The sequence below is a fragment of the Girardinichthys multiradiatus genome, chromosome 17 (assembly GCF_021462225.1).
Source record: "Girardinichthys multiradiatus isolate DD_20200921_A chromosome 17, DD_fGirMul_XY1, whole genome shotgun sequence".
Taxonomy (NCBI): Eukaryota; Metazoa; Chordata; class Actinopteri; order Cyprinodontiformes; family Goodeidae; genus Girardinichthys; species Girardinichthys multiradiatus.
The window spans coordinates 1,862,235-2,070,093 of NC_061809.1; the positions used below are offsets into that span (position 1 = coordinate 1,862,235).

Below are 207,859 nucleotides of genomic sequence, written 5' to 3' on the forward strand. Positions count from 1 at the left end.
TCGCATTGAAGCAATAACGTTTTTACATTTTATAGGGTTGTTCATACCATTCACAATAAATGAAACAATCTTAATGCTATTATTTTGATTGATAAGGCCATTGCATGATACAAAACAAAATGCCCCCAAAAAATGACTCAACAAACTGTTAAACTGTTAATGATCACAAAAAACTGAAACAGAATCAGGGATGTACCAAAATATTCCTTAGAGTCCCTGGTATGGGTGTAGGGCGAAATACCCCACTGTGGTGGGGGCCCTCACTAGTGACTAGGCACCTGCACTGTCCACACTGTTGATTCTTTTCCACGGCATCAGTGCTTCCAGTTTCTCCTCAGCTGGTTTCAGTACAGTCATTCCTGTGGTCAGGGCCATGTTGAATCCTTTGTTGATCATGTCCAGCGCTGCTTCGTTTGTGTTCTCATAGATCCGTGATCTAGTGTCCCACAAAATCTTCATTTTGGTGTAAGGCGTTTGAAATCAAACGTCTCTGCTTTAGCGCTGCCTTTATTGGACCATATGCTTTGTGCTTTTCTATAATTTCAGCAATGTAATCATTATTAAAAAAAAAGCCTTCTATCTCAACTTCCTGCTTTAAAGCTTTCATACACAACCAATTTCTTAACAATGAACTGCAAAAGGTAAACAATTATAGGCCACGGGGCTGCATTGGGTAGCAGCTGGGGTGCCAGAGCTCGATGTGCTCAATGGATTTGGAGCTTGGCTCCATTTGGTAGCTTTATGAACGCCTTGAACATGTCAGTGACAAAGTCTGTAACTGACTTACCTTCTTTTCACACCAGGAATCTTATTTAAAGATTATTTTCCAGCTTTTAGGTCTCCTTGTCCACAATTGTATCACTCATAATTTTGTTTCATTTTAGCACTGCAAGCAACATGTCTTTTAATTCCAGGCATACCATCTCGAGGTCCCCGATGAGAGTCTACTTCCCATCGAAGTTAGCCTTCTGATGCTGTAGCTCATGCACCACTTTCTGTTTGAACCTATTTAGATCCTCTTTCATTGTGGCCTTTATGACTTATTTAAGTTTTTCAGAATCATGTCTCATATCTTTTTTAAACTTTTTTAGGTCACTAGAAAGCATCATAATACTCTCCTGCAACGTGTGTGGCTGCATGGCTACATTAGCCTCCCTTGTAGCATTAGCATCGTCCCAACTGCCGTCTCCCGTCTGTTCACTGGTCTCCTGTACTTTGGGCCTTTTTTTGTCTTTTTGACATTTTCCCCTCTTTTTGTGCAATTTCAATCACCAGGGGGTGTTTTTAATTTCTCACTTCTGTTATGATGTAAGATTCATCGTGTGTACTAGAGGAATAGAGAATTTTGTACTGGGCTAAAAACCCAACAGAACAATGACAAATTGCAGAATCATTGGCTTTCCAGACAAACTTCTTAGAAGCCCTGTAAGAAATCGTGTCACTATCTCTGGGCGTGCAATTAAAAAGAAGAGTAATTACATTTTAAGTATGGAATTATACTGCAGGAGACAGTGGTAAAAAACAAAATCCTGCTTCTACCAAACTAGACACCTCCTCAGATCCTCAAACATGAACCACTGGGCCTGCCTTTCGTGCTCCTAAGAGAGAACTTTTGTAGTAATTATTTGTCACGTAAATACAAGCAAATCACTTGTAATGTAGAGCCAATAACCACCTGCAGCCCACAAGATAAGCTGATCAAAAGAGCAACAGTAAACCAAGAACAAGCAGTGGTGGCAAGTGTTCCATTAACATCTGAAGTCAGAACTAGAACTAAGGAATGACAGTTAACCAAACATAACCAGTGAGACTTGTTAATTGACATTCAAATGTGACCAGGCTAACTACTATTAGCAATGCCAGCTAGTAACAATGTAGTTCTCTGCATTTTGCATTTTCAGGTTCAGCAGCAGCATTTTCACTGAAGGAGGATTTTCTGTACAGCTCATGTTAAATACAAAAAAGATTTGCCTTATCGCTAGTGTACATCTTTGTACTGCAGCTTTCAAGTCTCATATGCAAGCCTGCCATATTGTATTGCTGAGGCTTGGACTTCCCACTTGGAATTTGAGCTTTTGGGGAACCTTTTCATGGATTTTTCCTACTATGAACCTGGAAATGTGGACATCAGAATAAAATTGGAATGCGGTTAAATTGGCATCCTTTAAACAATCAAGCAGTGCCCATAGACCAGGTTTATTAAATGTTCTGGGAAAACTTACTGCTGGAGCAGTGTAACAACATTAATAAAAAGAAATACTTCCTGTATGCATTTTTTACCTGCAGAATCAATGCATTCAGTTTATCTGTAAAATAAAATCTTCAGTGTCACTATGCTCCTGTAATTAAATAAGGACTTATTTCAAACTGTTACACATTTTTACCACATTACTTCTAACATGTAACTGGCAAAAACTTGCAGTGTGCAGTCAAAATGGCTGTACACCTCAGAGCCTTGCATCGTCACGTCAGAATGATCTGACTGTCTGGACAGGAGAAAATAGGTATATAATAAATATATACCTATTTTTAAGGTACATAATATGATGATATAGAGAAGGGGAAATTTAAGAAACTTAATGTAATAAGAGATAGGGATAAGAAAGTGCTGAGCATGGTTAGGTTTAGGGGAGAGCCCCCTGCTGGTCAAATTAGCATAATAATTGAACATAAAGCAGTTGTCTTATTTTTCATTTAACATCAAGCGAGGGGTTCTAGTGCTAATTTTCCCCATATCCCATTCGTTCGTCGTGTCGTGCCCATAGACAGCCACGGATCCCGCAGGCAGGCAGGGACCTGCGGCAGATCAGAGATTCCACATTCCGCCTTAAGGAACACAAAAGAATTTACACTGGCAGCAGATTACTATCAGGCTGCCAGGGGTCTGGTATGCAACACGTATTCTGGCTGGGGGAAATAAACATAAGTGGAAGGAGTTTTCTGGACGCAGACTGCTGCTAGGGGCCTCAGAGGTTGACTGATGGAAGCTGAGCTCAGAGGAGGGAAGAGTTCAATGACTTTTTAAGGATCACATAAATCTGCTCTTATGAGGCGAAAACTTGCTGAACATGGCAGCGACCCGGATCAGAGTGACAGGCATTAAAGATAAAAGCAGCTCTAGGAGGAAAAAAATGTTGGACGTGTTATGTAATACTGGATCTTATCTGAATTGCTCTGTAAATCAGCGATTGGGCACTGGGTGGTTTTATCATACAGACCGCAGTGTTTCCAGTCAAACATCACAGAGTTTAATCTTCAGCCTATCATCCCTGTGTTTTCTTATTAAGATTTGTTACAGATTAACAAGTCATGTTATTAGAAAACAGGCAATCTTGAAGAAGCATTCACTGACTTCTTAACATAACATTAGCTAAAATAGATTATCCATGTGAATGTGCTGCAGCAAACTTAAAAATTCCCATTATCCTTCAGTAAAAAATCTAATCCAGTAGAATTTCCATTGTGATGAATGTTCAGATGCTTAGATGTTACCCACAACTGAGGTCTTGTACTTTAACCATATGTTCTTAAAATGCTCCCACACGGCTGGAGTCCATCTGTGCATAACTATGGCATAAACACTGCCACTCAAAAGTTTTCTTACTTCTTTTTTGTGTTGCTTGTCTGCTGTTTATTTTTCTCTTAAAGTTTGATGCCAACATTTATTTCAGATTAGGTGGTGTTTACAGTGCAGTCAAAAAGTATTTGCCTCTTACAGATTTCTTCTGGTTTCCTTTTTCGTCACGCTTAAATGTTTCATATCATCAAGCAAATTTTAATATCAGACAAAGATAACCTAAAGGAAAAACAAAAATCAAGTTCAAAATGAGGATCTGATTTATTTGGGATGAAAAAGCTACCCAAACCCACCAGGCCCTATGCAAAAAAGTAAACACCTCACTTCTTAAATCATGAATAAGCTGTGATTAACCACATTTGTCTTTAGGTTTCACTATCCCCACCCAGGCCTGATTACTGCCAGACCAATTAAATCACCTAACCCCTGTCAGACAAAATGAAGTAGGCTTCACTGGAGCCCTAATATCCTGAGGGAAAATGTCTACCCATCAATTCATGACCTTAAGCTCAAGCGCCCCAGGGTTATACAACAGGTGGATCACCAAATCCAGCTCTGAATAGGTAAAAAATAAATAAATAAAGATTTGGAAGTGGCCTACTTAAAGTCCGGTCTTAAATCTAAATGAAATGTTGTGGCATGACCTCAAATAGATCGATTATGCTTGAAAACTTACCAATATCGCTAAATTAAAACAATTCTGCAAAGAAAAGTGGGCTATAATTCCTCCACATTGATGTCATGACCCATCACCAGTTAGTGCAAGTACTAAAAGCAGTGTTTGTCATCAAGGGAGACACAACCAGTTATTTAGGTTGGAGAGCAATTACTATTTCACATAGATTGGTGTTGTTTTGGTTGGTTTATTTTTCCCTTAATGAATTATTTGAAAACAGTTTTGCTATTTACTCAGGTATTTTTTGTCTGAAAAACAGCAACAATAAATCACTTTTTTTTTTACATCAAATGATATTGTCTCTATAGTTTTCCACTCAGACATGCAATTGTCTCAGAAATATAAGACATCTGATGTTTGAAAGTAATCATGTAACTGAGCATGTGTGTGGATGTATCCATGGGCTAATGCAGTTAATTTCAGAGCATGATGTAAAAAAGGCAGCAGATGAAAGGCAGTGCTGCAGTCTTGCAGGTTCCTCTTTCAGCTGTTTTCTCCCAGACAGCTTTTAACACGCCAAGCTTCATGCCAAAAGGAATAAAACAGGGCACTGATCTAAGATGAAGGGATTTTTAGGATTATAGCTGGATTTTCTGAATGTTGCGTTTTTTTAACCAGGACCTTTTTTTTTTGAAGAGCTAAGGCTTGTCCTACAGTGACCTTAAATGGAGAAAACCCTTTGATTCACCTCAAGTTGAACACCATAAACAAAGAGACTGGAGCACATAAGTGCAGGAATATTAAAAGTCGTTTTGCTTTATTAACAGAAATCTTGTTTTTCAGACCAAAAAATTAATAAAAGTACAGGAATTATGTGAATAACAATAAATTACGGAAACACAAGAGATGCATCACACGTCTCACAAATAAGCAGCCAGACATTAAGATCACATGATCACTAGATTTACACACCTGAGGCACACGAGAAGAGTTGGTTTCCATGCCACATTTACAGCAATATATAGAACGTTAATACACTTAAAGGACCTCACAACACCACCCATCATTCAGCAGGAAGGAAGGAACACGGTCGACCGAATGATCGCCAAAGAAAATCCATGCTGTACAAACATCACATTAAGAGTTGACTTGAGTTTACTTGCAGTATCAAATGGCAAGTCTCTTTGAATGCATATTAGTTCAGCGTTAGGATCGAATGTGACAAAACCATGTTATGATCAACAAAATGTAGCAGTATTGCATTTTCTCCAGATAAGCAAATGAGGACATGATACAGTACAGGTGCACAAACATTTGCACTTAAAAACTTAAAAGCAAACCAGAGCCAGGGCAGTAACAACCTACAAGGCAGCCCTGGGGTGGAAAAAAAAAGCTGGGCCCCCTCAGGGCACCTCCAGAAATTACAGATGTTTTAAACCTAAAGTAAGTAAATCAACAAACTTTTTAAATTTGCTATTGGTAACAAATATTTATATGTTATAGGAAGCCAACTCTTAACTGAAATAGAAAAGATAAAGAACTGACAGAATATTTTGAAAGTGAACCAGATGGGACAAGTATGATTTTCTTTACGTCAGTTTATATTGTGGTCTGGTAAATAAATATACAAATATTTAAAATGCCAGTTAAGTAGTGGTCAGCTGTAAAAAACAAAAAAAACAAAAAACAAAACGTTTAAATTTAGCTAGGGACAGAATTTAGCTAGGAACGAAAACTAATGTCCGGCTGGATATTGGTATGGTTTAATATTAATAAATAAGACTTATTTGTTTTAGTAATTTGATTCAAAAGTGGAAAATAATATTTATTACACAAAACGACCAATTTCCCCCTTTTTTACTGTTTGGATAATTCTGACTTAAAGGTAGTCCTAATCTAAAATTTAGTTAGGATCAAGGGAACATAAGACCAATAAAAAAAAAAGAAATATATATATAAAAACCAAAGGAATCACAAGCTTCTTCTGTGTTTGGTCTTTGTCACACGTTTGTTTCAAATCATTCCATTTTTTTTTTTGTTTCATCCAAAGATAACCTGAGTAAAAACAAAAAGATAATTTAACTGGTAACTGGTCATCAGTCTCATGGCTGTAAAGGATTTGTGGCCCACTCTTCTTTGCAGAATTGTTTTAATTCAGTCACACTGAATAATTGTCAACCATGAATGGCTTCAAAGGTCATGCCATTGAAAACATGTTAAGTTTGGACTTTGACTAGGCCCTTGCAAAAACGTTATTTTGCTGTTTTTGGGCCATTCATTGGTGGACTTGCTGATGTGCTTTGTATCATTGTCTGGCCCTGTAACCCAACCGCTCTTGAGCTTAAGGCCTCAAATCGATTGCCAGACATTTTCTTTTAAGATCTGGTAGAAAGCAGAACTCATTATTCCATTAACTACAGCAAGTCGTCCACAAAGATGACTTCAAAAAAGTGTAATTTGTTCGACAACATTTTTCTTCAAACGTGTTGGGAATCATTAAGACAGTTTTTGGCAAATATAATACTGACCTTTGTGTTTTCTTTGCTCAGAAGGGGTTCTGGCCTTGGAACTCTCCAATGTATGTCCTTTTTGACCAGTGTCTTTCTTATTCTTGAATGACGAACAATAAGAGACATGTAAGGCCTGCAGCATTTAAGTGTTGTACTGGGTTCTTTTTGACTTCCTAAATGAAGGGCTGTCTACTTCTGGTTGTGGATGGTGGAACCACACAAATGGCATGTTTAAACACAGTTAGTTTATGATTTAACAAGGAAATACATTTTATTTTCCCATTGGGCAAAGTTGGTTTAGAAAGCATTTCCCTTTAATAAATAAAATCATCATTTGAAAACTGTTTACTCAGGTTATCTTATAAGGTTTCCATTAGCTGTAAGCCATGATTATGAAAATAAAGACAAATACACACTTGTCATATAATACTGTCTATATAGTAAATCTATATAACATATGAGTTTCACTTCATTTATATTTATTTACTGAAATCTTTCAATTATTTTCAAATTTATTGAGGCACACCTATAAATTACAGCTAGAGAAGGCTGAGACTTCTAGAAGAGTGTTTTAGAAGTGACAGATCAGTTATATTGCACTGTGCTAGTTGTTGCATGCAAGGCACACCAGCTCCATCCTTTTACATTTAAGATTATGCAGGATATGTAGATGGTGATCACCCTCTGGTTGATTTCACACACACTACAACATTGATTTTCCAATGTTTGCATGCCAAACAGGTGAAGGGAGTTTTTTTGTTTGTTTTGCACAGATCAGGAGATTCCTTATATAAAAACTCCAAAAGTACGGCTGTTCTGCCGTCAGTTTATTAAAGTGCTGCTAAGCCTGAGGTAGGTACTACAACATTTTCAAGCTTGGTTGCAATTGACTCAAATATCAAGTGTGTCAAACTAATGAGATTATGTTTCTCAGCTAGAAAACAGTGACCACTAAAATTATATGACAGCAAGTCATTAATGGAAACTAATCTTTAAAGTGAGCACATGAGGTTTTCACACTGAAATTCAAATTTAAAGCAAAAAGAAGAGAACAGTGAAGTCAAAGTTTATCCTTAATTCTGACAGAAGCACAGATCAAATCAACTGAGATACCTTTAACTAAAAGGAGTGTCTGCGAGGCAGGAAAGGCCACGAGCACAGTGATAAAAGTTAACTTGTCACTTGTGATGTCACAGCATTATTGCGTGGCACACAAGGGATAGAAATCCTCATTGCTTAATTATGGCTTTTCACACTGAGGTTGCTTGCTAAATATGAGTAATCTTTACAGTAAAGATAATGCAATGTAATTTGGTCCATCTTGACACAGTGAAAATAGATAAGGAATGATTGCAAAGGTGTTAAATAACAGGGTGCCGCATTTTAAGATCAGCCTCTGTAGCAGAGTTATTGGTAGTTGTATAGTCGTGTTCCCAGTAAACATTTAAATGTGGGCCCCATGTAGGTTTAGCTCAAGCTGGATGGGGACTAAATGGGTCTGGGCTCTTAATGGGCTTTACATATATCCACTTAGACTAACAAAATGCAACTCGTCTAGGCAAACTGGCTGAGAACTATAGCTTTGAGCTGGGTCTGAAATGGGCATTAAGAAAATCTAATTCATTTATACAACCAATATGGTCCCACTGTTTACCCATGGAATTCGTTTTCCTGCATCATATCTACAGGTAATCAACATGGGACCATTATGTAACCCCTGAGAAATCCCATCTGGACCCATTTTGCTGCCCATATGGGCCCCATAGGCAAATGTTGGCAGCCCAGTGGCAAACTGAAAAGATGTTGTAAAAACTTATGGCTTGCCAACACAATCCAGTACAGATTTGTAAACCGGGGAGAATAATAATACAAGAAGTGCAGTAAAAACGATCTCAGCTTAGACTTGGCTCTTATAAAACCACCTAATGTTTCTGGCTGGTGGGTATTATAATAAAAAAGTTAATGCACTGATGGGTTTAATGAATTTTCTGAGTAAAAGCTAACATTAGCATAACCATCAAAATAGCTTCCTAAATAAAAACCAAGCTATATTTGGGACAGAAATACTTTTTACACAATGTTTTTGGGACCTTGGATATTCAAAAAAACAAGCAAAGGACCCCAGCTTTGTGTGTTTCTGTTATTTCCTTGCTTATTTTTGCAAGTCTTAATTAGATTTCTTTGTATCTCTAGTTTTGAAGGTTAGAGACTAAAAAGGGCTTTTTCTCTTATTGGTCAGAGGATGAATAATGACTGCATTTTATATTAGCATTGTTTTTGTCTATTCACTGATAAAAATGTAAAGTGTAAAAAAAATATTATGTGACTGTGTCAATGCTGTTTCAGGACAGCTAGCATTTTTAACAGTTCCTTAGTGCTCTTCACAAGTTTTACCCTTCAAAGTCAAATAGTATCTGCTAAGGTAACGTGATGCTAATTTATAAAGTAGCTACAGCCCTAGTTAGCACTGACTAGCATTTAGACTAAGCTAGATCTAGCTTTAATTGTACAGCATAAATTCTTCCTGGTCATATTCATAGTTAAGACTTCGGCCAAGTCAAATCAAAAGAATATTTTTAGCATAGAAGAACATTTTTGGTAAACTGCTGGTACAACATTTCCAATAAGTTAGCTGTAGATGCGTTACAACAAAAACTCAGCACAAATTTGATGGTAAACTGTAAATGTTCTGTCTTTGCATATGAATACATTTAGGTTAAAACAGATGGTTGGTAAGTAGTGTGTCCGGATTGGTTAGCTCGACAGGCTTAACCAACCACATAAATCACTTCGATTTATCCCTGCTCACAGCTGTGTAAGCAACAGGATCCCATTTCTTCTCTCAATTTAAATTCAGTTTGTTGACAAATGAGTCAAATCCAAGGTTTCACTTGGACATTATTGAAAACATGAAAAGGGTCACTTAAACCATTTTAAAAAGCAAATATATTTTAGCCCAGTAAACCTATAAACATTAAAAATGAAAAAAAAATCTAAATATTGCTAAAACATAAATAAAGCTAAATAAATCATAATCAGCTTTTCAATAGTTTTTCAAAACAAAGTAATTTTAAAATGACTTTTTGACAATATAAATAAAGGCTTTACAACCATACCTCTCTTGCAAACAGGAAATGAATACCTTACAATGATGATGATGTGTTATCTGGATCCCCAGTGTCTGATGAACTATTGTTGTAAGTAATATATGGATTGCTTTCTTGATTAAAAAGATCATTTTGGCTGGAATTTTGTTGAATAGATTTGTGGCTGCTTATTGGCGACACAGTAAAAGAATGAGGCAGATCTTTTGTTATCAGGTGCCTCTACTGTGGAACCAACTCTCAGTTTTAGTCTGTGATGCAGACACCCTGTCTACTTTTAAGACTAGGTTTAAAACTTTCCTTTTTGCTAAAGCTTACAGTCAGAATGGCTTACGTTATCCTGGGCTATCTCTGTAGTCATGCTGCTAAAAGTTAAGGCTGCTGGAAGACATATTAACCACTTTCCCTCACTCTGCTACATTCTTGTACTACTCTCCAATTTTGTGTTATTTGCTGTTGTTTCAATGTTTAATGTTATGTGCTCTTTCAGTTTTTCTCTGCCTAGAAACTAAACCTGACCTGAATCTGTGTTTAGCTGTGCGTTTAGCCCTGTCTTTCACTGTTTAACTCTGTTTCTCCTAGACATCACTACTGCCAGAGCTTTAACTGTGACTAACTGTATGTGCTCTCTGTCATACTCAACACTTGAAAACTGGCTCAGAGCTTATCTGCTTACCTGTGTTTCTCTCCTAGATGAAGCCACTAAAGGAGCCACTACTGTCGGCAGTGTTTAACTTTTCTTTTACATAGAAAGTATTCCTGGATCAGTGCTTCTTTGTTGTGTCTCCGCTCTGTTCTCTCAAACCCCCAGTCGGTCGTGGCAGATGGCCGCACCTACTAATCCTGGTTCTGCTGGAGGTTTCTTCCCTTTAAAAGGGAGTTTTCCTCTCCACTGTCTTTACATGCATGCTCAGTATGAGGGATTGCTGCAAAGTCAACGACACAATACAAGCATCTGTCCACTGTCTCTACATGCTCATCCAGGAGGAGTGAAAGCTGCAAGTCACTGACTGGATGCAATCTGCTGGGTTTCCTTAGATTGAAAACATATTAACAAATTTGAATAATAGACTGAATTTGACTGCATTGTTTGGATCAAATGGAACCTATGTACTTGACTTGGAATCTGTATGATTCAACTGAACTGACTTTTTAAACTGCACTGAGACAACATGTGTTGTGAATTGGCGCTATATAAATAACTAAACTGAATCTGAATTAAATGAATTAGCTTCAGCTGATCAAGTTTGATTGGTGTGTTACAGGATTTCCCTTTGAATACCATTTTGACATCTATGTTAGTGTTATGTAGTTAACCATCATGGGTAAAACACCAAGGGATTATGTGGAAAAAAGTGAAGATCTCATAAGATAAAGCAGGCTATTGTGACACAGTTGTTTAGAGGAAAATGCTGAGGCATGCTTGCACACATCAGAGTAACAATGTTGGTCAGACGTGGAGCAGAGATTACAATATCTATATGAATGCTGCCTGAACTTTAATGTTTCAAATCACAGTTTTTGCCACACTCTTGTCATTCTCTACTGTGAAAAATTGAAGACAGACTGAACCTGACTGAATAAATAACGATAAGAATCCTCACCTCATGAACTAAAATTCAAGCTGAGAACTTTGCTACTGTCACTACTATTGTTCTGGGTGGAAATTGTGTTATCCATTGCCTTGTGAGCCCGGTTCCGGTTGCAGAGACATGACGCTTCGACAACTTTCAGCTGTGTTCTCGACTGCCCAGTGCACGCTGTTTTCTTTCCCACTTTTAAATATTTCTCGATTTTGAATGTAGAAATGAATAAAATCTTACTCTACATGTCTGAAAACAGGTGAGGAGTTGTATAGAATTATATCTGCCCTCTAAGAAAAGTTGCCATTCAATTGTGGGTTCAAATGTGTTTTCAACTTGTTAAATGTCAATGACTGTATTATGTTTAAAAATCTGACCTTTAGAATGGCCCTTTCTTGGAAAACCTGCAGCATGCAGTGAGATAAAAAGACTTTCTCAGTCAATTCACTTTCCAAGAAACATTTTAGGTTATAAATAAATCATACCCCTTTAGAAAGTGTTATGATTGCCTCTGCTTTCCAGTTTGAGTCCATTTATGGCATTGAATTCCAAAACGGGATAAATCTTGGCGGGAGAAACCAAAAAAACAAAAGCACCTGTAAATTCAGCTGACATTTGCTGCAGAGAATAGGGAGAAAAGATGGAACGTTATGGAATACAAGAGAACCTTTTCTGTCTCATTTGAGCCTTATAGGTTCATACCTTCACCGCTCACCAATACCCAGCAGAAACAGCTATGATATAAATCCACCATAAGAAATGCTTAAAGGTGAAACTGACTGAGCTCAGAAAAATAAAGAGCAACTGCAGAAGATTTGAGCTGTGATGGAAGACAACGGCTTTAAGCCAGTACAGCATTTGCAACAGGTAAAAACCCCTAAACTCCATATTTTATTCAACATGTGACTGTCTTCCTGACCCAATGCAGAGGGTTTTGTTTATATCTGCCATTAAAAAAGCACTTTGGTAAAGTTAGGCCAAGGTAGAGGAGTCACAAACCAGTATGTGTCGACAGCACATAGATGTCTGAGAAGGTCTGCAGCTGCTGGCTAAATTGCTTTAGAGCCCGCTGGTGAACTGTGACAGTTTAGTACGTTTAAGTACACCAAAGTGGAACTTCAGTGGCTGAGAATATTGCCATCTGCGAATAATTTGGAAGCTATGTGTCAGTTAAAATGGGTAACGATGTAGAAAGACAAACAGGAATATTGTACCAGTTGCAGAGGAGAATGCAGAGCGATAATTTACCAAGCAGCACAAGCTAGAGTATGAGTATTTTCTGTACTTATCTACCACTAGAAAGGCCAAACATTTGTCAAATGATCTAAATCTAAGGGTACAAACAGGTACAATGACAATTATGGCAAGACCTATGAAACTGTAAATAAACAACGTCTCTCAAAATGTTTAATTTTATTTTCGGTAAAGTTACAACCACAAACTTCAATGTATTTTCTTAGCATTTTATGTGACAGACCAATCTCAGCCTCAGTCTCAACTCTTTCTCAGCTTCAAAAAGCTTTACTTTGAATATTCTCCTTTCTTCATCTCCATCCATCCTTCCATCAACTCTGACCAGCTTTCCTATCCCTGCTGAAGAAATGCATACCCACAGCATGATGCTCCCACCACCATGTTTCACAGTGGATGTAGTTTTTCTCCACTCGAAGTTTTGCATGTGTGCCAGAACCATCTTTACTGAGTATGCTGCGTCTCTTATATGGCTTGTGGCAAACTTTTAACAGCACTTCCACTGGCTTTCTTTCTGCAGTGGTTTTCTTCTTGCCACTTTTTCATAAAGACCATATTTATGGAGTGCTTGACTAATAGTTGTCCTGTTTACAATCTTCTACCTGAGCCATTAAATCTCTGCAGGTCCATCTGAGTTACTATGGAGCTGTTGTTTGATTCTCTAAATATTTTTAGGTGGACGGCCATGTGAGGGTAAGTTTGCTGTTGTGAGATACTCTTTCCAATATTCGGATGAAGTATTGTACCTAACTGCTTAAGACCTCATTTAAGTTACACACTGGTTAACATTATTTACTAATTTGGTAACGTCTGAAGGTAACTGGTCTCAGATCACATTTTTCAAAGTATTTTCCTCCTACTTACAATTATGTGCAACATGTGTTGATTGGTCCCAGAAGATCCAAAGAAAGTACATTGGAAGTTTTTGGTTTTAATGTGAAAACTACTTTTGAAAGGCACTATATCTACCACTATATATACCTTTGAAAATCTGGCTTCTCTTAACTTCATCTAAGATCCTGAGGATCTCTTGGCCCTTCTAGTGATAGTTTTACTGATATTCTGAGAACAACAGGTTGCACCAGATGGACAACTTGATCATTGCAAAGAAGGAACACAAAGCGGAAGTTTGGAAGAAAGAGGAGACTCCTTTACAGATGATGCTTTTTTTTTTTTTTTTTTTTTTAAGTCTTTGACCTGACATCCAACATGAAGCCAGGGGGAGCTGCTGCAGAAGGTTTTAGTCAGAAAAGAGGCTGGCGAAGGACTGGCGGAGGCTGCGGATGGTCTCGGCTTTGGCCTCGTCATCAGTGAGGTTTCCCCGTAATGTCTCTGTGAAGGTGTTGGTCAGTGACTGGGATTTGCTGCACAATATAAAGAACAATATTCATTATGGGCAAAAAGGAAAGGGCAATGGTAAAGTGCACCGAAAATCCTTCGTCTAGCACGTGTTTCTAGAACAGGACCCTGCAAAGAATAGTGAGGGGAGTTGAGAAGGTGACTGGAGTTTACATGCTTTGTTTATTATGTGTTTTTTTTGTGTTTTATCGGTTGAATCCTTTTTACACAACAAAACAAAAGATGCGTTGACATAAAGCAGAAAAAAAGCCAATCTGCAGTTTGGACTTACTTCAAATGAGGGGACTGTTTCTGACCTCCAGGCCCAGAGGAGACAGGGATGGGACCGGGCTGAAAGGCCTGGCTTGGAGAGGTGGTGGCAGAGCGGGCTCTCTGAGGTGACCCCTGAACCGACTGGGATGGAGAGGCTGAAGCAGAGCGGTGTCCGCCTGGAAACACACATGTTGTACTTTTCTTCACTGTGTCAGTAACAGCTCAGTTTTTGCATTGTAGATTAATCTTACCTCGCCTGGGCTGTGTAGTCTGAATTTGGAGGGATACAGAAAGAGAGAATGGTTAATGTTTGAATAGAAGGACAAAGCTGCTTTGAACTACTTTTGCAACAGTTATGCACAAGCCACCAGATGATCAATTAAAGGTCCAGAGAGTGGGATAGAGTGACATCTAGTTTTCCAAATCCCAAACAGCAACAGACTGAGTACCCTGCAAAAACACAGTAGCCTTGAAAATCATAAAGAAATGTATTAAATCGAAGCATGGGCATTATTGTACCATTATCATACTGTGAAAATATTGCTAAACTTCCAAAAACTGATAGCATGGCTGAGATTGTTGTTTTTATTGTTCTAACTGTTTTGGTTTAATGAGATCATCAGTAAATGCTGCACTTATTGTTTAAAGTATGATGAACACAAACACTATGTGCTGCTTAGCCAATCAGCTAACTTTATAACTGGTGTTATATTGTAACATATTAAACAGCTCAAAATATTGGGCTCCAATAGACTTTAAATTATAATGTAAAACTTTCTACAAGACTTAAACCTGAAAAGTCTGATGGGCTTCTTGATTATGTAGAAAACCATTAATACAATTATTGTTGGTCAGTATAATTTGACTTGATTACTCCTTGAGAGTAAGATTTATTATGTATGGTTTATAATAATAATTATGGTTTATATTTAATAATTAACAGAAAGAAAGGCTTCAAACCACCAGTTTGTGTGCAGTCAGTCTATATAATGTGTGTCACTTAATGAGCCAAGATACTGAAATAAATGAACATTTCAACAATATTCAAATTTATTGAATGAGTCTATACGTTTTACTCCATTTATATGTTTTTTGAATCAGATGATTTACATACATCATTTCAACTATTCACTTGGCAAATATCCTATTTTTAATATCAATAAATGTTTTAAAGACACATAATAGTGTCTCGTTATAACAGATTATATAATGTTTTAGGTGGGTCACATTAAACGAAGGGATTCCGATCGTATTGGTCACTGCATCTCTTATGGGTTTCCTCTGTTTTTGCTTTTTTTGTCACGCTTCAATGACTCAGTTCAAAAAAACAAATTTTAGTATCAGACAAAAAATATCTGAGTAAACATAAAAAGCTTTTTTAAATGGTGATTTCAGTTGTTAAGAGAAAAAGCTATCCAAGCCAACTATGAATTAACTGGGACTGACTATGTGTTTAGACAAGTTTCACTAAACACTTCCAGGCCTGATTACTGCCAGACCTGTACTTTTAAAAAGTCACCTATAGAGTACCTGTCTGACAACATGAAGTTGGCTTAACGATCTCACAAAGCAACACTTCATGACTCGTTCTAAAAAATTCAAAAACAAATGAGAAACAAAGTTATTAACAGTCAGTCTTGAAAGGGTTATAAAGCAATCTCTAAGCCTTTTAGAGAGAACATGGAACAGTGGTAAACCTTCCCAAGAGTGGCTGGCCTACCAAAATTACTCCAAGAGTGCATCAATGAGTCATCCAGAAGGTCATGAAAGATCCAACAACAACATCTGAAACACTGCAGCCCTCACATGTGTCAGTTAAGGTCAGCTTTAATGATTCAACAACAAGAAAGAGACCTGGCAAAAATGCCCGTCATGCAAGTGTTAAAAGGCCAAAACTGTTGCTGATCAAAATAACACAAAGGAACATCTCACAGTTGCCAAAAACTTCTTTACAAATCAAGACTTTTGGGAAAATATTCTGTGGACTGATAAGAAGGTCTGCATCCTGTTACATCTGGCGTAAAACAAACACAGGATCTCAGAAAGAGAAAATTGTATGAACAATCAAACAAGGTGGTGGTAGTGTCATCGTCTGGGGCTGATTTCCTGCTTTTAGGACCTGGCTGTAACTGATGGAACCATGTATTCTACTGGTCCAATCATGTAAGGTACACCAGCAGGTCCACCTTTGAATGACTCAAAAAAAAAACTAAATAAAGATTTGGGGTGACCTAGTCAAAGATTAGACCTAAATCCAGAAAAGTTGATGGTAGTTGCTGCTGACAAGGGTGGCACTAAAAGTTATCAGGTTTAAGGAGGGCGGATTACTTTTCCACATAGTATCTGGTTGTTCTTTCCCTTTAGAAACCAAATGGCAAAAAAAAAAAGATTAAAACAATAAGGGGTAAGGGCTTTTTTCACAGCAAATCTGCAAGTATGGAGTTACATTTTGTCTAAATAAGTCACAGTGGTAATAAAATCCCCCTCTGTTATTAGTGATCACTAGAACCATTGTGGACACATTTTGTTTAGCATTTAAAACAACTTTTATTGTAACCAATAATTATATCACCTGCATCAGTTGTAATTTGAGGTAGTTTGTACCTTCACAGCAGAAGTCTGAGGTATGACAACTCCCAGCAGCAATTGGGCCATCTTGTTAATGACCAGTTCTGTAATGAGCTGTTTGTCCTCCTCCACATGCTCACCAATCAGAGGCATGGAGCTGTCCATCACCTGCAGAAACATTATAAAAGCGAAAATTTGAAATGTTAAAAATGCCACCACTAGATGGCGATGTTGTATCGGTTATTTAGATAACAGATTTCAGTGACACTGGATCACTGAATAAAGGCCAAGATGAAGACGAGTCATTTTTTAAAGTCACCTGTAAAACTATGCAGTTGAGATCTAAAATGAGGGGCTTTTTGCTGAGCACTGCAGTGCTCAGCAAAAAGCCCCTCATTTTAGATCTGTCACAATATGTCCTCCAAACTGTGACCACCACTGTAGACTGCTACAGTTTTTATTTGGTAGTTTAGGACATGAACTGGGATTGCCAGCCATAACTTCATGTTCTTTTCAAAGCTTTTGTCTCTCAGGTTGCTCTAATAATGATTTCCATTAATAAAGACCATATTTACAGTATATGCCCCTGTCAGCTAGAAAGCTTAAAGCAGAACATTAGACAAATGCAGGTCAACTCAATCAATGTAATCATTTTTAACTGAGTTCACAAACCAAACCAATTTAGGTACTATAACCTTAAAAGGTAAACATCCAAAACAACAACAACATTTCCCACCCCTCTAGCCTCCGTGTAGCTCATACTGCCAAATCACAGAGCACAAGGCCTGGAGACCTGATGAGTGCCTCCCTACAGACCAAAACAAGCATCAGCAAAGAATAAAGGCTGCTGGTCTTACTGGCACCGGGGATGCAGATTCCCATCGTGGTGGATGAGGCGGTTGCACCACGCCCCGGCCGCAGGCTGTAAACACTGCTCCGGGTATGAATGCATGTGCTGATCCTCTGGCACACAGTGTTTACCAAGCACAGGCCAGTCATGTGTTACAGCCTCACTAGGCAACTTCTTACTGTGGTTTTCATTGCTGCTTTTAAGAAAAATACTTTCTCAGGGGATGTTCTGTTCTGTTCCAAACATCCAGGGGTTTGTTGTTGATTAACGTGATGTTTGGTGACTTTTATTAGCACAAAATAGAACTGATACATACATAACAACTGCAAAATGTTGGATAAACTGTTTCTAGATACAGTAGAGTGCTGTACCTATCTAGCCAGTTTTTATCTGCCCTGACTCAAAACACAAACATTTACACAGAACTTTTAAAAGCCTAAAGTAGCAATGTTTTTCTTTATTAGCCTATTAAGACTAAAAGTCCATATATACGGTCAGACTCAATAAATTAGAATCTGTACCAATGAGGCTTGTTTGTCAGATTTAAAATATTTTAACAACCTTTAAACAGGTATTAAACACTTCTCATTAAGCTCACATTTTTGTATTAAAATGTTTTTTATTGGTTTGATGTAATATTTTAATGTTCTCGTTAGCTATAAGTGGTAAACGCTTGAAAGCATCAGTCTGTGTAATTAATCTTCATAATGTGTTTCACTTAGTGAACTTAGTAACCAAAATAAACTTTTTGATTTTCTATTGTATTGAATATGACTGCACATACAGGGGTTGGACAGTGAAACTGAAACACCTGGTTTTAGACCACAATAATTTATTAGTATGGTGTAGGGCCTCCTTTTGCGGCCAATACAGCATCAATTCATCTTGGGAATGACATATACAAGTCCTGCACAGTGGTCAGAGGGATTTTAAGCCATTCTTCTTGCAGGATAGTGACCAGGTCACTACGTGATACTGGTGGAGGAAAACGTTTCCTGACTCGCTCCTCCAAAACACCCCAAAGTGGCTCAATAATATTTAGATCTGGTGACTGTGCAGGCCATGGGAGATGTTCAACTTCACTTTCATGTTCATCAAACCAATCTTTCACCAGTCTTGCTGTGTGTATTGGTGTATTGTCATCCTGATACACAGCACCACCTTCAGGATACAATGTTTGAACCATTGGATGCACATGGTCATCAAGAATGGTTCGGTAGTCCTTGGCAGTGATGCGCCCATCTAGCACAAGTATTGGGCCAAGGGAATGCCATGATATGGCAGCCCAAACCATCACTGATCCACCCCATGCTTCAAGCTGGGCTTGCAACAGTCTGGGTGGTACTCTTCTTTGGGGCTTCTCCACACCGTAACTCTCCCGGATGTGGGGAAAACAGTAAAGGTGGACTCATCAGACAACAATACATGTTTCACATTGTCCACAGCCCAACATTTGTGCTCCTTGCACCATTGAAACCAACGTTTGGCATTGGCATGAGTGACCAAAGGTTTGGCTATAGCAGCCCGGCCGTGTATATTGACCCTGTGGAGCTCCCGACGGACAGTTCTGGTGGAAACAGGAGAGTTGAGGTGCACATTTAATTCTGCTGTAATTTGGGCAGCCGTGGTTTTATGTTTTTTGGATACAATCCGGGTTAGCACCAGAACATCCCTTTCAGACAGCTTCCTCTTGCGTCCACAGTTAATCCTGTTGGATGTGGTTCGTCCTTCTTGGTGGTATGCTGACATTACCCTGGATACCGTGGCTCTTGATACATCACAAAGACTTGCTGTCTTGGTCACAGATGTGCCAGCAAGACGTGCGCCAACAATTTGTCCTCTTTTGAACTCTGGTATGTCACCCATAATGTTGTGTGTATTTATATATTTTGAGCAAAACTGTGCTCTTACCCTGCTAATTGAACCTTCACACTCTGCTCTTACTGGTGCAATGTGCAATCAATGAAGACTGGCTACCAGGCTGGTCCAATTTAGCCATGAAACCTCCCACACTAAAATGACAGGTGTTACAGTTTCATTGTCCAAAGTTAAAATACCCGTGCAATGTCTCTATGTGGCGCTGTAACCCTTCCATGCACGAACACGAAAAAAAAAAAAAGAAGATGTAGAAGAAGCTTAAAGCTGATTTACTGAAAGTGTTTCGAACTAACTTTATTGGTGTTAACCCTAGTTCACCATCTTCAGAAACCCTCTATGTTATCTTCCTCTTCTGGTAGCCGCATGTTCAACATGTTTGTCCAATATGTCCTCTACCACTTCTCTGCACATATCCTCTCAGGCTTACCCCTTTAACCTTGAATCTAAACCACTCAAAAGTGCCACCAAAGTGCACAGCACCAAGTTTGGGGATGAGCGGAGGGGGTTAAGCGAGGGCATGGTCAGGAGGACGAGGGAAACTGGGAGCTAGCTTAATTTGGTTTATTGAAACATGGAGAGTGAGCAGAGCAAAGCTGGTAGTTTTGCCATGGATTTTTCACCCCCCTTGTCACCGGTGGTTAAGAGAGGCTTTATGGAGCCCAACAGGTCTGAGCTTTATCAGTTCCAGCTGCTGGCACAAGACGCTAACTCGGCGATGCCTGAAACTGGCGCTGCAGAGGCAGTGGAGATCCAATTTCAACTCCTGACTCGCTACAGTGGGGAATGTCTGAATGAGATGGTTTTATACCCGAACACGGGGGCTGTGACGTAGACATGCCAAGCTGTACCGTTTGAACCAATAGAAAAATTCCAGTGCTGTAACCAACCCAAAGAGGGCGACGCTAAGACGGTTTTAGGACAAATAATGCAGAATTAAACATATTTACATGAAATTTTAAAAAATAGCACAGTGACATAAAGATAGCACACTAAACACCCAGTTTATCTAAAAAAAAAGTAGATTTCGGGTTTAGCCCCTTTTGAAATACTTCTTTCAGCTTTGCTGTTTCACTTGTGACCCTCTCATCCATTTACAAATAGTCTGCTTTGCCTTTACTTAATTTCATTCATTTTCTTTCTCTAGAAAATTATTCAGACTAATCTTGGATAAATGTCAACATCTGTTTTTTAAGCTTTCACTTTTGGATGAAATTTATCCCAATTTCAACATGACATTGATGGACATTTTAGCCTGATTAACCTCAGTTTTCTTTTTATTCTTTAAAGAAGGTTCAAATTAGTTTGTAGTAATTCCTCAGGTAGCTGGTGCAGCATCTGAACAATAAAAGACTGATAACATGGGGGTTAAGTATGAAAAAATGTGATGGAAAAAATTCTGAAAAAAGAGTTTTGGATCCAAGGAATACAACCCAAGACTTAAAGAATAGTTAATGCATAATAAGAAAACACATCTGGGCAACTGAAAGCACCATTTAAAGCCATTCCATCTCTGTTTGTGTCCATTTTCTTGGCAAACATGTGGTGGTGAGGAGGGGTGTGGCCCTGTGTTTTGGCCAGTTAAGTCATCACCACACAGGACTGAGCAGAATCCTGGCAAACCATCCCCAGGCCCCACTTCAAACAGTGTGTGGTGGCAAGTGGAGCCGGGATCCACCCTGCTGATTTATTAGGATACAGAGTCATTCAGCAGAAGCCTGGGGCTGTCTCTGGAACACAGAGGTGTTGTTCTGCCCTTTCAAAGCACAGCAAAAAGCATGTCTTTTGGTACAATGCAGCTTGTCCCATGGGAAAGTTCCTGGATGCATTTATTTTAAAACTACATCAACAGCAAGCGTGGTTGATTTGAATTCTATTGTTGTTATAGAAGGATTCTCTTTTGCCACTTTCATCGTCAAGATTTTATTTATTGTCACATACAGTGGAAATAAAAATGTACTCACCACTTTTACAATGAAAGTTTTTATTTAACTTAAAAGAATTAGACCCAGATAAATCCTCATCCACCTTTAATTTGACACATATCTTGTTTTCAATTCAAATTCAAAATTCAATTCAAAAATACTTTATTAATCCCAAAGGGAGATTAAATGTTGTTATATCTCATATTATGAAGGTTTCTTCAAAGAGTCGTTGTAGATGCTGATGGCTGTGGGCAGGAAGGATCTCCTGTAGCGCTCCGTCTTACAGCAGATCTGAAGAAGCCTCTGACTGAAGACACTCTGTTATTGTAGGACAGTCTGATGAAGATGATGCTCAGGGTTCTCCATAATGTTCTTCATTTTATGAAGAATCCTTCTTAGCACAATGATCTCCAGAGGTTCCAGAGGAGTCCCCAGAACAGAGCCAGCCTTCTTTATCAGCTTGTTGAGGTTTTTAAGTCCCTGGCGCAGATGCTGCTTCCCCAGCAGATGATGGCAGAAGAGATCACACTCTCCACAACAGACTTATAGAAGATATGCAGCATCTTTCTGCAAACACCAAAGGTTCTAAGCTTCCACAAGAAGTACAGTCTGCTCTGTCCCTTCTTGTAGATGGCTTCACTGTTGCAAGATGAGATGATTGTTTCTACACCATGCCACAAAGTGGTCCACCAGCTTCCTGTACTCATCTTCTTGTCCATCTCTGATCCACCCCACGACTGCAGAATCATCCGAGTATTTCTGCAGATGACAGGAGACTGTCTTGTACTGGAAGTCTGAGGTGTACAGAGTGAAAAGGAATGGTGAGAGTACCGTCCCCGGTGGTGCTCCTGTGCTGCTGACTACCTGGTTAGACTCACAACCCTTCAGTCTCACAAACTGTGGTCTGTTTGTCAGGTAGTCTTTGATCCAGGAGATTGTTGAGGCCTCCACCTGAGTCTTCTGGAGTTTCTGACAAAGCAAATCAGGTTGGATTGTATTAAATGCACTGGATAAATCAAAGAACATGATCCTCACAGTGCTGCTGGCTTTGTCCAGATGACAGTGGGTTTGTTGAAGCAGGTGTATGATGGCATCTTCAACTCCAACTCCACAACGTTAAGCAAACTGAAGGGGGTCCTGATGGTTTACTGTTTGATTACTCAGGTGGAACAACAGGAGTCTCTCTAGAACCTTCATGATGTGGGATGCCGGGGCAACAGGTCTATAGTCATTGAGAACTGATGGGTGAGTTTCTTTGCATCAAGACAGGAAGTCTTCCATGTAGAACCTTCTTCTGGGCCAGGCTAAGGTTGAAGAGGTGCTGCAGAATCCCACATAGCTGCTCTGCACAGGCGTTCAGGACTCTAGGGCTGACACCATCTGGACCTACAGGCTTTTTCCCGTCCATTCTCTCCAGTTGCATCTTGACCTGACTTCTTGAGACACACAGGTGGAAGGGGAGGCAAAGGGAGCATCAGAATCGTCTGATTTGGTTGAAGGCAAACATGTAGAAGCAGAAGGGTCCATGGCTGAGGTGGAAGCTAAAACATACTGGTCCTTCTCAAAATATTAGCATATTGTGATAAAGTTCATTATTTTCCATAATGTAATGATGAAAATTTAACATTCATATATTTTAGATTCATTGCACACTAACTGAAATATTTCAGGTCTTTTATTGTCTTAATACGGATGATTTTGGCATACAGCTCATGAAAACCCAAAATTCCTATCTCACAAAATTAGCATATCATTAAAAGGGTCTCTAAACGAGCTATGAACCTAATCATCTGAATCAACGAGTTAACTCTAAACACCTGCAAAAGATTCCTGAGGCCTTTAAAACTCCCAGCCTGGTTCATCACTCAAAACCCCAATCATGGGTAAGACTGCCGACCTGACTGCTGTCCAGAAGGCCACTATTGACACCCTCAAGCAAGAGGGTAAGACACAGAAAGACATTTCTGAACGAATAGGCTGTTCCCAGAGTGCTGTATCAAGGCACCTCAGTGGGAAGTCTGTGGGAAGGAAAAAGTGTGACAGAAAACGCTGCACAACGAGAAGAGGTGACCGGACCCTGAGGAAGATTGTGGAGAAGGGCCGATAGATAGATAGTAGAAACATCCAGAGTCACCGTGCACAGGCGTGTGCAGGAAATGGGCTACAGGTGCCGCATTCCCCAGGTCAAGCCACTTTTGAACCAGAAACAGCGGCAGAAGTGCCTGACCTGGGCTACAGAGAAGCAGCACTGGACTGTTGCTCAGTGGTCCAAAGTACTTTTTTCCGATGAAAGCAAATTCTGCATGTCATTCGGAAATCAAGGTGCCAGAGTTTGGAGGAAGACTGGGGAGAAGGAAATGCCAAAATGCCAGAAGTCCAGTGTCAAGTACCCACAGTCAGTGATGGTCTGGGGTGCAGTGTCAGCTGCTGGTGTTGGTCCACTGTGTTTTATCAAGGGCAGGGTCAATGCAGCTAGCTATCAGGAGATTTTGGAGCACTTCATGCTTCCATCTGCTGAAAAGCTTTATGGAGATTTCATTTTTCAGCACGACCTGGCTCACAGTGCCAAAACCACTGGTAAATGGTTTACTGACCATGGTATCACTGTGCTCAATTGGCCTGCCAACTCTCCTGACCTGAACCCCATAGAGAATCTGTGGGATATTGTGAAGAGAACGTTGAGAGACTCAAGACCCAACACTCTGGATGAGCTAAAGGCCGCTATCGAAGCATCCTGGGCCTCCATAAGACCTCAGCAGTGCCACAGGCTGATTGCCTCCATGCCACGCCGCATTGAAGCAGTCATTTCTGCAAAAGGATTCCTGACCACGTATTGAGTGCATAACTGTACATGATTATTTGAAGGTTGACGTTTTTTGTATTAAAAACACTTTTCTTTTATTGGTCGGATGAAATATGCTAATTTTGTGAGATAGGAATTTTGGGTTTTCATGAGCTGTATGCCAAAATCATCCATATTAAGACAATAAAAGACCTGAAATATTTCAGTTAGTGTGCAATGAATCAAAAATATATGAATGTTAAATTTTCATCATTACATTATGGAAAATAATGAACTTTATCACAATATGCTAATATTTTGAGAAGGACCTGTATTAGGTGTGACAGGAAAGCTGTGGGTCAAAGGGTGGGATGTCTTTGAGCAGGAGAGAAGGATGTTGAGCTTGTTTCTGAACTGAATCCGTTGAATAATGTGTTCAGTTCATTGGCTCTGTCCAGACCTCCATCGGTCTGATCATCCTTCTGCTTGAAGCCCATGATCTTCTTCATCCCTGACCACACATCTCTGATATTGTTTTGCTGGAGCTTGCTCTCCAGGTTCTTCTTCAACACCTCCCTGCTGTCTCTTATCTTCCATTCTGTATACTCATCAATAAATCCATGTCTCCCTTTGAAGGCTCTTTGTTTCTTATTAAGCAGGTCCTTCAGGTCACTGGTGATCCAGGGTTTGTTATTGGGGAAGCATCTCACTGTTCTGGTGGGGATGGTGTTATCCACACTGAATTTTATACAGTTGGTTACACACTCAGTCATGGCATTAATGTCCTCTACATGTGGCTAACGCAGTGTGTCCCAGTCTGTAGCCTCAAAGCAACCTCACAGTGCTTCTTTAGCTTCCTGTGACAATCTTCTCAGAGTTCTTTTTGCTACAGGTTGCCTCTGAACAAGAGGCTAATGGTGCATTCGGACCGAATGTGAATGACGCGACAGGAGCGAGTGATTTACATGTTAACCCTATGTAAAGGGGCATTCAGGAGCGAAGCGACACGAAGCACGCAATGAGAATGTCACGATTAGGGCGAATAGAGCGAAAAATGAAAAATCTGAACTTTTATGTCAATTCTCTTCATGTCTAAAGCCCTCTTTTCAGCACAAAAGTTGTCATACAAGTATGAAATTCACAGCAGTTGCTCAGGGTACATCTATATTCAGGTAGGAAATAGGAATTTAATTCATAAGTATTTAATTTTCAGATGGATATGTCAGCAAGCTAGATTTCTGGGTCACCCATCAGCTGTTATTACATAATTATTCAATACTTATGGCTACCATGCTGCAGTCTGTTGTCATATCCGTTCTTGCCTGGTGTATTTTGCCGGTCCTCGTCCATATGTTTAGGCACAAAAATGTTTATTATATTTAGAAGATTTGGACAGAACAATTTGGCTGATTTTCTATTGAGCTGATCTACACTATATTGACAAAAGTGTTTGTTTGTCCATGTCCATGAACTTTAATGACATCCTCTTCTAAATCTATAAGGTCCAATTTGTTTATGGACCGCTATTCCCAGCAATGGCAACTATCACTATTCTGTAAACATCTTCCACAAGGTTAAGAATTTGTTCATACTGCACAGGACTCTGTGCAGGCCAGTCGAGTATCTCTACACCAAACTTTATAAACTTACAGCCATGTAAGTGATTGGAAAACCAGAATTCATGTATCTGGTGTTGTGACCCAGTATTTTTGGCAATTTAGTATATCTCAATGTTAGACATGTGGCACAGAGTAAGAAGGAATTGACCATGACGGAGGGTTTGAATCTGCGTTTTGCTGCATATACTGTACGTTCTGTGAGATGATTAGAGAGTACGTAGGTGTTGTGATTATGAATATGAATATACTATTTAATATTAATACTTAATTATTTTATTGAATAATATTTTGGTCTGTTGAGGGTTGTCCTGTGAATACCAGCCCAATAAGGCGGTGGTATTCGGACAAAATTGAAAGGGATGAGCCAAGCTCTGACATTATTGAACAGCAAAACTCTGTACACACACATAATTAATTCACACAATTTCTTAAAATACAAGAATTTATTAACAAAAATAAGTCAACTCAAAGTCAAACATATTTCAATCAACAAACTCTTTACTTTGCTAAAACAATCCAACTGAACTACCAAGCAGAATTAAAGAATAACGAAGACTAATGGGCTATGTACAATATAAACTAGTTGATTAAAGATGATTGAAAATCTGATGCAACATTACCATGCAATGTTTATGTTTGAGAACCAAGGATTATCTGGAGGAGTTTGGAAATGAAGTAAAGTTAGTCTTGGAACTAACTGAGGTAATAATTAGTATACCTTCAAACAACCATTCACAATGCAAGATCAGACAAAACATTATTTTAATAAAATAACATTTTAAAGAATGATTTGCTGATTAAACCGACCTTCTAATTAAACACCTCTGGTGTTTAATGAGCTGCCTTTATCTATTAAAATAATATTTAAAGAAATATTATTTTGAATAAGAACCAAGCCTTTCTGGATAACTGCGTCTTAATGGTGTTTAATTAGTTATCACGTTCAGTAAAATAGTATTTAAGGAAATATAATTTCCTAGATTGGAAACTAACAACCTTCCTGGATAAATGATCTTCAGCTGACTCAAAAAGTGGGCGAGCACGTGTTCTTAGCCGTTAGCGGTTGGGGCTAACACAAGAAGCTTATAGCTGGTCATCAGAATCAAACGCATACCTTTAAAATACCACTCATAAAAGGGTTGAAATGCATAAGCGTGGACGACACGTTATGGCCGGTCTGTGTTTAAAAACCACCCTTTGAAAAAGGACACAGAACACATCCTTAGCTGAATGCTAGGCTGCTAGCACTTACTGTAGCTGAGTTTCACAACACAAACAAAAACAAACATTAAACAAACATTATTTAGATTATTTACCTCTAAACTAATCTTCTCTGCCAAACACTACCTCTTTGTGAACCATGCTGAGGAGAAGTTCTCTTGGGCGTTGAGGAAAAACATCCACTTGTGGGTAAACATAGGCTTAACTTGCAGCTAACCTCTGTGGCTGTGGGGAAGGGCTTTTAGCTAGCCTGGTCGAACCATACAACAAAGGCACGTTCGGCCTCTTGAGTGGCCGCAATGCTGCGGGATAGCTCTCGCTATGATGCGGTCCCGGCCTTCTTTTCCAGGCCGTGAGGAAATCTGCTTCGATTAGAGCTGTTTCTGGAGGTCTCAGAAGAAAAGCCAAGTCAAGCTTGTTTTATAACATCCTTTATATGAATGCCGGATACTTGAACAGCAAATGATTACTTAACTTTGTTGCATGTGATCGTATGACACTTTTGGATCCAAGTTGAAGAGTTATGTCTGCTTGCCAGCCAGAGACATTAGCATGCTTTCTCTCCTTCCATCTCCGCTGGGGACCTGTGTGGAAGAGGTCTGTATGTTGGAACGCGGGGTTTTATTCAAACAGTGACGTCACGGGAAGTCCGCTGTTACTTCTGTTCTTGTTCCTGGCTGTGCTGGAAGTAGGTTACTGTGATTTATTTTGAAAATTCCAGAAAAGATAAAACCATGGCTGGGGCTCCAACACAGCTGAACAAATTAGCTGCTGCCTACCCTACTTACGGCAGACGATGCCATGCGTTGTATCCCTACCACAGCCTCCGACACACAGCATCAGCTTGTGGAATAAATAAAAAGAATCCCATTTTTCTGTTTACAGCAAGACCAGTCCAGTGATGTCACTAAATTTGTATTGTTGCTGCTTTTTGTTGGCCGTTGCTGGGACCCTAGTTTGTACAAAGTCATGCTGTTTTGTAAGCGAGTTACCAACATGAGCTACTGCATGGATAACTACTTCACTGAGAAAATGTTTGGGTATGAAGTGATGGTGCAACGTCATTCACTGGTGTCACGATGTCATTCAATTCAATTCAGTTTTATTTATATAGCGCCAATTCACAACACATGTTGTCTCAAGGCACTTCACAACAGTCAGGTTCATACATTCCAATTAATCCTGACCATTGAACAGTGCAGTCAGGGTTAGTTATTTATTCAAATTGGATAACAAGTTTTTCTGTTCAGGCAGATAATGAACTAGATAATGCACCAGAGGCTAAATGTACCCAGTGTTTTCTCCACTGTGAGAGACCAGTCACAAAAAAAGATGTCACCACTCAGGTGAGGATCAGTGACTCAATCTCTCAGCACCTCCAACAGTTGGTAGAGAAATTAGATGTATACTTTCCTGAGGAACCCAGAGAATGACAAATATAGAATTTGGACTATTTGCTGTGTATCCTACTGAAAATCGTGTGGCTTTGCCCTCACATCTGCAATCCCAGCTTCTGGAAGTTTCCACTGACGCCACTTTAATGTTGCAGAGGGGAAAACAGGACCTCCTAGGGATTTTGAGCTAAACTTTGAAGTTGGTCATTATGCGCTTGAGGCATGGAGGATTAAAAGTTTTTAAAATTCTGAGATTTTGAGCATGTTTAGGAGGTGTGGTTAGATTTCAAACTTTACCTACTTGCCAAAAAATTCAAACAGCTGCAACTTTCACATAGAAAGGCTGAATCACACCAAACTTGGTATGATTGATTCCATTTGGGTGCCCCACAATCTTATGTGGTCATATGCAGACTTCATCAAAGCCATACCCCCTGAGAACATAAAGTCACTTTTTTAACTTGGAAAGGTCCCTTTCTGATCTTTTTTACCTAATCAACTACAATGTGTGTCTGAAGAAAGATAACAAGTTGGTCTAACATGGTTTGGAACACAGAGACTATGCTCTGGAGGATGTGGCCCTGGCGGCAAGACAAAGTGCAACATCACACCGTGGCCATATGTTGGACCCTAATTTCCACATATATAATTTAATCTGCAGCAAATTCAATATGGTCGATCTTAGTCCGGCCCCTAAAAGAGCCATTTTGGATCAAAGCCACAATTTTCTCTCATTTACACACGTTGTTTCTGACCGAACTCCTACAGCTTTTGACTAACAGACTTTCAATTGACTCAGTATACTCTCAAGGCACTGCGGTGTCGTGTTCCATTTGCATACAGTTGGCTGTAAATGATACATGCATGATGCAATTTGCTCATAACTGGATATAAATGATCTTTGTAAACCTATAAACAGCTAAATCAGATTAGGTGTTTGCTGCATCAAAGCACGTGTGCGTGGCCAAGCCTCAACATCTGGCTACGCGCCATAAAAGATGAATGTGAAACATTTTGGTGGCGTATTTCAATTGAATCAGGCAGGGCTTGCCGGGGGCTTAAAGGCGGTAACTCATCGCCCCTGTGGCAGCAACGCAAACTGGAGCGGCGATGAGCTGCGAGGGCCGCCAACGCTGCTTGCATCTTTCATTTTGAATAGTTTCACTGACAAGTTTCTGCTGTAAGTTACATGGAGTGCTGCTCTGCTTATTGAAACTACTGTTTTATGACCTCTTTAAGATAAACATGATAAACTTATGTTTATGTCAGTTCTGATTTCAGCTCTGATTGAAATACATTTCTTCAAATAAGTAATTCTGCTGGGACAGTAGAGTGCCTTGTGAAAGTACATGACTGTTTCTGTGTATATGGACTGGTGAACTGTTCAGGATCTATGTTAGATTTAGCTTTGGGGGACTGTCACTGATTTGGTTCAATTCAGTTTTATTTATAAAGCGGCAACTCACAACACATGTCGTCTCAAGGCACTTTACAAAGTTAATTCAATCAATTCATACAAATTTCAAGTCAAGTACATACATTCCAATTAATCCTAACTATCAAACAGTGCAGTCAGATTAATTTTATTATGCAAATTGGTTAAAAGGTATTCTATCTAAGGAAACTCAGCAGATTTCATTGAGTCAGTGACTTGCAGCATGATGTAAGGTAATTGTCTAAAAATCTGAGTCTGAATTATAGAGAAGAAACCACATTAAAGGGCTAAAGTAGAATTTAGCTGTAAGTCCGACTAACAGATCAATGTCACTGTTGTTTAGGATTTAATTGTATTACATTATTGTGACAATGCACCACTGTATGGAGCTATAATATCATTTAGAATTACATCATTCTCATATCTGACATTGTGTCATATTAATTCATGTCATATGGCTGAAAAATTAAATAATGTGGATAAACCTATTACGGATTGCATTAAGCAATGGTTGCTCATGTTGAGTGGTGTTTACATGTCAAATTCCGTCACCCCCTTTATAAGGGGCCACAAAGGTGTAGTCTGCAGCAAATTTTATCAGTTTCATGAAGAAATTAATGAGGACTTCTGAGTAGCTTGCTACTTTTTATGAGAGAGAACTGTCATGGCTTTTGTCTTGAAAAAACTGTTGTCTAAAAACAGAATCCCAGGCCGATACACTGACAACTCTTCTGCAGTTTGTTAAACTGCAACAGGGGGCTAGAGGGGTACATCCAGGTGGATCAGACAGGGAGTAGTAAGGGGTTTTCATCGCCGAGCGCTGCTACTTATCTGCGTAACTAGTTTCTCCGTCCAAACTCTTAGATAACACTTCTCCAGGGAGCTGTGAGATATTTGCTGAGATAGTAAGAGGCTTACTTTCTCCAACAGAAGATAGAGAGCAGGGTGATGTCGTGCTTTCTGGCTAAATATGGGCGAGTCAGACTCGAACTTCAAGACACTGCTCTAAAAATAAAACTGATTACACATGACCCAGCTTTTTGTCTCTGAATGATCTCCATATCTGCTGTGACTGGGATTATTTGTTTTTTCTCTTTATTAATTCTTTATTAATAAAACATTCTAACATTTGGTGTATGGGTATGCGTTAACATTTCATGAACACATGAATGTATGTGTGTTTAGCAATGGTGGAAACCTCCAATCAGACAGTGCTACTGGTGTGGTATTCTTGTAGGAGAAACCCCCAAACATCCAACCACATTTGTTGTGTCGGTCTGCTTCTGTGTTGTTCTGTTTCACTACAGACTTCCAGCTCAAGTTAAAAATGAAACCTTACCAAAGTAGTAAGTGAGACAGCCGCTGACTTTTGATGTTTCTTCATTGTATTGACTGTGTTTGGTCTACAGACTAATTATTCTTTCAAGGCTTTCTTGATCATAACCCAAACCCAACTTTGGCTACACCCATGTCTGCTGTTTTAGAACACGTACTTTTCCTTGTTGGTGGTATGGTCAGGAAAGAAGGAAGAAATCGAATGTGATCTTTCCTCCAGACTGATATTGTTTTAGGCAAATTAACCAAACAAATTACAATGAAGCATCAGTGTTGTGAAAAGGTATTTGACCCCTGAACAGATTTCTTTTGTTTCTGTGTTTTGTCACATGTTTCAGATCATCACTAAAATATCAATATCAGACAAAGATAACGTGAGTAAATGCAAAAAACACTTTTAAAATGATGATTTCATTTAATAAGTAAAACAAACTTAACCCTATGTGAAAATACAGGTTCTCCCTTTCTACATCACAAATTAACTGTGATTAACCACTTCTTTTAAACTCAGTTTTACTAGACAGAGACTTGATTATTGCCAGACCCGTACAATCTCACCTCTCTGACAACATGAAGTAGGCTATAAAATCTCAAAAAGCAACACATTATGCCTCGATCTAAAGAAATTCAAGAACAGATATGAACAAAGTAACTGAAAACTATTGGTCTAGAAATGATTACCATAGAAAACTGCTTCTAGGGCTTTGGGACTCCAGAGAACCACAGTGAGAGCGATTATGATCATAAAATCAAAAACATGTTTTTTTCGGGCTGCTTAGTTGATTCAGGACTCGGACAACTTGATCATACAAGATGTTTTATCATGATCCTAAACCCTTAAAGCTCTCCAACATGCCTAAATTAAAACAATTTTGCATCAAAGGGTTGCCCAGTTACTTTTCCACATTTCTCTTAATTAATACAATCCTTATTTGAAAACTCCAGTTTTGATTTACTTAGGTTATATTTGTTTATTTTATTAGTTTAGTTTATTTAGTTTCTTTAAAAAATGATAATACATATTAATGAACATTAGCATGTAAATACATGAGATTAGCCTGACAAATTTCCATCTGTAGTCCCATTGGAAGTTTGGTTTTGAAGACACAAAAAGCAGTAGCAAGAAAAAACAAGCAGATGTAATACTACTTCTAAAATGCAAAGAAGACTAAAAATTCAAACATAAATATTTTAACTCAGCCATGATGAATATCTTGCTTTCCAGTAACCATATTTGAAGATGTTTTATAAAAAAAGTTGAAGAGTGGGAGTTTCCGTATGTTAATCAGAATTGTATTCTAGGTATGAGATGCACGATGAAAAACGTTAGGTATAGACCTTGATGACCTAAAACGTAAGTGTGACAAAAAGCAAAAACAGAAGAAATCTGTAACCGGCCAAATTATTTTTTCACAGCACTATAAGTATAGCTTCTATATAAAAATAACTGTGTAAAATGGCTTCAACTGTTGCATAAGGCAGCAGATTTTAGCCGCATTTTGCTTCAACTCTTTTTTGCTCGTTTTTTTTCGGAAAACACACTGACCTCAATGATGTAGTCATTGCCATCTTTTCCATGGACAGCCTTCACGGCACAGATGTCTAAGCCACCAAACATCTCAGCACAGGAGTCCACCCACATGCGATATCTGGAAGAGTCAAACCAACCAAAATATTCAACAAACAGTAATCACTGGAAAATTTAAAAGTACACCCAGTTATGTAACAGCATGTCCCTAAAAATGCATCAAAATAAAGCTGATTTGTGCTCAGAAACTACGTTAACAGGTGAGACTAAAGGCAGTTATGAAATATTCAAGTACAAATAAATATTTGTGTACAAAGAAGTAGATTTTTGAAGAAAACTCTAGGTCAGCTGACCTGTCCGTCATCGCGATCTGTTCCAACATGGCAGAGCCCGTGTTGGCCTTCCAGTTGCCAGAAATTGATGTTCTCCTGAAAGCCCCCCCACCCCAAAAAAATTAAAAATGAAGATCAGAAAGAAAATAAATAGAGTTGCTGCTACTTAGAAAGCTCCACAACGTCTGTCTGCGTCATTAAACAACTAACCTCGTGAGATAAACTATCACACATTCATCAGTGCCGGTGATTGCTGTACACACCTCAGAGCCAATTAAGGACATGCTTTATTGGTAAGACTGGAGGAAATGGGGGATCAGAAAGTTTTCCTCCATTTGTTTATTGGGCAATTTTTGCGATAGGCTAACTTGACAATTAGAAAGTTGTTAACTTAAGCTTTTTGCTGCTTCACGCTCGGCTAATTATGTTGCTTCTAAATGGGTGTGGGTTAAATATTACTGGAAAATGAAGTTAGCTACTTGTTTGTTCTGACAACAATACCAAGAACACCTGCAAAGTCACAGCCTAAAACTAGATGCTAAATGTTACATTTAAAGACACCTTAAGCAAATTTCAGGGTCTTAGTTGTTGTGTTCATGCTTTTTTCACATTTTACCACAAACTTTAATGCAATGTCCTGGAATTTTTATGTAAAGACTCAACACACAGTAATGCATAATGGAGGAAAACCACTGAAAATTACGGGGTACCTTCTGGGTAATATCCTTACTAGTTTTGCAAACTATTTTGCAATAGTTTTGCAAAATAGTTTGCAAAACTATTGCAAAATCGCACCATTACATGAAGATGCTTTGATCTAAAGATCTTCCTTGTAGCTCTGGCTTAATGTTTAGGGACATTGTCCACAAGAAGGTGAACCTCCACCCAGTCTAATGTTTCTTGTCCCCTTTAAAATGGTTTCTTCCAGGATTGTCCTGTATTTCGCTCCATCATCTAACTTCACATTAACTCTGATTAGCTTCCCTGTTGAAGAAACACACCCCCTCAGGATAATGCTGCCACCACCATGATATGCCATTGGGATGGTGTGTTCAGGGTGATGTACAATGTGAGTTTTTCCCAACACAGAGATTTGCATGTTGAGCAAATGATTAAATGTTGGTCTAACCTGACCAGAGTAAGTTCTTCAATATGTTTGGTGTTACCAGTAATGGCTAACCACAAACAGTCGTTCTTATGGCTTTTTTCTTGCTAGTTATCAGTAAAGGCCAGATTTGTGGAATGCACACCTGAAAGCTGCCTTGTCAATAGATTCTTCCACCTGAGCTAGGGACCTACAGCTCCCCCATAGTTACCATGAGCCTCTATGGTAGGTCTCTGATTAATGCTCTCCCTACCCAGTCTGTCAGTTAAAGCTCTTTATTTCCACATTAAGAATTGGACTTTGTCATGTGAAAAGTTTAGGATACTTTGTTGTAATCTCACTGTTATAAACGTCCTGATCTCTCTGTGGTCTTTGGTCTTCATGACGCTGTTTGTTCACTAATGTTCTCTACCAAAACTCTGAGGCCTTCACAGAACATCCAGATGTTCCCAATTAAATTACGTATAAGTGGACTCTGTTTAGTAATTAGGAGAATTCTGAAGGCAGCTAGTTGAACTGAATTTTATTTAGGAGTATCAGAGGAAAGGGAGAGAAATACAAACGCATGGCAATCCCTTTAAAGCATTTATTATTTTCATTCAACATCACAATTAAGCTTCACTATATGTTGGGCCATAACATAAAGTCATAATGAAACACATTAAAGGTAGTAAGATGAAAACGTGAAAAAGGAGAATTAATATTTTTGAAAGGCACTTTCTGCTACATCTTGCTTTTCGTTCATGTTTTGCTCTTAAAAAACTTGGAAGAAGAGTGTTTGCGGATGAATTGCAAAAAATAGTTTCGTGGGAGGGCCAAGTTACATCACAAACTGTCAGTTTCTTGTAGAGTTGTATTTTTATTGAGGCTTACATGCCTTTGTTGTCTCTAATCTCTATCTGACTTTGAAGCAAACCAAACATATGGTGCCGGTAGTGTGAAAACCTCCTACATGTAAGCCTTGTAGTTGTTGCCAATCTTCTGGATGCGGATGTCATATTTTGACTGGACATAGGGCTCGGTAGTGGCATAGGTTCCAGCCAGGGCCACCACGCTGGTGATGTCCTGGAAGTCCTGTTGGTTTTCCACTTTAATCTGCAGGAGAGACGCCACTTGTTAGTGACTGGCTAATTACAAAGCAAGGCGCTCCTGCCAAAGCTGGTAGTGGCCTCTCCGAATCCCACAGGAATCTCAGACTTGTACACAGACCGGATAATAAAGAGTCCCTGAATGGAAACATGGCCAGGGGCGCCTTTGAACTACGTCACCATCAAGTTATTAGGCTATAGACTGTAAACACAGACTGGAGGGAAATGACGCAGTGGCAGCTAATCCACACAGAACAAGTCTGCAACATAAAATTTATTTTTCACAACATACTGGTAAATGTCCTTTAAACCATTTGTTTTTATCAAATGATGTATTTGAAAATGCCTAATCTCAAGTAAATGGAAACTACATATATACAAAAACATTAAGTGGTCGCATGTAATAATAATTGAGTTTATCATTAAAAAGCAAACATGGCCAAGACTTTGATTTTACATCTTATTTGAGGTTAGTGCCCACTGTGTTCTCTATTTCTTACAGCTACAGGGCCTGAGAATCCAGGTGACAGAAATGTGTCTCTGTCGCTTCTTTTTCTTGAAACAATACATACTAATGTCATGATGGGGTTTTGGGTCGGACCAAAGTGTAGACAAGAGCTTGGGAGGCGCATCTGAATTTATCCTCGTTTATTTAGAGATTGCAAGGTGAGAGCAAAAACGTAGCATGGTTTCCAAGCAAAGCAAAAACAAAGCATAGACATGATAGGGAACAGGGTTGTGATGAACACAAGGAACCAGCAACACATAATGACAAAACCAACTAATATACTGAAGGATAACAAAGGGCAGGTAATCAGTGGAACAGGAAACAGGTGTGACAAGGAGGCAGGGAGGCAGAAGGAACAGGTGAAACAAATTCAAAGACTGAGCATGGGTAAAATGACTAATAAACATTAAACAGAAAACACAGACCGAGCAAAAGTATAAACAAAGACAAATAATCAAATGAAGCATAAGAAAACTAGAATAACCACGCACTAAAATAAACAGAGAAACAAGAGGGAAACATAGGAACACCAACAGCAATCTAAGAACAAACAAAGAGCCCATAAAGAAAACCTGAATACCAAAGTAAACAAACCCAAGCACACACTGACTGAACTGATTGGAAAGGAAACAGAAAATAAACTAGTAAACAAGAAGAGTGCAAAGGAACAAATAATAAAACACAATTAAACACAAAGATACTAAAGAGAAATAAAACTAGAGAATCCAGGGAAGACCAAGAACTATAATAAATACAATAAGAATAATAATAACAATAAACAACTATACAAAGTAATAAGAAAACAACCATAAAGGAACTTAAGAAGGAAAACACTAGGAGGCGGTAGAGGGAGAAAAAGAAAACATGATACAAAAACCAAAATAGAAAACATCTAAGCAACAGGTAAACAAACACAAAGCCACAAACAAAGTCCAAAAATGTCACACCCTGACATAACCCCCCCCTCAAGGTCGGATTCCAGACGACCACAAAAAAAGTTCAAAAATATCACACCCTGACAACTAAAGTATTTATTGAAAACTGTTTTTCAATTGTATAGAGAATGATCATGACAAACAAATATTTGGCGGGCATTGGCCCCATCAAGGTTTCAAGGTATACCTCAGTTTTGAAAAGTCATGGTTTCCAAGAAGGCTATTGATAATTATTTTTGGTAGATACAGTGCTACAAAAAAAAGTGTTTGGCCCCCTACAGATTTTGTCTGTTTTTGCAGACAAAGCAATACTTGAATGTTTTAGATCATCAAACAAATGTTAATATTGGATAACCTGAATAAATACAAAAAGCAACTTTTAAATTATGATTTTAGTAATGAAGAGAAAAAAGCTACCAAAACTAACCTGGCCCTATGTTGAAAAGTAACTGTCCTATAACCCCCTTTGTGAACAAAAAACACCACCAAGTGTGTGAAAGGACTTTGGCCCACTCTTCTTTGCAGAACTGTTTTAGTTAAGCTATATTGGAGCGTTTCAAAGCATTGAGCGACCTGCTTAAATTCATGCCACGTCATACTTGTACTGATGGCCGCATCTTCTCCCTTTCTGGCAGAATACATAGTTCCAACAATTACGGCAAGTCATCCAGGTCTTGAAACAGCAAAGTCACCATCTCATCCATCCCACTACCACCACCAGGTTTGCTTGTGAATATAATGGAGTTTTTTTTTCTGAAATTATTTAACGGGACAAACACCTTCCAAAAAGTTCCACTTTTGTCTATAGTATCATCAAGATATCTTTTTTACAAATGGCCAACAGTGGTCTTGGAACTCTCCTATTGGATGGTGTTTTTGCCCCAGTCCCTTTCTTAGCGTTGAATCAACAACCTTAACTGAGACAGGTGAGGTCTGCACTGCGTCTGATGTTCAGGTTTTTTGTGAGCTCCTGGATGAGTTGTCAATGTAACTGTAGTTTTCTGTAGTCCCAAAGCATTGAGAAGAACTTACATCCTGATCACCACCAGGAGAATGGATCATATCACACACCGGTTCTCCCTCTTAGCATACATTTCTCACAGCTTATTTTTCTCTAAAACACTAAATGGGCTAAATGAGCTAAAATGCATTTCTGAGTTTCTTGTCAAGTATGAACCATGCAGACCCCTCAGGTAACCACAGACCTGCTTACTCAGTGCTCCCAGGACCCGAAATAAACAAGACGAAGCCCCATTTAGTGTATTTGCTCCTCAGCTTTGGAACAATCTCCCTGAAAACCTGAGATGTGAATAAACTGTTGGCTCATTTAAATCAGTACTGGAAACATTTTTTACAGAGTTTTTGTGCCAAAAACCTAACGTATGAACTCTATGCATGAATTTATATAGTAACATGTTTTTTTATGTGTTTACTGAGACTTCTATTGGCCTCTCCTTTTCAGTGTTTTTTCATTTAACGCCTTTGCTTTGATTTCCTATGAAGCACTTTGGATAACCTTCTTGCTCTTGCTTTGTTGTCCTTTTGAGAATAATAGATGTCAGTAGGTTTAATTTCTTTAAACTAGGGCAGAGGTATTTTTCAGACCTTTTAGCCTACTTCATGTTATCAGACCGATTCTATTGGCCAGGCCTTGGTTTGACCAGTGATATTGAACGATGTGGGCATATGTGATGGTGAGAGGGATCATTTATAATTAATCAGCATTTTATGTTATTATACTGTATGTTATTTAAGTTTAGTGATCTGCAACATTTAAGGGTGACAAAAAAGCACAAAAGGCAAAATCTGTAAAGGATTAAATACTTTTCCACAGCATTGCAAGCACTTAAAACAAATGTTGGCATCAGGCTACAACAGCAATCAGCCCGTCTGTAAAATAAACAGCCTACTCAAGCCTAGCTACTGAGGTACATGCTTTGGCTGTCATTCATTACAAAAACATTGTTGGAAAAAAATTATTAGTAATGTGAGGACTCCAAGAACATTTAAACTGCTGAGAGACCAATTTTCTTAACAGAGCAACATGTTTTGGCTAGTGCCCTTCATCGGGGTCATCCGAAGATCACGCGCTAAATGTGTTGGTCTGTTTTTCTAAAATTCCTTGCTTTTTTTCTTCTGTTTCTTATTCATAATACATTTTCTAAAAAGTAGCTACCTTTTGCTTTGATTACTGCTCCGCACACTCTTGGCATTCTGTTGATGAGCTTCAAGAGGTAGTCACCAGAAATGGTTTTCCAACAGTCTTGAAGGAGTTCCCAGAGATGCTTAGCACTTGTTGGCCCTTTTGCCTTCACTCTCCGGTCCAGTTCACCCCAAACCATCTCAATTGGGTTCAAGTCCGGTGACTGTGGAGGCCAGGTCATCTGGCGCAGCACCCCATCACTCTCCTTCTTGGTCAAATAGCCCTTACACAGCCTGGAGGTGTGTTTGGGGTCATTGTCCTGTTGAAAAATAAATGATGGTCCAACTAAATGCAAACCGGATGGAATAGCATGCCTCTGCAAGATGTTGTGGTAGCTATGCTGGTTCAGTATGTCTTCAATTTTGAATAAATCCCCAACAGTGTCACCATCAAAGCACCCCCACAGCATCACGCCTCCTCCTCCATGCTTCACGGTGGGAACCAGGCATGTAGAGTCCATCCGTTCACCTCTTCTGCACCACACAAAGACACGGTGGTTGGAACCAAAGATCTCAAACTTGGACTCATCAGACCAAAGCACAGATTTCCACTGGTCTAATGTCCATTCATTGTGTTCTTTAGCCCAAACAAGTCTCTTCTGCTTGTTGCCTGTCCTCAGCAGTGGTTTCCTAGCAGCTATTTTACCATGAAGGCCTGATTCACACAGTCTCCTCTTAACAGTTGTTCTAGAGATGTGTCTGCTGTTAGAACTCTGTGTGACATTGACCTGTTCTCTAATCTGAGCTGCTGTTAACCTGCGATTTCTGAAGCTGGTGACTCGGATGAACTTATTGTCCGCAGCAGAGGTGACTCTTGGTCTTTCTTTCCTGGGCAGTCCTCATATGAGCCAGTTTCTTTGTAGCGCTTGATGGTTTTTGCGACTGCACTTGGGGACACTTTCAAAGTTTTCCCAATTGTTCGGACTGACTGACCTTCATTTCTTAAAGTAATGATGGCCACTCGTTTTTCTCTACTTAGCTGCTTTTTTCTTGCCATAATACAAATTCTAACAGTCTATTCAGTAGGACTATCAGCTGTGTACTGCATCCACCTCCTGCACAACACAACTGATGGTCCCAACCCCATTTATAAGGCTTGAAATCCCACTTATTAAACCTGACAGGGCACACCTGTGAAGTGAAAACCATTTCAGATGACTACCTCTTGAAGCTCATCAACAGAATGCCAAGAGTGTGAGGAGCAGTAATCAAAGTAAAAGGTGGCTACTTTGAAGAACCTAGAATATAAGACATATTTTCAGTTGTTTCACACTTTTTTGTTCAGTATATAATTCCACATGTGTTAATTCATAGTTTTGATGCCTTCAGTGTGAAGCTACAATATTCATAGACATAAAAAATAAAGAAAACTCTTTGAATGAGAAGGTGTGTCCAAACTTTTGGTGTGTACTGTAGATGATTTTGGAGGTTTTCAGTCGTTCATTGACAAACAAAGCCCAAAAAACACAGATAAAGTCATCCACATTTTCTGGGTGGAACAAAGAAGTCCTGTTCGAGATGATGCTATACAAGCAACACTAGGATAACAAACAGGTGGCGAACTGAGCATGAGTAAGAATGTTCCCAAACTGTAAAAGGTTTCAACAGCAGGGTGGGCAACTTTAAAGTGGTTCTAGTAAACAGTGTCGTCAGTTTGAAGGGTCATAACAGGAATATATTTGGTAAAACCAACAACTGAAGCAGTGAAGAAGCCATTTGGTCTAATTTGAACAGATTAATTTAAGACGCGGAGTAGCAAATTAAATGGCCATACAAACTAATTTATTTGTCATATACGGGGGTTTTTGTGGACCAAAATGCAGAGGCAGGCAAGGAGATGGCATGGCGAGCCGAACGATGATTTATTAAGTAACTACGGTTAAACAGAAGGCAGGCAGGCAGGCAGGGTGTAACAGAAAGATTTACAGGAATCCAGGTCAGACAGAGTACGAGAAACAAATGAAGAAGTTGATGAAACAAACCAGCGGGGAACAAAGAAAACAGATAATATAATACAGACTAATATATAGAGGGAAATGAGTGTGGAACAATAGACAAGTAATCAATGGAACTAGGGACAGGTGTGACATGGCAAGCAGGGAGGATGAAGGACAGGTGAAACTAATGCAAAACTAAATCATGGGAGAAGGAACTGATTAACAAACTCAGAGAAACAGATCTAAGAAAACTATAACAACCTAAGATATAAGAACCTGGCAAATAAGAATGAACAAAAGAAACCATAAAGGAAACCCTAACTAAAAATTAAACAAACCCAAACAAACACTGACTGAAACTAACTGGGAAGGGAGCAGAGAAAAACGGAGACTAGAATAAATGTAAACAATAAGTGGAACAAAGTATAGTGGCAAACAATAACTACAAGCTAACCTATAGAAGGAACTAAAACAATAGAAACCAACACAGGGAACTAAACTAGGGATAAGGCTGAGAAGAACTACAAACATAAAGGGAAAGGAACACTGAGTAAATAATAACTGAAGGGGAATTAATGACAAGAGGAGGAACAGGGAAAAGAAGCTAATAAACTAGAAGAGTGCAGCAAGAACAAATAACCAGCAATAAACAAGCATAGAAACACTAAGCAGGAAACTAAACTAGAAACCCCAAAGAAGAAAAGGGAACTGTAATAATAATTATAATAAGGTGAAAACCATTCTAATAAATGAGAAAGCAACCACCAAAGGAACTATCGGCGAGGGGAGAAAGAACTTACTAAAACTAGAAAGCAGGAGAGAGAACAAAACTATCAGGAAACAGAAAGAAATAAACAAACATGACTACTAAATCCAAAGAACTAGAAACACGTAACTGAAGAGTAAACAAACGCAAAACCACACCAAAGTCCAAAATGGCAGATCCTAACATTATTTCTAGCTCCACTAACAATGAGCTCTTTAGAATCTAATTGATAAAACAAAGTCACGCACAACGATGGCTTTTTAGATGCCCTTCAGCTCTCTGGAATATTCAATTGTATCTAGGTTCTAACCTAGAATGATGAAGGCAAAATAATTAAAAGTTGAATCTCCCTGTTAAAATGAAATAAATAATGAAAAGAGGAGCTTTCTGATAACCTATTTTGTCACAGATATTGCATAACTCCATTACTTTACTTGAATAATTAACAAAGATTAACTCTAAATTCAATGTTGACATGACAGGGATTTTGTCACGGCAGTTATCTTTGAACTTTGTAGTCAGTCAAACTGTGAAAGAGAACAAGTGGTTGTTTAAAGTCCACTGAGAGGCGGAATCGGTCTGTACCATGTACATTTGATTTCTGTTTCAGTTTCCTGTAGGAACCTAAGATTCATCAAAGCTTCTGTAAAACGTATGTTTGATTAATCAAAACAAACCAAATGCACACGTTCTGTAGAAACTCAGCAACAGGTTTTCTGACGTAACTGGTGATAATTGCAAGGGAGAAAGATTCCAAGCATTAAGGTAAACACAACAGCTTCAATATGATGTAATAGTTATCATTAAATACCTAATTACAACAAAGATAAAAGTCCTGCTACAACCCCAGTTCCAGTGAAGCTGGGACGTTGTGTAAAACGTAAGTAAAAGCAAAATTCAGTGATTTGCAAATCTTGTTCAATCTACATGCAATTAAATACACTACAAAGACCAGATATGTAATGTTCAAACTGATAAACTTTATTGTATTTTGCAGATATTTACTCATTTTGAATCTGATGCTTGCAACACGTTTCAGAAAAGTTGGTACAGGGGCATCTTTACCACTGTGTTACATCACTTTTCCTTGTAACAACACTCAGTAAGCATTTGGGAACTGAGGACACTAAGTGTTGGAGCTTTGTAGGTGGAACTCTTTCCCATTTGTTCTTGATGTGCAACTTCAGTTGCTCAACAGTCCAGGTTATTTGGCGTCTTATTTTGTGCTTCATAATGCAACACACATTTTCAATGGGAAACAGGTCTATACTGCAGGCAGGCCAGTCTAGTACCCGCACTCTTACTATGAAGCCACGCTGTTGTAAAACGTGCAAAATGTAGCTTGGCATTGTTTTCGCTAAAATAACCAAGGACGTCCCTGAAAAAGATGTAGGATGGAAGCATATGTTGCTCCAAAACCTGTAAGAACCTTTCAGCATTAATGTTGCCTTCACAGCTGTGCAAGTTACCCGTGCCATGGAACTAAAACGCCCCCACACTTGTACAGATCCTGGCTTTTAAACTTTAAGGTGTTAAAAATCCAGAAAGCCCTTTTCCTCTTTGAGGCGGATTACATGACACCTATGATTTCCAGAAACTATTTGAAATGTGGACTCCGGACCACAGCACACTTTTCCACTTTGCATTTATCCATTTCAGATGAGCTCAGGCCCAGAGAATCTGGCAGTGTCCTTGGGTGTTGTTTGTATATGGCTTTCGCTTCCCATGGTTTAAGTTTAAACTTGCACTTGTAGATGTAGCGATGAACTGTGTTAACTGACACTGGTTTTCTGAAGTGTTCCTGAGTCCATGTGGTCATATCTAGAATGATGTTGGTTTTTAACACAGTGTCTCTTGAGGGATCAAAGGTGACAGGCATTCAATGTTGGTTTTCGGCTTACATGCATAGATTTCTCCAGATTCTATGATATTATGGACTGCAGATGAGAAAATTCCTAAATTCGTTGCAATTGAATGTTGGAAAACATTGTTCCTAAACTGCTGGACTATTTGCTCATGCAGTTGTTCACAAAGTGGTAAACCTCGCCCCATATTTGCTTGTGAACCACTGAGCCTTTCAGGGATGTTCCTTTTATACCCAATCATGACACTCATTTGTTTCAAATTAACATGTTCACCAGTGGAATTTTTCCAACAGGGGTTATTTGAGCATTCCTCAACTTTCTGATCTTTTGTTGCCCCAGTCCCAGCTTTTTTGGAACGTGTTGCAAGCATCAAATTCAAAATGAGTGACTATTTACAAAAAAACAATGATGTTTATCAGTTTGAACATTAAATATCTTCTCTTCGTAGTGTATCCAATTGCATATATGTTGAACAGGATTGTAAATCATTGTATTCTGTTTTATTTATGTTTTACACAACAGGTTGCAAATCCATCCATCAGCGCTTTGAGTGCCTTGTTGCTGAAAAGCGCTATATAAATAAACTTGACTTGACATGTGAATGTTCTTTAATATTTCAAAGAAACTCACCTTTCCCATGCCAGCATGAGCATGTCCCATCTTGACTACCACAGGAAATGAAGGGGTTGTAATCTGGAACAGGAACAGGAACAGGAACATCATGACAAAATTATTAATAAAATTGCAAAAGGTTTTCCTGGGAATATTTTGACACCACTTGTTAATGTACTTAAATTCCACATTTCACATTTGTCCACATGGGGACACTGGAGGCCAGCTGGATGTACAACAGTGACAAATTTAGGCTTATTATTTTGCCTGCTCAGTTAGTGTAAAAAAACAAAACATGTGAAACAAATTCTTTTTTCAGGAACAGGAATGCAACCTTGAGCTACCTTTCCATTATGTTTTTTAGTAATTAGACAAAAAATTATAATTTAATTATCCGGTAATGCTACCAGCTAACTGTGGATATTGCAACAGTGGAGGACTTTTTGACATTATGTTGATATAAAGTGCAAATTTTTAGCATGTAAAAAATAACATAAAACTCATTTTAGCTCATCCTAAAATAATAGCTAATTACTTGAGGTTTTATTGATGTAGCAGCCTATTAGATATATTTTAAAAATATAAATACACTGCCCGACCAAAAAAAAGTCACCACCAAAAAGAAAGGTCACACACTCTAATATTTCGGTGGACCGCCTTTAGCTTTGATCACAGCACGCATTCACTGTGTCAATGTTTTGATAAGCTTCTGCAGTGTCACAAGATTTAGTTCCATCCAGTGTTGATGGAATAACCTGGTCATTCAGTATATTCAGGTAGTCAGCTGACCTCATTCTTCGGGCACATAATTTTGCTGAACCCCAACAAACTGCAGCAACTTCAGATCATGCCACTTCCCTCACAGGCTTGTACAGTAGGCACGAGGCATGATGGGTGCATCACTTCACCTGCCTCTCTTCTTACCTGATGCGCCCATTACTCTGGAACAGGGTAGATCTGGACTCATTAGACCACACGATCCTCTTCCAGTCCTCCAGAGTTCAATCTTTATGTTCCCTAGCAGACTGTAGCCTTTTTTTTCAGTAAGCCTTACTGATCAGTGGTTTTCTTCAGTCCCAATCCATTGAGTTTCATTTGCATTGTGCATATAAATTGTTCAATAAATCAAAAAATTTTTTATGGTTTGATTTGGCCAAACGTTAAAGAGATTGCTGATTATGATCATTCAGGATTTATTTCTAACCGCATTTCTTCCTCGAAGACAATGGTTCTCATCTATCCTTTCGGACTGACATCCGAAAGGATAGATGCCAACACTGTCTACAGTGGGGGTGGACAGCTGCTAACCTCGACGTGGGACATTATCGGGCACTGGGAGAAGTACATCGAGGATCCCCTCAATCCTGCTTTCACGCCTTCCCAAAGCAGAGAATGAGGACTAGGAGTTAGTTTGGTTTCGCTACCCAGGCCGAAGTCACCGAGGTGGTAAAAGCTTAATGGGCGCAAAGTTTCAGGGGTGGAAAAGATCCGCCTTGAGTACCTCAGGTCTCTGGATGTTGTCGGGCTGTTGTGGATGACAGGCCTCTTTAACAGGTGATTGTTGACAGTGGCTCTGGACTGGCAGATCTGGGTGGTGGACCCCCTTACAAGAAGGGGGACCGAAGGTTGTGTTCCAACTACAGGGGCATCACACTCCTCATCCTCCGTGGGAGCACATATACCAAGTTGTTGGAGAGAAGAGTACAGTCAACCGTCAAACTTTGGTTTTAGGAGGAGCAGTGTGGTTTTCATCCCAGTCATGGAACATGTGACCAGCTCTACACCCACTACAGGGTGCTCGAGGGTTTATGGGAGTTTGCCCAACCAGTCCACATTTGCTTTGTGGACCCGGAGAAGGGATTGAACCAAATTCCTCATGGTGCCCTGCGGGGGGCACTCCAGGAGTACGGAGTCAGGGCAGTTCGCAGCCAAGTGTGAAGCGGCGGGAATAAGGATCAGCTACTCCAAATCCAAGGCCCTCTCTGGGTTGGAGAGGAGTTCCTGTATTTTGGGATGTTGTTCATGAGTGAGGGGAGAATAAAGTGGGGGATCGACAGATGGATTGTTGCAGTCATCGCAGTATTGTGGACACTGCGCCCGTCCGTTGTGGCGAAGGGAGAGCTAAGCTGAAAGGTGAAGCTCTCCATTTACCATTCATGACAGAAAGAACGAGATCCCAGATACAACTGGCTGAAATTAGCTTCCTCCGCAAGGTGATCAGGCACTCCGTTAGAGACAGGGTGAGGAGCTCAGCCATCCCTGAAGAGCTCGGAGTAGAGCCGCTGCTCCTTCACATCTCAGCTGAGGTAAGTCGGGTATATGTTCCAGGTGCCCTCTAGAGGTGCCTTGGGACACGTCCCACTGGGAGGAGGCCCAGGGGATTTGCTTTGGGGTAAATTAAGTTACAGGAGCAATAGTGTAAACACTTACTGGAACACTCACTTTACACTGTAGTACATGTCAATATGAACACCTTTCCACACTCACAGTGAGCATAACAGATATTAAACATGTCAATATTGCCCTTAGTACACATATATATCTATGAAATTTACGCCAGATGTAATTACACAAGAAAATCACACACACAAAGGAATCAAACCACATTCCTCGGATATTAAACTAATAAAGTATAATTAAAGATTCTTCCACAGATTTCCGTACCTCATGTATTAAATAAAATGTTTGTAACAATGTGTTCACATAACACTACAAACTAAGCATCATTAGTTGGGATATTGATGATTGATAATCACCAACATCCCTACCAAGCAAAATTTAATTGAAAGGACAGAAAAGATGGAATTGCCTTTTGTCTGGATAATATCTATATGTGGCTGAAAAGTGAAGGGTAAAAAGCCATGTACAAGAATACATTGTGGTACATATGTGGTATAAAAGCAGTTATGGTGGAATTGTGGCCACATCAAACTTGGTAACCAACCCAGACTTTCAACATCTTTGTTCAAGCCACATAATAGTAATTTTCAATGTACATATTTTTTTTCAAATATGGACTATGGCTAACCAACCAAAAACTCATGAAGACATGTCCAATGTACCATCAAAGAAACCAAATAAATTCTGAATGCAAATCCTGGAAAGGGAGGTATCATGTAATAGTTAGTTGTCAGCCAAATAATTTAAGGAGATTTATAACTTAGCTTAAGTTCTTCAAATATCTAGGAAGACAGACATGTGGTAAACACCATTTAAAGACACAATCAAAAGCGGAAACTTAGTTTCCTTGCTTGGAATTTGGATTGTCCAGAAAGGGCTTGGCTTTCTGACCATCCCACTAAACCTAATGCTGACAGGCACTGGGAGGAGTTTGGAGAAAGATGGTTTGTTACACTATAGGGTAAGGTTCTGGGAAGCTGGGTAAAAGACCACATGTCAATGGAAAGGGTTTGGAGAGGCCAGACAGACCACAAACATGCTATTCCTCATAGTTCATACTTAAAGTTGATAAAACATCAACAGATTACTGCACTCCTCCATGTGGTTACACGTTCCATGTTGATCTAATAAAGCTGTAAAATGTCAAATCCTCTAATGGGAAAATTTGTCATTCTTCCCACCCCTGTTTGAAATCAAGTCTTATGCTTCAATACTCAGCTACACCACAGGCTTTTAGGTCAAGTCTACTTGTAAAGATATGCATGTACTTAAACAACTATTGAAATTTGTTTGTTTGTTACTATGGCATTCAGGATGTAAATGTTATACTTTCCTCACTGCTGTCCTGAAGACAATTACAAAGGTTTGCTGTGCTTCTTCTAAACTCTCTAAATTATGCTGTTTTGAAAAACATAATATATTAATCTAAATATGAGAAAATGAAGGATATATCTCGGAGCATCAAGTCAGGTTGCTTTTGATGTGTTCCCGTTCCAAATGGGGAGAATATGTCAGAAATGGGTTTGTCATTTTTGCCACCTTTTTTTGGTTTTCATATTAACTGACCATCTGGGAAATAAAATTTCAATGCCCCTTTTGTGTTGACCATATTTGTGTAAGCTACAGTGTTAAATACTTAGGAAGGCAATGATAGAGTTTTCTATGGCATCAATTCCTCCTACTCCACAAATAATCAGTAATGTGACAGGAGTATAATAAAACTAAGAATAGATCTCCAGAAGATCCCGGCTGAGCAGCAAAACATTCTCAGGCCAATGGTGCCAGGCCAGGCTTAGAGAAGAAATATAAGAACAGACCTTCCGACAAGGAAGGAAGTATGCTATCATTTCATGCACACCCTCCCTATCAGTACACTGGGCCACACATTGTAATGCTGCTGCCAAGTTGTTTAAGGCCTTTAACTGATTGAGGTGCTTGAGGGTGTGAGAGTCAATTATACTGACATGTTGTGACCACACAGGCCTGGATGACAAGCTGTCAACAAATAGTGACTCCAAATTTCTCCATTGTCACTTTTCAAATGCAATAATCCAGAAAGGATTGAAGTCTGCATCAAGAAGTATTCTTCAAATCCTTGAGAATATGCATTCTGGTGAGATGTAATATATGGAAGGAGCTGATCATGTTCATTTAAAGAACAAATTGTTATGCCACTGGACTTTAGAAAGCCAGCAGTGGTGCAACAATATCCACAATGGTTCTCAAAGTAAAGTCTACCTATATGCCTTTAACACGTGACTTTGTATGGTGAAGAAAAGATAATCTGTTATTTTAGGCATCAGATAAAGGTGTGTGCGCTTTGACTTGAGACCCTGTATCTTTGAGTCTCTTATTTTGGAGTAAGATTCTTGAGTAGCCCTGTTGTGTTGATAGAACTAAACAACAAAACTCACAGATGTTGAAGAAGCCTCCTTCACTCAATATTGTGGTGGCATTTTGGCACCCAACAGAAAAAATAAGTTGAATGTGGACAAAATAAGAATGGTCTATAGGCATCGTAACAATACAGCATCTGACTGTTATCCGTTTATGAAGCTAAAGTTGTCAACAGCGTCGTAGCTTCCTAAATTGACAAAAACGTATGGCCTTTTTCTTACTGCTTTTAATAAGCCTGAATTGTATTTTTCCATCCCTGCAAAGAGCATGTGACATGCAGGTCATGAAAAAGCTAGTTGATTGCTACAAAAAGTGTACAGTTGATGTACAACTTGACAAGGGACATTTAAACATTATTATAGGGGTGTTTACTTTATGTATATTTTTGAGCCTGTATGGAAAAATTTTCTCTGTGGTGTGGAAAAAGATACACAATAAATTAAAACTTGGGCTCACAAAAAACAAATATTTCTTATTGTAAATTAATGCAATGCTCAAAAAAACAAAACAAAATGAATGTAATATTTATTCCCTTGATGTCTGCATGTAAACGTCTGACAGAGCTTGCATGATAAAAATATTTGGACCCCCCCACGATTTATTTTGACTAAGTTTCCAACCTTTACAGGAGTAACATGTGTGTCACATAAAGCATGATACCAAGCCTGAGGTTCAACACATATCTGAGAAGAGCTAGCAGAGGGGATCTCTGTCTCATGGTGAGAGTGTTTTGGGTGGACGGGACAGGAGCCGCCCACTCTGTCTGGACACCTTCCTTCCAGTTATTCCCATCAGCATGGCAATGACGGCAGACATATTGAGGTGAGAAAGCCACATCCTCTGTGACTGATGAAACAGAACCATCGGACAGAGACATACCCCATGTTATTGTTTTTACTGACCGCAAAAAGATCAATTTCACTAATAATTCAATACTTGACAGGGTAAAAATGCTTGGAATATTTGCAGGAATTTCAGCATTATGAGTGTTTACCATCATCTGTGGAGTTGCCAGAACATATATCTATATTAAGTCAGACACATTGTTGTGCTTGTCAGTCATATCCCTTCCTTTAACATTCATTTAAATATAGTACTTCCTTTGACAGCTCCTTCCATTTAAGGCTACTTACAGTAAGTCCTTTCTGACCGAAAAGGACCAAGACATGAAGGGGATCCTATTAGAAACACAAGTAGAACTCCACTGAAACAAAAAAAAATATTTTCAATATTGATTAATCTCTATACTAGAACTGGCATTTAAACAGTTTTCCAAGCTTAAGCTTCAAGCCACAAATCAGTGCTGTAAGAAAATATTTTGTGCCTCTGATGTGCATTATAGCTTTATCCTTCCCCTCAGACATGAGGGAGTCGATTTTATGGGAACAGTCTTTATTTCACAGAAATGTATATATTTAACGAGACTGTTCAACAAAACAAGTTTCCGCTATTTCAAGAAACTTGGCGAGCAGAGGCCTCCACAGGCACTCAGATGCGGCTGTTCTGCTTTCATCTGAGCCGCGTGACCACCCCTCAGCCTTTTGTTCTGAGAAGAAAAATCTGTAAAAGGCATCCAATGTGGCAAAGATGTTAAGAAGTCACATGCTGAAAAACCTAATTATACGGAAGGTTATTTTACCAGTCTAGGTTTTCTTTTTTAAACAAATTTCAGTAAATGTGGCTGACGATCATAGAGTGAAGGAGTACTTCGATGGCACGTGGTGGAAAGATGGAAAGAGTACTTCAGGGAAACCTATTCACCAAGGATCCCTCCTTTTGACTGTATTTACATAGTTTGCTGTATGAGTCAAGCAAATACTGACACTCAGGTCAGGGTTGGTGGTGAATCATGATACCGTGTAACATTCTAACCCTGTCAAGCTGTTTTCATTGCAAACATTGCAAAGTCATCTGAACTGAGCCAAAAAAAATTTAAAAACCTTTTAAGCTTAAAACATTTCATGGTCTTTGGGAAAAGGGTGTAAGAAAACATGCAGTTAATCATAAGAGGTATTATATTGACTTAATGAGAAGGAGACGAGTCAATATTTTTGCAATTTTGGGGGGAAAGCAAGTATTATTCAGTCATATTTGATAAATCAGAATATTATTGAAAGGTTCATTTAATTTCATAACTCAGTTCAATAAGTGATACACATTATGTACTGTAAATTAATTACGCATAGACTGATATTGTCAACCCTTTATTTCTGTTATTTATTATGATTTCTGCTTACAGCTAATAAAAAAAAAAAAAACATTTAAGATTAGAATATAACATCAGACCAAGAAAAACATCTTTAATGTAAAAATGTGGGCTTGATAAAAAAATAATTAATGCCTGCTTTAAGATTGCTTTTCAGGGCATGGTGCTGATGGTGTAGGGGTTAAGTGCACGACCATATACAGAGGCTACAGTCCTTGAAGCGGCTGTCCCAGGTTCAAGTCCCAGACCTGGTGACATTTGCCAAATGTCTCCCCCTCTTTTCTCTCTACCCCTCTTTCCTGTCTGCCTACTGTCAAAAAATAAAGGCCACTAGTGCCAAAAAATATCTTTAAAATATTGTTTTTCAAAATTACTTTTAATCTGACAGACAAACCTAATCGGAACATATATTGTAATTTATTGAATATGGATGTATTCCTTTCTTGTTGTTTTGAAGAATCTAATCTTTGTAGACCATAGTCCATATATTTTGGTGTTTAAGCTTGTCTACCTCTAAGGCGGTCTTAATATCAAATCAGCATTGAACTGCTCTTTTTGTGTGTTCTTACAAATTAAATAAGGAATTACACTTTAAATACATTTTAAATTGTAGTTTAAAGAACCATTCTTCAGAGTAAAATTATGCAGTTCAGGGTTGTTTAGTCTAGAGAAAAAAATATTTAAAAGCTATCCAGAGTAGTGTAATGGTGGCCTTAGATTTTGTTTTGACACCATAAAGTGATCATGTGCCAAGTAGGTTTTATGTCTGAATGTACTCTAGACAGTGTTTTTAAACATTTAGTTTTTCATTACCAGAAACAATGTGCACATCTTAATAACAGGTTTAAACATTAAACGCTTATTTAGAAAAAGTTTGTTTTGTGAACAAAATCCATGTTCTTGTTGACTTGGTTTTAACAATAGTTATGCATGCTTAACTTCTTTCATAAAATAAAATATTCATATCAAAGTGCAATATTTTTAATCACAAGCCAAGCTGATTTAAACCAAAACTACATTTTCATTGGTAAACGTATTGACAATGCTTTAGTGCTTTTGTCGCAGACGAACAGGAGTAAAGCCCCTTGGACGACAGAACATGCTGTATGAACCAAAACACATGGTGCATCTATCTTGCCTTTATGATCTTTTAATTTTTACTATGGCCTCTCAAACCTGCCACATCAAGGGGGAGACATGAGGCGTGATGGTTAAGGCAGACGGCGAGAGCAGGGGAACCTCGACCCAGAAGCCATTTCAAGTGTCCGTCGGCAGCGACACCAAAGTCGGCCTTTCCACATCAAACACCAGCTGTGGATTAGGAGGGCTTTAAGAGACAAGTAATGTTTGTTATGAAACTCCTTTTAAAATAACTCAATTTATACACCTGACAGGAGGACTTGTTTCTACAAATTTTGGCTCAGTCATTTTTAAGAAAAATCTTAAAACTATAAACTCAAAAGAAAAAAATTGGAAAGTTTTGCAAATATCAGGCTTCAGTTGATAGTTTTACCTGCTCATAATACAGAAATGGTACATTTCTCAGATAGAAGACTTTTAAAGACAAAGATGACATTTTCTTAAGCGTAAAGGAATTCAGAGTTACAGTAAAACCAATGCTTATGACTCATACGGTAGTTCCTGTTGACACCTCCGTAAAAGACATTTACAAGTTGTCATAGTAACCCACAGGGCTAACATCCACACCAAAACAGCAGCACATGCCATTGGGTTAAAGTGTGTGTGTAGTAAAAGCTACCTAATGTGTCTTGGTAATTAGTGTTGTGGAATTTGAGCTCATATGCCTTCTATTAGAGTCTGTTTCTGTGCATTTCCATGAGGCAGCCAGCTGTCTGGAAAACACAAGTTAGTCTTGCAGGATGGAAGTTTCCAGGGTGGATGCTTTCTGACAAAAACAAGGTGTTAATGGAGAAGCAAAGGAAACAGTCAGGGACATTCCCTGGTGGTCAAGTCATTGCTTTATTATAAAACCTTATTTTATGTTTGGAAGATCAAGAAATAGAAAAAAAATCTATGCTGTTTAGGAGTGTGCTGAAAAAAACACAATTTGGTACGTTTTTGGTTCGTTTCAATAGAGACAAACAAAAAGTGGCCACTAAAGAACTGATTTGAGATGGATGGATTATACAACAATAAAACTTCCTGAAATTGGTCAATGTTGTTGTTTAGGTTTTTTTTTATATAAGACTGAGCAGACATTTGAGAATAGTAAAAGGTTTAAATCCCTTTGGAGCTCTTTTGAAAATTGGGCCCTGTTTACACAGCAATGAACCATTGATCGATCCCGTTTCTGTTAACACATCTACACGATAACGTTTTAACTACAATCTCCATTTATACGGCAAACATGGTGTAATGTCCCCGCCATACCCACCACTAGTTTGCGGTATGTTCTTTGAAACTCAACATGTGCAAACGCTTCCCATTTACGAAACAAAAGAGAAAATGAGCACATTGTTGGAGAACTGTTGTTAGATTCAAGAGCTAGCAGCACAAGTACTCTGAAATCCATCAATCTTGTTGTTAATATCATCTTCTTCTGTTTGCTTTAAACTGGTCGGCAGCTTTGCGCACGTCCATTCATTTCTTCTGATTTCAGTCATACTGCCAATGAGCCAGGGCTTCCCTGTAACAGCCCACTTACACACTATGCGATGTGGATCTAATAAAGTTTGGTACGACGTCAGGCGGAAAGTACCAGTGATGTTTACATGTTTACATTGAACTTAATATTGTTTAAGGTGAGTAATTACAATTGTAATTAGTTAAATTCAGAGCAAGTAACATATGTTATTGCTGTTAAAAGATGCATACGCTGTATAAAGTTTTGGATCAGTCCACGTTTCTTTCTCCACTGTAGCTGCATGAGCAGTGGTGGTCATAGTTCCACTAAGAGCTGAACACATTTTTTCATTTAGCAGATTAGCGTTTTGCTAACTTTGAAAACTATTGGCGGACCATTTAGCTTCCGCTAAATTATGTTTCAACAACTTTGAAACTAGTCTGCTAACAAAATTCGCAAGTTTGTTCCTTTCTCATGTGGGCATGTGTTGAAGGCACGCTATTGGCTTACATCATATACATCTGACAAGACATCATTGTGCAATGCAGCAGCAGCTAACTAAAGGCAAACTATTGGCTTTGTATGTGTGCATGTTACAAGACGTCATTGTGCAACAAAGGATTGTTAGTGAAGCTAATTTTTTAATTAGTGGAATATGGGCTTGCAAGCTAACTTTTTGGTTAGCTGTGCTCATCACTGCGCATGAGAAATCTTAATGTATCCAAATAACCGAGTTTATTGACAGCTGGAAGTCCTTTCTGTTTTGTGTTCGTGTGATTTTTTTAAAGCTGCTCTAGGAATTTGTTGAGTACCTGAGAGCGATTCAGTATTTTGCAAATGTTTGTAGAAGCAGTCTGAATGCTTAGGTGGTGGATTTTATACACCTGTGGCCATGGAAGTGATTGGGATACCTAAATTCAATGAATTTGCATTATTTTGGCAAAATAGCATATGTTCTAATTTCTTTACAAAGCAAAATCCTGAAAGCCACTGTACATGGACAACTAAAAATGTTTTCAAACCCAAATACAGCCTAAGGTTAAGTCATACATTTAATTTGAAAAAAACACAAATATGTTTAAAAGTAAAGATTAAGTACAAGTCCATAGTGGACTTCTTATATCCAGCTTTCCTGTGGTTTTGCTTTAACAGGAATCTGAGCGGACTTATTAGCATTAATCAATTCAACAACATAAAATTCTTCTTCTGAAGAGAAAGAACAGCTGGGCTTCCAACACGGCTCTGGAAGGGCCACATGTGCCACATTCCTCTCAATCAAAGAAGAAATATGAAATGTCTTTCCCATTTTCCAGTCTATATTAGGGCTTGGAAAAAAGCAGATTAGAAATGATTGGTCTGTGCAGTTTAGATTTCCACTCCTGTGATCCATGGAGGGAATGGAATTATTTAGTCAATCTTTTCAACTTAGTAAACCTAAATGGCAAAAACAATCACAGATCCAAGTCTGCACCTGTGATGCTGGTGACAACTATCCAAGCACAGGATGAAAATATTGACCCAAGGTTAAATGGACTTTTTCCATACCTTCCCTGTGTGTTCACATAAACAAAGGTCAGAGGTCACAGTGACCCATTGTTGGCAGTTGTCATCCTTCAGCTGCCACCAACCTTCTCTAATCACATGATTTCCAAGAAAACCTTCAAGCAGCTTTTTTTTCCCTCTTTCCTGCTCATATCCAGCTTCCAGAAAACATATTGAATTGGAAAAAAGTAGCTTTACTGTAACATCCAAGATATAAAACAGACGTAATAGGTCTGGATTGGTTGGACTGGATGGATTGCTGCCTCAACTACATTTCTACGGGGCTTTAACTTATGCGGTCTGCCACAGCTTCGTGCAACACTGTCCGGAAGATCACAGCTCACCAAGGCATAAATCAAAACCTTCCAAGCTGGTAAAGAGCTATTTTCAAATGCAGCAACAGGCAGGTCCAGACGGAAGTAACATGCTGTTTAAAGAGTAAACTCATCCAGCTGACTTCCCTGCAAAACCATCAAATGCCGATCCAGCGGCGGTTAGAATAAACAGTGATCTGCTCTTTACTGTGCACTTTCAATTTGAAGTTTTACTAAATGTTTGTTGCCATTTTACAGGTGTTTACTGTGCCTAGTGTCTCTTGGACTGGAGCCCAAACTCTGGGGGATGAATTTGCAGCAAAAAACCCTGAATTTGTTTGCAGAATTAAAAGATGCAGCAACAAAACTGTGACAGGTGCAAGCACAGAAAGCAGAATCCTGAATAAGCTGAGAACACTCCAGCTAAAATGTTAGTAAATTACATTTCTGCTTCGTATTGCTGATAATGTGCAGGAAAAAAAAAAGAGTTGATGAACGAGGCAAGAGGAGTCAGCAACTTTTTTGACAGCAAAGGAAGGAAGGGCGGGTGGGATTTTTTTCAATTGAGCACATACCAGGGCTCAGTCCAAATGTCAGCACTGCCGCTGCTTTCAATTATTACACAGCCCACAGGGAGGAAAGCAGAAAACATCAAGGAGAAAGAAGTTTGGGAACAGCTGGATGTGGCCAAGCTAGTCTCTATTTATTCCATTCTTGCTGTGCAAGCAGCAACAATGGAGTTTTAAACTCTGTTTGTTCCCTTTCTAGAAGCTACATCTGACCTGGCTCTGTGTTTAGCAGTGGCACCTTCATGGAGGCAGACATCGGCTGAGCTGCTGCTGCCAACAACTTAATGCTCACCTTATACAGACGATCTACTTGGCCCTGTCTTTCAGTGTTTAAACCTGTCTCTACTAAACATAGCTACTGGCTTAATTGGAATGTATGTAGCTGACTTGAAATCTGTATGATTCGATTGAAATGACTTTGTAAAGTGCCTTGAGATGACATGTGTTGTGAATTTTTGTTAAACAAATAAAACTGAATTGAATTGAATTGAAACTCAAGAATTTGGCACTTCAGTTGGAATTTATTTAAGTCAGAGTTATATATTTATCAAAAATATATATGTAGGTGCATGTAGGTCCATTTAAATAAATTAGAATATAATTAAAAAGTTCATTTATTTCAGTTCAGACAGTAAAACCCATATTATCTAGATTAACTTCACACTTCGTGATATGTTTCCTTCATTGTTTTTGTTTATTTTGATGATTTTGGCTTACATCTAAATCAAAATGTAATAATTACAAATTAAAGATGTTATTACAAAAAAGAAAAGTGTGTCTGTGTATTGTAACATCCAAGTATTTTCTTTTTCTCAGCCCAGGTAAGATGCTTGTAGTCAAACCAAGTTGGCCCTATATGAAAATATAATTGCCCCTTTCATAAGTTATGAATTGACTGTGATTACCACATTTTTTGGTTTAGTTTAACTAGCCACACTCGGACCCGGTTAATGTCTGACCTTTAGAATCAAGAAATGGCGCAAACAGAACCTCTCCCACAAAAGACTGAAGGAAAATGTCCAGCCTTAGTTACTTTAAGCTCAAGAACACTTTAGCGGATTATGCAGGTTATGGAGCAGGACAATGATCATTAGCACACCAGCAGGTCCAACTCTAAATTATTGAAGAAAGAAACTACAGGTCTTGGAGTGGCCTAGTCAACATCTAGATTTAAATGTGACAGAGATGTTGTCGTATGACTTAAACAAGCCATTCATGCTGAAAATCCCTCCAATGTGGATGAATAAAAGAATACTCTAGATGGCTGGGCCATAATTCCTCCACATCGATGCAAAAGACTCATGTGAGGTATCGCAAATGCTTGATGGCAGTTTTGTCAACCAAGAGTGGCACAACCAGTCATTACGTTTATGAGGAAATTCCTTTTCAATCATCAAATTAAAACTGCAGTTTGCATTTTCTTGGGTAATCTCTACCTCTAAGGGGGCAAACACTTTTTTCAGTGCACTGTAAGTTTTTGTTGATGAGCCAGAAATCTTAATTGAACCGGTCCTTACTTAAGCCCCAAACCAACTATGGAAAGCAAAGCGAGGCTAACAAAACTGGCCTAAGTTCCCATGAAGTGACCAACTCATGCACAACCAATGAGTATACACACTAGGAGGCTGATTGTGTGTAGCAAAACAGAGATAACAGGTGGAGATACCATGAGACAGTGACAAAGACACTGTTATTAGAAGCTATCTAAACACCATAATGAATCTCGTAACACCTAAAATAATAATTGCACAAGGGGACCCTGTTACCACGCTGTGAATCAATGTTTTCACAGAGTCTCTAGTCAATCTAACGGGGGATTCCAGCAATAAAAATAAATGCTGGTTGAATTACCTCCTGCTGTGGTTTGTACAGCAAAGCCTGGTCAGCAATGGTCATAAGAACCCACACCCTCTGGTCTCACCAGAGGAAGGTTGATCATTACCCACAGAAAGACTGACACATGTAAAAAAGTGGAAAACTCCTAACAACAACTTAGTTCAAAACAAATATTATTGGAAAATGTGGGATTTCTATCAAAAGAGTTTCTTTGATAGTCCCCTCTGTGCATTGTATATATGTTGTTTGGAAAGCAAAATAACACCCTAGTTATGAGAAATAGGCAGTTATTTTCAGGAATGAGAGGGGAACTGGAAAATGGGGTGGTAGGAGGGGGAGGGCAATCTGATCCTCCAGAGAACTACTAGTATTAAGTACTTGCTATGTAAAAGTCAAAAGCAAGATGTCACTGCTTTAACTTCTAGGAGACTTACCAAACTACAACTACTTGCAGCAAATGGTTTAGTGGCTGTTAATTGACAATGTTATAGAGATACAGTGATTACATTCACAATCTGGTGAAGTTTACAGTGTGGGAGTGATATTAAAACACCATCTAGATGCAGTCAACATGTAACTTGTCTAGGGAAGTAATTATTCTGAGCCATGGATACGAAGGTAATGGATTCATTCTCCACATCCTGTATCTATGTTTAAGACTCTGTCATACCCACAGTGGCTGTGTGCAGGTTTTGTGTTTGTACTGTTTTTTCTCTCTCCAGCAGGGTGTGATTGGCAGTTGCAGCTGCACAGGTGTTCTCTATTGAGTCCAATCACCTGGGCTTCTTAAGGAGCTGGAACCTGAAGGGAGGCGTCAGCTCGTTGTCTCTGATAACGTGGTAACCTCACCATGTTCTGCAATTCTCTGCATTTCTCAGAAAAACCACAACAAAAAAAACTTGCTGTAATCGCGTTTCGGTACCAGGCAACAATAACCTCTCTCCTCTCCTCCTCAGTGCCAGTCCAGATGCCGCAGATCCAGTCTGGGCTCAGTCTCATTTTGTTTACATTACAAAAAAACAGTTAAACCCGTTGTTCTGTCTCCGTATTTGTGCCACTTCCAGAGTCAGTTAAACCCACCATTATGACAGACTCAAGATAAGTCTTTAAAAATTAATTTGACTAATGTTCGCACTAAAGAAGCCTAAAAAACGTTTGTATTGTTTTTGTGGCAGCATTTTGTGCACTTGGTTACAAAAAATGGAATTTACTGGGTAACAGACAAGATATAAATTATTTGTATAAACTGAGAATTTCACAACTTGCTGTTCTCCAATAATAAAATAAAATTGGGCATCTGGTTGGACCTGCTGATTCTCATACCTGCCCAGCACCGGTCTCCCTTTCTTCCTTTAAAACACAGCCTCAGGATTTATGAAGTCTTTCAGTTTGTGAAAAAAGGGAGCATTTCAAATGCCTTGTTGGTATGAGGACCAACTTAGAATTAGACAAGCTTAAAAAGTGAGATAATGGATAATCCAATTTGGACTGGAATATTCTAAACTGAATATAGATTTTTTTAAACAAACAAAACAAAAACAAATAAATAACCAAAATGGGGACTCTCTTCTCATTGCTTCATTCTCCTGAACCCAATATCATGTATCATTTCATGAGCTTGGTCTATTGTAAAAGTGATTGCCGTACAAGAGCTTTGTAGTAATGTCTCTTGGAAGTTGTTTTTCTAGTTTCCTGTAGCAGCTAGCTGTGCTGCAGTCAGAATGCTGCTTGTTTGTGAACAACAGCACCACAATTTGGTTTTCACAGTGGAAGGCTTTCCTTGTGTCCTTCTGTAGAAAACAAGTCTGATCATCTCAAACATATTTTTAATATGCTATATTAATCAGTAATAAGAAGATAAAGTTGCAGCCACAGCAACAACCACTTCTCACAATCTCACGTCTGGTTTCAGCCTAGAAGTTAGGCTGTCCAGAGGTCCAGGTTGTCACATAAATGTATTGTCAGAATAAAGATCAATGAATAAATGGTACAAATAAACAAGACACTTTATTAGTAGATAGAGCAATACAGTTTTCTTTTTATTTTGGTCACAAAATGCAGGCCTCCCCACATTTGTTTCCTTTATTTTTCGGTGAAAGCAAACCGGTCATATGTCTAATTCCGCTAATAAACAACAGCAGTAGGATTCATTAGGGATACTTTTGCTTTGCTAACTTGGCGATCCCTAAATCTGATTCCAGTAACAAATCTGTCCTTCAGTTCATCTTTTGTTTTTAACTCATAAGTCTGTGTTGCTGCTGAAACAATGTGACCGATGATGTTTGGTTGGCTCCAAACAGGATTAATCAGAGACAGTAAAAATGGCCCACTCCTTTATACAAGCAGACTTTCTGCTGATAAATTGGATGTAGTAATATGATATACATCTATAGCTTGTGATAAGAGGTTCTTCCATGGAGCCTGAGGATTCATTTGTTTTGATGATAAGAAGTTATTCCAGGAGCATTCTTCACCACCCACAGAGACAATGAATTAATTTTACTTTAAAATAATAGCTTTTCCTAATCCAAAGGGTAAATGAGTCATTTCCTGTTTTAATGCACAGTCTAACTAATGGGTCAAACTGAAACTTAACATACAGTGATGTCATCTCTAAAATTAACCCTCCCTGATTCCCTTCACCCTGTCAGATTGAGGCGTCAGCTTCCTGTGACCCCACCCCCCTCTTGACTTGTTGCCCTCTGTCCTGATGGTGACTCATTTAAGGATCTTTAAATGATCTTTCTCTTCTCCTCTCCCACGCACACCTTCTTGAGGATGCTCAGGTTTCTGGGAAACACTGGTTCTTTACAGTTTACAGAGTGGAAGAAACTTACAGCACCGTCCAGATGGGGTCCAGCTGGGGCAGTTAAGAAGGGCACACTGTGTTACTTGTAGACACTGGTTTACAGAAGAGCAAACACACTTCTCAGCTTGTGTCCCATTTTCAAAATGGGCCCATACGAAAACATCTTGAATAATTAACCATTTTCTGTAACTAATCTGTCAGTTAGTATAACAAATATTACAGTGCCTTGCAAAAGTAATCATGAACCTTGAATTTTTCACATTTTGTTACATTACAACCAAACAATTCAATGTATTTTATGGGGATTTCTGACCAAAACAAAGTAACATGTGTGTGAATTAGCAGACAAGTCAGGGAGAAAATTGTGGAGAAGTTTAAAGCAGGGTTGGGGTTTAAAATAAACTAAGCATTGAATGTCCCATGGAGAACTATTCATTATCTCAAATTAACCTATTTGAATAATAAACTGAATATGACTGCACTGTTTGATAGTTAGGATTAATTAGAATATATCTACCATACTTGAATTCTGTATGATTTGATTCAAATTACTTTGATTAAAAAAACTTTGTAAAGACTTTATATAAAATTTAAAGAATATTTTACAACTCACACCTACCACAACATGATTGTTGCAGAAAACTAACACTGCTCATAACCTGCAACACCCCAACTCAACTGTGAAACATGGTGGTGGAGGTATCAAGCTGTGGGGATGCTTTTATTTCTGTAGGGACAGGGAAGTTGCTTGGAATTTATAGATCTTGAAAGAAAACCTGTTAAGGGCTGTAAAAGACTGGTAACGTAGGTTCACCGTCTATCAGGACATCACCCCTAAATATACAGCCAGAACTACAGTGGAATGAGTTTATCAGCGGTTCTGAACCATTTTTACCTCACAAACTGGCTGGCTGAACAGAAAATACTGATGAACCAGGGGGTGGGGAGGTATCACGTATTCAAAGGCAAAAGTAGCGACCAAAACACTATCCTCTGTGTTGGGCCATGCACTTCTTTCCCTGCTCCATGACAGCTCATACGCTCATTTTTCTGCACCAACAATAACTGGAGAAAACACTCACATGTTTTCGGTTTTAGAAGATTACTCACAGTCTGATCCTAAATAGCATATAAATTGCTAAATATATTTGTTCTTTCTCTGTGGCTGGGTACTAAATGATCCATAGGTCAATACCAGGTGGGGAACTCTGGTTTTAATTAAAGCATTTTTATGAGTTCAATTGGCCCAATGAAAGCCTTGACCCAAAGGCAATACTTGACAAACTGCTGTCAGAGATGCTCTCCATCCAGTTTGACTGAGCTTGAGCTATTCTCCAAAGATAAAGAGGCACAAATTCATTTCCCTAAAAGGTGGTAGAGAGTTTCTCTAAAAGACTTATAGACATAACAGCAACAAGTTCTACAAAGTGTTGAGTCTGGGGGGATTGATCATATGCAATCACAATAAAATACATTCAAGGTTTGTGCTTGTATTGTTAGTTACAAAATCAAACAAAAATCCAAAGGTATAAACATTTTCGGAAGATTAGAAACACAGTAGACACAATGAATGGGGCAGTTGGTTGGCCCAGGTGCAGGTACCCAGTTGGCGAATGTTTATATCATTTTTTTTTTTTTTTGTCTCTCTCTCATGGACAGACTGGGGCTGCTGACATTGACCGGGTGTTTGGGCATTCAATGGATATTGTGTATGGGGTTGGGGGGGGTTGTGTCCTTTTCTTGGATGTGTGGCCACCAACATTTGGATCGGCTAAACAGTGACACTGGAGCTGAACTTCTTGGTGTTACTCCCTGGGCTGTCGTTGCAGTGGCTGTGATGTGGTGTGTTTGTGTGGTTGCGGAGGCATGGTGGGGGGCGTTAGCCCCCGATGTGTGCCGCCGGCCAGGGACTACTTGCCATGTGAGTTTGTCTCGTCTTGGTGTGGGGTCGGAGCTTCGCTGTTCGGTAGTGTCTGCTCTGTTACGCTTGTGGGCGGTGGCTGGGGTGGCGCACTGTGTGGTGGAGGGCATGATGCTGCTGTGGTACTTAAGAGTGGAGTTGTGTGTGGAGCTTGTGCTTTTCTGGGATGGAGCTCATCTGTGGGGGTGTGCCCCTGTGGGGAGGAGATTTATGGCATTTAGGTTCGGGGGCATGTGTTCGATTTCTGTGTACTGATTGGGAGTGACTCTGTGTAGAAATTTATGTTGGGGTTCATGATGGGTGGGGAACTCGGAGGGTTCGTTTAGACCAGGTAGACCCTCTTTTATTTGTGGCCCCCTCTCTGGATGGGGACGGTGGTCGTTGGGGGCTGGTGTTGGAGTGGGGGGGACGGGATTATTCAGGTTCGGGCTTTGCCAGCCCTAGTCTGGGCTGGTGCTGAGGAGGTCTGTCTGTTTCCACCCCGGAATGAAGGGGACCACAAACCTTATATATACAACTGTGCTTTTATTTATACCCACAGGGATTAAGGTGTTAACAGAAACACAGATGTTCTATATTGAGCTGCAGTTATCACTAAATACATCTTGCAATTATTAGTACCATGCACGTTTTGGTAACGTTGTTATATACGTTTCTGCAGGTACAGGAGCAGTCTTCTAGGGTGTACCATATTTTCCGCACTATAAGGCGCACTTAAAAACCATTAATTTTCTCAAAAAATGACAGTGCGCCTTGTAATCCGGAGCGCCTTATATATGGATCAATTGGTTAATTGGTTGTTCCATACTGGTTCTACACGGCGCTCTGTCAAAATGTTTCAGTACGACTGGTAAACTACAAAGCCGCACCACTTGCAGCATTACGGCTACCGTAGTCAGGGGTGTCGCCGAAGTAATAGCGGTAAACACCTGTACTGTGCTTACTCCTAGTCCAACACCACTTGTGTGTGTATAACGTTTGAATGTACTGTTGCAGGAATTGCCTGAACTATATGTGATTAGAAGCTCAGTGTGTGGGGTGTATGTTTCGTGTGTGTGTATGGAAGATGTTGACATTACTCCTCCGGACAGAGGTGGCGCTGTGTGCTGCCGTAGCTGAGAATCAAGAGTGAAGGAGTGACGTCGGTATTATTGTGTGTGTGGGGTTACAGAGACAGCGACCGGAGCAGCGGTGTATGAGTCTGTAAGCCCTGTGTTTTTACGTGCTGCAAAGTCATTAAAAAGAACCCCGAATCTCATCAATAACTCAGTGTTTTGATGCTGTTTCTTCATGCTCAACTCAGCAACGTATGAGTGAGGGAGTTAACCCCGGGGAAACTAGTAACTTCGGCCCTGGAGAAAGCGTCTCCCCTGTGTCATCAGACTACGGTCAGGGGACAGAAACAGGAAAGGTTAACAGTACTAACGTTTGATTTAGTGCATCAAACTGTTTCTTTTACGTGTTTACTGAATCAGGGAAAAGTTCCCTTTCACGTTTTAACTAACGTTTGATTTCAACTTCAACTTCATAGACTCCAATGCATTCCTAACGTGCGGTTGGCTCTATTCAATAGAATTCTATGTAGAGGAGACCTTACCATGAGAGTGAATGGAGTTATCAGAACGCTGGTTTGTAGTGTATTAATAAAGTTTGACTGACTGACTTATCTGACTGTTTTGTTGACATTCTCTTTAGCACAGCTCCATCTAGTGGATGCATAACGCAACCCCAGTCAAACGTTTGACTGCAGTAGCTTCTATTCTATGCGCCTTATAATCTATATATGAAAAAAGTTCTAAAATAGGCCATTCACCGATGGTGCGCCTTATAGTGCGGAAAATACGGTAATCTTGTTTTCAGAGTATTATTGCATTAGCCACAATGCTCCACTTGTAAAAGTAAATCTGTTGGGCTTCTTGTTGGCACTGTGAGTGCTACTCTGCCGGACAGGACACGTAAAAACAAAAACAAAAAAACTGAATGAACAGTCCAGTGACCAGCAGGGGCTGTATACTGTCATTCTACTGCCCTTTTGGGGCTGCATTTAAGAAACAAGTCTGTCACTGCAAGAAGCCAAACTCTGAATCAGACCTACCAGGTATTTTTACACTACATTCAATTTAACTGCTTTTCAGTAATTTTGTCACTGTGGGTTCTGCAATAATTCAAATCATTATCTTATCTGTGGCAGAAAACACTGTATTTAACACACTATCCTTATGTTGAAACATTGTGGTGGCAGCATCCAACAGTGGAGATTTATCCTAATTGAACCTGCTTTAAGATATGATTTTGTTATCAAAGAGGCAATGATTCAAATATGAATTCTAACTACATAAAGGTAAATTCCATCCATCCATTCTTTTTCTCTTGTCCGACATCTGGTGGAGAGAGCAAAAGGTCCAAGAGGGAGCCCTAGACATTCCAGCAACATCCTATAGGTCATTTTTGAGGATCCGAATGCATTTCCAGGCCAGGCCGGCTGTATAGTCCATCCAGTGAGTTCTGGGTCTTCCCTGGGGTCTCCTCCCAGTGGTGAGTACCTGGAAAATCTCCAAATGGAGACTCCCAGGGGGATTCTTGATTAGATATCTAAACCACCTTGACTGACTCCTTTTGATGCAAAGAAGCAGTGGCTCTACTTTGAGGTCCCCCAGACAAAGATAGATTACTTCTTACAAAATAAAACTGGAATCACCACAAAATCACACTATAGGCTATCACATAGTATCTCCTGTTCCATAACTGGTCATAAGTTAGTCAACTACACATTATTATGTCGTAACCTACTTAATTTCACACTTCAAATGCATTAATGTTTTAGATTTTAGTGTATTTGGCATGAAAACAAGTTAGTTCCTAAACGTTGTGGCCAAATGTAGTTTGTGATTTTAAAAGACATCTTGGCCTTTCACCTTGTAGCTAATAAGGAGTTTAATCCGTGTTTCTTTTTAGAAGATAAACTAACTATCAGCTTTTTTTCTGTTTGACTGTGTTCAGCAGTGTACCCAGTCAAGGCATTCCCTCATTCTTAAGGAATTCCGGAAAACTATTTTCATGCTGTCATAAGACCCATGGTTATGGTCAGGCCTGGTGTCTCATTGTCTCATGCTGTAATATAACATAGTCGTTTTGTGAGGTCTCCTGACCGCGCACACACCATATATGGACAGTGGAGTACGGCAGGGGTCCCTGCGTCTGAGCAGCAAATGCCGCGGTTACATTTGGCATGCCTGAGAGGCAAGTTGCTGACCACTCATCATATTTTATTGGAGGGGGAGTGCCATTGTAAGTGGGTTCATGGGCCATGGCCATGTTTGTGTTTTCTCGTCTGATGTCTTAACTTTGAGACAGATTAATGACATATTGGGGTTGGAAACCAGTGAGCATCTACTGGACTGTTCAGTGGAGGACTGCGCTTCGGACAAGTTCTCCAGCAGGCCGTGACATTTTTGTGCTGTTCAGTTAGCAGGGTGTGGATAAGAACAATAATCACTATCAAAGTATGCTGAAAGTTCTCAGATAATGGTTTTAAGATCATTTCCAACAATTCAGGCCACAATCTTTACAACAAAGATAAGAATATTTCAAAGAGTACTCCCCTTTCCTAATGTAATAAGGCCTTTCTTGGACTACTTCACTTTTGTGGATTAAAAGTAATTAAGTGGGTAACTGGCACATCTTTTCCTGTTTGAAACTGCTGATGGCTTCTTCACAGCATTTTACATAAACTGCTGTTGCAGTTTCCTGTCTTGCCATGCATCTTGAGTGTTTAAAAACGTATGCATAGCTGTAAATGTGAGATTTGAAAACACATTTGCTGGATCATCAAGACTTGTCACATCTTTGGAGAATGTTTCTTTTAGTCAGGATGGCTCCCAGTATCGTGTATTGGTTGTGTAACGAGAAGGATGTATATTTCACAAGGATCAATGGGCCATCTGGGGAATGTGAAATGAGTATTAACTGAACTAATCAGAAAATAGGGACAAGGCTGCTCTCCATTCAAAAATTTAGCAAGTGGAGATAAGTGAATCTTTATCAGTGCAGACAAAGCAACTGCATAGCTTAGCATAAGATAAAATTATGCTATTATCACGTAACCTGCAATCGTTGTCACTTTAGCACAATGTCCTCCACTTTTTACTGTACAGAAGTAATTTTATATTTTTTTAATTCTATTATTAATACTTGTTTTTGCACATTTACCTTGTTCTTCTTTTATTGCACATTTGTTCATAACTTTCTGCGCCTGCTTGTGTGTACTAAGAGCTGCTGTAACAAGTAAATTTTTCCATTGTGAGATCAATAAAATCTATTTTATTTTATCTTAATTGCTGAGACATTTAATGAGCATTTTTATTGACTCAGTAGCAGTGGAAAATTTATGTGGTATGTCAAAATACCCAAAAACAATTATGACAGGCAAGTTTAACTTGTGCTAACATTGTTTATGCAATAGTATAAGATGCGGTGTTATTTACTAAAATGGACTGAATCCCCGTTTCTCTAAAATGACACACAAAAATACAAAGGACAAAAAACAAATGTAGAGTTTTCAACAATGTACATCCATCCATCCATCCATCCATCTCTTTTTTTAAAAATCTGAAAGATCTCTGCATTCTTACCTAAACTCAGAGGAACACAGTAGGTTAGTAAAAGCAATAATAACTTGGTGTATATCACTTAAAGATTAAGAAGCTAAGCAACCTCGTACTGGTGCTATAATCTGTATATGCATCCATCTGTTTTCTTTACCTAAATTATTCTTGCAGGGTTGCATTGAGGCTTGTGCCTATCTGCAGCAGTCAAATGGCATAGGCAGGGTACACCGTGGAATACCTAGGAAAAACCCCAGTATGCACAGGAATAACATCGAAATTCCACACAGAAGACCCAGTTGACTGTCGAATCTAGAACCAGCTTACTGCAAGGCAACCGTGCAGGTCTTTAAGAGGTGGGTATAATGGAATTAGTCATATCTAAAGATCATTATGTAAATAAAAAGAATAACTGCCTAGGCACTAGGCCTCAAAGCTGTGGATCTGTCGATCTTTTAGATGCCCTTGGAGCAAAAACACTTAGTACTGTAAAAGTGTATGGCTTTACTAAGTTATATCTGATAGCCTTTTATCTGTGAGTTTCTTCATTCACTCTTGAAGTCAAAGGCAAATTGGGAAAATTATGTAAACTGAAGTATGAAAAACAGCTATCTTTATTCACTAAAACAGTTTTTTAACATTTTGGAGCTAAGCACACATCTCCATTATTAGTTGGTGTGTACCAATACAGATTCAATGGGTCTTTTTCTGTTTTTCCTAAGGGCTATTTTACATACATATGTGCACCTATAAATACCCAGTCACGGTTTGCCCTTGTGGGAGGACTTCTACTGCTGGTCCTCATTGAACTGAGCTGCAAAGCATGGGTCAGCCCGTCTGTCCCAATTATCAGGAAGGACATGTGGGCTGTTTAACAGGAGACGATTTGGGCGGCCCGGATGCCGTCCGACAGTGACTGTTGCTCCCTGTGCTATCTTTTTCAACATTAAATTCTTCCTGTGGCACTTTTCAGTAGAATGAAAGGTATTTCCTCTGAGTCACTGCTCTGTTCTTTTTTAGTCAACCCAGGTCTTAAAGACCTGTGGGACACAATGAAAGCTGGTCCGTCTCAATTCGAGCCTTTTCCTCTCTAAAAATTCAACTTTTTTCTGCATTATGCTTACAGTATGCTGGCCTACTTTGGTGACATAATTTTCACAGGGTCTCTTTTTATTTTTTGTTGCATGTTTCAAGTCGCAGTGACAAGCTGTGAGAGGCACAGATAGCCAGACTCATAACTCGTTTCCAACTGTTGAGTTTAAGTAGAACATGGCACTCTAATAATAATTTTACATGCATTCGGCATCAGCATTCAAATTAACAAGCTTCTGGTATAATTTGGGATGAATATGTGTAAATGCTTTTAGCAGAACTTGTAGATTTTTCTTTTTTTTTTCTTTCACTGCTTTCACACCAGATCTTTGGAACGCTTTGTATCGTACCAGGGTCCAGTTTTTGGAGTGGATCATGCCAGTGTTAACCCATCCCAGACCCTGAAATGGACCAAAGAGCCATATCCTGGTATGGTTACAAATGTCAGTCTCGGCACAATTTATCCTGGCCCTGGGGCGGTTAACCTGCAGTATGGATGCATAACGGGTCATTATACTAAAAGCAGGAAGAGAGGATATAATGTTAGAGCAGTGCATTTGAGTAGAAGAAGAAGTAAAGGAAAAGCAAGGTAGGAGCCCAAATCCGAAGACAAAAGAGTTTGAAAATGTTTTATGGGGCTACATGGAGTAGTGAAGAGGTAGCAACAGAAACCTAATGAGACAGACTTTCTTTTTCATGCTTCTTTTCCTTTCAATCAGCACAATACTGCCCCAATCTGTTGCAACTGCATGACTTTGTTTGGCTAAAAAATCTCTGTGTAAAAGCAAACCAGGTCAACTGAAGGTGTTAACCCCTGGACCAACCCTTGGATCGGAAAAGCAGTGTGAATGCATTTCTGTTGAAATAGAATAAATAGAATAAAATATAATAATACTAATTGTTTCTAACTGCTGTCCAGGGTGTACCCCGCCTCTCGCCCATAGACTGCTGGAGATAGGCACCAGCTTCCCCGCGACCCACTATGGAATAAGCGGTAGAAAATGACTGACTGACTGTTTCTAACTGGCCGTTGATCTAGGTTGAGCATGACTCCCACAATCTATTTATTTATTTACTTTTATGTTTTTGTAGACATTAGCACCTTTTCACCAAAAGCCCCAGGATTTGTTTTACCCAGGTAACAGGAATCCCAGGGAATCTCGTAAGTTTATTTTCCATTGCCATAGACCATTTATTTAAATCAGCCTAATGGCGTATGGGAAAGTTGTGAGGAAAACTCGTTTACTCTGTTTAAAAGTTAGTGAAATAATTTTTTGTGTTAATTGATAGGTGATGAACGACTTTAGAGTTACACAGTTGATTAATTCCTTCGAATATTTCTTAAATTGCACTGGATCCATAAGCAGGATATGTTTAAATCATTATTTTACATTTAAATTTTACCAACCTACATCAGGCCAGCATTGTTGCGTTATGATTCATTTACAATAACTACTGAACACTGATTAACACACTTATTTTTCTTTTATTAACATCAGTTAATCTCATATCAGATAACTACAGAACATGTTCTTAGTAAAAAGTTTTAAAAAAAAGTATTAATTAGAACAAAAAAACCTGATAATCAGTCCAGAATTACAGGGAATTGATACCTTGAATGTCTAACCATGAGCAAATATTTATATAAAGGAGAAGATGCATAGACAGTAGACCAGAGGATGGCAGGATCACTGAGCTTCTACATCCAAACCTGGAACTGTGGTCTCACCTCTGGCAGGGCCGTCTGCATAAAACTATGAAACATTTTAAATACTAAATAGTTCCTACTCCACTAAGTTAGGTTTACATGAAAAGAGTCTTAGGTATATGTGTATTTTTTATGAAATGCTCTCATCATCAGCACTGCATTAAAACATTTGTCTTACAGAAATGTTGCAAAATAATTAGTGAAGCTGTTGATGCCATGCCTCGCTGCACACAGCTCCGTCCCTTTAACAAATCCCAGGGAAAGCTGGAAAGACCTACTCAAGAGTAGGACCATTTACCCATGAAAGTAAAGCCCCAGTAAAGTGAAACTGTATCGATACGAGACCAGTGCTTTACAAAGCCTTGGGCTTTCTAAAAAGCCAATGGAAAAGGGTCAATTCTGTGTTTTACTCTTTTGTATTTAATTGACCATTCTTTAATTGGTCTGTATTTTGTTTATTTCTATATTTATCAGTCATTTTGCAACCCACATACTATCACCACTGTTCTCTTCATAATTACTACTCTATAACTAAATTTGGACATAATCAGTACTTACTTTGCAGCTTTAAATGACACATAATTTCTAATAGTATAACTGCAACATTTAAAGACAGATATGGTGGTCTCAAGCATCTTCCTTCATCTGTCTAAGCTGTCTTGTGAGGTCAGCCAAAGCCAAAACAACACACTTATCCCACACACATGTGCTAAGCAGCCTCCACCATTCAAATGTTCACCCTGAAGATAATTTTTTCTTAATATACCCTTACACCTACTAAATCACTTGCTGCTACTTGCCGCAGTCCAAGAATTTGTTTTTTACGAGGTTTGTCTTTATCCTAGTCATTTTTCCAGCTGTTTGCCCTTCGAAGCTACTAGAGAGCCCTTCCCTTGATTTCTCAGAATTCCCATTGATACAAACCAGACGACAACCTAACTTGTTGTGTTCTGTCCAGATTAGAAGGAACATAAACAGACCAGATAGCAAAAGGAAGGTGGTGCAGGTTCAAGTTCATTTATAGCGCTTTATCAAAAAGAAGCATGCCAGAGACTTTGCAATGAAAAAGTTATTCAGCACATTGCTAAAATATTCACACCCATGAGCTTTTTTTATTACATTTTGTCACACTACAACCACAAACTTCAATGTATTCTATTAGGATTTTATTTGGCAAACTAAAGTAAAGTAGCTCAGAATTGTGAAGGAAATTAATAGAAGTTATTCAAAACCGTTAAGAATTAAAAATCTAAATATGTGGCAAGCATCTGTATTAATCCCTCTTTAGTATGGTGCATCTAAATAACCCATCGTTTAGACCTGGGAACACAGCAGACAGATCAGGGCTAATGCTTTGCAGCAGGGTTAGCTTAATTAATCCAACAGCCCAGCCCTCAGTCTCACAGAGATTGTTTTTAATCTATCATTAGAGGCCCATGGTAACTCTGGAGGAGCTGTAGAGATCCAAAGCCAAATTGGGGGATTCTAACAATGGGACAACTATTAGCTGTGCACTCCACAATTCTGTCCCCAAGAAGAGTGGCAAAAAGAAAGCTATTATTGAAAGAAAGCCATGGCTTTCATTAACATTTCCCACAAGCCATTGTCGGACACAACAAACATTTTGAATAGGTGCTCTTGGAAATTAGACCACATATTATCATTTTTGACCTACACGCAAAACACTATGTAAATCACTGCACATCACGCAAAACATGTTATCCCCACAATTGATGGTGGCAGCATCATTCTGTGCTCATGTGCCCTGTTCAGTCCTGAAAGATTGTCCTGTGATTAGTGGGGTTAAAGTTCAGCTTCCAGCAGAACAACAAACTTAAACATCCAGGGCAGGGCTAAAATAAATAAGTTTAAATTAAAGTATATTTATGTTTAAGAATGGCCCATTTAAAGTCCAGACTGAAATTTTGCAGAGAATCTATTGTAAAACTTAAACTTATGTTTACAGAGCTCTCACTCCAATCCGTCTGAGTTTGAGATTTTTAACTGAGGATAATGGCAAAACGTTTTAGTCTTTTGGTGTGAAAAACTGGTAGAAAAAAACCCAAAAAGCAGAATATGGTATGCACTACTCTGTTGTATAAAATCCAAATAAAATGCATAGAAGTTTGTGGTTATGATAAGATAAAATCCTCAAATCCTTTTGCAGGACATTGTAAAGAAAGGAAAAACAATGAATGAACATTTATGTCCAAAGGACCAGCAGGTATGCTGTAATTGTACTGTTTTTTTGGTGTTGTATTTAAACATGTCTGCCGTTGTCAAGAGAACGAAGCTTGAGTTACTCCAACCAATTACTTTTTAAGCTAAATTCAGTTTGACTTCTTTTTTATGTATTAACTCATTTTGTTTTAGCATTTCAAAGCTACATTTTGAAGTTGCTTGCTTTAAACCTCAACTTGAAACAATTCCATCAGCAAAAGATCAAAAATATGAAACTCATTTCAATTAGTGGTAATAAAAGTTTTTACCTACATTGTTGTTTTTTTTCAAAGAAACTTGCATGTACACTTAATCACAATCTAATCCTTTACAATAAAAATGCTTTTTATAAATGTACTGTAATCTGTTTATGCTTTTTTCCGTTTAGAGCAAAAGGTATATGTGATTCGGGTCCTTAGCTTAAGGATATGTGTAGGAATGCAGTGCTGTTCTACCTCTCCATGCATGACTAACGTTATGGTATGTTAAATGAATCAGTCTATGAACTTCCTGTAAGCATGGGTCTTTTCAGTGACCTCAGTTGGGTGTACAGAATTGAAATCCTGAAGTCACATATTCATAATGTCTAACTTAGGAATGTCTCAGACATTAAGTGAGGTCTCATAGCGAAGGTTGGAGGATGAAAAAAGACGTAATAGAGTTGTATTAATGGTTAACGACAGCTGATGTGTGTCAAAGCGGCTCTGGACCATCCACATGGCTCTGATGATGATGATGTGGAATTTTGACAGATGGTTACAGTCCTCCTTCTTTATCTGCTGGTCCAGATCCCGAATGAAGCATATGTAAAAGATCAAAAGGAAACTATCTTTTTTGAAATATTTAGATATGAGTCAGAGACCAATATATATTTAATTTTACCAATACAAATGTATGAGAGACAAACATTCACCTTTAACAGTTATTTTGGAATCAAGCTCACTATCAAAACAGATAATTGGAGCTAAAGCTTATCTGCACTTTCTTAACTACAAAATGAAGTCTCCATCTGGCCGAGCAGCCTCCCTAAACTCAGATAAATGTTAATGAAAGCACATTAAAGGTCAGAGTTCCCCAACCCGATTATTTCTGGTTGCTTACACAACCGCAAGTAGCTTCAACTTCTGACATAGCTCCCTCTGTTCTGCGTTAAGATAAGCCTCTGCAGCGATAACAGAGCTTCGCTCAGGGCCATGAACATGGAGAGAACAGAGGGAGAGAGGAAAATTTAATTGGCTCATTTGTACCAAGAGGAACATGAATCAAGCCTGATCAGAGTAACAAAAAAGGTTTTAGTCAAAGCAGCCAGGTATATGTTCTCTTTGTTGAAGATACAAAGTTTTTGCATTAAAAATCAAAGCTGATTTGAACTGTGCTCCTAATTATTTATAACTATTTAGGAAGGTTGGGCAGGATACACCTGGCCTAGTCCAAACAACAATGTAATAAGATACATTTTTCTTTCTATTTGTCGCTTTGAAAATGATTCATTTCTAAAAATGTCCTAAAAAATTTCCATTTAAGACAACCCAAAAGTGCATGGAGCATGCCATATAGAGCATGGCCATATAATTTATATGCTGACGCGTACAGGGTCAAGTTAGGTTACTGTTGCCATGTCACTATCTTTATCATCAAAGATTTGTTGTCTGGTTACCCAATGGTAGCATTTCAATTGTTTTTTAAACAATATATTTTGATAACACAATGATGGATTAGGTGTGGACAACTGGTCAAAACAATAATTTATTTATATTACTTCATATCTGTGGTATAAAAGACTCCGGGGGAAGAATCGTGGTGAGGAAGGAGAAAAAAAGCAGGCAATATAGTTCTGTTTTGGTTTCAGTGGTTTTAATCACCTGGTTTGTCAGTGCCTATGGTCCTTCCATGGATCAAAGCCCTGTTCTATGAGGCAGAAAGTATTATTATTATTTTTTTTTTTTTTTTGTTGGTTTAAAATATATTTGTTTCTGCTTTTTTGTCAAACCTAACAATTTCAGATTGTGCAGCTAATTTTAACACCAGACAAAGATTTCCATGACTAAATACAAAATACAGGTGTTAATTTCCTTTTGAGGGGGTTCTCCATCTATTCATAAAAGGTTCTTGTTAAAGCTCAGCTTGCACAACACTAAAGAAAGACATAGACTGTCTGAGGGTTAAGGCTTGACAATGAATAAAAGCCAATGCAAATTCCAAGGCTAACTGCTTGTGAATGTGTTTGTGTGGTCACATCATGTTTTTAGGATTTGTTAAGAAAACTTACAAAGATTTGTGATGTCTCTATATGTGTTATAATGCTCTGAACTGAGAAGCTCCATAGAGACTGATTAGATTAGAGCATCACACCACGAGTGACCTGCAAGCCATAGATCACTTCTGCAGACAGAGCTGTCCAAGGAAGGCACAGAGGATCATCTACCATCTCAGCCACACACAGTGTATACTCCTGCCATCAGGCAATCCAGCAGATTCAAGGACAAATCTATTCATTAGACATAATGAAGAGAAATTGCTGAAAGGCTGTTCATCAGGGAATCTCTAAAGCCGTGTTAAAATGCCAGACTTGGAAAAAATTTGAGAAACCGTTTCCGCCTTGAGTTAACCCCCGTTGTTGAAGGCACTTTAATCGATTTTGATTTCATTCAGTCTTGGTGAGTTAGTTCCATTTAATTTGGTGTGCATTTGCATCGATAACTAAAGCCTAGGTTTGCAGAGAGGAAACAAATGATCAGAATGGTGTTTTGGTGCATCCATCGATCCATTGACATGGGGGGCAACTCCAGAGGTCATTAGGCGAAAGCCGTATACACCCTTGATTGACAGGTCATCAGTCCATCACAGGGCATTCAAGGAGGAAGCTGTATTGACGAAAGACCACAAACCAGGATGCGTACCCAGAGCATCTTGCCATAGAGCAACAATGATACCAACTGCAGAACCACGAAGCACACTACAAGGCTACACTGCTACCAACTGTCTTGTTGTACAACAAAGGTCTTTGTCAGCAAAGGTGTAGAAATTAATTCTATAGCAAGATATACATACACCATAGCAGAGTGAACACGGGCATCAAGAACTAGAGAAAAGACGGGACCATAAATACTAGTAAGTGTTGACCCAAGACTTCCAGGTGTCTGATAGAAAGAAAAGGGATTTTACTTTTTAGCATTACTTTGAGCCAAAAACATTTTCAGAATCAACAAAGGAATAACTGGTAGAATTTTCAAGTTGTCCTGGCCAGAGTTCACAGCAAAATCTAACAGATACTGAATAAAGATGGCAGCAAAACATTAGTTCAAAGATGTACAAACATGTTATACCAGGTCTATAAAGCTTTATAATTTTCTTTGAAATGTTTTCCATATTGGGCTGCAATGTGATGTTGTTAGCACTGTTGCCATGCAGCAAGAAAGCTGTGGGCTCAAATCCTGGCCAATGAGTTTTCATGTTCTCCAAGTGCATGTATGGGTTTTTTCCAGGTATTCCAATTCTTCCTGAATTGCTCCTAAGGAGTGTGTGTGTCCATGGTTGTTTGACCTGTATGTCCAGGATGTACCCTACCTCTGGCCCATTTTTTTTAGATTACATTGTACAGGATACATGTCAGTTTAAAGGTGCAAAAAGTTTGGAAATGATTTGTTGTATAACTTTTCACAACGCAAAAAACAGGTGTTTTAATTGGAGTGTGTAAAGTTTTTAGATTTACTGTACTCATTTTACATTCACTTAAGTGATTATGTGCCATTTAAACAAATTATGTCCCTATGCACTGCAGCCACTTTCGTGTAATATAGGACAAATATGTATATTCTTTTAATTTATTTCAAATAAATAAAATAAACGTTATTAACCCCAAAGGGGAAATAAATTGATGCCTTCAAACAGCAAAACACTGTTTTTGTTTGCTTATATTTTATTGGTTTTATGTAAACTACAAGTCCTCTTGTTTCCATGTCTAGTGAATATGGTTCTTAAGTCATTTCACCTGATACAACTCTGGCAACCTAATGCGGACCTCAATATCAGATTTCTGCCTATTTGTTATTTCAGCACACTCCCTTTTTGGTACTTTTCATATGCGGTAAATAACATTCTAATTGAGTATGTATAGCCAGCGACACTCAGTGGTTTGTAGTGACCTTTTATTTTGGGGGGAAAGTATGAAAGTTTCAGGAGCTACGTCATTTTGATTCCTGAATGGCATCACTCGGATCTGATTGGCCGCTGCGACCGCGAGCTGTTGATCCGGAGAGGGGGGCGTGCCTGAGGCGAGCTCCGCCGCGGGTATATGAGCGGCTGTCCTCCTCTCAGCCGTCAGAAGGAAACGCTCACGTAAAACAGTGCGCAGCAGTTCCCTCCTGGAAGTTACACACCAAAAAAGAGCCGCCTCTGCTTCTTCTGCCGCAGCGGACCCACTCGGACTCCAGCACAGTTTATTTCCAGCAGCACAGAGAGGAGCAGAACTTTAGAGAAATGCAGTCTGTGTACCAGCACCTGATCAGCCTGCTGTTGGTCTTCAGCAGCCTGCAGGTCCCTCAGCTGACCGAGGGCTGCTCTTGTGCTCTCGGGCACCCGCAGGACGCCTTCTGTAACTCCGACATAGGTAAGTCATAAACTGAGTGGGCTGTTATAGCCTTGTTGCTCGTTTTGATTTCATATTATCGCGAGGAAACGATCAGATCAAAGTGACGCACGTCAACAAGGGGCAGACAGGACGCCCGTAAACTGCTCCAGTTTACACTGTAAAAACTTGCAGATCAAGTATCAGAGCTTGTAGCTTATTTTGGTGTATTTATTACTGATCTATATGCCACGGGCAATGTAATCTGCTATTAATGGGAGGTATCTTGTAATGAACGACGCAGATAACTTTAATTAAGTCAGATGTCCCCTCTTTCACCCATACATGTCATGGTCAAAATGCTCTATCTCTGAAGAGGCCTTGGGAACCTTGTCATCACTCTGCCTTAGAATTATAACCTTCTTCCTTTACTCTTTTTTGCTGGATTAATGAGCTGTTTTCATTTTTGACTGAACGGAGGATATTCTGTAAATTCATCCTGTGGATAATTCAGGTGTTATTCACACCGAAGATGTGGAAGTGTCACATCAAGAGATCCTCTTGGTTTCGGTGTTTGAAGTGGGGCTTTTGAAATGATTAATATGGCTCCCTGCCCAGGGCGGCATTAAAGAAAATGTATTTTGTAGTTGTTCCCCAACCGTTTTTTTTTTCAAGGAGGAGTGGGCGCCCCCTGTCTTGTGCAAAAGTATAGCGCTGTGAGATATAGTATGGCCATAGACTGCAGGTATCTAATCACACTTATAAGTTGAAATCCAATTCACAGCTTCTGATTCACGGCTAAATAAAAGGGCTGTTTCACTGATTTTTAAGAGTTTGTGAAGAATACAAATAATATTTTGTTTACTAAAAAAATCTTTACCTATCTATAGGAAATTCTTTTAAGGAAGCACAATATCTAATGTCAAACAGATCCATATTTTTGTAGTAATATCTTTCATTATACATTTCTCTAATAAGATGGTAAAAAAGATGCTGCTTTTATGTTTTTACAAGATTCTTATTTATCTGCACACTGTGGTATTTCTGTGATGGACAGCAAGATATTGCCACACTGTTGTTCAAAAGCGGCAGTAAAATAGGGGTCACACAGCAGGCTTTACTACCTGGATATGCTCACCCTGACAGCCCAGAATAATATGAACTCGGGATCTGGCTTAGCACGATTAGGCAATTGAACCCTGCAGGGAATGAGGCCGTGTTTAGGTAGGTGGGGCGCTGTGTTAGGGAACTGAGGTAATTCAGATAGGATATGCTCACGTTTCACATATAGAAAATTAGGACCTGAAGTTTTATTCTGTATAGGCATGAAACCAGTATGATATTCTGTCACTATGGTAACCTTGAGAACCTTGAGATGATCTATTTGCTTTTATTTAGAACAGAAGAGAAACACTTTATCCAAGTGTTGCTAAAGTAGTGAAGCAAATCGATTGCTACACTATAAATAACACTACCTATAACATATTTCTAAAGGATTTATCCAAAGACCTGATTAGTTGTACTTTTCAACTCCTTCTTCCAGCCAGCAGCAATAGGTTAGGGAGGGGTGTTGAAGATTTTATGCTGCATACAGCTGGAAAATAACTTTGGTCACTCCAGCTTTTTTTTTTTTTGACATAAAAAATCATCACAATATTTTTTTGTCGTTTGGTCAGGGCTGAAATGACCATTATTTCAAAAGATTAGTTATTGAGCATGTAGATATTCATTTATGTAAATATACATTCATAAAAAACAAAATAAGACTTATCTTGCAAAACTGTATTTGGTAAAATACTTTTAATAACATTTAATTCTTTGTCCAAAGCATTGCTTTTGGGATCATGGGATCTGAGCCCAATTTAAAATGCAAATTCTATTTATACCACAGACGAAAGAAATAAAGAAAACAAACCTCTGAAACTGTTTACATTTAATTTTGATTATATATTGTGTGAACAAACAACCCCTGCCCCTCAAAATACCAAATCCGTTGTAATAGACTACAGTATAGATGGCGTCTTTAATTTAGAGGGCCACATTGTTAAGCCCTGACATGGAGGGTACCTGACATTTTAACCGGTCTTCAAAATAGATGTTTAACCAACATGCCGTTTAAGGATTCCTCGTTTAAAAAGAGAAAGTCTTAACGTTAGATACTTCAAATCTCTAGGAGAGTAGGTGCCTATTTAGTCAAGTGACCCAGTTGGACTGAGTCAAATTGCAGCTTCCTCAAATGCTAATCCGCCACCTTTTAGCAATTTGGATGGCTCATGATGTTGTCGCCTGCTGAGACTTGCCTGAGTAGAATCTGGAATTGACTTCAATGGGGATACTCCACAAATCCTATTTCCAAGGTAATGGCTTGGCTTGAGATACTGCAGTCCTTGAAAAGCCCCAAGCATGGTAGCCATTGATGCTGAATAATCCGGGTCAAGTTTGGAGATAAAGAATGCATTAATAAAGTTCTGATGAAATAAAGAATCCAGTTCTTATATCCACAAGTCGTTTTTTTGGATTTTATGGAGGTCTTCTGCATTCAAAGCAGAGAGGCTGGCAACAGAAAGACATAGGGGGTTAAGGTGATGAGAGAGAAACCCTGTAATTGTCTCTGTCAACATCAAAGGCAACAATCCTGGATCTTCCCAGTTTAAGACCTGAAGGGGAGTTCAAAGCATCTTGCTCTTATTTTCTTGGCCGTAACCCATAATCGCCCACAAGCACACCACTGAAAAAACCCCCCAGCTAGGATAAAGCTCTGGAAACTAGGTTATTGAAGCTTGTCCATTTACACTGTGAAATATTTTAACAGAAATATTCAAAAGCAGGATGCTCTTCTAGCAGCAGATGATGTTCTGACTACCACTGAGCTGTAAACAATTGTTCTCACAGAGACGTTGGCCATAACAGCACTGTTCTGACGACGTTTGGCTAATAATGTCAGTTCTTGATGTTATATAACTACACCTTTCAGAGACCTAATTGGCTTTGTTAAAACGGGTCATTAACTTGTTTAAATGCGTAGCAGTAATTCTTTCAAGTCCCTCCCTAAACAAGATCAGAACCAACTGCCAGGTCAGTGCGTCAATTTGTAAAGAAGCTTGTTCCCAGCTGCATGGTTGGCAAGAGAAAGGTGTTACAAGGTTGCACAATTCACTGGTTTAGTTGCAAAGAATTCCTGTGAATTAAAAGGTCAGTTCGCTAAGATGGAATTGGTTAGCAGAGAAAATATCTAGAGCTAAAATGTACTTTGCTTTGTATTTATGAGTTATGTATATTCAGTTAGATTTTTGCTTCTTTTGGCAGTCAGTACTCGCTTCCTTATCTGCTGTGCAACAGGTGATTGCTTGATAAATTGCATTTGATCTAGACTCCTGTGGTGAGGTGCATTATGTAAGAGTGGATGGCTTCCAAAGTTTTCCCAAAAGTCAGTTGAAATACGACGAGATGTCAAAGTTGGGATTCCGGAAAAGCCTGAGATGTTTGTCCCCTAAGCCCGGCGTATCAAATCTCCAGACCACACTCCCTCCCTTCTGCAATGACCACACACTCGTGGAGGCCAGTATGGGGGCTTTAGACAATGGTCCAACATACACCCATCACAACACTAAGACCTAATATGGTACAAAGCAATGATCTCTTCACTTTTAGGTTTAGGAAACTCACAATTTCCTGCTGACCGCATTTAGAAATTCCAATTTAATCCTGAAAAATGAAGTGACTCTTTTATATCAGAGTTGACAGTTAGATCATCCAGGTAACAACAAACAACACATCTAACTAAGCAGTATAAAAGGAAAAGCTGAAAGGTAGTTGGCAAATGACAAGTGAGTGCAAAAGATAAAAATGACATGGCAACTATAGATTAGTCAGGAAGCACCCATCCAGCCATGGCTAGGAAAAGGAAACATGGTGACCAGCAAGTGTAACTGTCAGAAGAAGCAGTAATTATGGTTTCATGAATGCATATAGAACATAAGCGGGAGGAAATGAGGCAATGATGCATAGTTTGAAAGACTTTACATATTTTCAATTATCATGCATAAATGTATTAGTTTCTTTTCTTTCTCTTGTGGTTTCATTCTGACACAGGTTTCTACAGCCAGGACTCAGTGTTTATCTGTAAATGTGCTAAAGTGTGACAAATCCTCCTACGTACCTCCTCATATTCGGACAACTTCCTGCAAACTAAAATCAGTAATTCGTACCCGTGTTCTTTCTTATTCACACAGGCATACACCCAAGTTACACAGTACCTCAACCCTTGTTATGGCTGCAGTTTGTCACACTATGTAGGCTGAAATGAATGTGTAGCATTCACATTCAACCTTTTTTATAATCCCATGCTCTAGGCAATGGATGGTGAGTGAAAAATGGATTCACATTATTTCTGTCACATCCTGGTTACCTCTCTCACTATGAAAAGCCTCCCACTCATGAGAATTTGCACAAAGATTCCTCTGCTGAAGAGGAATCTTTGTGCATTACTGCAATAACCTGGAGTTTCATATGTTACATTACCTTTTTATCTATAAAGGATGTTAAAAAGTTAAGCAGTGCATCATTAGTTTTTGCCAAATGTTATAAGCTAATACTGTATTAGTAAAAAGCCGCAGAATACTTTAACTTTTTGATGCATACTGTCAAATATGTCATGTTCCAGGCTATTTCTCTCGTGATGCTGTTTTCAAACACAACTAAGCACGTGCCAGTATGAGAATTACAGGGTAACTAACAATTATTGTGTTTTCACACATTCATATTGCGATGATGATAAACATTGTGAATTTACCTCAATGAGAGTGGTGAGTTTCCACGTTTCCACATCATGACTGTGTGTTTTTTGCTATCAAAATCATGTATGCTAGGAAACTGGGTAGCACCATAATTTCACCCAGCTGACCAGTAGTGCGCAGCCACATGTGTGGAAAGGGTGACACTGTATAATTCTAATGCTTCATACGGCTAAAAACGAAAATGCTAATCATTCAGTTCAAGTTTTTCAATAACATTTATTGTAGGAACAGTTAAAGCGGAAGTTTTCTTTTACAGCTTTAGTATACCTTGATAGCAGTACCCGGCCCATGCCTAGATAGAACTGCTTTAGTTTGGTATGCAGGCAGATCAGTGATCGAAATGTCAGTGATTTGATTTGCAAGGGGATGGCACATATAAAGCAATCCCCAGAAGTGACGTGTTACAAGCAGCAAACATTTTCCAGGGAATTAGACGCACAAAACAACATAACTAGCAGGGAGCATGAAGGATGTTGCATTGTTCAATTGTACATCATGTAGGGAATACTCTTCACAACACGATGCAAGATGATCCAACATTCTCAGAACCCATTGGTTTAAACATCAGCTCATTATGACATCTGTACCCAACATAACCTGGGTTATTGCAGATTAAAACCATCAAAAATCCTAAAAACAGTCAAGTGCTGTTAGTATTGCTCCTCAAGAACAGCAGGGGCCCTTCACACATTCCCATGGGAGATGACACCATCACTGTTCAGTTGGTGGCTGCCAGTCAATAAGGCGGATCTTGCATGGGAATACACCACCAGTGAAAGCTCAGTCAGTTGAGAAAGTGTGTTCAAACCTTTGACTGGTGGTGTACATTAGTTGATTTAGCTGAGGGTCTTCCAGCAAGAATATTTGGTTTTGAATTCCGCTTTTTGAGGTTAGGGTAGAGAATACATGGTTCTGCAGTGAAACGTAAAATAATGATGGGAGGTGTATTTAACCAAGGGAAAAGTATCCCATAATGTCTGCAAATTCCTTAGTAATTGTTCACAGGTTCTGCTGTAATGGCTGCAGCAGACATCAGTCAAACAGAGTTTAGGTACATTTAGCAGAGGTCAGTTTGTAATGTAGTGCTTTTGGATCAAATTAAAAGAATTGATAGATTAATGCATCAAGGAAAGTTCTAGTGAAAGGTCAGGAAGCATGTGGCGGGTAGGAAGCCGTGCGCTAATCCTCTCATGAACAATGTTTGCCTTAGTTAGGTGTTTTTCTTGTGAAGCAGTGAAATTCAATACGTTTAAATGGAATGCTGACAGGGGAAAGTGGTCATCTGTCAAGAACTTCAAAACCTGTTTTTCAACCTTAGCAGGTTCATTCATGACCAGAAACATTTCAGAAAATAGTATTCCTACCCAGTTTGAAAAATTACAGAACTTAATTTCAGTATTTCCCAAGTTTTAATAAGCCTAGTAAACAAAAATAGACCTATACTGCATAAAGTTACATTCATCCATCCATATATCCATATATAGGAAACCTGAGAAATGCACCAAATTAAGCTCACAACAATGGAGTGAATTCTAGATATTTCTCTTTATTCATTGTAAACCAGTCCATACTGGCTAAAATCAAGTTTAAATAAACTCTCAGTTCAAATTGGGGCCTTCACATCCAGAGCAAATTTGTGGTCACCACGTTTGGGTGGCCATGCTCTAACTACTTCCTGCACAAGCTCGCCATTTCTCAGTGGCCGGCAAGATAAACCGAGAGCAGAAAAGAAGGTGGCAAATGCCTTGTTTGTCTCTCTGCACCCAAGAAGATTGAATTCTGCTTATTTTTCCCCTTTCTGGGGAATGCGAGCCCCCGAAGAATGTGGGAAGGAAATTCCACAGGGAGAAGATAACAAACAAGACCAGTGTTAGTTGTGTCTGCGGCTGCTCTGATTTCGGCAGCAGGTGAACTTCAGAGGGCTAATGGCTTATGCAGGACCCGCATTAGGCCCTATCTAGCAGCTCAAATAAATGCTCATTTCTATACTCCCTGTTCCAGATTCTTCTCAAAAAGATCCATTATGCCAGCATCAGTTACAGCAATCAGGCACTTCCAGTTGATTTCACCTTGCTGATATGTACATGAGGGTCCTTCGGACTAATAGCATGTTCTTTTAGTCAGTGATGCCTATATAGGCAGAATGATCAGATTTTTATGGGGATCATGGCATACTTCTTTAATCAGCAAAAATAAGTTTTAAGTAGTGATCGCTGATTTTATGTGAGATATGTTTCTTTTCTTTTAATTCTCTTCATTAAAAGTGTTGATCCTTCTTTGGAAACAATGCAGCGATGCAGGAAATCGTATGAACAGCTTACCGATGGTGCTAACCTGGTTATGATGCGCTATTTATGAAGAGTTTATAAATGTCTCTCCCCTAAACGGGCTGGCATGTTATTTGATTGGACTGAAAATCATAACTCACATTTGTGTTCTAACAAACGTGTCGGTCTCCGTTACAGTGATCCGAGCTAAAGTGGTCGGCAAGAAGCTCCTGAGAGACGGACCTTTTGGAACAATGCGTTACACCGTCAAGCAAATGAAGGTGAGAGTGTAAGACCCCCATTCGTCTTTATTGTTCAGGTTGGAACATGAAGCAAAACAGAAAAAACATTCATGAAGATTTCAGCCAGAGAAAACTGGCTTAAACTCCGGTGAACCTTGATACCTGTAACCAACCCACACCTACTATAGTGTTGATTAAATATTACCTATAGAATCCCAAAAAATACAACTTTCTATTGATGTATTTCTTACTGATAAAATATAAGCTAAGCTATCTGTTTTGAGCTTAGCATATCTCTGGCGCTAGCTGTATTAATCGAACAGAGTAGAGTTCCTGATCTTTAATGTAACATTGTAGTACAAAGTGGTATGAACTGTTTTATCTAATAATATAATGAGCGTAAAGCTGTCTGACTGACTGGGTGTCAGAGAAATTTGGAATTTCTGGTTTGTGATTGAAAAGTTGATAAAACTTTATGGCTTTATGTAAAGAAAGTTTCTTTATTTGGCGGTCTAGCTATGACACCTGCTAGCACTCATCGAAAGGTTGTTAAATAGACAACCTGCTACAAAATTTGTAAATGGAAGCATCTAAGGCTCACCTGACAAGACATACATCATTTTAGGAATAAATTAACAAAGTAAGAGTTTCTGTAACTTCGGGAGGTTACATTTATTAATTCTATGACCATTAAACTTAAATTCAAGGCCTACCTAAATACATAAAATAATCTAATATAACTTAATTTTTAAATTACTTAATTCAAAATTGACCTGTTTTGGCCCCCTGTTGAGATCTCTGAAATCTCTTTGGGCCTTACAGTTTTATCACAGTGTGATAAAACCCTACGCCCCTAATCAGAGTTCCAAAAGCTGCAGAACAAATTAACACCATTAGCAAATTTCTCAATTTCAAAAAAAGTTGTTAGAAGAAAAGACAGACGTGTAAACTGAAGAGTCATTTAAAAAAATGTTGATTATTAAACTTTTTATGATTTATTGAGACCCAGTTACTTCCTATTAATGCAGTTTGGAATAATGGAATACAACTGCCAATTTTAAATCAATATTGTATTTGTAAAACCAAATAAGCCTTTGATTAACTCCTACAAATCAGATCAAGTCAGACGACTCAGTCAGTTAACAATAAATGCTGCGGAAATATGGAATAATCAACAGAAAAATCACTTTTACACATTTACAAAAAACTTTCCATTCATTTTTTCCAGAAATCGATTAATAAAACCTTCATTTTTGAGATAGCCTCCAAAATACACTCTGATACTACCGGGTGCGTGATTGAAGCAGTGCTAGTTTAAACTAATCATGTTTGACAAATCAACATGACAAATGGTGTCTAAACTGACGACATCACATCAGTTCATCGATTCTGAAGATTTTTCTTCATGTTGAACTCCAGCTCTTTCATGCTGGGCTTTTGTTGGATCAATCTCTGTGTAGAAACCTCTTAAAAACCAAAGGCAGATATAGGTGAAATCATACTATACATATAAGAAACTCTTGACCTGCACCAGTGTCTCTCCACCTTATGAGCTGCTGTGTACAAGCTGAAAAGCAGACTGGAAGACAAGTCCTGAACGCCTATCTGTCCTTTTCTCTGGATCCTTACGTAATGCTCCATATTTTTGACAGATGCTGATATTTGCCCGTTGCTCTGACATGAGCCAGGCCGGAGGATTAGTAAGCTTACAGGCATTACAGCTCAACCAAACTCCTTGCACCAAGAGTAAAGAGTCACGCACCGTATCTGTACAATCCCATATAGTTACAAAAGCATCAAATGGCTAGTTGTTATGTATTGTAATTGTTTCAGCTTATATAAAAAAGAAAAGCGGCCTCCAGATTTCAACAAATCCTATGAGAAGAATCCCTTTGGCTGCACAGTTTCTGGCTGAGGTAATAGTTTGTTCCGTTTTTCTGGGAGCGCCGAGTCTAAACAGGGATTTCCTGTTGTTCTCAGAAAAATACATTATACCCAAAAAAGAAAAGAGGAAACAATCATCTGTAAAACACAGACTTTAGGCAGTGAACCTATCACAAAATTATCAAAGTTGAAGAACATTACACATCAAAACCACATTATTTGGGATTTTGCCAAAAGCCTAAGACTTTTATTCCCTCAAGGCACTCTTTGAAAAATGTCATCTGATAAGGCAGGAGTGTTATTTCCTTTTCTTGTTGTTCATGTGGGGACTTTTGACTATCACTGTGAGAGGCCTAACAATTTATTCCAGTGCGTGGTTCCATCTTTGACTTCTGTTTTTCAGATGTACAAAGGATTCGAAAAAGTTCAGCATGTGCAGCACATTTATACAGATGCCTCCGAGAGTTTGTGTGGTGTCAAGTTTGAGATCAACAAGTACCAGTACCTGATCACAGGTGAGCTGTTTGGCTTTGGGAAAGTCACACTTTGAACCAGTGAATGCTGTATGATGCCAATTATGTCTTTGTACTGTATTTCCCAGATTTCATATAGTGTCTTGCAAAAGTATTTTATATATAACCCTTTCAACAGTTTCTTGGATTTTTTGTTTTCTAGAAAGGAATATATTTTTTAGGGATTTTATGCAAAAAAGCGGAGTGTCTTGCCAAAGATTTTTAATTGGATTAAGGCCTTGTGCAGTGCAATATTACTTTTTTTTACAAGTTTTCCCATGTTTGTTTCTCCATGAAAGCCAGCCAGTTTAGCATGTGGGTGGATGGCCATGTTTTGGTAGCTTCTCATCATAAAACCAAGATGTGTGTCTTGGTCTTTATGATGCCGTTTGTTCACTAATGTTCACTTACAAACCTCTTAGATGGTGACAGAACTGAAGGCTTCATACTGAGACTGAACTGCACACAAGTGGACATTTACAACATTTTTAGCAATTAGTTATACTGGATTTTAGTTAGGGGTATCCTTACACTTTATAATTAGGCACTACTTTGTGTTGCTGTGTCACATATAATTCCAGTAAAATACTTTAAAGGATTTTGTTGTATTCAAAGAAAACATGGCATAGTTTTGCACTGAACTCTATGTGCAGCCAGTAGATAAGATCCATTCAGTCCAATGAGATGTTGAGAACATTCTAGTCAGCTCGGTTTTGGAAGGAAAAGCTTGTTTCCTTCCAAAGTCCAGCTACCGTTATTACAACTGGTTCTGATCCCACACGTCTCCTCCCATGGGACTTCATTCGTCTTCTGACAAAAACTTTCCCTCTGTTATTAGAAGACTCTTTGCTACTATACAGAGAGGCAGAGTGAGGCGCTGTTTAAGACTTCCCCTTGTGTCTCAGCAGTTTTCTCTCCCTCACAGCATGTAATTAACAGCCAGCAGGAAGCGACTGGCATTTTCCAGCACAAGCACTTTATGAGTTGCTATTTCCATCAGGGATGCTGTTTACTTTGGACCCTGCAGCACTCAACTTATATAGGTGTCAGTGAGTCTCCAACCTGTAAATACTGCAACTCCACCGCACGGTGCAAGCCAACGAGCCGCCGTTGCCAGGCAACAACAGCTATGTTTACCCAGTCCGGGCACAAATTACATCAGTCGACGTCTCTCTCTCTGCTCTCAGGACGTCTATAATAAGTTCTGTCTATAACCATGACTGCATTACAAGCAGTCTGAACACAGGGGCCTCCGAGATGAGCTGTTGGAATCTCCTTTGATCAAGCTTAAGGGGGCTCTGGTCCCGATTATTGTTTCGGAAGCGAGCCACACTCTCAACGCCATGGAATCAGGCACTAAGCAACTCCAGTGATCCAGTGCATTGGTTCTGCCTGTGCTGCAGTTTCAGGAGGGCGACTAAAAGCGACATATTTGCGACCTGTTAAATTCCCACTTGATGACAGCACTGTGGAGGAGACAAATGGTGACAAATATTGTTGCTCCTGGGTGCTCACAGACTGTGGTGGTGCTGGAAATGGTCCGCTGCTAAATATAGACATCTGATGACCTTTAGATATTCTGAAATATATGAGGGGTGTTGGTTTAATATAGGCCTAATGTACGGATTGTCTTACTGTAGGTAAACAAGTCAGGCTTCTGGAGAGATAGGTTTGCACAATCCTGAGTTACACGGGGGAGATTAAAAATCAGCTGAACTGTAAAGAAGTCTGTGATGTTCTGGTTCTTTAGATTAGATTGGAAAAAATAGGAAACTCTCTTAAATGTTCAGTTATGTATTAAGAAATTCAAGTCAGTTTTAGACTCGTCGTTCCAAATAACATTATTCCAGGTCTTTGGCAACATTCTCTCTGGCAAACCTCAGTCTAGCCTTCATGTTTTTTTTCCTTGCACACCTCTCATGAAAGTTAAACCTGAGCAGTTTCTGTCTGATTATACAGGCATGTTCTTTAATAACAGCAGTAATAAGAGCCTGCTGTAGGTCTTGCAGTGACATTTTAAGGTTATTTGAGACTTCTTTTAGCATCTTGCAGTTTGCTTTTAGGCTGAACATCCACATCCTAGATTTCCAAAAGTGGGCATGTTAGCAGTTGCTTTGAATGTCTTCCACTTGTAGACTATTTTCCGTACAGTGAAATTACCGATTCCAAATTCCTTTGAGATCTCCTTAAACCCATTAAGAGCCTCATAAGCTGCTCAAATCTTTTCACAATAAAGTCTAAAAGGTGCGGCCTACATGTGTATATAATGCCTTATCTCAGTATAAATACAAGTTTTCTGTAAAAACCTCAGAGGGTTGTTAGGATTAGGTTATGAAACAATATTCCAAGCATTTGAACATCTCACAGAGCTCTGTTCACACCATCCTGGAAAGAGTATTGCACACACAACTATAAACCTACCAAAACAAGGCTGTCCACCTAAACTGACAGGATGGGGAGAGAGAGTATTCATCAAATAAGCACCCAACAAGCCTAATGTAACTCTGGAGTAACTACAGAGTTTGAAAGAACTGTTAGCCCCACACTACACATTTGTGGCCTGTTCGGTAGCAGAAAGCCATAAGAAGTCCAGTTTAGCAGTTTCCACAAGCCATGGTAGGGGACATAGCAAATATGAAGAAAAAGGCTCTCTGGTCAGATGAGATCAAAATGGAACTTTCTAGCCAACATGTAAAACATGACGTGTGGGGTAAAATTATAGTTGCACTTGAAACAGAACACAGCATCTCGACCATGAAACAGGCAGCATCATACTGTTGGGATGCTTCTCTTCAGCAGGGAAAGACTTTACAATTATGCACCCCCTTTTGCTGGTCAATCACACAAATCCCAATAAAAGCTATTGCAGGTTGTAATGTGACAAAATGTGTAAAAGATTAATGGAGTATAAATGCACTGCACAAGGCACTGTAAATATAACTTGCTGTAGTGTAATACTGGATAATCTAGTAACTTTTCCTATTTTAGAAACTTGTCCAATCCATTCAACCCATCGCTCATCTCATTCACTTTTGCTCCCACAGGTCGTGTATACGACGATAAAGTTTACACAGGGCTCTGCAACTTCAATGAGAGGTGGGAACGCCTTTCACTGGCACAGAAGAAGGGCTTCAACCACCGCTACCAGCTGGGCTGCAACTGCAGGGTAAGTGGAAACAAGAAGACGATGCAGGAAACGGATGGAGAGCTTGCTGCTCCTCTGCGTTTTATCAGAAACTATTAAACTCTGTTAATGAGTACTAGAGAGGTAACTTACTATTCGTGGAACCACTTTTACAGTTTCTCTCCATTAGATCTACTGTTTGACTTGTACAAGCCAAGAAATAAAGATGTTTTTATGAACATTTGTACAGCCTAGTTTCTACTTGTAGATCTCATGGATGTTGAATAGTGGCATAAATGCCAAAAAGAATAAGTTTTACTACGATCACTGGGAATTAAGTAACAGCTCTGGAAACAGTCTTCATTCACAGTTTCTTGCGGCTCAAGCATACAGCTTGCTGCTGTGCAGCTGCTGACCCTCTTCGCAAATGTCTTACTGTAGAGCGCTGTCCTGGACATCTGCTAACACACTCAGCCACTATCAGTATAAGTGGATTAGCAGAGACCCATGTGTTCGCTATAAGGGTCATCACTTGTAAACAGTGCTGAGGGCGAACGTGGCCCTATGACCCAGAGGCAAGCAAAGATAGCTATCGTTGACTGAAAAAGATAAAACATCGACGCACGTTAGCTTGAACTCTGATTTGTTGCCTTTGAAAGCAGGAAATGTCTCGTACTGCTTATTTCACACTTCTGAATCATAGAGGGTTGACAGTCCACAAATGAATAAGAAAAACAGCCAAAACGGGAAGTACACTCTCTAAAATGTGCTGATTGAATTTGCCGGTGCATTCACATCCAAGATAAGTGCAGCTCTTTGCAGCCGGTGATTCACTTTTCCTCCCACTAAATCCAGCCTTTTCGTTCATCACCTCTCTGCGCAGTTATGTGAATTTTCCTGTCAGTTGGTGCCATTCATTAATCTGGGAAGCGGCTTTTTTTGTGCGAGCACCTGGCGTAATGACGCACGTTCAATGCAGTGGAGCCTGACTAAATCCTTAAACTACCTAAAAGTTGACTGCATAAGGAAGATGCTTTATTTCACATTCCTCTGCACAAAACATACAAGCATCAGGGTGAACTTGGCACCTTTGCAATGTAAATCATTTCTATTTACTTAGGCACCTGATCTTTGATGCTCCCAGAGCCAAAGCAGGAAAGATGAGATGGAACGTGTTGAAATATTTTACCACACCAAGTTCTTAAGTTGCTTTCTACTCCTTACATGGACTAACATGTACACTGACAGATTAATGTTTCTCCATGCTTTAGTAACTTAAAGCATTTCAACCTGTATATCCTCTGCTGACAATTTTCCATTGATAGTTTTTTTTTTTTTTGATTATTTTGGCTGATTGTCATACTCTATTGATGCATAAAAAATTGTAAAATCATTTTGCATCCATAAGATTTCTGCCTTTTTCTCCTAAATTGCTTAAAAAACTTTACATTTGCTCAAAACAACCAAACACTCAATAATTTGCTGGATTTCAGCCCCTTTAATGCTAGTTTTAGTATTGTTTATTACAAAGAAAAATTGATGGGCAGGGCTTTGGTGGTGATTAGATGAACCTTTTTTCAATTATGAAATGTATTTTAATGAATGCCAGTTTGTTTCAGCCTAATGGTTACATATTTAGTTATGTTTTTCTCTCTGTAGATTAAGCCCTGCCACTACCTGCCCTGCTTTGTGACCTCAAAGAATGAGTGCCTGTGGACAGACATGCTGTCCCACTTTGGCTATCCTGGCTACCAGTCCCGGCACTACGCCTGCATCCAGCAGAAGGAGGGCTATTGCAGCTGGTATCGAGGCATGACCACTCGTGATAAAACTGTCATCAATGCCACTGATCCCTGATTGCAAGGACATCCTACCAGAAACCAACTTTCTCCCACCCCATTTCTGTCCCCAACTCGGATTACTTTTACTGGACTTGTGATGGCCTTCTCTAAAAGGCAGAAAAGAGCAGATAGATTACAGTGCCTGTCTGTAGCACTTCTGATGTTTTTGTAAAGAGGGCCCTTTAACCTTGTAATGTTTTCCCACTCAGTCAACTACCATCGTGTTTGGATCAGTGGTTGTAACAACAGAAATGCATAGAAGTACATAAAAGTTTATCAGACATTTATACGGGAAGACCATTATCAACCTCTGATGGGAGCTTAAAAATTGAAGAAGCGTCACTGACCTTAAACAGCTAATCTACTGATAATTTGATTGAAATGTTGGCAAAATGCAGATCATCTTCTAAAAAAATAACACACACCAAACTAAAGATGTTGTGAAATGATATCTTGTTATTCACAACAGTAGACCTTAGTGATGCAAACCCAATTATCACTCCTGCATGGCACTTGCAAGCAACACTGCCAAAAGACATTTCAATAATGATTTTGTGCCATAATGCGAGGTATGTCAATTGTACTTTTATATTCAAATTCTGAAAACTTGTTGAAAATGTAGTTTCAGATCAGTTATCTTCAGTTGTTACTGTAACATCTGTCTTTAAGATGGTAGTGCCTCTGCTTCTCTAAGCAGTTGCACTGCAGCCCCCAACCACCTCCTCGTTTGTTTTGCATAGATTATATCAGAGAAATTTTAACATTGACACAGTGCCAACGCAGGGAAGAGCTCATTTTTTGAATTGTGATATTTTGTTTAATGCTGTATATACAGATAAGCTAAAGAAATGCAGAAATCTCTATAATGCATTTATTTATGTTTATTGGAAGTGCAAAAACAGAAAGAAAAAAAAAGTACAACGTAGTCTCACATACATTACAACCTGCAGAGCAACACTTGCAATCAGTTAGAGTGAAGGACAAGCATCTATTTTGTATGGTACTTTTTGTGTTCAATCATGGTTCCCTTTGTTGGTACTATTCAACAACCCATCAATAGTACAGTCTAAACTGGTTTCACTGTATGAGTATGAGATATTTTCTAAATGTATATTCAATCTTTTGTATTTAACTATTTTAAATGAACATCATAGATTAATTTTATTGTCACTAAGATCATTCTTATTGACCTGCTCCAATCTGGATTTTTTTTTGTTACTGTTAGCTTCCCTTCAGTCCATTCCATCAGCAGACACAGATTTGCCTCAAATGGATTAGCGACCCATCAGCAAATTTTTGTTTGAAGGCCTACAGGAGACATTTTCAAAAGGTTTTCCATTTCAGAAAAAAATGGGTTTTAAAAATGATCATCACTAAGATCAAGATGGATACGAAGCTAAAGACGGGTGTCGTGTAGATCAGTTTAGATTACGTGGGTTAGATAAGATGCAGAAATGTAAGATACAGGAAACAACTATTTTTTGTTTTCAGCTGTCAGCATCATAAGTTTTCCATAAAAATTAGAAACTTTTTTCCTAAACAATTACATTTCAAATAAAACTTTAGCTTCAGGCTAGAGAATGATACCCACATTTCTAGATGATCTTAAACTAAGCTATCTAACTAACTTGCAGATGCAGTGCTTCACTTAATCTTTTCTTCAAGCAACACAATTTTGGGTTATCACCCAAAATGCTTCTTGAAAAAAATGAGAAAACAGATTTTTTTATTAATGGGCACTATTGCCTTTATATGTTTTCTTGAGGTTCTTCCTCCAGTTGTGGCATTTCTGTGTCATTATTTCTGTGGTTTCTGTTCATGTAAATATATTGTCTGCTTAACACAGAAACAATTGGTCAAGTTCAAACTAAAAAATAGGAAAAACTGAAACCAAGAAAGCTGTGTACAGTCTGTGTGTAAGCACTGATTCCTGAATTGTGTGGGGTGGGTGAGGTGTTACCTTGTAAGGGTAGAGAAATGTTTGACTTAATTTCTGTGTTTTATATTTTTATAATAAAGAGCCAAGGAAAAATGGACCAAACAAGGCTTTTTGTAATCACTTTTATGCATTTCAGATGGTTGTAAGTTTCTTTTTCCTTAGTTTAAATGGGGAAAACCTCCAGAAATTACTCACCATTTGTGTGTGGGTTGGGTAGAAGGTTTGTTCGTTCAGGGGGAATTTCTCCGGACCGAGGGAGTGGTAGAGCTTAATCATTTGAGAAAACTGCAAGGAGAAATACATACGAGGCAACCGTCAATTAATGGAGGACAAAAGGGGTTAGACAGAAGTTACAGCTTTCTGATAGTAATTGCCCCCTTACAAATGTCTTAATTTTTCTTTTATGAAGCATTTAAATATTTTATACCACCAAAAAAATTGTAATATCAGATGAATATAACACAAATTAGTCCAAAGTGCTGTTTCCTCGCAGAAGACCAGCGAACAAGATCGGACGGAGAAAAGAAGCTTAGATGGAAAAGGACCAGAGACAGCCCACCTGATCGACTGCATTAAAAAGAGGATCAACCTGTTTGCCTTAGAAGGACTGCGCTTCAAGATTATGAATCTGATTTAATCTAAAGCCTTTTTATCCAGACAACAGAAGTAAACTTGATCGGTGAACGGCTGATTGCTCTAAGTTTCAGGCTTCTGGAAGTCCTGAGTTAACCTCATTTATGTTTCCGGGTTTCCTTCAACTCTTCAGCCTCTGGAAACTACTGTCTTCGGAGACAAATAACAACAAAGTTTCTGTTTAACCATCAAAGCCTGGAGCATCAGTGCCTGCCACTTAAAGGAAGAAAACTGAAGATTAAGTCGTATTCCCTTCAAGAAACCACTTGCTGTTACCAGAAGAAACATCTCCATCAGGTGCATGGATGAACCTCCGTCTTCAAAGCCTCTCCAAACCCACTAGTTTCAGCATCAGGGAAAGACAGGTTGAGTTCATTGATTTATTTCTATTATTGTAATTATTATGTGTTGCCGAATTGAAGCTGTTACTGACCCCTGCAAAAGCGTTACTAATTAAAGAAAGTATATAAAATTCTAGTTAAATCGTGGACATTCAATTAATTGAGTCACTGTATTTTTGGTTTTTCATTGGTGGTAAAAAGTCTTGTGGCCTGGTTCTAAGAAATTTTAGGAGGTTTTTATCTGTTCCCTTAGCCAAGTTTGTTAAAACAGCCCCCTTGGGGCTCGTGCCGAGCTACTAAAATTAACCTAGCCCATATACCAAGAGCCAGGTGTAAAATTAGGGAACGAGCAGCCGTGAACAAAAGTGACTGTTGAAATGTGAATGACTGCGGTGGGCTACTCAGTCGTCCAGACCTCCAGTTGAAGAAGGGCGAGACTTTTGTATGAAGGCTGTCAGAGGCTAGGCGAGTCATTTCCCGACACCAGCTTAAACAGAACTTTCAGTAAACCTGCTTAGTAAGATCTTTCAGGTTTAGGGAAGTCTGGACCCATTGGATGGAGAGCTGGATTGAGCAATCCCTTTAGACATAGGGAAGTAGGAGGGAAGGGTTAGCTCATCGGACAACGAAAAGTGGCTTTCAGATTATTTCATTAATAAAGTGAAAAAGCTACCCAAACCAATTCTCCTTTATGTAAAAAACGAATTGCCCCTCTTTTTAAATCATAAATTAACTGTAATTAACCATGTTCTTAGGAAGGATTTCAAGTTTACTACTCCATCAAGGCCCGATTAGTCCCAGAACTCTCACTTTAGTAAAACCTGTATGGATCCTGTATAATAACATAAAGTTAAAGTTGGCTAAAAAAATGCACAACAGCCCAATCCCAAACCTAAAGAAATTCTCAAATTGATGAGACACAAAGACCCTCTGAGTGACGGTGGCTCAGGTGGTAAGGGTTCGTCCTGTAGCCGGTGGGTTGCCAGTTTGAACTCCCACTTTGTCCATAACAGTTGTGACCTTGGGCAAGACACTTCACCCGCCTTTCCTGCTGATGCTGGTCAGAGGGCCCGGTGGCAGCCCCACTTCTGCCAGTCTGCCCAAGGCCAGCTGTGTCTACAATGTAGCCTGCAATTGTCAGTATGAATGGGTGGATGACTGATTGTAGTGTAAAGCACTTTGTAGTTCTTGGATGTAATAAAGTGCTAAATGTAAAAAGCGTATTCTACCTTGGGGCTCCAGAAAACCACTATAACAGCCAATATCCACAAAGGAGAAAACATGGAACAGTGTTTAACCTTCCCAGGAGAGACAGGCCTACCAAAAGTACTCCCAATTGTGACTTTTTTTTTTCGGACGGTCACAAAAGAACCTGGAACCACACCTCAAGGAGTGAAGGGGTTCCTTGGCTCAGTTAAGGTAAGTGTTTATTTTTCAGCAATGAGAAAAAGACAGAGCAAACAACCAGAGCCTTGGCATGAGTTCCAAGGCAAAAACCACTACTGACAGAATAAAAAGGCCTATCTTATATTTGTCAAAAAACATCTTTATGTTCCCTAACACTTCAGGGAAAATATTCTGTGGACTGACAGGACAATGCAGCTTTTCAGAAGGTATGCATCCCCATTACATCTGGTGTAAAACTAACAAAACGTTTCATAAAAAGAACATCATAAAGATAGTCAAACATGGTGGTAGTGTGATGATCCAAAGCTGCTTTGCTGCCTCAGGAGTTGGACAACTTCCAGATGGAACCTTAAATTCTGCTCTCCAGCAGAAACAGACCAGTCATACTCAAAATCTCCAAGTTAAACAATTCTGCAAAGAAGATTAGGCCAAGATTCCTTCACAGTGATGTAAAAGACTCATTGTCAGCTATCACACATGCTTAATGGCATATGTGATAGCTGACATATGCCTAAGGTTCTTAGGTTTAGGAGGCAAATTACTTTTCCACATAGGACCAGGTTGTTTTGGATAGCTTTTTCTCCACTAACAATTTAAATCATTTGAACACTGTTTGATAGATCATATTGCAGTCAACACCTGGCACTTGGATAATAAATGCTTTTATTGTTTGGCCATTTCAGAAAATAGGATTGAAACAGTTGGGACCCACCCAGTCAGAGTTGGATCTAACACCCACTGTTCAAACAATGAGCTAAGGCAACCAGGATATTTATAGATCCTTTTTAATTTCATGATTCCTTTAAGGACGAACACCAGAAGGGCCCCAAGCAAGCTTTGGGTTGAGCTTATCCTGACATTGTAATTGCATTGTATGGGGCAGTTCAAGACTCTAGGAATACTAAGCAGTGATTTGACCACTGGGACATATTGCATGCCTCATGAAATACATAACAAGACAATAAAATGGGACACAAAAGTACTTCTACAGACCACATGACAAAGTGTCAGCCCAGGTCAAGCATATTTTAAACTTAAATTGTACCCGGCAAGACTGCATTTATGAAGTCACACAGAGCTAAGCATCTACACGTTTTTCACTGAAGATTTGTGGCTTTTCATTTCTTACAAAGCTACTAATAAGTACAGTGACAAAAACCTCCTGCTCCAGACACAGGTGTTCCAGCTCCGTGTAATGGCCCATATAAATCAGCCTGGAGCAGCTGCTGAGAGAGCAAGTCTGACCATCTTTTGAGGTTAAAGGAGAGTAAAGAGAGCTGTTAAAGGCTGCTTACCACCCAAGGTTTGCTGCAGAAATTGTATATAGAGAAGAGAGAGTTGACGCTCGAGACACCACCAAAGTGCAAGCCGATCACAATGTTCCTGAAGTCCTCGCCGGGAATCATGCTGTAGGCGTGTTGGCGAATCAGGACAAAGTCTGGCTTAAGAGACCTGTAGAAAAACATAAAATGAACCATGAAAGTGTATAGATTGGTCAAATTTGAATGTATTAGCTGAAATGTTTCAGCAATGCTGTGGCAACCTCTGAATATGGGAGCGACTGCTCCAGTAGTCGTCTTGCAATCAGAAGGTTGTGGGTTCAATTCTAGCTTTCTCCTGCCATATGTCAATGTGCCCCTGTGCAAGGCACTTAACCTGAAGTTGCCTACCGATCTGCATATCGGTGTGTTAGTGAGTGCGTTTCAGTTCAGTCCATTTACCTGACCACAGACCTAATCCTTGTTGATGCTGTTATTTTATTGCAATTTTGCAGAATTTTGCACAGTCTGACCCAGGGCTGGATTTGTAGGAACATCCACCTCTGGGATGTTTGGCAAATGTCTTAAATATTGTACAGCCTTCAAATTCTTCGGAAATGACCTTATAACCCTTCCCAGATTGTTGGGCAACAGCAATTGCTTTCTAAGGGGTTTGCTGACATCTTTCCTCATTGGCATTGTGCTGATCATTTTTCTCTAAAATCCTAAGACAGCTCCAAAACTGCACTTAGTTTTCACACTCAGCTGATGTATGTTTTTGTACCCTACAGCTAGGATTCAAACAAATTTAGAACTTGGAACAGACCAGATCATTTATATGTTTAAACCCTAGAGTTGAACATGGGAGTCTTTTGTATATATTGACTGAATTAATGCATCTTAGCATGAAATCATTATCAGAATCACGTGAAACACCTAAGAATTTCATTTTTGTGACCTGACTGCGCTCAGGTCAGAATCTTCCAGCACACTTGCTCTTTTCAAGCTCTGTCAGCTCATTAACACATATGCACTGGGCCGCATGTTATTAGTCATCAGCTATAATAGTTTCTGTCTGTGTCTGGCTGAAGAGGTAAAGAACTTCTCCTCGCGGCACTTAATCTTTTCAGATCATCAATCCTATTAACACAGCCAAATCCTTCCTTTATTGGGAGTAAATCCAAGTAGTCCATCAAGCACCCACAGGCCTCCTTCCAACTGCCTCCCATTTAACAGAACAACATTTGACACAAGTACCTTTTGTATAAACAATTGTTTTCTGCTTTGATGCCATTAAAGAGAAAATTCCTGCCCTACCTTTTTTGATGTACTTTTCTGGCTGAAAAGGTTATGTAATTTCTCGATGGGGATTAGAAGGGATTTTATTGCGGCATCAGATAAATTTACTGGCTGAGCAAAGGTCATGCTGGAGGTCACGTCACTCCCTGTCACTAAACTGAAAGTCCAAGCAAGGACAGCCTTAATCAGAGAAGAACCAGAGAGACACATGATAACTCTGGAGGAGCTGCAGAGATTCTTCAGGTGGAAGAATTTGTTAATAGAATGAGTATGAGTCATACACTCCAAAAATCTAGCTTTTGTGGAAGTATGGCAAAAAGAAAACCACTGTTAAATGAGACCCAGAAGAAGTCATGTTTGCACTGTTCCACAAGGCCTGTAGAGGACACAGCAAGCATGTGGACGAAGGTGCTATGGTCAGATGAGATCAATTTGGCCTTCATCCAAAACACAATGAGTGGCAGAAAAAAACACTGTACATTATCATAATGTTTTATTTACCCTTCTGATTGGCATTGTGATCTGGTCATTTGAACGCATATAATCTGTTGTTCTTAGTTTAAATGTAATTAGGCACACATATTCACACTGAACTGTAATTTCACTACATTCATTTGTTGGTTGTTGGTTTGACTTTTATATGTTTGTTTCCTTTCTTTTGTAGTTTATTAGTTTCCCTTATTTTTTATTTTATTTTTTTACTTACTAGTTTTAGTTGAATGTTACTACCCTATAGAGTTTGTTAATTCAAGTATTTTGCTATTAAATTCTTATTCTTTTGGAGAGAAGTTGTTTGTGTTTAGTCTGTATATGTGTCTGTCCAGGGTGTATCCCGCCTCTCGCCCATAGACTGCTGGAGATAGGCACCAGCTCCCCCGCTACCCACTATGGAATAAGCGGTAGAAAATGACTGACTGTATATGTGTGCAGGGCTTGCTATTTGAGAATGCCAGTGTGTGAATTCACTCCATCTATTGTTCTATAATACCACACCTCACCAGGAGAAATTCATAAAACAGTAACTGACAGAGACTGAGAGCTGTTTAATTCCTGATAATCAGTTGATGCCCTGACTTGGTAAGTTTGATCAAAACTACTTATCTTTGGCACTTCTTAATAGGTATTCATAACCAAACATACCGTTGCACCACAGTATTAAAGATGTTCAAATTAAAGGTATACACTACAACATAAGTGTTTTACTAAGTGCTTTTATTTTGATCTTTTCAGCCTGAAGTGACCTTGTAATGTTGCAGTTAGCTTAGCAATGATAGAATGTTGGAGATAAGTTATGTTTAATTGGTTCCTAAATGATCCAATGTCATTTAATACAGCTTTCATTTTGAGAGACATTCCTGTGGTCATTATTGTGACACTACAGCTAACATAAACAGATGATTATAAGCCATCGACATCCCATCCGTGAATGTCACTGGCAATTAATCAAGCGGATCCTTTCATAGTAAAACATGCCCAGCAGCTCTAGTCTACACTATCCAGTGGTTAAGCAGGCTTGTGTCTTTCTCCTATTGAATATTGTTCTTTTCCTGTGGAACATAACTCAGGACTTGGTGTAGAAGTTCTGTTGTGGTGTTGGGAGGACCAATGATGAAGGACGAGGGTGACAGAGTAATGGTGCTACCAATTGTCAACAATGGGCTGTTACACTGCCTGTGGTATCATTACTTCTTATTATATGGTCTCCAGGTTTGCTGGTTTGTTTTGTTTGATGCCATCTGATGACAATTTGATGCATGATGTTGAATTTAGAGATTGTCTCTCATCCAAACAGGGTCACAATTACACACGCGTATAGACACAACCTACTGACATTTGTTTCAATGTCCCCTAACAACCTGCACCTTGACCACACACTTTTTATAACCATCAATAGGTAATCATCAATAGATTTGTTTTATTAAAATTGGTTGGTTTCCTGACTGGTCCTCATTTTAAACATAACACATACTTTTTAAGTAGTGCTGAGGTTGGGATTTGGGATTGCCATTCAGAAATGTTTATGAAAGCTTTCCAAAACTAACTTTGATGTTTTTAGGGATTGTTGTTCTGTGGAAACCTAAGCTTCTACAATATGACCCAAACTGTCGCCCTCAGATGAAATTGGAAATAATATTCAGCGACAACTCAAAAACAACTAAAGCTGGGGATATACTACACAGCTTTCCCAGTCGTGGCAGATTTTGAAAAGTCTAGGTGTTCAGTCTAACAGGCTTGTTTTTGTGTCCCGACTGAAAAACTGGGGATCACACCCTGCTGGGGGATCACAGACTACAGGATTTTTCAGACCAACTAAAGCCAACTAAGCACATCAAACTCTCATTGAAACTCCCTTGAGGATTTCAAGTAACAAACATATCAGTAGGTGGAGGTAATAGAAGATATTCTCAGATTTCGAACTGTTTATATTTCTGTTCCCCTCCCCCATAAAATGAAAAATATGCAATTTGAAATACTTTGCATTTCACCGACAAGTAAATAGGATTTGGACAGTGTTTATTGTATTTTTTGTTATACTCATGGTGAGAGTTTAGGTTGTTTGGAATGACTTTAAACTTTGTCTGTAATTATCAGTTAAATATTATTTAAGGAAAGTTATCACAAAGCGATTGTAATTAGTTAGATAATAATTTGTTCAGAATTTCTATCTAATTGTTCTGATTGGGTCGGTTCCTCTAACACGCCTGCAGCATCTCGTCTTCACCCCATCTCACACTGACATTTTATTTCTGACTCTCCCTGCCCACTGACTGCAACTACTGCAGACTGATACAGACTTTCCCCACCTGGGAATTTGGGGTTAAATCAGGCAGAAAATCATGTAGTCTGGCCCCAGCTTAAGGGTTAAGCAAAACATAAACTGGAAAATGGTGGAACACCGGCATTACCTGCCACAGTCAGGCCAGTGGACAGATGACCTGTTGACCAAGAATAAGCACAGCTAAAACTTTGACATATTCAAGCATGAACTTGCTGGTGCCCATGTAGATGTCCAGATGCATTCTGGTTAAAAAAAAAAGGTATGCTCACATGAGATCAATATTGAGCTGTTCAGCCACAATGACCAGGAAAATGCTTGGAGGAGTCAAGATGATGCTTTCAAATATAAGAGTGCTGTACCAACTGTCAAGCATGGTGGTGGTACAAATGTAGTGATGGATTGTTTTGCTGCCAGTTGTGCTGGTTCACTGTACAAAGTGAATGACATAATGAAGGCAGATGGTCCCACCAAATTTCCTCAACTTAAAATTTGGTCAACAGCTTGTTTGTTCCAAAAGAACTATGGTGCCAAACATGTGTCACAAATTGCTTTTAGAATGAAAAAACAGGCTAAAATTAAGCTTCTGGATTGGCCCTGACCTCAAGCCTATTTGAAAAATTGAAGTTTATGCTTAACAGCTGGCCCTGTGACTGAAAAACAACCAATTCAAATGGAATATAATATTTCTGATAAGAAGAGTGGTCAAATATCTAGCTAGAGTTATGCCAGGTAAACTTCTGACCAGCTCTATACTGGTACTTGCCTGTACTCACAGCATTGCTAACGGTGCAAGCTAACTAATTAACAAGATATTTTTAAGATACTGACATTGTCAGGATCTGAACTGCTGAACATGCCAGTAACCAGTTTCCTCACTAGGTGTCGCAGGGGTCCTGGAGATCTGGAGGCTGACAGGTGCAGCCTATCTGGTCATCAGCTACGGTGCAATAAAAGGGAGGACTGCCAGCATATCAGCGGCTGACTGTTTTGCCCCAGTGGTATTACAACTGGCTCTCCTCGAATCTTGTACTTCAAGTGTTTTCCATGCCAAGCTCCTTAGTAACATGGTTGCCGGACCATCGTTCCTGTGGTTAAATAAAATAATTAAAACGTTCTTTGTTCCTGAGTGTTCTGTGCATGTGGGTCAAGTCGGCAGTCAAAACAATTATTTTGGTGTTGTTTGGTAATTATGGTTGTTAAATTCATATCTTTACATGCATTAGAAGATGCTAGTAAAGATCATTGTGAAATGTTGCAAAAAATATTTCTATTACCCTCTATGAACTTGAGGTGTAAAGAGGCCACTGTTTGATAAGTACTGTACAACAAACTATTTCTGTTATTTATAAGTTATAATTTTGGTTCTCTTTACTCAAAAAGATTATGAAGAATTGATCCTATGGCCGATGGTTAACCCCAGGACTGACATGTTTATGATTATTAGTGCCAAAGCATGGTTTTGTCAGCATTCCTTTGCCAGGAAGCTTTTTATATTTGGGATAATATGCTGCCTTTTGGTCTCCAGATCCGATTATCATAAAGAATCTCTGACCTTCTAATAAGGTCCAAAGGAATATGTGGGTCAAAGAAAACATTTTTCTTCATAAAGACCCTGTGCTTGTCTCAAAAGCCCATCAGCCTGTCTCACAGTGATAAGACTAATTGTGGTAAAACTCAGCGGGAATGCTACAAATGTCAAACAGTACATACCGAGGATCAGCCCAGGCCTGATACACAATGCTGCATTGTGCTGTACTGGCTCTATCCCGTCATGGCAAAATGCACGTTAGAGAGAAAGATCTGTGCTTTCCTGTTAACAGGGATATGGTAGGCATAACACCAAAATACATGTTAGGTCTCTTTTGAAAGTTCGCGGACTAAATGTTGTAATCTGCCTGTGTTTGGGGTTTTGAGTTTGAGTTCTGTTTACTTCTTCCCTTGCTTTTTTAAGTTCATTCAGATTTGAAGGTTTCTGAAGGTTTTTTAGATTCATTTTGTTGTTTGGGTGTTTGTTACTTCCCTGGATTCCTATGTTAGATGTTTTAGTTTGTATTTTCCTGTAGGTATGTTTCTCCCTGGTTATGTTCTTTGGTAGTCTCATTGTTTAGTTATATCTGTTCACTTAGATGTTTTCTGTTACCTCCCTAGACTCCCTGCTCATCAGTGTGAATTAGCCAACCTCCCTCAGTTGCCTTCACTCTCTCTCTTCCTCCAGCTGTTTCTGATTACCCTCTGATTAGCTCCCTTGGTTCATTGATCCATTCTCCACGCTCCCTCAGTATTTATACTCTCTTGTTGTCATTGTTCTTCACTGGTTCCTCCTGTATACTATCCTGACGACTACCCGCTCCATTTCCGTTACCCAGTCCATGCAAGTTTTTTCCTGTTCATTATTATTAAAAAAGGCTCTCAACTCACCATGGTGCTTCCTGGACCTGCGTTGTTCTGCACATTTGTCTGAGCAGAACACAGCATTATATCAAAATAAAGGGGGAATTCTTAGATGAAAATATTATTACCACTTGCAAATGTTTTATTGTTGCAAAAAAGAGACTTACAAATGTAAGTTTGCTTGTATTTGCTTTAATTTTATTCAGATCTTTTACATTTGGTAAGATGATCTTCCATAACAAGTGAAATAAATGCATTAAAAATGCAATTTTCAAGCATTTTCTTTAACTGGATAAAATAGTTTGGAAAATTGGGGTTAAATGTTGACTATATTGCCATGTATGTTGGGTTATCAAAATAAAAGTTACATATGGGTCTAGATATAAGATAATGAGGCTCGTTTTTTGTGGAACATCTAGTACTGCGTGCCACCTTTGATCCTCGTGTTTTACATAATGTATGTTTATTAAGACAATGGGTGTAGAATTCTAAGTGTTCTACTGCAACAGGGCAGGGTATGTCGGATTTGCTGTGATATCAATATCTTGTTTTTTCTTTTATATTAAATGAATAACTGTTCATCAGGTTCAGTAGTCTATATAGTCCTAAAGGGCTCAAATAGTTGTTATCTAAATTAATCAGAAAAGTAGGTGGGGCTGCCACTCAGTTGAAGCCACTCTAAGCATTCAGCATGGACAGTAGAGTGAATATTCAACAATGCAGACAGAGTGAATGCATAGCGCACCAATAGATTAGATTGGATCAAATGCTTTAACATATAAGTTGCATTGCATAGTTTTCGTACCAGTGACATATTTTTGTGTAGCACAATTGAGGACAAAATTCATACACCACTCCTCATCTTAATTCACCCCACAGATTTTCAGTAGGATTCAAGTCAGAGTTTGTGCAGGACAGTCAGTAATGTTGACATTGGTCTTCCAGAGGTAATCCTTCACCAGCAGTGACGTGTGTTTTGGGTCAAAGTCTTGTTAGAGGACAAAGGGATGACTCAGACCCAGATTTATTTCTAAATGTTTTTTTCATAATTCCTTCAATGTTGACAAGGTTCCTAGTTCCAGATTACCTAAAGCCACTACCATGTTTCACTGTAAAAATTGTATTCTTTAGGTTATAGGCCTTTCCCCTCTTTCTCTACATATATGAGCACTGTCTCTAATGCCAAAGAGCTCAGTTTGCATTATGTCATGTATTAAGGGATTGGGAAGCTGTCCTATTTCACTTATGCCTTCCACTTGTGAACAATTGTCCTCTCTCTGTAGAACAACTTACTTCAAATTGTTTGATAATGTTGAGACCTCAGCCATAGGTTACAACATGGATGAACATGGACTGTACATAATCAAAGGCGAGTATGAAATTTTATGGAACTTTTAAAATTAATGACATTAAGCTGCTTCCAGCTGAGCCCAGGAAGAGGAGGAGTCATAGCTGGACTTTCCATGAAGTCATTCAGTCTGAAACAAAAGCGTTGTGTTCCAACATGACGGCCTTTTCCACGTGGATCGCAGGCAAGAACTGGACAGGAGAGGCATAGCGCTTGTATTTGAATGTCGTCTTGTACCTGAAGGTCTTTATACTCGTGGACAAGTATGAGAATACTATTTTCAAAAATTCTTGGATCCAAAAGTGACTATGATCAGGCGGCCGAGTCCCCGCCGCTCCTGTGCAGTAAAGTTAAATAATGATCTGCTGTTCAAGTGCCCTGCATTCATTCATAAAAGGGTGTAATTAAGACAAGCTTGATTTCTTTTTTTGAGGCCTACAGAAAGACCCTATCCCTAATTGAAGTGGTTCTCCCCACGACCTTGAGGAAAGGTATCATCACCACAGTTCAGCTGGCTGAATACAGCTGCCCCTTCCCCACAGCTGCGGAGAGTAGCTGCAACGCTAGTCCCTTTGTTAATCCCCACACGAGGCCGAGTTAATTGAAGATCGGCCATTACACACCTTCAACGCTTATGCATTTTGATCCTTGTATTAATGGTATTTTAAGGTACATGTTTGACTTTACGGAAGCTATAGGCTTTCCTTTGTTAGCTGAAACCACAAATGGCTAACGTCAGTCAAGTTAGGGGTAACACATGACTCCCCGCCAACTTATGAGTCCGTAGGCTTCCTCGTCACCAGGTGAGGGCAATTAAGAATCATTTAATAAGGAAAGGTTGTTAGCTTTCAGTCTAGGAAATAATATCTCCCTAAATATTATTTAACTAAATGTGATAGCTAATAAAACACCATAAGGAACAATTTATCCAGAAAGGCTGTTGGTTCTTATTCAAAGTAATATTTCCTTAAATAATATTTAATATTTCCCTAATCTTTCAATAAGTATTATTTTACTAAATAAAGGCAGCTAATTAAACACCACTGAGAATTAGTCATCCAGATGTCCATCCTATGAGAGTTCTTGTCTAAAAATAGTCTAAGCGACTTCTCTATAAAACCTGGAACTCAAAAAATCAACTTCCAGGACCTGAGGGGATATAGAACTCCACCAGCAAGCCAAGCACACGTCCTTCCAGGGGATACCCCCTTCATTAAGCCAAATTCTAGGCTTTGCAATGGTTTCAGGGGATGTCCTTTCACAAAGACAACCTAGTGACTCATTTTCTACAGACACTTCGCTGCAAAACTAGTTTTTGTCTCAAGTTCTACTAATATCCTGAAGTTTACAGATGCTCTGTTGAGTTATGTGAGTGTCAAGGGGGAAAGTGACCTGTCTGACTGTTTGGCCAGACATCCAGAACTGTCTCACCAGCTTAAAGGATCTTAAGACTGATCTCATAAACTATCCAGACTTGTTCAACTAGCCTACCTTAGGGTGTATTTACACCAGGAAAATACTTTGGTCCAGACCAAAAGCAGATTTTATTTTTTTTTCCTTTAGTGCGGTTCGCGTTCCCATTGTACTTTTTGCAAGTGAACAGTAACTTCTAAACAATGCCATGCAACTGACAATCATTGCTCCTATGATGGGGTCGGGACAGAGCACAGACCGGGAAAGGGAGGAAAATAACTGTGGTAGTTCTGCAAGCAGAACCCTCTGTTTTGCATATGTGTGCCATTATTACAGCTGCAACATCATTGTGAGGATTAAGAGCAGTCAGTCATTTTTTACCACTTATTCCTTTGAACTGTGGGAGGAAGCTGGAGTACCCAGTGAGAACCCACGCATGCACAGGGAGAACATGCAAACTCCATGCAGAAAAACCCCCAGTTGGGAATTGAACCCAGAACTTTCTTGCTCCAAGGCAACAGTGCTACCAACTGCGCCACCATCCCAGCTAATTTAAACCAGATTTTGTGATGTGCTATCTATAATTTTGAAATCCTGTTGGGGAATGCACGTTGCAAGTTGAAAAGAGACGCTGTGCACTGCACCGAGCTAAAAAAAAACGCAGTCAACAGTGTTGCTTAGCAGGTAAGATTTCAGTATAACTTTCTCTGCTACGGTGGCTTGTTAAGTCCAAATAGATGCAACAGTGTTGGTAGTTGGGTCAGATCGAGGCCAGTTTGTATTCACACCAGAAGCGAACAGCACCAGAGTATGTAAGGAAGGTGACTGAGACCACCTCAAAAGGTAGGTCTATGTCTGGTTGTTTGGGCTGGACCAGGGTTCACTTGAGTGTATTCACACCTGCACAAAAGGTCTGCACCAAGGGAGGGAATGAGCTCTGGTCCATTTAAAATGGACCAAAAGTGGTATCTGTGAATACACCCTTAGTTTTGCCTTAGTCCATGCCACCTCAACCCACCCAGTTTCTTTTTCTTAAGATATTTCAAGGAGCTAGCCTTTGGAAAGGGTTGTGTTATGTTGATTTGAATATTCATATTGATTTTTAACTGTAGGTTACTTTTCTGTTTTCTTCTTATTTTCTCAACCGTTGCCAGGATCGGGGTCCTTTCTGCTCCATTACCGCAATGCACCTTGTATGCGCGAAGCTAATCTTTAAGAGAGAGCTGGTGTCGGCTGGCACGACCGCGTATTTCTGACCGTCGGCTCACTTAACCGCAGTTTTCTTCTGTACAAGCCCTGCAGTTCGAGCGGCCACTTTAGTCAGCGCTAACCAATAGGAAAACGTCTTATATCGTTCATCTTTAGGCCCCACCCAGGATGTTCATGTTTCCAGCACTCAAAATTTGTTGAGTTCAACCAAAAACAGAGAGCGTCAAAACCAAAAGAGCGAGAGTTGTAATCAAAGATTTTTGATATGCGCAAATAAAAGTTTATGTTTTGCGAATAATTGTTTTCTCTTCATGAAAAAATATGAGCCATTTTAATCAAAAACGTTTTTTCAAACAATTTTTTTCTCCCAAAATAAAATATTCCAAAAAAAAAAAAAAAACTCTGAAAGTTTTGATCACAACTTAATATTTTTTGATTGAGATTGTTTTTTTTTTGATTGAAAATTCCAAAAGTTTTGACCACAATTTCTTTTTTTGATTGAGATTAGTTTTTTGTTTGATTGAATAATATTGAGACAAATTTACCTCCATAGCTCTGAGGCTTTTCATAGTTTGGCTGCTGTTATCTGTTGTTCGGCCAGATCAGCAATCCCACTGAGCAGAGAAGCTTGATGGAGCTTTTAGCAGCAAGCGCCACAGAAGCCTAAGGGCTGACTGCAGAATTTCATCTGGGAAAAACTTGCCACAACTACTGTACTTTGTGGCATACTGTTCTGCTGCACTCAACATGCCATGCTGCATGTTAAGTATATTGATATGGCCAGTTTCAGAAACAGGTATTTGGACGTGTCCAGTCATCTTCATATTCCACAGGTAGACCGGGCTATGTTTTAAATGATCCACCAAAGAAACATTATTTTATCGTAAAATGTATGACAATAAAATAAATGAATTAAATTTTAAAACTAATTGTTAAATGCAATCAAAAGCCAGTAGTGGCCACTAGATTGATTACTGCATTGCCTTAAAAAAGCATTAATTCCCTTCAAACCCTTCAGACTCCTGCATAATGGTGAAGTTTGTGTACGACATAAGCATCATCGGGTTGATCAGCGACAGCAACGAGTCAGCACACAGAGCAATGATTCAGAACATGGTTAGCTGGTGCTCTGAGAACAACCTGTCTCTGAATACAAGAAAGTCCAAGAAGCTGGTCAACTACAGGAAGCTCTAGGCTGAAGACGACACTCCGATTTTCATCAATGGAGAAAACGTGTCTGACATCAGGTTCTTAGGAGTACACATGTCCGAGGAGCTCACATGTACCATTAACACCTCTGTCCCAGTGAAGAAGGCGCAGCAACGCTGTTCTTCCTGAGGATGCCGAAAAAGGCTGGACTGCCACAGGAGATGCTGGTAACTCTACTTTTGAGAGCATTTTAACATACTGCATCTCCCCATGGTTCCTCAGCTGTTCTGCAGCTGACAGAAAGGCCCTTCAGCAGGTCATCTCCAGCGCAAAGCTGGTTGGTGAACTGAGCTCCCAACACTAAAGGACATTTATGACACAGACTTCCTGAGGAAAACAACCAACATCTGCATAGACCCCACACATCAACCACCTATTTAAACTGCTGGTGTCCAACAGGAGGTACAGAGCCCTCCACACATGCACAAACAAACTCAAAAACAGATTTTTCCCATAGCTGTGGCTGTTCTGAACAAACACACACATAGATAAACTGCAAGAATCAACTCGCTCCTACTTTGCACATTCTGTCTCCCATTATATTATTATGCTGCATTCTGTTGGCACTGTGTATAAACTGTGAATATAATCACCCTGTTTCGCCTTTTGCTCATTCTTCGACACTAATTCTACACAATCCTGTTCCCCACCCATTCCCATTAGTGCTGTTGAACTGTTGGAACTTTTAGATTTTTATATTGTGTTTTTTCCAATTTTTTACTTGCTTATTACTTCTTCACTCAAGAGTGCTCAATACTTCATAAACTCCTCTTAACCCTTCTATAACTACTGCAACTATAACTACTCTCAACCAAAAATTTCTGCCCATTCTTATTTGCAAAATAACTCAAGCTTAGTCACATTGGAGAGGTTCACAGAAGCGCTGGACTTTGGACTTGAAGAATGGTCCGTTGTTTAGCTCCATGTATCTTCCCATCAACTCTCAGCAGCTTCCCTGTCCCTGCTGATTAAAAGTATCCCCACAGCATGATGTGCCACCATTATGTTTCCCAGTGGGGAAGGTTTTGTATACAGACCATAATGTAAAATTTTGGTTTTATCTAAGCTGAGCCTGTTGCTCCACATCTGCTTTGTTCCAAACATTGCTTATGTCAAACTGTCGATCATTGTCCTGCTGCATAACCCAAATGTGATTGACCTTGAGCTCACAAACAGATGTTCATACATTTTCCCTAAAAATGTTGTGTGAGAGAGCAGAATTTATGGCTACATCAATAACACCAGGTCACCCAGGTCTTGAAGGAGCAAAACAGATCTTGGCCATGACACTACCACCACTATGTTTGACTGTAGGATGTTAATTTCTTTTGTTTTCCCAAAAGTTTCCAAAGGTCTTGGGGTCATCAATATGTTTTTGACAATGACACAGGTCATTGTGTTATTTTTGCTCAGCAGCGGTTTTGGCCTACATGAATTAATTTCATTCAGTCTTTTTTATTGTTAAATGATAAACACTGACCTTAACTTAGGCAAGTGAGGCCTGCAGAGCTTTAGATGTTTTGGGGTTTTTTTTGGACCTCCTGGATGAGTCATTGATGTGCTGTTGGAGTATTCTTAGTAGACTCCTGGGAAGGTTCCCCACCATTCCATGTTTTTTCAGTTTATGGATAGGGGCTCTAAGTGTGCTTCGCTGGAGTCCCAAAGCCTTAGAAATGTCTTTGTAACCCTTTCCAGATCGATAGAAGACACTGACTTTGTTTCTCGTCTGTTCTTACATTTCTTTACACTGGGGTAAAATATGTTGCTTTCTGAGTTCATTAAGCCTAATTAATGTTGCCAGACAGGTTCTGCTTCAGAGATTTTTTTTTTATTCTACTCAGGGTGTAATCTTGCCTGGGTCTCTAGTGACAATGAAACAAAAAAATGTGGTACCTCACAGTTATTTTATGATATGACAAGGGGGAAAATTTTATTATTACTTCAGTCCATGTTAATCTGGATAGCTTTTTCCCCTTAAGATGTCAGCTTGGTCATGTTTATTCCTTCTTTACAGAACAATGAGTGGTTACTTTCCACCCTTGTTACTCCTTAATGTATTATGACAGAGCATTAACATTTTTTACGATGCATAGCACATGGACAAGTGTGAGAGAAATCTAACTGTACAAATCTCAGTGAAACCACAGAACTGTGAGAACATGAGCTGCTTCATGGGGCCAGCACAGGGCAGCCTGTCTGCACTTAGAGGTCAAAGGTCCCACTGGCCAGGAGACATGTGGAAAAGTAGGTGCCTGTTTTAAATAAAAAAGAAACCATGTTTGCGTGTGGGTGTGTGTGCAATCCTAGCATGATCACATGTGCAGAGACTCAACCAAACCTCAATCACATGGCGTGTGCTTAATATGTGCCTTGGAAGCTGGTGTTTATGCATTCCTCTGGTGCAGAATTAAACACACGGCTGTCACAGACATAATTAGTGCATAATCTATGAAATGGGAAGGTTCTAAAAGGTTTGCAGAGTTTTTGCCAGTTCTTGTATCCAAACAATTCCCTTGTGTTCTATTCTGGGAGGAAACACTGTTACTTAACGGAAACAAAGCAACTTCTAGAAGTTGAACTTCTGACTTTATAGCTGTGGGACCACTACTCATTATTAGTCATGACCCACCGGGACCGGTTCCTTGAATTGACCATTATTCTATTTGTAGACAAGTTCAGAGTCCTAACTGGTAATCAAAATACTTTTGGAGTGAATGTCTGTGTTTGTGAACAAGGCAGCAGTCACACCACCTAAATCCAATTTGGCTGTTCTATCGTTCCAGCGACATCACCAAAATTATTCCACACACAATTACATCAGTGTTGGGGCTAAAAACAGGTTGCACATTGTTTTGTCCACTGCTTTAGTACCCCTGGCTGACAATACTTCTCAGGACATGGTCAAGCCTTGTCCTGTAACTGGGTGGTTTCAAGGACGAGATCCAAGGTTTAATAGAATATTTGTCAAGGAGGCTAAAATTATCCCACTGAGGCAATCTCCTATAATGGCAAATGGCAGTTTAGCAGTAGTAAGATTACTTTACCTTCAATATTTTGATTCATTATTCTGGAGATATAATGTGTTGCAAACATATTAAGAACTCTTGAGGTTTATTACTTATCCCTTGCCATCCCTTTGCATCTGTGCGATTTTAGCCAATACTGCTTCATCTCATCTCTTTATGTTTTCCCACCTCACCTACAGGTTGTTGCCAATCAACCTTATGTTCCTCATTTCAGCTGAAATGCCTCTTACTATTATCAGTACCGTGCCAAATCCTTCCATTTGTTCGGCCTGCCAGAACAAATATTTGTGTTCCTGCATCTCTAGTGTTTTTTATAAGTTTAATCTTTATTAAATTAAGCATGTACAATTCTCCATGATTCTGTCACCCTCAATTCCTTGCACGTTAGTTCCCAACCACCACCACTGATCATGTCACTAAACTTTCATGGGCTTAAAATGGCATTTGGTATAACTGTACTTTTGCTTCGGCGCCTCGTTTAGTGGGAGATAAATTAGCAACAATGTATCTGCCTTAGGAGCCCTGGGGTTGAAGTTTATGCATTTGGCCAATGCTAGTTTTAAGGAGCCATGACATATAAACTCAGAAATGCTTTCTCCAGTGAAAACTACAATTGTCTTACCATCTTCTTCTATGTCCATCTTTCTTTGTTCTCACATTGCCACCAATGACTCAAATAGATGGTTCTAAGTCAGATTTATTGCTGCCTTGGGGTGGATGTGCCAGTGGCTCCCTGATTGGGTGCCTACTGGGGTCAGCTAGGGAGCTGGCTCTCTGGGAGAGCAATATTTCCCCCAGTCCTTCATTCCTCATCCCTGCACACCTCCTTCTGCCCGGTCCATTACACCACTTATGTAGGGATTTGGAGTGCGGGTGCGTTATTGGGGTGCAGGGAGGGTGGCCGGGCGGATCTGACTTGGTTGTCCCAAGGCTGGCATTGTGGCAGGGATGCTCGGAGCGGGGGCTGTGTGCAGGGGCTCGCGCTGTGTGGATGTGTCTTCATTGGCTTTTCGGGGCTGGAGCTCCCTTATTGGGGTGTGACCCTGTGGGGAGGTGATATATATATATACAGGGGTTGGACAATGAAACTGAAACACCTGGTTTTAGACCACAATAATTTATTAGTATGGTGTAGGGCCTCCTTTTGCGGCCAATACAGCGTCAATTCGTCTTGGGAATGACATATACAAGTCCTGCACAGTGGTCAGAGGGATTTTAAGCCATTCTTCTTGCAGGATAGAGGCCAGGTCACTACGTGATCCTGGTGGAGGAAAACGTTTCCTGACTCGCTCCTCCAAAACACCCCAAAGTGGCTCAATGATATTTAGATCTAGTGACTGTGCAGGCCATGGGAGATGTTCAACTTCACTTTCATGTTCATCAAACCAATCTTTCACCAGTCTTGCTGTGTGTATTGGTGCGTTGTCATCCTGATACGGCACCGCCTTCAGGATACAATGTTTGAACCATTGGATGCACATGGTCCTCAAGAATGGTTCGGTAGTCCTTGGCAGTGATGCGCCCATCTAGCACAAGTATTGGGACAAGGGAATGCCATGATATGGCAGCCCAAACCATCACTGATCCACCCCCATGCTTCACTCTGGGCATGCGACAGTCTGGGTGGTACGCTTCTTTGGGGCTTCTCCACACCGTAACTCTCCCGAATGTGGGGAAAACAGTAAAGGTGGACTCATCAGAGAACAATACATGTTTCACATTGTCCACAGCCCAATATTTGCGCTCCGTGCACCATTGAAACCGACGTTTGGCATTGGCATGAGTGACCAAAGGTTTGGCTATAGCAGCCCGGCCGTGTATATTGACCCTGTGGAGCTCCTGACGGACAGTTCTGGTGGAAACAGGAGAGTTGAGGTGCACATTTAATTCTGCCATGATTTGGGCAGCTGTGGTTTTATGTTTTTTGGATACAATCCGGGTTAGCACCCGAACATCCCTTTCGGACAGCTTCCTCTTGCGTCCACAGTTAATCCTGTTGGATGTGGTTCATCCTTCTTGGTGGTATGCTGACATTACCCTGGATACCGTGGCTCTTGATACATCACAAAGACCTGCTGTCTTGGTCACAGATGCGCCAGCAAGACGTGCACCAACAATTTGTCCTCTTTTGAACTCTGGTATGTCACCCATAATGTTGTGTGCATTTCAATATTTTGAGCAAAATTGTGCTCTTACCCTGCTAATTGAACCTTCACACTCTGCTCTTACTGGTGCAATGTGCAATCAATGAAGACTGGCTACCAGGCTGGTCCAATTTAGCCATGAAACCTCCCACACTAAAATGACAGGTGTTTCAGTTTCATTGTCCAACCCCTGTATGTCTCAAGTGGAGCATTATAGTGAAAGCTGTAATGCTCCTCTTACAAAAGTAAATGTGTTGGGTTGACTTCTTCTTGGCACTCCGACAACAATGAGTGCTACTCTGCCGGACAGAGTAGTACTGAAATAAATGCAAAGATAATATTTTTTACTAGTTTAAGAAAAGGATGGTTGGCACAGTCTAAATTGCTTTAACAGGGACTATAGAACGAAAACAAGTAGGGACAGTGTCTACTTTGAAATATTTAGGATTTTTTAATAGATAACAGTTTGTGTTTTGAAATGTGCAGTATCAGCAACTTTAATGTTATGATGCATGTTATTTGGTTATGGTTAATGCTAGAAAATCAGGAAAACATGTAATTGCAATATTATTGCTAAATATTGCGATGGCAAGATCAAGTCCAATTTATCTGTTAACTGTTCTTTTTTTTCTCTTTTCACAATGTCCCAACCACTCTTTGCGAGCTTTAGAATCTTGACCACTAAAAATATCCATCAAGCATGAGCATGGAAGGCAGTGAAAATATATCCTAAATTATTATTGGCATGTGTATCCTACAAAACATTGCATCCAAGCAGACCGTTTGCAATTGCAATATTGCAAACACTGATATTGCAGTAAAGACTGCAATTTGAAATACTGTGAAGCATTAGTTTAGATCAAGAAATGCTCAAGTGAAATTCACAATGGCAGGAACATGACGTAATTTTTCCTACCAGCATCAGTGATTTCTTACTTCACTAAAAAAAGCAGTCTCTTTCTATACTCAGCTTCATGTATCCTGCTGCTATTGCTTCCTGGCTACAGGCCATTCCTTGCTGTTTAAGTTGTCATCTAATTACCGAGCTTAAATATTTAGTGCCTTGCCTAAATACAGTAAAGGAAGGAATTGTGTTCTCAGATATTTGACAAATGCATCTGTCAAGTGGGGTTTGTTTTTAATCTAGGCTCTAGTTTTTGTCTGCGCCCAACAGCTGCAGTAAAGGCTTTTATGACCTAAACACAACCATTTGCAAAGTTTAATTAGATTAAATATATCGGCTATATAAGACACAATGAGGTATTGGGTAACAAAGAGGTTGTATTTGGAGCTTTAAAACAGCAAATATAATCAGTGGAATAGGCAATCTGTTTTTTGGCTTTTCCTGACAAAATCGCATCATCTCTTTAATTACCTCAAATAACTCACCTGACAACTTTGGAGCCCCCTTTGTTGACCTGCATGTCCACCATACAGCCTGAGTTGACGTAAGAAGCCAGATTGATCTCTGAGAACTCCGCCTGGGAAACAGAAAAGCAAAACCCCAGTTTAGGTTTTATAGCAACATGCAGCATGAGGTCACATTTAGGTGCCACAGCTGAACTCCTTGACTCAATGTTGCTATTGCTCTTGGCTTGCTGACAGCAATACATTTATATAACATTGAAGTAAATTGCTTTTGTACGTCATTGTGCCTTTTTTAATTTGCAAAGACCAGAGCAGAAGACGAGATTTGGAGAGACAGAGCGAGCTGGTCAGAGAAGGCAAATTGAGTTATCCCCAGTCTCTGGCCTCCAGGACAGTGAGGGCCTTGTGAAAGGCTGTAGCTTGGCTACTTAATGACTCAGTCAAAAGGAGGGGACAACAACTCCACTTCTGGGAAAGGAATCTCAGGATGCGTGGGACCAAAAAGCAAAAAGAAGCATTTCAAAATTCCAAAAAAGATTAAAAAAGCTTGAGACATGTTAAGGTTTTTTGTTTTCAAAAAAGTCTCTCCAAAAATACAAGTTTAACATACATGCAGGAAGCTATGACCAGTAATCTGATGTACCAGCCTAAATTTACAGATATTCTCCAAACATGATCTCAGCAAAAATCTCAAAGTTACAAAAGCTCGATGTGTCTGAAACTTGGCAATTTCCAAAAGTCATGTCATTTGGAACATTCAAGACACATTGGATAAGTCCTGCTATTCAATTAAGTTAAACTATTTTTTTTTTTTTTTTTTACAGAGCGCCAATTCACAACAAATTATTGAACAGCACAGTACACACACAAAATGAGTTCACACAATTTCTTAAAATACAAAAATGTATTAACAAAAATCAACTTAAAGTCCAACATATTTTAATCAACAAACTCTTTACTTTGCTAAAACAACCCAACTAAACTACCAAGCAGAATTAAAGAATAAACACTAATGGCTATGTACAATATAAACAAGTGAATCAATGATGGTTGAAAACCATGACCAAAAGAGTGATGCAACATTAGCATGCAATGTTTATGTTTGAGAACCAAGGATTATCTTGAAGAATCTGGAAATGAAGTTAAGTTAGTCTTGGAACCAACTTGGGCAACAATCAGCAACGTTTAGACAACCATTCACAATGCAAGATCAGATAAAATATAATTTTATTAAAATAAGGTTTTAAAGAATGATCTGCTGAATAAAACCAACCTTCTGGATGACTAATTCTCAACGGTGTTTAATTAGCTGCCTTTATTTATTAAAATAATATTTAAAGAAATTTTATTAAGGAAATATTGAAATAATATTTAAGGAAATATTATTTTCAATAAGAACCAAACCTGTCTGGATAAATGGGGCTTAATGGTGTTTGATTAGCTGCCTTCATCTAGTACAAATATTATTAAGGAAATTTTAAAATGATATTTGAGAAAATATTACTTTGAATGAGGACCAACAACCTTTCAGGGTAAATGATCTGTAGCTGGCTCATGAGGTGGGCAAGCCCGTGCTCTGAGTTGTTAGCGGTTGGAGCTAACAAAAGAAGCTCATAGTTGTTATCAGAATCAAACATGTACCTTTAAAATGACACGGTGTGCTATGGCCGATCTGTGTTTAAAAACTACACTTTAAATAAAGTTTGTCTTAAATTAAAAAAATAAAAAAACACATCATTAGCTGAGTTTCTCAACACAAATAAAACAAATGTCATTAAGTGAACTAAACTTCTCTGCCCAAACACTACCTTTTACGTGAACTGTGGTGAGGAGAAGTTGTCCTGGGTGTTGAGGAAACATCCAAGTTTTGGTAAACCAAAGGTGTTAGCTTGCAGCTAATCTCCGTAACTGTGGGGAATGGCTTTTAGCCGGCCCGGCCAAACTGTACGACAAAGGCTCGTTCGGCCCCTTGGGTGGCTGCGATGCGGCGGGGTAGCTCTCGCTACGTAGACGTGCACACAGGAAGGTGTGTGATGCGTTCCTGGCCTTCTTTTCCAGGCCGTGGAAGGTCTGTTCCTGGCTTTGCTGGAAGTAGGTTACTGTGATTTATTTTGAAAATTCCAGAAAAGACCAAACTGGCCTTTAAATGTTGTTATCAATGGCTGGACCCAACACAAACAAACAAAAAGTGTAAATGCAGAAATACACAGACAATTTAAATCCAACTAAAACGACCCCCGGCGCATGTCAAGGGGCATCAAGTGCATCACAGACTACAACACCAGGGATGCACAATGCCCAAGGGACTCCTCTTTGCCAGAGATGTACTCAACAGGTTCTATGCCCACCTTGAGGGCATTCTTTTCTCTATGTATTCTCTCTGGGCTCCGCTCTGAGCAAACATGGGATATCTTATACTGCTATGCAGATGATAGTCAGTCTTATATCTCTTTAAAGGAATATTGCAGTTAACTCCATCCAAGCACAACTGGAATGCTTTAACAGCATCAGAGCCAAGATGTCAGTGAACCTTATGAGCTTAAATGAAAAGAAAACATAAGTTTTTTCTATTTAACCAAGCAGCATATCTGATGGTTCCACAATTAACCTTCATCCTAACATGCCTTACACAAAAGTCCTGTTACAAAGTTTGTTCGTTCGTCGTCTTCCGCTTATCCAGGACCGGGTCGCGGGGGCAGCAGACTCAGCAGAGACGCCCAGACGTCCCTCTCTCCAGACACCTCCTCCAGTTCCTCCAGGGGGAGCCCAAGGCGTTCCCAGGCCAGCCGAGAGACATAGTCCTTCCAGCGTGTCCTGGGCTGTCCCCTGGGCCTCCTCCCGGTGGGACGTACCTGGAACACCTCCAGAGGAAGGCGTCCAGGAGGCATCCGGTATAGATGCCCGAGCCACCTCAACTGGCTCCTCTCGTTGTGGAGGAGCAGCGGCTCTACTCCGAGCCCCTACCGGATGGCCGAGCTCCTCACCCTATCTCTAAGGGAGTGCCCGGCCACCTTACGGAGGAAGCTCATTTCAGCCGCTTCTATCCGTGATCTCGTTCTTTCGGTCATGACCCAAAGTTCATGGCCATAGGTGAGGATAGGAACGTAGACCGACCAGTAAATTGAGAGCTTTGCTTTTCTGCTCAGCTCTCTCTTCACCAAAATGGACCGGCACAGCGCCCCCATTACTGTGGCAGCCGCACCGATCCGTCTGTCGATCTCCCGCTCCATTCTTCCCTCACTCGTGAACAAGACCCCGAGATACTTAAACTCCTCCACTTGAGGCAGGAACTCCCCTCCAACCTGAAGAGGACAAGCCACCCTTTTCCGGTCGAGTACCATGGCCTCGGACTTGGAGGAGCTGATCCTCATCCCAACCGCTTCACACTCGGCTGCAAACCGCCACAGCGCATGCTGTAGGTTTTGGCTAGAGGGGGCCAGCAGGACCACGTCATCCGCAAAAAGAAGAGACGAAATCCACTGGTCCCCAAACCAGACCCCCTCCAGCCCTTGGCTGCATCTAGAAATCCTGTCCATAAAAGTTATGAACAGGACCGGTGACAAAGGGCAGCCCTGCCGGAGTCCAACATGCACCGGGAACAGGTCCGACTTAGTGCCGGCAATGCGGACCAAACTCCTACTCCGCTCGTACAGGGACCGGAGGGCCCCTAATAAAGGGCCCCCGATTCCATACTCCTGGAGCACCCCCCACAGGGCATCACGAGGGACACAGTCGAATGCCTTCTCCAGGTCCACAAAACACATGTGAACCGGTTGGGCAAACTCCCATGAATCCTCGAGTACCCTATAGAGGGTATAGAGCTGGTCCAGTGTTCCACGGCCGGGACGAAAACCACACTGCTCCTCCTGAAGCCGAGGTTCGAATATCGGTCGGACTCTCCTCTCCAATACCCTGGCGTGGGCCTTACCAGGGAGGCTGAGGAGTGTGATCCCCCTGTAGTTGGAACACACCCTCCGGTCCCCCTTCTTATGAAGGGGGACCACCACCCCAGTCTGCCAGTCCAGAGGCACTGTCCCCGACCGCCACGCAATGTTGAAGAGACGTGTCAACCATGACAGCCCTACAACATCCAGAGACTTGAGGTACTCAGGGCGGATCTCATCCACCCCCGAAGCCTTGCCACCGCAGAGCTTTTTAACCACCTCTGTGACTTCAGCCTGGGTGATGAAAGAGTCCAACCCCGAGTCCCCAGCCTCTGTTTCCACCACGGAATGCGTGATGGCAGGATTGAGGAGATCCTCGAAGTACTCCTTCCACCGCCCGATAATGTCCTCAGTCGAGGTCAGCAGTCTCCTGCCCCCACTATAAACAGTGTTGGCAAAGCACTGCTTCCCCCTCTTGAGGCGCCGGACGGTTTACCATAATCGCTTCGAGGCCAACCGGTAGTCCTTCTCCATGGCCTCACCGAACTCTTCCCAGGCCCGAGTTTTTGCCTCTGCCACAGCCCGGGCCGCAGCACGCTTGGCCTCATGGTACCCGTCAGCCGTCTCAGGAGTCCCACAAGCCAACCACAGCCGATAGGACTCCTTCTTCAGCTTAACAGCATCCCTTACTGCCGGTGTCCACCACCGGGTTCTGGGATTGCCGCCACGACAGGCACCGCAGACCTTACGGCCGCAGCTATGGGCAGCAGCATCGACAATAGATGTGGAGAACATGGTCCACTCAGACTCTATGTGTCCAACATCCCCCGGGATCTGGTCGAAGCTCTCCTGGAGGTGGGAGTTGAATACATCCCTGGCCGAGAGCTCCGCCAGGCGTTCCCAGCAGACCCTCACTATGCGCTTGGGCCTGCCAAGTCTGTCTGGCTTTCTCCTCCTCCAGCGGATCCAACTCACCACCAGGTGATGATCAGTGGACAGCTCAGCCCCTCTCTTCACCCGAGTGTCCAAAACATGCGGCCGAAGGTCTGATGATACGACAACAAAGTCGATCATCGACCTCCTGCCTAGGGTGTCCTGGTGCCAAGTGCACTGATGGACACCCTTATGTTTGAACATGGTGTTCGTTATGGACAATTCGTGACTAGCACAGAAGTCCAATAACAAAACACCACTCGGATTCAGATCGGGGAGGCCATTCCTCCCGATCACGCCTCTCCAGGTGTCACTGTCGTTCCCCACGTGGGCGTTGAAGTCCCCCAGCAGAATAATGGAGTCCCCGGGAGGGGCACTATCCAGCACCCCCGACAGGGACGCCAAGAAGGCCGGGTACTCTGCACTGCCACTCGGCCCGTAGGCTGAAATGATAGTCAGAGACTTCTCCCCAACCCGAAGGCGCAGGGATACGACCCTCTCATCCACTGGGGTAAACCCCAACACAAGACGGCTGAGCTGGGGGACAACAAGCAAACCCACACCAGCCTCTCCCCGTGGGCCACTCCAGAGTAGAAGAGAGTCCAAGGAAATGGGTTCCAGAGCCCACGCTGTGCGTGGAGGCGAGCCCGACTATTTCTAGTCGATATCTCTCGACCTCCCACACAAGCTCAGGCTCCTTCCCCCCCAGCGAGGTGACATTCCACGTCCCTAGAGCCAGCCTAAGCATCCGGGGATCGGGCCGCTGAGGTCTCCACCTTCGTCCGCCACCCAATCCTCTTTGCACCGGTCCCTCACGGTTCCCCCTGCAGGTGGTGGGCCCACTGGGGGATGGCCTCGCATCTCTCGTTCGGGCTTGGCCCGGCCGGGTCCCGCGAGGAGCAACCCGGCCACTAGGCGCTCTCCGACGAGTCCCGACCCCAGGCCTGGCTCCAGGGTGGGACCCCGGCTCCGCCGTACCGGGCGACGTCACGTGCCTCGATATTTTGTTCTTTATGAGGGGTTCATGAACCATTCTTTGTCTGACCCATCACCTAGAGCCTGTTTGCCATGGGAGACCCTACCAGGGACATTTAGGCCCCAGACAACATAGCCTCTAGGATCATTTGAGCACTCAAACCCCTCCACCACGTTAAGGTGACGGTTCAAGGAGGGGCCTGTTACAAAGTGATTGGGAATATTGACTTCACATTTAAGAAGCAACTCAGTGCTGATATCCAGTAAAATTTCTCTCAACTGAGACAGATAGCTAAGCTAATCTCATCTGTACTACAAAAATGCTCTCTACGTTGAGGATAGCAAAGCTTTTTTCTCCTACACATGCAAAATACAGATAAGATGTGCACTTAAAATTATTCATTACCCCCCCCCCCCCAAATTAAATTTACTAGAAAAATGTACAAACTAGCAGCTGTTTGCAACAAACATCTACAACAAAAAAGATTAAAGTAGCTCAACACAATTAACATTACAAATGGTTCTCCAAACACAAAACACAAAACACCACTTTAATGATTTCATCTTCCAATTCAGGGAGGAAACATCTCAATGTTTTCTCCATGAAACATCCCCAGTTGGTCCAGAATGCAGCTATTAGGCTTCTAACTGGAGTTGATAAGGGGGAACACATCATGGTTGGTTAAGGATGAGACTTTTACTTTTTACTTCTGTTTTTATGGTTTTATTGATTTTAGTGTTGTTCATCTTGTTCATTTTCCTTGTTTCATGTTTTAAATGTTCCTTTATTTTAGTTGTGCAGCACTTTGTTGCAGCTGTGGTTGTTTTAAAGTGCTTTATCAATAACGTAGTAGTAGTGATTCAAAATGATTCAACCTCTTCAGGACCAGCATCTTTAGTAATTAGTAGAGCAGAGTTTTGGTGCCATGACCTGCTACAAACGTGATTCCTTCCCAGACACCAGCTGAGGAATTTTAGCCCACTCCTAAATCACAAAAACTAACAGTTCATTAATATTCTTGAGTTGCAATTTTATTTGATTTTAAATAGAGTCTCTCCAGCTATGATGGCCACTCTAGTACGTTTAGGACTTCATCCAGTTGGACTTTGAACCTAGGTGGATTTAAGATCATTTTCCTGTTTGAAGGTCCAATGATGACTCGATGAAGGAAGCTACAGCTTCCCTACAGACAGAAAGACATTTTCTCCCGGAATTTCCTGATGCAAGATCGACTTCATCTTGCCCCTCGCACGCTGCATCTTTCCAGTGCCAGAGGAACAAAAGCAGCCACACAGCATCATTGAGCCACAACCATGCTTCACTGTTTGCAGGGTGTTCTTTTCAGCATATCCTTTATTCTTCCTTCTCCAGACACACTGTGGATCCATAGGTCCAGAAGGTCTTACTTTTGTTTTATTATTCCACAAAGCAGAATCCCAGAACCTCCTTGATCACTCTGCACTGTCCTTCAGATAAAGCTTTGCAATATATACATAAAATATGAGCAATTTGGAACTTACTTTTCTTGTTCTTTTAGGTTAGTAGTAGTCAGCCATAAAACACTTCAGATTTTATTACCTCACTGTGAAAAGGGAAACCTCCGGACCTTTGCTTTTAGCTACAATGAAATGATCTCATCATCAGCCCTGGCATGTAAGGTGCTTAATTTCAAATGTAGTTGATGCAGCTAGCAAAGTGTGGATTGGCTGCATCATGTGTGCTTAAAACCTCACCTGATTGACACATGAGCTCTAATGAATACGTTTTTTTCTGATAAGGCACTGGGCATTAGCTGTCATGGCACCCAAACTGTGGAAGAAGTTGTTATTAGTTATGAGACAGATCACTTTTATGACCATTTTGAAATCACTTTTAAAACTCCCTTTGTTCTGGCTTTTCACACAATGTGAGTTGAACTTTGGTTCAACTCTGCTGTTTTTTGAATGCAGTTGGAAGGCTTTTGTTTTTCAGAGAATAGCTTCAATCTATCTGAATCAGCATGACCATACAGTTGTTATGCTTCCTGACAAAACATAGTCAGGGTCAGGCAGCATTCCTTTAAACATTCCTCTGCACCAGGTATAGAATCTCCTGGAGGTATGCTAAACGGCAGCAGGTTGACCTCGGACAGGAATAGCTGCTGTTTGTTATACTTCACATTCCTTCAAAGCCTGACACATGACACAAAACATGCTGCTTTAAATGGACCCTAAACAAGTAGCCTGCTAACCATGTGTGGAAAAACAAAAATTTAGTTGGACAGGTCATGGTCAACTACCCAACAGAACACCAAAGCGCACAGCTGCATTTAATTTAAAAGTGAGAGCTAGAAGTCTGAGTAAATGTTGGACTGAACTCAGTCACTTACTGCCTATGAATACCACTGTGTGCAATCATAAAATATTACTGAACAGATAAATAATCAAGTGAAATTATTATCCATAAAAATGTCAAAACCAGAGCAAAGAGTTCAGTCAATTTCTCTGCTTTGCTGTTAATGTCATACAACAGTACTTTGCCAGTGAGCATGACATCTGAAATGGCTTCACAAAAAATAAAGAATCCTGTTCCATCCACATATGGTACAGAATGGTGTCTTTTTAGAAGTCATCCACAGATATTAGATAACTTTTTAGAATGTGTCTTTTTCTTTTTTTTTTTAAACCTTTCCCACAGTCACTGGGGGATTCTGAAAAACAGATTTTGCTTTTTTGGAGTGAGCTTCTGCACACATGCACATGCACCGCACATGGCTAACGGTATTTGGCACTCAACTGTTCAAAGAAATAGATTTACAACTGTAGCCTTGATGGATGAAGCCCTGGACTGCCTTGATAAATAAATAGCTAAATGCATGAGGGAGAAACCTTTTGTAGCTGGTTTGTACTGGAAACGTTTGCAAGAAGCATAGGGAAGAACTTTTGAAATTTGTCATTGGGTCAACATAAAATCTGAAAGCTGTTCAAGTCAATTCATGTCAATTGGATATGCAAGCATGTTGACAAAGGTGTGCGTTTTGCCTATGTAACCCTAGAGTTATCCAGGGACTCAGTTTCTCTCATTAATATGTTGCTTAGACCCTGTTCACAAGCTGTCCCAATGGTCCGGACTACATCAGGATGAAGCAACACGCTAGAATATCATGCCAGACCTGTTTGAACTCCCTACCACCCTGTTGGTGCTAAACTGATTCTTTCAGGTGGTTATGATCCCTACAAGAGATTTCTGGGCCACCACTTTCACTGTCAACCTTTCTATGCCAAAAAGGTAATCATGAGTATTTTTAATCAATCCAGTAATCAACAGTATGAGGTGATGGGGGCAAATGAGCTTCCCCACATCCACTTTCTTCCCTTCCTTGTCCAACACATGAGGCCATGACATGAACAAGTGCTACTTGCTTTGCCTTCTAAAGCCTAGTAGCCATGACGCCAACAAGTGCAGCTAAAGTTTGTTTCCAAACGGTGAATAGCCTTGATTTCAACAAGTCACTCTTATTTTGTGTTCCAAAGGCAAATTAAGAATGAGCATGGCACTGTTTTTATTAACAGATGAAAAGTATTACTGGATGGTATAGTAACCTGATTTTAAAATTATTTGTTTTCCAGCACTATTGGCATTTATTTTGTGATTTTTTTTTTCTTCATTTTTTTAGACAGGAAAGTGGGTGAGGGAGGAGAAAGATATGCAGCACAGGTCGTCATTGCCTGGACTCGGACCAGGGTACAGTTGCGTTGAGGGCCGAAGCCTTTATATGACCTTCAACCCTTGAGAGTAGTTGTATGTTGGTGCATGGGTGTGTGTGCGTGTGTGTGTGTGTGTGTGTGTGTGTGTGTGTGTGTGTGTGTGTGTGTGTGTGTGTGTGTGTAGGTGGGTGAGCAAATGTGTAGAAACCAGTGTTTTTGTGTTAAATGGTGTATGTGAGTGCGGGTTTGTCACCTGGAAGTGTACATTTGTAAGAGTGGCGAGAACAAACAGGCAGCAGCAGTCCCAGAAAGACATAAACCATCACCCCAGGGCAGCCATACACCCTGCACAAAGCTAGGTGGCCAGCAAGGCACGGGAGCAGCAGCCCCTATGCCAAAGAGACACAGAGAGGATGCATTGCACCAACGCCAGCCCCAGCTGCACAAACCAAGCCCAGGAACCGGTCCTCCCAGTGGCCCAGGGCCCACACCAACATGCCAGGCAGGCACCAGCTCACTACAGCAGAAACCAGAGGGACCAAGGAGACCATTGTATTTTACCCAAGGGGGACAGTCATTGAGAGGCATAGAAGGAAGGATGCCCACCAGAGCCCAATGCACCCCCACCCCCCCAACCAGCCCAACACACCTTACGGGGCACCACTCCAGGAGGTGGCCCAAGGACCCACACAGATAACAACCTACAAAAGCGGGCAGCCCCCTGCTGGGCCCCCTTATGGCACCGTTAGAGACCCCCAGGCCATCCCCACACCCCCACTCCTTGCTGAACCAGCATAGGCTCTGCAGTGGGATCCAGGGGACTACGTCATGCTCTCCAAGCACAGCTCCCCCCTCCATGGCTTTGTGTCTTTGGTAATGTGAAGTGTTGTGATGAATGCAGATGAGAATGTCTAAAATGCATTAAAATTGGAGTTGTGGCTGTTGTGCAAAAGACCCCACTGGTAGACTGGAAAATCTCCCCCAACCCAACCCCAATGTCCCAGAGTGTCTGTAGTGCATTAAAACATAGGTGCCAGACAGGGCCAAAAACAGCAGAGAGGGGGCCACTGCATGGTGCTTCTGAACATAACATAAATGAAGATGGAATCAAATCTTTAAACTGATCTTTCACTTAACTTAGTTCCTTTTGACTCCTGACAGCAAGTCTAATCTGTTCCATTCTACACATCTCTATATTTTAATTGGTATTTGATATATTAAGACAGCGTTGTTCCACCTGTGTCAGTCTTTATTCCATATAAAAAGTGTTATTGCCATGATTCTTTTCCCCCCTATTACGCTACACAAGCATCCTGTGCAGTTGCCCATTTAAACACTAGTGGGGAAAAAAATTAGCAAATGTAAATATTTTTTTCCACAGAAAAAAATTATTTACAGATAAATTCCTACTTCTTTTATTCATTTTTGCAGAGGGACCACATGGGGATAAGGAAATACCATAATAGTATTCAACAAGGATAACAATGCAACTCAGATTCAGTGTCACACACTGGCATCCAAACTCCTACTCTTCGCTGAGAGAAACATTTCTGTGCTCAGCTGTTCATGGTTTGCCAAGAAGAAGACTATGTAGTGTCTGAATATATACAGACACTCCCAAGAAAATTTGCACATCCAAGTAAATTCTTCCTTCTTAACAAATCCCATCCAAAACATGGAGAACAACGCTGACTTTGGCTGCAACAAAATAAAAGAAGAGAGTGGGCAACTTTATGGCTTCTCTGATTGGCTGATTAAGGATGAGAAGAGTGTTAACAACTATTGTCATTGGGCAGTAATAGATGAAGTGGTTGGTGCCCAGAAGGCCCAGAAGCCAGGACAAGAGGTTTTTCTCAGCACCATGGATACCATCAAGTTACTCATTCAGACACTTGTCTTGGAGAAGCTCTTGCCCTGGGAAAGAAAAACAGGAAGTTATACATCGAAGAGATGCTTTCAGACCTGATTCTTCTCATGTGCTGAGCTCCATCCACAGTGAATTTAGAACGACTTCTGGATCAACTGCTAATAAGAATTGAGTTTTGACTTTGGGGTTATGAGCATGTAGCATTTATTTAATTCCGGGATAAAGGTTTGTACTTCTTATTTAAGTAATTCTGGTAGGCAGTCACAGATGAGAACCCAGACAGCAATACCTAAATGTTTTACCATTCTCTAAGAAGCGCATTTGTGAGGCCAGACACTGCTGTTTTTACAAGGCCTGGTTTGAAGTTTTCATTTTAATTCACACCAAATTTGTTCTGCCAAAGATCTCTGCAGACCGATCAAGTTATTCCACACCGAACAGACATCTACAGTACAGACCAAAGGTTTGGACACACCTTCTCATTCAAAGAGTTTTCTTTATTTTCATGACTATGAATATTATAGCTTCACACTGAAGGCATCAAAACTATGAATTAACACATGTGGAATTATATACCGAACAAAAAAGTGTGAAACAACTGAAAATATGTCTCATATTCTAGATTCTTCAAAGTAGCCACCTTTTACTTTGATTACTGCTCCACACACTCTTGGCATTCTGTTGATGAGCTTCAAGAGGTAGTCACCTGAAATGGTTTTCACTTCACAGGTGTGCCCTGTCGGGCTTAAGTGGGATTTCAAGCCGTATAAATGGGGCTGGGACCATCAGTTGTCTTGTGCAGGAGGTGGATACAGTACACAGCTGATAGTCCTACTGAATAGACTGTTAGAATTTGTATTATGGCAAGAAAAAAGCAGCTAAGTAAAGAAAAACGAGTGGCCATCATTACTTTAAGAAATGAAGGTCAGTCAATCCGAACAATTGGGAAAACTTTGAAAGTGTCCCCAAGTGCAGTCGCAAAAACCATCAAGCGCTACAAAGAAACTGGCTCACATGAGGACCGCCCCAAGAAAGAAAGACCAAGAGTCACCTCTGCTGCGGACGATAAGTTCATCCGAGTCACCAGCCTCAGAAATCGCAGGTTAACAGCAGCTCAGATTAGAGAACAGGTCAATGCCACACAGAGTTCTAGCAGCAGACACATCTCTAGAACAACTGTTAAGAGGAGACTGTGTGAATCAGGCCTTCATGGTAAAATAGCTGCTAGGAAACCACTGCTGAGGACAGGCAACAAGCAGAAGAGACTTGTTTGGGCTAAAGAACACAAGGAATGGACATTAGACCAGTGGAAATCTGTGCTTTGGTCTGATGAGTCCAAGTTTGAGATCTTTGGTTCCAACCACCGTGTCTTTGTGCGGCGCAGAAGAGGTGAACGGATGGACTCTACATGCCTGGTTCCCACCGTGAAGCATGGAGGAGGAGGCGTGATGCTGTGGGGGTGCTTTGCTGGTGACACTGTTGGGGATTTATTCAAAATTGAAGGCATACTGAACCAGCATGGCTACCACAGCATCTTGCAGCGGCATGCTATTCCATCCGGTTTGCGTTTAGTTGGACCATCATTTATTTTTCAACAGGACAATGACCCCAAACACACCTCCAGGCTGTGTAAGGGCTATTTGACCAAGAAGGAGAGTGATGGGGTGCTGCGCCAGATGACCTAGCCTCCGCAGTCACCGGACCTGAACCCAATCAAGATGGTTTGGGGTGAGCTGGACCGCACAGTGAAGGCAAAAGGGCCAACAAGTGCTAAGCATCTCTGGGAACTCCTTCAAGACTGTTGGAAAACCATTTCAGGTGACTACCTCTTGAAGCTCATCAACAGAATGCCAAGAGTGTGCGGAGCAGTAATCAAAGCAAAAGGTGGCTACTTTGAAGAACCTAGAATATAAGACATATTTTCAGTTGTTTCACACTTTTTTGTTCAGTATATAGTTCCACATGTGTTAATTCATAGTTTTGATGCCTTCAGTGTGAAGCTACAATATTCATAGTCATGAAAATAAAGAAAACTCTTTGAATGAGAAGGTGTGTCCAAACTTTTGGTCTGTACTGTATATCTTTATAGACCTTGCTTTGTTAACTGGTGGACAGTCAGGGTGGAACAGGAAGGGGCTTTCCCCAAACTGCTTCTAGAAAGGTGGGGGCATGAAATTGTCTGAAATGTCATGGTATGCTGAAGTATTAGGAGGTAATTTCTCTATAACTTAAGGATTGCGCCCAACCCCTGAAAAAGAGCCTCATACTAAAATCCCCTCTGCACTGAACTTGGCACAGTGCAGACAGGGAAGTGTTCTCCTGGCAAATGCCAAACTTATAGTCGTCCAACAGATTGCTAGAATGAGAGGGATTATTTGTCTAATGCTGGACAAAAAACAACAACAATTTCAATAGTTTTGTCAGAGATCTGCCCCATGTTCTGTATTGTTGTTTTTTTTTTATGTTCTTCTGAAGCTGCAGGTTTCGCGAGGGTGGGGTTGAGCCATCTATGCAGCGCAGCTGCATCTCATTAGACTTCATCAGCAGGAGCTTAGGAGGAGCTGGTTGCTGATCAGCCAACCATGTCTTCCTTCGTGGTACCTCTAGCCTCCATGACTGAACATTTGCTCTTGCTGTTTTGCTCCCAGCAAACTCCTTGTTGCATTTTCTCCTCCCAAAGGTTACCTCCCACCTCAGCCTAACCGGCCTTCCTGAACAGCAATCGGATTGTCGGATTCCTTCTAAGCTGGTCGGAACAAACCAAATGGTTTCATCGGCTCCTCTGTTACAAGCCCTGTCCGCCCTCTGATGCAAAGTTACCTGAAAGCTAGCAGTACCTTGGTAATCTCTCAAAACCCTCTCCTAAAGCAGAGTCCCTGCACCTGCACAAGTAAGCCTCTTATTTACCTTCACTATTTTCTTCCTGGACCAGAATATTGCTGTTGGAAACCTGAAGTCTACCTGGGCCAGAATATTTCAATAAACCCTTTAAAACTGTTTCGAGTCTCCTGTTGATTTCCTGCATGGGGCGTTAGAAGTTTACCTAAAACTATGACAAGTTAATCGAGAAACAAGAAATAACAATGATAAAGGGAGGCTTTTAAATTCTATAGTGATCGAATGTAGTCTAGGCTCATTAAAGAACTATGAAATAACACTTTAATTTAGCACCGATGTAGAAGTATGAAGCAAATGTTAACTTTAGCATTGTTAGCTGCTAAACTACTTTTTTTTTGTACAGTTTGTACATTGGCTGTCACTCTGTCACTGTATTTTGCAATAACACCAGAAGATATATAGTTTCTTAGAAACTAGGCTTGCTGGGCATGGAGGTGACGCAGAGGTGAAGCGTGCGACCTAGGTACAGAGGCTACAGTTCATCGCAGCTGTCACTTGATTGACTCCCAGCCCTTTGACCCCTGCTGCATGTCTTCCCCTCTCTCTCCACCCCATTTTCTGTTGGTCAACTTACAAAATAAAGGCCACTAGTGCCACAAAATAAAACAAAAAAGGAAACTAGGCTTGTGACAATTATCAAAACCGTTTAGTACAGAAATATATATTGTGATATTTCTTTTGTCCATATCGCCCAGCTTTAGATTTGTCACTTCATAGAGCAAGTCTCCACTGCTCTAGAGTCCAGTGGGGGTGTGGTTTACACCATTTCATCCAGTCCACTGAATTGTACTTGCTAATGTAAGGCTTGGACGTAGCTCATCAGCCCTTGAAAACCCATGCCATGAAGTTTTCTTCACACTATCTGAAGGCTCCTTGAAATCTGGAGGTCCTTAGCTACTGACTTTGCAGAAAGTCATTGACCTCCGAGTAATATTTGCCCTTGGCATATGCAAACCCTGCTTTGTGATTTTACATAGCCTACTACACAGAGATTTGGCACCATATACATCAGCAATTGACACCGCTTTCCAGAGCATCGCTGGCTATTAAATTTGTAGGTAAAAACAGATATATAAAACTGCTGAAGACCCCGTCCGCAGTAAGACGGATATTTTTGCAAAACCTATTTTTCACTTCCCACCTATAAACTGACTTTTTGGTGACAAATTTTTAAAAACAATGACCAAAATGGAGATTTTTAACCTCCTGTAGACTATTGTCACAAATTGGCCTCAAACTGCTTCCACCCTTAATGCAGCCAATGTGCCTGTTGACTCATTTTCCACTCATACCAAGAATATTACAGAAAAAAAAAAAGTTTTAGTGGTCAGACTATGAACTATCTGGCAAATTGATAGCATTTAAATATTTTGATGGTGGAACAGCAATGACTGTACAGAAATACATGTAATATGATTTCAAAGCCCTGTCTTAACAACAGGAGCATTGATAATTTAGTTACTATTAAGGTCAAATAGGCCTTACATCAGTGTTAGTGCTAAATAAAAATGCATGACACACTTTTCAGATTGTAAAACAAAAAATCATGATAACATGATGATGATGAAAATTAACAATGAAGTCCAGATATTTTTTGTATCTCCGAATAAGCAACAGAAGAAAATTGGACAAAATAAAAGGAGTTTTCTGTATGGAATACATTAGAATGATTTAACAAATGGGTAGCACACAGTTGCAGCTTGGCAGACTATATATTTTACTAGATCTGCAATTTCTGTAATTTCTAAATAAACTGGGCTAAATTGCACACTAATGCAACTACAGAGTTAGAACTACAGTAACCTACTCACATCGACCTTATTTGTATTGCTTAATCTTTGCCAAGTACTGTGAATATTCAATTTTCTAACTTATATAATTTAACATAATTGCCAAGTCCAACAGAACAAGGCCATGACGGCAAGTGAATAAATCAAATATCTGCAACTAGTAACAATCTAAATAATCTGTTATGTGCTCACTTTGCACAGATGCCTTATGTCAGAGGTGAACACTAGCCAAAAAAAAAGGGCTACTGATAACATCCAGCCCACTGCCTGGGAGCTGGCATGGCTGCAACCAAAACAAGCGTCGATAATACTGAAGTCACACAGCTGCTGAGCAGATGTTGCCCAACAAGAGCCTAAACAACAGAGGTGCCCCTTGTTCCAGCTGGGTTTGGGGCTCAAAATACAAACAGAAAATGTTAGAGATCAAGAAGGATTGCTAAAAGTGTAAGTAACAATGATGAAAAATATAGTTATGTATATAAGAAAAACTAAGAAAGATGACTAGCTTACGAGATGAAACAATGTTCAACATTTGGTTCACAACAATGAGACAAGACAAGATTTTTGCAATGTTTTTTGTTTCTACGAATACAATAAAGGTTTCATAAATCCCAAACAGTAATTGAATCTGTATCTGTGTTGAAATATTTCACTTCAGGTTTGACCAGTCCATATGTTGAGGTTTTTATGCTTGCTTCTACCAAAGGCGGTCCCTAATGCCAGAAAAAGCATTGAAATTATCCTGTTTTTGGTTTCAGAGATTTCATAAATTTCAAACTGAACAACTGTGACATTTTTGTGATTTTTGTGACATTACAAAAATCAGACAGTTCTAAAAAACTGATGAAAAGACAAGATGTAATCCTGTCAAGGAGGCACTAATTTCTGTCAAGCACCTGTTGTGTTCTCCATTTGTGTAGGCTAAGAAGGAAGGGTGTAAGGCAGAAGCCATTTACTTCAAATAAAACAGAATGTGTTATGGTTGGATATAGCCAAGCTGAAACATAGGCACAATTTCAAAAGATGTGTTTACAAAAAAAAAACAACATAGCACATCTTTGAAAAAACACCATACAGACAGTGAAACATGGTGATGGCAGCATCATGATCTGAGGTTACTTTTCTTCAAGATGGAACTGGATTTTTTTTTAGGGTAAACCAAAAATGGACCGTTCCAAACAACATTCAATTATAGACCCAAAGGCTAGAGAGCAGAAAATAAACTGAGATTTTGTTTTCAGCATCACAGTCCAAGCATACATCCAAATCACAAAAAATAATGATTTCCTGAGGGTAAAATTAATGTTTTTGCAGAAAATCTGTTGAATCTGTTGAAGGGAACTGTGAATAAGAGATGTCTTCACAATCTGATAGAAATGGAAAACTTTTGGACAACTTTTTATCTGAGTAACTACTTAAAAAAGCCATTGCCTGTGCTGCAAAAACCAGCTGTTTATTGGTCAAAAAGAGATTCCATTTATATTTCAGTTCAATTCAAATTCAAAAATACTTTATTAATCCCAAAGGGAAATTAAATGTTGTTGTAGCTCATATTATGCAGGTTTCTTCAAAGAGTCGTTGTAGATGCTGATGGCTGTGGGCAGGAAGGATCTCCTGTAGCGCTCCGTCTTACAGCAGATCTGAAGAAGCCTCTGACTGAAGACACTCTGTTGTTGTAGGACAGTCTCATGAAGAGGATGCTCAGAGTTCTCCATAATGTTCTTCATTTTATGAAGAATCCGTCTTTCCACAATGATCTCCAGAGGTTCCAGAGGAGTCCCCAGAACAGAGCCAGCCTTCTTTATCAGCTTGTTGAGCTTTTTTAAGTCCCTGGTTCTGATGCTGCTTCCCCAGCAGATGATGGCAGAAGAGATCACACTTTCCACAACAGACTTATAGAAGATCTGCAGCATCTTGCTGCAAACACCAAAGGACCTAAGCTTCCTCAAGAAGTACAGTCTGCTCTGTCCCTTCTTGTAGATGGCTTCACAGTTGCATCTCCACTCTAGTCTGTTGTCCAGGTGAACACCGAGGTATTTATACTCCTCCACCACCTCCACTTCTTCTCCCGTGATAGAAATAGTGTTTGACTTATTCCTGTTTCTCTTAAAATCTACAATCATCTCCTTTGTTTTAGTCACGTTCAACATAAGATGATTGTTTCCACACCATGCCACAAAGCGGTCCACCACCATCCTGTACTCAGCTTCTTGTCCATCTCTGATCCACCCCACGACTGCAGAATCATCCGAGTATTTCTGCAGATGACAGGAGTCTGTCTTGTACTGGAAGTCTGAGGTGTACAGAGTGAAAAGGAATGGTGAGAGTACCGTCCCCTGTGGTGCTCCTGTGCTGCTGACTACCTGGTTAGACTCACAACCCTTCAGTCTCACAAACTGTGGTCTGTTTGTCAGGTAGTCTTTATATATAAATATATTTATATTTATTTATAACTGGGACTTCAAAGTAGGTTGTGCAAAAAGGGAAACGGTCAGGTATGGTGACAAAATCAAGATTATCTTTTTTATTTCTTTATAAAATAGGTTTGCATTACACCTACAGGGGTTGGACAAGGAAACTGAAACAGCTGTCATTTTAGTGTGGGAGGTTTCATGGCTAAATTGGACCAGCCTGGTAGCCAGTCTTCATTGATTGCACATTGCACCAGTAAGAGCAGAGTGTGAAGGTTCAATTAGCAGGGTAAGAGCACAGTTTTGCTCAAAATATTGAAATGCACACAACATTATGGTTGACATACCAGAGTTCAAAAGAGGACAAATTGTTGGTGCACGTCTTGCTGGCGCATCTGTGACCAAGACAGCAAGTCTTTGTGATGTATCAAGAGCCACGGTATCCAGGGTAATGTCAGCATACCACCAAGAAGGACGAACCACATCCAACAGGATTAACTGTGGACGCAAGAGGAAGCTGTCTGAAAGGGATGTTCGGGTGCTAACCTGGATTGTATCCAAAAAACATAAAACCACGGCTGCCCAAATCACGGCAGAATTAAATGTGCACCTCAACTCTCCTGTTTCCACCAGAACTGTCTGTCGGGAGCTCCACAGGGTCAATATACACGGCCGGGCTGCTATAGCCAAACCTTTGGTCACTCATGCCAATGCCAAACGTCGGTTTCAATGGTGCAAGGAGCGCAAATCTTGGGGTGTGGAGATTGTGAAACATGTATTGTTCTCTGATGAGTCCACCTTTACTGTTTTCCCCACATCCGGGAGAGTTACGGTGTGGAGAAGCCCCAAAGAAGCGTACCACCCAGACTGTTGCATGCCCAGAGTGAAGCATGGGGGTGGATCAGTGATGGTTTGGGCTGCCATATCATGGCATTCCCTTGGCCCAATACTTGTACTAGATGGGCCAAGGACTACCGAACCATTCTTGAGGACCATGTGCATCCAATGGTTCAAACATTGTATCCTGAAGGCGGTGCCGTATCAGGATGACAATGCACCAATACACACAGCAAGACTGGTGAAAGATTGGTTTGATGAACGTGAAAGTGAAGTTTGAAGTTGAACATCTCCCATGGCCTGCACAGTCACCAGATCTAAATATTATTGAGCCACTTTGGGGTGTTTTGGAGGAGCGAGTCAGGAAACGTTTTCCTCCACCAGTATCACGTAGTGACCTGGTCACTATCCTGCAAGAAGAATGGCTTAAAATCCCTCTGACCACTGTGCAGGACTTGTATATGTCATTCCCAAGACGAATTGATGCTGTATTGGCCACAAAAGGAGGCCCTACACCATACTAATAAATTATTGTGGTCTAAAACCAGGTGTTTCAGTTTCATTGTCCAACCCCTGTATCTGCAGCCTAACATGCTGTGTGTGTAAGTCTGTGCTTTGGCATGGAGACCATTCCTTAAAAGACAGCAAGCAAACTAGAAAAGTCTGATAACGATGTGGGGCTGCTTCGGGGAGCTTACCACACATTATTAACACGACAGATGGTAGAGCATATGATTTCTGAATCAAATGTCAATCTGTGCAAGAAATATATGGGATAATAACAAGGTGTAAAGACATGAGAAGATGAGAAAAAACAGCTTTGTGGGGTGGCTTAAACAGCTTTGAGCTGCAGTTTGGCTCTGTATGGGTGCTGACCATGGTAAAAAGAGACCAGCTGGAGATAGAGTGGAATTTAAGAGAGGAGAGAGTGCAAAAGCTTTGGTTGTCATGTTGCATGTCACTTGATTTCACACAGACTTCCTAAAGCTCAGCGAAAGCCACAGTCAATGAAATTTCTGACTGCTGATGGCAATTAGCAAATTGACCTTTTATTCACAATGCAGAGAGCTTTAGGGAAAGTGCATTGGGTCCAACAGGATCTAAGTAGGTCAGTGTCTGCTGGGTACTGGAGCACTTGTTTGGTCCCCAAACTATCAACTTTACTTACCTGAATAAATCTGTTAAATTTTCACTGACTTTATTATCCATGGCTCTATGGATATTCAAAGAAAGACGAGTCACATTTCACAAAGAAGTCTCTCAAACCATCCCAGGCAAAAAGATGTGACCACAACAGTGGAGAGCTGAGCATACAGTCTATTAAAAAGAACACCGGTCCAGCTTTGTGTGGTTCCTTTTTTTTCCCCCATAAACACCCACCAGTGCATTTCAAAGACAGCTTCAGTCTCAACAGTGGTTTACACATGGGTAACCTAAAGGTTTTCTGGGGTAAATCTAATGCTGTTGACACCGTCAATGCTGCAAGTCTAGACATATAAATATGTTTCTGTGGATTCAGTTTGAAATACTTTTTCTTCAGATGGATTTTTAACAGCATGTTCTTTAGAGAACTAGGTCAATATCTGAGCAAGGATCACTTTGACTCTGACTGTCTTAAAAAAGTAGGATATTCCAGGGCACTAATAAATACTTTGCAGCAACAGTTCTTCATAAGGACCAGAAGCCCTTAGAAACTAGCAGAAATGAAATATATAAATAACCATATTCGCAATTAAAAGTATAATATAAAGTTGATTTAGGTGGAGTACTTATCAGTAGCTGCAGAAGACAACAGTCGAGGTGATCTCAAGTTTGAGAATCAGGGAGACATTCTCATTTGGGAGTCAATCTAGCAGGTACTTTAAAAGGCTTATAAAATCAAATACAGCAAAAAGCAAAAGTATTCATACATATTAAACATTTTTGTCAAAATATAACAAAAAGGGGAATTAATCAAATAAGCAAACAAGATGCCCTTGGTAACTCTGGAGAAGCTGCTGAGATCGAAAATAGGTGGAAGAATCTGTCAACAGGACCACTATTAGTTGTGAACTTTAGAAATCTGACCATTATGGAAGAATGGCACAAAAAAAAAAGACATACAACATTTTGTTTACAGAAAAGAACACAGCAAACATGTGGAAGTAGGTGCTCTGGTCAGATGAGACCATAACTGAACCTTTTGACCTAAACGCAAACACCATGTAGGAACACTTCAAGAGTAGCAATAATCTTGCTGTCAAATACCTGGGAAGAACGTCTTTTTTTTTTTTTTTTTTTACAAATTATTGTTTCCATAATAATAAATCATTTGATGAAAATACTTCAAATGGATGAACACGAAATGACTACTGAATATGCACAGAACATATTGCCACTGTTCTCAACATTCTGGTCAAATGCTAATAAAGATCAATGAAACAGTATAAATGAAATATACTGTACCTGCTCAACTCGGATCTCATATTCTCCGTTCAGCTTCTTCCCCCGAAAATATTTGGCCCTGCATGGAAGGATAACAGAAAAGGGATTGACTAAAACATTGAAGACTAGGACATGAAGCATGTTATTTACACTGTGCTTTAAAATGTACAGTTGAAAATTTTAACAACCATTGTATTAAAAAAATCTGTTTTTTCTCTCTTTTTGAGAATTTTTTAAACTTAAATTCCAGACGTTTATATGCATTTCATTAGTATCTGGTTGAAATGCCTTTTAAAGTGTAACTTGGAGACCTTCCAGATTTCCTTCCACAAGCTTCTCACAGTTTCCTAAAATTGTGTCCCATTCCTCCATACAGAACATCTGTAACTGAGTCAGGTTTGAAGCCCCCTTTGCTCACACACACCTTTTCAGTTCTCCCCACAAGATCAGAGCTCCTTGACTCTGCTGTCCTTAAGCCACTTTGCATCTAAACTGTTGGTATGCTGTGACTCATTGTCCATTTGGAAGACCCATTTGTGCCTAAACTTAAACTTCCTGCTAGATGTGTTGAGATTTTGCTTCAATATTCCCACACAATGTTCTTCTCTCATGATGCCATCTATTTTTTAGAAGTGCACCAGCCCCTGCAGCAAAACACCCTCACATCATGCTGTCCCTCCTGTACTTGACAGTTGCAATGGTGTTCTTAGGATCACAAGCTTCTCCCTAAATGTAACAGCTGTCATTATGTTCAAACACATCAAAATACGTTTCACCCGACCAAGGATATGTCTGCAAAAATGAAGATCTTTGTTTTTTTATGTTGGTTTTAGAGTTATGGCCTCTTCCTCCCTGAGTGGCCTTTCAGACCACATGTCTTGTTTTACTGTAGAAGACCACCCAGCTTCAACCAGTATTTGCAAAGGTAGTTTACATTTGTTCGAGCGATTATCTGCACATTGCTCACCACACTTTAATCTCTGGGACAAAGTCTTTTCCCTGAATGTTATCATAACTAGACATTCCCATCTGACAATTATACCCAATAATTAATGAAACTCCTGATATCTAGGTAATGTGTCTCCTTATATAGTGTATGTAGATATTTGTTAAAGGTTTTAATTGTAGATTCCCCTCCTGCACTACATAGTACAGGTTGCACAAAAAACATTTTATGGTTAAAACAACCTTGTCGTGAAGCAACATTTTGGAAAAGACAAGACCACAACAATCGTTTATTTAGTTTGAGGTTTTGGTAGTCATGTTTATTTCCTTTTGCTCCCTGTTAGTTTTGTTCATTCTTAAGTTTTCCTTATGGTTACTTTCTTATTACTTTGTATTATTATTATATTTGTTGTTATTCTAGTTCCCTTGTCTTCCTTGTAGTTTCTAGTTTAGTTTCCCATTTAGTATATCTGTGTTTATTCATGTTTTGAGATTCGTTCACTTGCGCTTTTGTTTACTAATTTATTTTCTATGTTCCGTCTCGTCCTGGTTCCGTTTCTGTGGTTTAGGTTTTGTTTTTTTATGGTCAGGGTTTCTTTATGGGATCTTTGTTAATTATTAGGTTTTGGTGTTTCTTCTATTCCCTCTAGTTTCTGAGTTTACTTTAGTTAATGATTATTTTAGGTTCTTATGTTTCTTTTGGTTTATTATCTTCTATGTTCTTGCTACGTTTTTTGGAAAACCTTTTGAACTTATCTAGAATAAAGAAAGACAACTCCTTTAACATGCTGCTGCCTAGCTCTTGTCTGCACGTTGGTCACTCTAAACCACAGAACGCAACAAACCTTAAAATATCCTTGTTTATTTTGTTGAAGTCCAGCTCAACTTTCACTAGACCATCCAAAATGCCTTGCAAGCAGGCAAATAAATGATTCACTTTTTCCATGATTTTAGAATCCAACCTTTGGAGGATTTCATATAGTTGGTGAGATTATGTTCCCTTTTGATAAATTCTGGTATCCATATACAGGTTGCTTTCACTGGTCTGGAACATAGAATCAAAGACAGAAAAAATATACAGAAATCATCTGGCTGTGAAATGTGAAGAATCAGCGCATGTGATGCAGCACAGCCAAATTAGACTCTTTTATGTTCAGATCTGGCTGTGATGGCCCTATTTGCTTGAAGGCTGTTCCAGTTACAGAGTTATCTTTCTTACCATCAGACATGGAGCATTTAGCTTGAGCAAAAAGCATTTGAGGATTCTTTGTGCTATTTTGAAAGAAAATAGTGGAAATTGACCATACTAAGATTTTTCTATATGGTTAATTCATGTGAACACTACTCCATTTGGTCTGTTTACAGCTAGTCTAGTCTGGCTAACATGCCAACACCAGGGCTTTGTCAATAGCCTCCATTATGGGTGCCTTCTTTTTGCTTCCACTTCCTGATTTAAACATAATAAATCAAAATAGAGACATCAGTGCTAAGACAGGAACAATTTTTAAAATGTCTTGAGTATTTATTTTGAAACATTTACTTCAAAACATGTGTGGTTAGCACTGAAGTTATAGCTAAGGATTATGAGAACAACATTTGTTTTGGTTATTTCTCAAAAATAATATTTACAGTACAGACCAAAGGTTTGGACACACTTTCTCATTCAAAGAGTTTTCTTTATTTTCATGACTATGAATATTGTAGCTTCACACTGAAGGCATCAAAACTATGAATTAACACATGTGGAATTATATACTGAACAAAAAAGTGTGAAACAACTGAAAATATGTCTTATATTCTAGGTTCTTCAAAGTAGCCGCCTTTTGCTTTGATTACTGCTCCACACACTCTTGGCATTCTGTTGATGAGCTTCAAGAGGTCGTCACCAGAAATGGTTTTCCAACAGTCTTGAAGGAGTTCCCAGAGATGCTTAGCACTTGTTGGCCCTTTTGCCTTCACTCTGCGGTCCAGCTCACCCCAAACCATCTCGATTGGGTTCAGGTCCGGTGACTGTGGAGGCCAGATCATCTGGTGCAGCACCCCATCACTCTCCTTCTTGGTCAAATAGCCCTTACACAGCCTGGAGGTGTGTTTGGGGTCATTGTCCTGTTGAAAAATAAATGATGGTCCAACTAAACGTAAACCGGATGGAATAGCATGCCGCTGCAAGATGCTGTGGTAGCCATGCTTGTCGGGGGAGGACTGAGGGTCGGACCAAAGCGCAGACAAGAGCTCGGTAGCCGCATCTTAGTACTTCCTTGTTTATTCAAAAAATATCCAAAACATAACAAAAACACTGCAGGGATGAATCATAAGTACAGTCCAAAACTTACATGAACTCTGCAGGTCACTTAAGGCAAAAACGTAGCAAAAACGTAGCATAGTCTCCAAACGAAGCATAGGCAAAGCATAGACATGGTAGGGAACAGGGTAGTAACAGAACGAACCAGCGAGGAACTAAGCAAACAGAACTACTAATATACACAGAGCACAAAGAGGGGAACAAAAGGCAGGTAATCAAAGAAACAGGGAACAGGTGTGACATGGATGCAGGGAGACAGAGGGAGCAGGTGAACTTAATAAGACTAAGACATCAGGAAAGGGACTGATTAACAAAACAGTGAAACAGACCTAAACGAAAACTACAGACCAAGATAAAACAGAATCAAGAATAAACACGAACTAAAGGAAACTGAGAACTGGAGGTAGCACAACAACCTAAGATCTAAGGACTAGCAAAAGAAACCATAAAGTCCAAAAATGTCACTCCATGACAATGCTGGTTCAGTATGTCTTCAATTTTTAATAAATCCCCAACAGTGTCACCAGCAAAGCACCCCCACAGCATCACACCTCCTCCTCCATGCTTCACGGTGGGAACCAAGGATTATATTCTAGGTTCTTCAAAGTAGCCACCTTTTGCTTTGATTACTGCTCCACACACTCTTGGCATTCTGTTGATGAGCTTCAAGAGGTAGTCACCTGAAATGGTTTTCCAACAGTCTTGAAGGAGTTCCCAGAGATGCTTAGCACTTGTTGGCCCTTTTGCCTTCACTCTGCGGTCCAGCTCACCCCAAACCATCTTGATTGGGTTCAGGTCCGGTGACTGGAGGCCAGGTCATCTGGCGCAGCACCCCACCACTCTCCTTCTTGGTCAAATAGCCCTTACACAGCCTGGAGGTGTGTTTGGGATCATTGTCCTGTTGAAAAATAAATGATGGTCCAACTAAACGCAAACCGGATGGAATAGCATGCCGCTGCAAGATGCTGTGGTAGCCATGCTGGTTCAGTATGTCTTCAATTTTGAATAAATCCCCAACAGTGTCACCATCAAAGCACCCCCACAGCATCACGCCTCCTCCTCCATGCTTCACGGTGGGAACCAGGCATGTAGAGTCCATCCATTCACCTCTTCTGCGCCGCACAAAGACACGGTGGTTGGAACCAAAGATCTCAAACTTGGTTTCATCAGACCAAAGCACAGATTTCCACTGGTCTAATGTCCATTCATTGTGTTCTTTAGCCCAAACAAGTCTCTTCTGCATGTTGCCTGTCCTCAGCAGTGGTTTCCTAGCAGCTATTTTACCATGAAGGCCTGATTCACACAGTCTCCTCTTAACAGTTGTTCTAGAGATGTGTCTGCTGCTAGAACTCTGTGTGGCATTGACCTGTTTTCTAATCTGAGCTGCTGTTAACCTGCGATTTCTGAGGCTGAACTTATCATCCGCAGCAGAGGTGACTCTTCCTTTCCTGTGGCGGTCCTCGTGTGAGCCAGTTTCTTTGTAGCGCTTGATGGTTTTTGCGACTGCACTTGGAGACACTTTCAAAGTTTTCCCAATTATTCGGACTGACTGACCTTCATTTCTTAAAGTAATGATGGCCACTCATTTGTCTTTACTTAGCTGCTTTTTTCTTGCCATAATACAAATTCTAACAGTCTATTCAGTAGAACTATCAGCTGTGTTCTGTATCCACCTCCTGCACAACACAACTGATGGTCCCAACCCCATTTATAAGGCTTGAAATCCCACTTATTAAACCTGACAGGGCACACCTGTGAAGTGAAAACCATTTCAGATGACTACCTCTTGAAGCTCATCAACAGAATGCCAAGAGTGTGCGGAGCAGTAATCAAAGCAAAAGGTGGCTACTTTGAAGAACCTAGAATATAAGACATATTTTCAGTTGTTTCACACTTTTTTGTTCAGTATATTATTCCACATGTGTTAATTCATAGTTTTGATGCCTTCAGTGTGAAGCTACAATATTCATAGTCATGAAAATAAAGACAACTCTTTGAATGAGAAGGTGTGTCCAAACGTTTGGTCTGTACTGTATGTACATCACTAAAAAAGTTAAATAACCAAATTGGGAACCAATTACTCAGCCAGAACTGACACATACCACCAATATAGGAAGCTTGAAAATGGGCCCAGATATGATTGTCCACAGACTAGAAATTGGTCCCTCATTATTTACCTATATGGGTTTTATGGATGACAAAATTGAGTAAAACGTAGACCCATAATATTCTAAAATTGATATTCCTAATACCAATATAAGACCTTCAGAGGGTCTCCAAATGATTTTGATGATATGGGTGCTATTTGTCAAACCAAGTGGGTTTCTTAACAGATGTCCTGTTTGGTACGCCTTTGGTCGCACATTATCTGGAAGTCAAAATATTACCACGATATGTTTCTGAATGTCAAAAATGCTACCCTGTGGTATCAATAAAGGACACAAGTCAGGGGTCCACTGAGAAAGAAGAGATCAATGAGATGTTTACGATGTTAGTGGAACAAACCTGGTTAAATGAAGGAAATGAAAAAATTGATGAGCTCTGTCCTCATGAAACAAATATTACAGTTAATCATTTTTTGCTGCAATGCGTTATTCTAGGACTAAGTGATGGCTCAAGGAGAAAAGTTCTCCCCACACTATTATGTCTATCATTTCACACAAGCATGGTTTACTTGTCCTGAAGTGTTTTTTTCACTATGCTTCCAGGTAAATAGTAGTACAAGCACTAGGGCATTTCCAGCACATTCATCTATTAAAAAAATATATACAGCCTTATTTGCATACCTGGTAGATATTTATGAAAAGCTCTACATTAATTTAGTGTTTTGTTGTTTTAACAGTATTTCACACAGAAATATTTGGAAATATCTAGCCTTTGAGTATGTTTATTCAGTTGAGAAAAAAATGTAAATTTGTAACATTTCCCTGTTGAAAGACCCAATGACAAAACAGTTTTCAGTTTTCTAGAAGAGTCCACAAGAGTTTTATTCAAAGTCCTCACACATTTGAGGAGGTCATAATGACATTCTAAGGTTACCAGGGCCTTCGGATGAGAAACAGGCCCACAGCATCACAGGTCCTTCACTAATGCCTAACCGTGGAAATGGGGTGCTTTTCCACAGATTTGTCCTTGGTTTCACATTAAACCCACTTAGTGAGTGCTTGCTGCCAAAAAACCCAATTTCTCTCTCATCTGACCAAAGCACAAGGTACCAGTTAAAGTCCCATTAGCAACTCTACATGTTTATATTTGTGATGATATGACAAAAAGAAGGTTCCTGGCACACCGACTAAACAACCAGTTCACATGTAGATAGTGTCTAATAGCCGTTATGGAGACTTGATGGTCCTATGATCTCACCTTTTACTGCCAGTTGTCTGAAAGTAAGCTTTGGAGATTTTGTACCTTTCTTACCTAACAGGTGCAAAATTAAGGTTACCTGGCTTCAACGTTACATTACATTAGGTAAGGTAAGGTAAGGTAAGTTTATTTATATAGCGCTTTTCAGTAATGAGACACTCAAAGCGCTGTACATACAATTACAATACAAACACAAAGAACACAGAAAAACAAATCAAATGCTAAGAAATCTAAAAATCTATGAATCCTTCTGAGAAATCTAAAAATCTCTGATCAATATTACAATGATACAGATAACATTAATAATCCTTTGGGTTTTACTGGTAAGAGCTGGTTCTAAACCAATCTTTCTAAAGATCTAAGGTCTATTACCTCTTTAGAAAGACTCTATTCTTAGCAGAATAGAGTCTGAAACAGTACAAAAAAAGTAAAAGTAAGAAGCAAGGGTACGGTGGAATCTTGAGGGTGTGAAAATATATAAGTCTGAGTGTGTTTGCAAGAATTAGATTCTCAACACTGATAGAAGCACCATTGTCCTTGAGAAGAGAGGTGGAAGTTTTATCAATCGGCTGCATAGTCCTATCAGCACACAGCTGGTAGGGAAGTGCTGGGGAAGAGCGTCGTGTTTATATAACATCCATGAGATATTTTGTCGTTAGCCAGTTAGCAGAAGTTGCCAAGGCCACATTGGGGCGCCAGATTTAGAAAAACAATAAATGTTGTGGTTCAGACAGTTGTGAATTTCCAACCACCTTAGAGTTTTACTGGTATGTCTCAATTGTGAATCCAAATAGCCTAATTTCTGGTACTTTCCGCAGATCTGGAGCATACAACTTCTCCAAGATTATATCCTTTAACCTCTGAGTCCAACCGCTGCCAGGCTGCGATTCTGTTCAAGAATCGTGTCCAGCTTGCGATTCTTCTCTCTTAACATTTCACTCTGAGTGTTGATCGCTCTACAGACTCCATCTAACGTCGCAGGCAGCTTTTGAATGCTTTGAACAGCCGCCCACATTTTGCGAATCACACGATAAGCCAGGTAACCACCAACTCCAAAAAGCAGAAATCCTGTTATCAAAGTCCAAATATGTACACATCTTCTATGTCCTCGACCGACATCGTAGTCAGGCACATAATCTTCCACTGCTGCCAAAAATCCATTGAGTATCCAGAGAAGAACATCCCGCCTGGACAAGAGGGTCTCCTTTACCCTGTCTTCTCGTAGAAAAAAAAACATTTGACCAATTACGTTGAGAGTCCAGCTGACCAAATCCATAATTTACAAGTTTGGAGGATATGCAAAGCGAGGCTCTAAGAAACATACAGACAAAAGCAGAAGCAGGGATCAGCAGGGAGGGAGGGAGAGAAAATGTGTGTGTCTTCCACCGAGAGCAAGAGAAAAAGAAGACCACATTATTAGCATTTGGACAATACTGGTGTCTACCGATCTATTTGTGTGAACCATGACACACTTCTTGTATTATGAAAAGTGCTGGTGTTACCTTTGTGGCATTTGCACCGTTGTTTTATCGAGTTAAATTTATCGAGTTGATTCTAGATAAAGCATCATCACTGTCAATGGAAAATTGCTTATGTCCTTATGTTCCTCAGGAAAAGCAAAGTATTTAAAGGGTAAAATTGTTCCTTTTGCTTCATTTGTAAAACAAATTAGTTCGCAGGATCAGCTCGATTTTTTTCTAGCTACTGATTCACATCTTTGCACATTTTATTGCCTCACTTGTTTTAGGTCCAACTTTTCCATGTGGCCAAGATGTGAACTCTCACCTTTGACATGCACAGGGCAGTTGACAATCTGTCAAGGCCTTCAGGCTGACGTGTTGAGTAGCTGGTTATCTAGGTTGCATGCTAGAGGCCTTTGGGTACTGTGACAGGCTGTTTGGCCAGTTTTATCTTTTGAATCTTTTGACTTTGCAGCATATTTCCATTTTACAACATTTTCCCCAGAGCCGCAACATGAAAACATTTTTTTCTGCCCGTTCTCTTGATGTCCGACTTTGTAATCCACCTTCATACATCTCTCTTTTTGCACTCTTCTTTAATGTTCAACGCATGCAATAAAGAGCTTCTTGAACCTAAAACCTCCCAGCTGTTACACTTGAAGTTACTTGAAGTGCATAATTTTCCACAATTTAGGAACCCATGAATCTTCAGTGGTCAATGCCTCTTGCCAACGAGGACTACTTTTGTTGTCGCAAAGTGTAAGCCAAGACCATATAGCTCAATCACGAGAAATGGCTGGTATGCAGTTCCAGGTATTGCATGACATGTTGTCACTCTAAGTGATCAATGGAGAAAACGTTCACGTGTTCCAATCTACACATGTAGCCTCTCTCCCAAGCTCTATCAGGCACACACCCTCAATATAAACACTATGTGGTTAAATTCCTTCTGCTTGTAACATGACCATTGGCTCTTTTTAATAAGAAGCGCATTATTCATACTTTTGGATAAAGCCAGCTTCCATTTAGGGTTTTCTTTTTCTAATCATGACACATTCCTTTTGTGTCCAACAAATTATCTCTAAGTGCTTCAGAGTTTGGAAAAACACCTTTTTTTTTTTTTTAGATTACTACAGTTTTTGGTCATCATGTGAACACAGCCACAGTTTGCTAAAAACACCAAAACAGCCTTTTAGTTAGAGGCATGTTTTGTTCACCTTCTGAATGCACATTCAAACTTCATCTAGTGAACATGAGTTAAGTTCAGATGAGGTCAAAAAAAAAAGCTGCTACACTTCTTAACTGACAGTAGCAAGCCCAGTTGGCTTGGGCATAAAATCACGATTTCCCTGGTCGCTTCCTCTTTGGGTTTTTCAGGTCACTGGGCAGAACCGGAACACAGATACAGAGCTTGATGAACAGGTAATATATTCCTTTTGGCCAGGAATCCTCCTGATCCTCAGGAAGGAGCAGGTGGCCTCCCTTCTCTAGACTTATTGTACCACTGGCCCAATTTTGGATAAGTGTATGACAACATTTGTATCTGATCTAGCAACCAACTCTATCTGCTGCTCCACAACTGGCATGTATTCGTTGGCCTCGGGTATGTTGGTGGGACATCCCCACCATTGCCTCTATTCACCCGAATAGCATGAGTGCAATGCTGAATATGACAGGCAGCACAACCAAAGACATGCAGAAGAAAGGAGCTCTAGAGAGACTTACGAAGTCCAGGTGCTAAAATTGGAAGAAACACCAATCCGAGATGAATTATCCTTCTATGAGTCAAAAATAGAATAATAGAACAGTTTACATTGACAGAGTTGAGTATGCGCCAAGAAAAACAACAAGCTCAAAAAGCCCCAAAAAAAATGCCTATAGATATTTTTAAATCTGCAGAATACAGGAGAGCATAATTTATTTCCACAACATACTTGCTGCAACTGATAAAGTGACCAGTCAGTGAGTATAGGAAAACCATTGCCCTGTGCCGGGATCCTTCATGGAGTTTCAGAAAACAGATTAAGGATCAAACATTTGCAGGAGTTAAGTAAGAAGTTATAGTAGAGTTTTAGTGATGCACTGAGGTGGCTATTTGGCTAAGGAAGAAAACGTGGTTCTTAACATTTGTTTTTATAAAGAACCAGTAAATACCCAGCTCTTGCACCAGTTTTGGACAAGCACTGAAGCTGCTTTAAGGGATAAAGCAGCTACAGAAGCCAAAACACAAGCAACTTCATGCTTGCCTAATGTGTTGGAACTGTAATTAGTGAATTTGTAATCTTTTTTGTCTTTTCAAATCAAACTTTGACAAGATATTTTCAGAAATATTTTTATTTATTGACTTCTGGGTGCCAAAATTGTGCCAATAAATAAAGCAGAAAGAAACTGGATTTAAGGTTTCCCTCACTTTCCTCAAAACCTACCTTACCTTTCAGGCACTTCTCAGAGTAGATCTACTGGGAGCTGTTGGGCCGCTAATGCTGCTGCTGCAGATCATGAACTTTTGCCCTCTTCTTGAGGCTCAGCACAAATTAACAAATCCCCTGAGAGAATTTCCAGCTTCCTCTTGCCAGTGTGTGGGCTCGCTGCTTCTTCTGTAGATATAAAGTTAACTTAAATCTCCTCTTCATATGGCTCAAGGTAAGCAGAGGTTCTCATAGCGTTCTGCTGTATACAAAGAAGAAGTAAACACTTTGCCAGAGCAAGACTGAATTAAGCAATCAGGTGCTCATATAATTCTGAACACAATGCAAACAGACTGACAGATACTTGGCCAATTGGCCTGCGTGCCGGCCTTAAAGAGAAGGAGAGAGGGAGACATGGAGAGAGCAAAGGAGGAAATGTTGGTGGTTGTGGTGATGCTCTAAGTGCTCTGTATTGCTATTGTGCATCAGTCACTGCTGGAAGCCAAGACTGTCAGGACAGAGCAGTGTTTCCCCAGAGACCCCAGACTCTCTGCTGGAATGACCAGGAGGAAATTCAGCCTCAGGGAGTAAAGGACAGATGGACAAATGCCTGCATAGTCAAGACTTTTCATAGAACATGGAAAAACTGATGAGTAACCTTTACGATTGTATCACAGCAAAGGACTGTGGCATGAAAATCTGACTTGGCTTTGGGGGTATACAAAGTTAATATAAGCTAATATACATCTGAATTAAAAACGAAATTCTAACCCACAAGGCATGAGTTACCAGTATCATGGTACACAAAGATTTTAAAGATTATGGAGTCAAAAATGCTAAAATTTCTCATTATACTACACCTGTGATTTAAAGTCTTTTTAATGACATTCCTTTGAAGATTTAAGACTCTTGGACTAGTTTTCTCTATCTGTATGGACCATAGAATGATGCAGTGTTCCCCCAGCTGTTCTTATGCACTGTCAGCTGGCTGAAAACAGTCTCTTGGTCTTCACAAGGGCTTTGTCGGTCACAGAAAAGACTGGTTCAGTGAAAGACAAGGACAGACAAACTGAAATAATTACTTTCCATTGGTCGTAATAAGCCAATGCTGTTTTAAAACTAAAATATGAAAGTAATGAGCAGGAAATTGCTTAACCAGGTTTTGCGTTTTGTTTTGAAGTGATGCCTGGAGTACATATAGGATGTTTCAGACAGGTCACAAGAGGTCTCTCCTAAACTGTTTGATACACCTTTAATGAGTGGTTGTTTTTATTTTATTTTGTTTTTATGAACATCAAAGCAGAACACCAAATATTCAAAACAAGTCACACAGGGCTCAACGACATGTTTTGGGGGGCAAAATGGACATCCATTTTAGGACATCCTCAGGTTTCAAAATAGTCATCAAAAACAAGGTCTCAGAAAAATCTAATCATCAGATAAAAAGGTCTCAGACAAAAAGCATCAGGAAAAAAGAAATCAGAAAAAGGGTATCAGACTAAAAAGTCTCAGACATTTGTGCCTCACAAAGGAAATCCTGCTGCAGGTGATGCAAATAGATAATAATGCAACAGTGTGTTTTTCCTCCGAGGGACAAGTGTCTGAGACTTTTAAGTCTAATATCATTTTTCTAAAGCCTATTTGTTTGATGACTTTTTAGTCTGATGCCTTTTTTTTTAAAAGATTCAACTCAAAACTAGAAGCATGAAAAAAATAAGCAGACAAGATAAAGATTATTTTTTATTCTTAAAAAATAACCAAAGTTTTTAAAAGTTACAAACTGCTGCAATTTACTATTGCAGGTCAGCTGGCTGAAAGAAGTTTACCTCTGTGGAACTATCTATCCAGGAACTGCCCCAGTAATACATTCATACATTCATTCATTTTCTACCGCTTATTCTATAGTGGGTCACGGGGAAGCTGGTGCCTATCTCCAGCAGTCTACGGGTGAGAAGCAGGGTACACCCTGGACAGACCCCTGTAATATATGGACATTGCTAATAAGTGAACATCTGCTCCTGTGACTGATGTAGTTTCAATGAAGAAAAAAAGCTAAATGTGTTCAGAAAGCTACATTTGTAGGTAGAAACTTTTGAAAGGACCAAAAAGTTACAGAAACATTTTAGCAGGCTTTCCCATTTATCAGCAGCTCAACTATTAGATGTATTTAAGATTAACGTTTGCCGCCATCTGCTGGTTGAAGCTCTCCGCTCAGAGGGTTTCTCTGTAAGCCTTTAATTGAACTGCACTGCCACCATGTGGCTAGAAATGGAACAATTAAAACATAAAGTCAAATGTTCTTTCATACTTGGAATAATGTCACAGGCATGTTCATTGGAATATACGCATCACTTTACGCAGCCTCTTGAAACACAGAAGAAACTATACAAACTAAACAAAAGCATATACACTTTAAGAATGATGTCATAAATTAGGTATTTATACTTCAAGAAAGAATATTTTAAAGTTTTTATTTCTTTTGGATGCAATGATGTTCTATAATATAAGTTTTGTTCTCTCCTTTAGATTACGATTTTAAAAAAAGGTAATAAAATTGCTTTACACTTTACAAGAATCTGATACCTGTCCTTGTTATTAAAACCACTTTGAGAAAAACAAAACAACCAAGATAATTATGCAGATTAACTGCGCCATGATTGTGATGTTTGGACTGGAGCAGGAATGAAATGGCCCAAAGGTAAACAAAGTCATTTGCACAGGTTCTTGTTCACCATTTTAAGTTGTTAGATTTTCAAGCTGCTTTTATTTCTAAACATTTGAGTTTAAGAAAGGCACCTATAGTTTGCCATTATTGCCTGCGTACAACAATTCATAAAACAACACTGAAGCATGCTTCTGAACAGTCAAAGGCAATTTTAGTCTTTCTTGGCAAGATGCGAATGAGTAAAGATGAAGAAAGCCCTAGTAGAACAACTAAAATGTATTTCAGGTTCATCAGATTCATTATACCTGATGGCAGACTGAATGATAAAACTAATAGAATCAAAACTTTTGTATGAGTTATTTATGCCACCAGGTTATTGCAGGTTTTAATTTTTTATTTTCCCTCAAACAGGACATATTTCACATTAACAATTAAAAAGTTTTGAAATGATTCATCTTGGTTTCTTTTGTTACATCACAAAAACCTTTAATTTTAAATGTATGTTGGTGGGATGTTTTTGTTTAAATGATTCTGATCCAGATCTAGTGATGTCATTCCTCCCAAAGATTACTTCCCAGATAAAACCAGTTACCCCAGGTTGCCTAATCAACCTAAAGGTGAGCCAGTCTTGTAAACAGGTCTTCGGAAGGAATGAATCCACAAAATCTGGCTCGCTTAAAAAAGCCTTAAATACCACCTCTATACTAACAATAGCTCAATTTGAGCCTTCCACCAGTAACATCTTCTACAATGAGGATGGTTGTTGTTAACGTAGCCTGACAAAGTTTAGCTGTGGTGGATTCATTCATCATTAAAAAGACAGAATTTTTGACTTTCAGGATAAGGTGGAAATCCACCAATTCTAGTCACCAGTCAATTTTTAGGGGCATCTTTAAAAATAGTAAATTTAAACAAGCACCAAATAACAACACTAAAACAAGACAGGGTGCAACTGTTCCTTTAAGGAGTGCTCAGAGAGGTTGAACTAGCCTGGAAGCCTCAGGGGGAGGATGATCCCCTAATGGCTCATTTCAGAAACATCAGGGAATAAAGAGGGATTGGCTCCTTCAGGGATTTCAGCCTGCTAACTTACAGAAAAGAAGCTACCCAACGCCTTAAAAGATCCAAGGCAAAACAGAACGTTTTGATACATCTGTCAGCGGGAGACTTTCATTTGGATATCAATTTGTGACCCTGACCTGATCTCGCCACAGAGGGCACTTCTAGACACAATGATACCTGTTGGCGCTGGGAATAAATTCAAAGGGAGGGGATTGGCTCATAACAAGCTTGCTGAAGCCAATCTCCCAGAAAACATCAGACAACACAATAACAATCCATGAAACGCGTGAAAAGTTCATTGATTTAGTTGGACACGCAAGTTAAACTCGCAGCTGAACACCTTGACCTGAGCTCTGGAAATCAATCACTACCTCGTGTGGTGGAAAACAGCTAACAGCGTCTTACAGACATGTGGTTTCAGAGAAGGATGAACCAGTTCTTTCTTATTTAACCTCATGGATTTCTCTGTCACCTAAACAGCTAAACTTCCTCTCGTTACAATGGCAATTTTCATTTTGGCACAGAGAGCTTTGGCATGCCTGCTAAGAAGGACATGCAAGCCCATCCAAACAAATATGATGTTCTGCTCCATTCAAACAGAACTAAAGAGGCAGCAGAGTTGAATTAGTGGGTTTTGCAGCCATATAGAAGTTGCCCATGCTAAACACGTTTTGCTGGTGGTAGTGTTATGGAGTGGGGTGGCATCTCTTTACTGGAGAATCGAGGCTTGTCATCATTGGAGGCAATCTCAGAGCTGATGGCTCTTGAAATGAGATTCTACAACCAGTGGTGATTCTCAACCCAGGCAGATACTTTACTCTGCTGCAGAATTTGAATCACCAAGATAGCATAATGTAGAAGAAAATAAAGAGGCTTTCCAATAGTATAAGACTTTTGTTAAAAAGCATGATTATAACAAAGCAATAATCAAACACATTTTCTTTTTGTGCCGATTTTGCATGGTTAAAAACATTCAGATTTTATTTATTTAGTAACAATTTCACAGCTAATATTACTTTTATTTTGCTGAGTTGCATGTACTTTATTTATTTATGTAATTTATAAAAGTTTGTTATAATTTTGGTATTAAAAAGACATGCCAAAGTGGGATGGAAATCTCACGTAGACCAGGCTTTATGTGTATTACAATTTTTTTTATTATTTTTTTTCCTTTCTTATTTCTTTGTTTTATCTTTTGTTTCCTATAGTGATGCATTTAAAAGACAAAGTCATTGCTCGGCCAACTATAGGAGAGATGGGATATTAGCAAACATTAGCTATACGTCTAGTATATGACCTGGTTTGAATGAACACCTTCAGAAGTCAGTCATATATGAAAAACAATACAAACAATAAACAAAGCTGAATAAATAAAACCATAAAACTTAAAATTACTTACAGAATAAAAGTATGTCATAAACTAAAAGCTTGTTTGGTTAAAAAAGTCTTCAGTTGCCTTTAAAAGGAATCCATATTGTCAACACAATGAGAAGATGGTCTTTTTTTGTTAAGACAGGTAAAAAGTCTATTTTAATAAACTAAAGGAGAAGGAAAAACATACATGGATGATCATCTCTAATTGATATTTTCACACCAGCCTTCTTTTGTTACTCTCTCTGACACCAGCTTTCTTAATGTGGAAATATCTTTAAATTAAAGGAACAATTTCATACCAGTTTTGTGAGATTCCTTAAGCAATCATTACATGGAGCCAACTGTATCTGCACAGACAAGCTTGACCATCAAAGATTAAACCAACCGAAGCCAGAGGAGCCGTTTCAGGCTTTTTAATACTTGTGATAATGCAGCATCAGAGGTAAAAAGACAAATCACATGTCCAGCCAGTACCTTCATGATGGCCCTTCTGGTTGTTCTCCACTGAGGATCTAAGCCCCTGTAAACGTAGTTTTCTAACTCCTGTTTGCACTTGCACTCAGCTCACCATAGAGGAGGCCCGCTTCTGTTGTTGCTGTTGTTTTTGGATTGTCGGCGCATGCGTATTGAGGGAGAGGGGAAGGAAGCTCGCCAATTTGTGGCCGGCTAAACGATTAGTGCTGTCCACACTGACCCATCAAGGGCGGTGGATTCAAACTTTCCCACTCTGAGAGCAGGTTTCAAATGTTGTCAGTTTCACGGCCGTTTCGTATGGACAGAACCCCCTATCCAACCAAGCAATTTTGCGGATACTCTCAAACCTGGCTTCGTGTGGACGGGGGTTTAAAGACGTGGTCTGATCAAACAAAACAGCTCAGTTTCTTAGACTAGACAGCTGGATCTAACAGGCCAATTTGTTGTCTTATTTGAGAAGTGATGCTACAACGAGCAAAAATCTGGGATTTTATAGAACATGTCCTGATCAACAGTGAGACTAACGTATGTAAACTGCTGCAGGCTTAATTAGTGCCATCCAGAGTAAATGAATGGCTTAGCAGTTTGTCTTTCAAATTTTATTTACATTCAGGTTTTAGGTACGTTTATGTTATTTTTTTTAATTCATTATTTCACTTGTTCTTTCTTTCATTTATCTTTTTCTATTTCCTAACCCTTATGAATTATTTAGGTGCACAAATTTGATCTTTATAGTAAGTAAATAAGCAGACATCAGACTTGTTACATTGTATAGTACACACTTGAAAAATTAGAATAGTTAATATTTGTATGTTTATACCATAAAACTGTACATTTCTTTCTGCTAGCAGGTTCATTAGCATTTCTCACAATAACATGGCTAATAAAATGCTCACCCATGCAAAAAACCTGAAAGTAAACCTAAAAGCAGACCTTCTAAACTCACCAGTCAGTGTGCTGATCATCAATCACCAGCAGGATCTTGGGCTTGCGTATCACAGGCTTGGCAGGCTGACTGCCTCCTGCAGGGGCACCTTCAGTGGCTGTAGCTGCAGCCGATTTAGCGTGTGCAGCAGCTGCGACATTCTGGGCCATCTGTGCACTCTTCACCACACTGGAGAAGGAGCTGAGAAAGCTCCCTGAGCCCACTGCTGAGGCCGAGGCCGAGGCTGGGCCTGAACCTGTACCTGAACTTGGGGTCAGGCTCTGGAGGCTTGGGGGCTGACGCCTCTCTGTGGCTGGGGAGGCAGGGGACGAAGTAGATGATCCTGGTGGGGTTGGCCTCTGCAGATCCACCATGTAGCCATTGGGCAGGTTGGCCACAAAGCTGCTGTCTGACAGGCGCCGGCGAAGGTAGTTCATGATGATGGGCTGGTGGGTCCGTCAAGTAAGATGAGGTCAGAGAAGAAACAACAAGTCCTACAAAAAGGGATAAACACAGTGGCTCTGTTTATATCCAACTTTAATGAACACCAACTTCTGTTTTACTAAAAATACTAAGGTAAAAATAGAATTGAGGTAAGTCCGAACTGGCAAAGACGTTTTTTAAAAACCAATCAAATTTTTATATCTAAAAACAAAAAGTGAATGCCAAAGTACTGTACATATAAATAAAAGACCATGTATGAAACGGGGAACAATAAAACAATAAAAACCGAATGGCACAACGATTAATTAAGACACAAAGGTCACTACTCAGTCTGGTTTAAATGCCAAAGAATAAAAACAAGTTTTTAAATGTAATTTAAAAATGTCAAGTGATGGAAAGGCCCTGATGTGAAGGATCAGGCTGTTCCAGAGTTAAGGTGTAGTTGTGGCTAAATACTCTATTTAATCTGCTCCTCAGTGCATCCAACAGAACAGCATCTGCTTGCCCGACATTAGTGATCTCATAGGAGTGTACACTGAAAGAAGCCCTGAATGGCAAGGAGGTGCCAGCCCATCTAATGCCTAAAAACAAGTAATCAGATCTTGAAATTCATTTAAAATGTACAGGAATCTAATGTAAGGAAGCTAAAACAGGTGTGATATGTTCATAGTAACATTTGTCTGTCAGAAGTTGTGTAGCAACATTTTGAACCAGTTGTGAGAGGGAACAATGACTAACTGATACCAAATACAGACTGGAGTCTTAATAAGTTAAAGGCATGAATCACTCTCACTAAGAGGGGGAATGAGATAAAGACTTGATCTTGGGAAGGGCCCTCAACTGGAAAGATCTTGGTGGGAAGATGTTGTTTATTTTTCAGAAGAAAATTTATGGCCAAAAGATTCCACCAATGTTTTTTTACAAAGGGTTTTTGAAGGCGTTTAAAAACCGTCAAGATGTCAAGATCAGAACTGGAAGAAGAGTGACGATTAGGTCCAAAAATTATTATATCAGTTTTTTGTTTATATAGGTTTAGGGTTTAAGTGCCATCCATGATTTTGTCACACAGAAATTGCAGCAGGTCAGTAAAGCTGCGTTTTTGCAAAAATGCATTTTTTACATATTTGTCAAAACTGTCACTATGTCCTGCCAGTAGAATATGGGACAGATTAATTGTGAAAAAAATAAAGATTATCTGGCTCCTCCCAGTGGTCCTACTGCCATTCACAGAAATACACCACTCCAGGTCAGAAACAATCAATCGGTCAGGAGAAATTTCTTAGCAGTGTCAATCACGCCAATGTATGCGCTGCTCACACCCATCCCCTGCACAGCGCGTACCATTGCTCAAGCTCAAGATTTGGCAGTGTGCTGCAGTGGTGATAATGGTGGACAAACAATCTAACGTTACAGGAAAGCCAATTTCTCGAGTGGCACCTATTCAAAAAACTGATGATGAAAGCAAGTTGTGCATTTATGGCAGCTTCCACTGTGGGGGAGGAGCTCTGAAGGGAGGGGTGTAGCACAGCAGAGACCAAGGGGAAGGGACCTGTAAGGTGTGCTTGTTCAAATGTTCATGCTAAGTCTACTGCAGCTTTACATGGCACTGTATTCTTCCTCTTGAGGAGCTGACAGATTTATGAATTATCAGCACGAACTGAACCAGAGCATTTTAAAGGAAACCAAAAGTGGATCAAGAATGGACCTCTGTAGGATCCCACAAATGAGGATAAAAACAAATGATTTTGACAGTGCAGCACGGTCTTCTAGGTATAATTCAAGCCACTGCCTGTGTAGAATGTTGCAATAAGATCTAAAAGAACAAAAATGGCAGAATTCACTGAGTCTGTTATCAATAAAGGCGTGTCAAAACTTTTTTTTAAATGCTAATTCAGTACCACTGAGCTTTAAAACAAAACAACAAAAAAAATAATTCACTTGTACCATTTGTGGACCATAATCTGTGGGAAAAGGCATACGTTATGCCATGCCATGGAAACACTTTTTTTTTTTTTGTTGCTTATTATTACAGACCTTTTCAGCCTTCTTAACAAGTTAATGTTTATTTTCCTTTGAGCATTGCCCAAGATACTGGCATGGACTGGGAAATCAGAAAGACTTGAATGTTTTACACAGTGCAAAGCACGGGATTTTAACCAGCTTAGTAAAAAAGTAAAAGCATTTTTCTTGATGACCAAATGAAGTGCTTTTAACAAGCAGGAACATCTTTATGCTTGCTCTCTGTGCTGTTTGAGAATCGGCTGCACCTAATAATCAGATCAAGTGTATTGCTTTGGTCAGTTAGGAAAGAGAACAGCTGGTTGTGCCTCAGCACACTGCTCACTAATACCGGGCCCTTTTCTATATTAAGTTGCCCAACATACTTAATCTAACCCCAAGATTAAAATCAGATCTAAACATAAACCTTCTATAGGAGCACTAAACAACTGGAGATTGTCCTGCATTTTTGAGGTGATACAAAGCTTGAGATAAAATTAGTCCAGACCAGTAGTAAATATGCTAAAACTGCATTAAAACTACATTATAATTATCAGATCATTTTCCTTTGTTTAGGCTCTGTTCTGCAGCACATTATTGCGTCTGCAAAGACGGCTTCTCCTGAAGGACCAGCTCCACCAGCGACTTTCGCTTGCAAGTTAATGAAGGCTTCCTTTCTTTCACCAGCTGGCTACCCTCAGAGCATTCTTGTACTTCGTTCCTAGCTTCAATTCAACATGACATCAAATCTGCTCATCTAAGTGAATGTGCTGCCAAATAATTCAGCGACACAGAAGTGAAAATGCAGAGCTGAATGAGTTTCACGGCTAAGGTCTTTATAAAGCACATTGAGTTCATATGGAAAGATGCAGTTATATAACATATCTGTGATGCAGAGGAGAATTTTCAGCAGATTAGTGAGAACTACAGTGACGCATGCTAACAGAGGGGAAAAAGGAACCTTTGCACCTGATTAAAACTAGGCTCCTCTTATAAAAGACGTATCTCCGGCTGATGCCCTCAGCGATTGTGGCGGCCTTTTGAAGTTAAAAACATAGGAGGGATTTACAAAGCAGCAGAAGCAGGACGAGAAGGAGCGAGGTCAAGTGTTAAATCATCATGACAAGTTAATGTGGTCTGATAATCACCATGAAGAATTATTTGATGGGAGTGAATCCAGCAGCTTCTACCTAATCATCTACATGCTGTGGACTAAACACAGAAATCTCTCCGGGTAAAAGATCATAGAATAAACCTTCCCTTTAGTAATGTATGTAGAGGACTACATGACCATCTCCTATCAAGATGTCTTCTGTTGATTGACAGAATTTTAGTCAAAATCGCTTTCACCTAAACCGCTCCTCTAAGGTTTTTCCACCATACCTCTGTTGCACAAAGTTCTGTCCACCATCCCACAAATTAGAATTGTGCCTTGGATTTCGTACATGTTGCACAGCCTGCTTTCTCTTGATGATCAATTAACAAACAGGTGTCCTGGCATATTTTAATTCTGATGGTAAGCTGTCTGATATAGCAAAACAAGCCCAGACCATACTACCAATCACCACTGTTTTCACTCTGTTTTCACTCTAAAGCACTGCAGGCCTCACGTACCTCAGTCAAGGTCTGTGTTCATGGTTTAACAACAGAAAAGAGACTTATATGGCTTCATTCTGCAAATCTTTTAATGCAGTTTATACACATAGGGCTTTTTACTAGAAGATTCTGAAGGATACTACAGGGGTTGGACAATGAAACTGAAACACCTGTCATTTTAGTGTGGGAGGTTTCATGGCTAAATTGGACCAGCCTGGTAGCCAGTCTTCATTGATTGCACATTGCACCAGTAAGAGCAGAGTGTGAAGGTTCAATTAGCAGGGTAAGAGCACAGTTTTGTTCAAAATATTGAAATGCACACAACATTATGGGTGACATACCAGAGTTCAAAAGAGGACAAATTGTTGGTGCACCTCTTGCTGGCACATCTGTGACCAAGACAGCAAGTCTTTGTGATGTATCAAGAGCCACGGTATCCAGGGTAATGTCAGCATACCACCAAGAAGGACGAACCACATCCAACAGGATTAACTGCGGCTGCAAGAGGAAGCTGTCTGAAAGGGATGTTCGGGTGCTAACCCGGATTGTATCCAAAAAACATAAAACCACAACTGCCCAAATCACGGCAGAATTAAATGTGCACCTCAACTCTCCTGTTTCCACCAGAACTGTCCGTCGGGAGCTCCACAGGGTCAATATACACGGCTGGGCTGCTATAGCCAAACCTTTGGTCACTCATGCCAATGCCAAACGTCGGTTTCAATGGTGCAAGGAGCACAAATCTTGGGCTGTGGACAATGTGAAACATGTATTGTTCTCTGATGAGTCCACCTTTACTGTTTTCCCCACATCCAGGAGAGTTACGGTGTGGAGAAGCCCCAAAGAAGCGTACCACCCAGACTGCTGCATGCCCAGAGTGAAGCATGGGGGTGGATCAGTGATGGTTTGGGCTGCCATATCATGGCATTCCCTTGGCCCAATACTTGTGCTAGATGGGCGTGTCACTGCCAAGGACTACCGAACCATTCTTGAGGACCATGTGCATCCAATGGTTCAAACATTGTATCCTGAAGGCGGTGCCGTGTATCAGGATGACAATGCACCAATACACACAGCAAGACTGGTGAAAGATCGGTTTGATGAACATGAAAGTGAAGTTGAACATCTCCCATGGCCTGCACAGTCACCAGATCTAAATATTATTGAGCCACTTTGGGGTGTTTTGGAGGAGCGAGTCAGGAAACGTTTTCCTCCACCAGTATCACGTAGTGACCTGGTCACTATCCTGCAAGAAGAATGGCTTAAAATCCCTCTGACCACTGTGCAGGACTTGTATATGTCATTCCCAAGACGAATTGACGCTGTATTGGCCGCAAAAGGAGGCCCTACACCATACTAATAAATTATTGTGGTCTAAAACCAGGTGTTTCAGTTTCATTGTCCACCCCTGTATCTGTCCATCAGTTTGTCACTTAGAGCTTCAGCAAACTTAGGTTATACATCAGGACAATGATCCAAAACACACCAGCAAGCCCACCTCTAAATGGCTAAAAAAAGAAGAAAAAAAAGGCGTTGCAGTGGCCTAGTTAAAGTCTGGACTTAAATCCAATTGAGATGCAGTGACGTGACCTTAAACAGAATTGGAGGTCATGCTCAAAAGGCCTCTAATGTGGTTGGAATTAAAATAATTCTGCAAAGAAGAATGGGTCAACATTCCTCTACATTGATGTGGAAGACAGTTGTCACAAATGCTTGATGGCAGTTGTTCCCACCAGGAGTGACATTAGGTCATAGTCATTAGGTTTAGGTTTACCTTTTCACAACAATATTTTCCCTTAATAAATTAAATCGACATGTGAAAACTGCATTTGTATTTTCCCAGGTTAGCATTTTCTAATTTAAAAATGTGTTTCCTTTGCAATAAAAGATGAGTTTCATACATATTTACAAGGAGTGCCAAGAAATATGTGTGTGTGTGTGTGTGTATCACTGAATTATTAAAAATAATTTAGTGATACAGAGCCTAAATGCCTGAGCTGTGAACTGTAGGGGATTGCAACATAACTCAAGCTGGCAAATGGGTCTGAGTCACACTTTGTACTGATACGAAGGAGCTTGACAACCAGTTCAATGCTGACAACTTACAGTGTAGCTCTGAGTCTAATGAGAATTAGCTAGACTTCCACCACCCACAGGCAATAAGCCTAGGCTGTGTTACTTCACAATTCCAAACTTTTGCATGCAAGGTGTCACACCTAGATACTCAAGCTTGGGGCTTTACTGAAGCTCCTAAAGGCATTTCAGCAGAGATGCCTTTTGTCACATGCACTACCACCCAACATAGTGGATGCATTGTGCCTTGGCATTTGGGCTGAACATTTTTTCCACATCAGAGAGTGACAGAGTCTTTCCATTGGAAATATGACTTTGGCTTATCCAACATAAAGCTTATAACTTGAGTAAATTTAGGGAAAACTCCAGGAAAACAAACATAAGCAACAATTTCGGTCACAGTGACTGCCAGCATCAACTTTGGAGTGGTAGAAAATCACTATTGTTGCTCCGCTGGCAAATTCTCCTCTTCCTTAACTCCCGATAAGCTGCTTTATGCCTGTGCGGGAAGCTGTTAAACCCATATCGTTTTCGCCTCTCTGCTCTCTCTGCAGTATATCCAGAGTGGGAGGATTCCACAGGAAGGCCTTGCTACATTACAGCTTCCCTTGTAGCAAACAGAAGCCAAAGAAGACTTTCAGGAAAGAACAAACAGTAGAAAGAGGACAGTGTGATGAAGCTTGATGTTTAGAACCATGCAGGGCCTTTGAAGAGGTCTCATTCTCTATTGGATTTAGGTGTGGATTTTTACTGGATACTTTTAATCACATGAATATACTTTGATCTAAACCTTTCCATTATAGGTCTGGCTGTATATTCAAGATCATTATCCTGCCGAAAGCTAAAGCTTTGCCCCAGCCTTTTGTTGCCTAAACCAGTTATAGTATTAAATCGGTTCTATTGCTGGCTTACCACTAGTTCTTTGTGTTTCCACCGCTAGATCTGGCTCTGGCACCAATACAGTGGTTCTTTCATCAGAAGCCGGGGCAAAGTCATGGAGGCCAATAACCAATTAGAACCTTGTGAGCATCATGTTTAAAGTTTTAGAGTTTGTTTCATTTTGATGTGTCTAAATTAAGACAAAAACAGTCAAATCTAAAAGCACAAAAAACAGTAAAATCACTGAACCTTCAACAATGATTAGAAATGGATTACCATTAGTCTCTGAGCTGTTCATCACAGAGTTTAGGTGAGTCAATGCATCACATATAGAGGCACTCGAAGGCAATATTTTCCCCTGAACCTTTAAGATCAGTGCTAAAACAGTGTTGATGTTTTAATATTGTCTTCTCTAAACGTTGCGTTAAATATTTAAAGAAGACAATATTAAAAAATCCGATCAGATCTGAGATCAGCTGATAGGGATTGTAAATACACTGCTCAAAAAAATTACAGAAATACACAGTATGATATCAAGTCAGCTAAACTCATGGAATATTGATCTTGTCAATTAGGGGTAGAAGGTTTTTTTTATCACTGTCAGCTGTTTTTGGTGTTAAATACATTAAGGACAGGTGCAATAAAGGAGCAACAAAAAGACAAACTTTTTTTTTTTTTGCACAGGCAGTTCGACTCCACCAGGATGGAACATCGATAATTACCCCTGAAAGTTTGTTGTGTCTCCCAGCACAGTCTTAAAAGCATGAAGGAGATTCCAGGAGACAGGCAGTTACTCTAGGAGAGATGGACAGGGCCACCAGAGGTCCCTAAACCATTAACACAGTAGGTATCTGCTAATATAAGCAAGGAGGAACAGGATGAGTACTGTCAGAGAGTAACTTCCAGTGGGCCACTGGTGTGAATGTTACTGACAGACACAGACTTCATGAGGGTGGCCTGAAGGCCCGACCTCCTCTAGTACTGTGCTCACAGCCTGGCACCGTGGAGCGCTACTGGCATTTGCCAAAAAACACCGGAATTGGCAGGTTTGGAACTGGCACCCTGTTCTTCTCACAGATGAAAAAACATTTGAGCCAATTTCACTAGCTTGTTTCTGTTCAAAGTTCTCAGTGATTTTGGATTAAGCCCTCTGTGGGTTGATAGATTTCAGTCATCATATGATGTGGCATCCTTTTGTTCCTCACACATTACCCATTCCATACCAGTATGGATACCCAGAATTATTATTTTTCCAATTGAGACCTGATGTGTTTTCAATATGTTCCTTTCATTTTTTTGAGCAGTGTATTTTTAATAAATTAAGGTGGTGACAATAGAGCATCTGTTTGCAGGGATACTGAGATAAATAATGAGTTTCTTCATGCACTTCGATCCTCCACAAAAATCTCATAAAATAGAGATACACCAAACACTCACTGGATGAGACTTCTACAGTGACATGATGACATGGTCTCAGGTTGTGGAAAACCAAACCAGTTCCTGCTCCAGGGTGGAAAGGTTTTCTTCCAGGAAGTCCCTGTGTTTAGCTCTGTGTGTCTTCCCATGATCTCTGACCAGCTTCCCTGTCCCCACAGCATGAAGCTGCCACCAAAATGTTTCAACATGGGGATGGGTATTCAGGGTAATGAGCAGTGATAGTTTTCTCAACACAGAGCATTTTGAACATATGTCAAAGAGGTTGATTTTGGTCTTATTGGACCGTATGTTAGCTGTGCTCTCTTCCTTTATGATGCTGTATGTTCACTAATGTTTTCTAATACACCTCTAAGGCCTTTACAGAACAGCTGGATTTATACCATGACACCGTACTCACAGGTGGGCTAGGATACACTTCCTTTTATTAAGGGGTATAAAGGTTATGGGGCTGATTACAAATGCACTTGCAATAAGGAAAAAGCAGTACCAGAGAAGCCAATATCCAATATAACACTTGATTTTCTGTTTCCAAAGAGGAACAGAGCATGACACCCAGTCCAACACTCTAAGCTAATATAGTGAGGATAATTTAGAGGAATTGGAGAGGTACAAAAGCACTGACAGCAAACAGAAGGAGCAGTAATCACAGGTTTCTCTCTCTATAATGATGGGGAAGAGTGCAAGGGTGACTTCTGCTATTTCCAAAATATCTTGTAAGTGAAGAAGACAGCAGCTCCACTCAGATTTTTTTCACCTCCTGCCTGTGAATCCGTTAAATGTAGCACATAATCTCAGTGGCTGCTCTGTGAATTTGCACATCGAAGCCTGACACAGTCGCTGATTAGTCTGCAAAGCAGCACAATGTCCATGTCACCTTCTAACACTTACTGTTCCTGTGATACGTTTTCACATTCTACTACTACAAATCTATGACATGTTACTTTTCTTAAAGTTGTATTCCACACGCTTAACAATCACTTGATTTTCCTAATAGCTGACACATCTTTAATCAGCAGAGTCATGCTTCGAACGTCTTTACCTCTTTAGGGAATTAGGCTTGATCGAAGAAGTGTTAGATTATACTAGTGGCACAAATATAGATCTAACATGATAAATACATTTACCTTTGTCCCTCAAACTTTCATCTCACATTACAGGAACACATACCCCAATAAATTAAAACAAGGCTAAAGATATCAGCATGACTTTCTCAAAGCAGTTGAACATGGCTATTATTATTCGTGACATTCTGAGCCGATTGAGCCAGTTAAAGGGAAGGGTCGAATGGAGGACGTCAGGTCAGAAAGAGGCAAAAGAAACTGGACAGAAGTGGGAAGACAGCAAAGCCTAATCCAAAAAATGTGGTAGGAGGTGGTAGAAGCCTGCCCCTAGGCATTATGGGAGATTATTAATAAATATGCGGGGCCCGCTGCCAGATAGATTATCACGACAGTTTCTATTTTGGAGTTTTGCAGCAAGACCTTTTTAGATTTAGTGCTTCTGTAATCACTACAAATGAATTTAGAGTTGAAACTAAATATTTACATAGAAATACACACAACCCTTTTCCCTCACTGTCTGACATTAAATCAGACTTTTCCTGTTTTGAGTTTATTTAGGATTACCGAAATGACTCATTTGCTAAATGTCTCATGACAATAACAGAGAACTTTTACGCTTTTTTAAACATAGACATTTTCGTACTATACAATTACTATAATTTTAAACAATTTGGGAAACTCGGATGATGATGTCATGGTGTAGTGAACTTCTGATTGGTTAATACAAAACATCTGAGTTAAATGTAGGCACAGCTATAGGTGTACTATAAGGCAACTCATCAAGCACACTGCTTCCTTATGTGACATCATGAAAAAAAAAATCCAAAAAAACTAGCCAAAGCCTCCGAAAGAGAACTGTGGACTTCAACAAGTTCATCCCCGGAGATTAAACATGTTAATATATTTTTTTAGCAAAATAATAAATTAACATGTTGAATATTATATTGGGTCAAGTCTATTTACCTACTGTGAGAATTGCCCCATGCTAAAGGGCAGGTTTTAGTTTCCTTGACCTATCCTGTAGGCCTTGTATAGGATTTTTTTGCCTGGTATTGCTACCAACTGATCCTTCTTTTTTTAAGTACTGAACATGTTAATGTTTTTGTCAACATCACTGACATAAAATTCAGACCAGATGTCAGCAACATCCTAAGTAACCCACACATACAAATGAATCAAAGCAAATTATTTCACAAATACGATTAAAAAATGGACACAGTAAAACAATTATAAATACAGTTAGAGAAATGAATTAAATACTTTGTGGAAAAACCTTTTTTGTTAATGACAACCTCCAGACATCACCTGCATGAAAAAAAAAAAAAAAAAAACTAGTTACATGCCTTGCTCAGGTTGGGTTTTTAACCATTTTCCCACACAAACTGTCTTCAAAATGTTTGGTGTTCTACTGTTCCTTTAAACACATTACATCCTTCGGTTCTTTCCATAGATTTTAAATGTAAAATCTTCCTCAGATTTTAAGTTTAAAGTTGTGTTTATATTTACATTTTTTTAAATGTGAATGGATACAAGTCAGGTGGTTGCCTGGGCTGTTCTAGCAGTTTCACTTTCTTTCTCACTTTCTTTGGCTGTGTGTTTGGAACTATTGTCTTGTTTGGAAATCCCCACATGTTTCATCTTGATAATCTTTTCAAGAGTGTCGCAGTATTCCTCTTTCCTTTAATTATGTGAAGTCTATATGCAGTAGGAAAGCCCATACCATGATGTTGCAACCTCCAAACTTCAATTTTGCCATGGTTGTTTTCGGGCAATGTGCATCTAGTGAGAGTGAAGAGATCAGCTTTTAGCCTCATCTGACCAGACTATTTTCTCTAAGTGTTTATCTGGCTTGTCCAAATCATCTGCAGCAAACTTTAAACCTAAACCATGCTTTTTCTTCAGGTGTGGAGTCAGTGAGTGTGCATAGAGGCCATTGCAATTGAGTGCATGACTTTTGGAAAACAATGGTACCTGCTATTCCAGGTCTTTCTGAAGCCCAGTGGGAGTGTTCCTTGGTTTTTTGGACAACTCTTTCTTTTTACTCCTCTGTTAGCACTTTTATAAGGGGCACCTGGTCATAGCTGGTTTATGGTGAAGTTATGATCTCTTCTTTTTCAGATTCTCGCTCCCATTGCACTCATTAGAATGTTCAGAGGTTTAGAAATGTAGCTGCAACCTTTGCTGTTGGTTTGTTTTGCAACAATAAGACTTTTTTCTGAAGGTGTCTTTGGTTTGACAAATCAAACAGCTGGTATTGAGAAATCTTCTATAGGCCAGTTAATATTAGTTAGTATCAGTTACTATTAAGCAAGCTGGTATTTATTTGCACAGAGCAGCAGGAATTTCTTGTAAATACAGAATTCAGCTGGTTTATGGCTTTTCGTAGTGTTGGTAGCAAAAGTGGTAGGAGTTCATCCTTTAACCTGGTTCTAACCCATGATTTGTCTTAGTCATTGTGTCCTTGGCAAGACACTTCACCAGACTTGCCTACTGATGGTGGTCAGAGGGCTCACTTCAGTCAGTTTGCCTCAGGGCAGCTACAATGTACACAGGTTGGAGAATGAAACTGAAACACCTTGTTTTAGACCACAATAATTTATTAGTATGGTGTAGGGCCTCCTTTTGCAGCCAATACAGCGTCAATTCGTCTTGGGAATGACATATACAAGTCCTGCACAGTGGTCAGAGGGATTTTAAGCCATTCTTCTTGCAGGATAGTGGCCAGATCACTATGTGATACTGGTGGAGGAAAACGTTTCCTGACTTGCTCCTCCAAAACACCCCAAAGTAGCTCAATAATATTTAGATCTGGTGACTGTGCAGGCCATGGGAGATGTTCAACTTCACTTTCATGTTCATCAAACCAATCTTTCACCAGTCTTGCTGTGTGTATTGGTGCATTGTCATCCTGATACACAGCACCACCTTCAGGATACAATGTTTGAACCATTGGATGCACATGGTCCTCAAGAATGGTTCCGTAGTCCTTGGCAGTGACGCGCCCATCTAGCACAAGTATTGGGCCAAGGGAATGCCATGATATGGCAGCCCAAACCATTACTGATCCACCCCCATGCTTCACTCTGGGCATGCAACAGTCTGGGTGGTACGCTTCTTTGGGGCTTCTCCACACCATAACTCTCCCGGATGTGGGGAAAACAGTAAAGGTGGACTCATCAGAGAACAATACATGTTTCACATTGTCCACAGCCCAAGATTTGCACTCCTTGCACCATTAAAACCGAAGTTTGGCATTGGCATTGGCATGAGTGACCAAAGGTTTGGAGCTCCCGACGGACAGTTCTGGTGGAAACAGGAGAGTTGAGGTGCACATTTAATTCTGCCGTGATTTGGGCAGTCATGGTTTTATGTTTTTTGGATACAATCCAGGTTAGCACCCGAACATCCCTTTCAGACAGCTTCCTCTTGCGTCCACAGTTAATCCTGTTGGATGTGGTTCATCCTTCTTGGTGGTATGCTGACATTACCCTGGATACCATGGCTCTTGATACATCACAAAGACTTGCTGTCTTGGTCACAGATGAGCCAGCAAGACGTGCACCAAAAATTTGTCCTCTTTTGAACTCTGGTATGTCACCCATAATGTTGTGTGCATTTCAATATTTTGAGCAAAACTGTGCTCTTACCCTGCTAATTGAACCTTCACACTCTGCTCTTACTGGTGCCATGTGCAATCAATGAAGACTGGCTACCAGGCTGGTCCAATTTAGCCATGAAACCTCCCACACTAAAATGACAGCTGTTTCAGTTTCATTGTCCAACCCCTGTATTTCACCACTGTCAGTGTGTGAATGGGTGGATGACTGATTGTAGTGTAAAGCACTTTGAGGTCTCTAGGGACTTGATAAAGTACTATACAATTACAGGCCATTTACCATTCATGTTTCCAATACTTATTTCCTGTGTGACTACAACTATTTATCAAAGAATTAATTTGTCGACATTTATTTCTTTATTTCTTTGTATGTGGTGATTACTTGGGTTGTTAATGATATCTCGTGTTAATTTTACGTCAAAGGCTCCATTGAAAAAATTTTAATTGAAATAAAAATATTAATTTTACCTGCTGTATAATTTTGTCACAAACTGCTTCATATCCCTGCTCTATTTTAACAGTAAACCTCCAACAAATGAGGCACAGTGCTCAGCAGTCCAGGTCTTACTACATTTTTAGTCCTACATGAAGGGCAGTGGCGTCTCAAAGTAACACACAGCCCTTACATCACCACAATGTCGACAACATGACTCATCACTGTGTTTCGCTGCTTTAATCTAACTACTACTCATATTGCACAGGAAAAGAAGCTGCAGAATAGGAAACTTGGAAATACTGCCTACAAAATACTATGATCTCTACAAATCTGTATCAACATTTGTTCTTAAAGAAGTTGATAACCTATATTTTCATGTAATGCTTACTGATAGTATATATGAAGGCAGAATCATCTGAACCAAGATTTTATCTTTCTGTATTACATTGCCATTATGTAGGACAAGCCTGTAATGTGTTGACTGTAACATCTGTACACCCGCCTCTATTCCTCTTATGTAATCATTGTTTTGACAGCTATTTTAATAAGGGATCATGGTTGTATTCTCAAATTGCATACTCATGACAGGTGTGACTGTGATATTAATTTGGGTCTTTTAGATTCATTAGAACTGTTGTTTTCAATCCAGTGGATTTGGGTTAAAAGGGGCTGCACGGTGGTGCTGTTGGTAGCACTGTTGCCTTGCAGCAAGAAGGTCCTGGGTTTGAATCCCAGCCAGGGGTCTTTCTGCATAGAGTTTGCATGTTCTCCCCGTGCATGCATGGGTTCTCACTGGGTCCAGCTTCCTCCTACAGTCCAAAGACATGGCTGTTAGGTTAATTGGTCACTCTAAATTGCCCTTAGGTGTATGAATGCGTGGTTGTGTGTGTGTGTTTCCCTGCAATGGACTGGTGACCTGTCCAGGGTGTACCCCACCTCTTGCCCATAGACTGCTGAAGATAGGCACCAGTTTCCCCACAACCCACTATGGAATAAGCAGTAGAAAATGACTGACTGACTGGGGTTAAAAGCTTTCTTTTTGTGGAATTAAAATTTTTGTAGCTCCACCGACTTCCATTAAAAATGTTGCTGAGTATCTGACCTCAGGTGGAAGTGCCATGGTTTGGGGATGCCTTGCTAAAGCAGGACATTGCCAGCTCACCATCATCACTATGAATTCTACTGTGTATCACAGCATACAGTAGGGAAATGTGAGACCATCTGTAAAAACAAAAAAAGTGAAAAGCTGAAGCAGAACCAGATCCTGCAAAACGACAAAGACCCTAACCATATCAACTACTCCACCAAGAATTGGCAGAAATATTTTATATGGAAAGTCCTTGACCCATTCTCCAGGCAGAGGCTTTTGTCCTTTTGAGGTGCTGTAGGGTGTACCTGAAATATGATATACATGCAAGAAATCCCTAAGAAATCTCAGAGCTGAGAGTGAAAAGTGGGGAAAATCTTAATGAGACTGATGTCACTGATTGTAGGGGGCCACAAGAAGACTCTGACTGAAGTTATTTCAGACAATTTTGCCTTTCTCATCAGCAGCCTTATCACACAATTGTGAATTGTTGAGCGTTTTAACAAATATGTCCACAATGAATGTTGCAGCACAAATGGTCAATGTCCTCAACTTCCGCCATGTCTATGCTCATTGGTGTTGAGTTGCTGCAGTGGGGTTATGTGGAAGCCTGCTGTTTCTTTTAATGATCCATGGAAAACATGTAAAATGCTCAGTTGGGACGACTCTGTTAGAAGTAGGGTCTTAATAGTGCACAAAAATGGAAGCATGGTGTGCAGTTGCTTTTACTTCACTTGCATTTTTAAACAGAAGTCGAAAGCAAACAAGTTTAAAGGAATACAAGCCCACTTAGGAAATCTTAGCTAAACATATGATGTAAAATTAGTATTTTTGGAAATCTGTGCTCCAGCATAAGCAAGCACAGAAAGCAGTAACAAGAAAGACATTGCTGAACTGTGAACCTTTGTTGACTGTAGTGCCAGAACAAGCTCTGCGACACGACAGGCTCGGCTCACAGAGCATCTCCTGCGGCACTGACGAGCCGGTGAAGCGAGGTGTCACAGCCGAGTCCCCACACAATGACCTCCCAGCACTTCTCACAGCAGACGCCATATTAGTTCAAACACACACAATAAAAACAGAAAAACACTTCTCCCTGCCTATGGGAAGAGGACTACTGCTGCAGTTATAGGAAAGATTCATTAGAAACCTATAAAAACCATCTGATTAAAAGTGAGAGCTTCTCACAGCTCGCAGGAAACTAAAAAAAAGCATTGTCTACTAGATTAGTCAAGGATCTGCTGGCGGAGCTTAATTGCAGGTTTTGGGGAAGTTAATATGATGATTCTAAGAAGTCCTTGAGGAAAATGCTGGCTTTGATAAGCAACGTGGAAAATGAACTACTTAACGTATCAAACAGTCTGTCACATTTTTGGGCTTGGACAACCAGACCTTAAATAAAGCCTTCTTCTTAAAACAGCAAAAAAAACTTTTTATGCATTTGTATTAATACTACTTGTCTCAACTGGTCGATTTTCGGCATGCAATTAAGAAATAAATAATTTTTTTTTAAACTCAGTTTTATTTTGCAACTCATCCTGAGGCCAAAAACCAGTAATCACCATTGGCTGTAGTCACCCTCTCCTGCTGGGGAGCATCTGTTGGCAGAAATGTAGATAACAGGTTGTGGACAGCCTCTCCTGATGCCCTGCTTAATATTTCATGAGAGAATTTAGTAGTATGACATCATTATCAGTCAATATTTAGAACTGACACTATCACTAAACCCATTGTGCACCTATAGGTAAACTTTTTGTGAACAAACAGGTTAAAAATATACATTGTTTGGCATGATGTGGTTACATTTACTGAAACAACATAAGTTGTTTGTATCCACAAACAACCAAATTTGAGTTTTAAATAAATCCAATTAAAAAACATGAAACGAAAGCTCAATAACAGTTAAAAATGCAGGAAAAAAAAGATGTTGACCTATTCCTCATTACAAGAGGTTAAAAAATGGAAAACTATTATCAATAGCATGAAACTAAAAATGTAAACCACTCAAATCCCAGTGGCTAAAATAAAAGTCCAGAAAGAGAAAAATGTTAGCTAAATGCTAAGAGAAAGATGCTAAAAATGTTAGCTTATCACTAAAAACAAAATACAAAAAAATTGTGTTTATCCACATAGTTGTGTGGTAAACAAACTTTGAAGGTAAAGGTTTGCTAAAATGTTAGCTTATGTCTAATAGCAAGATGCTAATAAAAAATGTTAGCATGACACTAACAAGAAATGTTTGCCCATTGTTTTTTTTTTTTTTTGTTTGTTTTTTTTTAAAGATATTTTTTCAGCACTAGAGGCTTTTATTTATCATTCTGGGACTTGAACCCAGGATGGCAGCATCAAGGACTATAGCCTCTATATATAGCGCTTAAAACCTGCACCACCAACGCCGCGCCCTGCCCATTGTTAATAGCAAGCAGCTAAAAATGTTAGCCTGTCAGTGACAATAAGAGGCCTAAATGTGAGTCTATTGCTAATAAAAAAGAGACCATTCATCCATTTTCTATACCCGCTTCGCAGGGGAGCTAGTGCCTATCTCCAGCAGTCTATGGGCAAGAGCCGGGGTACACCTTGAACAGGTCGCCAGTCCATCGCAGGGCATAAAAAGAGACAAATTAATGCATTTATCAGGTTTTCAAGTTTTATGAATTATATTTAGCAATACAAAGCTCATTGCTTTAATTTCTCTGTTCATGTTACTTACAGCCTTGAACAGCTTCATTTTGCTGCCTAGATTATACTCATTTACAGGCATAGAAGGTACATGTTATGAAAAATAGTTCCTTAAACTGTGTGTATGTGACCTGTGGGGCCAGTAAGAAAGACACTAGCTCTTTACCATAATAGAGCATTTCGCAGCAAAAGTATTATCTCTTGTTTGACTCAACAAGAATACAAAAGAGAGTTATGTTAGCCAGGTAGTCAATAAGACGTAGCATGATACAAAAAGGTAATCTACAGGGGTTGGACAATGAAACTGAAACACCTGGTTTTAGACCACAATAATTTATTAGTATGGTGTAGGGCCTCCTTTTGCGGCCAATACAGCATCAATTCGTCTTGGGAATGACATAAACAAGTCCTGCACAGTGGTCAGAAGGATTTTAAGCCATTCTTCTTGCAGGATAATGGCCAGGTCACTACGTGATACTGGTGGAGGAAAACGTTTCCTGACTCGCTCCTCCAAAACACCCCAAAGTGGCTCAATAATATTTAGATCTGGTGACTGTGCAGGCCATGGGAGATGTTCAACTTCACTTTCATGTTCATCAAACCAATCTTTCACCAGTCTTGCTGTGTGTATTGGTGCATTGTCATCCTGATACACGGCACCACCTTCAGGATACAATGTTTGAACCATTGGATGCACATGGTCCTCAAGAATGGTTCCGTAGTCCTTGGCAGTGATGCGCCCATCTAGCACAAGTATTGGGCCAAGGGAATGCCATGATATGGCAGCCCAAACCATCACTGATCCACCCCCATGCTTCACTCTGGGCATGCAACAGTCTGGGTGGTACGCTTCTTTGGGGCTTCTCCACACCGTAACTCTCCCGGATGTGGGGAAAACAGTAAAGGTGGACTCATCAGAGAACAATACATGTTTCATATTGTCCACAGCCCAAGATTTGCGCTCCTTGCACCATTGAAACCGACGTTTGGCATTGGCATGATTGACCAAAGGTTTGGCTATAGCAGCCCGGCCGTGTATATTGACCCTGTGGAGCTCCCGACGGACAGTTCTGGTGGAAACAGGAGAGCTGAGGTGCACATTTAATTCTGCCATGATTTGGGCAGCCGTGGTTTTATGTTTTCTGGATACAATCCAGGTTAGCACCCGAACATCCCTTTCAGACAGCTTACTCTTGCGTCCACAGTTAATCCTGTTGGATGTGGTTCATCCTTCTTGGTGGTATGCTGACATTACCCTGGATACCGTGGCTCTTGATACATCACAAAGACTTGCTGTCTTGGTCACAGATGCGCCAGCAAGACGTGCACCAACAATTTGTCCTCTTTTGAACTCTGGTATGTCACCCATAATGTTGTGTGCATTTCAATATTTTGAGCAAAACTGTGCTCTTACCCTGCTAATTGAACCTTCACACTCTGCTCTTACTGGTGCAATGTGCAATCAATGAAGACTGGCTACCAGGCTGGTCCAATTTAGACATGAAACCTCCCACACTAAAATGACAGGTGTTTCAGTTTCATTGTCCAACCCCTGTATCCTGTTTAAATGGTTTAATGTCTGTCGTTTTTTGACTTGTCACTGACCAGGCAAAATAACTTTAGAGGAACTGAATAAGACTGAAAATTTAAGGGTTGTACCGATCTCCTTCTGATTTAATATTTCTTTCATTATATGTTTCCTCAGTAAATTTCCTCGGTTAAGTGCCTTGCCTAGGGGCACACTGACATGTGGCAGGAGGAAGTGGAATCAAACCCACAACTTATGGAAAGCATGATGACTATTCTTACACTGAGCCACAGAGTATAGATATATAAAATGTGATTACGCCTCACTTTCATTATTTATATAATCTAATGTGCAAGGTGCACTTTAATGCACCATGAAGTTATCTCTGTGGCAATAAATGCTGTGCAATGGCACACTAGTCTGATATCAGGGCAAGGCTGGTGGGTCAAACACATCTTGATGTTTGGCACCTTGCCACAGTCATGTTATTTTACAGCTCCCACATAATAAACATCAACAGAATCAATCCAGCAATTGTGGAGCTGTATATTTCAAGTTGACTGGAGGCTTGGCAGTTAACCTTCCACTTTAAGCTTAAACTGTGCTAAAAATATATAGTTTTCTGTTTCTTGTTAGGTCAAAATTAATTAGCTAGCTAAACTGCAGCGGTTTGCTGCATTCGAAATGATTTGACATGACCCTTGGTTTAGACTGTCACCCAATACACTTAGATAACCCAATAAGAAATAGACATGGAGACTGCTGTTTTAGTAACGTTAGCTAAGCTAATTACTTATATAGATGCTAAACTCCATAATCATTGGGTTTGATTTACAAATAAATGCTGTTCAACAGCAAGCATGTCATTGCCTCTGCTCAAATAATTCAATTCAATTTAATTCAGTTTATCTATATAGCGCCAATTCACAACATGTTGTCTCAAGGCACTTCACAAAAGTCAGGTAGATAAATAAATAATGCATCACTCTTTACAGCACAAATGCTACAAAAGTCTTTTTAATTCTGCTGTTTTTAGCATAAAGATGCTAAAAGAGTTATCCACCCCAGGAAAGATACTGACTGTATGATGGGAAGTGATTTTTCTAGTGCATCATTTTAATGGCAATCCAGACAGCAACTGGAAATTCGCTGCTGTCCTGAGACAAAAAAAATAAAAAATAACAAACTCAATAAAATTAAAGCAAACAAAAAACATTTATATATATAATAAAAACACCAGAGACTTCTTCTATATACCACATTCTGGCAGTGCTTAGTAATGACACAGACATCAAAAAACCATTCAAAGTTCAGTTGCTGATTCAGGTTACCAGCCACTAAGACAATTTTGAGCTACGAGTTGTTTTAACATGGCAGAAAAACACATTTGTCTCTGCTCTACTCTGACTAGCAAGAAGCTGTGTTTATGCTGCATTCCATTTGTACTCGGAAGTCGGAATTTCTGGCCTCCGAGTAGGATATTTCAGCTGGAACACCAGCAAAAGTCGGAATTACAACTTGGAAAGTCGGGGCAACACGACAATATCCGACTTCCGCATTCAAGGTGGTTGCTACTTGCATCAATAGTAGTCAAATATTCTTACTGTGACTCTTTTTAGCAGTTCTTTATTATTTATGTACAAAATACCACATAGAATAGTGTAATTGTCATTCTTATTGTTGTAAGACTGCTTTAACAGTTGCTAGCAATATGAACGAAAACAAGCAGGAAACTGGAACAATACAACTCGGAGACATAGACCCTGTCCCATTACCCACACTACACCCTACGCCCTCTATGAAGTGTTTACTTTGTACAAGTGCATGTAGGGGTGGAAGTGCGCAGATTACAAGCGTGCAAAATTTGAGAATTTAGTACAGTAGGGGTTACATCATTGACTTGCACCTCTGCACCGTAATTGCAACATCAAAAAGGGCGGGAACCAGCGCTGTTTTCATCGTGTTGCTGCTAAAAAACTATTTTAAAACTGCAACAAGCAATTGTTTTGAGGAGAAGAAAGTGCAGGAAGCGAAGGAGGCTTAATACACCAGACTCTCGCCGCTCCAGTTTTTGTTTGAAAGGTAACTTCAGTGTTATGACGTACTGACTGCCCAAACTCACTCTGAACCCAGTGGTATCTTACAACGTTGAGCCTGGAAAACCAGTAAAAAAAAAAAATATTTTTTGGCTTGCTGTCTAAAGTTTACGGAGTTCTTATTATTCTGATTTGATGGCTGGTTACGTTGACAGTTGTGATTGATTTTTGCTCAGAGCGTCATCTGCAGCAGTGAATTGTGGGTAATATACTTCGGCGAAGTCCGCTTAGATGCGGGCTTCGCCGAAGGGCTACGCACTCGAACCCATCAACGGGAACGCGCAATTCAGGGACAAAAGGGTGGAAGTGCAAGTATTGGGACAGGGCCATAAACTCCAACATCCCAGTTCTGACTTCCGAGGGTAATGGAACGCAGCATAATCAAAGGGTGACATATGCACAACAAGTAAAACACTGACTACTCACAAGGGCTTAACACAAACCCGGTGAAAAAAACTAAAAGTAAAAATCGGAACTACGTCTTTTAACTTCCGTGTCTTTACACATCGGGAATTTACTGCAATCCTAAAAGTAAAATATTCATCCAATTTAAAAAAAAATGTATATAAACGGAAATAAAAGGGGCATAACAGAAAACCTGCATTAGAATTTTTAAGAACTGACTTTATAAGCTGACTAAGGCAGCAGCTCGCCGGGTCACGGTGATGAAATAGATCCCCTGCTCCCCTTCTCTCCCCCAGTGGGGTGAGTGGACTGAGGGCTGCAGAGCCACGGTAGAGGGAATCCCAGCACAGACTGATTCAGCCCTACTCTGGTTCTAAAACTGCTCACACACCTCGAACCGCTTCCTGTGATGCTGATCAGTACCGATAAGGACTGAAAGGATATTGGCAAAAGAGAAGCTTCATTAAATAAGCATGTGTTCATCTCCAAACAGCAAAGCTCGCAGCAGGGAGCAATAAATCACGGACACAAAGGCTGCAAACAAAGACGCGATGCGGAGCTTAAATGCGCAAATACGCACAATTTACCTAAACGGCTGGTAAAGATGCAGAATCGTTGGATGAGGACCCTTCTTCTTCTTCCTCGGAAGATGCTATTGCTGCTGCTTCTTCTTCTGCTCTCCGATCCGTGGTCCTCCTCAGCTTCCCTGCCAGACCCCTTCCTCAAACACACGCACACAAACACACACACCCACACACACACACACACACACACACAAGCTCTCTCTCTCTCTTTCTACAAGGGATGCTGGGAACGTGACGAGCGTACTGGATTCATTACTGCAGTTGGTCCCTGCAGCTCATTGGCTGATGGGTTAATTAACACATTCAAAATAAAATCACACACACACACACACACACATATATATATATATAATTTCTACTTATTCTGGATTTCAACTTATGGGCCCAGTAATTTTTATTAGTAAGAGAGTTTTGCAGAAGTATTCACACAATTTTAGTTTTCAACACATTTTGTTTCAATCCCAGGCTTCTATATATTTTATTGGGATTTAATGTGTTCGACCAACACAACATAGCTGTGAGGTAGAAGGAAAAAATATATTTTTCAACAAATAGAAATCTGAAAAGTTTGGCTTGTTTTGTATCCCCTGAGTCAATATGTTGTAGAACCACCTTTCAGTATTGTTACAGCTGCCAGGCATTTGGGTTATTTCTGGACATCTAGAAAGAGATCTTTGATTTTTTATTTGTCTGTGCAAAAAACAGCTCAAATTCAGTCAGACTGGATTGGGAGCATACATGAACAGCAAGTTTCAAGTCTTGCCACAGATTCCTATTGGAATTAGGTCTGCACTTTGACTAGGCCACTTTATTACCTAAATATAGGATATGACAATAGGATTGTCCTGAATTTAGTTTCATCCTTCTTTCCATAAACACTGACTAGCTCCTGTCCTCCTTGAAAAAAACATGAATAGTATAATCCCTTTTTGTTTTGCCACACAGCATTTAGTCTGTAGACCAAATTGTTGTGATCTTATCTGACCAGACTTGTGAAAAAGGTGTCCTATTTAAAGGTTTTTAAGGACCCAAAATGCAGGTGTAGCCTCCTGAAGTATAAAATGTAATACAAGACAAAAATCCAGAACTTAAATGACACAAAAACCAGAAAAACTCAGAAGAGCCATGAACAGAAGAAGGATCCAACAAGGACTGAAAAAAATGACAAGCTTAGGAATGATATGGAATCCGTAGCATGGGAACCAGTTGAGTCTAAGTTAAGGCTGGTCATATTGTGGGCAGCGAGGACGTCCGCGGAGCCAGGTATGCCCAACTCTGTGGGAGCCCTAACTGAATGCACTTCTGCTGAGTGCTGTAATAAACTTGGGAGCTGAAAGAAAATAACTAAGGAACACGGAATGAATACACAGAAAAACTCACCAAAACACAAAAAGAACCAACACCATAAAATTCTGAAGACTGCTATTAAAATCAGAATACTGACCCAAACTTGAAGAAAAGACCACGTAAGAACCAGGAGTTAAAAAAAATTGTTAATTTAATACGAAATACAAAATCTAAGCACCAAGGATCATGACAAACAGAACCTTTTATGGCTTTGATTCATCAGTAACTATGCTCGTGCCGCTCTTCCATTGACATTATGTCAGAGTGACTTTGTTTCTGTTAACCCAAATGCAGTGATGCAGTTAATTTCATACTACATTCATGCTCTACCTAATACTGCAATTATTTTTTAACCACTTCACTGCCATCTTCTCTTCATGTTGAGATGATGGATTGAACAGAGTTCTGTTAGATGTTCAAAGCTTGGGATATTGTCCTCTCTGGCCTGTGTGCTGTTTTCCTTGGTCTTCATGATGCAGTCTGTTCACCAATGTTCTCTAACGAACTTCTGGATGCATTTTATTTTATTAAGAGGTATAAAAATTAAAGAGGATGATTACAAATACACTTGCAATTAAAAAAAAAACTAATTGGTGACTTCTGAAGGTAATTTGTTGCACTGGATTTTTTTGAGGACTATCAGAGGGGAGTGAAATTTGTACACATATTTTTTTTCATTTTACATATAGAGTAATATTAAATAAATTATTGAAAAGTTAATTTATTTCAGTGAAAACATAACATTTAAGATCAGAATATTGCATCAGACCAATAAAAGAAATGTAGGCTTAATGAAAAGTATGTTTAATACTTGCCTAAAAGGCTGTTTGTTTTTTATAAGATATTTTTAATCTGACAAAACTAGCCTCATTGGAACATGTTCTAATTTACTAAATATGATTGTATAAAAAACATTTATAATTTCATACCAGGTGAAACATGGTGATGACAGCATTATGCTGTGGGGATGTTTTTTTTTTTGACTTAATGATTTTTAAAATCATGTGTAATTTTCCTTCCACTTCACAATGAGTGTTACTTTCTATCGGTCTGTCACATTTCAAAATTTTAATGAAATACATAGAACCTGATTGTTGTAAAGTGGAAAAGTGTAGAAAAGCTCAATGGTTGTGAGTATATTTCCAAGGCTCTGGTATGTTAAAAAACAATTACTATATCATTCCTAGTGGTTAATCAGAAACTGAGGTATAACAGGACAAAATCTATGCTGTGTAAAGTGCTAACACAGATCTTATGACCATAACTGAGCTAAAAGGGGAGTCTTAAAATCAGACTCTTTCCAAACATAACAGCCTGCAGATGATCATGTTCATCCATGGATGCCTCATGATAAATGATTAACTAAGAAGCAAACTGGTGGGAAAATCAAATGATTGAGGAATCTGTCAAGCAGAAAATGTAAATATTTAATGACTGGCAGGAAAAAAGAACCGGTCGACCCGCTCCTGTCACTGGTGTAACTAACTGTAACGACATAGACGTACTCTACTTTAACAGAAAGAGTTCAAAGTATGTACGTTTTTCTTTAATATCTGTAGTTTTACAGCTCATCTAACAGGATGTTTGGAGCCTAAATTTGTTAAAAGTATTACAAACACAAAGCCGGATGAAGGGAAACTGAACAAACAAATCCTAAATTTTGTTGTGGCTAATTACGTGTTAATAAGAAGTGGTGGTCCAACTCTCAGCCCTGTGGAGGATGACATGAACACATGCTGCAAATTTTGACTTATTAACTCCAGTTTTAATACTGCACTGCAGCAGAGGCCCCTCATCAGCAGGAACCTGGTTATTTATAAACTCATGCATTGTATATTTTCTGCTGATTCATTCAAGCTTCAAGCATTTTTTTGGCTATTTAAAGATGCATATTTTTGCCCATTTTTGCTTTGCATCAGTGAAACAGCTGTTGCTTCTGTGTGCATCTGGAAAAAACAAGAAGCAGCAACCAAGATGAGCAATACAAATGCTGTCACCCAGTCAAAGGAGGATACATCAGCACGAAGAAGCTGAACTTATAACCTCAGAGAGGCCAGCGGTCTCTCTCTATGGATCTCATGTGGGTGTCTCCAAATGATACATAAAAAGGAACAATCCTCAAAAAATAAAATGACACAAAGGGGCTGTTTTTGATTTAACTCATATGGCTCCCCTCACAGGGTGCCATTCCTTCTGGTGGTGACATGAACACCTATTTCTATTTTCAGCCAATGGGAACTGGGCACACTCCAGTTCCCATTAAGCTTAGCATAAGCACTAACAGGAAACAAGGATGCCCGGCGCGGCTGGTTAGTGATGCTACATTTGGTGTTTGATTCACAGCAATTCCATCCTAAACTAGAGGAATAGTTAATTGTTTTTAAGGGGTCCGGACTGAATATGTTTCTGTTTTTAAGATCTAAAGTACTAAACAATTTGCTGGAATTTTGGCCCATTCCTCTTGACAGAACCAGTGGAACTGAATCAGGTTTGAAGGCCAAGTCACTTACACACACAATTCTTCAGCTCTGCCAACAGATTTTTGATGGGACTAAGAACAGGGCTTTGTGATGGCCACTCCAGCACATTGACTTTGTTGTCCCTAAGCCACTTTGTAACTAATTAGCCAGTTTAGTGTCTATGTTAATTTGGAAAACCTGTTTGTCCCCAAGCTTTAACTACCAAGCTGATGTCTTGACATGTTGCTTCAATATCTCCACATAATATCCCATCCTCTCTCCAGCAGCAAAAACATCCCACAGCATGATGCTGCCACCTTTGTACTTTACTGTTGGGATGGTTTTCTCATGCTTGCAAGCCTCCCTTTTTACTCCAAATGTAACAATGGTCAATATGGCACTTGATATTTAGTTGAGTCAGATCACAAGACATGTCTGGAAAAATAATCTTTACATATTCAGCTTTTTATTCCATAGACACCCAGACCTGGAAAATACCTAAACCTTAATGAAATTCAATACTCGTCCATGCTTTCTCAGGCAGTGACAGTGTTTTGTGGACTGTATGTGTATTGGTGTATATTTTGACTGGCAGGTTGCATATGGCACCTTCAGCTACTAACTGCATACAAAACCTAAGCATGTCACCATGGCCCTTTAATAATCAGCTGATCAACATGTACTAAACCACTGTGACTCAGCAGAAACATGTCAAACACAGTCAGGGCAGCCCAGAAACCAAGGAAAGTGACTCATATTTAATTCATGTGTTTTAGCAATGCATTGAAAAACTGGGTTTTCCAACAGGCTGAGGATGGGAAGCTCCTAGCAGTCTGGTGTTGGAAAGGATGGGGGTCTGCTCAGTCGACCAGTTAAAGAACAGCCAGGAACCACACAGCAGAAGCCACGTCGTGCACAATACAAAAAGTGGCTGCTTGGGCTGTTTAATGTCAGTGGATATTTACTGCCACCGGGTGGGCTGTTGCATCCTGCAGGGCACAGCTGCGGCTCCCGTAGGAAAGCTCCATCTTAATGGGCTGCTGAGGCATAATGAAGCAGAGCAGGCAGATAAATGGATGCAGTGGACAAGACAGCCAAATCCATTTCCCCACCGGGAATTGTCTGTTTGTAATCTCATCTACAGTCAGAACCATTTGTCTTTTTCTTTATATGAATGAGATGAGGAAATAAGCGACCTCAAATAAACTCAACTACAGTGCCTTGCAAAAGTATTTACACCCCTTTGTATTTTTTTGGGCTGTTATTTGGTAGACCAACAAATTTCATGAATATGAAGCTAAAGGAAAATATCAGTTTTCCAAATTTCTTTGCAAATAAAAATCTGTGGAGTACCTTTCTGTTTGGCTCCCCTGAATGAATACTTTGAAGGACCACCTTATGCAACAACTGCAAAGTTTAAGCAAGACCAATTTTAAAATTGAAGATGACCAGCTCTTTTATTCGAGAGAGTATGTAGTTTAATACTGGCTGAATGGACTTTTAACAGTACTTACTGGTTACATGCCTCAGCGTTAGGGATGCACCAATCTCACCAATACAAATTTGCAGTTCTCTTTAAGATCAGACCTACAGATTTGGAAATTAACAAATGCTTTGTTCTTTAAACCATGTGTCCATGTTCTTTCACAATTAATTGCTACACTGGGTTGGTATGTAAAATCAAACCACAATAAAACGCACTGAATTTTGTTGTTGCAATGCAATGATGTTCCAGGGATGTAAATAGTTTTCCAAGGCACTGTATGTACATTCAAGTCATCCAACTCAGTGGCGCTTATACATCTACCAGTTCCATTTCCTCTCAGCTTTTATTAGCTGGTGAAGATAACAACTCAGATGCAAGCTCGTAATAGGAAACAGTTTTATTTTGAAAAGACACAGATGGAAGCATACATGTAACAACAGATTAGCAAGAAGTTTTGGAAAAACCTGTAATCAAGTCATTACTTAATCTGCTACCTTAAAAGAAAAACTAAAATCAAGGAGCCCTTATTGTTTTTCTCACAAATTACTTTATACATACGAATTTAATGGCTTGACAAACGGCAGGTTTGCATACATGTATTGCTCTACTTCAGTGTACTTCTGATTAAAACTAACAAAATTAATTCAAAAACTAAACCAACAAGAATTAGTTAGAGGATTTAGAGAGCCATCACAAGAATGTTGTTACAGTTAAATGTCAATTCATTTTTAAGCAAACTTCACAGCTCTGAAATAGACAAAACAAGCTTGGAATAAAACCCCCCAAAAAGTAAGATAAGAAGATGCTGTAAAAGTGACAGTTGTCAAGGCAAGTAAACTGAGCAGTTTGCTAATCCTGAACCAGTGTTAAACATATATATATATATATATATATATATATAAAGTGTGAAACAAACGGAGCAGTCAGTGCAGGTAATTACTTGAGTAAGTGTCTGCAATAATTTGTCATGCCACTGGAGACACAGACAGGCACAATGTTTCTATTTTCAAAGCTCATTTCAAAATAAGAGAAAATAACCAACTTCTGATGGAATATTTTGTTCAACGTAGAGAGAAACTGCAGCTCCAGCAAAGCAGTGAATCTACTTCAAAGCTTAAGGTTTGTTTGCAGTTTATGTGAATCTAAACGTACAAAATGATTAATGTTAAAGAAGCGACACATTTGGCAAAACACCTGAGACATTATAGCCCTCCACCATAAACTCAGTGTGAAATCATTCATTTGCCACATACTCAATCAGATAGGTCAAAGTTTTATGTATTTTTTTGAATGACAAGTGATTTAGTCACCCTCTACTGGCTGTTAGAAGATACATTCAAAGAAAATGGATCTGCTGTTGTTTATTAAACCGTAGCAGGTGACAAACCAATGTGATGTCTGTTCATGCATACTACGTCTTTACTCTACGTCTTTACAGTATTTTTCCATATGCCAACCGTAGACAGTGTAAATACAGTTTGGCTAACTGGTCACCAAAGACATTACGCATGTCATTAAATACGCTAAGTTAGGGTGGTTGGAAACCACCATGTTATTTGTGATGTCTCTCAGTCAGAACAGTACAAGAATTCTCTATTTGTCTGATCTGACACATTGAGCACTCATACATTAAAGTAGTCGAAGTCCATTTTCTAAACGTTAAAGTGTAGCTGAGTGCCGTTCACACGGAAACGATTTTATTAGAATATGCAACTTTTTTTTCTTTATTGTTTCAGCTTTTAATCCACAAACAAATTGCTTATTAAGAGCCGGAAACCGATTTCAGAGTGAAAAACATTATGAAATGTCACTCTTACGTTTTTTCGTGTAGCTATCCAAATCAAAATGTTTTGAAATTGAATGCTATATTCCAACAGAGCAAACTTTATGTGCTTGCTCCATGTCGCCTTTGTTTTTTTTAATCATAGAAATATTACAGCGCCACCCCCACGGGACTGTTTTAGTGCTTTCCTGCAGATAAAGATTCCTAATAAAATTCCTGTGATTATGAGAATCCTTTTACAAATGTCAAATAGTTTTTGCTTGGACAGGGCCGAGACCTTTGTATTTATCCCGTCAAACAGCCTGCTGGTGTTGTGGTGTAATCAGCAGTGACGACAACATTAGTAGTGTTTTCCTCCAAAATGGAGCCCCTTTACATACAAAGTGTACGTAAAGTCAGTCACAACAATTAAAGTTCTAGCAATCCAGCTTTATGCAGGGTTTGAGCGTCGGTCTGCAGAGCAGCGTTTAATTACGAGTACCTCTCTGATGTACTGTTTCACCGAGTTAGCCCACTAATGGTAACAAAAGCACTAAATGAAAAAAATTACTGCAATAAGAAATTTAGAATTAAAATGAAATATTTTCACAAAGTTGTCAAATTTGCCTTTGCTTGTAATTTTCCTTCCGTTTTTGGAATATGTTTGACATACAGGCTCAGTAAGGATAATATACAAATATTTCTTTAAGCTTACCAAAAACTATGATTGCCCCTTTTAACACAATTTTTTTCAGATGATATATGAAAAGGTTTTAATAAACTTCCTCAACTATTAACATCCACCGCTTTCATTTCTCCACTGTCTTTAAGCTATAACGCAGGCATCTGATTTTTTGGTATTTGGTTTTGAGGATGAAGATGAGGAAGAATGGGAAGGTTGGTAAGCAGGTCTGTTTTGGTACAGGGAGGAGGTTGTGCCGGATAGATATGATGAGGAGCTGGGTTGATACGACGCTGTGCTGGGTTGATACGACGCTATGCTGGGTTGATACGACGCTGTGCTGGGTTGATACGACGCTGTGCTGGGTTGATACGACGCTGTGCTGGGTTGATACGACGCTATGCTGGGTTGATACGACGCTATGCTGGGTTGATGCACTGGCGGTTTAAATGAAGGCACTGGTTTCGGTTGCTGAACTGACACAGATGTGCTAGGCTTGTTGACTGCCAGCTGTGTGGTCTCGTACTGCAGCAGGTACTCAGGATAGATCTGGTGCTTCTCAAACACAACAAATATGGAAGGGTTTGCAATGTTGTCGACACAGCTGTCATAGAAGTTTATGTCTCCACTGTCTTTGGAAGGAGGCCGGACGTAGCTGGACTTCCCTTCTGTGTAGCTCCCCACCAACACACGTGTGATGAACATGGTTTTTACATCAGAGTCACCAGTGTAACTGTGGGAGTATTTAGCGTCCCGGGCAAAGTAGCTTCCTGGGATTAAAAACAAAGAGATGAGTGAGAAAACAGAACAAGCATCAACTTCTGTGGCTGAAAAATAAAGCAGATTTCTTAGGTCTGCACAAAAGTAACACTTCCTGTAAAGACCACTTGAAATCAATCAATTCATGTTAAACATCATATTAAAATAAGAATGTTTTAGAGCCTCCACTAATATAAAAATTCCCACTCAAAAATAAGTATTTAAGTATTGTTTACATAAAAACAGTTGTTAGATGTGTTAGTATGGTAAATCAAATATATTTTTATGTATATGGGATGATATGGGAGGGTGCTGTAGATGCCCTGAACTGTCATCTTTAACTCACCTTTTCCATAAGCTGTTCCATTAACCCCACAGATCCTCCAGTCGAAGTTGTTGAGGCAAATGGCGTCGACATGTTTAGAGTTGGTGCCATGAAAAAGTTGCTTTTCTTCCACCTCACATCCATTGTTGTTGTTCTTCATCTGATTCTTTTGCCTTTAAGTTAAATGGTTGCAAGTTATTTCTAAGTGATTTCTATTATATTATATTCAATTATATTATATAGGAAAAAAATAACTCCAATAACAGTGGGAAGCAAAAATGATATCAAAATAAAATGAACGACCAGTATAAAACCATCCTAGGATGGTTTAAACAGGATACGTACCACTGAAAGACTTCCCAAAGCGCTTTGTTCTGAATCCTCTCTATCTTGACAATATTGAAGCCTCTCAAGGTTGAAAAAAAAAGTACTTTGAGCCTTTTAAATTCATCCGAAGCGCGCGGGAGGGCGACCTTCTACAATAAACAGAAACAGGAATGCTTTCAGTGGCAGTCACCAGGACAAGTTCAACCCCTTGGATGGAGCAAATATTTGACTTAATATGGAAATTAATATAGAAGGTATATGAAGACTGGAGCAGAAATAGGATCATCTAAAGCAACAATTGCAAAAAGTACATGAACGTTAAAAGATTCCATAAAATGTAAAAAGGACATTGTGGAGTCTCCTTCCTAAAAAACACAGCAATCATCAGTATCTGGACTATATGGTAAAAGCATAAAATAACTATTATTTATTTACACCTAGCTTCACCCAAAGCTTTGACTTCAGCCTAGTCCTCCACTGAAAGCTCCTGCCACATTATTTTTTTGCTATGTACAGTATCCCACAAAAGTGAGAACACTCCTAACATTTTTGGAAACATTTATATCCCCCATTCACACCTGAGACCTTGTAACACTAACGAGTCACATGACAATGGGGAGGGAAAATGGCTAATTGGACATTATTACATTGGGGTATACTCCCTTTTGTTGCCAGTGGTCTAGACCTTAATGGCTGTGTTGAGATATTTTGAGGAGTCATATTTACACTGTTGTACGAGCTGTACTACTTTACATTGTATTAAAGTCTCGCATCTTTAGTGTTGTCCCATGAAGACATAACAAAATATTTACAAAAATGTGAAGGGTCTACTCATTTTTGTGAGATACACAGGCAAAATGAAGAACATGTTGCACAGGTCCAAACTTAAGATAATTGAGTTTTTAGGAACATAAAGTCTGGTCGCACCTTTCAAGTATATGTGAAGCTTTTGATGTTCTCGTGTTCTGCATAGTGCATGTGTATTCGGATCAAGGGTGTGAAATACAGTATTCAACAGAATCCGGATGGAGTTTGTTACTTTCACTTTGAAGTCATCATATTTAGGGATCAAATGACCTGGAACCCCTCCTTGAACCGTCACCTTAACGTTGTGGAGGGGTTTGAGTGCTCAAATGATCCTAGAGGCTATGTTGTCTGGGGCCTAAATGCCCCTGGTAGGGTCTCCCATGGCAAACAGGCTCTAGGTGATGGGTCAGACAAAGAATGGTTCAAGAACCCCTCATGAAGAACAAAATATCGAGGCACGTGACATCGCCCGGTACGGCGGAGCCGGGGTCCCACCCTGGAGCCAGGCCTGGGGTCGGGACTCATCGGAGAGCGCCTGGTGGCCGGGTTGCTGCTCGCGGGACCCGGCCGGGCCAAGCCCGAACGAGAGACGCAAGGCCATCCCCCAGTGGGCCCACCACCTGCAGGGGGAACCGTGAGAGACCGGTGCAAAGAGGATTGGGTGGCGGACGAAGGTGGAGACCTCAGCGGCCCGATCCCCGGATGCTTAGGCTGGCTCTAGGGACGTGGAATGTCACCTCGCTGGGGGGGAAGGAGCCTGAGCTTGTGCGGGAGGTCGAGAGATATCGATTAGAAATAGTCGGGCTCGCCTCCACGCACAGCGTGGGCTCTGGAACCCATCTCCTTGAGAGGGGTTGGACTCTCTTCTACTCTGGAGTGGCCCACGGGGAGAGGCGGCGGGCTGGTGTGGGTTTGCTTGTTGCCCCCCAGCTCAGCCGTCTCGTGTTGGGGTTTACCCCAGTGGATGAGAGGGTAGTATCCCTGCGCCTTCGGGTTGGGGAGAAGTCTCTGACTATCATTTCAGCCTACGGGCCGAGTGGTAGTGCAGAGTACCCGGCCTTCTTGGCGTCCCTGTCGGGGTTGCTGGATAGTGCCCCTCCCAGGGACTCCATTATTCTGCTGGGGGACTTCAACGCCCACATGGGGAACGACAGTGACACCTGGAGAGGCGTGATCGGGAGGAATGGCCTCCCCGATCTGAATCCGAGTGGTGTTTTGTTATTGGACTTCTGTGCTAGTCCCGGATTGTCCATAATGAACACCATGTTCAAACATAAGGGTGTCCATCAGTGCACTTGGCACCAGGACACCCTAGGCAGGAGGTCGATGATCGACTTTGTTGTCGTATCATCAGACCTTCGGCCGCATGTTTTGGACACTCGGGTGAAGAGAGGGGCTGAGCTGTCCACTGATCACTACCTGGTGGTGAGTTGGATCCGCTGGAGGAGGAGAAAGCCAGGCAGACTTGGCAGGCCCAAGCGCATAGTGAGGGTCTGCTGGGAACGCATGGCGGAGCCCTCGGCCAGGGATGTATTCAACTCCCACCTCCGGGAGAGCTTCGACCAGATCCCGGGGGATGTTGGAGACATAGAGTCCGAGTGGACCATGTTCTCCGCATCTATTGTCAATGCTGCTGCCCATAGCTGCGGCCATAAGGTCTGCGGTGCCTGTCGTGGCGGCAATCCCAGAACCCGGTGGTGGACACTGGCAGTAAGGGATGCTGTTAAGCTGAAGAAGGAGTCCTATCGGCTGTGGTTGGCTTGTGGGACTCCTGAGGCGGCTGATGGGTACCTTGAGGCCAAGCGTGCTGTGGCCCGGGCTGTGGCAGAGGCAAAAACTCGGGCCTGGGAAGAGTTCGGTGAGGCCATGGAGAAGGACTACCGGTTGGCCTCGAAGCGATTCTGGCAAACCGTCCGGCGCCTCAGGAGGGGGAAGCAGTGCTTTGCCAACACTGTTTATAGTGGGGGCGGGAGACTGCTGACCTCGACTGAGGACATTATCGGGCGGTGGAAGGAGTACTTCGAGGATCTCCTCAATCCTGCCATCACGCATTCCGTGGTGGAAACAAAGGCTGGGGACTCGGGGTTGGACTCTTTCATCACCCAGGCTGAAGTCACCGAGGTGGTTAAAAAGCTCCGTGGTGGCAAGGCTTCGGGGGTGGATGAGATCCGCCCTGAGTACCTCAAGTCTCTGGATGTTGTAGGGCTGTCATGGTTGACACGCCTCTTCAACATTGCGTGGCGGTCAGGGACAGTGCCTCTGGACTGGCAGACTGGGGTGGTGGTCCCCCTTTATAAGAAGGGGGGCCGGAGGGTGTGTTCCAACTACAGGGGGATCACTCTCCTCAGCCTCCCTGGTAAGGCCTACGTCAGGGTATTGGAGAGGAGAGTCCGACCGATAGTCGAACCTCGGCTTCAGGAGGAACAGTGTGGTTTTCGTCCCAGCCGTGGAACACTGGACCAGCTCTATACCCTCTACAGGGTGCTCGAGAGTTCATGGGAGTTTGCCCAACCGGTTCACATGTGTTTTGTGGACCTGGAGAAGGCATTCGACTGTGTCCCTCGTGATGACCTGTGGGGGGTGCTCCAGGAGTATGGAATTGGGGGCCCTTTATGAGGGGCCATGCGGTCCCTGTACGAGCGGAGCAGGAGTTTGGTCCGCATGGCCGGCACTAAGTCGGACCTGTTCCCAGTGCATGTTGGACTCCGGCAGGGCTGCCCTTTGTCGCCGGTCCTGTTCATAACTTTTATGGACAGGATTTCTAGACGCAGCCAAGGGCCGGAGGGGGTCTCGTTTGGGGACCAGTGGATTTCGTCTCTTCTTTTTGTGGATGACGTGGTCCTGCTGGCCCCCTCTAGCCAAGACCTACAGCATGCGCTGTGGCGGTTCGCAGCCGAGTGTGAAGCGGCTGGGATGAGGATCAGCTCCTCCAGGGTGGCTTGTCCTCTTCAGGTTGGAGGGGAGTTCTTGCCTCAAGTGGAGGAGTTTAAGTATCTCGGGGTCTTGTTCACGAGTGAGGGAAGAATGGAGCGGGAGATCGACAGACGGATCGGTGCGGCTGCCACAGTAATGGGGGCGCTGTGCCGGTCCATTGTGGTGAAGAGAGAGCTGAGCCGAAAAGCAAAGCTCTCAATTTACTGGTCGGTCTACGTTCCTACCCTCACCTATGGCCATGAACTTTGGGTCATGACCGAAAGAACGAGATCACGGATACAAGCGGCTGAAATGAGCTTCCTCCGTAGGGTGGCTGGGCACACCCTTAGAGATAGGGTGAGGAGCTCGGCCATCCGGGAGGGGCTCGGAGTAGAGCCGCTGCTCCTCCACATCGAGAGGAGCCAGTTGAGGTGGCTCGGGCATCTATACCGGATGCCTCCTGGACGCCTTCCTCGGGAGGTGTTCCAGGCACGTCCCACCGGGAGGAGGCCCAGGGGACAGCCCAGGACACGCTGGAGGGACTATGTCTCGCGGCTGGCCTGGGAACGCCTTGGGCTCCCCCTGGAGGAACTGGAGGAGGTGTCTGGAGAGAGGGACGTCTGGGCGTCTCTGCTGAGTCTGCTGCCCCCGCGACCCGGTCCTGGATAAGCGGAAGACGACGAACGAACAAATGACCTGGAAATTAAATTTCAAAGCCCTGAGTGCCCCCAAGTGGTCAAATAAATATTTACCAAATCTTTCAGAAATATTTCATCAGCGCAGACAGAGCGTTTGCATAGTGTATCATGCGATTAGGTCAGGCTATTATTGGGTTATCGCTGTGAGATTGCAGCAGCAGTTCTTTACATTTAGTGTTGCACATTTACATTATGTAAAAAAGTTGCAGCGCTCTTGCTGTGGAATTATCTACATGTCCAAAGAAATCTAAGGCAGCATGACTGAGCGGGTGATATATTTATACGTCCTACAGTTTCAAACGTGTAGGAAGGTGATGCTGGTCCATTATTTACCAAAGGCATCATATCTTCCTACCCAGTGGAAATACAAGGCTAACACACTAGTGTGTTAGGGGCACTCTTTTTTCTTTGTAATTACAGTTCATGTAGCTCAAAATACAAATTGGTCAATGACAAAGTCATCGTAGCAGTAAAAAAAAACATTAAAGAGCTGAAGGACTGGAAAGATGTAATGTCAGAAAAAAAAAAAAACTTACTAGCGTCACAAAAATGTTCAGACAGGAGTTTATTTATGAGTGTACATATGACATAACCTTTCCTAATTGAGCACACAAACACACCTTTTTAGCATAAGGCAAATGGAGTTACTAAATAACTTGGAAAAAATATGGAATTGTTATTACGAGAGAATGTTCCTGAAGGATATATATACAGTATGTCAAAAAAAAAGTCACAGATATGACACCAATCTGTTTTATTTAACTGCTATACATTCTAGCTTCCTAAAATATACAGCCAACCAAAAACATAAATGACATTGCTACAAAGGCCTTTTATAGATCCAGTAGATGTAAGTTTGTAAAAAGACATTTTGTTTCCTTTAATGCTTTTTGTTTTAAAGTGGTAAATACAATATCTATAATTTGACACAGACAAAAAGAAAAAGCATGGTTACTCTTTATGTTAAGTTGTGCTGCGTTCATTGTATTTAGCTAGTCCCAATAACTAATAGCCACTTAGACTTTATATTGACTAATTTATCCCTCCTGTCTGTTTGCATGGACCATCAGTTCCAACTCTACACTGGATTTACAAATCAATTCGCACTAATAATAAGCTAACTGGTGTAGGCCATTTTTTCCCTTTGCCTTTTTCTACCTTTGTAGTATTGGTGGCTTCATATCAGCCTTTTTTGGGAACAAAACAGATCTGTCTGCATTGGGAAGTGATTTTCTATCTTCTGTTCATACAGTGAATATAAAATGTTAGCCCGAGTTCATCACTAACAGTCTGATTAACCTTAAATAAAGGTCATTTATCCCGAGAGCATTTTTCTTGGTATTTGCTCATTTGTATTTTTTAGAGCACATAAAAATCTGCAACATATACCATGATACAGTGACTATAACGAAACTGGCAATGAGGGAATCTGGTCAGGGAAGCTGCCATGAGGCTGATGTTAACACTGACGCCGGGCTCACATTGAACGTGCAGTTCCGGTGCAGCTTAGGTGAGGGAACCCAAATCATTAAAATCAATGTGTACACTCACAACCACGGTGCAGTGCGGTTGCGGTTACCGAGGCCGTGCGGCTCAACGAACTGTTTCCGCAAGAAGGAAGTTTGACCGGACGCCGTAGCAGCTTCTGCGTTAAGTTCATGAATTTTACCAGCCAAACAGGAAGCGAGACAGGAGAGAGTTCTGGTGAATTTCATAATAAAATCAACTTACCAACATACGCCAACTTGACTAGTGTAAAGAAAATGACAAAAAACAGAAAAACGAGGGAACAAGGCGCTGTTTGAGGATGAAAAAGGATAGTTATGCCACGGATAACAAGTTTTGCCATAGAAAACTAAATCCATAGCTGTTTTTACTCTTTTAGAGGGACAGCAACAGAAAGGACCAGACAGGGATTTTCCTCTCTGGTTTTGCCTATACGCTCCGAAACGTGAACATTACATCATAACCGGTGACACGGGGTCAAAATACGGGCTTTCTTTCTAGAGACTTGCTAACCGTTTGGGATCGTTCTCTCGTTAATACCCAGAAAGCACGTGAACCCACGTAAACTTCTGGTCTCGGGAGCGCCGTTTTCGCAGCCGGGCCGGGGTGGCCGCAGGGCAGTATGAGTGGCTTTCTGCAGCACGACTGCACCGCATCTGCACCGCGCTCAGTGTGAACCCCGGCGTGAAGGAGCGGTTTTAACTCAAAATCCCTCAGGTTTTAGTTGATTGTTACAGAGTGACATTAATCATGGAATATGTTTTGAAATGATTTTAACTGGGTTGTGTTCATTTTTTATATCCCCTGTAGTCTAGGAAATGGGGTTATATGACTTCTATGAATTACATCTACTAGCGGAAGTTGCTTTTGTATTAATATTTTCCTTTGATCAACGATCATAATCTCTTCACATTTTATTTGAGTTCAATTAATTTAAATGATTTAAAATGGGGAATGAAAGCATTTTTAGAAACTTAAAAACAGTTAAATTATGTCAGATTTCCACAACTATTTATCTCTGTAATATTGGAAATTGTTTTATTTTATTCTCATTGCATTTTCATTCAATGTTGTAAGACATGAGGAACAAAGTAAGAACTGAGTTTCACAGATAAGAATGCAGAAGTTCTCTATATATCAGGATGTTTAGACAAGTCTTTTTAGGGCACCATGCTGTTCCTGCCACAGAATGGCGTAGATGTGTTTAATTACGCTCCCCTACCTACCATCTTCCATTGACCCAAACGTCGGTACTTACAACACAGTCTTTGACTCCAGTTCTGAGCAGATACCATTGTTGAATTGGGACTAAAATGTTAAATGTCTAGGGACTGCTGCTATTTTATTTTGTGACCATGTCTTGTTTTATAATACCCCGTTACCCTTTTAACAAATAAGAAAATCCTGTGTTGTTCATCCAATTTGGTGCTTTGTTTTTTCTGACTCAGCAGAAATACAGTGAAGGACTGTTTATACGCAGTTTAGAACACAAAACCAATTTGGAATCTGTAACTTGGTCTAGGACAGGTGTTCATTGTTTAAAATATGAAAATCTCCATAATTTATTAAAATACTAGGCTAAAGTAAAAGAGAACTAAACAGTGGTTTGTTTACAGGTAAAGGGTAGAAACAGGAAGGGATAAAAGGGCAAAGCTCAGGTACGAAAAGCTGGTATGAGTTTGGTGTATTGACCCAAAACCTCAACTTGTGCATTCGTGAGCCATTTTCATTCGCTGCAGTTGTCTTTGCTTCAAAATCTAAATACGATTTTAAGAAAAGAAAAAATATATTCATATAGAGCTCTAGGTCCAGATAGAGTAAGAACTGAGGAATTCCTGAAAACTGTAAGAACATCTCACTGCATGGGGGAAATGCAACTAGGATGGTGTTTCTAAACAAGGTAGCGATTTATCCCTTTAACCAAGCTGCACCCTGTTGCCAATGCATCTTGGAAAAACATATGGTTTGGATTGTAAATTACAAAGAGAAACACAGGATTTTATGCTCAATTTTCCTCATTTATTTGTAGATTACTGAACCCTGTTTCACCATCAGACTTTTTATTGTAAAAAGAGAATAAATTCCTTTTGACATTGCTGCCCTCTTCAGGAATGCACCAAGATTGCTTCATTTTTCTACATCACAATTATCACCGGCTTTCAGAAAACGTTCAATATTCAGCATGAACTATGTCGCAAATAATGCTGCTCTTAGAGAATTGGATGCTTTCTTCCCTGGGAGTTAGTTACATGCATAAAAAACGGTACGTGTCACCCTTTAAATTCCTCCATAATGCATAGTTCCAATGTGGACAAACTATAAGCAACATCAGATAAAGTTTGCTTGGAAGTGCATTTTGAGGAGATATATCTTTTAGTAGATGCACAAAATTCTCATTTAACAGTTCTACACCACTTATCATACTTGACTTGGTATAATCTGACAAGTATTCAACAATAATCTGCTTTTTAATGGAAATTCAGTGCTTGACTTTTTGTATGTACTTCTAACTAAGGAAACCTCAGTAAGGGTTTGGGGATATCCGACCATCTACAACACACCTTTCTAAAACTGAATCCAAACCACAAATGCAAATTATTATCAACGTGTAATAAAAGTGTCTTAAATATTGGTTTCAAACAAAGAGTTAGACAAACACTTTTGACAATCCAGTTTTAGTTGTCATCATTATTTTGCTGATTTTGTCCCTCGTCTTTCGGGGTTAAATAGCGGTGGTGACTTAGTCCTTTAGAGTCTAGAGGAAAGATCATTTGAACTTTAACAACATTATTATTCTATCTGAAAAAGAAAATAATTCCCCAAATCCTATTTCCCACCCAGCATAACGGAGTGGTAGGAAATAGGCGCCTGAAGTGAATTCAAAATACCGAGAATCCTGTTAGAGGAATCTGTGTCTTGTCCCAGTTGTCTGGCACAGGTGAAGAATTAGCTGGAGGCCTTCTGCAGGAAGAAAGGCGGAGGATTAGTTTCACTTTGACTTAGTTGAAAAATTTTTAAACAAAGAGAACACATTCAGGACAGGAGGACTGATGCAAATCTAGAACATTTTCCCTCAGCCTACCTCACTTTCTTTGTTCGGACATCTGCGGCAGAGACAAACTGAGGACGTCTGCTCACAAGCCTCTTAGTGCTATAACGCTTGTTTGTTTGAATCATGTCTGAAGGAGAAAAAAAACATTATATGAGGCCAAGATTATTTTCTTTAATGCATTTTTAAAACACAAAGACTTGTGTTTACCCTGGAAACTAAGAGAATAAGACTGGGAGCCAGCGGAGAACTCCACTACATCATTCTCATTGTCCAGGAACTTCTGCTCCAGCGTTGCGCTGTTGATGTCTGCTGATTTCCTTCCAGTGCTCTGCAACACAGTATGGGTGGTTCTCTCTCAGTATATGGAGAAGTAGATCATATGATAGACCGAGCAGGAAATTTCCCATTACGTGTAGCCTTGATGTCTTTTGTTCAGTGGGTTAGAACTGCAGAAATGTGTCACATTTATCATTCACAGTTTGACGGTCTTAAAACGCATGTTGGAAATGAAAACCATACCATTTTATTTGAAGTAATTCAGAATGATACACAGAGCAGATTTATTTGTTTTGGGCACCTCCATTTTTAAAACTATTTTCATATATTACCATGTATACAGGTCCTTACAAAGCATCCCTCTCTATGGAGTAGGAAAGCATCCCCACAGCCTGCTGCCATGTTACTACCATGTTCCACTATGGGTATGGTGATGCGAAGCTGTAGTTTATAGTTTATATATATATATTTTAATAGTTGACCTGTTGATAGATTCTCCCACCTGAACTACGCATGTCTGCAGCACCTCCAGAGTTCCCATGGGACTCTTGATTAATGCTCTCCTTGCCCAACATGTATGTTTAGCTAATGATTAACTGATCAGAGCTCTGTGGGATGTTTAAAGTTTGAAACATTTTAGAACCTAACCCAGTTTTGAACTCCCTGACTCGTCTGCTGTGTTCCTTGGTTTTCATGAAGCTGTTTGTTCCCTGATGTTATCCATCAAACCGCTTATGCCTTCAAAGAACTGGATTTATAAAGAGAATATACTTATTTTTTAAATTCTTGATAATGTCATTTTTTTTATTTGAATAAATGCCACAAGTTATCTTGTTAAAATTTGTTTTCTACATTTCTGAAAACCAAAAAAAGGTTCATTTGAAAAATTGAAGTGTGAAATTCACGTTAGTTTAATAGGAAGAAAAAAAGAGTAGCACAATCACTTGTTATAACATTTGTAATTTTAAAGATTTGTGATTTTAAATGAAATTAATTTTGTCCACTCAAGTCTAAATCTATAAAAGAGACGTTTCCTTCTAAGGTGGCAGGAGTCAGCGTTTTTGTAAGACTGAAAAACATCCCTTATAGCACTGGTATGGTGGCCATTTTTAGCCCGAATCACCTCATCTGCCTTTGCTTGCTGAGGCATCGTGTCACTGTGCATATCTCCAGTACAAGCTCGGCTGCCACACTGACTTTTTACACATTTATCTGCTTTTGGCCAAACCAGGTATACGTGTAGGAAGTGCTATGCAGGTATTGTGACGTGGCGTTGCTGAGGGCAAAGGCTACAAACCTTGACTGTTGGTGCTCGGATATTTGGAAAAATACGCAGCATGCCAATTGTTTCGTGGCAAATCAGCAACATTTAACATATTTTAGTGTTCCTAATGAAATTTCTTGAGTTCAATAGTGGAAAAAACTAAACCCTCAGTAGTTCTTTTCTGGATAACTAAAACAGTCTCTCTGGTCTTTTTGAAGCTATTTCGTCCCACATTTTGTTTTCCTTCCACAAGGTTTGCTAACATTATTTCAGCACAGCTCTTTTCAGGACCCAGCATAGCAGACTAGTCAAAGCTTGGGCATTGGCTCAAACCCAGCAGCACCATCATTTTTTCCTCAGGCAGCCATTCAGCTGTAGATTTGCTGTCATTTTTAGAACGGTTCTGTTTCATGATCCAATTTCTAAAAAGCTTTCAGATGGCTTTACATCTGACTCTGTAATACTTTGTTAAGCAGAGGACTTCATGGTTCACTTATGCTGGTACAAAAAAAAAATAAAATCATCAGTCTTCCACCACTTGGTATGATGTGTAGTGCTTCATCATTATGGCCAAACATCTCTGCTTTACTCTGTCCAAAAGCAAATTGTTCCCGAAGTCTTGTGGTGAATTCAGATGCAAATGTGCAAACCTAAGTCATGCTGCTATGTTCTATTTAAGGGAGAAGAGGCTTTTTGATCTTTAAAAAATCCTTACAACTGAACCCCACTTATTCAGTCTTTTTCTAATCTTATTATCACGAACTTTAACATTTTACACACTAACTGAGGCCTGTGAAGTTTGGGATGGAGCTGTTGTTTCTGCAGTTTCTCAGGGTTCTGCAAGCTCTGACCTTGGGTTGAAAACACTGGGATGGCTAATGGCTAATTGCTAATGTAAAATACTTTCCACTTGTGAATAATGTTTGTGGACTGTAGAATGACGGACTTATAACCTTTCCTAGATTGTTGCGCAGAAACAATTGCTTCTCTGTGGTTACTGCTGTTTTCTTTCAACCTTGGCAACCCACCTACAAGCTCCAATCAAGCAAGCGGTAGATGTGATCACACTTGCCGAGGCTCTGTTAATCAACTTCATTTGGTTAGCAGCACCAGTTTGTTGTTTTTCCTCTTCCATCTTATAGAAGCAGTGAGGGTGTACTTACTTTTTCCTCATGATTGAATTGACAGTCATTAACGGTTTTACAACTAGCTTTTTTGCATTCTGATTTTGGAGACCAAATGAGCAAAAACTTGTGGCAACACAAGTGTTTAGATAGCATCTATGGACTTCATGTACTCACATCTGAACCGTAACAGTTCCACTTCCCAAACTCGTCCTGCCAGTACCAGAGCCACTCCGTGGTGTGGATGAAGTTCGGCTCAACCAAAGAGTTTACCGTAGAGAGCCTTCGTACTTTGTTCCCTCCACGCGTCATTGTGTCAAAATGCACAGGCGGACTGCTGCTGCTGCAAAAAACAAAACGACAGTGTTTTAGTGAATTTAGTTACTGCCACGAAAATACATTCTGTAATTCTATATTCGTTAAACGCATCATTATCATTGATGGAGTTATTTGATGTAGATGTCTGTTTCATATTTTCAGGGCTTTTTTCATATTTGAGTGCTTCCATCTTGTTTCATAGAAAAGTTGCGCAAAACATTAACATTTCGATTAATAAAAAAGGCAATTCAAAAAGATTTCTACACCATTTGCTTAACTTTAGGGGTCAGGTGGGGGCACTAAAAACAAGAATAAAGATAAATTGACTGGAATATAGGCCAATGAAGAAGATGTTGACTGGGACGTTGAGTCCTTGAATTATGTTCATTTGCACTTGGAAGACATGATTTGCAAGTTCCAAGTCAATCACATGAATATCGGACAACAACAATTATAGCCGACACTGGGATTCTTACCTCAGTCAGAGCTAGCTAACCCTGAACTAAGAATCCAACATGGCTGCCACACTTAAACCATTAACTTTCTGATTTGGGGCTCATAGGAACAGCTTTAATTAGTTTTCCAGGAGAAATCCCATGCTAATACACTAGACATCACTTTGACAAGAAGTATAATGATGGTTTTATATTGTGAGACCTTTGTTACAAGCTCTCATGAAACCACATAAAAGCAGCCACTTTTTCTGTCTGAGACAGCTGAGTTTCAAATGTCCGTTCGCTTTTATGCTGCAGCCTTGAGAGCAGGATACCTGTATGTGTTGCCTGGGTCACTGTATTCCTTTTCAATTGTCTCATTGTCAGGCAACGCGTTCCACCGATCGCCTTCCTGAACCTGCCACCTGTACGGCATCTTGTCGTGAGCTTTAAAACACTTGTCTGAAAACAGAACCATGAACCTTTGAGGCACAAGGAAAGCAAAATAGGTTGCATGGGGAAAAATTTGTAATAGCTTACCATCATGCTTACAGTAGCCTTTAATGAAGTACATGCATATCTCAGTTTTATCTGATGGAAACAAAAAAAACACAAAATGTACTTCTTTTATGCATTATTTCTTCCCATAGTACATTCTGCAGTTTGTGTATTTACCCTTTACAGGTTTGTTTCTTGGTCTTCTTTTCTGTTCATCCCCTCCATTTCCCTCTTCTCTACCAGCAGCAGCACAGAGGTCATCAACGCCGGCGGCTCTTTGGAACCCTTGTTGGTTGCCGTCTCTCCCTTTATCTGTTGAAGTTCGACTACGGCTTTTTGAGCGGCGTCTCCTACTTTTGTTGCCAGTGGTGTCAGTGTCGTCACTGTTGGACGAATTAAGATCTCCCTGGCCACTCTCGCTTTGACTTGGTCCACGTTCATAGCACAGATTTAAGCCATCAAACTCACTCCAGATGTCACCAAAGGAAGTGGATCGTAGTTGCTGTTGGAGGTTACATCCATTTCCCCTGTCCCCCCCGTTTCCTCTATGCCCCCTGGGGGCTCTAAACCCCCTGTTACCACCTCTCCCTCGGATCCACTGCCTCTGCTCTACCATTAAGCCACTGTCACTTTTTGCATCAATGTAATAGCCATCAGCAGAGATGTTACTGCTGGAAATATTATAATCTCTTTCAAGACTGTAACTAGATCCATCTTCAGAGCACAGATCCCACCCATCAAGGTCACCCTGAATGTCACTACTGGTAGGCGTTGGTTGGTGTCTGAAGTTTCCTCTATTTCCCCTACTGCCTCTAGGCCCCCTGTTACCCCTGTTGCCACCTCTTCCTCTTCCTCTGTAACCCCGCCTATCATTAGAGCTGTGGTTACCCCTGCGACCCCTACTAGCTCCCCCTCTGCTGGAGATCCTCAACGTTTCTCTATTTGCGTAAATGGACTTCAAGGACAGTTTGATGTTGTCGGGCACCATCTTGCCATCCAATTTTGACTTTGGCTGAAATGCAAGAAAGTCATGGGCCCGGAAGCAGCTGCAGTTTTGGGTCAGGAACTTCTCACAGACGTGAAGCCTTTCACAAGCTACACCGCTCGTACACCGACCAAATACTCCTTCACCATTATTGTAATCATGACATATCTGATGAAAACAGACAAAAAGAAGAGAAGAGGGTGTGATTAAGTTTAATTAGTGTTCTTGCTGATTTGATACCTAAAGAGATAAGATCCTGAAAAAGTGGTGACACCTCCAAAAACAAACTAACTTAAAGCAAGCCGCTCAGCTTCAATATTCTGAGCATAGTGTGAATGTTGTCGGACTTACGGAAGGTAGCATCGTGTGGTCACTCTGTAGCAGCAGAGTACACAGCTCGGCCCTGCTCAGTCCCTCCAGCTCATGTTCTATCAGTAACTTTTGGTTGTAGTCAGAGTTCAGATCATGGGAGAAACTGCAGCCTCTTCTGTTGTGAAAGAGCACACACAGCTTTTTAATGACAGATTATGGCCTCATCCAGAAAACAGAGCTGTTCCAAAAATGATTAGTTTCTCAATTTGAAAATAATTTTTGTAAATGCTGCAGCTCACAGTTTTTCGAAGTGATGGCTTCAAAACTGTATGACATCACAAAGGTGAAGATTTCAAAGAGAAATGCATGGTTCCTACAGTGAAACCTGGTGGTGGCAGTGTCCTGGGATGCATGAGTGCTGCTGGTGTCGGCGAGCTACATTTCATTGACGGTATCATGAACTCACAGATCTACTGCTCTATACTGAAAAGCAAGATACTATCATCACTCTGTGCCCTTGGTCGTCATGCACTTTTCCAACATGACAATGGTCCAAAACACACATCTAAAGCTACTGTTGTATTTCTGAAGAACAGGGTGAAGGTGATTGAATGGCCAAGTATGTCTCCCAATCTGAACCCAATCAAACAGCAATGGGGAATTATGGAGATAAATTGAGCATCACTCTCCATCCAGCATCCAGGTTCTGAAGGAGGTTGTTCTTGAAGAATAGAAAAATTTAGATGTTGCCAACTTGTTCATTCCATGCCTATAAGACTTGGTGCTGTCCTTACAAATCACGGCGGTCATACAAAATATTAGATGTAGTGGGGTTTTTTGCGGGGTGCATTCATTTTTGCTTCAACTAATTTAGCAAAACTGCTGATTTTGTGATCCAAAGTATATTACAGTATTAACCTTGAATTCATGTTATGGAGTGAAACAAGTGTTCAATGAAACTCAGCATTGGGAAACTTTGGAAATTATCCCTGTGTTTATTGAGATAGTGATTAAAATCTTACTTTTCAAAGGGGGTGCACTCATTTATGGTGAAGACTGTACATACCTTCCACTGCATCCCTTCCTTTCTCTATTTCCTATCGATGTACTTGAATCAAATGCTTAACATTTTATTGTTCTTTGCAATTAAGAATTTTCATTAACTGTGGAGATAAAGAGTCATAAAAATGCTTAAATCTTGCATGGTTAAACTTTATTTGATGTAGTTCTTCTTGAGATGTCGATCCCAACTTGGGCCAGCTGACACATAAAACATGAGTCAGCTACTTTGGCCTGATCAAGAATCATAATCTGAGTGAACTCCTGCTAAAAGAAAATATTTATTGGAGTTCCATAACCAAATTTCCTTCTAGTAGATAACAGAACATTGCTTTAAAACATTGGCTGGATTCGTGGAAAGTATGGATTAATACAAAATGTCAAACACCAGATGGCTATATTTTGTACTCCAAAAATGGGGGTAAGAAATTACCAAAACAATAAAAGGTATGAAATATAGACTCTATAAAAAGCATTGCTGATGTACAGAAACATCTTAGACAAATTACAGAAATTACACAGTATAAAGTAGGTTTGCTATAAACACAGGGCTGGGTAGGGAAAACAAATTGGAGATATTATAAAAATGTAACTAAAGCATTCTGTGGGAGTAGTTTAATTTTGCCAATTATTGATGTTAGGCACAGAAAGTTAATCTTATTCCCATTTTTGATATAAACAACATGCAAGGCAGTAATTTAGGTAGGCATGGGCTGGTACGTAGGATTGACTGGTACTGTGCTAAACTGGTTCCGATCCTATTTGACATACCAGAAGGATTTACAATTGACCTAAGCCAACAATGATCTCACATGGGGTTCCTCAAGGTTCCCTTGCTGGATACCTTTTATTCAACATCTATATAATCTCCGTGACGTGATGGGATCTTTATGAAAAAATAAATCCATCATGCAGCTACACTACAAGATTAGTTTATATGCTTCTCAGCTTTGTCATTTAGGTGGTATTAGGTGTTAGCTTTTTCTTAAAGTTGCCTTTTAAAATTTTTCATTTTGTGATGCTTCGTGTTTTTAGAGTGCATTTTGTGTTTTATGTGTTTTTAATGTCTATTATTCATTTTCAAGTTGGAGTTTATTTTTATAGCATTTAACATAATAGTACAGTAAACCAAAGTAGTGTAAACAGCAAAAAACAAAAAACGTACAATAAAAGCAATAAAAAGTGACATATGCAGTAAAATAGATCAATTAAGAATGACAAATAGCACAATAGAAGCTAAAATAACCTCTTCAACTAGAACCAACATCCAAAGTACATGTTGGAAAAATGTGATTGTTATGATGTGAAGATCTTTTAATCTTTTCACTTTGTAAATATACAGCATTGAAGTTGCATTGCTTTATGTACTAGCTGAACCTGGTATGATCTTATATGCAGGAGTTTGCTTGCAGAAGCGTGTGGCCTTCAAGAGACTGTATCTGAAGGAGCCTAATGCCTAATGTTATCTGCTTAATGTCATCTCACCCAAGCTCAGAGAAAGAGCTCTTTCACTGTAGACTCTAGGATAATGAATATTGTGTGCACCAGGTGGCGGAAGACTTGCAGATAAATAGAGACACCTTCTCTGTATCAGGGTGTTAACTGACAACAGACATGTTGTCAACTGGGGTGTTGTGGGTGAGACTGTACTGTGTGCTGTCTGTTGAAGTCCTTGCACAAGTAAAAAAGTCCTGTGCATTTTCCCAAACAGTTGAGTGTGGTTGTTTCTCTTTTAGTAAGTGAAGGTGAATATTAAAATGTTACCATTTTTTTAACAGAATAGAAGTGGGTTTTTAAAAGATCCTCAAAATTATGAACAGCCTGTGAAGTTGAGATGTGCAAAGGCAAGTTGTTCCACAGCTTCGGTGTGACCACTGAGAAAGTTTCGTCATCTCTACTTTTGAGCTGCGATCTGGGAGGCTAATAAATGATGGTTTGTTGATCGTAAAGCTCCAGATGAAGTATAAAGGTTCACACTGTGACACACGTTGTTACATTGGCTTTAAACACTAGTTGTTGGGATATCAATCATAATTATTTATCTATTGGTACATATATTTATTCAATTTAGCTTTTGCTCAGTTTTCTCATATTTAAGTGCTGTATTTCTCTAAATCTAGTGTTGTACGTTTCTTTTTACACTTTATACAGCACTTTAGAAAAGCAAATGTGCTATATCGATAGATTTGAGCTTGATCTAGAAGGTGCACTTGAATAATTATTCCATAATATTTTCCATAGGTGTTATTGGTGGGGAAAATGTATAATTTCAAACAAAACAAAACTTGAATTTTGGCAAAATAAAAGATTTAAGACTTGTATTAAGTGATTAATATTTATTCCTGCCACTAAAATATAAAAAAAAAAGGAAGCATTTATAAAAGAACATTTAGTGAATTCATGTGTTGGTATTTTTAAAAACCATGCAGGATTTAGTTACAATTTTTCTATGAGAATTCTGTTTTGGGTCACAACTTTTTACCTGTTTAATATGGATTTTAAAATGCAACACTTCATTAATTACAAATTTTTTAACCTACATAATATTGGTACAACCAAAGGCGTTATTTTACCTGCATTTATTCGTTTATTCATTTGACTAACATACTTCCTTTTAACAATATTTTTAAGAGGAAGTATGTTAAAAATGTAAACTACATTGAGAATACGTCTACAGGTTTTAACCGGTACAACTGATTTGTTTTTTCATATTCTGTTCAGGCATCTAGTTTTGTGACTGTAGGAGACGCTGGTCCTTCTGCCCCATGTACTTTTTCCACTAGAAAAGGATCGAGATAAAGCAGTTCATCTAAAATTTTGACTAGTTTGGATAAATTGTTGCATTAATTAATGGCTTTATGAGCCTGATGTTGCAAATAACGCGAGGATTTAAGGCGGGTGACGTCACGGGTAAAGCATAATCTTTGCTAGTAAAAGATAAAGTTTCAGAATATGAGAAAACGGACAAATTAGATTTTTTTGTTCCAGTGAGTTCATTTTTTTATTAAATATGGAATTACAATCACGCTGAGTTAAAATGCTGTTCATCTATATAAATGGCTTGTTGTGATATTTATTATGTTACACTAAAATGATTACTTGTTTGTTTATCCGTTACTGGTCAACATTAGAAAGTTACCAAAGCATTATTGGACTTTACCAGCTTGTTTTTGTCTGACGTGTTCTTGGGCGCGTGATTATAAGAACAGGCAAAGCCAGCTACGCCTTCAGCAGAATAGCACCTGACCAATGACGTCACTACGCTAATTTAGAATATAGAATGCATCCGTCTGGAAAACTTTCAAACATGGATTACTTGGATTCTGAGGGTATAAGGCACTTTTTTCCAGATGTTTTTTTTTTTTTCTTTTCCGTTTATTTATAAGGCTTCGGAAAGCCAATAACGAGCAACAGCACGTGAACGCACCACGGGCGATAAGGCCTTTAAACCAGGCAAACGAATAAATGTAACAATGACGATCAGTCAGCTGTTGCAACATCAGTTTTAACTGAATATGTTCACACTTTGATATAAAAAGTGACAAACTGCTCGTTTCCTTCGCCAGCAGATGTCAACAATCCCAGCTTCACCGTCTTATTTACCTGAGGAGGAACTGACAGGACCCGCTGAAGAGGAAGTTTTTACACAGGTGTAACCCCCTGCATGGTCCCCCCGGGCAGTCTTTCTGCCTGCACAGTTTCAGGCTGGTCCGGGCCACAACTCTCTGCTGACCATTGCTCGACCACAAGGCGAACTTGTTTTGGTTGGAAACCACATCAGTCGTGGACTCCCCTGGGAAAAGATTGCACATCAAATCTTCAGCATCGACTGCTCCTTGATTAGCGCAGATGAACTTTAATATTTCAGCTTCCATTGCTCCTCTGCGTGTCCTCAAAGAACCCTTCCGCCCTGACGAGTGCAGCTGTGGACACGGAGGCGCTCGGTTCATGGAGAGTGGGAAATGCTCGGTATCATTTCTGCTGATTGGAAACCGAAACTGAACTATTTTTAGACGGGTATCATGTCGTAATGCCGCAGTTCACCACTTGAGGGCGTCATGGTGCAGCATGATGATTTACAGGGCCTTCAGGAGAGTTTTTCTGTGCTTTAAAAGTGAATCCTGTGAAATCGGAAGAATTACAATAATAACATAAACCAAAAGTCAGTATTAATGGGACCTTAGCACGGGGATGAAAGGCTTAAATATTTCCTTATTCAGTCACAGACGATTTTCCTATGTCTTTAGCCTAAAACAGTCTCCTATTTTCTAACAGAATTTCCTAGAAACCGGACAGGTCACAGCAGACAACTCAGGAAGAACATTGTGGACATACAGTCAGAGCTACAATTAAATGTTTTAGATCAAAGCATATGCATATTTTAGAATTGCCTACTCAAAGTCCAGACCTAAAATACATTGCTCAAAAAAATAAAGGGAAGACTTAAACAACACAATATAACTCCAAGTAAATGAAACTTCTGTGAAATCAAACTGTCCACTTAGGAAGCAACACTGATTGACAATTAATTTCACATCTTGTTGTTCAAATGGAATAGACAACAGGGGGAAATCTTTGGTGATTAGCAAGACACTCAATAAAGGAGTGGTTCTGCAGGTGGGGACCACAGACCACTTCTCAGTACCGATGCTTTCTGGATGATGTTTTGGTCACTTTTGAATGTTGGTGGTGCTTTCACACTCGTGGTAGCATGAGACGGACTCTACAACCCACACAAGTGGCTCAGGTAGTGCAGCTCATCCAGGATGGCACATCAATGCGAGCTGTGGCAAGAAGGTTTGCTGTGTCTGTCAGCGTAGTGTCCAGAGCCTGGAGGCGCTACCAGGAGACAGGCCAGTACACCAGGAGATGTGGAGGAGGTCGTAGGAGGGCAACAACCCAGCAGCAGGACCGCTACCTCCACCTTTGTGCAAAGAGGAACAGGAGGAGCACTGCCAGAGCCCTGCAAAATGACCTCCAGCAGGCCACAAATGTGCATGTGTCTGCACAAACGGTTAGAAACCGACTCCATGAGGATGGTATGAGGGCCCGACGTCCGCAAATTGGGGTTGTGCTCACAGCCCAACACCGTGCAGGACGCTTGGCATTTGCCAGAGAACACCAGGATTGGCAAATTCGCCACTGGCGCCCTGTGGTCTTCACAGATGAAAGCAGGTTCACACTGAGCACATGTGACAGACGTGACAGAGTCTGGAGACACTGTGGAGAAAGATCTGCTGCCTGGAACATCCTTCAGCATGACCGGTTTGGCAGTGGGTCAGTAATGGTGTGGGGTGGCATTTCTTTGGACAGCTGCACGGCCAGAGGTAGCCTGACTGCCATTAGGTACCGAGATGAGATCCTCAGACCCCTTGTGAGATCATATGCTGGTGCTGTTCGCCCTGGGTTCCTCCTAATGCAGGACAATGCTAGACCTCATGTGGCTGGAGTGTGTCAGCAGTTCCTGCAAGATGAAGACATTGAAGCTATGGACCGCCCCGCCCGTTCCCCAGACCTGAATCCGATTGAGCAGATCTGGGACATCATGTCTCGCTCCATCCACCAACGTCACGTTGCACCAGACTGTCCAGGAGTTGGCGGATGCTTTGGTCCAGGTCTGGGAGGAGATCCCTCAGGAGACCATCCGCCGTCTCATCTGGAGCATGTCCAGGCGTTGTAGGGAGGTCATACAGACACGTGGAGGTCACACACAATACTGAGCCTCATTTTGACTTGTTTTAAGGACATTACATCAAAGTTGGATCAGCCTCTAGTGTGTTTTTCCACTTTAATTTTGTGTGTGACTCCAAATCCAGGCCTCCATTGGTTAATAAATTTGATTTCCATTAATGATTTTTGTGTGATTTTGTTGTCAGAACATTTAACTTTATACAGAACAAAGTATTCAATGAGAATATTTCATTCATTCAGATCTAGGATGTGTTATTTGAGGGTTCCCTTTATTTTTTTTTAGCAGTGTATATTGAGAATTTTGTTTAGCAGGACTTAAAAGTCAAGACTCACACAGACTCATCCAATCTGAGCTTGAGCTATTTTGCAAAGATTAAGCTACAAAGATGGGAAGTTGCTTAACGAACAAATACACAATTCCTCTGGAATGTTACAGAATACAAAGACTGGACGCAAAATTAGTGAAAATAGTATAAACTAAAAGAACGACCTTCAGAAAGCCAGAAGAATAATTGATCCAGAAAGTCTTAGACTAAGTATTTTTTCTAATATATGGTGCCTGGGATAAAAAAGATTTAAAAAATGCTTAGCTGGTTTAAACGTTTTTACAAAAACATTATTTGGTACTTGAATTTCCTAAGATTTTATATTTGTTCTTTGCATCATTTAAGTTCAGGTTTAGGTCCTAAAACATTTGATTAGAGTTAGAAAAAGACTTGGGCCCCCCTAAAAAAGTTTAATTTAGTTTGATATTCCCTGTAATTAGATATTTATAATAAATTTATGAGAAATAAAGAAAATAATAATTTTTTAGTGAACCAAGCCAATACTAAACATTGCAGGCAGCTAAACATATTTTCATCTGTTAGGAACAATAAAACAACGATAATTGCACCTCTAAACTGACACAGACAGTTTAATGCGGCAGCACAAGCCCAGTGGTGTGGAAATGTTGTGAGGATCTTTTCTCTTTTGGGATTTTTATCATTTATTTGTCAAAAATGTCCTACCACCTGCAACCTGTTTGATGCGTTTTGTTTCTCCAAAATAATGTATGTGGTGTTTTGGAAAATAAAGATATTTTTGTGTCTATAAACTGCTGGACTGGATATCAATTACTTTTATCTACAGGAAAAGCAAACATTAAAATAAGGAAAAAATCTAATTCAAGGTAAAGGCCTGCCTTAATGTGCTTTAGGGAAAAAAGTCAACCTTCAACAATTTAATTTACACAGTGGCGCCACCAAGTGGAGATCATGGAGTAAATCCTAATGGGTTACAATATTTATTTATTCTAATATATATTTTCTGCCTTTATCGCGTCACTTTTTAGTATCCGTCACTCGCCCCACCCATATGTATGACAGCAGCATAATATTAAAGTGCTCATTAAAGTTAACGCTTCGGCTGGCTTTTTCAATAAACATTTACTCACTTTTAGTTTTTATGCACATTATTATTTTATTCTCAATATGATCATATTAATTTACGCAGGGCAACCAAAAATAAACCGAAAAAAACTGACCAACCAAAAATAAAAATAAAACACTTGTTTTTTATAATTCATGCACGGATTGTTAAAAACATTGCGTGAGATTTACCAAATCTTTTTCTATTTGGACAAAACGCATGTTAATGTTTTTTTTTTTTTTTTGCAAAATCGTAAAAGATATATAAAGTTACTGGCCAAAGTAACTTATTTCAAAAAGGTTTTTTCTTTCCGTGATCAATTGATATTGGATAAATATTTTAGAATTCCTGATGTTTCTGGTGTTTTGTGGGCGTGTCTTTGGCAGAAAAAGGGGCTCTCCCAGGGCGTTATTTATGCATTTATTTGT

The 207,859-nt window shown here is 40.0% G+C and overlaps 3 protein-coding genes across 4 annotated transcripts; 1 reads left to right on the top strand and 2 right to left on the bottom strand.

Moving 5' to 3' along the window:
- Window positions 1-11,189: 11,189 nt before the first annotated feature.
- Window positions 11,190-176,090, bottom strand: syn3 (synapsin III). Of its 2 annotated transcripts, none has more exons than XM_047389546.1 (14): window positions 175,941-176,090; window positions 154,040-154,512; window positions 137,062-137,119; window positions 115,356-115,447; window positions 97,185-97,341; window positions 93,704-93,793; window positions 44,153-44,215; window positions 35,174-35,316; window positions 33,138-33,212; window positions 32,803-32,905; window positions 16,857-16,988; window positions 14,504-14,522; window positions 14,272-14,428; window positions 11,190-14,005 (listed from the first exon to the last, which is right to left on the bottom strand). In XM_047389546.1, exons 2-14 carry the CDS (start codon window positions 154,453-154,455, stop codon window positions 13,882-13,884), a joined length of 1,629 nt encoding a protein of 542 aa, XP_047245502.1. In that variant the 5' UTR covers window positions 154,456-154,512; window positions 175,941-176,090; the 3' UTR covers window positions 11,190-13,881. The 2 variants fall into 2 exon arrangements, with proteins under 2 accessions (XP_047245502.1, XP_047245503.1); XM_047389547.1 differs by lacking the exon at window positions 175,941-176,090 and adding an exon at window positions 157,844-157,903.
- LOC124882900 (metalloproteinase inhibitor 3) lies at window positions 76,522-93,605 on the top strand. The gene is made up of 5 exons (XM_047389548.1): window positions 76,522-76,945; window positions 84,165-84,247; window positions 86,496-86,607; window positions 89,649-89,770; window positions 91,388-93,605. Exons 1-5 carry the CDS (start codon window positions 76,540-76,542, stop codon window positions 91,583-91,585), a joined length of 921 nt encoding a protein of 306 aa, XP_047245504.1. The 5' UTR covers window positions 76,522-76,539; the 3' UTR covers window positions 91,586-93,605.
- Window positions 176,091-181,611: 5,521 nt separating the features above from the next.
- si:ch73-252i11.1 (uncharacterized protein LOC553517 homolog) lies at window positions 181,612-204,770 on the bottom strand. Its single transcript, XM_047389509.1, has 12 exons — window positions 203,934-204,770; window positions 199,311-199,446; window positions 198,152-199,127; window positions 198,017-198,067; window positions 197,812-197,938; window positions 196,902-197,067; window positions 194,268-194,388; window positions 194,091-194,187; window positions 193,897-193,969; window positions 185,103-185,233; window positions 184,779-184,930; window positions 181,612-184,443 (listed from the first exon to the last, which is right to left on the bottom strand). The coding sequence occupies exons 1-12, from the start codon at window positions 204,278-204,280 to the stop codon at window positions 183,818-183,820; spliced, it is 3,003 nt and encodes a 1,000-aa protein (XP_047245465.1). The 5' UTR covers window positions 204,281-204,770; the 3' UTR covers window positions 181,612-183,817.
- Window positions 204,771-207,859: the final 3,089 nt, after the last annotated feature.

Coding starts and splice junctions, on each gene's coding strand:
- si:ch73-252i11.1 (XM_047389509.1), bottom strand. CDS start 204,280: ATGAACCGAGCGCCTCCGTGTCCACAGCTGCACTCGTCAGGGCGGAAG. Junction 198,068..198,151: donor AAGAAACAAACCTGTAAAGG/GTAAATACACAA, acceptor TGTTTCCATCAG/ATAAAACTGAGATATGCATG. Junction 197,068..197,811: donor GACCCAGGCAACACATACAG/GTATCCTGCTCT, acceptor TGTTTTTTGCAG/CAGCAGCAGTCCGCCTGTGC.
- LOC124882900 (XM_047389548.1), top strand. CDS start 76,540: ATGGCATCACTCGGATCTGATTGGCCGCTGCGACCGCGAGCTGTTGAT. Junction 84,248..86,495: donor ACACCGTCAAGCAAATGAAG/GTGAGAGTGTAA, acceptor TCTGTTTTTCAG/ATGTACAAAGGATTCGAAAA. Junction 86,608..89,648: donor GTACCAGTACCTGATCACAG/GTGAGCTGTTTG, acceptor TTGCTCCCACAG/GTCGTGTATACGACGATAAA.
- syn3 (XM_047389546.1), bottom strand. CDS start 154,455: ATGAACTACCTTCGCCGGCGCCTGTCAGACAGCAGCTTTGTGGCCAAC. Junction 115,448..137,061: donor ATGAGATCCGAGTTGAGCAG/GTACAGTATATT, acceptor TCTGTTTCCCAG/GCGGAGTTCTCAGAGATCAA. Junction 93,794..97,184: donor TCTGCAGCAAACCTTGGGTG/GTAAGCAGCCTT, acceptor TTCTCCTTGCAG/TTTTCTCAAATGATTAAGCT.